Below are 288,358 nucleotides of genomic sequence, written 5' to 3' on the forward strand. Positions count from 1 at the left end.
TTCCATATATTCTATATGTAATAGTTTGCATCTGCTAATCCCAAACTCTTACTCCTACCCTCTCCCACTCCCTCCCCCCTTGGCAACCACCAGTCTATTTTCTACATCCCTGATTTTGTTTCTGTTTCATAGATTTACTTGTGTCATATTTTAGATCCCACATATGAGTGATATCATATGATATTTGTCTTTCTCTGTCTGACTTCACTTAATGTGATAATCTCTAGGTCCATCCATGTTGCTGCAAACGGCATTATTTCATTCTTTTTATGGCTGAGTAATATTCCATTGTATATATGTAACACGTCTTCTTTACCCATTCATCTGTTGATGGACATTTAGGTTATTTCTGTGTCTCAGCATCGCTAATTATTAAAGAAATGCAAATCAAAACTACAGTGAGGTACCACCTCACACCAGTCAGAATGACCATCATTAAAGAGTCTACAAATAACGAATGCTAGAGAGGGTGTGCAGAAAAGGGAACCCTCCTGCACTGTTGGTGGGAATGAAAATTGGTGCATCCACTGTGGAAAACAATATGGAGGTTCCTCAGAAAACTAAAACTAGAATTACCATATGATCCAGCAATCCCACTCCTGGGCATATATCCAGACAAAACTATAATTCAAAAAGATACATACACCCCTATGTTCAAAAGAAACGGCTTTTTAAAAAGATAACATTGGAGTAAAAGCCTGAAGAAGGTGAGGGACTCAGCCATGCAGGTCACTGGGAAAAAGTATTCCAGGCAAAAGCAAGAGCAAGTGCAGAGACTCTAAGGCAGGTATGTGCCAGAATGATAGAGAAACCAGGAAACTAGTGCTGCTGGAGCTGAGTATAAAAGGAGAAGTCAGAGTAAAGGCAGGGTGGGGGAGGGGAGGAAACTGGCTGTCTGGCAGATTCCCTTGGGTCTCACAGACCATTTTAATATTGCAAGGACTTAAGTCGTGAATCTGAGTAAGACCGAAATCCATTGGAGGGTTTTGATCAAAGAACTGACATAACGTGACTTCAGTTTCAATGAAACCACTCAGCTAGCTGTGCCTGATGGCGAGCAGAGAATTGAGAGGATGTAAAAGAAATAGCTTGAGCATCTCTTCGAGGAATGTTTCTAGGTATTTACTGGAAAATAGAGCTTCATGTCCTATCGAACGCCATCATGGCCATGACAAAGGGTTGAAAGGAGTGAACTGTGGGACTGATAGCAGTTGACAAGGAGATGCAGGAAAAAGGAAGGAGTGCGGATAAGAGGTAGACACAGGCCTCCTGCACTCAGGGCCGGGTTCCCGGGAGCAGCATCATGACCTCGGGGCTGGGGTTAGAGGTTGGCAAAGGAGAAGAGGGGTCAGTGCAAGGGGACGTAGAGCATCCCCAAAGGAAAAAAATAATAATAAACATGGAGTTTTGCTAAGATTTGAGACTGACAACAGCTGTCTGATTTTGATTCTAGTGCACTATCTTAGAATCATCCAGGAGCTTTTATACAACACTTATTTTTTCTTACCTGCTATCTAAGACAGAGTTGTCTTGCTATTTAGTCTGAAAGTTCTTTAGTTTGTTTGCTTGACTAATATATAATTTTTATTATTCCCTGGCCCACTTCCCCAACCTTTTCGTATAAAGACTTCTTTCAGACACATTAAAATGTGACCTCATTTTCAGATAACTATGCTTCTCATGTGTATCAGCCCAAACTGTTTAGTAATTCCAGAATGATATATTTTATTCTGGCTGCATATAACTTTAATTTTCTATTGTGATCAAAAATAAAAAACAATATAAATTCCTTTAGGAAATGTGTCCCTGGGAGAGGATAGACACATAAGTGAAACATGAAACTGACGAGAAATGAGAATCCACTAAACATTTGCACATTGACTTGAGAACACTTTGCAGCTTGTTGCTGCATTTTCTAAATTAGGATTTGATATAGTGAGGCTTTATGAGGTATCTTCTCCTGTAAGAGCATCATTAAAGTTATTCACACTACATCTGAAGTCTTAGATTATTGAGAAACATCATCTCTCTGTCAAAGCACGTGTTAACTAATTGGTAACAGGGGAATAGACGGTGTGAAAAAATACACAAGGTATTAGAGGTAATTTATTTTTTGAAAGCAGTTGTTGACAGTTTGACATTGCATTCAGTTAATACTTCTAGAGACTTTTAAAATCCTTCTCCCTCCCAGCCAGGACACAGGTTCTCCACTTTCACAAGGCTTATGAACAGACATTTCTTTTTGATTTTCTTTCCACGCATTTGAATAGAAATTACAAACCACTGCTTGCTGTCTTTGCCAGATGTTGTATCAACATTTTTAACAGCTGTGATGTCCTCTAGATACAAATTTAAAATTCCAGCCTTTCAAAATGACAATTATTGTCAATATTTCAAATTTCTCTTTGGTTAGAAGGGAAGATTCCAGAGTAGAGCTAAAAATCTATCCTAAATAAATTCTGGGAAAGGAGAAAAGCTTAAGCAATTGGCATTAAGCACCATGAACGAAGGTTGTATTTCTTGTTACACAAAATAGTCTACCTTTTCCAAACAGCAGACATTTTAATATAATTTCAGCAGTTCCTCTGCTGGATGGTGGCCACCTTTTCTGTTAATAATGCTTTCGTAACTGAATTCTGATATTTAGGTTGAAAAGCAGCTGGAAGTGGGCTTCACGGGAATATTTTAGAGGTTGGAAAAAAGTGCCCAGTTAAGAATGGCAAATTATTATTTCTCATAATTAGAGATAAAAGTATTCATTGGCCAGATTTTAAATTAGAAATGAGTCTGATTATCTCCCTTCAGCAAGTAACTTGTAGCAAATGGAGGAAGGATCCTGAGCCTGAAAGGAAAGAGCACCGTGGTGGTATCAAAATAGAAATCAGGGAGAGAAAATAAAGTTGAAATGAGCGATACGATTCAGATCATCAAAGGGGAATTAGCCATATTTTCTCACCATGTTGTGAGACTTTCTTCTGACCTCATCTGCCCTCGCAAGGCACCATAGTTCATTGCACATATGCTTTGATTAATGTAGAGCATAGACAGGTGTATGTATAAAAATATATATGTATAGACTGGATAAACAACAAGGTCCCACTGTACAGCACAGGGAACTATATTCAATATCCTATGATAAACCGTAATGGAAAAGAATATACAAAATGTATATATACGTATAACTGAATCACATTGCTGTACAGCAGAAATTAACACAACATTGTGAATCAACTGTACTTCAGTAAAATAAATTAAATGTATATGTATATAACTTTTTGTTTAAAATTTAATAGACAATTCAAAGTGACAAATTCACCTCAGTGAATAGTATTTATACATATCAACACATAAAACTATAGAAAATGCAGATTTAAGGAGGGTGTGGATATGTTGGATTCAATTTATCATCAGTAAATAATTGTGGAAAATAACAGAAAGGACTAAAGTGTATTGATCTTCCCTAACGCTGCTCACATCCTCTGCCTGGTGTTGTAATATCAACAAATAATTTTTCTAAGAGACCAGGCAACAATATATTTTTGCATCAGAGCTTAAAAACCAAGTAAACATCAACTAACCCTGCAGAGTAGGAAAGTAGGTAATCTAGCCCACACTTGGAGCTGAACTCCTAAAAGACTACACCTTAGTAGTAGGGAGGGTCTGAAAGAAAACTGCTATTTCAGGAGCTGTTGTTTGCCTTTATGACATATCAGTGGACCAGACAACCTCTAATCTTGAAATACAACAAGAGTCAGATACTATCAGCATTCACAAGCATGTGGGAAAAATAAAACAAAGCATTATCTAGAGGAATAGAATGTTATTCTAGGGCTGATGCTATTCACATCTATTTTTCTTAAATACAGTGTCTGGTATATAATCAAAGATGATCAAGAACAGGTAGCCACATGACAAAATGAGCAAGAACCATCTCCCCCTGAAAAGAAACCACTAAAAACAAACTTGAAAAATTCAACAATTAACTAGAAATCCTAAAATTAATGTGGCAGATTTGGAGAAAACAATTAAAAATTAAAGAAGAGGAAAATACAATAACAAATTTAATAAATCAATGGATGAGTTTAGCAGATTAAAAATAGCTGAAGAGAGAGGTAATGCATTTGAAGACAGGTCAGAAGAAATTATGCAAAGTGACTGGGAGAGAGGGAAGAGATGGGGAGAAAAGAGATGATTTGGAATAACTACCATGTATTAAGTGGATTCCCAGGAAAAGGATAACAAAAATGAGGTGGAAACAACACACAAACCTTGAAATTTGTAGATTAGAAACACCAGTTTTCAAATGCAAGAATCCCAATACATTCAATGAAAGATACTATAAATAAATTCACAATTTATAGAATTTCAGAAAGTCAGATACAAAGAAAAAAATATTTTAAATGAACCCCTCAAAACCCAGATTATTTTTAGAGAATTGAGAGTATAAAATTCTCTCAAGGGCAATAATGAAAGTCAAAAGACAATTTAGCCTATGCTTGATGATAAATTCACCCAAATTCTTAGAGTAAACCTATACAATTTTATTTCTTGCCCACATCTCTATTCAGTTAGGACTGGATGAGTTTTCCCCATCCTGTATGCATGCCACCTGGGATGTGGAGCCAGAGAAGGGAGGGCAGGATTCTGAAAGGTGGTTTTAGGAACTGTGTCAGAAAGTGCCTTATTTCATCTCTGCTTGTTTCTCATGGGCCAGAACCCAGGTATTTGGTCCATACCTAATTCTCAGAAGGAGTCTGAGAATGTGGAAGAGACATTATTTCATGACCCGTAGCTCTGTCTCTAGATATAAGGTACTCTTTTGGTCATATCCCACAAAGAGAATACAGTTAACTTCTGGGAGAGAAACAATACAAAGTCACTTTCAGTCACTGAGTTCAGCTCAAAGTCCAGGATCTATAAATAATGTCCTGTCTTTAGAAAGTGAAAGAATTGAATAAGACAGCGTTATTTTTCCATAGCAATATTGTAATCCGGCAGATAATACATTGATGTTTTCGGGCTATGCGGGGTTGGGGGGACTGCTAATATTATTGTCCTACTCTTGCCTGTTTTTTTTTTTTATTTGTTTGTTTTTGTTTTGTATAGTTCTCATCTTTCATGATTTTATACCACATTTGAAGACATTTGGGGTTAGGCCCTCTTGAAGAAGCCAAACATCTTTCTTAGCCATTTCCTGTCAGTGGAAGGATGAGTCCACAAAAGTCATATAAAATTAAAATTTCAGGGGCTTTTTAGAAATCTAGGCTTGCTGTTTCTTGGGCAATTTAATTTTCTCAAAATATACATTGACTTTGATTTGTGTAAGATTATTTGGTTCCACGTGCTAGTAACAATATCCAAAGTGTTCTCAATCATATTTGGTGTATATGCTTCATTTCTTTTTCTTCATCTCTTTCTCTCTCTCCCATCTCCTCACCTGCTTCTGTCTCTTTCTCTCCTTTTAAGGCAGGCTACGCCAAACTTTTATTCTGATATTTTCCCTGAGTTATTTTATCCAACTGGGTAATTCTTTTGGTTACAACATTTTAATTATGTTCTACCATTTTCCCTGGGTCACTTTATTCAACTGAGTAGTTTTTCTCAGCCTTTGTCATCCAAGGATGTTTTCAATGTTATCTATTTTGGGGGGGATTTCTGTACTTTAAGGGTCTCGACTACCAGGGCTCCTTCTATTCCCATTCATTTTTTGCCTTGTAATCTGGTCAAAAATTTCCTAAACTCAAGTCTTTCTTTCAGTACTTTCATAAAGGTAGTCAAAGAGGCCAACACGCAGTGCTAATATTTAGTTTTATAGTATCTTTCCTTGGAATTTCAGTTAGTTGGCACCATCAATGTGACTACAAGAGGCAGTTTAATTGAACTTTTTGCTACAGCCTAACATGCATCTCCAGATAATCTACCAATGACTACCAGATTGTCTAATCTCCTGTCTGGACAGAGAACACACAGTGCATCTCCCTTAGCTGCCTTTAATTAGCGTCTCTTTTCTTCTTTATCCAAGATCACAGGGTAAACTTGAATCTCTAGCTTGGGCTTACTCTCCACAATTTAGTAACTTCATCTGGAGAGGAAACTGTATCCAAGTTTGGACTTCACATGGTTTTCCAGTGAAGTGCTCTGTATACATGCAATCTCAGTGTCAAAACACTCAAAATGAAGAGGCAAAAAGATATTAAGAATCATTCAAAATCCAGTGGCTAGATTACCAATTCCACAACCTCTTCATTTTCCAAGTTGGTTATATATTCTAATTCTTTATCAAGAAAAATGAAAGTTTTTTGAGTCATTTTACACTAGCCAAAGTTCATCTGATCACGAGGGAGGATTTGGTTACCGAATATAAGGGGAAACTAACCCTCTTCTTCCAAAAGCGGAAAAGTTATTTCCACAGTTCTCAGTGTAAAAATTGAGTCTCGCCCCTAGGCATGTAGTGAACAATCAATAAATTCTAGCTGTTTTATTTTTTTAAACAAAAGAAAGACACATTGCTTATTTAAAGCCCATGTATAAAACTAAGCCATCTGTACAATTTTATTGTTCCCTGCGGTGAGAGAACCATCAGGGACTGCTAAAGAGATAGTTGTTTAAATATAAACATTTAAGGCCACTGCATCTAAATATTTGAGTGTGTTTGCATGTAAACTGATTAATACATATTTAATTTATACTCCATAGTGAATTAAAACGACCATCAGGACACACTTCACTGAACTGAAAGTCAAGAGAAAAGCTGTAACATTCATTTCAGGGACCAACTTCTATTTCAAATGTGTTTAAATGTATAGTTATGCATTTAAAATGTGGACTCTTTTTACGCAAAAGAAACAAAATAAATTGCACTGAGACCCACTTAAACACTAATTTGGAAACTGGTTCAAGTTACTGATACCTTTTTTTTTAACACCCCTGATACATCAGCACCCAAAATAAGGTTATCAATAAATATTAATAAACATATCCTTTATCTCCAAAAGGTAGATGACTTTTTGTATTTAAAATGCTGCGTATTTATGTTTGAATCCTCCAAAGTGAGCAGTAAGGTAAAATATACCTTCAAAAAACATCTCTGAAAATGTTAAATTTTATATTTACATTCTTGATAGAACTGGTCATTTATCTGAGAAAAACAGTATTGTTTATCCAAAAAAACCCACCTTATTTCATTTATTAAAGAAGAATGAGTAAAGTCAACACAGTTTGGTAGCTGAACTTGAAGCAGGTGGTAACCCTTACACATACTGAGAAGAATGCGGAGGTTCTCCTTGGCTTTGTGTAATGAGAACAGTCTGGATGCTGAACTTGAATATATTATGGTACCACTATTTTGAGAGTTTTTCTCCTAACAACTTGAATACACAAAGTAATGCCAAAATTTATATGCCTGTGTTGATAGTCTACTATTGTATTTGCCTGTCACAAGGAAGCTTGCTTAGAGTCACCGTGCCTGAGGCTTTCCCTATACTGAGTGAGTAGACATTGAAACATCATAGATGAGTCAGAAAAGCAGAAACATATTAGAAACAACTGATCCCAAATCTTTGCTTTCCAAAGAGAAAAGTGGGACCCCATTAGATAAATTCCCATGACCTCATAATTTCATGGCAGAACTGAGACAGGTCTGATAACAGTACTGCAGCGTCTACACCGTTGGGGGCTTCCATATCAGATAACTACAGGGGACCTTCACTCGCGGATGTCCTGCCAAAACTGCCTGGTTGTGATACAGGAATAGATGTTATTGGAATATGTAATAATAATTCTGTGAAAATATAAGCTGACAGTTCTCACCATTAGTTGATCAATAAAGCCAAGAAGTATGAATATGAGGTATTGAATTCCTAAAAGCATGACTTAGTTGCCCATAATTTCTATTCAGAAAATCCCATGTTGATATTATTGACTTTTCAAGCATCAACAGAGATATTTAATAATTAAATAGAAAATTCACTATACAATTCAATAAATGAAACCTCTGTCAACTAAAGAGTTATCGTAGGAAGCACACCGTATCTCACCCACTGAGTTTGACCTCTTGTTTTGCTTGAGACTGAGTCCATTAAACTGAAAACCAAATGTGTAATTGGTCACATCTCTTAACATAAAATGTAAGAATGGGCATTTTATTAAGCACCAGCTCTACATGCACAGTTCTATGATTTGTTGTTTTAAAGCATGTTTCTTTGGCCAGTCATTTCAATGAAACTGGAAATGGAATAATACACATTTTTTACCAACTGCAAAAGAATACAGTTGACTCTTGAACAACATGAGTATGAATTGCACAGATCCACTTACCTGCAGATTTTTTCAATAAATACTTAATGACAGCACCACACAATCCCTGGTGGGTTGAATCCATGATGCGAAACCATGAATACCAAGGGCCAACTATAAACTTATACTTGAATTTTCACCCTGCAGAGGGTCAGCACCCCTAACTCCCACCTTGTTCTAGGGTCCACTGTACTTTATTTTAACAAAGAAACTGACTCCCAACAAAATCCAACGTATGACGATTTAGGACAAGGCATTACACATAAACGACCACTTTTTCTCTGCCAGAAGGGCCTTAACTACATAAAACTAAAAGAAAATGTACCTTAAACATGTAGGTGTGTAACAGATACAGAAAATAGGACAGTAAGACAAGACCTATATTTTCTGAGAATTCAGAGGCCAGTAGTCTTACCAGGGTGCAGAAGGAGGTAGGAATATAAATTGGAAAATTGAAGTTATTTACACCTTGACTGATATCCCTGAAATGCAAAGAAAACGTAAAACATTTCCTCTTGCCCAAGCTGCCACTGGATGTTGAGGAGAGGATTTGGCATATTGTTAAATAACTTCCTGCTTTAATTATCCAAAGAGTAACTTAATATCCCTGCAATGGCTAATCCAGCTGGCTAAATTCACTGGGACTAAAATTCATAGGTTTTAATGGTTCACCTCAACGAGAAATATCACAGCTCCATATTTTAATAAGGATAATCATTAACATTCATTGTAAATGATATCCTGACAATATAAACTTTAAAAAATTTAAATTCTTTGTAATGAGAACTTGGCTATTTTAAATCTGCTTCTCAGTAATTGAGGCTCCTGGCCTTGCAATTCAGTAGTGTCCAGGTAATACCACTAATGTATTTAAATGTATAAAAATGTATCTCATGCTTTCTACAAACCTTCTCATTTCATGAACGTAAACGGCCTCATTAGCCAAGATTGCCATGGGCATAAAGCATCAACCCGGTCTAAAAGTGCATCTTAAATGTTTTAATAATTCTTGTGCACCTTTTGAGAATTTTAATGTTTTCTTTTCAACTGTCGTCATTCATGAAATTAACCAAAGAAATGAAGAAAACCTTTCTACGGCATAGGAAGAACAAGGTAAAACTCAGAAATTCATGCCCGAGTGTAAACGTGGTTTCTCTGTCTCTTAACTAGGGATACTATTTTAAATTGTCTGAAAAAGATTTTAGAGGGAAACGGAGAGGCTGACTCTTTGAAGTAGCGTCTCTAAGGGGAACTCGTGAATAAAAAAGAAAACTCAAAAAAGCCTAAGGGAAATAGGAACATAGAAGTGACAGAATTTTACTACCCACTCCCCATCTGCCATAACTTTTGTCATAACTTGTAATAAATAATTGTTTCTAATTGAGATTCTGTTGAATGATAAGGGAGCCTGAGTGCGTGTGTCCTATTTAAAGGGAAAAAAAACATAAGATTAATCTTTTGAAAAATCCTCAAACTGTGTAATCAGTCAGTGTTTAATTTACAAATCAAATTATTCATCCCCCAATTATCATGAGTTTGCTTTTAAAATGCATAAAGTGGTGGCATTCAAATTTGGGATGAGATCACATGTTCTATTCAGTGTTACATATGCAGGTGTCTTAGCTTCTCTTTTTACCAACTACTCTGTTTTAATGATTGTGAGGGTCAGGTAACTCTCACTTTTACAAGGTAGGGTTACTGGCCTGCCATTTACCTCATAACTCAGCTCTGTCATCTTCTACTCATTGCCTGTGGCTACAATCCCATTACCAAATTAAAGGCTGTAAAGAAACTTCTCTTCTTTTAATAACGAACTGTATAATCTTCAGGCCAATTATATACTATATTAATAACAGGCTTCTCTCTAGGTCACAGGAAGTCATGACCTCCCTCAGGTCTAGGTCCTTGAAATAAATAGGAATTTTTGGTAATGTAGAGTCACCCTGAACAACCTAGCAAACTCTACTAAGAAGAAAATTCTTCACTTGTATCTTCTCTTCCGACACTCAGGATATTTAAGCCTGGTGCCTAATATTTACTGAATCCATGAGCCAGTCAGCGAATAAGGCCAGAAAAGTTAAGGTAGCTTTGCCTGACCCCAAAGCCCATACTTCTTCCCAGCAAACACGTGGCGGGGCCTCCGTCCTGAGTCCTGATTCATATGTCACGTGTTCAGCTGAGGGTTTGTTCATTTGTTCGTTTGACTCTTTCTTTCCCAAATTCTGAAAATACTTTGTTTTCTCTCTTCTGCCCTCTAAGTTGCTACACTGATTTTTTTCTTCATTCAGTGTTAATGATGCATGTAAGAGTTTTATTTTGTCAATGAAACAAATTCAAAATGAAACATTTATTTGTGAGGCTAGTAAATGTCGGATTTGTTAAAGTCACTTGTGAGCAGAAAAAAGATAAAAGCAAAATCACTGAGGGGAATAATGGGACACTTTCCCTAACATGGTTGCATGAGACAAGAGTAGGTTAATTGTTGGAAGGTAGTTTTGAGTCCTCTACCACTACTGATTTCTGACCCCCAAATTGATCCATCTCTAGAGTGCCTTCCATCGCATTTGCTTTGTTAAGGAATCCTTTCTTTGTTTTGGAAGCTGGGCCTTCCTGCAAGCATTGTGGTTTTGTAAAGAGTGATCAATTCCCTCTGCTCGGTCCACCTAACCAAGCAGGGGTGTTAAAGGGAGAGACTCTGAAGACAGGTCAGGTAGGGAGGAGAATCCACGTTCTAGCAATTACTAACAAGGGGAACTTGGGCCAGTTGATCAATCCCTGTAAGCTTCTGTGTCCTCATCTACTAAAGCAGATAAATAGAGAAACTATCTCATTTTGCTGCTTGTTATCGTATTACTAAATGTGATATACATACTGTGCAAAATGTTAATTTGAAAACATTGTGTAAGATTTTGCTCTCTAGTCTACTAGGTAATGAGATTAGAAAAGTGAAGTAGCTAGTGTGCCTTCCCCTGAAATGTTTGCTGCTTATTTGGAGAGTCATACAAGTCTGTTAGAGGTTACCACGTGGGAAGAGTTAAATGTTAAACAAAGGTTAGTTGAAGGATCTTTTGGAAGCTTATGGGCACACTGCCTGTCTTTATGCTTATTGTGTATTTTGGGGAGCAGTGGCAGAGATGAAGAAGAGGGAAAGAGAGGGGACGAGGAGAGCCTTCTGGAAGGATGTTTGAGAATACAATCTTTGTTTATGAAAGTGATTATTTCCAGCCATGGTTTGCACTTAGCACAGAAGTATCTGTTTTAAAATAGAACAGAATTTCCTAAAAGGGAAAATAAGCGTGAACATTTTATCAAGAAGTGACTTAAATAGGTGAAATGTAAGTAGAAAATTAAGTTTACATTATGGTACATTTCATATTTAGTTGAAAAGTGCCAAGTTATTTTCTTTACAGAAACAATTGTCATGAATGTAATGATGAGTTTTATTAAGATAGAACTCTAATGCTTATTTAAACCTTTGGGGACTACATTGTTTAAAGAATATAATATGTTTGAAGAGCTCTCTTCCTTCTTTACCGACTTAACTCTTACTTGCTCTTAGAACAAGTTCATGGATCACCTCTTTCGGAAAGACTCTCCTGAACTTCCTTACACCTCCACTCAATGGAGCCTGATTTATATGCTCACATATTATGACACTGCACTACCACTATTGGTTTGCTAATATTTCCTGCCAGACTTTACCCCATTGAAGTAATATAATCTATTCTTTTTTTTCTTTGCATTTCCATTTCCTAGTATAGTACTTGACTATAATAACTCTTAATAGAAGTTTGTTGTCTTAAATAGTGAAAGTGTTAAAATAATTAAGGTACATTTTAGTGAAATGCATGTCATAAAAGTCCTGGAGATTTGAATAATGCCTCTCCTCCCAAAGACGCCCATGTCATAATCTTCTGAACCTGTGAATACATTACATTATGTCGCAAAGGGACTTTGCAGATGTGAGGAAAAATACAAAGCATGAGATGGGGAGATTATTCTGGATTATCCTGATGAACCCCAGATGTGAGGAAGGGTTACTTAAACATGGAATAGGAGGTCAGAAGAGGAGAGTCAGAGGAAGCTGTAACTACAGAAGAATAATCAGAGATAGAATGTTCCTGGTTTTGAAGATGGAGGGAAGGGGCCATTAGAAACTGGAAAAGGCAAGGAAATGGATTCTCCCCTTGAGCCTTCAGAAAGATACTCAACCCTGCTGAAAACTTGATTTTACCCTAATGATGCCAGTGTCAGACTTCTAATCTGCAGAAATGTAAGACAATAAATTTGTGTTATTTGAAGCCAATAAACTGCAGATGATTTGTTAAGGCACCAGTAGGAAACTAATACATTTAGCCACTCTGTACCATACGCATGTTGATTTTTAACTAAACATAAGGTCTAATATTACCTTATAATCATCTATATCCACAAAAATGTCATACATTGTTATGAACTTTAATATAACTTTCAAACCTCTTTTCTGTAACTTTTTAAAATTAAATATATTACATTGGTCAAATAAAGGAATATTTTTTTAAAACTCAAATATTTTAAAAAAATTAACAGTAGTCAATAAGTAAAATTTTGACCTCTTTTTCTCAGAAAATGACACAAATACTAAAATACAAAGAGTAAATCCCATTGCTAACACAGTTATGATATAAGATGGCTTGAAATATGCCCATTGCTTGTGTATTTAAGTAGTATATGATTACTTATAATAACTCAGCTATTATAATTAAATGAGTCAGATGATGTCATGTTTATTTTAAAATCAAGATTCTTATTCTAATCAATTTTATAAAGTAATAATACTGATATTCTTCCATGATAAATAGTATAAAAAATGTAGCACATATATATGTGTTTATGTGTGTGCTCACATCTATATTCTCAATAATTGCTTATGGATTGAATTACTATTTCTTACGTACATACATGTCTATTTCCCATCTATAACATAGTTTCTATAAGTTATTTCACATCTAAATCATATTAGACACTGTAGAAATGCAACAGTATATAGTACTTGCCCTCAATCGCCATTTCATAACATACACAGATGTAATTGTACCAAAATAGATGTGAATTATATCTGAATACAAAATGAATAGTTGAGATTATTTTTATTTCCTGCAGTATCTATAAAAAAATCCTTGAATATACATGATACCTATATCAAATAAAAATATGCAGTTCAGAATATTTTCAATTAATAGCATTTTCCTCTAAAGATCATATTTGATGGATTCAAAGAAAATTCTATAGATATGAAATTCGCTCTAAATTATCAAGAAGTTTATATTTTTGTCTGAGTTTATATTTCGTCTGAATTTCACATTTAATTTTTTGCATATTTGTCTCGTTATCAGACCTCTTAGAGATAGTATGATTCCATAAGAAACCTGCTTTTCAATCCATTTGTCAGAATGCTGATTGGATTGATGTCTGCCTTCCTCTACACTCTAAGCCATGTGAGAGCTAGGATTGGACTTGTTCTGCTCAACATAATATACCTTCCTCCTCCCCCCACACCCCCTTCAGTAACTGTGACACAACTCTAACAGGAGCTAGATAAGAATTTTTTAAATACTTGAATAAACAAACAATACATTGTAAAGCAGGATATTGAGAGTTTAGTAATTTTGAGTAATGAGAAGCCATTCCATTAAACTACCCTGAAATTCTGATTATTTACTACATGCAATTCTCAGACCTTTATCAAAATAACATGTTTATCATCACTGCCTTCCTCAATATTTTTTTTCCTACTTCTTGGACACAGTTTTGGATGAAAATGTGATTATAGTCAGTTTAAAGATAAACTGAGGCAGAGTTGATAAATGACTCAGCCAAGGAAAACCCTAATGTCGCAACTAGGACTAGAATTCAGTTTTTCTAATTATAATAAAAATATATAGTTCTCTTTGAACTAGGTTTGTGTTTCTAAAACAGCCTGACTCAAATATTGACATGGGCATTGTCTTGGTTTTCTGGACTAGTACCAACTTTTAAAAAATTTCTCTTTGGGGACATAATCAAGATCCTGTCATCTTGAGATCTCAGAGCTGAAAGAACATATAAAAACTCAACAGTTGGTTAAGGTGACATATTCCCAGGACATTAAAACACTCATAACTCAGAAGACAAATTAAGAAGCAATACAAAAACGAATGTGTCAGTTCAAGGTAGAGAAACTAAAGAAATGTGATGAGTTCATCTAAATGATTCCAACATCATAAATTCAATATTTGTTCAAAAGAAAGTTAATGATGGAATATCAAAAGGAAGAAATTTCTACTAACGTAATATAAAAGTTAGACTTATGTTGGAATCTTAAGATTTGATATTTTAATAAAATCCAAAAAGAAGACATATATTAAGTTATGCGTACATAGCCCTGAAACTTTCTACTTAGTTCCTTTTTAATCAGCTTTATTAAGGTATAATTTACATAAAATTCACAAATTTTAAGTGCACAATTTGATTTAGATTAATATTTACAGTAGTGTAGTCCACACTACAATCAAGATTTCCATGGCCCAAAAAAGTTCGGTTGTGCCCCCTTTGCAGGCAATACCCTTCCTTGCCCAGGCCCCTGATAACTACAGCCAAATTGATTTCCCTATACTTTTGCCTTTTTTAGGGTTCTCTGTATGTGAAACTATATCGTCAGTAGACTGTTGTGTCTGGCTTCTCTCACTGAACTTAATGCTTTTGAGACGCATCTATGCCATTGCATGATCAGTGGTTGCTTTCTTTTCAGTTGGTTCTTATTTTCTGTGTTCTACCAACTTCCTTGTCATATTTTAAATAAATATTTTATACAAAAATGCTTTACAATAAATGGTATAATTAATTTAAAATCAGTTGCTTTGATTTTAGCTCCAAAAGAAAGGTTCCTGATTTTCTGCCCCTAGTCCCTTTCCCACCCATAGCTAGGACCATAGAACTTTTGCTTTCATAATCCAGTACTGTTATAGGACCTTAAAAGGAAAACCTTAATTCTTCCCTGTTCTTGACCAACAGCCTAAATCTATGTGCTCTCCTTGGCTGATCTTCTTTAAACACATTATGCTATTCACTTGTATACTGGAGATTGACAAAATTGTAGCCTCAAATCTGTTTTCCTGAGAGTCAGACCCTTATCTGTCTTCCTCTTGGTCATACCCACTAGAATGTCCCACAGACAAGTCTGTGAAGAACTGTAAAGTATCTAAAACTGTATCTGACTTGCAAGCTAACAAGTTAGCCTGTCACATTTTCATGGATCCTGGTAGGAGACATGAGACCCTGAGGTCAGAAACAAAGGACTTATTATTCATGGCAGAGCAGGGAGCAGGAACTTCAGGTTGTGTCAGTCCCCCCTCCCCCTCGAGCCCCATCAGGCAGGGGACTGACCCTGGTAGATGCTGTACATACAGTAGATTGTGTCACAGCTGAGACCCTGTGACCTTAGGAAACCCCATTTTTTTTTTTTTTACAAGGCCTGCAAGGAAACATGCCCAATCCTTGCCCAAATAGAATCAGTGACTTTATTATCCTAGACAGCAAACAAATCTGTCCTGTGCCCCAGAGGAAGACACTATATGTTTGGTGTGTATATATCTTTAAAAAGACAACTTAGAACAAGAGTTATTGCAGGAAGAGCAGAAACATGAGAGACTCACGGAGAATTATCTCTCAACAATGTCAAATCTCAAATTCCCAAATGTAACATCTTCCTTAATCTTTCAAAAATGATCCCCATTGACTTATCTCAATTAATACCATCCCCCAACCTAAAAATATGAGAATCTTACCAGACTTTATTTTTTCAAAACTCAAATACAGTTACGGTCTCATTCCTGGAAATTGAACTCTAAGTGTCTAAATATTTTTCAAAATTGTCCCCTCCTCAGCATGCTTTTTGTGTATCCTTGATTTGAGTCCTCATCATTGTGGTCCTTAACTGTTAGAGTCTGGATTGGTGGTTCTCAAAGTGTGCTCGAGACCAACAGCATCCAGCATCAACAGAAACTAGCAATGTGAACCCTGGGAGGGGAGCCCTCTCTAGACCTACAGCATCTCTAAGGGTGGAGCCAGTGCTCTGCTTTTGCAGGTCGTCTAGGTATCCTGAGGTATGTCCAAGTCCTAGAGCCACTCTATTGCAACATGTCTACCCTTACTTCCCTTAAATGAATTCTATCACCAGAGTGAGCCAACAAAAACACCAATCTGGCAATATCGTTTCCCTTTAAAACTTTTTAACATCTTTATAGCCAGAGGATAAAGCCCAAGACTCAGCTTAGATAAGCTCCTCTAGAAATCCCTTCTGGAAGCTTCAGTCTGAGGAAAACTCTCCTCCACACCCTCAGAGCACCTGGGCATATTTTCAATAAAACACTTAAAAGCAGTTAGAGCTTAGGCTCAAGTTAGACACCCCGGGATTGAATATTTGCTATGCCACATACTGTTTGTATATCTTTGAAGTGACATATTGTCCTCTTTAAACTACCTTCAGTCTCTGTAAAGTTGAGACAGTAATACCTGCCTCAGAGTGAATGTGTGTATTTAATTCAAATCCCTAAACACTTCATTCCACTTAATAAGCGCACATGTGGTTTTTCATTACTTGTGAGTTACTTCAGTAATTACTATTTATAATGATTTTTTGATTACTGTGACTGATCATTATTATGGCAATTATTCTGGCAACATTTAACATATTATGTTTCAAGTAGAGGCTTACCTGACTCTGCTCCTCCAAGTCTGAGCGATACCAGCAACCTTGACAAAACAGTGTTTTCAGTTAATGTTTGTGAACTAAATTCAGTAAATGTATCATCAACCAAACCACAAAATAAGCAAAATACCTATAAGATCTACATAAATAGAAGTTCATTCAGGGGAAGAGTAGTATATATATTTAAGTCACCGCAGGTAACAAAATTTCAACTTATATCGATTGAGCACTTTTTATGTGCTACCCAGGAGAATACAAAAATGGATAAAACATAACTCTTGTCCTCAAAAAGCTCAAGGCCTGTGGGGAGACACATCCCAGTAAATAGATAAATTACAGTGACGTATTGTGTAAGAGTAAAGTGCTGTTGAAATTACACAGAAAAGTTTGATAGGAGCACAGCCTGGGTGGGAAGGAATTGGGGAAATACTGTACCCAAACTTGTAAAATAAGGTACTGCATATTGAGGATATCAAAAATACAAACTGGCGGCAAAATGGACGATTTCGTCTCTTGAAATCCTCTTTTTTTTAACTGCCCAATAAGGTTGGTGATAACAGCTTCCTGCTGCTTGGAGAAGAAACAACTCACCCAGGAAATATTTCTCATTCAGTTGGGACTGAGGATCGATAAAATCTTGACAAATGCTGCATTGGGAGGTTTGCCAAGAGATATTTCTAACCGAACAGCACCTTCAGGAAGTAGGCCACGCGTACACGTCTACATCAGGGCCAGAGCACTCTCTGTCCTTCCAAAAGTAGAACTCATTAGCAGAGAGGGTGTCGTGCTTCCCAAAATGGACCTGTTTTAATGTTCTGCTAATCAGCTCAGATGTGACTGAGGCTATCACACATCAGGCATAAAAAATTATGACTAGAAACATTGCAAATTGAATTATCCACCAAAAAATGAATAAAACCAACCTCCCCAATGAGGCTTTTCAATTAGTCTTATAATTTCAAAAACCTATGAAAATAAAAGGTTGGATTTTTCTGGAAGCTTGAAAATTGACTTAATATCTGTTTACGTCACACACTCTGAAGACCTGAGAATTTCACCAAACGTTCTCCCTGAAAATTACGTGACAGTGTTATTGTAAACTGTGTTAAAACGGTGAAATGTCTGCGTAATGCCTGAGTTTTATAAACGTTCCTTTCTTAAAATCGCAGGCTGTTTTGCCTCGCGTTAATTTTCAATGTGGAATAGTCACCACTTACTGACTAGACTTTCAAACCAACTTATTTCATATAAAACAGTGATTTTCTAGAGTTAAGTAATTTTTTTTTAAAGCTACACATCCTTGGAGAAAATTTGATAGGGACAAACTCTGAAGTGCCCCTAACATACAGCAGTATCTGCCAACTTATGTCACTTTTCATAACCACAAATTTTCTTATAAAAACAAAATCTGGGGGGGCTTCCCTGGTGGCGCAGTGGTTGAGAATCTGCCTGCCAATGCAGGGAACACGGGTTCGAGCCCTGGTCTGGGAAGATCCCACATGCCGCGGAGCAACTGGGCCCGTGAGCCACAGTTACTGAGCCTGCGCGTCTGGAGCCTGTGCTCCGCAACAAGAGGGGCCGCGATAGTGAGAGGCCCGCGCATCGCGATGAAGAGTGGCCCCCGCTTGCCACAACTAGAGGAAGTCCTTGCACAGAAACGAAGACCCAACACAGCCAAAAATAAATTAATTAATTAATTAAAAAATAAATAAATTGTAGTAGTAGTGACCACATATTAAGCAACTACTGTGTGCTAGACGCTGATGTATGCTTTAAAAAAAAAAAAAAATCTGAATTGTGTTTACTAAGGGTTTACAGTACATACTGAAAATTTTTGGATGACCAACTACAGGTAGGTGTTCAGTTACGTGTCGAGTGAATGAAAGCTACCACCCACAAGTATCTCCTCATGTGGCTTAGGACACACGTCTGCTAAAACAGAGTTTTCAGGTTTCCTTCCATCCTCTTGCGTAACTAAGTATGTTCCTGCGTAACACTCCTGAACGCTTCTGGCCATATATTATCCTGCCGCCTCCGTCTGATGCTATGTTACTATGATAAATCATCACACTGCACCGCTGCCCTAATGAGCTGTTGCTTCAGCACACCACTGAAGCTGTCACGTGGGTGATGAATGAGAAAGGCATGCTGCCGACGTTTTCCGCAAAAGATGGTGCTGCCCTGGGAACAAAAGGTTTAGGAGAAGTTTCAACATAATTACCCGATAAAAGTCAACCTGCACACAGCATGCTAGGAAATGCATTCATGACTACGGTAAATCACTTGCCTTGAATGTGTGGTATTTCTGGTGCTATTGTCATAAGCCTCCTTCCCTGAGCTATAGATTGATGGAGTATAAACAAATTTTTTCGTGGAAACAAAAGCTTAAAGGGTGAAATTAAAATTTACCTAAAACTCAAATGTGTAATTTAACTCTGAGAATCTGATTATTTTCAACTTTAGGATAATTTGCCCAGGAAGTTGATTGGTGCTGAAAACGTTTTGTTTTATAAGAAAAAGAAATGATCCCTATTTGTAATAACCATGCAGGATTTTCCTAGGAAAATATCAATACCCTGGCTAAAATCAGGGGTTACATCAGCATTAACACTAAACCCTTACGATGTAATATTCAAATGTTAGAAGAGCTACCACCTTAATCATGACTGCTGGGAAAGTGTACCAAATAATTCATTTAATTAATTAATTTTTTTTCTGATTTATTAAGCCCACATGCTGTGAACCACTCTTTTTTTTCCCCGTTTTTAAAAAAATGTATTGAAATATAGTTGATTTACAATGTTGTGTTAATTTCTGCTATACAGTAAAATGATTCAGTTATACATATGTTTTTATATTCTTTTTCATTATGGTTTATTACAGGATATTGAATATTGTTCCCTGTGCTATATACACTAGGACCTTGCAGTTTATCCATTCTATATATAATAGTAATAGTTTGCATCTGCCAATCCCAAACTCCCTCCTGATCCTATTCATCTTGTCTAAGGAAAAAGAACTTAAGAATTTAGGTTTATTAAGGTTCTCAGAGAACTGAAAGATTGACTCTATACCTAGTTCTGTATCCACAGTCAAGGCTAGATAAATATTTGCTGATTTGAGATAAACTCCAAAATTATTTGTCCCTTTATAATCTGTGATCTAGTCCATGATGGGAAATGTCAAATAACCCAATCAACTGAATGAAAGGTGCAGACAGTATTCTAGAGGGAGAAAGAAAATTTTTTGTTCTCAGTTTTACGATGTTTTTATTCCAAATTAAGGCCTTGTAAAAGAAGTTAAGGGAAATACATTAGACCATACTGTAATCAGTTACTATTTTGCTTATCTTTCCAATAAAATTTAGTTGACATGAAATTTAATATTCATATTTGGTTCTCATTTTCTATGAAAAATCATCAAGGCTGGTTATAGAGGTATGTTTAAAGAGAATCATCAAAAGAACAGCTTTGAAACTTACATTTGCTGGAACTGTTAGAAAATGTAGACTAGTCTCAAAAGAAGCCACAAAACTTGTCTTTGGTTTTTGCTTTATTATTTTTCCTACCTCCTGGAATATTCTTAAATTAGTTTTTCTCTGGAAAGTTAACAATTTAAAACATCATAATCTTAATAGGGTTTTGGTAACCTCATAATCCTTTGTTTAAAATTCTTTACCTCTTCTGCTGAATAAAACTTACCATCCTGACATCCTGGAGGTACAGCTAAATTGCTGGCCACTTGTTGGAATAAACCTCTCTTGCAACCATCTTCTTTCTGGTTGAGGCCAACAAATGCTCAAAGTCAAATATTAACTCCTAGAGACTTGGGCTCTAGAGACATCTGGGGATGATTAGAAATAAAACACCCTGTGACATTATTCAATGCTGCCTTTCTGTTTGATTGTTCAATATTTTTTTTATCTGTAATAGACTTAGGAGGTCTAAAGAGCTGATTTATTTAAAAGCTGCTGGAGACAAAGCCAGTTGCTTACACTTTTTCTTGAGTCTGATCTTCATGTTTCAGATGTTTTGGTAAAAGTCCAAGAAATGTAGCCTTAGAGGCTAAAGTACAAAATATCTAGGAATTGAATTCAGTCCACTCTGACCTTTCATTCAGTACTTTGGAGGACTTCCTAAATATCAGGCACTGTGTGACAAAAAAAAAAATAACACAGTCCATGGGGCTGGTAAAAAGAACCACAGCAAACTGATACATTTTTCTTGTATTAAAAAACACCAAAAACTGGACTTGGTTTTTCAGAGTATCTCCTAGATTAAAAGAAAGATACTAAATAACATTTGAAGGGATTAGTTGATACCACAATTATTTGAGAAAAGCAGTATATCAAATAATGCACATGATAAACATTCTGATTGTAGAATAATGTACATTTTTTGTTTCATGCCATTTTTATAGACATGGGCAGCTCAGATTGTATGAGAGAGTTGAAAACTGTTTATTTCCTTAAAATTCTGTCAACTTTCCTTAATTATTAGGACCATATGTTAGGGAAAAAAAGAAGGAAATACATTTAAAACATAAGGGAAGAGGGACCACTTTTTATAGTAATTATTTGTTTATAAATATATTTCTCCACTGAACTGTAGTTGCTTAGGATCAAACATATGTTCATACTCTTTTTAAATTCTCTTCCAAGTCAACATCAGAAATCAAATAAATAAATCTTGAGTAAGTAGAAATATGCAAAGAAAATCATTAAAGACAAAAATATGAAGCATCAATACTATACATTCTGTAATATTTACTCTTAGTATAATATATAGATATATCAATATATCTAGTTTTGATGAGTATATCAGTTTAGACATATGTAATTACCCATCACCCATATATAGGTACTCAGTAAATATTAGTTCTTTCTTAGAACTGATATGGACACAGTTTAGAGAACGTAAAGCACTATAGCCTAGAATCATCTCATGTAGGGCATTGGAGCACACTATTCAAACATTGATTAGCATAGTGTAAGGGAAAGAACACGTACTTTGCATTCAGGTACACCAGGTGTGAGTAACTGTTCCACTTTTGAAAGTGTGAATTTGGTAAATTTCTTAACATTTTTGAATCTCACAATCTTTATATCTAAAAGAGAAATAATAATGCCTACCTGAAAGTGTTGCTACAAGTGTACAGTAAGATGACTTTAGAGAGTACAGTTCTGGTGGGAAGGAGGTGCTTGGGGATGTTAGGTGCATTCTTAATTCAAGTAAACCAGTTTTATAGATAATTATATGTTTACATTGGTGTCAAAGTACTCTGTTATGAGACTTTAGGTGAGGTTATTCATATCTTTGGTATTCTGTCAAAAATATATAGCTACATTATATTTACATAGTACAAGTGCTAAATTATGTAAAAGTTAGTGACAATTCAGAGCACAATACTAAATATTGGAGGGGGAAGCGGTCATAATTGAGTCTGTAGAAATGGGAAATTGTTAAAATAGTTAACACATCCAAAGCACAAAGTCTTTCTATTATACTAGGGGTGCGTGTGTGTCTTTGTGTGTGTGTGTGTGTGTGTGTGTGTGTGTGTGTGTGTGTGTGTGTGTGTGTGTGTAATTTGCCTTGCTGTACTTTGCAAGACTCTTTTAACCTGCCAGAACCTAAATGACTGCTTTTATATACCGATACACTCTTCCAGATATTATCAACTTGTTTATTGAGGTTCAAAACCATAATGTGATTTAAGTAAAAGTCTTCTGGTGAAAACTATTGAAAGGTAGGTTTTTACATAACTTTCATGATCATTGCAAATCTGAAAATCCTGTTTTCATAATAAGAAAATCTATGATATATCATTTGAGCACAGTATGGTGTGTTTTTTAGGAAGATGTCATTTTGAATATTATTACTCTGGCCTTATACATATGTGGTTCAATTGAGCAAAAGCAAACATTAACAAAAATAATTCAAAACAAATTGCAATCTGAAATAGAAATAATGAAGATTGAACAGTGCTGCAAGAATGTTATTTAGCAATTTGGGCCCTCCCTTTGTTTTTTTTTCCCCCCTTTTTCTTGATGAGTCTGGCTAAAGGTTTATCAATTTTGTTTAGCTTTTCAAAGAATAAGCTTTTAGTTTCATTGGTGTTTTCTATTGTATTCTTAGTCTCTATTTCATTTACTTCTGCTCTGATCGTTAAGATTTCTTTCCTTCTACTAACTGGGTTTTGTTTATTCTTCTTTCTCTAGTTGCTTTAGGTGTAAGGTTAGGTTGTTTGAGATTTTTCTTGTTTCCTGAGGTAAGCCTGTATTGCTATAAACTTGTCTCTTAGAACTGCTTTTGCTGCATCCCAGAGGGTTTGGATCATGGTGTTTTCATTTGTCTCCAGGTATATTCTGATTTGCTCTTTGATTTCTTCAGTGATCCATTGGTTGTTTAGTAACATATTGTTTAGCCTCCACATGTTTGTGGTTTTTGCAGTTTTTAGCTAAAGTAGTAGAAGAATAAAGTATTTTCAGAATTATAAGAAAAAAAATAGGACATAAATAGAAAATGCCTTGTTATAATAATTCCAGCTTTTAAATTATAGCACTCCTTCTGCTTTTTATTGGGGTAATGATATGTTATCTCTGATTTTAATACTAAGGAAAGAAATGCCTTGATATTTGTGAATGTCACTAATACTGTGTTTGTTATATATTCTGTGTCTATCTAATCTAAAACAATGTAATTATCTATATATCTTGAAAAATATTTCTCATCTCTACCCTCATTCATCAGTATTTTAGAAATCATTCACTTCATAGTAAGTAGTTTAGTGTGAAAAGTCACATGACTATAGCACTGAACAGAGTTCAAGATTCACTAAAATGAAAATTAAGTTATTTTTCAGCTTGATTTCTTGTAAGCCCACCCTAACTTTATCCTAATAGCCTGACTGATGATTTAGGCTATATAATTTTGTTTTTCCTGACTTCAGTTTTTTTCAACAAATGAGTCTTAGTATAAATAACATGACCCAATAAAATAACATGACCCAATATAGTACAACATAAGGTAGTTAAGTAACATTTTTATAACAAAAGTACTTCATCTTAACTCCTAATACAGTTTTGCTGTGTGGATTTGGAGTATAATATTGTAGCAATTTGTAAGCTCACAAAAAATTTGGGCAAATGTAGGAGTATGTTACTTTTGTGGAAGAAGTTTTCTGGCAATGTGTAGATTAGGGGTCTCAAAACACAACTAGTGAGCAATAAGTACATGCAGTCTTGACTACAGATAACAACCACTCAAAGGGATTATAAAATGCATTCCTTTTATACTCTTCAATTTGTTCTCCTTCAGAGCTATATCTTTGACCAAAACGGTTTAATGCTCTGACCGTGCACTCTTATATGCTCCTGAGTCAACGTCCTCATGAGATTATTGGAACATGTGGTTGCAGTTTTTCTTTGTGCCTCATGAAAAGCTTCCTGTTTACTTCACTTGTTTGATTCTGGCAAACAGTGAGTTTGCCTATTTCATTTCTCACTGAATGGCCCACTAGGCTCAAAACTGAATCTGATAGAAATCATCATACAGTATTAAGCACAATTATCACACACACACAAATCCACATTTGGCCACACAGATCCCACTGACTCTAGGTGTGGGAGAGTGGATAGTGGCAGTTAATAGACTCACGAAAAGCAACAAGAAACATTTAAAATGGTACAAAAATAATTTATTTAAATCAGGGCTACTGAAGCAAAGAAGAATAAGGTGTTGGGATTCTGAAGAGGTGAGCTGACTTTCTGAGGTAGTTCTTCTCCTGGTACAAATGATGAATATTGGCACAGGGCAAGAGATTAGGAAGTAGAGTTGTGCCACAATAGCTGTGATTGAGGACAGGGAAAGTAGTAAAGCTTTCCATAATCATGGGAAGTTTGGAGAGACAAAAAATCGGAACGTGGGGTCTCTCAAAGACAGAATCGGTTTCCTCCACAAGTTAGTTACTGAACTCTGAAACCAGACAGGAGAGAAGATTAAAACTCTATGCAAAGAATCTCTGAAAAGCTGTGTTTAGAGCAGTCTCTTGTGATGCTAAGACAACGATTAGAACAAATGTATCTCAGGGAGCAGGGTTCTGATAAACACACAGGCTCTGAGTTTAATATCCTTACGGGATGCCTGCAGCAGAGGGGAAAATCAGAGTAAGCTTTACCAGAATTTACCTCACCTGTGCATTTTAAGCCTTTAATCAAAGGCAGTGATTTCCTCATCTCCTCCCGTGATGTTCTCTTGCTGCCTTTGGAACCACTCCTGAGGGGACCGGAAGACAGGCTGAGGAATAATTCATGTGTCTGAACATTTCTCTACATATGTCTCTTCCTGCCCACAATGCCCTCTGGACTTTATGAATGTTCACAATTCAGGCATGTCCAACACCAACACTAACTGTATTCATCAGTGGAACCCACAACAGTGCACTGTTTTGACCCAAAGGGTCCTTTTCACCAAGATGAAAATAGTATAAAGCGGTATATTTTACAATGAAAAATAAAATATGGTAATTTTTTTTTAATTTAAAGGCAAAAATCTTAGAATTAATAAGTGAACCTCACAAGAAGTTGGATACAAAGTCAATAGGAAAAAGAAAAAGTCACTCACCAGGAAAAAAGAAAATCAGATTTTCAGTGATACTCTTCAGAAAAGCATAAAAAGTTATATATCAAAGACAAAATCTAAAAATGCTGCAACTGTAACTGAGAGAAACTGAATAAAATCTAAATAAAAGGACATTCCAGTGGTCATGGATTGGAAGACTCAATATTATAAAGATGTCACTTGTCACTAAATTATGTAAAGATCCAATCCCAATCCCAGCACCGTTTCTTCATTTTGTAGAAATAGAGAAATGAGATACAAGGATCCAAAACCCAAAAAAATTCAAGAAAATCTTGAAGGAGCCAAAACTGGAACACTTACAGCGCCATATGTCAAGGCTGATTATAAAGCTACAGTAATTAAGACAGTGAGATTGTGGATGAAGTGTAGATAAATATATGAATGAAATAGAATAGAGTCCAGAAACAGACCTGTTCTTATACAGTCATCTAATTTATGATCTTCCTGAAAAATAAATATGGACCCCACTTCACATCACAAAAAATAAGTAAATCTGCACTGAGTGTTGATTTATATGTGACAGGTTGATGATGATGATAAAGATTTTAGAGGCAAATAAGAGAAAAATCTTAGTGTCCAGATAGCAAAATTTCTTAATTAGAACATGAAAAGTATTAACTATATGGAAAAAATATAAATTGGATTGTGTTCAGCTTAAGAACTCTGATCATTAAAAGTTACTGCTAAGTGAATAAAAATATAAGCCACAGAGTAGGAGGAGATATTTGAGAAATACATATTCAATAATGACTTCAATGAAGTCACATAATATCTCCTAAAAATATGTCAGAAAAGAGAAAAAATAACTTAAAAAATAAAATTTGAATATGCATTTCACCAAAGAAAATACGTAAAAGCCAATTAATGTATTAAAATGTGTTCAATTTAATGATTGTCAGTGAAATGCACATTAAAATCATAATGCAATAATACCGTACATCCACCTGAAAGGCCAAAAGGAAAGAAGCACAATATACCAATTGTGAGCAAGTAAGTAGAAGCAAACAGTACACTCCCGGTGGAAATGCGAATTGTCCTGACCACGTTGGAAGGAAATGTGAATTGTCCTGACCACTTTGGAAGACTAGTACCATCTACAAATCTGAAAATATATATGTCCCTTATGCACTAGCAATTCTCTTACAATACAAGGATATTCAAAAGAAATGCACACATATGTTCATCAGAAGACATTTACAATTACATTCTTAGCAGTACTATTCCTAGCAGCCAAATTGGGGAAAAAAAAATTGTCCCTAAATGGATGGATAATGTGTGACATATTTGTACAGTCAATACTGTATTGCAATGACAAAATAAACTACACGTTTATCCAAACATGGATGGATCTCACAAACTCAGTGTGGAGTGAAGGAAGCCAAAACTCGCAGAGCACACAAATTGCATGATTCTATTTATATCAAGTCCAAAGATGGACCAAACTGTGTTAGAAGCCAGAATAACCAGGACCCTGAGAGGAGGGGACTCTTGGCCCCTGGTAACGTTCTGTTTCCTCTTCAGGGTCCTGTGTGGAGTGGGGTGTGAGTTTGGTGAAAAGTCACTGATTTGTACCGTTACTATTTGCTCACTTTTCTCTATTTCTTCAAAAAAGTTTACTTATAAAATATAAGCAAAGAGCTGCAAAGTGTTCTTTGTGCTGCAGCACAGGGGCTCAGTGTTCTTGGGAGCTGACTCTGAGTGGGCATCAGCACCCAGGATATTGATGAGGAGCTATTCTTGGGGCCTCAGCCTCACGTGCCCGGGAGAGAGTGGAAGCCGACTTGGATGGCAGAGAAGGCGAGCTGAGACACCGGCACAGGAAGGGCTCAGCTGCCCTGTGGCGGGGCGCTTTGAGGCAGGGCAGCTAAGACTTCTCTCAGCTGGTGTTGAGGGGCTCTGACCTTCCTCCCCCTGTGGTGACCAGTCACCGCATGTGGGCTGCCCCTGGAGGAAGACTTGGTCTGAGTGAGGTCGCTGCTGTGACCCAAAGCGGATAACAGCAAGATCACCCAGCTCCCAGCGCCCCCGCCTGAAGGTGGGGTGTGAATCTTCATTCCTGAAGGGGGCACCGGGCAGCTAGTCACAGAGCCCACCACACAGAAAATCCACCTGAGGGCTCCAAGAAAATCAAGTGGGACAACAAAGGGAAATGCAACCTTCGATCATGTTAAAATAAGAAGCTATCTCCCATTTAACCATCCTAAATTCTCAGGAAAATTCTTCCCTATAATGAAACCTAATCTCTCATGAGGCAGTTTGACATTTGTTTCAATCTAGCATCAAAAAGTTGAAGAGCTGCTGAACGAAAGAAAACTGTACTTCTCCCCTGTCAAAGCTGGCGCTGTCATCTACAGCCCAACAGGGAAGATGTTAAATGCTGAGCTAAACATTTCCATTCACAAAGACTTCTGCATTCTCTCTTAACTTGTAAAACTTTTGAAAGGATTGAGTAGCAACCTTCTTCCATTTGTCATACTTCCCATAATAAGAAACGAGACAGGTTAAAAACTACAAATATCACCCTCTTAAACAAATTACCAAAGTTTAGACTTAATGTCTCCCAAATTCTAAAGTGAATACTTGGATATTTTTGTTGCCAAGTATTGCTTGGTTATCATCAGAGTTATGGATGAGGCTGATTAAAGGCCTATTATGCTTTGTTTCCTTAAGGTTGATTGAGATAGTCAGACTGCCTCAAATACTTACTTTATATTATGTATGCATATTAATTACTCTGTGTATTATCATCATAAATCATCCTTTCCACTAATGACACACTCTTCGCACTAATGAGTGAAAATGACAAGAGCAAACAAACTAATCTATAGCAGGATGGCACTTGATGATTTAGTAAATTAAATGAAGCTGAGACCTATATATCTTTCTAACAACCATCTGGGTTATTTTGTTCCCTACCCCTGTGCTACAAATGCCGCCTACCTCTTAGACCACAAGAAAATTCTATTATTCTTAGATATTCTTAAGATACCGCAGGAAAGTGGGTGATATGTTATCACTCGTAAAAGGCCAGGTTATGGTGTCAGTTAATTAATCAAACCTGAGCAAGACAGAACCTTGCTAAACTAAAGCTTTCCTGTCCCCCTAGAACTTGATGTGGCAAAGGTCCTATCAGGTAATTCATGCCCTTCTCTTGAATTTTACGTATGCCCAGAATTCAGGAATGGCTTTCCACATTTATGAATCCTATCCCTATCCAGTGATACGGATGTTACTGTCGTTAACTGAAAGCTTACACTTTGCCAGGCACTGTTCTAAGTGTTTGCATTCATTATCCATTTAAACCTCCAAAAGCCCAATGAGATAGGTTTCTAGTCTGAGCCCTGTTTTAAAGGTAGAGAAATAAAGTACCTGAGAAGGGCAGTACTTTGCTCAGGTGTCCCAGGAAGGAGAGGATGGTGGGATTGACCCCAGGCAGCTATCTAGGCAACAGAGACCCTATACCTAGTGGATGAACTACAATGCCCTTGCTGTAGTTTGAAAAGTAGTCTTCAAATAAACTTTACCGATCAAGAATATGATTTTCATTCATCATGGTATTTCCATACGAGTTCTGTGTAGTAAAAGAACATGTTTTCTGTCCATGGCGGTAGAGAAGGGAAGAATTGTTGTCACGGAGTTCTGCTAACAGGAGACTGTGACCTGCACATCCCAAGTCTCGGGAGATGCTCCAGTGGGCTGTTCCGAGGCTTGGACCAATGTTCTAAATGCTCTGTTGCATCATTGTCATAATCATCATCCAGTGGCATTCTCTTTTCCCTTTTCAAGAGCACATGATCTCTTGGTTGATGAAGGCATCGTGATTTTTAATTGCCTGAGTTATTAAGTGCCCCTCAAAGTTCCTGTCCTGAATGGCTGCAGGTGACTGTACAGCTTGTACTTTTTACTTAGCAACTGCTGTCTGTCCTTTTCCCCAGAAAGGAGAGGAGAGATCCCACTGGAGCTGGAGCTTCAGCAGATGCCTTTCAAAGGAAAAATTCAGAGCCTTAATTTTCTTTTTCTCCCAAAGCACTCTAGCATCTTCCACAATATTCTAGAAACCTCAGTCTTAAAGAAGGAAATGTAGAGAATTACACTCTCAGTCAAGACATAATATTTAGTATGATTTTTTTAGGGGGAATATTACACTCCTACTTCCTGTATTGTCTCTGCGTCATCATCGCTGTCAGGCCCCTTTTCCTGGGTTGGGTGCGTGTCATAAAGAATAAGATCGGTCACAAAATCAGTACACAGTTCCCATGCAAATACTTAGAGTAAGTTATGTTGGTCTACATTAAGTGAAAGCTGTGCCTTTCTAAAAAGCTGAATTTCCATATATAGAAAAATAATAAAATTAAAAGTTCATTTGATTTTCTTTTCCAAATTTAATACATAAGGAAAAGCAGTTTCTGATATATATCATGTTTTCCTTACTGCCTAGAATCCAAAGAGGCTCAGAATCAAATGTAAAACTCAGTCTCTGAAAGTAAATATTACTTTTAGGTGATTTATTTGCATTCTCCATGTTTCTCTTTGTCCTGATTTTTTATTTTTAGCTTCTTGTTAAAACATGAGTTGAAATGTGTTTTAGAAAGAGTCAAGGAATAAATAAATAAAATTGAAATATTTAGAATTAATATGTCAATGGGCAGAAAAATATTCAATAATGCACTTTGGATATAAAAGTTGTACTTTGGTATGTACAGAGATCATAATAATTATACATTGCTTATATTCATATTCTGGAAGTAAAACTTTTGTTCTACTTTAGTTGTAGATGCAGGCATAAATATAAATATGAAAACCACGCTAATGATCTAGTATCTTCAGTGGGAAGAAGAACTCAGAATGTCATGATGGTGATAAAAGGAAAGCAGTAGAATCAGTAGTGATGTGGGGCTGAGGTTCAGTGCAGAAAGGGTTCCCCTGTGAGTCTGGTTGTCCACGGTTTTGGGGTGAAGATGAGGCTAAGTCTTAGAAAGTGACTCCAGTTCGAGCCGATGAAATCAGGAATCCTGTCAGCAGAGTTGCCAAAGCTGGAATGTTCAAGGCTTGAACAGGTTCATGTGAGGGCACTGTGAGGAAATCGGGCTTAAAACAGTGTCTCACTCAAAGAAATGGCAATTATGTAAATAGAAATTAAAATTTCCCCTTGCTTCATACCCGCCCCTGGATCCAATTTCTTCTCCATTCATCTCTGCAGAGAAAGAACCTCTTCTAATCTCAAAGATTAATCGTCCCCCATGTTCTCTGTGCCTATGGAAAAGTGACAGACTCTCCGTGCCTTAGTTTCCTCATCTGTGAAATGGGATTGCTGTCTGTATCCCATGAGGTCCTTGCGAGATTCAAGTGGGTTGATGCGTGGGAAAACAGTACAGTGTCTGGCACGTAGGAAGCCCTCAGTAAACATCAGTCATTGTTATTATGTCAGTACAAAATAAAAACCTCCATGAGCTCATATATACTTATAACTACACCAAAAGTTCTCTTTCCTCATCAAAGTCTAATGACATCTCTTGCTATGCAAACTTACTCAATTTTAAAGTTCACATCTCTCACTAACATTGTTCTTTAATCCACTCCAATATCTGTTGACTTCTTAGCATTCCACTAAGATTGCCCTTAGAAATACTGTTGATACTCTGCATGTGGCCAAATCCAGTAATCATTCTGTTCCTCTTACCTAACTTGGCTTCTCAGTGCCATTGGACTCAACTGTCACTCCCTTCTTGGCTTGAATAAAACGACCTATGTGTTCCTTGTTTTTTCTCCTAAAACTTTACTTTTCTAGGCCTGCCTTTTCTATTTGATCTTGAAATTTTGAGTATTTTGAGCATCTTGCCCTTTTAACAACATATGTGAAGAATATTTACCTATTATCTCTCGGCTGCGAAATTGCAGGACAGGACCAGAACTTTACAAAATATGGTTCTTAGACCTCTGTTAGATGCCTCCTTGGTGGTCTCCAGAAAGAAAACACTAGAAGATGAGAAAAGGGGGTTTTGCTCTTCTTCACATCACCCCAGCAACTCAATCCAAAGCTAACCCTCATAATTTTCGTCCTTCTCAGAATCCACCCCATTGAACACCCTCCCGTACCAGGGGTAGGAACCCTTTCTCCAAGACCTTCTCTCTCCTTTGTAACTTCCTGTATTCCCTCTGTTTGAATTTCCAAGTGGATTTCCATTTCCCTGACTGAATCCTGACTGAAAGACCAAATTTCGTGTTGAAAACTCCATATTTAGACATTCAGCCCAGAACTCATGTATTTAACTTTTCTCTTCTTACAGCTTTACTGTGGTATAATTTACATGCCCTTAAATTCATTCAATGTAAAGGTACAATTCAATGAAGTTTAGTAAATTTACAGAGTTGTGAAACCATCTTCACAGTCGAATTTTACAACCTTTCCATCACCAGCCTACCCCACCTCCAAAGTATTCCTGTGTCCATTTGCAGCCACTCAGTTTTCACATTCATTTCTAGACAGCTAATTTTTTTTGGTTTTTCTATAGATTTGCATGTTGTGAACACTTCTATAAACAGAATCAGACAATATATAACCTTTTGAGACAGAATTCTTTCATTTAGCATAATATTTTTTGAGGTTCATCCGAATTGTAGTATGTATCTGTACTTCAGGAATGTATGAATGGCATGCTTCATTCTGTTCCAACCCCTGGCATAGTGGGAGTGCAAGGTTGTCAGTGCACGTGGTTAGGTTGGTGTTAAACTGTAGAGATTCATACAATTATTTTTCTATTGATCCCCAGGTGTCATCATTTCCAGCTGGACTATCGCAGTGTCTGTGGTCCTTGTTCATGTCTTACCTCTCTCTCTCTGAAGGAAACAATTAGAGTCACATTTATAAACTTCATATCACATCCTTTCACTCCTTGCTTAGCATCACCCAATGGCTTACTTGGAAAGTCCATGATCCTTACGTTGCCTGCAGGGACATGCCTCGTCTCGTTGTTTTTCCTCTTCTACTGCATTTTTTCCCCATTTCTTATTAACCCCCTCTAAGTTAACAAGCTCATCCCTGCTTTGGGCCTTTTACTAGTGTTATTTCTTCCAATGGATTGAGTTTCCTCTGTCTTTGCCTTATGTTCCTCGGTTCTCAAACTCAGTGTCACCTCTTCAGCGAGAACATCCCTGAACTCGCTAATCCAGTAGGTTCTCTCCTAGTTTCCATGATTTGCAAACGTGCCAGGCACTGAGCTTTGCAGTGGGCCTGTGATGGTGAGTGCCGACACGGATTTATCATGAAAGTACTAAGGCTTAAACTTCAGAGCCCCTCATTTGCATGAACCCTACCCAAGACTCTTGGAAAAGTCCCAAGTATGTTCACAGGGTGAGATGTGTTTGCAAAACTTTAACTGCAGTTGGTTTGGACAATGCTTTCCCTACATTCTGGTTTATTCTTTATCAGGCAGTCACTAATGCTTCCAGCTATGCCATAGTAATAGCCATGGGCATCTGTATACTTTCTATTTATTTACTTAAAGAGAACCCATAAAACTCGTACCTACACGGGAAGAACAAACCTGTCATAGTTGACGCTTTAAAGTATATAGCAGTACAGTTTAGTGAGAAAGACATTAAACAATGAATAATACATATTAGTGCAAAAATTACTGTGCTGGAGAGGCACATGATATCATGAAGTCTTAAACAGGGAAGATTAAATCATTTAAATAAATCTGTCAGGTAATCATAAGAGGAAGATTATCAATTCTTTAAAGATAATGAATCATAGATTGAAAACATTGTTTTACTAGAAATCAAAGCAATACAAATTAAAATAATAGATACTATTCATCTATCAAATTGGCAGGATTGAAGGATAATATTGATATTACATGATGGAGACATATTTATGTGATACTTTCTCCCAGAGTTGGGAGGAAATTGGCTCTATGTATCATGAACTTTCATAGGTTGTATAGACTTCAAGCAGTCTACCAAGGGTAGGAGAACAATTTATATGCAAAAATCATGTATTTCAATGTTATTATTTACAGTAGCACAACTTGGTAACTGAATTGAGTAATGGAGAAATGGTTAAACAAATTGTGTCAATCCATATGATAGTCAATTCACATTTTACTTTGTAAGATTAATTAAAAAGAGAATATGCATTATGTTAGGCAAAATAAAAGAGACTGAAAACCTACATACACAGCATGATCTACGTTATATATAATTACTGCAGACACGTGTACCAAACTGATGATGGTAGTTATTTTTAGGCAAAGAAATAATGCATTGTTTTTCATTTCTTTTTTAAATTTTCTATATTTCAAATTTTCTATAAAATATTTATAGACTAGGACACAAACACTGTATCATATAAGTACGTTAAGTCCTTTTATTAGAGAAAACATGCTCAGAGGACAGGCTTCTTGGATGGAAAGTAGGTCTGCATCCATTCAGGAAGCCAGGTTGAAAGAAGACAGATTCATATTGAGGGATAAACCCTGCCTTCATCAGAGGTTCCCTTCTCTGATATTCAGATGGTGTCCGGCCATTAGCATGATGCTTAAAGATGCTGACAGGAGATGTTTGAAACAAAGTTTTTGCATTATTAACAAAACTACAAGGGCAGAATCAAATGATTCAATGGAACTCGGGATCTTGGGAGAGACCAATAACGAACACTAAATTTTAATGTAGTCCACAGTAACAGTGAAATGCATCATTTCATTTGCCATTAACCTGATAGCTACTCAGAGATCTTTAAATTCTTAGGACAGGATGCCATTTAATGACAAGGACAGGTGACTTTCATTTAAATGACCACACTAACTAAAACATGGCAGGGGGAGAAAATCAGGGAGGGATATATGCGAAGAGATATGGGAACTTTAGAGGAAACCATTAGAGGCAGAAAAGCAGGCAAAGGAATGCTTTTCACAGAATTTAGCAAGCCAGTGATACTCCTGTACAGGTTTCAGATATAACACACCGTTTTGAAAAAGTAGTCACAGTTTTCAAATTAAGAAGTCTTTTACAGATATCTGACAGGAAACTTTATAATCACATTGCACCAAGGTTTCTTCCAGTATTTATTCAAATAAAAACCCAATCTTTTAAAATCACAAGAGAAGCCCTGTGAAGGGAACAATTCAGGGGTGAGATCTGAGTCGGAACGTAAATTGTCAGAAACTGGCAGCGTTCAAAAAATAATTCTGCAACGTCTCCTGTAACACATTTCATGGCAACAGAATATTGTGAATTTCAAAGTTACACGTTGCAGCCCGGGTTCAGGAGCAGCCAGGTGTCATAGTAGGATGAGAGATGAATCCGAGACCCAGGGCGCTATTCCACACTGAACTGAAAGTTTTGAATTGATTTTATTTTTAGCTTTGTAGTTAATGTCTCCAAGAATTCAAAGGCAGTGCTTCCAGTTGACAGGAAAATAAATACGCTAATAATCCTCTCCTCTCCCCGCTCCTCCCAGCTGCCCCCGAGACAGGGCATCTGATGCAGCCTCCAAGCCAGGCGCTTTCCAGAATCCTGCTGACCCCATGCCGTGCCTGCTTCCTGAAGCAAGGTTATTTGTTTTGCTTTTGCTGCTTTAACAACTTCCCACCAACATAGTGGTTTAGAAATCCCACAAATGTATTACCTCGCAGCTTCTGTAGGTCAGAAGTCTGGTGAGTTTGAGTGGATTCTCTGCTTAGGGTCTCACAAGGCTGCAGGTGGTGTTGGCAGAACTGGGTTTGTCATTGGAGTCTGGGGGGAAAATCTGCTTCCAGGTTCATTCAGTCATTGAGGTTGTAGAACTGAGGTCTGGGATTCTTGCTTGCTGCTGGCCAGAGGCCAGTCTTTGCTTCTAGAAACTGTCCCCATTCCTCTTCATGCTTTCCACGTGGCTCCCGCCAGGAGTGGGGACGAGACCCTCTCACGCTTCAAATCTGTCTGATCTCTCCTTTTGCCACACCTGTCTGACTCCAATTAGAGAAAATTCTCTCTTTATAAAGACCTTCGTGGAGACCCAGATAATTCAGAATAATCTCACCTTTTAAAGTCAGTGACCTTAGAGGACTTCCCTGGTGGCACAGTGGTTAAGACTCCACACTCCCCGTGCAGGGGGCCGGGGTTCGATCCCTGGTCAGGGAACTAGATCCCACGTGCAAGCCGCAACTACGGAGCCCGCAAGCTGCAACTAAGGAGTCCGCCTGCTGCAACTAAGGAGTCCGCCTGCTGCAACTAAGACCCGGTGCAACCAAATAAATAAATACATATTAAATAAATAAGTAAATAAAGTCAGTGACCTTAAAATAAATAAAGAAATAAAATAAATTCAGTGACCTTAATTACATAGGCAAAATTGCTTTTGTCTTGCAAAGCAACATATTCAGAGGTTCCAGAGATTAGAACACAGACACCTTTAGGGGGCCATTCGGCTTATTACACAAAGAAGCTGGATGGGTGCCAGGTAACTTATTATTGGCTTTCTTTTTTGAGTGTGTACACTGAATTTACAAATAATTAGAACAAATTGATGGAATTCAACCAGTCCTGTAATGTTCTGTATCTTTTCAGAATATCTTTAATTGCTTGGTCATTTAGGATTTATCACAGCTTTAAATTATAAGTTCATCAAATCCATCAGAGCCACAGGATTTCAAAGAAAATTTATAGCATTCGCTATTTCATTTATCAGTGTTTTGACAAAACCAACAAGCAAACCAGCTGACAAGAATCATTCATTTCTTAGGTGCTGCTTTTCTGTCATTAAATTCAAGAAACCAAGTAAATATTGATAACCAATATTTTATTAATTTCTGTCTACTGCAAAACACAAAATCTTTTCCAAATTAGTTAAAATACATTAGAAAAACGGCTAGCATGTATTCAATTTTAAAGTTTAAGTCTGTTTTTGAACACAGACCATTTGTGTACTGCCAGACCAAACCTCCTGAGAGCACATATCATGCAGGTCGGACCAGGCATGATGGGCCATATAATTTTTCTGCTAACGTGGGAAGCTCTGCCCCTTACTCCGGAACTGGCCCAACTCTGGGAGAATCTGAAACCCTTTGTACCAAGTGTCTTAGCATCAATTCAGCCTTGCTCACCACTCCAACCCTCTGTTCTAGTAGTAATTGTGTCTCTGCTATTTTTCCTCTTTGAGCAAATTACGCCTTCAAGCTAAGTTATACAGTGACTAAGACTTCAGAACGTTTGCTCATGCTAGCATCCCACCCACATAAATTTCCTATTACTGTTATAGCACTTGACCACCAAGGTAGTGACTTAAAATAGTGCTAAATTATTATCAGTTCTGGAGGTTAGAAGTCCAGAATGGGTCTCACTGGGCAAAAATCAAATTGTTAGCAGGGCTGCACTCCTTTCTAGAGGCTCCAGGGAAAAATCCATCTCCTTGCCTTTTCCAGGTAACCCACATTCCTTTGTTCATGACCCGCCATCTTCAAAGCCAGCAAAGGCCAGTGATGTGACACTTTCTCAGAGCACGTACCCCTGACGCTGACTCTCTGCCTCCCTCTCCCACTTCCAAGGACCGTTGTGATTATATTGGACCCATTAGTATAATCTAGAATAATCTTCCTATGTTAAGGTCAGCTAGTGAGCCACCTTAATTCCTCTTTGTCATATAACCTAACACATTCACAGGTGCTGGGCATTTGGACGTGGGCAACTTTGGGAGGTCATTACTCAGCCTCTATACGAGTGTTAGAACACTTTATGATAATGAATTTTTCTTATATCGCCATGAATAAGATAATCACCTGTAGTAAGAACAGTGTATTCAGAGAAAAAAATATAAAAAATAAAATTTATGTTAAAACTCTATCACAATTCAGTACTTTGTTTATAATCATTGCTTAATATCTTCGCTTGGTTTTTCTTTCTAGCTTAGAGCAGCATCTTCTTTTAACTACACCTCCAGCTTATGTACCTCAGCTTCTTCCAACACATGTGAGGGAACAGACATTTGTCAATCATAAACTTTGTAGATATCACTTTTTGGTAAAAAAAAAAAAAAAAATCAAAACTGGACAGTTTTTTAAATATTACTCAGAATGATGAAATTGAGCAACTCATTGGGGATATTGTTTTTAATCTCCTAATCCCAGATATATTCCTTTTTCTGCCATTGTTACCTTTTAAACTCTGAACCACTAGATGTGGCAATGATCATCTCTCACATATGCCTGAAGCTAATATTTCATCTCATTCTCTAAGGGAAGGCTAAAAATACCTTTCAGAACACAGAGCACTCCTTCTTACTATTAGCAGAGTAAGAAATCAGTGATGATAATGTTTTACACAGTCTATTTGGGGTGGGAGGGTCTGGTTTACACTGACCTTAGGAATAGGAATATAAAAGAGTCACATTTGAACTGCAATTCACATATGCATTAAAATCTAATAATTGTTAAAGTATAGGCCCAGAGCACCATTGATACAAATGTGGGTTATTACACACGGTATAATCAGCAAAAGACAATAATGACACTAAAGTTCTAATACATTTAACCCATGGTAATTTATCATTTACAAAGCAAAAGTAGAAACGTTCTAGTGAACATCTCAAGATTGTAATTACAGAGCACTGATGGCAAACCCTGAAATTTTTAGGAATTCCTCCTACTGTATTTGTCTATCTGTTCATTCAGCTGTCAGCAGCAAACGTCACAACTAGAATTCATAAAAGAATATTGATTTCAAATCCTCAGTAAACATCTTTAGGCACTTAAAAATTAATATCTGGTTTAAGTAAGCTTTAAAAGTTAATTTTAGATTTAGTAAAGAGCCAATGGTTATAGGTAAAAATAAAATGTTTGTGAATATATTCAAAAAAACAAGAAGAATTTACATTTTTGGCCACCGTATGGCCTGCTCATAGGATATTCATTGCCAGTGGTATGCAGATAAACTGGGACCCTGAAATATAAAAGCCCTTATTTGCAACATTTACTTATTTCTATGATGACATACTCTCGCCGGGGCTGATTTCATACTGTCCACATGCTACCCACGTGACCTCCAAATGCTATCGCTGAGCAGATTGCCGAGAACACAGGCAGGCAATCTGCTCACCTGAGTGGATTGGAGCCGGCTCCTGTAAACTGCAGAGTACAGCCAGGTATCATACTTGGGGAAATATTGTTCTGCAGTTAGTGTATATCACTATCAAGTTCCAGCGTCAGAAAGACTTGGATCAGTAGTCCCACTCTCTTCTATGATATCAAACAATTGAACACTGTCTGTAAACCAAGTAACTCATCTTTTAAGTGAGGATAATACTACCTTCTTAATAGTTCTGTTGTGAAGATTAAATTATGTAACATATGTGAAGCCATAATATCCACCAGATGCATAACAAATATTTATCATCATTGTTACGGATCTGGTCTAAAGAAACAATGCCGCCTCAGATTTAGCATGTTAAAGACAAGTACTGCAAAATACAAGTGACTTAACAACATAGCACGGTATAGAGAAAATTCCTGTAGTTTCAAGACTAACACACACTCACGTACACATAGCCCAGCACCTTCAGAAGAACCACTATGCAAGTGCCTGTAGTTATCAACTGATTTCAACACTCAGACATAGAAAGGGGTGATGAATATAAGAACATAGTTATTTATAAGCATCTTGCCTCTGACTAGGTAGTTTGAACTGTTGCCCTAAAACGTATGGAAGTTTTACTTAGCAAAAGATAATTGGATTAAACCATTCATAAATGGTTTTCTAAAAATCACTAAAAGAAATAAGATGTGAAGTTTTTGAAAATACTCTTTTATATGAACAATCTCAAACATACACAATATTATGTTTGAAAACATAGTCTACATTTTATTAAGTTGAATGACTTGACTTTGCTTGAAAGCAAACTGCATTTTGTTTCGTGAAAGTAATAGTGTGACATTTATAAATTTCAAATGATCCCTATTTGAAATTTCGATGCCATGCGTATAATTATATAAAATATATGTTACATATTAACCTGCATGCTCTATAAATATATTAATCTGGATTATATATAATCATTATATATGTAATTATAATCTGGATGCTATAATATGATATACAAAAATGGAATACAGTGAGCATAAAAGAAGCAGTATAAACAAATACTTGCTTGCTTGTTGGTGAAGAGCAGGAAAAATATGTTGTGTTTTTATGGAATCTCATTTTGTTGGTCTACATTAATTTCTTTTTCTAAAAATTTTAATACATGACTTGTAAGGTTTATTTCATTCCAGAGGGACTAGTCCTGATACTGATAAATGAATAAAGCTTAACATCAAACCTTTACAAATTTTCCCAATATTCTTAATGGCAGCAACCCTGTGTATTTATATATATGTGTATCCATCACAATCCAAATTTATTCCATTTCAAAGTTTGAATATTGAGTTCAGATCGTCTATTTAGAGTGCAAAAAATATTGTTTCATTGTCTTTGATTCCTAAATTTCAGATAACAAGTAGTGAGACCTAAAGATATCAAGCAACTCATCTGAAAATGTATTTGGTTCCAAATTTGAATAGTGATTCCTGGAACTACAGGTAATAATAATAATAGCCCATATGATTACTTGCTATGTGCAAACACTCTGTTAAATACTTTGTATCATTTAATTCTCATTGAAATCTTATAATTTAGTGATTATTAACAGTACTATGTCATAGATATGAAAACTATAATGAAACAAGGTGAAATACTTTTATCTTCATGATACAGACAACAAGTGATAGAGCTATGTTTCAGTCCTTAGGTGTGTGTAACTTCAAAGTCCATAATATAAAACACCATGCTAAATTGTCTCTAGTTTCATCTGAGATCCTGGGTCAGTCCCATTCTGTGACATAACCCGAAAGGTTCACATCATGTGCTAATATTCGTCTGTTGTACACTCGCTTTTAAGCGCCAACTATGCAACAATTAGTGCTTAATTGCATTTGACAGAGCCCCTGTTCTTCAGATGTTTGGAACAAAGTATAGAGGTGAGAGATGAAGTCAGGTTGAAATGGGAACATCTTCATCAGATATCAGAGATAGTTCAGAAGTCTCCCAAAGGAAGTGACTTTTCAGCTAAGCTTTGAAAGATAAGTACAAAGTAAGCTGAGAAGTCATGGTAGGGGACCATTAGGTAAACAAAACAAGAAATACAAATCAGAAATGTTTGAGATGACCTGACTCACTTGCAGATTGTTTCTGTCAAGAGCTGTAAAAACAGAAAGCACACTAGAGGTTTCAGGTAAAATACTATTTAATATAGAAAATAAGAGAATTACAAAACTTTGGAAGAACTGGATGAGCTTCCGACAGGGCAAAGGAAGTGTGTAATGATTTCAGGAAATAAGAATGCCACAATATTTGCATGAAATTTTTCATGAAACTAATACCAATGACTTCAGGTGAATGTAGCACTTCAGTAGATATCTATAGCAGGTATCATAGTCACTATTAAACCTCTTGTCTACTGAATGTCACACACCAGGCAGCCTATGTCAGAAGAACATTGGTTCTATTCTTCCAGCCCTATCTTGCACCAATGGCTTACTCTAACAGTTTCCAAATAGTGGTGTCTGAGAAATGTAATTTCTAGCCTCTGAGCTATAGAGGAAGGCTTAATTACTAGTGTGGGCATGATTCTCAGTAACAAGAAAAATCATCCAGCGCAGAGGTCAAAGGGTGCCTGTGGAGCCGTGGTGGGAGAAGAGGTAGAGAAGCAGCCAGTGATGTTCACCCATTAGGTTCTACATATGGAAAGGTTTTATTTATCACAGAAATTAGAAAAATCCTTTGAAGGATTTTATGCAAGAAGTTGCCATGATCAGATTCACATTTTAGAGAATCATTATGGAAACAAGTTTCAGGTTGAATTGGTTGGGCTGGGGTTTGGGAATGGATTGGATATAGGAATATTCATCAAGACATTATTACAGTCATTTAATAGGTAAGAAACTGAAATAAGATATCATTCCTGGTTATAGAGAAAAGGTAAAAAATATTCCAGGTCTTATCAAGAAAGGATATGCCTGACCTGGGGATCAGTGGGGGGAAGGAAGAATTTCTGGCAGCTCCCAGTTTTGAGGCTGTGTGTTGGGTTTAGGTGTGTTCCACGTGTCTCTCATGCAGGTCGTGAGCCTGAAGATGGTGCGGCTACTGGGGCGTGTTCTCTTGACTGATTAAATGAGCCACACAGGCCTATTTAAACCTCTGCTTGTATCAAGTCCTTATCATATTACGTTGGCTACATGAAGTCACATGACTAAAATCTTAATTAATAGTTGGATCATACATACTCCTCCTAGTTAGTGAAAAGCACTGCAAAATCACAGGAAAAAAGTAGGGATGTATAATTCTACAGGAAGAAAGCGAAAGGGTCAGGAAAATCTGACAAAGCCCTCCCAGTTAGCTCTGTAGAGTGGCTGCCCCGTTCCACGTGGCCGTGCTGGGGCTCCTGCTTACCAACAGCCCTAATGATACTTGGCGTGTCAACCATGTTTTTTGTTTTTTTAAACAATATGAAGAGTATTAATTGAAATCGACCGTTTTAACAAGGCTTTGTTGATTGAAAATCAGTTGGAGTAAGCTTCATATTCTTCTTAATCATTTTTGTTTTGTATTCTAAATAGTAGATGTTCATTTACTTTGATAGGCATAGATCACCTTCCAAACAGCAAGTAATCTGTTAACTTTGTCTATACTGTTCTTCTAAACAGATCACTTTAAATTTGATTTACTCAATTTCATTAATTTTTAGTGTTATGTGGTGAGGTTTTTATTTTCGTTTTGGATCTTGTTTAACCAGTTCTTTACCATGTAGAACATGATGACAATCTCTTCTCAAAGTGGTATTACCTACATAGTAATACTTGTCACATTTAGGGTTCTATCTATCTGGAGTCAACAGTAAGGATTAAGTTTTATTTTTCTCCTCTTAACAAACGAGTTTTCCCTAAACATGCAAGAGTTCATGCTTTCCTTTTGATTTGGGGCCACTTTGTCATAAACCAAAATCTTATAAGCTTACATCAATACTTCCAAATCATATCTGTTACTCTTCTGATTAGAAACTCCAAGGCTTTTATACAGTTTCGATGGTAAATTCTTTAATGTGGACTTTATTCCTTTATTTATTCCAAAAACATCTGTAGAGCTTCTGTGTCAAAACTGTGTGTCAGAATTAAGTACTCTCTCTGCCTTTGTGAACGTCGGGTATTACTGCCATTGAACAAATAATTACAAACTGATGGTGTTATGAAAGAGAAAGACTCAAGTGCCCTCGGAGTGAGCTAGGGGGTGCCTGTGGAGTCTGGGGGGGAACAGAGTTCATTGCAGGAGGGACACTGCACCCGAGAAGGCTAAGTAGGAGTAGAATGTGGCCAAATGAGGGACAGAAGACATATGAAGCAGGTTTCAAGCAACTGAAACACTGTTTTGAAGGCCCTGGAGTGGTGGACCACTTCTCCAGTGCACTTGAAGCAAAGACAATGAGAGGAAGTCTCCCATTGTACAGAACTGAAAGATGGCTTCCTCCCTTGTGGGCTCTGATCTCAGTAATTCAGCTGTGCTTTACATCTCTGGCTTCCATGACTCATGAGGTGTCAAACTTTCCCATTTCAAACTAAAATTCACCATGTTGGAGGCCAGATACTTGAATTATGCTGAATGCTAATCTATTTTTTTCTTAATACCTGTGCATCTAGTTATACGTTCCTTGCTTAGATACATCTATATTCACTTTGCTATTTGATTCTCTACAGAGCAGTTAAAAACACCAGTTTTTTTTTGTTTTTTTGTTTTTAACATCCTTATTGGAGTATAATTCCTTTACAATGGTGTGTTGGTTCCTGCTTTATAACAAAGTGTGAATCAGTTATACATATACATATGTCCCCATATCTCTTCCCTCTTGTGTCTCCCTCCCTCCCACCCTCCCTATCCCACCCCTCTAGGTGGTCACAAAGCACCGAGCTGACCTCCCTGTGCTATGCGGCTGCTTCCCACTACCTAGCTATTTTATGAAAAACACCAGTTTTAAGTACTAAATAATAGGACTGTACAGGATTACAAAAAATTTGTGAAAAACATTCTAGGGTTGAATTACTTTTAAAATAAGCTTAACCATGATTAACATTTAGCCCTTAATAAACTCCTGTGGTCATAATGAATAGGGTAAACAAAGCAATGATAATTCAGAAATCATGGAACATATATAATGTTAACAGATATTTGAATCCCAGGGCCAGACATAAGTTAGAAAACTAGTTTATACATTATTGTTCAGCTTAGTACATAGACTGTGTGTTTAGATTCTAGAGAGACATATGTAGATAACTATCAGCCACATGCCTCCCTTTAGCACATTCTTCTTTCCTCCATTTCTGTTTCCTCTGCTCAGTGATCAATCAATTGCTGCTCGGTTCAGACACAGAATCGAGCACCAAGAGACCATGACTACAAAGCAGTGTTAAAAGTTCATGAATCATAGCAGCTAATTCGGACCCCCATACATGACAAAAGAAAAGAGACAGTCTATCCATAGTTTTCATATTATACCAGAGTGGAGGACTAACAAATATAGACAAGTATTTGTCATGCCAAGCATTTATTTTTCCTATCCATGAAATTTCATAGACGGAGAAGTTAACGTTTTATGTTGCTATGGCAGTCTCTGTAGAGCTGTACACAAAATGCAATGTGCAGCCAAGCCATACACAGGAGAATTGAACTTGTGCCTTTAGAGGGAGAGGAGGTAGGAAACGTGGCAGTTGGCCAGAATCAAGGGTATATGAGAGTAAAACTACAGGATTAGCATTTTTAGAGACTTAAGGCTGTGGCAACATTTAGACAATATTAATTGTGAAACGAGGGTAAAGGAAAAATCCATCCACTGGCTATATTTATACATCATACATGAAGAAATCGAGACAGTTTAGTAATTAAAGGAATATTTGAGCTAAAGTCAAACATGAAAACCGGAGGGCATAAACTAAGGACGGAAACAGTGCTCCAAGGATGTGAATATTTTTCTTTTCAAATGGGAGCAGCCATCCTGTAGTGGAAATGACGAGAAGCAATTAGCATAAAGAGTTTTCAAATGCTGTTAAATGATCATAGCATTTGAAGGAGTCATAAAGTTTTGATCATTATAAGGACTATATACAGCACTTACGTATTTTCAACACAATTTATGGTCATTAACTAGTAATTAGCAGAAAAGGTTTCTCACTCCGGGGAAATAAATTGAAATACATTCTTTGCCCTCCTTATTATATAACATCTCCCATGTCACTCCTCTTAGCTTGTAGTGGATTTAATTCCTTGTTTCTCTCAGTAGTGGGGATCTAAACCTTTATGATTTGTAGTAGTGTATTTACAGATGATTTAAAACATCCTTAAGAAGTTAGTATTCAAACATCATTAAACATTTAATACTGAAGGGATGTTAAATGTTAGCTTCTGTTCTATGAGAACAGCATTAAAGAACACAGCAAAAACTTATTAGAACCAGAGCAGAACCAAAATAAGAGAATCAGGAATTAAAGTCTTTTTCCCGAGGAAAACTATGGCTAATTCAAGTATACTAATCATTGCCTTGCAAGTCAACTGTTTTTATTGACAAGCACATAAACTCACCACAGGAGGTACTGAGGGTTATGGTAAGGAGAGAAACCGACATAAACATTAAATCTCACAGTAATAATTTAAAGTAAGTATTATTAAGTTAATTTACAGGTGGAAAAACTGAGACCAAGAGAGGTTAATTTAACAGTCCAAAGGATAGGGTACACGGATGTAAGAACAAAGATTCCAAGTTTATCTGATTCAAAACATCCTATTCTTTTTTCACTACATTGCCTATACCACTTTGTTACATGCATGAACAGTGTCTAAGGCTGTCATGCTCTAAAGATTGTATTTCCTGAAGAAAATGGCATGTCTCCAAATTCCTTTAATATAAACTTCAAAACAAGTATTTTCCAAAATGAGTGGAGTAATGGAATAAGGAGGGAAAACCAGAGTTATATTGCTGTTGAGAATTCTGCTTTGTGGCAAAGCATGGGGATTTTCCGATACTGCCTTGTGCTATTTTCTACAGACAGGAAGACAGAGGCACATTCAAATAGAAAACTGGGATATTATATGGTGCTTCGGAAATGATTAGCCAGCTGCCAAGAGTAATTCACATCTATTCATTCTTGAAGTGCCTCAAACATGACTTAACTCTTATTATTGTCTTTGTAGATTCATGTTCATGCCATGTATCTAAGGGGATACTCTGATGGATTGATCAGAGTTCCCATTTATATAGCTATCATTTCTCAGTATATTGAAAGCCACTATGTATTGGAATCAACTGTATTGACTTTACCATTTTATTACAGTATATTGAATTGTATTCTATGAGATTCTCATTTCCAAACAGTGAAAGGAATAAATATAAACTATGTCTGACAGATAAAGAAAGGACAGAGGAGATCAATCCTCTTGAACTTGTTAAAATGACTTTGAGGCTAGCTATTATCTTAAAATATTATAGAATAAAAATTATTATAAATTATACATTAACGATAGTATAAATTTTTGTCACTGTCACTAAACAACTCTCTTTTGTACCTTTTCATTTAGGGTGTATATATATCTGTGTGTGTGTGTGTGTGTGTGTGTGTGTGTGTGTGTGTGTGTGTATATATATATATAAAACATGTATTATTTTAAATTGAACAGCTTTCACTATTAAAGTTATTGCAAACTCAGTATTTACATACACTCTGAATAGGTTGAGAAGTAGGCGAATGAAAGGAATTAATATTAGGATGAAAATATCAGTTACTAGCCCATTCTTTTTTTTTTATTACTGAATCCCATGTTCAACTTTACTATGTAATGAAAAACAATTTTAAAATAAAACAGACAAATAATGAACAGTGTTAACAGTATAAAGATAAAAATCATACAAGCTTTTAAACAGGTGCAGAAAGAATCATTTGACCAAAGTCAATACCCATTCATTAAAACCTTAAAAAAAACTACTGTACTTAAAAAAAAGAAAAGAAAAGAAAAAGAAAGAAACCATATTATCTGATAAAAGAGATCTTAAATACAACCTAAAGCAAACACTGTACTTAAAGACAGAATGTTGAAAGCTTTCCTTATGAGATTAACAGTGAGACAGCAATAGCCACTATTGGTATTTCTAGTCAACATTTTATTGGAAGTCCTGGTGAGAAAAAACAGTAAAATATACAGAAATTGGAAAAGAGAAAATAAACTGATAATTTGTTTTGGACTTTCTACATACATAATCCTATTATTTGAAAAGCATTAGCCCATTCTTTTGCTTAAAATTTTCAGGAAAAAAAAATGTTTAAACTTACTTTACAAAACATATTTTGCTGTATCCTCAGGTGCATATCCTAAATTTGATATCATGCAGTTTCCTGTTTATAAAGATTGTGACCATATCCTTAAATTGGACTGATCCAAGGAGTTTTGTGGGAGGCATTAGTTGAACAGACTCACAAGACTAATATTTGAATAAAAGTAATTAATCAATGGTAGACATTTCCCTAGGTACTTCATTTTACGGCAGTCTCATACTTTTTCAGTAACAAAGTAAGATTATTTATAGCAGTGGTTCTCTGATTTTGGCTTGATCAGAATTGCCTGGAGGGCTTGTTAAAAGATTGCTGGGATTCACTTACAGGTTTTCAGATACGTTAGGTCTGGGAATAAGGTACAGGTTGATGGGGGATGGAGCAGAATTTGCATCTCTAAACAGTTCCCTGCAGAAGCTGTTAACTTCTGCCTAGTGACCATGCTTTAAGAACTGCTACTCTAGAGAAAGTTACTGAAAAGTGTTCAACCACTGGAATATTCCATAAAATATTTCATAGCAAAATATACCAGACTAGTCATAGGAAAGTAATTGTGAACCCATATTCAAAAATATGATTTTGTTTTAATGAATAATTCACAATGTAATTATTTCAAAAGACTTCACCATTAGGTGAAGACATTTTATGATGTAAATGTATCATGTAAGTATTTCTTTGAGCTGATCGCACAGATAAATCTATTCAGGCCATAAGATAAGCTAGACCTAATTTGTTTAAATTAAGCAATGAGGCTAAAACATTGGGATGCATGAAATGCAGAAACCCAAGTTGTATTCTGTTCAACCTTTATCATTATAGAAAAAAATAATAAAACAAAAGTGACAGTTGTTTATTTCAGCCCTCTGAGATTTTTTTAACCTTATAACCTGACAGATTTTGACCTCTGTGACCCTGTGTATGAATCACCCACTTCAACTCCTTGACGGGGGGATAAAAATGGTGGAATACAGAAAACAGATCAGACACTAATAAGCAGGCCATTTCCTCATATATATTTGACAATGATCAATATGACAGGGCCTGATGAAATAAGACTTTCTCAGCTTAACTTTTTTAAAATGGAAGGAAGTAATAGATTGAAGCAAAACAGACATGTTTCAGTAGGGGAAAATATTAATTTGATAAGTCTATTGCTTTAAAGTGAACTTCTATATTTTTGTTTTGAAACTCTGGAGTAGGAAGTTAATGAAAGAAACCTGATAAAATTATAATTCAACTAAAGGATGAATGAAAAACATAAAAATTCCCTTTGACCAAATAAAAGGCAAATTATGGTTTAATTATCCAGGAACCAGACCCAAAACAGAGACATAATGTTTAAGGCCCAGGACACACTTAATGTGTATCATTATTGTGGGAAATATAATTTAATGCCCTAAACAAAGTATAGTTAGGAAGCTTCTGTTTGATTTTATTTTATTAATGTGGTCCCCTCTTCCTGCTGCTGGTGATGATAGGTTTTTATAGTTTGAGGTTGTAGTTATGAATTCACTTCCTCAGAATCACCCAGCTCCCTTTCTGTATAGTCCTGCAGTATGAAACCATGACTGATGGTGATAAGGGGAACAGTGTAGAAGACATTTGGTAGCCCCAATGCAGATATATCTGAGACTCACTAGATATATATTGTTCCCCTAAATTGAGGTGGGCCATAGCAGATTAACCATGGATGCTAATGATTAATTCCCAATCATTTCCCTGAACCACATGGGAATGAAGTGAGCCATGGAAAACACCAAACTATTCAACTATAATAGAGAAGATAATCAATGACTTGAAACAAATGCTAATGATAGTCCTGTGAATAGATCCAAAGCTGGCATCTGGGGAAATGTGTGCAGATGCAGTAAAAATGTACAGTGTAACAATTCTAGGAGTATTAGAGAGTAAATTCCATGTCTTTAGTGGCAGAGATGTTCAAAATAAGTGTAGAAACCACAAATGAATTTATTTCTATCTCAAGTGTGGAAAAATGAATCAGCATAATAAAAACATAATACCATGTGTAGAAGGGTATGGCCCTGGGGGCCTTTGGATGGCAGGACTGAGAAGCGTGTAAAGGAAAAAGAAAGTACTGAAATGCTTACTTAGGTCGAAACGACCGCTATGTAGGTAAAGTATACATGGATTCATTACATGGCAAGAAGGATAAAAATTGTGCAAATAAAAACTTCTACTACTGCTCAAAGTGGAGTAACAGTAGCGGAGACTGGATTTACTCTCCCACCGGAAACAATTACAAAACCAGAAAAAAAGATAGGAAGCAATAGCTTTCATAACATTACACACCAAGCAATGAAACACAATGATCTCTGAGAGACAGAAAATAAATTATGTGAACTGCACAATTTCCTTGGACATTTCACCAAAGAAGACACCTGGATAGCAAAAAAGCACATGAAAAATGCTGAAGGTTTTTACCCATTAGATAAGTGCAAAGTAAAATCACAATGAACTCCTACTTTACATCAATATAAATGTCTGAAACTTAAAAGACTGATTGGTATGGCTATGGAGCTCCTGGAATGTTCATCCGCTGCCAGTGGTTATGTAAAATTATAACACTATTTGTAAAACAATTGGCAGATTCATATGAATTTAAACATCCATCCACCACATGACAGAGCCATTCTACTCTTACAGAAGATGAAAGCATATGTCCATATAAAGACATTTACACAAATGTTCATAGCAGCTTTATTTGCAGTAGCCCAAAACTGAAAACATTTTAAATGTCCTCCCCCAGGATTGTGGTATAGCAATACGATGAGATAATGCTTGGCAATAAAAGGAAGACTGTATGAATACACACAATGATGTGGATGATATTCAAGAATTTACGCTGAATGAAAGAAGCTTGATAAGAAAGCACACATAGTATGAGTCTATTCATGTAAAATTCTAGAAATGCAAATTAATTTATAGGGACCGAAAGCAGATAAGTGGTTGTCTGCAGGTGGTGGAGACATGAAAGGGCAAGAGAACAAGATTACAAAGGGGTACAGAGAAATTTTGGGTGGTGGTGGATATTTTCATTTTCTTGATGATGGTGATAAATTCATACTCACACTTGTATTTGTGTGCAAAAATATATTATACACTTTATGTGCTGTATATTGTAGTTCAATTATATCTCTAAAGCTATAAAAATGTAAAGCTATTAAAAATGTAAGTAAATAAGTCTGTACATAAGACATTGCAAACATGACCTACCTCTATGGGAAAATGTCAACTTTTTTTTGGAGGGGTGGGGAGATTAGTTGTAGGAATCCAAAGAGTTACAACCATAGCTCAGAAAGTAAACGCTTTTGGTTCTGCAGAACTCCAAAAAGTTATCTGTCCAAAGAACTACACTTCTGGATTCATGAGAATGAAACTTCCCTTTATGACTAAGAATGTGGAAGCCACTTTTCAAAAATAAATTATATGATATAATTTGAAGGTTTTGGCAGGAAAAAGAATTAGCAATAACTGGAAAGTTAATAAGAGCAAATTAGATCAGTCCTTCAGTTTTTTGATATGACAAATCATGCAACCCCAGCTGTGTGCAAAAGGGTAAGGCTTGCCTGGCAAGTTGCCATGTCCAACTGTAACACACAAAAAATCTCTGCACTTTGGTTGTTTCAAGCCATTCTATTAAAGGTGTAGTTGCGGAAATCTTCAGTGCCATTCATTCTTTACAGAGCATTAGTCACTGTGAGTTTGATTTCTAGGATCAGCTTTGGAGCCCTAGCATCCCATTCTTTGAAAGGTTTGTAAAAAAATCTGTTACTGCTCTCAGGAACAATCTGTGGTATATTGGACGATGGGGGAAAACTGTAACATCAGATGGTCTGATTACCACCTGAAGTTACTTTAAATGTGTCTGCAAGGATCATAACAAATAACACTAATTAATAGTGTATATTTATTAATTGAAAGACAGTGATACTCTTCAGGAGTTCATAATATCTGTTGTTAAAATATTTGGGGATGAATATAGTATCTTGAACTCAGAAAGCTGAAGTTAGGTGAAATATATATAGAGAGAGTTTGTAAATCTCTTTTTCAGCGAGTGTACTTCAGAGTACAAAGGGAGTCTTTTCTAAGTCCTGATTTCCTTGTGTATCATTCTGAGCAGAAGAACATTAACAACAAGAGAGGCAAGCATTTATGATGGAAAAAGAGAGCTCCCCAATAAATTGTGCTGGGAAAACCGGACAGCTACATGTAAAAGAATGAAACGAACCCATTTTCATATACCCTATGCAAAATAAACTGAAAATGAAGTAAAGACTTAAATGTAAGACCTGAAACCATAAAACTCCTAGAAGAAAACATAGTATGCTCTAAGACATATGTCTTACTAATATTTTTTTGTATCCATCTCCTCAGGCAAGGGCTACAAAAGCAAAAATAAACAAATAGAACTACATCAAACTAAAAAGCTTTGCACAGTGAAGGAAACTATCAAAATGAAAAAGCAGCCTACTGAGTGGGAGAAGATATCTGTAAGTAATATGTGCAATAGGGGTTAATATCTAAAATATATAAAAAACTCATACAACTCAATATCAAAAAAGAAACAATCCAATTAAAAAGTGGGCAGAGGGGCTTCCCTGGTGGCACAGGGGTTAAGAGTCCTCCTGCCAGTGCAGGGGACACAGGTTCGAGCCCTGGTCCGGGAAGATTCCACATGCCGTGGAGCAACTAAGCCCGTGCACCACAACTACTGAGCCTGTGCTCTAGAGCCTGTGAGCCACAACTACTGAGCCCGCGTGCCACAACTACTGAAGAAGCCTGCGTGCCTAGAGCCCATGCTCCACAACAAGAGGAGCCACCGCAACAAGAAGCCCGCACACCGCAACAAAGAGAAGCCCCCGCTCGCCGTAACCAAAGAAAGCCCACGCGCAGCAACAAAGACCCAATGCAGCCAAAATAAACTAATTAATTAATTAAAAAGAAAAAAAGCGGACAGAGGATCTGGATAGACATTTTTCCAAAGAAGACATACAGATGGCCAACAGACACAGGAAAAAATACTCAGTATCAGTAATCATCAGGGAAATGCAAATCAAAACCACAGATATCACTTCACACCAGCCAGAATGGCTATCATCAAAAACACAAGAAATAAGGTGTTGGCGAGGATGTAGAGAAAAAAAAACCCTCACACCACTGTTGGTGAGTAAATTGGTACAACCACTATAGAAAACAGTGTAGAGGTTCCTCAAAAAATTAAAAATGGGAAGGAATTTTCAAGAAGGAATCTGGAGTGAGCTGATCTTTCTCCACCTTTGCTAAGTTCCTGGCTTTTAGCCAATAGGGCTGAAGTACAATGAAAAATTAAAGCTAAGGGCAATGGTTTTTAAGTAATATTAGGGCAAATCACTGCTTTTCAGTGGACCTTAGGACGGGACAATAGCCCTTGTTTTAAATTAAATAAGTAGTGATGGGGAAAAAGGAAGTGAAAATTGTTAGTGGTTTTTAATTAATTTTAATTGCTTACATTTTGAAGAGTAGTTTAGTATCCAGAATCTCTTTTCTCTTGCTGGTGTTGAGGCACAGCTAAATTTCTTCTATTATATTACAAATATTAACAGTAGTATTTATAGCATTACTATGATTATTACAATCCCTGGGATTTTCCTCTGCTCTTTAAAATGAAAACTTTTTTTCCATTTTTTTAAATTGAAGTATGTTTGATTTACAATGTTGTGTTAGTTGCAGGTGTACAGCAAGGTGATTCATTTATGTACATATTCTTTTTCATTATAGGTTATTACAAGATATTGAATATAGTTCCCTGTGCTATACAGTAGGACCTTGTTGTTTATCCATTTTATACATAGTAGTTTGTATCTGCTAATCCCAAACTCCTAATTTATCCCTCTTCTTCCCATTTCCCCTATGGTAACTGTAAGTTTGTTTTCAATGTCTATGAGTCTGTCTCTGTTGCGTAAATAAGTTCATTTGTATCATATTTTAGAGTCCACATGTAAGTGATACCACATGATATTTGTCTTTCTGTCTTACTTCACTTAGTATGATAATCTCTAGGTCCGTCCATGTTGCTGCAAATGGCATAAAATGAAAACTTTAAATGAACAATTTTCCAGTCTGTTTTTCTCAAGGGATACCTGAAAATATTAAACATTTTAATGCAAAATACTTGGTTCATGGGAAACAAAAGAGAGTAACTGTCAAAAGTTATAGCACCCCTACCCCTACCATGGTCCAGCAAAACTTGCCTATGTAGGACTAACAGCCATATCTGAGTTCCAGGATATTTGAAATTTAAAATATTTCAGCTTCATTAGTAATATTAAAAACATAAACATAAGGTTGATTTTATCAACTTTTTTCCCTTATAATACTTAGGTAAGTAGTTTTAAATGAAAGACTCAACAATTCCTCCTTGATAGCTGATCATAGCAATAAAATGGCATGGAGCTATTTTAGAAACCACCATCGATCGTGAATAATTTCAACCTGGTTTACTGAACTTCTAGAATCAGGCCACAGCTCAGACTTTCAAGTGACATTTCCTTTCTGCTTGTAGGCTGCAAGTTGTCGGTTTTAACATTAGTCTCCCAAATGGTGCATTTATTGACCATCAAAGACCCAAGATATTCAAAGTCCCAATTAAGAGTTCATAGTTTTCTAACACTTGTTGGAAGTTAGACCAGTCCTTTAAAAAAAAAAAAAACAAAACGATAGATTAGTAGCTGCATATCCCTGTTTAAGAAATCTACCGTTTTGATCCATCCTTGACATGACAAATGTTAACATTACAAAGAGGTTATGTCCCCCCATGATATATATCAGTTTTTGAACTAATAAAATTTTTCCAGTGCTTTAATACAATTATATACAAACCATAGTCATAAAAACAAGTATCATAAAAATATCAAAGTCTAAATCATAGGATAGAACGAAGACACACTGACCCTTCTGTTACCCTGTGCCATTTTTATCTTTTTTGCATGAAGATACAATATCCTTCAAAGCAAGTGCAAGGATTTTGGATGACGCTCCATGTGCTTGTTTAGAAAATCCTTTATATTTGCCATCCATTATTTTTGAAAGCCAAGAGCATATACCCTGAAGCACTGCTTTCACAAAGGTATGGAGGAGAAGGAAAGAATTATTCAGAATAAATAAGTAATTGCTATTGAGAGCTGCGGATATGCCCACCATGAGCTATGAGCATGTTAAATGTATTAACACATTGATGCTAATAATGGTTCAAGATCATTAAATAGAGACATTTAGTCATTAAAAGCACCATGCAATAAGAAGTCTCCCAGGAATAGCAGGTCTGAACAGTTAAATTTCTAATCTCTATAAGTTTTCTTTGCTGTTTAACTGTTGCCAATTTTTAATCCTGTTTTTCTTAGAAATAACCCTTCTGACTCCCTTAGGGAGTCTTGTTGCTTATCTTTTAGTTATGTATTTTCCTCTGCTCCTAGAATTCTATTTTTAAAGCCCTATTTGGTTATAGCCAGTGAACAAGTTCTTCTTTATTTATCTGAAATCCAAATTTAACTAAATGTCTCTATTTTATCTGGTTGCCCTAGTTTAGAAAAAAGCTGCAGGAAGGGTAATGTAGACTGAGTGTGGTAGACTGATTTCATTAATGCCTCCACTTCTTTGTCAGTGACCTTTACCATGTGATTTTGGTGTTTCTCTAATAAGGGCGGAGTACATTTCTCCCCACGTGTGCCTCTTTGGCCAATAGAATGAAGTGGGAATGACGGAGCCGCCGTGCAGAGCCCAGTCCTCAGGAGCTTGTCTATACCTGTCTCCTCCCTTGTGTCTCGTACATCACCATGAAAACATGCTGGAGGATGACAGTGGTGGAACCAGGCTGAAGCCTCCAGGTTGTCCCAGATGAGGCCAGCCTAGATCACCCAACAGCCACCTGAACCGAGACACAGCAGCAGTCCCACATAAGATCAGGGGGTAGCCTAACCAAAGTCCATGTATAGTCAGGTGCTAGAGAAATTATGTGGTGGTTTGGCACACAGAATTATTGTGGCAATAATAACTTGCACACTGGTTTTTAAAATAATCTTATCCGTGTCTAAGGACTTTGGGCATCATTCTATAAATAATGACTCACTAGGGCCATGGAGATTAAAAATGGAGGGGACTACTCCTTAGAAAGGTTTGGGGATATTTCTGATGAAATAATAAGGACCCCCACCTAGACTCTGTTTATTTCATTTTTACTGAAACTAGAAGAAGAAAAAATACACCCATTTCTTCCACCCCCTGCCTCTTATAATCACCAATCTATTCTCTGTATCTATGAGCCTGTTTTTTTTTTTTTTTTTTTTTTTTTTTTTTTTTTTTAGAATCCATGTATCTAAAGAGAGATCAGGCAGTATTTGTCTTTCTCTATGTGACAGATTTCACTCAGTGTAATGTTCTCAAGGTCCATTCGTGTTGTGGCAAATGTCATGATATCATTTTTTATAGCTGAGTAATATTCCATTTTATATATACATGTGGCAGGATTTCTTTATCCATTCATCTATCAATAAATACTTAGCTTGTTTCCACATCTTGGCTGTTGTACATAATGCTGAAATGAACATGGGGGTGCACATATCTTTAGTGTTTTCACTGTCTTCCAATAAATATCCAGACGTGGAATTGCTGGATCATACAGTAGTTCTATTTTTAATATTTTGAGGACCTGCATACCGTTTTCCATAGTGGCTGCACCAATTTACATTCCCACCAACAGTGCACAAGGGTTCCCTTTTTCTCCACGTTCTCACCAACACTTGTTATTTCTTGTCTTTTTGACAGTAGTCATTCTAATAGGTGTGAAGTAATATCTTGTGGTTTTGATTTGCATTTCCCTGGTAATTAATGATGTTGAGCATCTTTTGTGCACCTGTTGGCCATCTTTATATCTTCTTTGGAAAAATGTCTATTCAGATCTTCTGCCCATTTTTAATTGATTTTTTTTTTCTTTTGCTATTGAGTTGTATGAGTTCTTTATACATTTTGGATGTTATATAGGCTTTGAAAGTGTAAAAACATTCCTGGGTAAAACAGAATTTGGTGACAGATTTGATAACGAGGTAAAGTAAAATAAGGAGTTACAGGCAAAGTAAAGGATTTCGTCTTTGACTGCATGCATGGATGATGATATTGTTATTAACTGAGTTACGAAAAATGGGAATAACAAGTTTAGGGCATAAACTTTGATGAAGGTAATATAGTTTTCAACAGACATTTTGAATCTGAGGTGTATTAAGGGATCTGGTTTTAGATGATGTGTTGGAAGAGTGGGTTAAGATCTTAAGATAGAGAATGAGATGGAGACAAATATGAAACCTTCGTGTAGATGTAAAAATAACATACTCCAATGAAGAAAAAAGTGATTGCTGAAGGAACATTGAAGAGTACGTTATTTAAAGAGGCAAGACAGAAGGAGAGAGCTAGAAACAATAGTGAAGTAAAAAAAGAGGTTGAGATGGCAAATAAGTCTATGAAAAGATGCTCCAAAGCATATGTCATCAGGGAACTGCAAATTAAAACGATGAGATACAATGAGATACAACTACACACATATTAGAATGGGCAAAATCCAGAAGAGTAACACCACCAAGTGCCGACGAGAATGCTTTTGATTGTTATGCTTTCTTGATTAGTTGATTGTTTTACTATTATGAAAAGTCTCCCTAACTCTGATAAGACTTATTACTTTGAAGTCTGCATTTGCTGATATTGATATCAATGTACAAGCCTTGTAAGCAGAAAATTTACATGATATATATTTTTCTATATTATTTCATCCTATATCTATTTTTATAGTGTGCATTGTTATTCACATCATATAGTTGTTTCTTGCTTTTTCAAAATCTGTTATGAAACCCCCTGCCTCTTATTGGATTGTTTTTGCTATTTATATTTAATGTAATTTTTATTATATTTGGTTTGTCAACCACCTGTATACTTATTTTCCATTTATCACTTCCCTTTTCTTTTTGTTCCTCTTGTTATTCCTTTTTCACTTTTCCTTGGCTTAATTGACAGTTTTTAGCATTCCATTCCTTTCATCTTTATGCTTTTTAGTCACATCTACTATTTTACTATTAACTTTCAGTGCTTTCACTAGTTTGACAATATTCAATTTTAATTGATCAGATTTCTTAGTTTCAAATTTTAATTACTTCACACTTTACTCAGTGTGGTCCTTTTCTTTCAATAGCCAAATTCTGTCTCGTTTCATTTACTTGTTTGTACCTTCAAATGATGACTTTTCTTGTATTTCTGGACTGTGTAACTGTTATCGGCAGGAAGATTTTTTTGATATAAATTACTCCACTATTATCAGAAATGGAAGTCCTCATTTAGTGTTATACACATTATAACATGGATTAGAATCTTAAGACTACCTAACAAAACAGCATTATCAAATATCTCTAGCATGTTATTAGAACTACTCCACAGATTTGATGTGAAATTAAACGTGTGTATTTATATGATGTTATGTTAGATCTGGAATTCCCTGCTTTGATACTCATGATTGAATGAATCTTTGATCACTCAGAATGTTTATTCAAATTATGTTAGTAGCCTCGCCTCTTTCTCTGCTAGGTTGCTTGTTCAAAACAATAAACTTCAGGTATATGTTTCACGCAACTCAGAAGCATGTCTTCATGTTTATTTGGTGGAAGAGATTACAAAGGAGGGCATCTTCTCTTTCCTGAAGAAATTTGCCATGTAGCTGAGAACATCAAATATATTAAGCCAGTTTCAGATTTTTTTAACCCAAATAAAATGTACAAGGAGAGTGCAAATTTATTTGTCATAAGGTTTAGTAAAGGGTACAATTTCTATTTTAAACATATATTCTATCTTTTTTTTTACTCTAAATCAAAGTAGTTTTTAAGCTAGGACTTCTGAAGACCACTCACTAGTTAGAATTTCTATAAAGTAATTTAGGATCCATGCAAAAGACATATTGAAAAAGCCTTTTTAAATTGAAATGAGGACTTCATCTCTTTCAAATGCATTCATAGAAAATTCTCAAGACCACTGAATTGGAAGTTCATATTTTGGCATATTCTGCTGTTTTTGTGCTCCATGGGTATACGTGGATTTGTTTATATTTGTGTGTGGAATAACCTGTAACTTCTATGGTTTTTTCTGTTAATTTTCTGCTACAATTATCTTGATTAAAAAAAAAAACGTAAGAAAAGTACTCAGTACATTTACTATGCATTTACCTTTTGCACTATATCTAGATATTTAAACATTATTACATGGTGATTATCAGAGAGCTAAAGCATTTGCATGGACAAATGAATTTTAAAATATTCTGTCCAAAATTGAAATATACTTGGTGGATAGAGCTGTAATCTATAAAATGCAGTTTTCCACTCTAAATAATGGACTGTCTGGGTACTTCTGAACTATTCTTTGTACAGCATTTGCCATTATTCTTCAGGTTGATATGAATTTCTTCTACATGATTATCTGATTTGTTTATAATATTGCACCATCAAAATGCAAGCACAGTTTCAGAATACAGTTTGCCTCATGCATCGAACTCCATTCCTCTTTTACACACTTTGTAGCATGAATATCAAACTTATTTCAAATTAATTCAGCTCTTCACTGACCGGAGTGTGAAAATCTCATATAAAAGGTGAAAGAGCACAAGACAGAGCAAAAGAACGATGGGTCATGTGAACCACCATATATTTTCCAGTTGCTAAGGGGACAGGCAGCCTTGTAAAACTAGCGATTGCCCTCGAAATGGTCTCTTTTCATACCTCTGTGTATTTTATGCTTATTTTAGAGGCTAAAAAGAGCTGGATTTACTTGCTTGTAGAATACAATTTATATTTTAGTCTCCTGTGTTCAATTTTACATTTTCCAAAGTGTACTAAATTTAATAAATCTAAGTTAACAGTTCTCCAATGAATACAGGCAACACAATATCCTATTTCTGAGCTGTTAAGAGGTTATGGCACAAACTCTAGAATCATGACACTGGGGCTGTACAAACATATTATTCAAAATGTCTTTCTGTTGCTGGCAAATGATGTGCAATTAAAAATTAAATCATTTGACATTTTTTGAGGTTTAAGTATAAAGCTCAAAAAAATACAAAGCACATTTAGAAATTGAAGGTCAAAGACTAAGGATACCTGCAAAAGTACTCAAAGAAATACATTACTACATTTTGAGATAGCTCTAATTTATGAACCCCTGGATTACATCCTGTTTCTCTGCACAAAAATAATAGGTACTCTACTTGAAACAGTATGTACTTCATGCAGAACAGAAGTCTTTAAAAGGGACCCATAACCACAGCTTCAAAACAAACTTGAAAAACAAAAATAGAGGAGTTTCTTTTGTATTAATGTAAAGTGCCTACAAAAACAAATATTCATGTAAGATCTTTTCAGTGTGGTGTGAAAGTTTATGCCTAAAGGTATCAAAATTCCATAATAAAAAAAGTTAATTTCATGAATGCCATTAGATAAATCTCTTTCCTAGGAATAAAAAATGGAAAGATATCTTTAGGGACTTTTTAACAACTATTGTTTACATGATACCCTTTATACTCACGTGACCCACCCAATTCAGTAAACATGGGTGTCTTTGCTTTATTTTTTCTGAATTATAATTATCTTAGTAACTTGCAAAGGGGTGATAATCTTACATCCTGTAAAATATTCCATTGCTTGCTATTCAAGACTTGACTCTTGGTCTCCAATTTGAGTATATAAGTATACATGGGCAATGTGTGCACATAAACAAGTACATACATACACATATACATACATACATTAGGAGATGAATATTTGGCATCTAGCTTCTTTTCTTTCACTAGTAATTCAGGCAGTGTTTAAAACCTTTAAAAAAAAAAAAAACTTTCTAAATCCCAGTAGTTTGCATAGTATAAGTAAAATAATGCATTGAATATTTCAGTATCTGCAGGGTGGAAAAATAAAACTAATTCTCAATATTTAATATTTGAAATAACTTCTTAAGTTTCCTTTTATTTCTTTGTTCAGGTGATATTTTCTATTTTTAATTCTTTTTCTTAAAGGTAATTTCCTATAGTTTAGAAATGTTTGTTTTCGTTGAAGACAATATTCCAAGCTCACATACTCTCAAAGGCTTCGAAGCAGTAAATACTTTTCTTTATCCCCACATTTCAACTTAGTTATCTAATTAATCCATATTTACTTTCCATATACAATAAAATGAATGAATGAGTATCAAGAAGTTTAAAAGAATAATACCTTTGCTATCATCTCTAGCCTTGGCAGGGCAATAGGAAGAACAGAAATAGACATTGTTCAACCTATATTCTCAGAAGAAAAGGAATGTTTTAATTTTTATACAATTCACAAAGCCTTACAGTGTCCTTGACTGTAAAATGCAATGCAATATCACACAAAGTAACTTTTATTTCTCTGTGGGTATTGCCTCCAAAGCAAGGCAAAATTCTTTGAGAAGCAAAAGGAAAGCTTTGAACGGCACTTTTTCAAGTAAAAAGTAACTCCATCACTAATATTTCCCATCGAACGTATCTCCAAAGAGAGTAGAAGATCAGGGCAGTTAAATGCGCTGTTGTATTTTAATAGAAACTTATTTCTCCTGGGTGGATCTCAGCTCTTCCTGTGAAGCTTCCCAGCAGTTCTTAGGCCCTACTCTTTGTCTTCTGCTTTGCTTCTGAAATAGATGAACTCAGACAGCTTTAGATTATCGCCATCCCTAAATACTTTATTAATAAAATTATCACACAATGGTTTACTTCTTTCAAGATGTATATATTTGGAATGCCAGGGTCAATAAAATCCCTAAGAGAAATCATTTCTTTTAGAAGTCTGATTGTTTGAGTTTTTATAGATTTGAGAAGAAAGAGTTGTCACTCAACAGATGGGCTCTTTTAAGATTTCACAGAATCCATGAACACAGATTTTTAAAACCTTTAGCCATACAAAACCAAATATTTAAGCACAAAAGGCATTAAATAAACATCTCAGCAATTTAAAATGTAATATTAAAACTGGAGTAGTCAGACAGTGATGAGTAGTAATTTAGGCTTTCACACTGGGGCTGTCTTTTGATAACTCAAAATAATCCTTAAAGACATGTCAGTGGACACACGCAAAATAATATATTCTCTTTGGGGCTTCGTTTTGGTGGTCGGTGTAGAGAGTTTTTGGACAGTACCAGCCTAGGATCTTGATCTCTTCCTTGCTGATAGAAATAAATAAAGGAGGCAAGAATGCAGTTTTTACTTTTATAATTGGCCAAATAAGTAATGTATTAATAATTGCTTTATTATTGTCTGGAGCTGAAATTTCCTCCAAATTTTCAAAGATGTTTCTATCAATACTTTTCTAGACATACTTTTAAAAATACGTAAGAATGCTTGAGCCAATGGAAAGAGCCTTTTCATTTGTAAATGGCTTTAGAGTTAAATGATGTAAGTCACTCAAGGTGTTCACCATGATCTACCCCACAAGGACTGTCCCAAATGACCACCAGAAATAATCATGTTGTTAAATAAGCCATGAAGAGAGGTTACTTCCATTGGTTCACCCATTTGACTTCATTTTTTCAAAGCAACTCAGGAAAAATAAGATTTCAGTTTGGTAAGATTTCTGTTTATTTAACAAATGAAGTGCCAGCTACTGTTCTAAGTACGTTATAAGTATTAACATATTTAATTTCTTTTAGCATCCATATAAAGCAGATTCTATTGTCATGCTCACTACATAGATGAAAACCTTGAGCCATAGCGAGGCACATCTCTTGCCCAGAATCACTCAGATAATTGCCTCCCGACCCAGGAGCTGGTTCTAGTGGCTGTACCAAGCGGTGCCATGTTGTCTCTCCTAAGGACTCTGCTTCTGAAAACTCCATCTCAAGGGGTGTGTGTGTGTACAACTGATAACCCTAGTAAATCAGGAATTAGAAGGTCGACGATACTCATCTTTTTTACAAAACTATATTGAGTGTGGTGGGATTTGGGAAGGTAGGGAAAGTTTTATTTGATTTCTGGTCGTAATCAGTAAGTTCAAGGGTGCTGAGTTCTCACTGCTGCCAAAGTTCCTATTCCATTTCTCTAATCCTTCCATGTTTCCTTATCCCTAGAAATCTACTTCTTGCCTTTCCTCTCCTCAGTCATCAAGATGTCTCTCCCCCTCTTCGTCTTCTGCTGATGACTTTGCTCTCTGGTTCTGCAAGAACAGCAACAATTAGACGAGAACTTCTACATGTTTCCACTAGACATCTATCAAGCTACCTCTGTTGGTAGCAATATGCCCTGTCTTCTTCCTTGTCTAAGGCCCAGCCTTTACGCACTAGACCCGTTTACCTCTCACCTCAGAGAGAGATACCACTTGAATTATCTCCCTTGCATCAGATTACAAAAGTATTTCACTGTTGTCCCGTCTTTGAAAAACTCTCCCTTGACCCTGCATTCTCTTCCAACTGCTTCCTCATTTTTCCATCACTGTCTGCAATATAACTACTATTAAGCCCCACAGCCAAAGACCACCAGTAATAGACCTTTAGTTCACCAAAGTTGGGTTTAATTATTCATTGCAAAGGAGAACAAACAATGCAGAGTTGTTGAGCCTCTCAGTAAGAGGATGTTAGAAGAGACATTATTGGAGCTTGTGTGGGAAAAGTTCAGGAAAGCAGGGCTTTCTATGAATTAGATGCTATCAGGAAGTGAGGATAATTCTGTGAGTGACTATCTTAATCTTATCTAAGGCATAAGGAATAAAGGGAAGATAAAGCCATTGGGTACATTATGCCTATTGATAATATAATCAAGGGTTAAGAGATAATTTAAGCTTCAGGGAAAGATATTTAAACTTATTAATAGTATTAATTTCATATAAAATTATAATTACGTCTTCTCTTTTGCCAGCCATTAAAGCAGATAAAGTATGGGACCTCCCCCGCCCCATATTATTGTATTTAGTTAGAGTGTACTTTGTCAAATTTACCCTCTGATTATATATAATAATTTAAATTTCTTAATTATTTAATATACAAAATGTTTCACTCACATACTCTGGCTCTATCAATTAGGAGAGTTTTTTTTTTTTTTTTTTTAAGTTTAATTTTTATTTATTTATTTATTTATGGCTGTGTTGGGTCTTCGTTTCTGTGTGAGGGCTTTCTCTAGTTGTGGCAAGTGGGGGCCACTCTTCATCGCGGTGCGCGGGCCTCTCACTATCGCGGCCTCTCTTGTTGCGGAGCACAGGCTCCAGACGCACAGGCTCAGTAGTTGTGGCTCACGGGTCTAGTTGCTCCGTGGCATGTGGGATCTTCCCAGACCAGGGCTCGAACCCGTGTCCCCTGCATTGGCAGGCAGATTCTCAACCACTGCGCCACCAGGGAAGCCCTAGGAGAGTTTTTGACAGCAAATAATTGAACACCTACTTAGCAATGGCTTAAACCATTAGGACATTTATTACTTGTTTAAGTATAATGAATGATAAATAGACCACGTAAAAATCACATCATGTTTGTTATAGCAGCCATAGTTTCACAGTTAGTATCTTCTAAAGAAAATTTATAATCTTAAATTAATACATAGATTTCCACTAAGTGAATCTATATCAGTCCAATCAGATACTCTGTCATTCACATCATAAAAAAAAATAACATTTGTTACCAACTTTACAGACGCTTATTTGAAAAACTAATGGGTTTATAGGAAAATTAACTATTGCCAACTCATATTCTGTTGGTGAATATAAATATAATGCATCTCTTAGAATTTTGTAACAAAAAGTACACAGTCATATGGAAAAGAAAGTGATTAGCAGCAGTTTGGCGATCGCCATAGAAACTTATTTCCAGGCCTGCACTGTATGTATTAGCATTCCCATATGCAAGTCTCTTGTTGTGTTTCATTTAATTATCTATTTTAATTTTCTTGGGTACTAGATGATGCTATCTCTATTTAATATTCTATTTCTATTGTAATCAAAGATTCTGTGTGTCATTCACAAAATGTATAAAAGGGATTTCACTTTGTGGTCTGGCAGAGGCTAAGTTGGCCTTCAGGTTGTAGTTTCATAAAAGTACTTGAAAAAATTGCTTTCTACCTGTGAAAGTAGATGCATTGCATTTATATGTCTTTATGTTCCTTTAATCTGGAACATTCTCTAGCTTTTTAAAAATTTCTTGATCTTGACATTTTTGAAAAATATAGATTCATTGTTTTAGACAATATTTCTCAATTTGGGTTTATACCACATGTCTTCTTGATTAGAAACAGATTATACATAGGCTAGGAATAACACAGAAGTGATGTTACATCCTTCTCAATGCACCATGTCAAGAGGCATTTGATAAGAGTTTGTTCTGATGTAATGTTAGTGGCCAGATCATTAGCTGATTAAGGCAGTGTCTCCCAGATTTCTCCACTATAAAGCTATTACTTTCCCTTTGTAATTAATAAATATCTTGTGGGAAGAAACCTTGAGTGTATGTAAATATTTATCATCAGACATTACACACTAGTTTTAATATCTGTTGATAACTTCCCAGCTTCATTATCCCTTCATTATTTATTGGTTGTCCTTCTATTGCAAGGAAATATTTTTCTTTATCCCTAATTTAATTCCACATTAATTTACACCAGCATGGACTCATGGATTTTATTTTATTCAGTAGCTTATAATCTATATTATTAGCAGTTATTTTGATATTCAAATTCCAAAAGACAATTTAAAATGCTTAAAAATCACTGATAATTGTAAAACCTTCCTTACCCAATGTAGAGACCAGTTGGGTCCATGGAAAGTTTTAACATTCACATATAAAGAATTATATTCGCTGGTCCCCATGGTGGAGAATCTGATAGGGGTGCCTGTTTGTACTCATGACATTTGAGAATATGATGTCCTGAAATGCAAAGGCTCCCACATCCAGAAATTCTGATTCTAATTGTACATCATAAGGTCTGCAGGAATAAACTTTCTTAACAAGAATGTCATTACTTAGTAAGAATTTCTTACTACAAATTAGGTAATGCAGGAATCACATTCAGAGAAAACTGTCTAGTAGACATGTAATAGTGTCTCTCTAACTCACTGTTATCTGACCACCTATCCCATGGTAGACGCTAAATAAGCACCTCTAAAACTAATGAATAAATGATTAGATTTAAAGAAGCTGAATTGAAGAGGGGGAGGAATTTTAACATGAATTATGGCTAATTTCAATAATTTTAACCAGTACTCTACTTTTAACATTTTCTGAACCACTTCTTAATGGTGCTAGAATAGATCCAGGAAATGTAAATGTCTTTTCCTATTTGTTTGTAATTGAAATCCTCTTGAAGACTATGAATACACAAACATACATATTAAGGCAATTATTGTAACAAAACTATCTCTTGTCTATTACTGGTAGTGGCATTTGTTTTTAAGTCAGTATGTTCAGTTTGGATAATCATTTTTAAGTCATTCTAGCTGCTATCCGTAACACTTTAGTCCTCTACAACTAAGCTTTCCAACTGCCCAAATTATCTATCAGGAATTCCTGTGCAGTCCTGTTTGTGTGTACACCAACGTGATGTTACAAAGGTGAGATAATATGTAAAACTTAACAAAGGTCTCCCTGCATAAATGTGACTATAATCCCATTTCACATGTTTTCTCACCCACACACATTAGAGCTAAAGGATGTTTTTAAGGATTTTTTCCCTCTGATCACATATTAACCTGGAAGAAAATCAATAAGCTTTAATTAACAATAATTACCTATCAATGTGATGATCAATACATATATATCTACCAGGTGAAATGATAGTATCATAATACTGAGCTTCAAAGAATGAGTGATAATAAGTGTGAAGAATAAGTGGCCTTAGCCTAGTTTAAGCTCCTGCTCCATCACTTGATGCTTTTGGATCGCTGGGCAATTCACAGAAACTCTTTGGGTTTCACCTTCCTAACAGTGATAATAATACATAGCCTCGGAAAACAGCTAGCTATTAGCCTAAGCATCAAACTAAGGAACGGGAATATGAAGCTCTTCTAGGCTTATACAAAGGAGACTTTTTTTGGTTCTTTCCACATGATCATAGGCCTATGTGTATTCTACTGCCCCATCAGGAACTAGAAGACTATGTCTTATTCATTTATTATTTTCTCTGGTGAGGGAAACAAATGCAAAGATTAAGGGATATATGTCTGTCATCAAACCCTGGCCTTGTTGTTTACAAGACCAAGTCCTGGGACTTCCCTGGCAGTCCAGTAGTTAAGATTTCACCTTCCAATGCAGGGGGTATGGGTTTGATCCCTGGTGGGGGAGTAAGATCCCATATGCCTCAGGGACAAAAAACCAAAACATAAAAAAAGAAGCAACATTGTAACAAATTCAATAAAGATTAAAAAAACAAACAAGTCCTAGTAACACCATACTCACCTCTGGCCCTCTTTTGATAAAAGAAAAAATATAATAACCTGGCAATTTTTTACCTTGAACTAGCACTGAGAGAATCCCCTTTACTCCCAAACTGAAATGACAAAGCACGGCTCAGCTTTCTTCATGGAATTTATCAAGGAAGATGTCTACACCCTAAAAGTGGTACAGGTCAGAATTAGTGACTCAGCGACTGACATATCACCTGAGAGCTAAAGAATAACTCAACCCTTGACTGGCTGCAATTGCTGGCTGTAGAACACATGGATGAAAGGATCTGGGGGGAAAGGGGATGGGGAGAGAGTACTTGGAAGAGAAATAACCACTGTCTTGATTTATGCCACTTGTATCTTTATTATATTGCATCTTTCTGTCCAATCTAAATAAACCCCTTTTCTATCAGAGGAAAACTGTAGGGCTGCACTTGGCTCTTCAGTAACCACAGATGGAATCATCCACACACACTAGAGAAAAAAGAGAAATTAAGAACAGAGCCTGTATTTAATTATCTGACTTTAATTCAAATTGCTTAGGTGTCCCGCTCACTTTTCATAGATGTGCCACAAGTTTGGATAGATGTACACAATTTATTTTCAGTAGATTTGAGGCTTCCTACATTTATAGCAATATTTGTTAAATGGATCACTGACTGAATAAATCAAACTGTGTAGTATAGAGTAGATACAGCTTATTGTAACATAGGAGGCCTTCAGCAAAGTTAAACCCTAATTCAAAGATGAGAGTCAAGGCAGTTAAACATTCTAATGGAATTCTGAGTAACAGAGATCACAATGGGTAAAGACCTCCAAATGTTACCTTTGTCCCTTATGCTTTTGTAGATTACTAAAAATCTCTCTACTGCAGCCTAGATAATTTCTTCCAACAGATCGTTTAGTTTACCAAGTCTCTCTTAGGCAGTGTCAAATGTAGTAAATACTCTCTCCATTGACTTTTTAGCTTCAAAGAGTGCATGATTTATTTCTAAAGGCGCAAGTTGGTTCTTCTGCAAATATATCCCCATCCTTGATCCTCTTTTTATTATTCATGTTTTATTCCCTCTTTTCTTTCTTTACAATTACGATGAACTTCTTGGGAGTTTCTGTGAACTGTCTCATTCACAGTGGTTTGTCTCCCCTGTTTAGTGATTTTTAATCAATCATTCATATTTGACTGAAAAATCATCCGGCAGCTAGGGGTACACATGGCCTCAAATGAGGTTGGCCCAGCACTGGTTGACAGCTGCCCACAGGCCATCTTCAATGTCCCTGTTTGTTTATAGATCACCTTCATGGTATTTAACTTTGTCTTTAAAAAATTTTTTTTTTCTTTCATTTTGCAAAGGCTTAGGGCTTTTTGGAATTGTCCACAGTCTTGTGAGCCAACAATGCAGTAGAGGTATAGGAATCTGCAGCGTGTGACCCTCACAAGATCTAGCCTGTCATATTGCTATGACATTGTCCATTCTTAGGACAATGAACCCCCTCAAAGAGATGATAGGCAATGGGGTGGAACATAGTGATGAAGTGCTAGATTATTGGTGATAAAAACATTTGTTTTCTCATTACTTTGAAACAAAGAATTTAATGCCATTTTCCCAAGTAGGACTTTTTTTTTTTTTTTGAAGAATAAAGAAGTCTCATACTCTTTGTAACAAAATTAAGATGAGAGAGTCCAATTTTGAAGGGTGTTTCAACTCTCTTCTTATCCTTCCAAACTGGAACACCATTTTTTTGAATGTTTTCTCTTTCATCTCTACCACTTACTTCACATGTTTCCTTTTGGATAAGTTACAATTATTCTGGGCTTCAATTTTGCTTCATTAAATAAAAGGTATAACATTGCCTTTCTTGGGTAATTCACAGGTTTGTAAGAAACTTGAAATCACATATTGTGTTGGATTGTTCTGAAATGTAAAATGACATATCTATGGAACATTTTTATTAAGATAATTTTACATAAAAATTGGTCAGTCAGAAAAAAACATCAAACTTGAATCACAATAGGACTCATTTTCTGTACCAAGTTGTCAGAAGCTATAAATTGGAAGCCAAGTTGGCACTGACAGTCACAGTTGAGAATGAAGACTATAGAAGTCGCCATTGTAGGATCTCTCAGGTCTTTGGAGTTATCAGGATTTGGGGAAATTATTTTCTTCTATAATAACTTAATCTGCAACGTTTCTTAACTTTTTTAACACAACAAAGCACACATCAAGAAAACGTGGCAACGAAGTGAGCACTTATCACTGCCTGGTTTCTTGACTTGATTCATATTCATTGTGCACTTTGTACACACATATACACCAGCATCCTTCTGAAATAGTTCTTTATTTCCTATATCAGCTGAAAAAAAATCTCAAATCCTTAATACTCTAGGCGATTGTCTGCCTGAAAGGGAGTGCTTGAGCTGAACAAAAACCATCTCTTCAGGTTCTGACATACATTCAAACCTCCAGTTTGTACTTAATGTCTCATTTCCAAGGCTAAGTGGAACTGGATTTTCAGGACCGATTTTGTGGTCAATCGAATTAGCCTTTTTTTTTTTTTTTTTTTTAAAGATTTATTTATTGATTGATTGATTGCTATGTTGGGTCTTCGTTTCTGTGCTAGGGCTTTCTCCAGTTGCGGCAAGCGGGGGCCACTCTTCATCGCGGTGCGCAGGCCTCTCACTATCGTGGCCTCTCTTGTTGCGGAGCACAGGCTCCAGACGCACAGGCTCAGTAGTTGTGGCTCACGGGCCCAGTTGCTCCGCGGCATGTGGGATCTTCCCAGACCAGGGCGCGAACCTGTGTCCCCTGCATTAGCAGGCAGATTCTCAACCACTGCACCACCAGGGAAGCCCGAATTAGCCTTTTTGAAACTCTTTTATATCTATTTATTCAAGTCACTCATATAAGCAGAAACGTTGCAGAAAAAATGGATTATTTTTAACATAATTATAATAGAACCTCAAAAATAGGCACTAATAGTTTCATTGAATTGTATTTTACTTAAGTGAATTTCTCATATCTCTAAATTTTGAGAAAGAAATTCTGAAATCTCTGGTAGAGAACCACTTTACAAATGTGCAGTATTTTTTCAACATGCCCACATAATTTAATTGTAGATGTTGGATCTGATAGTCATAATTATCTTAAAAAATAAAAGCATTAGCTTCACTTTTACATTTAGCTTCAAATTGTGTGTGTGTGTAATGTGCATGTGTGTATGCTCAGTATATATAATGCTCAATATATGTAATATATGCAATTTGAAGTCTAATATATATTAAACTTGTATAGTGAGTTCTTTTTCCTTTTTTTTTGCCTTTAAAATTATTACAGGTAAAATGCAATTGCTATATAGTTATCTGATCTGTTGTTTTAAAAAGTTGATTACTTTTGAATTATTGGTCATATTTAACATGCTATATACATACTCCAGATCTGGATAAACAAAAAACATAGTGTTCATAAAAAAATACAGCATGTAGCAGTAAGGTAGCGAATCATATAATTTTTCCTGCTTAAAAAAATATAAGCCGTTAGCATAATTTCATTAATTAATGCAGTGAAAATGTAAGAGTTAACTTTGTGATTGTATGTTGTATCAACATTCTCAGTAGTTACATAGCTACTAATGTATTTATTTATAATGCTTGTTCATATGTGCTTTGAATGACGAGACAATCAATAGTTAAAGTTGAGGTACTCATTTTATGAGTAGACTATCACTGACAAATCAGTAGTAGTTGTGCATATTATTTTTTAATCTCTGATGGCTTCTTATAAGAAGCTAAACTAAGCTACTGGAAGATATTGAAAATGCTTTCGAGTCATGAAAACAAGAGTACAGGATGGTTTTCATGTTAAGTAAATATTGTACTCTAATTCTTTGAAGTGTATAAATGGTTAATTACACATATGCCAGTCACGACTGACAAAATTATTGAATTCTCTAGAACCTCGCTTTATTTCCTCTGGATGTCTGGAAGATCACCTAACCTACATTCATTGTTTTCTTTGAATAACCTTCTCTATTCCAGTGTATCTGTGATCTGTAATGAGGCTGGGATCATGTGAAGTCATTCATCTTCCACTTAGTCTTCTTTGTGAGTGGGAAAGAATTGTGATTTGTATTCCCTTGCCCATGCTGATATCCTTAATTCTTATTAATGACTGAATTAGTTTGATTTGGATCCCAACCTTTAAAGACCTTATAAAATAACTGTTTTTGAGTAGTGGCTTCCATTAATCATACCAATTGTCTCTTTTCCCAACTTAGAATACTAATTGCATGTTTTTTCCCTTAATGCATATTTCCCAAAACAGAAATTATCCATGTTCACCATATAACAATAAATATAATCAACCTTATTATATAATTTCCATAATAAAGCCTTACATTTTTTACAGTGTTTTACAGTTTACACAGCATTTTCACTTAATCATCTCACAAGCCTCTGAAACAGACAGGATAGTAATTAACTCAGTTTTAATCATGAAGATATAAAGGCTCAGGGAATTAGAATGGCATCCAGGGCACAGCAAAAATGTGCTGCAACTGGCTTCTGACCCAGATTTTATAACCACAGACTAAGGGTGCTTCCTCATATACCAGTGACACTCAAAAAGCCAAAGCCTGGTGACATTCCACAATAAGTAATTCACACTCCATATTCTGTGCTAACAATGAGACGGCATCTGTGCAATTAAAAAAACAGAGGGGGTGGAGTCAAGATGGCAGGCTAAGAGGATGGCGAATTCGCGTCTCCGCACAACTAGGGCACCTACCAGGCGCCGGTGGGGGAACACAGACACCTAAGGGGATGGGAGGAACCCCCAGCGACCGGGTAGGACGTGGGGCGTGGGGGGAGTGAGGGGGGAGGAGAAGTGGAGGCGGGATGGGACTGGCGCCCCTGAGGGGTGGCTGGGGGAGGGGAAGGGATCCCACGCCCGAAGGGGGAAATTGGGGGACCATTGGGAGGGCAGAGGACCAAAAGGGAGCGTGGCCAGGTTTCCCCTGCCCGCTTTGGCCCCCGGGAGCCTGCTGAGATCCCGGGCCTGATCCTCTGCCCACCGAGGCCCCCTCCAGCCACGTGGGTCCTGAGGGAGTGGGAGGGAGGGGAGGGGGAGCAAAAGTAAAGGCTGGACCTCTGGGACGGCACCCCGAGGGGCGGCTGGGGGAGGGGAGGAGTTCCTACACCCAGCGGGACCCACCCATGGTTAGGGGTCCAGCGGTGATGGGGGGGAGACTCTGGGGGAGACAGTTGGGGAGGGGCGTGAAGGAACAGAAGGGAAGGGGGCCAGTGCTTTCTCTGTCCACTCAGGCACCAGGGAGCCTGTTGACCTCCCAGGCCTAATCCTCTGCCCTCAGAGCCTCCCTCCTGCCATGCAGAACCCAAGCCCCGCCCCTACACCCCCACCCAGGGCCTGACCTCTGCACTCAGAGACTGTCTCTGAGACGCCCTCCAACATGCTGGGCCTAAACCCCAGCTACACACCCTCACTCAGGGTCTTACCTCCAAACTCCAGAAGCCCACACTCCAGGCCCTCCTTTCCATCTGCTGCCTCTCCCCTTCTGCCAGGTCTTAATCGGAGGCCCTGCCCTTGCTCAAACGTCACCCCCACAGCTGCCTAGGTCCCACCCCACCCAAAACCCCACCCCTGCCTAAGTTCCACCCCCCCCCCCGCCTAAACTCCACCCCATAGCCAAGGCTTGCTTTTTTTTTTTTCTTTTCTCCTCTTTTAGGTTGGGGTTCTGCTTTACCTTGTTGATTCATTGTTGTTGATTCTCTTATATTTTTATTTTTCCTAATCTTTTATTTTTCTAATTTTATTTTATTCTTTATACTTTGTTACTGATTTCTCCTTTTGGCTTGTTCTCCCTCCCCCCCAACCCCCGCTTTTTTTTGCTTCTGTTGTGGTTTTATTTTACCTTGTTGCAGTTGTTTCAATTATAGTTTTATTTTTCCTAGTATATTTTTTATCTTCTAATTTTATTTTGTTTTTTATTCTTTGATATTGTACTGCTCCTTTTTTTCTTTCTTTCCTCTTTTTTTTTTTTTTTTTAAACCACGCCACAAAGCTTGTGGGATCTTGGTTCCCAGGCCGGAGATTGGGCCTGAGCTCCTGTGGTGGGAGCTCAGAGTCCAAACTGCTGGACTAACAGAGAACCTCAGGCCCCAGGGAATATTAATTGGAGTGAGGCCACCCAGAGGTCCTCATCTCAGCACCACCCAGCTCTATCTAACTGCCTGCAAACTCCACTGCTGGACGTCTCAGGCCAAACAACCAGTAAGATAGGAATACAGCACCACCCCTCAAAAAAAAAAAATAAATAAATGAAACGACAGAAAAATCTGTTACACACAAAGGAGCAAGGTAAAAACCTACAAGACCAGATAAATGAAGACGGAACAGGCAACCTACCTGAAAAAGAATTCAGAGTAATGATAGTAAAGATGATCCAAAATCTCGGAAACAGAATGGAGAAAATACAAGAAAAATTTAACAAGGATCTAGAAGAACTAAAGAACAAACAAACAGTGATGAACAACACACTGAAATTAAAAACACTCTAGAAGGAATCAATAACAGAATAACTGAGGCAGAAGAATGGATAAGTGAGTTGGAAGATAAAATGGTGGAAATAACTGCCAGGGAGCAGAATAAAGAAAAAGATTGAAAAGAATTGAGGACAATCTCAGAGACCGCTGGGACATTAAAAGCACCAACATTCGAATTATAGGGGTCCCAGAAGAAGAAGAGAAAAAGAAAGGGTCTGAGAAAATATTTGATGAAGAGATTATAGTCGAAAACTTCCCTAACATGGGAAAGAAAATAGTCAATCAAGTCCAGGAAGCACAGAGAGTACCATACAGGATAAACCCAAAGAGAAACACGCTGAGACACATATTAATCAAGAGAAACATGCTGAGACACATATTAATCAAACTGTCAAAAATTAAATATAAAGAAAAAATATTAAAAGCAGCAAGGGAAAAACAACAAATAACATACAAGGGAATCCCCATAAGGTTAACAGCTCATCTTTCAGCAAAAACTCTGCAAGCCAGAAGGGAGTGGCAGAACATATTTAAAGTGATGAAAGGGAAAAACCTACAATGAAGATTACTTTACCCAGCAAGAATCTCATTCAGGTTCCATGGAGAAATTAAAACCTTTACAGATAAGCAAAACTAAAGAGAATTCTAAAGCACTACCAAACCAGTGCACCATTAAAGCACCACCAAACCAGCTTTACAGCAAATGCTAAAGGAACTTCTCTAGGCAGGAAACACAAGAGAAGGAAAAGACCTATAATAACAAACCCAAAACAATTAAGAAAATGGTAATAGGAACATACATATCGATAATTACCTTAAATGTAAATGGATTAAATGCTCCAACCAAAAGACATAGACTGGCTGAATGGATACAAAAACAAGACCCATACATATGCTGTCTACAAGAGACCCACTTCAAACCTAGGGACACATACAGACTGAAAGTGAGGGGATGGAAAAAGATATTCCATGCAAATGGAAATCAAAAGAAAGCTGGAGTAGCAATTCTCATATCAGACAAAATAGACTTTAAAATAAAGACTATTTCAAGAGACAAAGAAGAACATTATATAATGATCAAGGGATCAATCCAAGAAGAATATATAACAATTGTAAATATTTATGCACCCAACATAGGAGCACCTCAATACATAAAGCAAATGCTAACAGCCATAAAAGGGGAAATCGACAGTAACACAATCATAGTAGGGGAGTTTAACACCCCACTTTCACCAATGGACAGATCATCCAAAATGAAAATAAATAAGGAAACACAAGCTTTAAATGACACATTAAACAAGGTGGACTGAATTGATATTTATGACACTCCATCCAAAAACAACAGAATACACTTTCTTCTCAAGTGCTCATGGAACTTTCTCCAGGATAGACCATATCTTGGGTCACAAATCATACCTTGGTAAATTTAAGAAAATTGAAATCATATCAAGTATCTTTTCTGACAGCAATGCTATGAGACTATATATCAATTACAGGAAAACTGTAAAAAATACAAATACATGGAGGCTAAACCATACACTACTAAATAACCAAGAGATCACTGAAGAAATCAAAGAGGAAATCAAAAAATACCTAGAAACAAATGACAATGAAAACAGGACGACCCAAAACCTGGGAGATGCAGCAAAAGCAGTTCTACAAGGGAAGTTTATGGCAATACAATCCTACATCAAGAAACAAGAAAAATCTCAAACAACCTAACCTTACACCTAAAAGCAATAAGAGAAAGAAGAACAAAAAACCCCAAAATTAGCAGAAGGAAATAAATCATAAAGATCAGATGGAGAAATAAAAAGAAAGAAACAGTAGCAAAGATCAAGAAAACTAAAACCTTGTTCTTTGAGAAGATAAACAAAATTGATAAATCAGCAGCCAGACCCATCAAGAAAAAAGGGGAGAAGACTCAAATCAACAGAATTAGAAATGAAAAAGGAGAGGTAAAAACTGACACTGCAGAAATACAAAGGATCATGAGAGATTACTACAAGAAATTATATGCCAATAAAATGGACAACCTGGAAGAAATGGACAAATTCTTAGAAAAGCACAACCTTCCAAGACTGAACCAGGAAGAAATAGAAAATATAAACAGACCAATCACAAACACTGAAGTTGAAACTGTGATTAAAAATCTTCCAACAAACAAAAGCCCAGGACCAGATGGCTTCACAGGTGAATTTTATCAGACATTTAGAGAAGAGCTAACACCTATCCTTCTCAAACTCTTCCAGAGTATAGCAGAGGGAGGAATAGTCCCAAACTCATTCTAAGAGGCCACCATCACCTTGATACCAAAACCAGACAAAGATGTCACAAGAAAAAAACTTCAGGCCAATATCTCTGATGAACATAGATGCAGAAATCCTCAACAAAATACTAGCAAACAGAAACCAACAGCACATTAAAAGGATCATACAATATAATCAAGTGGGGTTTATCCCAGGAATTCAAGGATTCTTCAATCCACACAAATCAATCAATGTGATACACCATATTAACAAATTAAAGGATAAAAACAATATGATCATCTCAATAGATTCAGAAAAAGCTTTTGACAAAATTCAACACCCATTTATGATAACTCTCCAGAAAGTAGGCATAGAGGGAACCTACCTCAACATAATAAAGGCCATATATGACAAACCCACAGCCAACATCGTTCTCAGTGGTGAAAAACTGAAAGCATTTCCTCTAAGATCAGGAACAAGACAAGGCTGCCCACTCTCACCACTATTATTCAACATAGTTTTGGAAGTTTTAGCCACAGAAGTCAGAGATGAAAAAAAGAAAAGGAATCTAAATCAGAAAAGAAGTAAAACTGTCAGTGTTTGCAGATGACATGATGTTATACACAGAGAATCCTAAAGATGCTACCGGAAAACTACTAGAGCTAATCAATGAATTTGGTAGAGTAGCAGGATACAAAATTAATGCACAGAAATCTCTTGCATTCTTATACACTAATGATGAAAAATCTGAAAGAGAAATTAAGAAAACACTCCCATTTACCATTGCAACAAAAAGAATAAAATATCTAGGAATAAACCTACCCAAGGAGACAAAAGACCTGTATGCAGAAAACTGTAAGACACTGATGAAAGAAATTCAAGATAACACAAACAGATGGAGAGATATACTATGTTCTTGGATTGGCAGAGTCAGCATTGTGAAAATGACTATACTACCCAGAGCAATCTACATATTCAATGCAATCCCTTTCAAACTACCAAGGGCATTTTTCACAGACCTAGAACCAAAAATTTCACAATTTGTATGGAAACACAAAAGACCCCAAATAGCTAAAACAATCTTGAGAACGAAAAACGGAGCTGGAGGAATCAGGCTCCCTGACTTCAGACTATACTACAAAGCTACAGTAATCAAGACAGTACAGTACTGGCACAAAAACAGAAATATAGATCAATGGAACAGGATAGAAAGCCCAGAGATAAACCCACACACATATGGTCACCTTATCTTTGATAAGGAGGCAAGAGTATACAATGGAGAAAAGACAGCCTCTTCAATAAGTGGTGCGGGGAAAACTGGACAGCTACATATAAAAGAATGAAATTAGAACACTTCCTAACACCATACACAAAGATCAACTCAAAGTGGATTAAAGACCTAAATGTAAGGCCAGACACTATAAAACTTTTAGAGGAAAACACAGGCAGAACACGGTATGACATAAATCACAGCAAGATCCTTTTTGACCCACCTCCTAGAGAAATGGAAATGAAAATAAAAATAAACTAATGGGACTTAATGAAACTTCAAAGCTTTTGCACAGCAAAGGAAACCATAAAGAAGATGAAAAGACAACCCTCAGAATGGCAGAAAATATTTGCAAATGAAGCAACTGACAAAAGATTCATCTCCAAAATATACAAGCAGCTCATGCAGCTCAATATAAAAAAAAACAAACACCCCAATCCAAAAATGGGCAGAAGACCTAAATAGACATTTCTCTGAAGAAGATATACAGATGGTCAACAAACACATGAAAGGATGCTCAACATGACTAATCATTAGAGAAATGCAAATCAAAACTACAATGAGGTATCACCTCACACCAGTCAGAATGGCCATCATCAAAAAATCTACGAACAATAAATGCTGGAGAGGGTGTGGAGAAAAAGGAACCCTCTTGCACTGTTTGTGGGAATGTAGATTGGTACAGCCACTATGAAGAACCGTATGGAGGTTCCTTAAAAAACTAAAAATAGAACTACCATACGACCCTGTAGTCCCACTACTGGGCATATACCCTGAGGAAACCAGAATTTAAAAAGAGTCATGTGCCACAGTGTTCATTGCAGCTCTATTTACAATAGCCAGGACATGGAAGCAACCTAAGTGTCTATCGACAGATGAATGGATAAAGATGTGGCACATATATACAATGGAATATTACTCAGCCATAAAAAGAAACAAAATTGAGTTATTTCTAGTGAGGTGGACGGACCTAGAGTCTGTCATACAGAGTGATGTATGTCAGAGAGAGAAAAACAAATACTGTATGCTAACACATATATATGGAATCTAAAAAACAAAATGGTTCTGAAAAACCTAGGGGCAGGCCAGATATAAAGACGCAGACGTAGAGAATGGACTTGAGGGCACGGGGAGGGGGAAGGGTAAGCTGGAATGAAGTAACAGAGTAGCATTGACATATATACACTACCAAATGTAAAATAGATAGCTAGTGGGAAGCAGCTGCATGGCACAGGGAGATCAGCTTGGTGCTTTTCAACCACCTAGAGGGGTGGGATAATGAGGGTGGGAGGGAGATGCAAGAGGGAGGGGATATGGGGATATACGTATGCATATAGCTGATTCACTTTGTTATACAGCAGAAAGTAACACAATGCTGGAAAGCAATTATACTCCAATAAAGATGTTAAAAAAAAAAAAAAATTAGGCAGTTATCCAGATAGCTCAGCTAAATGCTCTCCCCTTAGCACCCAAATCCTTTTCCTAATTTAGATTCTTAAAGCAAATAAAATATTGCTCCCTTCAGTTTATCTCACTTTCTAGTCTTATCGCCTAAAAGGCACTTGCCAAATAACAATAATATATTGGAATTAACAAGATAATATTATACTACTTTTTTAAGGTCGCTTCAGACATACTTTCCAATGTCCCCCTCTTCACACACACACACACACACACACACGCACACACACACACGCACCTGTTCTTTTCAGTTAAATTCTGAGCCAGTACAAGTTAACATAACAGTGAAAAAGTGTCAGAATGTCACACACACTGGCTGTCTTGTTTTTGCTTGAAAAATTACCCCTGGAATTATACTTTACAGTGCCTGCCAAATCACAGCCTCAAATAACTTCCGTTTTTCTTAAGGGCTAATCCCGCTCCTCTGAAACAATTTCAATTACACTCAAAATGTAAATGCTCCTACTCCTTTCTTGCTCTTTTGATTATGATGATGATGTGTCAGCTAACATTACTGCGTTAGCTTTTCTTGCCAAACTTGCATACACCATGGCATGCACACACAATATATATTAGTAATTTAAAAATAACTGACTGTATTTAAGACCAAATTAACTATATAGACTAACAAGGTGAATTTCCTTATTTATTAACTGTAATATATATTCCATGTGCCCCCAGCCATCACTGACCAGAAAGAGTTAAGAGTAAGTTGAAGCTTGCTTTTAATCAACTTTAATTAGATCCACTGTAAATAAACCTTCAAATAGTGACTTAGAAACAATCAGGGTAATTAAAACAGTGTGTAAGTCAATAGATGTCAAAATAACATGGAAAATTTTATGATTAATATTTATAAGTAGGGCTTAAGATCTTTAAAATATTTAAACAAGGTGCTTTTTGCCTCTTGCAATATATCTAACTTTATTTTAAGCTCTTCTAGATTTCATATTTGAATATAATGCTAACAGTCTGTTTGCATGTAAATTTCTTTGGGCCTGTGGGCCATACCATAAATACCACTCCTCCCTTGTGTAACTACCCCGTTTACATGAGAATTGCCAAAGACTGTTCATCATCCAGTGTAGTAAATGTAATTGTGCAAGAAGTTAAAGTAATTTAAAACATTCTCAGAGCGCAGAGTGACAAGGCAGCTATCATTACCTAAACATTATTATTTCTTGCCTGTGTCTAGTAGTTACCTAACCGCAACTGCAGTCAGCCTCAGCTGAGTTTCCTGTCAAGGGAAAAAGTTGACCATCTTCATCTAGGCCATTGCTTGTACAAAGATCTACTCATGGCCTCCACATAGCATCTTTTCCTCTTGTCTGCTTCCTAATTTTGGTGTGTTGCTGACTTCGGAATATCGCTTTAACGTAGAGATTGTTTTGTGTATCCAGATTCATAATTTAGGCTTGATCTGCAAAAGTCCACTTTCTTTAAGATTTAGTTTTCATATTCTTTATGCTGATTTAAAATTATGCAAGGATAATAATCCAGAATAGAGGTCTGGGCGTATTTCCTTGCCCTGGACGGTAACGAGTGAAATGCACATATTTTTTTAAGAAATTAAGTTGTCCAAAAATGCATTACTTAATGTATATATACCTTGAGTTTCCGATGGTGCTCCCATAGGGACAAATGGAAAATATGTAAATTTACTGACTTCCCAAACTGTTGTCTGCACTTGGAATTATTAAGCCATTGCTTTCCATAACGAAGTGGGTCCCCTCCCTTTCTCCCTGTAGCTCCAAGGATCTGATACCAGGAAATCACTACCACATGAGTCTACGTTTAGTAGTAGGATAGGACATAAATTCCTTTCATGTCATCATTATTTGATATTCTGTTCACTCATACTATATTTACAACCATGAGGTTTCCTTTTATAAGTAAGCAGCAAAGTGTTGGTAAACATTTCACAACTAGTTCTACAGGGGAAAAGAAAACACAAAAAACGTAGTGTTTGGTGATTTCCATGGTGGTCTAAATATTACCACCAAGGCTGACCTACCGAAATGATATCACTAGAAGCAGAGTTGGAAAGACATATGCGTAATTGGTACTTAGGAGTTGGTCTGAGCTGGCTCCAGTCCGCCACTGAATTTTAGTGACTAGATAATAAGTATTTATTTAAATGCTTTTGGAGAATCTTGTAACAAGCTTTATCATTGATTTTTGTTGATCAGCTGTTCTAGTCTCTGGGTTTACAGCAGAGCCTATCTCTCAAGTATCATGTCAGGTAAACATATACAGCCTTAGATTTCAAAAGGAAAAAGAAAACTAAAATAACAACAAATTCACCACCATTACAAATAAGCTTAGCTAGAGTACTTCATATAAATTCCATCTCTATTAGGGACATTCTTCCAGCTATCTCAAGATTTCTTTTAAATACCATTGAATCAAGTTCAATATTATCATCTTCCACACATAAAACAGCAATTGAATATATGCAAGAATTTCAAATCTTTATTTAAATCTGAACCTTTTTTCCCTAATCTATTACTGGCAAAAGCAAAATTAAAATATATATATATATATATATATATATATAATATATATTTAAAAGGAGAGAAAGCAAGGTGAATGATGTGATGTTCCTTTTCTAAAATACATTCAAACTTATACTTATGCAGCAATCAGCAGTTTTGATATCATAATCTAAAAGTACTATTTTATCTTCTTGCAGACAACATGGGGATTATTAAAAAGCTCATCAGCTTGCTGATGTAACACCTATATAATTCCTGCACCACACTCTGATTTTATGAAATTGGGTAAGTGTACTATGCTTTACTTTTTTAATTTGAAAAACTTACACATGTGACTAAAAGTCGTGAACAGTATCATTTACCATTATAAAATTGATTTTTCATATGTATATTAATACAGCAAGAAGCATATCTAGTCATGAAACAATGTCTATAAAACTTTATTTAAATGAAAGGACTGTTTGCAGATAATCATATTGATTAAATTATTTATTTTGATGGAGCTGAAGGCCACTTTCACATACTTCATTTCTAAAGATGGGCTGCAATTTTACAGAATCCTACAGAGTTTCTCCTCATGTAATCAAAAGATTGATATTCTTGTTCCAGTGTTCGTTTTTCAGAAAGAAGCACTTTTAGAAACACAGTTTCCTATACAGTGTCCACTATCTGTAGATTTATTAGGAACCCAACAATAAACCCTTTTCTAAAAGGAGAAAAGAAAGAAAAAAATTCATTCTTATGTGAATATGTTCACATTAAACTAGTATTAATCTAGAAAATAATGTTAGGTAGAAATATTATTTTAGTCATAAAATTCTTCTTTCTCAAACATGTGATCACTTAATTTCTCTCCTCACTTTGGCACATCTAAACAGGTATAGAAAGTATACATTGCTTGGTTAATTCTTGAACATATTTGCATCAGAATTTACTGGTGGGTTTTGAAATTTATAACATTACATTGTTTAAGATATATTCAAAAAATTTGTCCTTTACTCAATATTTTTACAGCAAAAGAGGGTGGGGGGAAAACAAATTCTTCAAAGTCTTTGGAGCATATAGAATTTGTGACCTTGAAAAATCAATCTTGCATCAAAGAAAATCTCAATTCTCTCTGAAGTCTTCCTTCTATAGTACAAATACTTTCTTTCAATGTTTTGTAAATTTTAATGGCTCAGGCAAACAACTTGTATGTCCTTGTAGCTGTGTTCCTCTCTGAGACGTGAACAGCAACAGGCCTCAATTGCTGTACTATTTTTTTTTTTTTCCCAATTTCCATGCTTCATTTCCTCCATGTAGCTCAGACTGGAGAAAAATCAGCATGTTCTGATGAGCTTAATATTCTGAGGCAGGAAGATGGACCTGAACTGAGTGGAGATTGGAGGTCCAAAATAAATATAACACCATGTGTCAAATAAAAAAGAAAAGTCTCCTGTACAAATCAGAAGAGATAATAAAAAAATCAACGAATAGACAGCAACTTTTTTTCATACCTACACAAGCATCTCAAAACGACTGCCAACTTTAAGAATGGTTTACCTTTTGCTTATTTGGAACATTTCAGAATTTATTTGCTAAACAATGGTTTATGTTGCCTTAAACCAAATTTTATTGGCTTGTTTGGAGGATGGGGGAGGATTTTCTAAGAATATTTATATTGCTAAATAAAATGTATTTGCTCACTGACAGCAATAAAATTCTGCTGGATGCTCTAATCTAGCAAGCTGAAAGCATCACTGTAAATTAAATTTGTCCCAAGTTTTGATATGCAAGAAGTTCCAGGACTCTTCAATCCTGGCATATCATGTTTTATTCCCCTCCCTGCCACTACCGTGAAGGTATGTACAGGACACCCTGGGGACACTGACAACACAGGCCACTACTTACTCACAGAGGTTAGGTGCCTTTGCAGGTATCTGAGAGTTGCTATCTATTCACAAACCACTGAGCATTTTTTTTTTTTTTATCAAAAAGCCTTCAAATGCTCAGAGTCTGTGGTCAGTGCAGTCCCTTGGATAAGTCTAATGAGGATATGCTTCACCAAGGCAGAAACCTAAACGGTTAAAAATGGAGAGAGATTTACAACCATTTCCTCTAGCAAGTGGAGTTCTTGTTTTCTGTATGCAGTGGTGTTTTGTTTTGTTTTTTGCTTTTACTTTTTCTTCAGTACGTTTCAAACTAACGTTCCAGGGCTATGAGTACAGACTCTCCGGGCCGGCTCCGTACATGTCTGCGAGTCGTTTAAAACGCGGTCCCCAGTCACTAAGGTAGTCGTAATTCTGATCAGAGTTCGAGCTGATGGAATCCAGCGAGCTGAGCGACTCAGCCACCGAGCCATTTCCTTCGAAGGCGTATGTCTGCAAGGAATCGTAAGGCGGGGCGCAGGGGTCAACGTCGGCTTCCTTCAGCCTTTCCCAAATAAATTCCCGGAAAATGACATTATCTGGGATGCTCTTAAAAGTCGGTCGACTCAAGAACTGAATTTCTGGAGTCACATCTCTCCGGGTCTTGGTGTCTCTGAGGACGTTGAGGTTTCTGAGCGCGGCCATGTCAAAGGCTTCTGTGTCTTCCTCTCCCCCACCCTCGTCATCATATCTAACGATGTTTTCTCTGATATCTCTCTCTTCGTCGAAAATAAGGGGCTCTTTTTTCCTTCTTCTCATAGTGATGATCAGGAGAATCAACACTGCAACAAGGAGACAGCAAAGGGAAAGTTTCAGTAAACTCACGGCCGCTCCCTCACCCTGGTGAGATTAGGCCTCTGATGCTGATTTCAGAGTTTTCTGCCCTTTAAAGGGAAATGAATGGGCCGCCTACTTCCATGGGAATACACAGCAGTAAATGTGCTAAAATTGCTAAAACGCCTTTAAAATAGAACACTTTTTATACATCAAGGAACCCTTTTCCACACCTGTTCAGAATTGATGTGTCTCTCTTGAACGTAACCCCCAAAGCATTTGATAGAGCAAAGGGAAGGGCCAGGGTAGGATAAATAATTTCAAAGCCATGAAACACCAAGGGATTTTTTTTTTTGGAACTCCTTAGTTGCTGGAAAGGCAAAGTGACATTCATAAATGTTTGGGGTCTAATTTAACAACGGCAATTTCAGAAGGAAATGGATTATAGCATTTGGCTGGGTTCTTTGAAGAAATGCCTAGTACTTGTCTATGAAACTCAGCTGTTAAATAAAATCCAGCATGTCAGACCATATACAAACATTAAAAGCTTCTTTATTATAGAGTCCCGCTTTCAGTATGAAACACTGAACTTGGTTTTTATGTATTATACCTAGAGAGAGAGAGTACAGGTTGTGAGATTTTAGCAGTAGCCAAAGTTTGATTGAAGAAATCAATCATCCCTTTAACATTAGGAATTTTTCTTCCTTTATCAAAACTAATAAATGATAAAGCACATGTTTGCACTGGAAAGCAGAGGAGAACAACTACACTGGCTACTCTTTAAACAAACTGAATATACTTTTGTGCCTTTTAATAAGTACAGTTGTCACTCTGTATCTGCAGGTTCCACATCCAAAGATTAAAGCAACCCCGGGCTGAAACTATTTTTTTTTTTTTAATTCCACGAAGTTTCAAAAAGCAAAACTTGGATTTGCTTCACATAGGCTACTATTTTATGTAACATTTACATTGAATTCATAACTATTTATATAGCATTTACATTGTACTGGGTATTATAAGTAACCTAGAGATGATTTAAAGCATAGGGGAGGATACTATGCCACTTTATATAAAGGACTTGAGCATCCTTGGAGTTTGGTATATCGGAGGTCCTGGAACAAATTCCCTACAGATAGAGCTGGGTGACTATACACTAATAAGGTGAGTACTCTTCTCTGACTATGAGTGACTGAATGCTTGCCGAATTGGGAACACATTAGATTTCATGGCCTGTTGAATCAAGTTAAAATGAAGTAGAAAGTATTCTTGAATTTTGGAATTCAAAAATATATAAATTAGTGAATTATCTTTAATGATCTGTCTACAAGTAAGTTATCTTTTTAATAATTTTTAATCACAATATTTTTTTCCTGCAAGGTCTAGGAGGCCCAGAATATACACTAAGTGGATTATTGTTTGGGGTACGTTACTCTCAGCATAGTTTTAAAAAGGACTTTGAAATATTTATATTTAAAATACCTTTTAAGGTATTTCTTTGGCATTAAGAATCATTTGAGAATAAAAATATAAAACTAAGAAAGACATCAAGGTAGTTCAGAGTAATTAAATGCAACGACTAGGGGTGAAGCATATTTCAGCCTTCAACTCAATCTGCTTTAAAAAAACCAAAACTCTAAGGATTTATTTAATTTTAAACAAAATGATTTTATTGTCAATGAAAAGTATATGCTTTCTTAAGTATGTGTCTATTTGTTCTCTATCATCAACAGGAATATGACTGACAAAGATATTTTTATTGGAGATCTATGGAAATAGTGGGAACTCAATTGTTTACTGGGGCACTTTTTTATTTCCTTTCCTATTTGACCCTGGCCTATTGCTCCCCCATAAGCTTTATCCACAGCCTACAATTTAGAAACTGAGATACATTTCTGAACTTTCTGGCCACCTTCTCATGTTGCTATGGCACATAAGTGCTTAATTCTCTTCTTTCTTGATATTATTTACTACATTTAAATGTTATCAACTGGCTTCATCAGAGTAGGAAACATGTAGTTCAAAAGCCAGTGCTTTTGAAATGAATCAAATACCATTCATTTCCTGTCTGTTCCCCTAAATATTCTGCCATGCGTCTGTCCTCCCTACTAAGTGGATTCCCAACCCTGTCCCTTTTGGTCTTCTGAAAATTAGCATTTCTACCACCCCTAAAGCCTTTTAGTTTTCAAGCTCCATGCTAGAATGTTACAACAAAGACATGTTTACAAAAGATTCATATGTTTCTGTTGTAACATTCTGGTATGAAGCTTGAAAACTAATATTTAGCTTTGCTGTCAAGAAGGCCTTGGATAAAAGTCCAGTCTTTCCAAATATTAGCTGTGTGATCTTGGGCAAGTAACTTGAACTGCACGTAGCCATATGTGACAATTATAGCCAAGTTCAGGGCTCACAGGGTGGATTAAAGAGAGAAAAGAGATTGGGGAGTAATGTCGGTAGAGGTAAACAGAATGCCAGGCACTTGCCAGTATGCAACAGAGACGTTTTCATTGTTATCCTCTGACCTACCAAGAATGTTAACTCAAAATTCTGTGAACACAGCAAGTGAAGACACTGTGTTTCTCCTTTGACCAAGGAAAAACAATGAACGAAGTTAGGTAACAAAGTAGAAGGCGTATGAAGTATGCATCAGGGCTTGTGCACTAAAGATTAAACTGGAGAGAGAGAGAGGGCAGTAAGGTGAAAAATGGTCTGTACACAGGACGTATCATGTGACCCTCACAGCCGTTCTCTGGGGTAGGTAATTTCCAATTCGATGGTTGTCTCAGACATGCGAAACAATCTGTCTGTGGTCAGTATATTGATAGTAACTCGGGGTGAGGTGTACTCCTGTCTGTCTTCAAAGCCTTTGCACTTTCTATCACACTGTGAGCTTAGACCTTCCACAGAAGGTAACAGATACAAGCCAAGAACTCAGGTGACAATTGCTAGCTTGGAGAAAGACACATCAGGAAATCTGAATAAAAGAATTTTAGATTTATATACTTTAGTTACTGAAACTTTTTACATAGTCTCCCAAAAATAAGTGATTGCAACAGAAAGGTGGACCAAGAAAGACTTCTCGTTAAGAAATCAAACCGAGTAAGACATGGAGTGGAGAGGTATCGGGAAGAATTGTGATGGGTGGGCATGGGGAGGTAGGTGAAGATGAGAAATCTGTTACACATATTGGAGAGCAAAACTGAGGGGGAGCAAATGTCCAATTGAGTACAAAAAACGGATGGAAGAAGTGAATGGGCACAAGAGTAATGAGGGTATGAAGAAGAGAAGAATTATGTAAGAAGTAGATGCCCTTTTCATTTAAGTCAGTGTCTAAGAATACAAAACATTTCCAAATTCTCAATTTTCTTTCCTTCCTATAATTACAATGGATCTTGTCATAGATATCTATATCTCACAATTATTACATTCTATTGTAAGTGTATTTTCATGCCACCAATAATACACTTGCCTTTTGACCCTCAATTATAGTGTTTAGTAAAAGTGAAATGTGAGAACCCAGGGGTGCATCAGCCCATGGGTCCAATGCCCATTAAGGATATTAATATCTTATGGAGTTTGTCTTATTTCCCAATCTTGCCTGAAGCTGAGAAAAAAATGTGAAGTGTTTTAGAAGGTTAGACAGTTTAACATTTCAATGACTTGGGAGAATATTAATTTCTAACTGCTTGAGCATGCTATAAAAAATAAATTTTGACCTTTACGTAGAACAAGTATTAACTGTTTTTCAGAGGTTATGGAGATCATCGCTGTATTAAAAGGAATATTTTCTGCCTAAGTAAGCACAAGATTATATATTTTAAGAGGTTTTATCATACGTCTTTTTCTATCATATGGACTACTGAGTGGAGACAGAAGGAAAGGTTTAGGTCTAGTTGAAGTCTAGACGTACTTGGATCGTGCTGGTTTGTGAATTTATATATCTATTTCACAATGATGTGCTAACCATTTTATGCATTTGGTATAGTGATACAATGGTGCACATAGCAGTAGACGTGACACATTTCCTCATGGAACTTATAATTAAATGGGGTGGACAAATATTTATCACACAAGACAACTGTATGTAAAAGTAGAACAGTGATAATTATTCCTAAAGAGGGAAGTATGATCTTCTAAGGCTATGTATTTATTAGGGGAAACAGGTTAGAGGAGGCCTTAAGGCAGAGTAACCGAAGGCTGAGGGTGGAGATGTGATATGGAAGAATATTCTCGGCACAACCAACCAGTGAGCAAAGGTGTGAGGCCAACGTGTGGGTGGAGAGCAAAGAAAGAAACGGGAGGGAAGCCAGGAGACACAGGCACCTGCCAGCCCACGAGCCAACTAGCGTTAAGGAGGGCACAATATGATCACAATATGATCAGGTGTATTTTTTGAAAAAAATCATTCTGATTGGACTAAGGAAGTAGGGAAGAGTAGATGTGAGAAAAGAAGTTAGAATGCATAATGTTGACCTGATTTCTGAGTTTAGAATTCAGTTTCCTAATATTCGATGCAACACTCTCCAAGCATCTCAGTATGTAGGAAACAGTGCTGGGCGCTGACAAAATATAACAGAGGCTCCCTGCATCCAAGTAGCTCACTGTGTAGGCTATACGTACACAGATAAATAGAGTGCAAGTCGTCATGCAATTCGCTGTAAGAAGGTACAGACACGCATGGGTGCAAAGAAGCACGCAGACCAGGAGAGCACCAGTCTCCCAAACCCGAGAGAAACAGAACAGAAGATGGAGAAAAATTTAGACGTTGATACTATAAGTTAGTGAACTCCTTTATTCTAACCTTCACTGTGGTGTGTGTCAGATACATATCCAGACAGTTAACCTGGAACATGCTTTTTACTGAATCACCTTGGCAGTATTTTAGTCGTATTTTCCTAACCCACTTTCCCAGCGGTTAACAGTAGAATTATTTACCCAGAACTTAATAGAATTCTGCAGATGTAATCTGATCACCACAAAATGGTACCAACTTCTAAGTGAGGCTGCTTACATTAAAGAACAACTTCGTCCATTCATGTATTAACATATTTCAAATATTGAGTCTGGGGTTCATTTTAAACCACTCAGTCATGTATACTACCATCAGGCCAGTTTTCCCCATCCTTAAAAATCTGTAAAAGGTTTTTGTTTTAATTTGCAAGACTATATGTAAACCTGTTAAACATCAGTTTCTTAAGATTAACCCATTGTTTATAGACTTCTTCCAAAAGGTTAGTGCCTGAATTTCATTTAATTCAACAATATTTTTACTGAGCACAGACTTTCAAAAACTGTAAGCCCCATAAGGGCAGTGATCTCATTCTGCACAGATATATCTAGACCACAAAAAAACAGTACCTGATACTAAGATTTCAATAAATATTTGTTAAATTGACAAAGTATGGGCAAGCTACTATGGAGATATGCAGATAGCTCTTGCCATTAAGTTCAATATTTTATATAAGAAAAAAATCAATTATATAATGCAATTATATAGCATTATAATATACGCTAAGAAAATATGTATAAGAAGGTACAGCCAGGATGCTCAGAGAACACAGACAAGATGACACTAAGGTAAGACTTGAAGGATGAGCCAGCCTTCACCAAGAAACACTATGTGCTCTGTGGTCTTCATAAACATTCAGAATTTCTTATTAGTCATAAAAGACTTGTCTAAATCTTCACTATTCAACATGGTAGCCATGAGCCACAAGCGGTGAACAAGCATTTGAAATGTGGCTATTGCTATTTAAAATGTGAATTGAGATGTGCTCTAAGTGTAAAATGTCCATGTGATGTTGAAGACTTAATTTGTTAAGTAAAATATATTAATAATTTTATTGATACATGTTAAAATTATGATAGTTTATACTGCATTAAATTAAATATATTATTAGCATTTATTTCACTTTTTAAGAAGTTTTTGCTAATGAGGTTCCTTGAAAATTTTTAATGACATATGTGTTTCACACTTGTGAATCAGGATGTATTTCTTTTGGACAGTTGATCTAAACAAAAGATTTGGAAATACTAGAAAAATCTTAACTGCATATGGTCTTAAGGTATACTACTCTTATAGTAGGAGATTTTATTACCAAATGACATATTGAATGGTGAAAATTATTATACTACAATTATTATGTATTTATTAGGTGTAACTGAAAAATGACCTAAATGAAAAATTGCTAGCACAATCAGAATTACAAGTTCAGTAATTATTTATAATTATCCACATCAATGGGCAAGTAAACTTAGCTTTTAAATAACTTCTACTTCCCCCTGCCTGTTTCCTCCTCTCCAAAATGGAAATAATAGTACTTACTTCAAAGAAAATGTCTCATAGTAACTTTACAAAGATTAAGTGAGTTTATATTTGTATAGTACTTAAATAGTGCTGCACATAGTAAGCACTATGTGATTTTGTTAAAAATTTTGTTTTTCTAAATTTCTATAATAAATTCTTACACAGTTCAGTTCCTATCTTTGTGGTCTTGCTAAAATTTGAGTCATATAAGTGGTGCACAGAAAGAAACATACATTTTACCATTCACACACATGTGACTTTGATAACCCTCAGTTAATTTAGTTAATGTGTTTGGTATCTACTCTCTTCCATTTATTGGGTGGTATAATAATGAATAATAGAGATACCAGGCCTATTCATGAGGGGCTTAAAATATATAACAAAGGTAGTAAAATAAGCAGTAGAGTGTGATAAGTACTATTCACTGATTCCCAAAAATATTTTTCCTCCTGGGTGCCCTATGCTAGGCCTTGAAAATATAATGGTTTTAAAAAGATATTAAGGTCATTACCCTCAAGGTGCTTTTATATTTGAGCAAGGTAAACATTTACTAATTGTGATATGTGCTACAAAGGAAACACACAGGTTTTCGTGATAAAGATTCATGGGCATGAGGAGCACCTAATTTAATCGGTGGGTGAGGACATTCCCTCTTTGAAGGTAATACTGAGCTGGGGCATAAAGAATAGTATGAGACCAACGGGGTGAAGGGAAACAGAAGGTTTCAGGAACATGGTGGCATGTTTGAATCTCATGGAAAAACAGGCCATGTGGCGCTTCCTACTGGGGGAGTGAAGGATCAGATAGCCTGAGGCCATCAGGAGGTGAGTAGGTGTCAGAATGTGCCTTGCTTTGTGGACTCTGAGGAACATTTGGATTTCAGGTAAGTACACGTGACGCTTCTGAAATGTTTCGAGCAAAGAAATTATGTTTTCAAAAGTGATATGACAGGAAAAATACAGGGGTACTAGTGCATTCGCGCTGTGATCACAGATGGATGTCGCTGCAGATGACATCTAAGCAAAAGATTTAAAGGATGAGAGACGTCAACTTATCATTTTGTCTGGATTTATGTGCTGTGTAATCAGATATATCAGATCCCCAGTAACAGAGGGCCAAACGTTGAATGTGCACTTATGAACCCACTCTATTCTTTGTAGTCACAAAGAATAAAGATTTGTAATTAACAAAATTCAAGTGTATGATTGAGATAAATTAGATATCAAATATAGCATTTTTAACTGAAATTTAAACTGAATTTTAAAGTATCCTTATTCTCAACTGCAATAATTTTTCTCTCTTTAGACTCTAAAAATCATATATTCTTATCTTTTTTTCTTGAGCCCATGTATAACTCCAGGGCTATTAATCTGAAAATATAATCTAAATGCTTTTAACCTGTGCCATATCAATTTTCCAGACAAAATTAGAGAAATAGGCTGGATCTCAAAAGGCCTAAAACTGTAGAATGTTATGAAATGGGAAAATTCAGGTCCAATGTAAATACTTATGGATAAATGACAAAATCTAATGTTCTTTTCTACTACTGAGTACATCTAAACATTCATGGATTCATTCAGTATGCATGTATCATATGCCTTCTCTATTTCACATCAGCATTTTATGAGATGCTATGTATACAATGATGAAATAATGCTTGGTCATTGCCTCTAAAAGCAGGAGTCCACCAGAGGAGATAGATGACAGAGAGGCAAACCAATCAGCCATGAAAGATGCTCTAAGACTGTTTTATACAAGGTGTTATGCAGCCCATAGGAACAGTACCCAACTTGGACTCAGAAGCAAAGGAAGTAAGTCTTGACTACAAAAAAGGAGTTACTATTTGTGGATTCTGGGGAGAGGTATTCCAGGAAGAAGAAGCAAGGCATATAAGAAGAGGTAAAACAAAGCAGGATGAGTCTGAGAAAGTGCAACTCTGCAATTTGACTAAAGTACACTGTGAGTGGAGAGAGAAAAGGCTGAACTGGGAGGGAGCAGTTAGGTCATAGACAGAAGGTGATTCTAGTCTGTAGACAATGGCAAGACACAGAAATCTTATTTTAGGCTGGGCACGTCGCAATCACATTTGCTTTTAAAAAGCTTACTCTCTCTGTGGTCCTGGATTGGAGCTGACAGAGACTGGGGAAATTACCATAATTCAGGAGCGGAAAGATGGACCATGGACAAAATCAGGTGCAACATCAAGGGAGAGAAAGACACAGATTCAAGAACCAAAGTAAAATTAACAGCACTTAGGGACTGATTGGCTATGGAGGATGGAACACACAGAAGAGGGAAGGCTGACTGATTACACTCAAAAAACACTTAAGTAGGCACTAAATCAAGATAAGAGATAGGAATGTAGGACGATTGTTCAGTGTATGTTAATTTCAGATTTCTCATGTCAGCAGTCCACCAGAACAATGACTCTACCTATCTAGATCTGCTGTTTAAGATCCAAACCAGAGATTTGCAAAATATCTGCATATGTGAGATACTGTTTTTCATGTCTCAAGACAGGAAGAAGTTTAATCACAACTGAAATTGATCCTTCCTTTTCCCAGAACAAGTATCACAAAATTCCTCTCCATTAAATATGTGAGTTAGTTTAAATTTCATTTAAGGCTCATGTGAGACAGAAAAACTGACCTAAGTACAATGAATATTTTATGCCCAAAGGCAATTGGTATATTTTGGTTGTAATGAAGCATAATCTCATATTTAACATACTCCCAACCTTGAGAGAACATGTTTAGAATTGTGTGAGTGGAGGACATTTTAAATTAGACACTCAGAGTTCACCAAAGACGTCCTAAAGCCACTATGTGAAACAAAGATGGAGTTGCCATAGCCACAGATCTACAGGTGCTTCCAGAGACACACAGGTCTTTCAGATTAGAAAATACATAGGGAAAAATACGTTATAGAGGACATCCAGAAGGCAGTCTGGGCTGTGTTTGGGTCCTGGGTCTGACACCTTATAACATTGTACATGTCTCTGCTAATATACAGTTCTCTCATACAAAAAGTAGGAATAGCAATAACAATACTTAATAATACCTGCTTAGGAAATATGACATGAGAATTAAATTAGACAACACTTGTAAAGCACTTAGTATGAACTTGTTCAGTGTAATTCATTGTTTAGTATGCTTGCACTTGTTTGTTTGAAAAGAAACACATCTGCTATTACCACTAGGACTGCTATGTCAAATATGTTCTTTCATTACAGATTATGAGGGGGATTTATCTTTTACATATTGCCCTCATATTTTTCTCTGCAATTTAATATTTTTTGCTTAAGTAACACTATCACTTACAAAACCAGGAAAATAGTTTCCTGTTGAACCAAATCATGAATGGTCTCCACAGTTAAGAGCAGAGCAAATACCGTTTAGGTCTTGGTAGATCAGGGAAGAAAAGCGAAAAGATGCATGACAGCTAAACATCCAGCTAGCTACCCTGGACACACTGGAACTGGAAAAGCTTGAATTCCATGTAGTAGACAGTGGTTTCCACAAATGCCTTCTCAAACCTGGAGGTGGGCCAGTCTAATTAATCCCCACTGTGTCTGAAGAGCTAGAGGGGATGTTATAGGACTTCAGTTACTTGGACCTAAAGGTTGAAATAGGGAAAGAACAAAACTTAATATATAGTCAATTCAGTGGCAGTTTTAGTGAACAGGAAAAAGCTCCTCTGTACAGACTAACAGAAAGAAACTAGCTGTAATATTCTCTGAATAGATGTGCAATATTTAATATTGACACCATACATTAAAACAACTGAAATACTTTCCAGTTATTTCTGGAAAAACCACTGAAGTAATTATTTAAGGTCAGTCATTCATAGATTTTGGGTTTTATTTTTTAAGTGCTTTCAGCCTCATAGGAAAAAAACTGGGTATATCAACAATTACAAATTTTACTATGACAGGACTTCCCTGGTGGTCCAGTGGTTATGACTCGATGCTTCCAATGCAGGAGACATGGGTTCGATCCCTGGTCAGGGAACTAAGATCCCCTATGGTGTGAGGCGTGGCTAAAAAAATAAATTTAAAAAATGAAAAAAAAATTAATTATGATAAAAATGCATAATGAAATTTGTGTTGGAGTAAAATAGTTATTCAAGCCTTAGAATACTAAACTATCTTGCCATATATTGATGACATTTTTCTACATGAAAAATAATTGAGGCATCTGCTTGATAATTTTATCATGAACTTTGAATATGAAAATAACATCTCCCGTTCAAGTGTAAATAAAAGAAACCTCATGTTCTGATTTTTGGATCATCTCTGAGAGAACTCAGGTGCAAATAAATTAGGATGACGGCAAGAGTGAGAAGGAGAGAGAAATCAGAAAAGAATTCACCCATAAAGTTAGAAGAATACAAATACAGGTGAAAGAAGAATACAAATACAGGTGACAAATCCAATTTCATTTCAAATCTTGAGAAGAAAAAGAACTACATGTGAACAGCTTTTAAAAAAATACTTTCAAGGTGTATTTCTTTTAATCCAAAAGCAGTGATTGAGAAAAGGAGACCTAGAATCTGATGACTTAACGGCCACTAAAGTGTACCTCTTTTCCTCCTCTGCAAAGGGCTGGAAATGATTTCTGTGATGCCTCCCAGTAATATTCTGAAACCTTCAGTACACCCCCTTCTATGTTACAAGTAGCTTTAATTTGTCACATCAGTGGAACACAAACTTGGCATGTAGTGAAGCATACTTTTTTTAGGCGTCTAAAGTGCAGATGTGTCCCCAGTTTCACTCTTAAATGGAACTTGATCCTCAAATTCTTCTCCCCTCTTCACCTTGCTTTTTTCTAACAATATTTGTTTGGAACCCTGAAAAGGAATGAGTTACAAACACTGATACCTAGTGTCTAGAAATGAGGTGGTGTAAAAAATGAGTCATTTGTGCATCAGAAATCAGGTTCATGCCAGGCTGTGCATCCCATCTGCACCCCTGAGTACTGGCACCTGTTGTAAAAACCCAGAGCCTATAACAGAAGAGACAGAACCAAAAGAGTAAAAGGTCCTGGTTATCTGCTCTAAAAAGTTAAGAAATCAGGTGCAAAGAGACTCTTTCTGAACTGAAATGCTAACATTTGAACATACAGATTACTAGGCAGAATCCTTACTGGGAAAAGGAAACTGTAGACAGAAGCACCTGGTTCCAAACTGTATTTCAGTACAATAGGCTCTGTTTTGACTTGTTCTTGTAGACTTGCAGAAACTTTTAAAAAATGAATAAACTATGGAACATAAACATTTGATTTTTAGAAATGCAAGAGGCATCCCTCAACTAGCGTCTCTATAAGGAAAATGCTCAAATTTAACAAAAAGAGTAGTCATACTTAAAATCCCCCAAACCTATGACTTTACCCTGAAATATATGTATGGTACACACACACTCATATATATCATATGCAAGAATGAAGTCTAATACAACTATTTCACTTTCAGTAACAGCCTCGTAATTATTTTAAATGAATTAGAATCACCAAGAAATATAAATTGCAAGGAATGCCTAAGTCACAGATGGAAAGTATTTTCTAAAATGAAGTAGGCTTCATTAGAGAGACACCCTTTAAAAAAATCAAAGAAGTTAACTGCTGTGTATGATTAAATTCTAGGTAATACAATTTTATCCTACTCCTTTGAAGTAAGGTATAATCTAAACTGTCTGTGATAAGCTAGTCAAGTTATACAAACCTGCAGCCTGCAAAAAGGAGACCACAAACACATAAAACATTAAAACAACATTAAACACACCAACATTCACATTATAGAGATCCCAGAAGTAGAAGAGAAAGGGCCTGAGAAAATATTTGAAGAGATTATAGCTGAAAACTTCCCTAATATGAGAAAGGAAACACTCAAGTTCAGGAAGCACAGAAAGTCCCATATGGGATAAACCCAAGGAGTAACATGCCAAGACACACATTAATCAAACTGACAAAAATTAAATACAAAGAAAAAATATTAAAAGCAGCAAGGGAAAAGCAACATACAAAGGAATCCCTATAAGGTTATCAGCTGATTTCTCAGCAGAAACTCTGCAGGCCAGAAGGGAGTGGCATGATATATTTAAAGTCATGAAAGGGAAAAACCTACAATGAAGAATACTATACCCAGCAAGGCTCTCATTCCCCAGCAAGGCTCTCATTCAGATGCAACAGAGAAATCAAAATTTTTACAGACTAGCAAAAGCTAAGAGAATTCAGCACCACCAAACCAGCTTTACAACAAACACTAGAGGAACTTCTCTAGGCAGGAAAGAAAAAAAAAATGTGGCCACAACTAGAAACAAGAAAATCACAAATGGGAAAGCTCATCACTAAAGGCAAACGTACAGTAAAAGTAGGAAATCATCTACACACAAATATGATATCAAAACCAGCAACCATGAGAAGAGGAGAGTGCAAATACAGGAAATGGGAAATGCATTTGAAATTAAGAGACCAGAAACTTGAAACCTCCTCTCTCTATATATTTATACACACAAACACACATACATATATATATATATATATATATATATATATATATATATATATAGCTATATATATATATATATATATATATATATATATATATATATATAGCTATATCAAAACCTCATAAGAACTGCAAACCAAAAAACGATACACACACAAAAAAAGGAATCCAAACACAACACTAAAGATAGTCATCAAATCACAAAAGAAAAAGAAAAAAGGCCTAAAAAACAATTAACACATGGCAATAAGAACATACATATCAATAATTACCTTAAATGTAAATGGATTACATATTCCAACCAAAAGACAGACTGGTTGAATGGATAGAAAAATAACATCTGTATGTATGCTGTCTACAAGAGACCCACTTCACATCTAGGAACACATACATACTGAAAATGAGGGTATGGAAAAAGGCATTTCATGCAAATGGAAATCAAAAGAAAGCTGGTATAGCAATACTCAGACAAAATAGACTTTAAAGACTGTTACAAGAGACAAGGAAGGACACTACATAACGATCAAGGGATCAATCCTAGATGAAGATATAACAATTGTAAATATATATGCACCCAACATAGGAGCACCTCAATATACAAGGCAAATTCTGACAGCCATAAAAGGGGAAACCGACAGTAACACAATAATGGTGGGGGACTTTAATACCCCACTTACACCAATGGACAGATCGTTCAGACAGAAAATCAGTAAGGAAACACAGGCCTTAAATGACACATTAGACCAGATGGACCTAATTAATATTTATAGGACATTCCATCAAAAAGCAGCAGAATACACTTTCTTCTCAAGATGGACCACATCTTGGGCCACAAATCAAGCCTCAGTAAATTTAAGAAAACTGAAATATCAAGCATCTTTTCAAACAACAATGCTATGAGATTATAAATTTACAGGAAAAAAACCCTAAAAAACACAAACATGTGGAGGCTAAACAATATGTTACTAAACAACCAATGGATCACTGAAGAAATCAGGAAATAAAAAAAAATATCTAGAGAGAAATGACAACAAAAACATGACGATCTAAAACTTATGGAACACAGCAAAAGCAGTACTAAGAGGGAAGTTTATAGCAATAAAATCTTACCTCAGGAAACAAGAAAAATCTCAAACCTAACCTTACACCTAAAGCAACTAGAGAACAAAAAATCTAAAGTTAGTAGAAGGAAACAAATCATAAAGATCAGAGCAGCACAGGGAACTCAATATTCTGTAATAACCTTTATGGGAAAAGAATCAAAAGATGAAAAAAAAAAAATATATCTCCATTCTTTTATATATATAAAAAACAGATTCACTTTGCTGTACACCTGAAACTAACACAACATTGTAAGTCAACTATATGCCAATAAAATTAAAAAACAAACAAACAGAAAAACACCACAAAGGAAAATCTTTATCTTCTCATCTAGGTTATACAGCTACTATAAAATAAATACACAACTTACCTCTTATTAATATGTTTTGAAACCTGACAGAGAAATAATAAGCACTTTGCAATGGTTCCATATTTTTCAAAACTTACTTAGTCCCTTATACTCTACTTAGACTTTAATTGGGAATTATTTGCCATTTCTAATGAATTTCTAAAAGTTTTGGCGATCTATGTGAAGCTATATGAAAAAAAAAAGTTTATTCCCTTCTAGATTTATTTGGTTAGCTGAAGTTATAGAAGATAATAACTTCCATTTTTATGAGATCATTTACACAGTGTATTAGTGAGTATATTTTAGCTTGGTTAATAGGTTGAGAACTTGCTTCACTGATAACACTTAAAGTTTATTGAATGTTCACTAGATGGTTGGCACATGAATTATCTCATTTAATTTTCACAACAACCTTATGAGTCTAGTTCTATTCTTTTCCCCTTTGAGATTAAGAAGGTAGCCTTAGAAGAAGTAATGTTCCCCTGGTGAAGAGCTAGTACATATTGGAGGCAGTCATAAAAGCTAGGTTTTATCGAACTCCATAAATCTTGTTTTTAAACATTATACAATTATGACTCCCATTGCTAAATTCTGCATTTACAAAAATATAAATGAATTTGCAAATTATATTAAACCCCAAGAAAACACAGAGTACAGGCTCAGATGCAAAATTAAATGCTTACTGTCCTTGCTGTAGGAAGGTACACTTTGCCCTCACAGAATGTAAGGGAATAAACCCATTACCCAATGCCCATGTTGGATACCTCCCAATTTTTAAAAGGATGCTGCATAATCTCTTATAAAACTGCAATTCTGAGTTATAAATCTAACTTAACCACATAATAAAGTAATCATGGAAAAGTACAATTAAATGTAAATTCTTCTTGGGAAATTTTGCACTGCTGAAATTTCAAACCTTTTAAGGTTCGCAAATAATTATAAAACCCACTTTAAATCTTTTCTTAAGAGAGGTAGGATATAAAGCCATCATTTCTTTTTTTTTAAGCCCCCATATTCATTGGTCTTTTTTCATTATGTATTTCAAACACACAGGCAAGAATAGAGACTAATATAATGTTCATGTCTTAAGAAATTAAATATCATAGATTCCACCCAAGGCCATTATTTCTAAAATAAGCATATTATCAAAGCAACATAGAAAAAATTCTCTTTACTCTAATACAGTTCCCGGAATTCTAAAGCAAACAGCTGGGAGATATAGTATATGTTTTTAAAATCTTGAAAAAATTCAATTTTAAACATAAGCCATTTATCTTCACTGTTTTTAAAAAAATGAAATTGATAATTTTTCTGAGTTATCACTGGAAAGTGTGGCCAATGATCATGGATTGCTCTGTGACCCAAATACCATGGATTAGAATATCTGCATATGTTCTCAAAAGGTATGAAGAGGAAAAGAAGTTCTGACCTATGGTGTTGTGACTGCTCTTACAGAGCAAGCACTGCAAACAGTACCTACCCAGTAACGTCAGGACACAGGCCAGTATTGCGATCAGGGCTCCCGTGCTGAGGCCAGCAGGGAGGACGTAGGCCTCGGCGTTGCAGGTCTGGGCTACCCCATCTGCATCACAGTCACAGACACGGATGGTGAGGGTGTTGGTGCTGCTAAGTGACGGTGATCCACTGTCCACGATGAAGACTGGCAGATAATAAACAGATTGCTCCTGTCTCCGGAAGCCATTTCTCCTGGTGAGAATTGAAGCTGTGTTGTCTAGAGTAAAGAAAGCAAATGCATGGAACACAAGATTTCTGATGGACTCTGTCCCACCAAACTTTAAGGACCTAAATGTAAGGCCAGACAGTATCAAACTCTTAGAGGAAAACACAGGCAGAACACTGTATGACATAAATCACAGCAAGATCCTTCTTGACCCACCTCCTAGAGAAATGGAAATAAAAAGAAAAATAAACAAATGGGACCTAATGAAACTTAAAATCTTTTGCACAGCAAAGGAAACCATAAACAAGACGAAAAGACAACCCTCAGAATGGGAGAAAATATTTGCAAACAAAGCAACTGACAAAGGATTAATCTCCAAAATATACCAGCAGCTCATGCAGCTCAACAGATTGCCAACAAACACATGAAAGGATGCTCAACATCACTAATCATTAGAGAAATGCAAATCAAAACTACAATGAGGTATCACCTCACACCAGTCAGAATGGCCATCATCAAAAAGTCTACAAACAATAAATGCTGGAGAGGGTGTGGAGAAAAGGGAACCCTCTTGCACTGTTGGTGGGAATGTAAATTGATACAGTCACTATGGAGAACAGTATGGAGGTTCACTAAAAAACTAAAAATAGAACTACCATATGACCCAGCAATCCCACTACTGGGCTTATACCCTGAGAAAACCAAAATTCAAAAAGAGTCATGTATGACAGTGTTCATTGCAGCACTATTTACAATAGCCAGGACATGGAAGCAACCTAAGTGTCCATCGACAGATGAATGGATAAAGAAGATGTGGCACATATATACAATGGAATATTACTCAGCCATAAAAAGAAACAAAATTGAGTTATTTGTAGTGAGGTGGATGGACCTAGAGACTGTCATACAGAGTGAAGTAAGTCAGAAAGAGAAAAACAAATACCATATGCTAACACGTATATATGGAGTCTAAAAAAAAAAAAATGGTTCTGAAGAACCTAGGGCCAGGACAGGAATAAAGACACAGATGTAGAGATGGACTTGAGGACACAGGGAGGGGGAAGGGTAAGCTGGGACGAAGTGAGAGTGGCATGGACATATATACACTACCAAATGTAAAATAGATAGCTAGTGGGAAGCAGCCGCATAGCACGGGGAGATCAGCTCAGTGCTTTGTGATCACCTAGAGGGGTGGGATAGGGAGGGTGGGAGGGAGATGCAAGAGGGAGGAGATATGTGGATATATGTATATGTATAGCTGATTCACTTTGTTATACACCAGAAGCTAACAAACCACTGTAAAGCAATTATACTCCAATGAAGATGTTAAAAAAATAATTAATTAAAAAAAAAACTTTATCTGACTTAAGTCACTCTCCTTAGCTTCTTTTGACAGAGAGCTGTATTTCCAAATATTGGTTCATGTGAACACATTTTAATACATTTAGGTCATGCTATATGGTTATATCCAAAGAAACAGTTATAAAGTAAAACTGAACGGGAAAATGTTTATACATCATTTATTACATTACCTGCAACTTTGTAAAAATTATATATAATATACCTTTTTACTAATCTTAACATTTCAAACCATATGCTTATAGAGAAGATAATAAAAATTAACAGGTTAAGTATTTTTGCATCATCATCAGAGAGCATAGGTGAAATTTCCAATCCATCTTTTCTTGGACAAGTTCCAAGCCCAAAATAGAAAGAAGTAAAATAAGCCACTCTAGTTTTAATTAAAATGAGTATGCATAGATATTCAAAAGAGGAATTATTGTGTAATTTTAAAAAATCCGTACTGGTACATAGGGTTACCAAAACACCATGTATATAAACATTTTGTCAGTGATAAAATAGGTCATTTGTGTTTAATTTATAATATATTCAATATTCTGTTTCATCTAACCTATTATGGTAATTATGAAACTTTTAACGGTGATCAGTAAGTCTGTATGACACAACTGTGATTTCTATATCAGAAATAGATTTTTTAATCTGCTAACAATTTGTTCAGTTAACTTGTCTTAATTAATTAATAATGGAATTTATGTGATTTTAAAATTTAGAGCAATTAATGAAAATATAATGGAAAAGAAGGAACACCAGGACCATAGTTTTACCCAGTGTGCTTTATCCAATGACATGAAAGAATGAACAATACTCTAATGAAAGAGCAAGCTGAAATCTGTTCTGTCTCAAACAGCACAGAACAGCAAGCACACATGAGACTGGAATTATAAATGTGATAGGAAGAAAAGTGTTTGGTTTTCAGATTCCAGCTGGTAGGTTTTCATGTAAACAAATCTTTTATTTTAAAATGTATGAATTCAAGAGTGTTCATTAAAAAACTACACATGGAGTTGTTGAAGCATATTGTCTTGAGTACGTTTCTGTACCCTTGACACACACACCCCTAGTCTTTGCCTTCCAACCATTCAGATGTTATACATATTTATGATTTCATACACAAAGTTTTTTCAGAGTTGTTGATTTGTAACCTAACATGCCTGACATCAAATCACACACACACACACACACACACACACACACACACACACACACACGACACGTTGAGGAGCACATGCTAAAATGACCAATATCTGATGTATGTGATTTTTAAATTTACAGCAATGTTCGCATGTTGAGGAACATAATGTTCACAAAAGAGATCATAAAATTCATCATGTTCTGTATGTGCTTCCTAAAGTGGAAGTCAACGGATGAACTGACGTTCTTTCTTCCTATTCCTTATGTTTTCCACCAAGATTCCCGCAGACGAGGGAGCTCTGGGCTTGCCCCTGGGGAAATCTTTCAGTTGTGTGGCTGTGTCAATGTCCTGGAAATCCAGCCATTTTAGTGCCTGTGCTGTCCTACAGTCGTGGTACTGGATGATGACAAATGGGGGAAACGTTCAGACCCTTCTTGGGAAAATCATAAACTCCCCTCTCTGCATCTGTGCTGGATGAATGCAAAATGCTGAGAACTGTCCTTTCCAACTATGATTAAGTCAGAGAGTTTGGGATTACCCACATAGAGAATGTGCTTCCTTTTATGTTACTACAGGGAAAAGACAGTATCCTCATTTAGCAGAGAGCGGGATCAGAAACATGTATTATTTTCAGATTGAATTTCTGAGGCCAAAGTTGAATTTCCTGCAGTAAAATAAGTGGTGGCTTCAGGCAAAAGCACTTATAATGTCCATCTTCTGAAAGCAAGTATTTTTAGATAAGCCAGACTTAACTAATTTATTTCTACATTTTGTTTTTCTGAAAGCTGAGTAACACATTCAGACTGGAAGAATTACATTTCCTATATTGTTGGGGTATACTCCTTTCTCTGTTTATACAGAGAGAGAGAGAGAAAGAAGAGTATTCAAAATTAGACAATAGATAGCAAGTTCTCATGCTTCCTTTGAAAGTTTTTACAATTGTCTATATACTGTCTCTATGTCTAGAAGTATATATATATGTTTATATAATTGAGCAAAACCAGAATCTACCTATAGGTATTTGTAAAAATGTTTCTATAATGACATTTATAAAACTGATTAGGAGTGTTTATCTTTGAAGCAGAGAAATGGGATTTGGGATGATAGGGAATTCTTCGTTCTTTTTTAATTTTATATTTCTTTGCATAAAGAGTATATTTGTTATTTGCATGGATTACTTTTATTTTTATGTTAAAAATAAAACAATAACTGATGTTGGCATTGAAATATTAAGTCAAAGTTGATTTAGGTTGAAATGTGTTAAGTCCAATTATTTTCCTAACCTCTCAGGTTATGCCTAGGTAGTATAATCCTTGTTAAGGCATTTAGCTGGTCCTCAACTGATTAGATACTCTGGATTAAGAGCTTGGTATACAAGTAAGGAAGCAAATGTCTAGAAGACAGAGAGAGATCTGGCTTCCCCCCTTCTTTGGATTTAGGCCTAAAATGATTTAAGTAGCAGTTTCTTCTTCATGACAGCAAATCCATAGATAAAAATTACTTAAGGGGCTCACTGCCCTTTAATTAATGTCTTCGCTGGTATGAAGAAAAAAAAAATTACATAATCAGCATTCCTGAGTGAGAAAAAGTACTTGCTTAGAAAGCTTCTACCTGTTGCCTCCTCTGACAAAAAGAAATTATACTTTACCTTTGTTATCTTTCAATGAGAAGTTGTGGTTATTCGTTGCATCCGTTGTTAAGCTGAAATAAAACTGGTGTCCATTGGATGGCTCATCTTTATCGACAGCACTGATTTTCTGGATAACCTAGGAATAGAGAATGTAAAACTTGAAAGCATGTTGGTGTGCTCAGCTGTTTTGTGAGGCAGGACAGAGCAACTTTACACGGATGATAAATATCATCTTCCTGAATGAGCTGTGTGAGGAGAGGGGGGAGGCGGCGGTGTCGGGGGGAGGCGGCGGTGTCAGGTGTACTAATATGAACCCAATCTAAAAAGGGCTCCGAAAATCAAATCATGTCCTTTTCAAAATTCATATTTGAATTTACTTTTGTGAACCTCAGAAATAAGCTGTACCAACTGATTATACCATGTCAGTAAACATCACAGGACACTGACAATATAGATGAGTAGACCAAACCACAAGATTACACTACACTTAATTCGTACAACTTCAAGGTACTTCAGCCCCGCTGTGTAATGTGGGAAGCGGCCCAATCGAGCTTAACATGCTATATTTCTCCTTAAAAAAGCCTAAGCCCTTAACCGTTTAGCACGGCTTTTACAACGTTTACCTTTTCTTCCAGAGGAATTTTCATCATCCCAATTAAACAGAATTTGAAAGTTCCTTTAATATTAGTTGATGCTACACATCAAAGCGTTAGTTTTGCTGAAACACGCTGATTATATTTTATCTTAAAGCTGGCAGGATTTCAAAGGCAACCACCGCCGGGCATCTTTAAAGAAATCACAAATGAGGAGCGTGGTATTCTGGAGACGCTCACCTGGCCTGGCTGGGCGTTTTCACAAACGGTGGTCTCATAGTCCATGGCAAATTCAGGGGCGTTGTCATTGATGTCAAGTATAGTGATGGCCACATAGCCTCTTCCTATTTGAGATGGATTCTCTAATAAACAGGAAAACGTTTTTTTCATTTACAGGCACACCTCGTTCTATTGCACTTCACCTGAATGCACTTTGCAGACATTGTGTGTTTTACAAATTGAAGGTTTGTGGCAACCCTTCATCAAGCGAGTCAATTGGTCCCATTTCTCCAATAACACTTGCTCACCTTGTGTCTCTGTCACATTTTGGTAATTCTCATAAGATTTCAAACTTTATTATTATTATTATATGTGTTATGGTGATCTGTGATCAGTGATCTTTGATGTTCCTAATGTTCCTACTATAACTTGCTGAAGGATCACATGACAGTTAGCATTTTTTGGCAATAAAGTATTTTTTAAATAAAGTGTAAACACTGATTTTTTAGACATAATGCTATTTATTATATACTTAACTGATTACAGTATAGTATAAACACAACTTTCATATGCACTGAGAAACCAAAACATCTGTGTGACTCCTTCATTGTGATATTCACTTTACTGTGGTGCCTGGAACTGAACCCACAATATCTCCATGGTCTGCTTGTTCTCAGAGTAAAGCTATTACTCCAACCCCATCTTACTTAGGAAACTCATATTTAAAACGATTAGAATCAACCAAAAATGTTTGCCTCTCTAAAGCACCATCTAATAAGGAAATGACTAAGACTTGAATAAAATCTAGAACCACAGCACTGTAGACTTTAAAGGGAGCAACGCAAACTCTGATCCAAATGTCATACACACACACACAGTGACAAATAAGCCAGGAATTTCAATATTCTTTGATGCTAGAGCCGATTTTTGTATGAATACGTGTATATATTATGTACCTATTACATATGTATATAACATGCACACAATATAATTATGCATTGTTCTCTCAATGTTTTTCTTATCAAGGACCAAAATTAGTTCAATATGAGAATGTTGAAATCTGGGTGTCTTGGTTAGAGATCAATTTACTATTTTTTTGTAAACTACTGGACCAACCCCATGTCAGCATAAATGCAGCACATAAAGTATGACCACAAAACAAGCAGAAACCCTCTGAGGGTAACTCGGGCGCATTATTTTACGGTAAGCTCTTTTCACTAACTCTGTAAGTATTAGCAAATAAAGTTAGAGAATATAAATATTTCGCAGCTTGAAATTAGAAAATTTCAAAATTTTGCTGAATTCAAACAAACACCTAGTAAAATTCAAGTCGAAACTGTAAACTCATGTCAACCCATTCTCCACTCTCAATGTCCTCCATCCTAATTTAATGTTAAACCTTACAACTTACGGCTCTCCATTGCAAGGACTGTGATATTATGAACAGCATTTGTCTCTCGATCCAGAGATTTGGCGGTTGTAATAACTCCACTGTTGGCATCAATATTGAAGTATCTCTCCAAGTCTGTGTTTCTGTCAATTGAATACCTAATTGAATATTTAAAAAAACAAACACTTCAATATTTGTTTGATTATAATTTGCTGAATTTATTTCATTAATTGCACAGGCAATCACCAAATTCTGCTGACTCCATGATCTGTCATACTAACATGAAATATGTCTAGTTTAACACTTCACCAATGTTCCAGTTGATTCATAACCTGCTTGTCAGTAATCTCTGCTTTTCTGTCCAACAGTACAAAATAAAGACAATAGTATAATTATCTTCACAGTGGATTTGAATATGCCATTATAAACTCCAAACTGTGGCTCCTAAAAAACATTCACATCAGATTTAGTAGCCCTGGTCACGATTAGAGGTCCCTCTAAAATGAAACATATGTAGACATCTGACCCATTCACATATACTTAGAAACATCTTTTGTCTTAATAACACCAGGTTGGTCTTAACCTTTCTGTTTTCATATTGCTCACTCGGGGGCCTTGACCAGGGTTCCACAGACATGTTTCAAAGCAGAACCCCTCAATGTGGAGAAAAGGGAACCCTCCTACACTGTTGGTGGGAATGTAAATTGGTACAACCACTATGGAGAACAGTATTAAGGCTGCTTAAAAAAACTAAATATAGAACTATCGTATGGTCCAACAATTCCACTCCTGGGCATATATCCAGAGAAAACCATAATTTGAAAAGATACATGCACCCCAATGTTCATTGCAGCACTATTTACAATAGCCAAGACATGGAAGCAGCCTAAATGTCCAGCGACAGATGAATGGATAAAGAAGATGTGGTACATATATATATACAATGAAATATTACTCAGCCATTAAAAAGAATGAAATAATGCCATTTGTAGCAACATGGATGGACCTAGAGATTATCATACTAAGTGAAGTAAGTCAGACAGAAAAAGACATATCATATGATATCACTTATATGTGGAATCTAAAAAAGTGATACGAATGAACTTGTTTACAAAACAGAAGCAGACTCACAGACTTTGAAAACAAACTTATGGTTACCAAAGGGGAAAGGTGGGGGGAGAGATAAATTAGTAGTTTGGGATTAACATATACGATATAATCAACAAGGACCTACTGTATAGCACAGGGAACTCTACTCAATATTCTTTAATAACCTATATAGGAAAAGAATCTGAAAAAGAATGGATATATGTATAACTGAATCACTTTGCTGTACACCTGAAACTAACACAACATTGTAAATCAACTATAATCCAATATAAAATAAAACTTTTAAAAAAAGTAGAATGCCTCAAATTACATAAATATTTTGGCATGTAAAGGCTTTTCTCAAAATATCTCTATCTAAATATTAGTAAATAACTACCACTCGTATTCTTGTTCAATTATGCTATTTTTTGATTCATATACAAAATTCTCCCTTCCCTCATTAATGACTATCTTCAAATGTCCTTGTGTTTCTAGGTGGGTGAAATAAGGACTCTCATTTAAAAACAAATAATTACACAAATGAACAAACAGATAAACACACACCCAATTTCAGAAAGTATTCTCTGTTTCCATAGTAGTTCAACTACTATTATTAAATAGAATCATCTACTACTAGTCTGCTATATAACAAGATGCAAGAAACTTAAAAAGGAAAGAGAAGGCATAGGAAAATGTTACAAAAAAACTGACCACAGATCAACAAATATTATTGTCTTTGTGCAGCAACAGGTATTTGAGAATATTACAAAGTTATTTTTGATGGCTTCTGTTTTCTTGATGGCATAGGAGACAAGGTTGTCAGCTAAGACAGAGAGGAAAAGGTGGTTTGAGGAGGAGAGAGAATTCCTTTCTTTAGAAGAGACAAAAATGCATATACTAGGGAGAATATAGTGGAATAGCTGAGCATCGTGGATTGCCCCTTTGAGATTTATGTCCATTGACTTAATGTAAAACCAGTCATCCTGTTTGTCTGTCTTGCTTTGTATTTGAAGATGCATAAAAAGGAGAGGGTTGGGTTTAACCAGTCATGGACAATGAGAGGAGAGGAGGGTTAGGAGGATAAGGGTACCAACATGTGAGTGATGATAATGAAGGTCCACGGTCTCTAAGTTTGTAAGAGAGAACTGAGGAAATAAGGGAAGGCAGATTGACATCGAGAAGATTCTGGTAGCACCAATTGGTGGTAGGACTTTACCAGGATGCAGAATTGCTGGAGTGGGAAGTAGCAGACAGAGAATGAGATACCTGAAGTCGATTTTCAACAGTAGTGTATCTATGAGAGTTAGCAAGCCAAGGGTATGTTCATAAGAATCTATGACAAAACTGAGGCAGAGAAACAGATGACTAAAGTCAAGACGACCAAGAAAGTGAGAAGCCAAAAGTGACGGTGGGGAGAAATAAAATAATCTGCGTACTAAAATCCTCAACAAATCAGTGTGATTACTATATATTTGATGGTTGATAGCAACATGAAAAATTTTGAGTAAAGTATGGTGATGCATTCTACAAAAGAGTTGACAGTTTGAAAGGGAAAAGAAAATTAAATAGTTTGAAAATGGCAAAGGCAGTACAAAATATACTCACCCTCACCTCCAGTATCTGTGCTACATGAGATATGAGAGGAAAAATAAATCTTGAGTTTCCCCATACCCTCTACTTACCATCCTTTTATTGTAGCTAAGTGTCTTTATTCAAATCAAAATCAAACTATTCTACTTGAGCTATCCATCCTATCTGCTGACCTCAAGAATGTTTCTCCTGGGATTTGGATCCTTTTCCATCTCTATAGCTTTATTTGAATCAAAAACATGTGTGTTTTCTATTTTAAAAAAACAAATTTCTTCCATTTGTGTCAGGTTCATCGTTGGCCTCCACATTGTCAAATCCATTGTTCACTTTTCTTTTCTTACTTTCTATCTCATTTAAATTTACCACAATTGACCACTGACAACTCCTCAAAACACATTCTCCTTCTGCCTTTATTAATACCACATATTCCCTGTTGTTCTCCTACCTCACTCTCTGCTCCTTTCAGTCACCTCGGCTGGTTTACCCTCCCCTTTGTTGTCTTTAACTACTCGCACTCCCCCAAAACCTTTTCCACGGACTCCCTTCTCTTCTTTGTAAAAACACTTTTCCTTGCAACTTACAGAGTCCTATAGCTTAATTCACTTCTATATTTTTGATGACACCTACATTTATATAAAATTTCCTTGGCCAACCAAACTTACATATTGAATTACTTACTTAGTAGAACCACATAAATACACAACCTGCCCTGAAATGTAACATGCCCAGACTGATGTTGTCTCCTACCAACCCCCAAACCTCCTCCACCCTCACGCCTTTCCACCTGAGCAAATGACACTACCAGTCACTTGGTTACTCAAACTAAAAACCTAGATTTGTTTTTCTTTCTTGTCTCTGCATCCAAGTTGTCAATAGTACTTGACGGTAGATATCATTCCAAGCTACCGCCTACTTTAGCCTAGACTTTGCATCATTTTACTCCTTATCAACATACTTCAATTCTTATTGTCTACAGTCTACTTCCCACACAACAGCCATGCAAACAAGAAATGAGTTTATTTAATGTTAAAAATAGACTTTAATTTTCAATTACATAGAAGACCTAGATTTTCTCCTCTGAAATGTTGCTTTAGTCAAAACATTATATGCCAATATTTCGTAGAATTAACGTATTCTCTATGTATGCAACGATTATACATATATAATTATTTAATTATATGTATATATATTATATAGATATATATATAATCCAATGGTAATAGAATAATTAATATTAATGTATGACATGAAGATTATAACTCAATACCCATGCACTCATGCATCAATCGAGCCAATACTAAAAGCCTGAATTGTTCATTTTTTTCAAACTACTATGGTAATGTTTGTATATTCAGGAAAAAACAGACTTTTAGATTCTTACAAAGCAAAAAGGCCTTGAACTTGGCATATATCTGTCTTAATGAGTTCATGTAATCCCCCACTGAGCTAAAGTCAATAACTAAAACATTTGCCTCTATTATCAATAGTCTCAAAACTCCCAGCATTCGAATAAAGGATATTAAACTTGAGAATTCATTTAATATGTTAAATATCTCCAACTTCTGTTCACCTCATAGAAAAACCCCTATATCTTTTGGGGATGTAGTTATCACCTATGCTTCTATAAATTTTGAGAAGAATGGACACCAAAGTTTCTATCATCCAAATATTAATTATTTCTAAATCATAAACTCTGTAGCTTCCACTTATAACTTGAGTGTATCTTTTTTATTTCTTTTAAATTTTTTTCTTCCAGTTTTATTGTGATATAATCAACATACAGCACTATATAAGTTTACGGTTACAGCATGATGATTTGACTTACATACAACATGAAATACCACAATTCAGTATATTTTTAAATAGCTATAACTCTTACTTAGCTTTCACTAAATAGCCTCATATATATGTATTTGGTATTTCATGAATTATTCTGATATTCTTATGTCTCCCTTTCACTCATTCATACATTCAGCAATTAATCTGGAGGACCTGCATGTGACGCTGTATCTCAGGAAATACAGTATATAAACAAAGTATTTTGAAAGGTAGCAATCTATAATAAGTATTTAGGAGAAAACCAACAAATTGCTATTCTCAATGAAGGAAACTGGGACAGGGGTGGGAAGGGAATGAGGAATTATCTTGAGAAGAGGTGGAAACCTGGGCAAGGACCCAGGAGTAGACAAACCATGGAAAATAGTCACAGTGGTTATTATATTTCTTAATCACAAGGACTTGAGATACCCCCAGTATTAAAGGGGTTCCCTATTTTCTACCAGCCCCTCTGGACATGCAAAAAGCAAGAATTTATGTGTGACACATTAGCTAATGATAAAGTTACCTGAAGGGGAAAAAAAAAAAAAATCCTTAACCAAGAGAAATAAAGAAAATACGGGAGAGGAACCAAGATGGCAGAGTAGAAGGACGTGCTCTCACTCCCTCTTGCGAGAACACCAGAATCACAACTAGCTGCTGGACAATCATCAACGGGAAGACACTGGAACTCACCAAAAAAAGATACCCCACATCCAAAGACAAAGGAGAAGCCACAGTGAGATGGTAGGAGGGGCGCAATCAGAGAAAAATCAAATCCCATAACTGGTGGGTGGGTGACTCATAGACTGGCAAACACTTATACCACAGAAGTCCACCCACTGGAGTGAAGGTTCTGAGCCCCACGTCAGGCTTCCCAACCTGGGGTTCTGGCAACGGGAGGAGGAATTCATAGAGAATCAGACTTTGAAGCCTAGTGGGAATTGATTGCAGGACTTCGACAGAACTGGGGGAAACAGAGACCCCACTCTTGGAGGGCGCACACAAAATAGCATGCACATTGGGACCCAGGAGAAGGAGCAGTGATCCCGGGGGAGACTGAACCAGACCTACCTGCTAGTGTTGGAGGGTCTCCTGCAGAGGCGGGGGGTGGCTCTGTTTCACTGTGGGGACAAGGACACTGGCAGCAGAAGTTCTGGGAAGTGCTCCTTGGCGTGAGACCTCCCAGAGTCTGTCATTAGCCCCACCAAAGAGCCCAGGTAGGCTCCAGTGTTGGGTTGCCTCAGGCAAAACAATCAACAGGGAGGGAACCCAGCCCCACCCATCTACAGTCAAGTGGATTAAAGTTTTACTAAGCTCTGACCACCACAGCAACAGCCAGCTCTACCCAACACCAGTCCCTCCCATCAGGAAACCTGCACAAGCCTCTTAGATAGCCTCATCCACCAGAGGGCAGACAGCAGAAACAAGAACTACAGTCCTGCAGCCTGTGGAACAAAAACCACATTCACAGAAAGATAGACAAGATGAAAAGGCAGAGGGCTATATACCAGATGAAGGAACAAGATAAAACCCCCAAAAAAACAACTAAATGAAGTGGAGATAGGCAACCTTCCAGAAAAAGAATTCAGAATAATGATAGTGAAGATGATCCAGGACCTCAGAATAAGACTGGAGGCAAAGATCGAGAAGATGCAAGAAATGTTTAACAAAGACCTAGAAGAATTAAAGAACAAACAGAGATGAACAATACAATAACTGAAATGAAAACTACACTAGAAGGAATCAATAGCAGAATAACTGAGGCAGAAGAACAGATAAGTGACCTGGAAGACAGAATGGTGGAATTCACTGCTGCAGAACAGAATAAAGAAAAAAGAATGAAAAGAAATGAAGACAGCCTAAGAGACCTCTGGGACAACATTAAACGCAACAACATTCGCATTATAGGGGTCCCAGAAGGAGAAGAGAGAGAGAAAGGACCAGAGAAAATATTTGAAGAGATTATAGTCGAAAACTTCCCTAACATGGGAAAGGAAATAGCCACCCAAGTCCAGGAAGCGCAGAGAGTCCCATACAGGATAAAGCCAAGGAGAAACACACCGAGAGACACAGTAATCAAATTGGCAAAAATTAAAGACAAAGAAAAATTACTGAAAGCAGCAAGGGAAAAACGACAAATAACATACAAGGGAACTCCCATAAAGTTAACAGCTGATTTCTCAGCAGAAACTCTACAAGCCAGAAGGGAACGGCATGCTATACTTAAAGTGATGAAAGGGAAGAACCTACAACCAGGATTACTCTACCCAGTAAGGATGTCATTCAGATTTGGTGGAGAAATCAAAAGCTTTACAGACAAGCAAAAGCTAAGAGAATTCAGCACCACCAAACCAGCTCTACAATAAATGCTAAAGGAACTTCTCTAAGTGGGAAACACAAGAGAAGAAAAGGACCTACAAAAACAAACCCAAAACAATTAAGAAAATGGTCATAGGAACATACATATCGATAATTACCTTAAACGTGAATGGATTAAATGCTCCAACCAAAAGACAAAGGCTTGCTGAATGGATACAAAAACAAGACCCATCTATATGCTGTCTACAAGAGACCCACTTTAGACCTAGGGACACATACAGACTGAAAGTGAGGGGATGGAAAAAGATATTCCATGCAAATGGAAATCAAAAGAAAGCTGGAGTAGCTATACTCATATCAGATAAAATAGACTTAAAAATAAAGAATGCTACAAGAGACAAGGAAGGACACTACATAATGATCAAGGGATCAATGCAAGAAGAAGATATAACAATTATAAATATGTATGCACCCAACATAGGAGTACCCCAATACATAAGGCAACTGCTAACAGCTATAAAAGAGGAAACTGAAAGTAACACAATAATAGTGGGGGACTTTAACACCTCACTTACACCAATGGACAGATCATCCAAAATGAAAATAAATAAGGAAACACAAGCTTTAAATGACACAATGGACCAGATAGATTTAATTGATATTTATAGGACATTCCATCCAAAAACGGCAGATTACACTTTCTTCTCAAGTGTACACGGAGCATCCTCCAGGATAGATCACATCTTGGGTCACAAATCAAGCCTCACTAAATTTAAGAAAATTGAAATCATATCAAGCATCTTTTCTGACCACAACACTATGAGATTAGAATTGAATTACAGGGAAAAAAATGTAAAAAACACAAACACATGAAGGCTAAACAATATGTTACTAAATAACCAAGAGATCACTGAAGAAATCAAAGAGGAAATCAAAAAATACCTAGAGACAAAAGACAATGAAAACACGACGATCCAAAACCTATGGGATGCAGCAATAGCAGTTCTAAGAGGGAAGTTTATAGCTACACAAGCCTACCTCAAGAAACAAGAAAAATCTCAAGTAAACAATCTAACCTTACACCTAAAGAAACTAGAGAAAGAAGAACAAACAAAACCCAAAGTTAGCAGAAGGAAAGAAATCATAAAGATCAGAGCAGAAATAAATGAAATAGAAACAAAGAAAACAACAGCAAAGATCAATAAAAGTAAAAGCTGGTTCTTTGAGAAGATAAACAAACTTGATAAACCATTAGCCAGATTCATCACGAAAAAGAGGGAGAGGACTCAAATCAATAAAATTAGAAATGAAAAAGGAGAAGTTACAACATACACCACAGAAATAGAAAGCAACCAAAGAGACTACGACAAGCAACTCTATGCCAATAAAATGGACAACCTGGAAGAAATGGACAAATTCTTAGAAAGGTATAACCTTCCAAGACTGAACCAGGAAGAAATATAAAATACAAACAGACCAATCACAAGTAATGAAATTGAAACTGTGATTAAAAATCTTCCAACAGGGGGCTTCCCTGGTGGTGCAGTGGTTGAGAATCTGCCTGCCGGTGCAGGGGACACGGGTTTGAGCCCTGGTCTGGGAGGATCCCACATGCCATGGAGCAACTGGGCCCATGGGCCACAATTACTGAGCCTGCGCGTCTGGAGCCTGTGCTCCGCAACAAGAGAGGCCACGACAGTGAGAGGCCCGCGCACCGCAATGAAGAGTGGCCCCCGCTTGCCACAACTAGAGAAAGCCCTCACACAGAAATGAAGACCCAATACAGCCAAAAATAAATAAATTAAAATGGTGCTAATATTAAAAAAAAAAAAAATCTTCCAACAAACAAAAGTCCAGGACCAGATGGCTTCACAGGTGAATTCTATCAAACATTTAGAGAAGAGCTAACACCCATCCTTCTCAAACTCTTCCAAAAAATTGCAGAGGAAGGAACACTCCCAAACTCATTCTGTGAGGCCACCATCACCCTGATACCAAAACCAGACAAAGATACTACAAAAAAAGAAAATTACAGACCAATATCACTGATGAATACAGATGCAAAAATCCTCAACAAAATACTAGCAAACAGAATCCAACAGCACATTAAAAGGATCATACACCATGATCAAGTGGGATTTATCCCAGGGATGCAAGGATTCTTCAATATACACAAATCAATCAATGTGATATACCATATTAACAAATTGAAGGAGAAAAACCATATGATCATCTCAACAGATGCAGAAAAAGCTTTTGACAAAGTTCAACACCCATTTATGATAAAAACTCTCCAGAAAGTGGGCATAGAGGGAACCTACCTCAACATAATAAAGGCCATATACGACAAACCCACAGCAAACATCATTCTCAATGGTGAAAAACTGAAAGCATTTCCTCTAAGATCAGGAACAAGAGAAAGGATGTCCACTCTCACCACTATTATTCAACATAGTTTTGGAAGTCCTAGCCACGGCAATCAGAGAAGAAAAAGAAATAAAAGGAATACAAATTGGAAAAGAAGAAGGAAAACTGTCACTGTTTGCAGATGACATGATACTATACATAGAGAATCCTAAAACTGCCACCAGAAAACTGCTAGAGCTAAATCAATGAATTTGGTAAAGTAGCAGGATACAAAATTAATGCACAGAAATCTCTTGCATTCCTATACACTAATGATGAAAAATCTGAAAGAGAAATTACGGAAACACTCCCATTTACCTTTGCAAAAAAAAGAATAAAATACCTAGGAATAAACCTACCTAGGGAGACAAAAGACCTGTATGCAGAAAACTATAAGACACTGATGAAAGAAATTAAAGATGATACCAACAGATGGAGAGATATACCACGTTCTTGGATTGGAAGAATCAATATTGTGAAAATGACTATACTACCCAAGCAATCTACAGATTCAATGCAATCCCTATCAAATTACCAATGGCATTTTTTACAGAACTAGAACAAAAAATCTTAAAATTTGTATGGAGACACAAAAGACCCCGAATAGCCAAAGCAGTCTTGAGGGAAAAAAACGGAGCTGGAGGAATCAGACTCCCTGACTTCAGACTATAATACAAAGCTACAGTAATCAAGACAATATGGTACTGACACAAAAACAGAAACATAGATCAATGGAACAAGATAGAAAGCCCAGAGATAAACCCACGCACCTATGGTCAACTAATCTATGACAAAGGAGGCAAGGATATACAATGGAGAAAAGACAGTCTCTTCAATAAGTGGTGCTGGGAAAACTGGACAGCTACATGTAAAAGAATGAAATTAGAACACTCCCTAACACCATACACAAAAATAAACTCAAAAGGGATTAGAGACCTAAATGTAAGACTGGACACTATAAAACTCTTAGAGGAAAACATAGGAAGAGCACTCTTTGACATAAATCACAGCAAGATCTTTTTTGATCCACCTCCTAGAGTAATGGAAATAAAAGCAAAAATAAACAAATGGGACCTAATGAAACTTCAAAGCTTTTGCACAGCAAAGGAAATGATAAACAAGTTGAAAAGACAGCCCTCAGACTGGGAGAAATTATTTGCAAACGAATCAACGGACAAAGGATTAATCTCCAAAATATATAAACAGCTCATTCAGCTCAATATTAAAGAAACAAACAACCCAATCCAAAAATGGGCAGAAGACCTAAATAGACATTTCTCCAAAGAAGACATACAGATGGCCAAGAAGAACATGAAAAGATGCTCAACATCACTAATTATTAGAGAAATGCAAATCAAAACTACAATGAGGTATCACCTCACACCAGTTAGAATGGGCATCATCAGAAAATCTACAAACAACAAATGCTGGAGAGGGGGTGGAGAAAAGGGAACCCTCTTGCACTGTTGGTGGGAATGTAAATTGATACAGCCACTATGGAGAACAGTATGGAGGTTCCTTAAAATACTAAAAATAGATTTACCATATGATCCAGCAATCCCACTACTGGGCGTATACCCAGAGAAAACCATAATTCAAAAAGACACGTGCACCCCAATGTTCATTGCAGCACTATTTACAATAGCCAGGTCATGGAAGCAACCTAAATGCCCATCGACAGACGAATGGATAAAGAAGTTGTGGTACATATATACAATGGAATATTATTCAGCCATAAAAAGGAACGAAATTGAGTCATTTGTTGAGACGTGGATGGATCTAGAGACTGTCATACAGAGTGAAGTAAGTCAGAAAGAGAAAAACAAATATCGTATATTAACGCATGTATGTGGAACCTAGAAAAATGGTACAGATGAGCCGGTTTGCAGGGCAGAAGTTGAGACACAGACGTAGAGAACAGACATATGGACACCAAGGGGGGAAAACTGCGGTGGGGTGGGGATGGTGGTGTGCTGAATTGGGTGATTGGGATTGACATGTATACACTGATGTGTATAAAACTGATGACTAATAAGAACCTGCAGTATAAAAAAACAAACAAACAAAAGAACTAAAAAAAAAAAAAATATGGGCACTTTTTAGAGTGAGCAGGGGAAATTGTCTCTGAATTAGAATCTGGGAGGGCTGAGTGAGCCAAAAGAGAGAGAGGGTTCTGAAGAAGCTGGGAGAAGAACACTCTTTGCAGCTCCGGATCTACTGGCTTAAGGACAGAGAAATACAGTTGCCTGAATCAATTAGAGGCTGAACAGGAAAGAAAAGGACTGGTGTTTCTCTAATCATGACCCAAAGTTATCTTTAAAGCAGCTTGTGCTGCAGTTAGTGGTGTGCACACTCACAACGATCCCTCTAGTTTCTATAAATTACAGCCTAAAATACTTGACCTCTTTCACTGTATGTTGGAGTGACCAATGAAAGAGATCGCTTCCATATTTTTGCAGCACTAGCAGTTAAAGCTTCTGCCCTCTCCATGTATTATGCAGACACCTCCAAATCTCAATAACCAGCCTCAATCCTTCTTCTGAGATTTCCTAAACTACTCCAGATACCGGCAACATCTTCAACTAAAGCTCAGAATATCCGAAAGCAGATTCATCAACCTGTCCCTCCCTCTAAATATACTGAGAATGTAGAACATATACATTTTTTTCCTAATCCTCAAACAGCTATGTAAGGTCATGTGTGACTGAGACTTTTACTTGCGCACCTAATATCCACTTGCCCTTAGTTCTTATTAATAGATCCCTGCTTTTGTTGGAGGCAACCATGTGTCCAGCTGAAAAACTACACTTGCTAGCCTCCCTGTAGATGCAGTGTCCTTATAGCTAAGGTTTAACAAATGAGATGCAAAAGAAAGTTGTGTTGAACATCATTGAAAAACTCCCTCAAGGATAGGAGAGAGTTGCTAATTCAGCTGGCATTTGATTTCTGCCCCTTCCCCTCTATCTCATGTGGGACATGAACACAATGGAGAGCAACCCAAAAGTCACCTTGTAAATATGAGGTGATGAGTGCCTGACATAAGAAGCCAAGCCCTTGGTGACATTATCCTGCCAAATTGTCAGTCTTTGCCTGGCTCCAGACTTCTCATTGGTAAGTCATTAGCGTTAAGCTTTGTTTCAGCCAGCCAAGCACAATTTCTAACTAAGGCAAGCAGGTACCATTATTGCTGTATTTCAGTATTGGACTTTAAAGTCTCACAGCTGGTTGTTGATGGAACCAGGATTCAGAACCGTGTCTGTCTGAACCATCTTTCCAGTATATATCACATCGCACATAGATGAGCTTTTAGTCTCTACTACCTACCACTCTAGAATTCAGCCTCTTTTCATTTTGTTTTTCCACTGCTCTATCTAAAACTCTAAGACAGTTACACTGATGTATTAATTGACTAAATGACAATATGGTGTGTATCTCCACTGAGGTGCCTCTCCTCACGTTGGCCCTTCTTTACTCCTATTTTCCCTCCTTCCAATCCCTGTAGTCCTACTACTCCTTAAAGACAATCCTCTGCCTTGGTAAGGCACCAAGCCTTCCCAGTTACTTCAGAAATCGAGCCTTTTTAAGAGAGCCTGCAGTATACAGGGCCCATGGCCTTCACTACAAGCTCTCTGTGCCGCACCACCACGAACCACAGACTGGGCAATATTTACAGCCACAATCCTGCAGCAAACCTACCGTACTAATTTGGGCTTTTCATTCGCCATTTGTACCCTTCTGTTTCTTCATCTGCAAAATGAGAAAATTTTACAAGATGATTTCTCATTTCCAGATTTCACATTGGATTCTTTATAAGTTTTCGCCTAAGATCTCTCCTCCAGCTAGATAACAAGTGGGTTGGGGCCGCATCTAATACACCTGAATATCCTCAGTGTTCTGTGCATCTGAAACAAAATCAATCCCCTAATAGATGCCTGTAGTTACCAGCGCCGCTGTTCAATAAGCTGTGAAGATCGACTAAAATGGCCCTCTCCGTATTCACAAGTAGTATTCGTATCACCCTATGGATGTGCATGTTGATATTCACAAATAGAGTATGAAGGTGAGTGGGCTACACGAACACAAATGTTACTCCCTATATGGAAAAGATAACGTAATGAACACCGACAAATCTGATCAATAGAAATAACTGAATCATTTGAGTTGAAACCTTAATCGCTTAAGAAATTTACGCACGTGTGCGCGCGTGCGTGCGCGTGTGTGTGTTGCTACGAGCGGTGTACAGGTTTTGATCCCGAACTTGCTAAAATCCTAGAACCACATTTTCTAACTAGAGTCATGTTTATTTATAACAGGGGAATGTTAACGCTTGCCTTATAGGGCTTTAATGAGAAATAAATTACTTCAAAATAAGCTACTGAGTTCAGTACTTAGTGGTGCCACTGTTTGCAGCCTCATCCCCTTCTTCTGATAATGGCAACTCAATTTTCCCTTGTAGATTTCAACCTTCCCAATCTCATGCAATCCTGATGGGGCTCACCATGAAAATGCCCAGAACTTCCTGGGTAAGAGATGGACACATGTCCTAAGACAGGACAAAAAAAACTTTCCAAGAAATGTGAACCTTAAACAGAGCCATGAGGGAAAAAAAGTTGCCAGTGGTGCATCCACTGCCACGTTCAGAAGAGACTGTCAGCTCACTCTTGCTACTGGTATTTACAGAGAAACCTTCCTCCTCTCTTTTCTGAAGACTGGCTGTTCAACCTTCCCTTTAATTCTGTGAGATATTCACATAATTTAGATTAAAATAATATGTACAAATACATGCATGTATACAAGCCACTTAAAGCACACACTGAATTATTCAAACACCCCACGTGTGCTCAGACTAGTCACACTACATAATGTAATATCCGATACTATTTTATCACCTTTTTTCTGAGGACATACCACACCAGGAATGCCAAAAGAGCCTGCAGGTAAATATTTTTATCATCCTTGTATCCTTGAACATAAATACAACTCTAGCTCTGTATGTGGATTGTTAGAAATGCTGGAAATGATCTCCATTACTTCTTAATCACCCTTCTTCAAACCTGATCTTATTTGTAATAATGTGTTTCAATTCCTTGGCTGTTTTAAGCATAGGGACTTTGGGCTTGCTGTGCTGCCTACAGAAATAAATGTGCTGATTGCATAATACAGCACGAGACTCTTAGGATGTAACTACATAAAACATAAACAGAGCTTACGTAATTTTTTGGCTTGTCCAAATCCTGCCATCCCTCAAGGTCCAGCTTACACTTACACTCCTTCAAATGAAATCTCATGTCCAATGACCTTGGAGTGATGAGTATTCATCTCACAATTTGCCCTCTGACAGAGCTGGCACTTTTTCCCCTTGTATTGTTTAACTATTATGGAATCTTATTTCTTCAGCCAGACTGTCAGTTCCTTGAGGTGAGGGGAAATGTTTTATTCATCTTTGCTTTTCCTGTATTTTCCCAGTGTCGTGCACAAAGCAGGTTCTTAATCAATGTCTGTTGATCCACTGATCAGTCTTATGGATGCTGACATGAAGAAATAATAGTCCTCTGAACACTAGGCTGTTCTTATAGCTTTTACCATCTTACTGATGAGAAACACAGAAGCGAAGCTTTTACTATTCAGAAAAATGATCAGAATCAGCAGAACACAATCTGTCCTTCCAAGTTCAATAGAGCGAGCCTGATATTTGGTAGCTGGGGCCAAAATTTACATGAAATGGTAGGCAACTACATAAAAAATAAAAAGCCAGAAACATGCTGGCCCTCAATTACCCACTTTTGCTTTCAAAAAAAATCTCTTTTTTTCCTACGTAATCTCAAGTATTACCTAATTTCCAGCTTTGGCTTCTAGTTTTCATATCAGGAAAGAGGAAGGCAAAGTGTACATGAAATGGTGGGCCAGGTAAGCCCTCTGGATAGCGGGCAAGCTGTAACAAGACATACCAATTGACAAAGGTGTTATATTCTGGCCAGCCACTGGGCTCCGGGTTCATTTAATCTCTCAATCTACTTTTACTATACTTCTAAACAGTCAAATGGAACCAAATGGTAAGGTTCCAACAGTAATGTAGATGCCCTCATCTTCTTTTAAGGAAAGGGCAGATGCAAAGAGCTTTTGGTTGGTACAATGATGGAATAGGTAAAAAAAAAAAAAAAAAAAAAAAAAAAACTAGGCAAGGCATGGCTCATATGGGAAGAAGATCTCAATTTACCTTGCTGGAGGCAAGTACATGTATTTCTTTCTAGAATTCTAATCTCTTGCCCCATATATCAGAAAATATTCCCAATGTAAATGGCATATGCTAGATTTCAGTATTACACTACAAAGAATGTCAATGAATTCAAACAGTAATTATCCACCCTCCTGTACTCTTTTACAATTCAAATACTATTGGCCTAATTTTAAACAATTACGATGAAACAAATACTGCTTTTTCCATTCCTCTAAGAACTACGATATTCCTAAAGGTGCAGAAGCACAAAGCTCACACTGTAAGAGTCTTCAGCTTCCATCTCAGCCGGGAGATTCACTTTTCCTAGGACCTCGGCAGACTGTGTGATCTACTCCTCCACTGGCCTCTGTTGAAGAGGGCTTACATTTTGATAGTTACTTGAGTGCCCAATGCAAATACATGTTTATGTCCATTAAACGACTATGTAATATTTTCTACATACTGGAAAATATGTGAATACAAACCAACGTTCAATACAGATTGCCAATACAGTTGCTTGTAAAATATGTCTCTCTTCATTGACTTTATTGACCTTGAAATAAAAATGCCATGAAAACAATAAAGTATAATAATAGCGATGTACAATGATAGTACATCCTAATAGTTTAGTCATGATTGACAGTTTAAAAGCATCAGTTATTTTCCGTTTCTCACTTAATCTTCGAAAATCTTGGGACAAAGCAGGGATTAAGTGTTAGTTTTCCTCTTTACTGGGTTATATGGAAACTTAGGAGGCTAAGTGACATGCCCTAGGATACTCAGAAAACAGCAGTGCTGGGAAGAGAACCAGTCTTCTAGAGAATGTTACTGCTAGGAGTATCCATCAACTCACCAAACTACACAACGAGGAGGCTGGCCTCTTATAAGAGATCATAAATGGATAGGAAAAGAGAAATATGTGAGAGACAAATTCAGAAACAAGTAAGCTATGAGTGATTGTTCTGACCTTATGAAAAATAGTGCAAGGCAAAGAAATGTTGCAAGAATACAAGCATTAAGTCTAAGTCAAGAAATTCATTTTACAAAAGCAAAAGAAATATTCATATACACACAACATAACATTTCAGTTCACTCTGAACAAAATCTCTCCCTATTTGTGCAACTTAGAGATTAGAAAAGGATGTAAGAGGTACTAACCTGAACTTTCAAGGTCACCTTGATTAGTTTTAAGAAAATAAAAATGAGGTAAAAATACAGCGCTGGCCAGCTGCTCTTTCATTGATGGAAGTCACAGAGATCTTCACCTCCAAGATCAGCAGAATGCAGCCTTTGGCCCTTTCTATCTCTGTGCTTCAGGGAGCAGACACAGAACTCACTTCACCTCTAGCTCAAGTCACTACCCACTTGGTCCTACTCTCCCTTCTCCTTCCCCAAGTTATTATATAACATTGCATTTTTTCCAAGTAAAATATTATTAAAAGTGAGATATTTACACTTGAAAGGCTTTAACAGGATAATACACAAGGAAATGGGTCAAGAAAAGAATTTAAAAATAAGATTAAAATATCAATACAATAAATCAAAATTTTCTTAAATCCTCTCACTCACTGAAGTACTGAATTATGATACATATTAGTGTGTCTCTTTATTTTTCCAGATCCTCAATTTCATGAAAGCATTCTCTCTTTCTCCCCAGTAAATTAAGTGATTTAAGCAGAAGTCAGACTACCCTGAGTGGCTGATCTATGACTACGATTGTACTGTGGTTGGTTGTTCATGGGGGGAAGGAGACAAGTATGTCACTAGAGTTGCAATGCTATAACAAAACCCAAATTCAGATTTGTGCACATCAATAGGACTCAGTAGATGGAGCTGAGCTTAAGTCAGGGAGCTGTTTCACAGTGAAGCCTGGGCTATTACAGGGAGGACGCGAAGGCTTATTCCATCTGAGTACATCTCACAGATATTCTAGTGCACAGAAGGTTACATTCTTAGAAATGGTTTATGACCACTGCATTAAGAGTAAGATAGCCTCCATATAGCCTGAATTTGTTATAAAGACAGAGAAGCAATGAGTATGACTTCATTTTTGGAATAAAAATTGGTTTATACCAATTCTTTACTAGGCTATGATATTACTGTCAAACAAAAGAGAAGGAAAGGAGAGTGCTAATTACATATGCACACACATATATATGATTATTATTTACATATAAATAATAAAATGATATTTAATATTATTAAATGTGTGTAATAATTTATTTATATAAGTAATAAGCCTAAATCAGCTTATTACTTTAGGAGGAAAAAAGATTATGAGCTCTTCTTAACTAAAAGTCATTGTCTAATGTATAGATATTTTTCTTGATACTCTGTAAGCAATGTCCAGACTTAGTTCAGAAGTTAGCTCAAAAGCACTTAGCATCATTAAATATCAGTTAAATCTAAAAGTTAAATCTGTTGTTAGCTTTTGTAATCAAAATCCAAACCATGACATTGAAAAATATTACTTACGAACCCAAATCAAGACATGAAATACAATGTAATTTCTGGTATGTTCTATACACTCATTTAAATATTATTAAATATTTACTTAAAAAGACGTGCTTTATCATATGCACACACACAAATACATGTATATACAAAAACATGCATGTAGCTCTCAGACTGTAAAACTATAGTAAAAAGTGTGAACTGGAATGTTGTGATATTTTGAAACGCTTACATATCATCATTCTGTTAGTCCTACAGAGTTGGTTATAAGAATGTGTCTACTCTCTCTACAGGACTATTGAAAGGACATTTTTAAATAGTCCTTATATATAGATACGGTATTATTTTTATAAGTGGAATTAATAAACTAACAAACATATACTCTCCATATAGACCAATATAAAAAAGGATTTGTTGAAAAATTAACCCCTAATTTAAATTGTTTATAAAATTAGTTTTCTAACATCTGCATTTATCCTACAACAAGGACATGCATCACTTTCTCTCTGAACACAGTTTGTGTTGATAGAGCTCAGGATAACTGGCTGAATAGGCACATCAGCTCTGCTTGTGGATGACAATGGTGCCTAAAGATACTGCCACACAATAATGGCCTTGGATAATCAGGTGACACATTTTCGAATTACTAAAATGTTGCATTGTTCTGATGTTGTTTCACTTCTGCAGCTATGGCTCAATACGTATACAAAACTGGTTTTTGTTAGCTATGACCCCAAAGCATCATAACGCAGAGACATGAGTTGTGAATAAAGGCACATTGTTGCAAAATTACAGAAAAGGAGAGCAATGAGCTCTTACCTCACAGGGCTGTTGGAAGAATCTGGGTCGTGAGCTGCTACGGTCCCAATGATATTCCCAACTTGGGTAGCTTCCGACACCTCCATGGGGTACAGGGGTGAGGAAAATACAGGGGGCTCGTCCACGTCTTCCACAATTATCTTCACGGTTGTCGTGTCGCTGAACGGTCCCAAGCTTAGAAAGCGAGGGTCGGCATCTCTGTTTGCAGCTTCTATCCGTAGCGTGTAACTTGTTTTGGCTTCAAAATCCAGGTCCTATAAAGAAAGTTGTTAGGAAAATTAAATTAAGGCAAAGCAGAGCCTTTCATTCATGCACGTCAATAAGCATAGTATGTACTCCGTAAGGAAAATGCACCATCAGCATTCAAAAGTAATAAATAATAATGCCAGTCAGAATCCTTGCTGCTTTCTGGCTCATAGACAACGTAAGTACATTTGAGCTAACTTAATCCGCTCTGCCGCCATACGCTGCATGGGCAAATACAGGTCTTCAGAACATTATTTGAATGACAACTGATATGATTTTAAAATCTCTTCCAAGAGGACCTCAAGGTAGTATTCTTCAAGCATGTAATTTAACTGCAGTATCCAGGGGTGCACATTAAAAAGGAAGAAAAATATAACTTTCCATTGAATTTCTCATTTACAAGGTCATTTTCATTGATTTGGGGGACTCCTTTACAATCCTTAACTTTCAAGTGTTCCAAATGCAGCTGTAGCAGAAGAGGTGGCATATCGAGGTTATACAGCCTGAACACATAGCTGGTTCTTCTTGATGAAGCACCCACTGTTTCTCTCTTCAGTATTCCACCGTCAGTATACACTGTCTCTCTCTCTGTCTCTATTTGTATTAGAGGGTTGACAGTTATATTCTAGAATCACCATTCTGCAACTTTTCAACAGGATTAACATGCTAACACTTTTCTCAAAAACAGTGACCCAAGTCAAACCATATGGTAGCTTAAAAAATTGTAAGGGCAATTAAATGTTGTACTAATGAAGCACCATCTGTGAAAAAAAAGAATTCTATGCCCAACAGGTAGAACTTGTCTGTGACAATCACATGCTTCTCTTTCTTCAAGGGGTACAGAGAGTCCCAGCTTGTTGTGACTTTCAATCTCAATCTCACCACTAAAAAACTGTCCCAAAATATTTGTTACATTTAATGATATAAAAACAAAAACTTTAGAAAGAAACCAATAGAAATACTAGCACATATAAAGCATAATTTACTTGTCATTTTTAAGTGTTATTTAATAAAAAAGCATTAGGAAAAATGGGCTAAAATGTACTGCTGAGAACTGTAATCTAAATTCATCCATCGTGTGTATGGGCATATGTATGCTATATATGCAATATATATGACAAAATGTACATACCACTTATATAAAATATAACAACACATATATATAAAATATAAAAATATATACTATATGTGTGTTGTGTGTTTCCACATAAATAGGACATGAAGAGATTCCATGGCTCATCTCTTTTTTTTTTATATGAAAAATATATAAACCAATACTCAAAACAGATTCACAATATCTAGGCCAGAGAGCGCTTTACTCAAATGTTTATCTGCTTGACAGCTGTCTCATCTAGTAGATTGTAAGCTCCAAACTGTTTTGTTCAGTACTAGCATTCCCAGAATTGCCTGTTCTGAATTTGGTACATTGAAAGAACTCAATAAATTCTTAATGAATTAGGAAAAGCTAGAATGTAGCTATCCAGGCCTCAAGAGCCTCAAAACGGAACTACACCTTTGCCCCAGAGAATCCAGATGACTGAAGTGGGAGGTAGAGGAAGAAAGAACCAGGTATATTGTTTTTCTTGACTATAAAAAACTTCATATAATTACTGTGGGAAAACCAAGTTTTAATTCTTATCTGAGGTCTCACATGAAAATTCTGGGGCACGTGGTACACAGCGCCATAAAAAGCACCTTATTAATAAATTCAGTGATATTTTTATGAGGCTACCTTTTTTTGTCTATTATCTAAAAATATTTCTACCCCAATGGTCTTCAACCAAAGGTAAGAATCAGAACCACTCAGGGGAATTTTCTAACACATTCCTGGCTCCTTCCAAGAAGATTCTGATTCAGCAGACCCAGGATGAGTCACAAGCCTATGTATTTTGAAAAGGCTCTTCAAGTAATTGTGCTGCAAATCCTCTTCTAAGAAACTTGACCTCTTCGTTATAATTTTCTGGGGCCTATACATGTAATCCAATATTTAATTTGGGTTCTGCTAAAAATAAAACAAAGCATTCTTATTTACCTAAATGCATTTTCTTAAGACACACATAGCGTGAATATGAACATATTCAGTCTGTAGTCTTTTTTATTTTTATTTTTTGGCCACGCCATGCACCTTGCAGGATCTTAGTTCCCCGACCAGGGATTGAACCCGTGCCCTCGGCAGTGGAAGTGTGGAGTCCTAACCACTGGACCTCCAGGGAATCCCCTCAGTTTGTTCTTATAATATTTATAAAACTGATAAATTAGGAGAGAAATATTACTTTTATATATTATGTGTCTATGTAAGATAGACTATGTAAAAAAAAACAAAACAACACCCTGTTTACCATCTCCTTTTCAATTGACTCAAAACCACAACTTTTAAAAAAAATTTAATTAATTTTTTTTTGGCTGTGTTGAGTCTTCGTTGCTGCACGCAGGCTTTCTCTAGTTGCGGCGAGCGGGGGCTACTTTTTGGTGCAGTGCGCGGGCTTCTCATCGCGGTGGCTTCTCTTGTTGCGGAGCATGGGCTCTAGGCGCGTGGGCTTTGGTAGTTGTGGTTCGCGGGCTCTGGAGCGCAGGCTCAGTAGTTTTGGCGCACGGGCTTAGTTGCTCCGCGGCATGTGGGATCTTCCCAAGCCAGGGATCAGACCTGTGTCCCCTGCCTTGGCAGGCTGATTCTCAACCACTGTGCTGCCAGGGAAGTCCAAAACCACAACTTTTAATGTATTCATTCAGGTTTACCAAAGGGACAGCAAGTCTTTCTGTATTCAAGTAAAAGTTTGACTGACTTATGAAAGAATAATTTACATTTACTGCACAAATGAATGCAATTATTTTATGGCAACTTTTTTTTTAAATGTGTCTAAAAGTCAACAACATGCAGTAAAGACATCTGGATGCTGCCAAGTCATAAAGAAACACAGGATCATGCGTGATGATTGGTTGCCTAAAAGCTATTCTGAAAATCGAGCAATAAAAGAATTCATATGAAAGCCTATGAATCAAGACTCCAGACAGAAGGAAGTGCCACACAAAATGATTTTCAGAGCAAACCAGAATAAGCCAGACTAGTTTTCAAAGAGGGGTGTGGTGTGATGGATAGGACTGTTAAGCAAATTGAAGAAAAGGCTTTTGCAATAAAATGTTAATTCCTGTTTCTCTTTCTTATTGATTTCTACAAAAGCAATACATTCCATAACTATTAGATTTAATGAGCAAGGTTATACCCGGGGAAAGAAAGTTAAAATAATAACTGGGGAAAGACGAAGAAGAAGGAAAGGGAAGGAAATAAAGGCAATGTCTAAACAGATTCTATTCAATACTTGAAACTACATAGCATTGGAGACTAGATGTATTTGGAAATTTGACCAAAACACAGTTCAAGCTGCAGCTCACAAGATAATAAATATGTAGGATTATTAAGAACCTGAAATCAATTATTGTCACTCTGACCCAAACTAGTGATGCCACAGAGAAGTTGCTTTTTCATCTGTCAAGTGACATCTATGTCAGAGATGCTGAAAGAGAAAGCAGCTTGTTGGGCATATTCTTTCCTAAATTATCAAATAGGGTTGTTGAAATTTATTGCCATCAAAGGATGATGAACTTTAGGATTAAAACAGTAAGCATTATAACTAAGACAGTGGTCAGCAACCTTTTCCTGTAAAGACCAGACAGTGAATATTTAGGCTCTGCAGGCACCATGTCCTCGGCCACAGGTAAACGGACTAGCTTGGCTGTGTGCCAGTAACATTTTGTTTACAGACATGGAAGTTTGAATTCTATTTAACTTTCACGTATCCTTTTTTTTTTTAATTTTTTTCAGTCACTTAAAAATGTAAAACCATCCTTAGCTTTTGAGCTGTCCAGAGACAGGCAGGCAGTTATTTGCCAATCCGTGGTCTAAGGAGCCCCAAATAATAAGCTTCTCTTTCCAGATCAGAGGTTCATCCCTCTTCCTCCCACCTTTTTTCACTACAATTAAAATGAACTATTCCCTATAAACAGCACACTTTGTCCCTTCCAGTTTGTATCACCTGCTGCTCCCTCCTTCTCATGTAACTTTGTCTGCCATTTTTCTTACTGAAATCTTTTGGAGACCAGCTATCTTCTTCTTTCTGAGTGATCTCATAATCCCCTCACCTAAAAATAAAACTTCTTTATATTTATAGAGAGCTAACTCCAAAAAAAAGTTTTAAACACATCTTTAATGTGCATTTTAAAAGACAGAAGGGGGCTTCCCTGGTGGCGCAGTGGTTGAGAATCTGCCTGCCAATGCAGGGGACACGGGTTCGAGCCCTGGTCTGGGAAGATCCCACATGCCGCGAAGCAACTGGGCCCGTGAGCCACAACTACTGAGCCTGCGCGTCTGGAGCCTGTGCTCCGCAACAAGAGAGGCCACGATAGTGAGAGGCCCACGCACCGCGATGAAGAGTTGCCCCCGCTTGCCGCAACTAGAGAAAGCCCTCGCACAGAAACGAAGACCCAACACAGCCAAAAATAAATAAATAAAATAAATAAATTTAAAAAAATAAAAAGTAAAAAAAAATAAAAGACAGAAGAAGGTTGGTATTATTGAAACTAATAGCAAAGAGCTCCAGTGAAAGCCCAAAATTTTATGTGTACTTAGGGGCAGACACATTACACGTGAATTCCAAGCCACATCTGTCCACTACCCATGCCGTTTCTGCTAGAACAAGCAGGCATTGTTCAAACTCTAAGAGCAATTAGGGCCTCATGGTGTATGGCATTATCACATCTAGGTATCTGCCTACCTCACCAAGTAAGTAGGGTTGCTGTAAATTATTTATAAATTTAAAGCATCTGGAACAGTCATGGACACAGAGTAATTACTGTATAAGCATTTGCTGTTACTACTATACTATTATTAGTGCCATGATTTCCGGCTAGATTATGAGCAAATCAAATGGAAAGTAAAGATTATGTCCTTCTCTTCTGTTTCCCCCATGACACCTCGGCCTATATCTTTGGCAAAGTCAGTTTATAATATTCATCTGTTACATTCAAAACAATTAACTATCATAAACAGTGGAGACTCATCAGTTACCCCCTGCCATTTTTAGCTTCCTCAATAGTAAAAACCTAAGTTAAAATATCATCTTGAATTCATTTAATAAAATCATTACACTGCATTTTTCTTTCTCCATATAGCTCACCTTCTGGTCTATAGCCAAACACCCTGTCGTTAAGCTCAATGACCTCCTTTAGATCTTGTACTTTGGGCCAATGCTGTTGTTGATGTTTCAGGGACTGATCCAAGTTACATCGTTCAGGAAATTCTTCCTTCTGTTCCTGTAACTACGGCATGGTACCATCGGGGTGTGTGTGTGTGTGTGTGTGTGTGTGTGTGTGTGTGTGTGTGTGTGTGTGTGTGTGTGTGTGTGTGTGTGTGTGTGTGTGTGTGTGTGTGTGTGTGTGTGTGTGTGTGTGTGTGTGTGTGTGTGTGTGTGTGAGACTATGTATATAGTGTCTTATGTTTAATACTGATTTTGTACAAAAGCACTGAGACCATTCATCATCTTTAAAAGCATTTCTTTCTCTGGAGCTTCCAGCTCTCTTTTGGATCAAAGCATATACTCTGTTGCTTTCAATATCCTCCCTTCTTGATCAAATCAATATAAATAATTTTTCCTACGTAAATGGGCTTAAATGAAACTGTACCAATGGAAAAGAACCCACAATCATAACTTTCCCTTTATGATTAATTTATTCTAAATAAATCTACTACCCAGAACCTTAGAAGCAATCTACAACCTTGGACAAGGTATCTCAGCAAAGAACAATTTTGTACTTTTAAATACAACAAGAATTCTAAAGTTTTTCCCTAAGTACTTTCCAAAAGCAAAAAACGCCATTATTATGCACAACTGCACTACTGCCTTTATTTCCCCCCCGTCCCTGGGTTATGCCCAAGAAGGCCTTAATATCTCTGTCAGCTTGACTAAATGTAGACAGGCTTCTTCCTGACTCTAGGCCCCTGACCTACCTTTTCTTAGAACCAATCTTCAGCAAGAGTCTTGCTCCAAGTTACAAAACTACCTGCTATCATGAAAATACAAGAAAATTTACTTTTCCTTTGGGTAAAGCAAACACAGTGTCACCTACACCCCTGCCCCCATTCCACACACACACACACACACACACACACACACAGAGACACTCCAGCTCTTAAAAAATTCTCCAGGCCTTTGTTCACCTGAGTTCAGTTTAGACTGAATTCTCATCTCTCTCTCCTAACTGCAATATCCTTGAGGTCTATCTTACTTGTTTAACTCTGTCCAGTGACATTTTTGCTTTCACAGCTACAAGTGATTTTATCAGAAGCATGCAGCTTTTACCTGTCTTGAAATTTTTGCGAATCACAAAACCTATATCCAGATTTGGGCAATAAGTTATTTTTTTATGGGGAAGAAGGGAAGAGAAAGATGTGTTCTAAATTGTTTTATATATATATATACACACACACACACACATAATTGTTATATATATATGTAATAATTATGTATATAATGGCCCTCAGAGAGGCTCAGGCGTTAAGGGGGAGAAGACCTCTGGAAGTTTCGCCAGCTCTGTGGGTGTCCTCTACAAGGGACTGACCCTTTCATGTCTGTCTCACTGTGCTAGGCTTTGAGATCTATGATAGAAGCCAAATGTATAATCTTACAGAGGTAGGTAGGTAGGTTACCAGTTGTTACAAGTAGTTAACAACTGTCTTAGATAGGACAGAGATTCACTGACTGCTGAATGAAGAAAAAAAAGAAAAAAAAATTCTAAGAATAAATTATTTGAAAAATAGCAAAATGAGTAAAAGCAAATTTAGAATAAGCAGTAAAAAATTACTGGGTGTCTCCATGTCCATTTTACATTTTTATGAGAGTCATTATTTTAACTTTCAAAAACAACCATACTTTAGCACAGCTGCTTCTCAGGTGCTTGATACAAACAGTCACATTTTGCAAAGATCACTTCCACTACATAGAAAGTATCTGGTGCTCTACAGGTAAACTGGGACTCTGAGAAAGGGTCCAGTTTATGAGTAACTGCAGAAATGTTTAAGCCTAAGACATTAAATTATGTCAAGCTATTAGGAATAAAATAAGGATACAAATATCAGGAATTATTATTTCCATTATCTAGCTCCACGAGTGCCCTCTGACCTCCAAGAGTACTTACGTTAACATTTTAACCTAGATATAAAGACCACTGAATATTTTTTAAAAAGCAATTCAAGCAGGTATCCTAACACATCTCCATTTTGTAACAATTTTTTAAAAAAATTCTATGACCACCAACTAAATGCACACACATTTCAAATTGCTAATTGCACTTGTCTACAAAGAGGCAGTACCATAAACGGCTAAACGTATTTCCCATGAACAATACACATTTATATAGTCCTTACCCTGTGCAGGTTAGAGTTCTAAGAGTGAATTTAGGTAGGCTGTTTGGATTCTATAAGCAGAAGATAAAAAACAAGCCTTGCAAATGACTATATTCCTGCCTAACATCAAAAACCTGGTTCACAGTATAGCTCAGATTGATTCCCTTACTGTACTGAGGTCCGTATTTCCCAGCATGCACTACTGACTGGACCAGGAACTTCCATGAAAAGGGTCTCGATCATTTTCAGGGAAGCTGAATCCAGATTATGACCCAAAGACAGTTTAGTTTATGCTTTCCTGGGGACCTTTATCAAATAGTGGCAACTATTAATTAATCTTGATCCACACAATTACTTTGTGAGTAATGCTGACAGTGGAGAGGAGATTACAGCGGAAGTCAGAGGATCTGAGATTCACCCTTACTTTTGCCACTTCACGTAAATGTAACCTGAAGGTTTTTTAGTTTCTCTGGAGCAGAGCTGGGACCCAAAATCTTTTTTCTTCTTTCACAGTATCCACAATATTTTATAGCTCCTCTCTTTTCATGTATTTCCACCCCCCCATCACTCCTTGAATCTGGGTCACCTGGTCTTGCTTCGATCAATATAATGTGGTGGAAGTGATGTTGTGTCGGTTCTGGAAATCAGCTTCAGGAGACCATGGAGCTTTTGTTCTTGCCATTCAGGGAACAAAGCCAGGCTAGCTGCTGGCTGCTGGAAGGCACACTTCCAGCCCCTCTTGTCATTCCAGCAGACACATAGCCACCTCTACAGAGGCAGATCCACCAAGCTCACGAGCAGCTGACCTCTGACCCATGTGTGAGCCCTCGGAAGACCACCCTGCTGAGGCCCCACCAAACTGCTGACCCGTGAAATCACGACCTAAAGAAATAATGTTTTAAAGCACCAGCTTTGGGATGACTTGTTAGGTAGCAGCTGATACCATCACAAAGAGGAAGAGAATAAAAGTGGGTGACTTCACTTTTTGACATGGGATGGCTGCATATCCAGGGAAAATGAACCAAAACAGACTTGAAATGACCAAGTGAACTAGTGGCAGAGAGATCAGATCTAGACGTGGAAATTTCCTTGAACTCCAGGCCTTTGACTCTTATCATTCCCTTACTGGTTATGTCCTGTCTTTACTATATAACATAGATTCCAGGATCCATCAATCCCCTCCCTCTACTGACAATATATGCAATTCTTTTTATTGATCTAAATATGAATTTTTATTTGCTTTGTTGATCAGTTATTTTTAAATTCTCTTAAGATACCTTAATCCTGGAAGAATACAATAAATTGCCTTTTCTGAATCTTTCTCTGCCCTAACTTAAATTTGTCAGTTTCACCAAGTAATGTCTAAAGCATTCTTTCCCTCGTTTTATATGCATGCTCCATGATGTTCTCAGTCGTCCCTTTCATTTTAATTGCCATGCATACGCTATGACTCCCAAACCTAAGTCTGTACTCTAGACCTCTCCTCTAAGCTACAAACCCTCATTCATGACCTTCTAGATATCACAGGTAATGCAAATATATTCCAAACCATTTTAATCACCTCCACACTCCCATTCTAAAGGAACAGCGCATTTTTCATCTAGCTACTCATACTAGAATCATTAGTTTTATCCTTAAATTCTCTCTCCAACTTTCCTTAGGTAATCACTAAATCCCCTCTTATCTACTTCTTAAATATCTCTTTCTTGGAATCCTACCCATTGAAACTAATCTAAGAAACAACACACCGTGGAAAAAGACAGAAATAAGGAAAACTGTGCATTATCTGTGACTTGTACTAAGCAAAACAAAACAAAATAAAACAAAAAACCATGAAGGGCTCACTGGAATATGTCTTTGACATACACATATTCTGAGAAGATTGCTCTGATAACTGCCAAAATCAAAGAAAATGGAAAATACTCCTAAGGAACAGGGTCTTAGTCTCTTTGATCAAGTCTAGCATGTGTTGACATTCACATTACTATCAACTTTCTTCAAAGAGTTTTGCTATCTTATTTTTTTAAGACCCTAAATTCATCTCTAATCTTGACTATTCAAAAATGAGTAAATTTATACTCGTTTACTATACTCAAAATATGTAGAGAACAGTCTATACACATGCACCCATGTGCATGATGATTAAAACGATGTTAGGATCCACTTATATATACACAGTAACAATGGGTTGAACAAATTGGAAAATATAATCTGAAATTCAGACATTCACTAAATTAGAGTTATTGTATTAATCTAAAACTAAAATCCAAAATGTATGCTTTTTCACAGTCAAAGGAGACATATCTTTGCTCCATTTTGAGAAATGTGCATCCACAGAGGCAGGATTACTTAAATAACATCTTTGAAAGAAAAAAATGCAATGAAAAGAAGAAAAATAAATTGGAAATGTTGTTGGTTTCATTTTCCTCTACCACACATCAACAGCATTTATGAAATACTGAAATACATACTTGACTCTGGGAATTACCGCAAGCAGCAGACAAAGGAGACATCTCAATAACAAGACAGCAAACCCAGAGCTCAGAAATCTGTGCAGCTGAGTGGAAGTTTGACAGGACGTGGCATATTCTAACCCTTCCTCTCCCACAGGGAATGGAGGCCACGTTATCAAGACCTCCCCAACAATGCTCTATTATTTGATGGTTTTGACTTCATTCAACCTTATTTTAGGGTATGGAATATGAGGAGATTATGAAGATAGCACAGCAGAATGGGCCTGAAGAAGCTTAAATATGTTATTTGACAGTATGATATCAGCCACCGTACAAACCATCCCCGTGCCAGAAAGTGGATGTGTACTTATCCTTCATAGGAAATGCATTTTGAAAAATGCTCATTTTTTACTGTACTGTTAACTCTATGTAGTAATGTATTTTATAGAAGCAAAATTCCATAGGTAATCCCAACTGAGGTCTTACATTGAAAACTGAAGTACATTAAAGGTGAGATTGCCATACCTCAAAGGAAAAATAAAAGACTAAATTTCCTACATTGTAAATTATGATGGGGAAATGTAAACAGAAAGAATTCTAGGTAGAAAGAAAGACACAGTTTTCACTCACATGGGATAATACTTATGTTTATGCTTGGTGAATTTTGAGGCCCTGTGTAAAACTGGTTATAAAGGTTATCATCAAATCATTCAGAAATGGCCACAGAAATAGACTGTACTTTGTTTTAACGGTTTAACACTGTGGTTTTGTTATCATTTTAAAAAATACCTAAAATATATAAGCACGTCTATTCTTAATGTATAGAAAGGATAATTGAATTCTGAAAAAATAATTCTATGGTAACATCTATACAAATCTTTAGCCTTGTGGATTCTGCATATTTGGTCATATGCAGAATTTATATTTCTATATAAGACACTGGAGCAATAATAGCATACCTGAAGATAACTTTTTACAATTCTGTACTTTTTTCTTTTTCTAGCATATGTTTTAGAAAAAGATTGTTTTTCTGTTCTTCTCTCCCTGCTCCTAAGTTCACCCTATGCAAGTACAGCATATGTAGGTGTTTCAAAATATAATAATTTGCTCAAACTGGAATAAATCTCATTATAACCATGACAGTGCATTGTTTATGAAAAAGCAATGGACTAAAGTTTTATTATACTATAGAGTAGGGAGAAAATAAGTTCAGATGATTATCAAGCATGGTTCACAGGTACAAAATTACTTAATTCCAATAGAAATGACTATCTAAATGGACATAGGAACTCTATTAACCAAATGTGAAGTAATACTCTGAGACACACATCATCAGAACAAATATACTTATGTCTTTAACAAAAAAGCTCATCAACATCTTAGCAGTGCCTGGTTGTAAAGGTTTTCCTATAGTCAGGAGAGCCTGGAAAACCTATGAACAAATGGTTCATATTTATGGACTGTCCATAGCATTCTCTAGTTTATCTCAGTGAAAATTTTAAAATATTCTGAGAAAAATGGAAGAAGGCTTCATTTGTCTTCTTTCAGAATTTCTTGGTTTTAGTCAGAATGCTCTTGTGACTCAGATTCAGAAATCCATTCTAGATTTCACAAATGATTCTACTATTATCTGGTCATGAAAAGAATACTGAATTTATGGGACTCATATATGTTTTCTCAGACTCTGCTCACTCGGAGGGGTCTCTGGAAATGTTTTAGCTGGAATGGAATATAGACCCCCATTTACTGAAATCTTGATAAGTAGAACTGAAAATCAAAATCCTGTCCTTGACTGTCGTAAGTACTTGTTAGTTCTTAACAGAGAGAATCAGCAAATCTTCAGAAAGGACTTCCTTCATTCTGAGAAAAACACTCCAAAGAGAGTTTAGGTAAAAAAAAATGTAAACAAATATACTCTTCTGAAATTGAGAATCAAGATACTGTTGGCTTCATGATGGAAAAGCGCTTGGATTTGGGAATAAAGATTGCCTTTGTGAGATCACACTGCTTTAAGATGGAAGGTTTAGGGATACGGACAAGAGGGATGGATATTCCACACACAACTTCTAGTGGGCTGAAGCCGTACAGTTGGATTGAAGACCAGAGCTCATACACACGTTCTCATGAGCTATAATGAAGCTACTGATTTGTAACTTACTTTTGTAGTTCTCATTACTGAAAGCCCTCCTTAATTCTAATAATTTTTCAATAAATTTTTAGAATTTTCTAAATCTATAACCTCACTGATGATTATTTTACCACTTCCTTTCAATTTGTTGTATCACTCTGTCTTAATCTCTTAGTATAAAGTAGCTTCTTTTCAAACTAGTTGGAATAATAAAAAATAAAATAGTGTTGAGTTTTGAACAGCAATTTTTTTAAAAAAAGGATAGATTTAAAAATTAAAAAGCTCAGGAACAATGAAGATCGTTTTGGAGTGAAGCAATGATAACCAACCTTAGGGTAATGCCAAAGAGAGCAGGAAAAAACACGAAACAAAAAAACAAAGAGACAAGATCTATTATGGATCAAGAAGGGACAAGAAAAGAAACCAGAGAAGACTTTAAGGCTTTAAACTTAACAGTAAAAAAAAAAGTGTGCTACTTGACTGTGGCCAGGAAAGTGATAATATTTTAAATAAATGTTTAAATAAATATCATTAAAATTCAGTGCTTTGAAAAGAAATGCTTTGAATTACAATTATCACAGTCCCAACAATAAGGGTTCAAGAGAAATTAGCAAATATAATGTTCTATTCCATAGCATATTTTATTGTAGCTGAAAGTAAAATACCTTTTAATATTTATTATTTGTAATCCACTCTCATTTGCAAAGCACTGTACACAGATGTAACAGTGGCCTTGCAAAGGAGGCATAAAGAGCCCATTCACTTACACTGCCTCATCTCGTGCCAGCATCCCCTCCCACACTGTGCTCCAGTAAAATGGCCCTACTTCTAGTTCTCTGAGCTTAACGTGCTATCTCACATGACAAAGCTCTGCACAGGTGGTTACCTCCATAAGAAAGTCTCCCTTCCCCTGTCTACCTGGGGAAGAGCGTCATCCATCCACTACGCAACTCCTTTCTCAGGTCATGTTCAAATCTTTGAGAGACTAGGTGGGACCGACCAGTTGGCTGGCAAATGGGGCCTGGGTTCTCTCGGAAACTTCTACAGAGACTTAGATATTTGCCCAAATCTTTGGGATCACAGCAAAATTTATGAAAAAACCACGGTATTACATTTTTACTAGATCAGCTCCCAACACTGAAGGGAAACACATGCGTGCACACACACCCTTCCCTGATCAAGAAAAACAAATTGTGGTACAGACAATTTTACTTCCCCTATTTAATTATTTGGTTTAAAGAAGGAAGAATGGGAGTAATATTCCAATCTTAAAAGATGAACAACAGTAAGTGGGCACAGGAGCGGAGCATAAGTGAGTCCTGCAGGAGGGAACGTTTGAAGACCCAGAAGAAAATTTATGTTGCTTCTAGGAATTAAAAGTGGCTTAGTGTCTACTCTAGATCTTTGAATAAAACTAGGAATAGTGGGATATGTATCTGGTAAATTTAAGTCTAAATAATTCTAGGGGTCCAAAACTAGCTCTTAGATGTCCATGTAAGGAGTTGGAATATGAGCCTTATTTGAGGTATTTAAACAGGAGAAGCCCTGGATTAATGCAAAACTAATACTAAGGTACAGTGCTAGGTGTAGTCACTGCACATAAAATGTGAATTGCATTTTTGAATAAATTCATAAAAAACTGCTCAAAAATTAAAAAATTACAAAGTAACAGTACTTTTTCATCTAAAAACTAGATTAACCTCTAATACCATAAGCAAGTTTTCCAAGTGAAAAAAATTCACTGATCACTAAAGCTTGAACTGCAAAGTAAATATTGGGTTGGCCAAAAAGTTCACTTGGGTTTTTCCATGAGATGTTACAGAAAAACCCAAACAAACTTTTTGGCCAACCCAATATATCATTTCCAGTATTTTTAGTTAACTCTTAGAGAAGCCACTTTTTATGTTTGTTTATTTCAATATCGGTAAGAACTCTGTGTTGGGTTGGTTAGGCATTGGAATATATGAGCGGAAAATGCAAAACTGTAATTTTTAAAAAGGAGTTTGTGGGTGGAGGGAGCTTTGGAAATAAAAATTAGGCTGATGTATACCACGTAATTACCTCGATATCTATTATTTATGCAGAACTGTGTGGAGAGACAGGGTAGGAGGAAAGTGTGAAGCAACATTTGCTAACACTAAAGATTTTCAGCGTGAAGAAAACGCTGAGGTGTTATTTCCACTTATTTCTATGTAGATATTATCCGACTTGGTTCTATGCTTTATAGAGTTCAAAGTGAACAAGATTCTCTTCATTAAATATTAAATATTTTACTGGTTATTTACGCCACAACAGTAAAATTGTAAAATTTTCCACCGTCATTGTCTCTCAAGATTTTCCTGTACACTGAGTGTGCTTAATTATCCAAAGGCAATCACTGACATTATATAAGAAAACAGAGGAGGAGAAACAATAAAAATTAGATAGTATTCATCTATTAGAAGCCACTGGAGAAAGTAAAACTTATTTTTCGTTGTCAATAATTTAAACAGAAAATAACACAGTTTTGATCTCATATTTAGCATATGAAATTATTGAAACATTTAGCTAACTTCCCATATAATGACAGATTGATATATTTTTAATTACCAATTATTGGGCATTTATTAGGTACAAAACATCACTCACTTGGCTGTGCATGGGTAGAAATCTCTAGTATCAAAAATTTTTTAAATCCATTAATCTAAATGCTTATAGGATTTGGGATGTTTTTGAATCTTAATTCATTAGACAGAGGACAACAATGTCTTTTTCAATACCTGAGAGAGCTTCAACAACACACTAAATTTCAGTCTAGTGACTGACATCTCTGTGACATATTTCTGCATTTGGACAAGAGTTTTCATCAATACTAAAAGTAGATCATACAGTACTGTTAATGAAATATATTTTGGTTTGGTCATTGAATAATACTCTTATGAATCTAGTAACACTGTAATTATAATAATGAATGCCTATTATATATTGAAAAACAGTGAAGATCCAGAAACAATTACTGTTATCATTTTAACATTTTCCTGCAATCTTCATTCTATATAAATGAAAATTTGAAACAAAGGGTCTGTAAAATTTTGGATACTGCTTTTTTTAAGTAATATTTTATATAATCATTTCCCATATTAGTTAATATGCTAAGACAATGTCACCACATCATTTTGATGATGTACAAGATTCTACAATTTGGAAATATCAAAAATTATTTAACCATTTTTTCTTTTGTTGGACATTCTATAATGATTCCATATGTTCACTGTGCTTAATAATACCTTCATGAGATTTGAGAATTAACTAAGAAGGCTTTAAATTACTCAAGATAAATCCTAGCAGGTATTAACCACTACCTAGAACAGTAGTAATAATTATTTATGTGACTTTTATATCATTGTAAGTTATCATTAATTTTTACCTTGTAGTTTTTCTAATGAGTTTTATGCTGTGAGATTAAATGCCTTTTATCCAGTTTTCTTATAGCTTTTTTTTTAAACAATTAATTCTCTAAAACTTCTAGAAATATCAAGGAATTGAGTATAAAATTTTTTCTATTACTGAATCAAATATCTCATATCAAATACATATATATTTGTATTTATATATTTCTTCAATGATTTATGCTGTCTCATTGTAATATATGAAATATACCTATGTGTTCAATAAAATAATTTCAATATATATTTAAAACTTCTGGAATATGAGCAGATTGATTTCAGATGAATCTTTGAAATCTTTGAGCAGCATTGCACCTTAGTGCATTCCTTTTATTTTAGACAACAAAACAAAACATTTTACCAAGAGTTGGCCTCGCCTACTTATTAAAACTTTTTTTAGACAGATTGTCACCAGCTGAGCTAAAACAGCAGCTGTCCACTGGAAATAATTGCAGAAATGTTTTGCCCATTGGCCTGAAATCGAACATATGTTTTCCTATAACAACTAAAATATAACTTTCTTTATTGGTGTGTGTTAATTATTGAGGAGTGTTAATTACAGAGTTATACACCTGGATTGTCACACTGGCATAAAATCCCAGTATCTTGAGTGTGGGTATTTTCATATATGTTTTAATTTTTAGTATTTCAAACATTTGAGAAAATAAGACTGTATTCTGGAATAATTCCTTTTGACTTTTTTTTTTTTTTTTTAATTTAACATTTGTCAAGGATCACATCTATACAGATCAAAGGGAGTTAACAGCTCATTTTCCCCCATATCTAATCAGTGTTGGGAGCTAATTTGGCAAATAGTCTATTTTGGATTAGAAAGATTTTTTAAAATCTCTTTTGCACTTATTTTTTAAAGGATTATGATAGGCTTCACAACTTTCCATGCTCTCTTTGTATAAATTTTTCAAATACTTCAGTTAATATAAATATTAAAAAGGAATGGCTGATAATGTAGCTAGTCTACAACATTTCAGTTTCTATTTCCAAGTTTATGTATATTATTTTCATGTATGTGGAGTGCTTGTCTAGTTGCTTACAAAGGCTTTTGGATGATTTTAGGGTTTCATTACTAAAATAGTCAACAAAGAAGAATATTCGGGGGGGGATGAATTGGGAGATTGGGATTGACATATATACACTACTATGTATAAAATAGATAACTAATGAGAACCTATTGTATAGCACAGGGAACTCAACTCTGCTCTGTGGTGACCTAAATGGGAAGGAAATCCAAAAAAGAGGGGATATATGTATACATATAGCTGACTCACTTCGCTGTACAGCAGAAACTAACACAACATTGTAAAGCAACTATACTCCAATAAAAATTAATTTAAAAAAAAGAATATTCATCTCGCCAAGCAGGTCATTTAAAACAGCACATTTGCCAGTATGCTTTTCTGTTACAGAGCTATAGATAACAGCTGTGGGTTTGCTCAGAGAATAGAACTGATAGAGTGTATCAGTTACACATTACTCAATTTTCTCTACAATCCCGACACGTAAAAATAAATGCACAGCATTTTTTCCTAAAATTAAAAATAACAGTGGTCCCATAAAGCCATTCAATGTGTCTAACACATTCTTCCATCAGAGCAGACAAGGTTTCTCAATAATCTCTATGATATTACCTTCACAGGAAACAAAAATAAATATTACCTTCTGTATAGTAATGATTCCTTCCTGTGTATCTTTGTCAACAGAAATCTTGAAAATCCCGAATCCATCACCATCCACAATTTTGTATTCCATTTCAGCATTAGCTCCTATATCTGCATCGGCAGCTTTAATTCTGGCCACAACGGAAGCCACCGGCAATGATTCTGGGACGTTATACTGGTACGACCCTGTGAAATTAAAAACAATAAATGAACAAAACCTTACACCAAACAAACCAATAAAAATTTAATTATTTGGCTATTCTGCACCATCTTTGCTTAATTTGTTTTTATTTTTTGATAAAGAAGATAACAAAGCAATAAGAGGCAAATGACAAATTTCATGCAGCCTCAAGAAATTTCATGGAAATAATTAGATAATAATCAATAAGTAAGAGCAGAAATAGATGGCCTGGGGAAAGGCATGAGGAGATCTTCCATTCCGGTATTTCTACTGCTGAGAAATATGCTACTTTTAATAGTAAAGATACATTTCAAATAATTACAAATAGACTTAACATTGAGTATTGACTATAAAGAATTAAAATGCAATTAATATAAATATTGAATATTAAAAAATTAAAATAGTATAGCTTAGGCCTCAAATGGGCAAAAACCAAGCCTAAATAGTTCTGATTACTCAATGTTGGAATTTCCATAATAGTATCTTTTGCTGCAAAAGTTTCAGAAAACTGGACAAGGAAGCTGATGAAAGTCAATATTAGTCTTCTTTTAGCTCATAAATTTACCGAGGATAAAAATTATTTGTGTGAGTTGGATGTAGAACTGATTTGCGGCACAATGGTACAAGAGCAGAGGCAATGTTATTTGAACAGGAGGAAAGAGAAGCAAAAAAGGAATAGTAACTTTTTTAAACTTTCTTTTGTAAAAACTCTTCACCATCCCTCAACTTCCCCCTACACCCCCGCCCCAAAAAATAAATAAATAAATAAAAATTTTAAAAAGCCAGTTTGGGAGGCAGATGAAGTACACCAACCATCCCTTTGAAACTAGGAAACACCCTTTCACCTTTGAAACTAGGAAACACCCCTTCACCGTTTTCCTCTAATCATCTACTTTTTCCTGCTTCCTCCACCTTTTTCCATTTCCTTTTGGCTTCTAACAGTGGTGCATTTGCACTTTCTTATGAAGAGAAAAGAAAGGATTCTCTTTGAAACAGAGAAAGGAAAATGTATCCATAGGAAGGGACCACATTCTAGGCTAAGAATGACTGCTTTTGCAATTTTCTATGTTTTATAAATTGTTACTGATTTTAAAAAATGATTACAACACATACTTACTATTTTTGAGCGACCCTTTCACATATCTACAAGTGTCCTTAGGAAAATCCAAAAATTTCAAGGTTAGAATAGTAACTAAATGGAAGAGAAAAATCCCAGCCAAAATGAAAAACATAATGACATATTTTTGGCTTCCTTCACTTTAATAAGTAGGGGAGTATCTAGTAAGCTAGAAAATCCATGCTCTATCTTATCAAACCATGACAACTGAAACCACAAAAATTCTAAGTGTCAATTCTTATCACTGTAGTTAAAGAGAAACAGCTAATTCTATTATCAGCCAAATATAATCGCATTAATTGTTTCGTTTTGTTTAATTCTTCAATCCTCCTCTCCTCCCCATTGTAAGCCATCAAGGACACAATTAAGGATAGGTTCTTTTTTCTTTTTTTTTTTTTTAATGCTAAAGTTAGTGTAATTTATTTTGCCAGGAGGTATTGAAATGTCTGTTGTACAACAATATAAATATTAAAAATATGTAAAATAAAAATAAAACATCTAAAGAAGCAGCATTTGAAGGAAAACATGGTGGCACTCATATTTGCAGAGAAAGTGTCCTTGTTTAACATTATTAGCTTTAAGATCTGTTCATAAGGGAGCTCAGTTCCCTATTTCTATCAGACAAGCATTTAAAAACATTGTAGTTTGTATGATTTCCTTATTTTCTTGAGTATTGTAAAGAAATACCACACACATTTACAAAAAAGCAGAAAAAAGGCAACTAAAAGAGAGTGAGATGAAATGCTTTTTTACAATCAGGACAGCTCTACCTAAGGAAATTATTTTTTTCCTCTTACTTGTTTAAAACAAAAACCACTTTGGTCAAAGAAACTAAATTGAGGGCATGCGGTTTTCCGGTTCTTTGGATTGATTTCTTTGGAAATGCTGAGGGTTTACATAAAAAAGATGTGGTAGGTAGCAGTAGGAATGTTCAAGGTACATGAACTGGTTAAAAAAAAGTGTGGAATGAAAAGTGAAGTTCAGGACTCTTTTTTATCTTTAAAAACAAAGCAATATTTTTAGCGTAGAGAATTCTCGAAGCGTATTTCAATGTTACTAATTGGCAACAACCTCATAACTTACAGAATGTAAAGAGTAGCATGTCTTTGAATAAAAAGATTAATGCGTAAACAAACTTCATAGCTGTCTAGTATTCAAAGTGTGAACAAAAGAAAAAGCATATTATATTAAGATAGAAGTAATACAAAGATATAATTACTTCTATTTATTTTCAATACCCTTATTATTCCATATTACTGAATTAAAAATCATGCCTCTGATAAAATTGGGGGAGAATGTAGTTAAGATAATTATTTGTTTGAGAAGTATTTGGAAAAACTCCTTTTTAAAGACATTTTTATAATCTGGCAAAAGGAAAACTAATGTGCTGCAGCGTGCAACAGAACAGCTTACTTCGAGGAAAGCGAGGCGGGTTGTCGTTGACATCAGTTAGGGTCACGGTGACCGACGTGGTTCCAGAGAGTCCTCCGTTTTGACCAACCATATCCTTTGCCTGAATAACAAGCAAATACTGGTCTTTAGCCTCTCTATCCATGTTTGGAAGGGCGGTCTTGATGACTCCTGTAAAATTTCAAATCCCAGTAAAATGCATCATGAATCACTGCATTTATACTAGCGAAGAACACTGATATAGGTAGAAAATAGCTCGAGTTGTTGCCTTTTGTTTGGTTTTTTTCCTTTTAATAATTGCAATGCATAGTAAAGGCCAAAGGGATATAATAATTATATACAATATCATAAACACAGAAAACGCTGTAATGCGGAAGAGCGGAGAGAGAGGATTATCTTTAGATTTTACGGAAATGTATGGTTCAGGAAATACCAACTTATAATAAATAAAATACACTCCTCTAGAAGAATGGGCAGTGGCCTGTACAAGTATATGACAATGAACCTCTCTTTTTCTCTTTCACCCTCTCCAACAACTTAATTCCCAGTGATGTGAAATCACCACAAACCTTTCAGCTATGGTCCCTAACTCTCTTCCAGCTACTACCTCTTTTCCAGCAAAATAACTATTCCATAAATAAAAAGAATGAGAGTTATTTATGTTAAATAAACAAAACACCATTCCAAACTATGCTGCTGGATGACTTTATGCTGTATCTAAAGGTCTGAGAAAAAGTACTATAGATGAGAATGATTGTGTTAATGGAAATCAAGACACTAAGAATATTGATGTGTTGTATTGTTTCTTTCGAACCAACTGCATTTAATATGGATAGCCTTTAAGACTTCAGAGGTATGAAAAATTGATTTCAGAACTTCATGTTGCTTGGTAGGAAAGCTTGACTCAATAATCATTGCTGCACTAAATCAGTGGTTTTATATTAATAACTATTTAATTATTACATAAATGATTAGGCAATAGTATCTTTATGGGATAGAATTTAGTTTATGCTATATGTAAATATATAAAATGACATTATATACTTAATATACTTAGTATATGCACATAGAGATTATGTCAAATGAAAACCTATGTATTCAATACTGCCCTATACAGATCTCGAAACTAGCAATATGAGGCCATCTTTGCTAATTAGATACCAGAAGGAGTCTAGAATCCTACTTAATCATTTCTTGTACTTCCATCATTTCCAATGAAGACGTCTTACCTACCTAGCTGGAACCCTTTTATCGACTTCGTTTGAAAAATGTCTAATCATTTTATTAAACAGATTCTAACTTTTAGAGTTTAAGTCAGAATTTAAATCCCCAATGACTCGGATGTGAGGAACAGGAACTCTGGTATCATGGACTTCTCAGGGGCAAAACTGGGCTGTTTGATAAAGGATGATTCTTTGGGAGAACATAATTGTAAACAAGTTGGGATAAATGTTTTTTTTCCCTCATGTTCAGCATAAAAATGTTTTTATATCCTCCAAATTTATAAAATGTTTTTTAAAAGCTGCCAATTTAAATTGTTTAAATGCTGATTCTTCAATGGACACATGTAAAAATGGTCTGTGTGTGTTATATTTCAGCCCTTAGTATAAGTTACAAGCCTACATTATACTATATCAGGCCTGCCCTATTCTTCACAATATTCTACAGTTCCGTAAATATTCTAGGAGTGGGGAAGAGATGAGAAAATCTTTCAACAGTTTAAGAATAGCTTAAACAATATGTTACTGGTTCTCAAGATTCCAAGCTGAGTAACACTCACAGCATCTTAAGCAACCTTATTGTTATTTAGCTCTAAGCAGTAGCTGTCAAATACGTACACATATATATACACACACACACCCCAACAATATATCAGTACTTTAAGCATTTAAATTATACTTCTTTGAGTAGGCCATTTGTTGTTATTGCTGTTGTTTTAACAATCACTTATTCTAATACACTATACTGGACACTGTTGCTACAAGCACAGCAATACAAGGTCTCTCTAAGTAACCCCTTCATTGAACTCTTTCGGTTATCTACACACTGCTTATAGTTAACCTCTGAAACATCACAATGACAATCAAAAGAAACATAGTCATATATCCATTTGGTTCATTGATAATTGTGAGACATAAATATTCTTCTTAGAGCCATAATGATTCTATGAACATTTCATGTCTGTTCTTCAATACTTCCCTTAACTCTAATATATAAACCATTGAGTACTGACCTCAGTAAGACACGCTGTTACCAAGCATAACAATCTTTGTCTAAGAGTTCTGGGACTTATATCTCTCTCTCTCTTTCTTACTCTCTCTCTTTCTTTCTCTCTCTCTCTCCCTCCCCCTCCACCCCCCCCACCTTCCTTTTTTTCTTTGATGTTAATCATCTTTACTTGTAATACTTTTTTATACATTGAGCATTGACAATCTTGAATATTTGACTAATGGTGCATTTCATATAGATCAAATATTAGTGAAGGTCTAGAAAAATTTCATACTCATTCAGTTTTAATTTTTAATTTCTATTCATCTCTCATTTTCCTTCCAAAATCAATATGTGTAAGTGAGTTTGGACCCTTGCGCATGTATTATGATGGAGAGAGGTCCATAACATCTCAACTAATCAGCAAAGAAAACACAGCCGCCTCAACTTCTCATGGTTTTGCTCAGCAGTGTTATTTGAAAGAAAACACAGAATTATCAGGGGAGAAGTGTGGTAGTCAAAGTTACTCACTTATTTTTCACACGTCTAATTGTCTCTTTACAAGTGATCCTATATATAACACTTCTCCAAAGCAAAAATCATCACAAAGTTTGCAAAGAAATGCAGGGGTCAAAGGTAATTTCCAAATACCTCAATTATTAAACATAGTTTTTACAAGAATGAAATAACTGGGAGAGAAGTGAATTTAAATAAGAACATTCAAACATAATAGATTTCTAGTTCTATGGCTTTTGCTAGCTTTTTACTTTTGAGTATAAACTGTCTACATTTGGAAAAGAATTCTCATACGTTGGATTTGATCTGCATTTTGCTGTATATTATATAGACACACACACACACAGCAAACAGTTTTTACTATGTCTCTGAAGTGGTAAAGGCCAGTCTTGCCTAATCATAACCTTACAGTTCTGTGAGGTTTTCATGGGAGATGATAATATTTAATTTTAATAGTCAATAATTTTAAGCCACTTATGATGAGAAGAATATATCCTGTAACTCTTTAGAAAAGAGACTGGCTCAGATTTTAGGCTTTCTGAATAATCATTTTTCTATAGATGTACATCTGACCAGTAACCCAGAACTTTCTATTTATAATCCATGTCCACAAAAAAGTATTGTGTATGAAACATAAATTTATCACTAGTATTATGCAAAAACTGTCCAGTTTTTGATCTGGGAATAAATTTTCAGATGATTTTCTAATCTCCTACCCGCCATCAATGTTTTGTGTTTTTTTTTAAAGCATATTCTGTTATCATGGAATCTCTTTAAGAATTCGGATGTGTACATTTCTGAAGTCCATTCTGAAGCTCTGGATTAGTCCCAGGAGTCTAGGCAACCACACCAGTCAGGTAACACAGGGCTGGGCTATTCATGCTGTCGGGTTCAAGATACATCAGATGTACAGGTGAATCTCCTCCAATAAGTTTGTATTCTTTTCTAAATTTTCTGTCTAAGTCTTGTATTGTTTGGTTTCTCTACCTCTAAGTGAAGCATATAATAGAACCATAAAAACATGGAGAAGAGCCAACAATAGTAGAGATGGAAGCTTCTGGAACATCAAAGGATTACAGAACTCCTAAATGACAAGTGATATTTGACACTCCAACCATTTTTCAAGGCCAACTTCATGGCCGTGTGGTTTGTGCAGTCACACACTGTCCCCATGTTTGGTTTCTGCTCTGCTGATGACGTCTGAAATCCTACTAATCTTAGAACAAGAAGCCTGCATTTTCATTGCAAAGAGTGAATTATGTAGCCAGTCCTGCCATATATGAAATAGATTGAAAAACTGGATCTATTTGCTTGCAGGTTACAGACTAGATAAACACATTAGAATAATTCTCGATCTCCCTGTGAACTTGGGGACATTATGAAGATAGGTGATGAGAATCTTTGCAGTCCTTTTAATGCTACATTATCTTGTTTCTAGTGCCATTCTCTTTGCTTGCTGAATTGTCAACTTGTTTTTTTGCAGCTACTCACATCCTCGCTTTGTGGACTGAGAAATTAACGTAGAAAATACACTTACTCTCTGGTCATGTGGCCTGTAAGTGTGCTACAGATGGAATACATGCTCAGAGATTTTAGCCAGGCTAAGTTAATGATATGTAATTAACAAATAGTAATGGTTATTATTAATATTACTAATATTACTCCTTTTTAAAAAAGAAATTAGAAGTTAAACTTTCAGAGATGTATTTAACAGTGATTTCCTAGGCCTATTTTACATAATCTTGATTTAACATATTTTCAGCATTTTTCCTGTCAAAAGTTTTACATTCTTCTCAAAAGGCCTTAGATTTGGAGATGTGGGAAATAATGTTATTTCTTACATAGATAAGAATCATACACTAACTAAGGAAGACTACCTCAAACTGTCTACACAGCTTTTCATGCTTGTAAGGCCTGAAAATTCTCCATCCATTTTTGTCAGAAAAATAGATTTCCTTTTTTTTTGGGGGGCGGTGGGGATGCATTCTCTATATTATGATAGCAGAGAGGACACAACAATTCCTAGAATACCTCTGCACGAATGACTATAAGAAAGAGAAGTCCCAATGATTACCATGATTACAGCATTAAAAACTCTTAACCAAAACAAAATTAAATGAAACTTTACCCCCTGTAATTCACGGTCCTTGAGATTGAAAATTAAAATGAAGTTTGAACTACTAATCATGTGATGCCATGACACAGACTATCGTCCAGTTGTTCAATAGGTGAGGTCTTACCTACACAGGGCCTATGAAACACCTATTATCTTACAGCAAAGCTAAAATCACAAGCCAATCATTAGTAGCAGCAAAATATTTAACCCTTGGGATTAGTACATGCTATTTTTGAACAGGTTATATAATGCAGGAGGTGTATAATTTGTGATCAAATTGTCAGAAACTTGTCAATGTCTTTCTAGGCTGCAAAGAGTAGATATAGAAGGGAATGGGTGGGTGTCTGAATTTAGGTTCTCAGATCTATCATTAAATCAACCATGAGCACAACTTCTACGTTCCCAGTATTCAGATCATAAACCAGATACTTTCATTTACTTCTCCTTCAATACTCGCTGAAACAGAACTATTTCTCCTCTATCAGACTTTCTAGGCAGCTTCCAGACTTTATCACAACATTGGTAAAAAATATGTCACGGCCTCTATGAAAATTCTAATGAATGATGAGCTCGCAGCGAATTTACTGGTCTGTTTTTGCACAACTGTCATTCTCAAAAGACACTTAAAATGTTTATCCCCCCCACAGTGATTTGAGAATGATTTGATATTGCCATTTTTTATAATATGAAAAACAGGGTAAGTGGCATTAAAATATTCATTTAGGATCATAAGTACTATCAAATTTTCAAAATCACAAACTTGCTATTTGAGGAAGAATTATTCTCCATGCTAAAGGCAAAATTATTAAAATATAGAGAAATTTTGGATTTTCACAGTGATGAAGAAAATCAATGGCTCACACCCACCCATCTTCGCACCCGCCCACACTTCCCTATACCCAGAGCCAGAGGAGCAGAATAGATAAAATATTATTTTATAACCAAGAAAACAGTGCTCCAAATTATAGTCTTACGGTATATAAACTATTTCCTCTTCAAAGCAAAACAGAATATCTAGCCAACCAACCACATATTCTATCCAGGCAGCTTTGCAATTCATAATTTTTTTTTTTCTGAGATTAAAAGTCATTTAATTTAGTTTTTGATTTAGCAGATCATCATCCTAATTGTTATGTTTCAACTAATTTCCCTGAGAAAAACCAGCCCCAGGAAGGACAAGCTGAACCTAGCACATATTCTACTGCATGACAAGGAGATTTTGCTTAAGATTTAAATTTTACTGTGTGTAATTCCTATGTGAATTAATTAAAGAAAACAAAGCAAAAAAAATTTAGAGATGAATAATCAACATCTTCTTATAGAGTCAAGAGATAACAGCTGAAATACTTTTCAATATCTAATATTTTGTTTAATTTTGGTAGGAATACTGATAAATATAATAAAATATTCTTAAAATGTGCTAATGTCTCTATAAATAATATGCTGTTTATTGCCATGGTACACATATTGAGAGAACCACAGTAAAAATAGTGTCTGTTATCAATTCCAACTATATTGAATAAAAATAACTATTATTAATTCTATGCCAAGATATAAATGATGACTTTACAAAGAGAGTTGCATGTCAATTTTTACCTGTCTTTGGCTCCACTGAGAAGTACGGCTGTCCTTGCAGGATACTGTAGACCACTCGGGCGCTGTTGCCATACGTAGGATCATCAGCATCCGTTGCTGTCACTTGTACCACTGAGGTCCCTACGTGCCAATCCCAAAACCAATGAATTAAAAACTCCCAAATGCCACAAAACGTAAGAACTCACAAAACGCTAAAGATTCTACACTAGATTTGTTTTTCATTTTTAATTTTTCTTATTCTAAGGTACATTAAAAATTGATATCATATTTTTTTTTTGCCTAAGACAAACCCCAAAAGATGATAAATGATAAATTCATCCTTCAGAAATATTTAAGGGACATGAAAATATGTTGGCAAAAAATAAGACTGATGATGCAAGTTAGGCAGGGATATATATTCAGAAGTGGATGGGACTCAAATTTTAGGCATCTCATCCATCAGGGTTGGGTAATAAATTTTTATCAAGAGCAATCTCTATAAGTCTCAATCACTGTCTAGAAGGCAGCATGACAAATACTAACATCGTGACACTCAAATCACTGAGGCAACCTCACTGCTGTAGCAAAGTAAAGCCAGACAGAAACTGAAACTTCATTAACTGAATAAAGAATATTCAGCTGATACATTTAACTGGATATTAAGTGGCTACTCTGTCTCTTCCTGTAGTAGTTTAATTTTTCATTTGTTTTCACTAATTGATTTAAAAACAAAAGCATGAAATGAACGTTTAAACCAAACCCTCCCAAAGGGGAAAAAGCATGGCAACTTGAAAAATCACAGCATTGGTTGTTTTTCTACATTTCATATGATAGAATGTCATATTGCTTCTTCCTTTTACGATGCATTCACTTATTCCATATGGAAAGCATTTAGTGTGATCTGTTCTTTTTAATTCCATTTGGAATATCATCTTAAAAATATTAGCTACACACATTTGCTTAGTTTAAATATTTAAGCACATGCTATTCTGTCATTTATGTCCTAGCTGATGGGGATGGGAAAAATCCCTTTCTGTATTCTTTTAAGGTTCGAGTTGGTTTCTAATAAATTCTTGAAAATATGGCATTTTTAGTCTAACATCTCTTTTAGATATATTCCTATGTAGATCTCCCTTTCTAAATGCCTTAAATAAGTCACCAATGCCCATCTTATTATAAGTCTATTCTCTTTTCCAGATTATGATTTCCCTTACCAATTCTATTTCCTTTCAGATTGGGTGGAAAATTTGAATATGTATGTGTGGGTTGTACACACACACACACACACGACCATTTTGTAAATTCTGAAGTTTTACTTTTTTTATTTGATAGACTTAGGAGACTGTGCTCTATGGATGCTTCGTAGGACCAAACAGTGAATGATGTATATTTTAAAATCTTTTTAACAATTAGATTTTGACTATTTTAAAATGTTAGAATCAATGACTTTGATGTTCTCTATTTCCTCTATAAGGAAATAGAGAACATCTTTAGAGCACCATCGTTACAGCAATATTTATTCTCATGATATGGGTAAGTACTGATTTCCTACTTCACTGGAAAAGAAAACACCTTGAAACAAACAAAATAATGAAAACTATACTTCAGTAAATTTTGTTGTGTATAATTTTTTTCTGAAGTGTTTGTTAAATAATTTACTATACATACACACGCACACACACACACTTGTATTCTCATGCTTATCTATGCTCTTCTGGCAACAAATAAGAGATCCCAGGGACTTATGAGTGTGTTTCAAATCTTAGTTAGTTCTCAATGAAAGAAAAAAAAAAAAAAAAGGCCTGAATAATAAATACTGAAAACTTGTGTTGTATATACCATACTATTCAGTGGCTATTATAACTATTTGGTTAGAATTAAACACTTTGATAAGCTGTCACTATAAATCCATAGGATACATTTTACGTAGATATTTATTGTTCTTAGCTCAAATTTTGATATCAACCAAGTGACCTCAATTAGTGTCAAGTAAATCCTGAAGACATTGAGAAATCATTTTCTAAAAAGTTCTGAACCTGTTGGAATCTAATAACTAAAATAACTTACACATGCACATAATAATCATGCTGTTTGATATCAGAGTGGTACCACTGGAACCAAAACTACAGTGCATTATTCAGCCTCTAGAACAAAAAGCTCACAGTAATCCAATTTGCACTGCTGGCTTCTACACAGGAAAGGAGAACCTTAGCAAGCCCATGAAGAGTGCCCAAAATGCCCAGGAGAATGATGGCATTGAACTGAATTGCTTCAACACACCTCAAAACCTCCTGTTTTTCTAAACATTACTACTTTGGGGAGGACAACGTGCCTTCTCTTTTTTCTAAAACCTCCCAAATCTTGCTGTTGCTGCTGTCACCATCGTTGTTAAGCAGCAGGAAGCACTCTGAAGGAGTGGACGGTATTGAGAAAGTGTGAATAAGCCTGCTTGGTCAAAGAAATATTTACACAGAAGATAATTATAGTGAGATGCTGCCGCTGCAGTTCAGAACTCTTCCTGTCCACCAGCATCGATTCCTCTGGCTTATTTTCAGTTCGTATTTCTTTAGCAGCTTGAGCCACAGTCCCAAAATAATGTTCCCTCTCCAATCTGACTGGAACAGAAATTTAGGGTCACTAAATTGGGCACATGTAATACACATCTTTGCAATTCCACTCCCCTGCATAGCAGATGTGTGGATCGAAAGCTGGAATGAACGCATGACTTTTATTTAAAGTAAAACAAATCACAATCAATCAATCAATCAATCAATCAAGTAAAACAAATCAAACTGGGTAAAATTTTCAAGTAAGAGACTTGAGTAGAAATACCTGTTAAAATACAAGTTCGATTATTATTTTAAATAAACTTCCCCCTTCAATACTATAAACAACAGGAAATAAAAGATATAAATCAACTGGTCTCTATTCCAGCCCCACAATTTTGTTTTTTTATTATTATTTTGTAAGATCATCCACACCTAAATTACATACTGGCTGAAAACTATTCCAAAGGTACCTAAATAAGTGGAATTTAGAAGACAGTTTAATAGTATTTGAAATACAGTATATGCTAAAGGTAATTTACTTTCTATTTTTCCAGTAATGGGGCAACGTCAAAAGGCCTTTGAGTAAAACAGCCTTCATTATTCTTTTATATATCTCACACTGAGTATCACTTTACCGTTATTATAAATTCAGTATAAATTTTCATGCATTTAAATTTCTGGAGAAATCACAAAAAGATTAGTGGTGGCCGGTGGATGGACATTTACAGGTTCAAGCATACTCTATAAGCAAATAGATCAGCTGATCCTAATATTAGCCTGGTTACACTGCTGGCCTGCCTGATACCCTGGCCCCAGAGAGATGCTTAGAATAGTGAATTATTATTTTAACATGGGGAGAAAGAAAAAGAAAAGTAATAGATCATCACAGGGCTGTGTCTAGAATGATTTTTTTTTTTTTTGGTTTGATAGTAATTTTATTGTCTTTTTTTTTTGAACTTCTTAGGTATAATTTGAATCATTTTTTAATTTTAAATATTAAATTGCAAAGGGATTGTAAGACCTACGTAATTTCTTGAAGACACTGAGACAGCTGTGTAAAAGGAAGAATTTCCTAATTTTCCGTATAAATAAAATAATGTGTCAAAAAATAGAATTTGGATACTGGCTACTAACACAACTCAAACATTCCCCTCACACTAAATGGCAATTTCTATACAAATGCTAATGTGATTTCTTCCCCAGTATTTATGGTGATTTAATTTGAAATACAAACCTCCTAAAATCAGATGGCACAAGACCAACTTGCTCTTTACTTACCCACAGGAGACATTTCAGGAACTCCTGCAGTGTATGGGCCGTCCAGGAATTTAGGTTCGTTGTCATTGATGTCCTGAATCTTGATGACGAACTCCGACTCGGGTTCCACGGGCTTGTTGGTGAGCCGGTCCAGCGCTTGGGCTCGAAGGGTGTAGTAGGCCTGCTCCTCGCGATCCAGCCTCTTGGTAGCGTGAATATCCCCAGTGTTCTCATCAATAATGAAAATGGAACTTGCCCCTTCGCCTGACAAGATGTATTTGATGGAACCATCTCCTTTATCAACATCAGAGTGAAGCTGGTGAAAAATTCATGTGAGATGAGATTAACTTACAAGAGAGTCAGCGATACGGAGATATGTAAAAATAATTCTTATGTCAGGCAGCAGCATATGAAATTTTATTGTTCTTGGAAAGATAAGCTGACGCGTTTTGTGCACAGTGGAAACGGCTATTAGAATGTGTCAGCTTGCACTTGTGAGCGAGACAATTTCATTTCTTCCTGTAAACAGTCTCATTTCCAAAGGAATTTTATATCATTCCCAAAGTTAGGAACTCGTTGTAGTGTTATTTTTGATTTGGTCTGTCCTTGCCAGTTTTAGCCATCTTCTTTGACCAGAGCAGACATTCAGTAACCATGCATAATTGGTTGATTTGATCGTATTCCAAGCAAAGGGACTTGCTACAGAACATTTGTAACTTTAGATCTAATATATTTTTTAATATGCTTAGAAATCGCCACATCCTTTAAGGGTACCCTTCCCTCCCAACTCCCACAACTTTTCAGGATTATTAAGGATGGATGGATGTCCAGTCACTAAATTGGTCTCCAAATCCTGTTCTATATTTTAAAATTTGAAGCTGTAAAAGAAAAATTACACTGCTCTCTGAAGTAGGAATTTTAAATCAATACGTGCCTGAGACTTCAACTAAAACCTTTCTTGAAATACCAAGAACTGCATTAGATTTGCATGATTAACCCCGGCTATGGCCCGGGGGCAGGCCCTACTGATTTGCATTTCATATCTGGAACTGTCCCTTCTGTATGTCAGAACATTATGTTGAACAGAGGAACCTGAGGAAACTCAGAAATAATTACATATTTCCCTGAACTTCATAACCTGAGAAATACAGCGCTCAATCTGTAATTTCAACAATCTTTCATCCTCTGTAACCGCCGTGATGCTGGACTGCAATTAATACAAACGCAAAAACCCAATTTACCAAATAACAAGGCTGTTCACTGCCCTGCAGAACTACGTTTGCATTCTTTGAAAGACAAGGTTCAAAAAATATGAGATATGGGAAACTTAGGCAAGTGGATGCCCAGCCCATTTCCATCCTCAGCTGTTGAGGATACTGCTTTTGTACCATGAATTTCTCTAAGTGATTCTTCCATCGCACTGTAACAGCTATGTTTATACTCGGCTTCAGAACACTTAAATACCTGATTTATCCTTTAGTTTCTGTAGTTTTCAGTTAGGACGAAATGATACAGAAAAGTTAATTTCTGGCACAAGTTTTAATTTAGCTTTGTTCAGTGTGGAATTAACTAGTGAATCACTCTGCAGCATGATTATCCAGCATACGGAGAAGTTGTATTCTTGAAATGTAATGAATTATTTAATTTTCTTCAGTCATTCTCAGGGTGACTATTACATACATATCTCCCTCTAATTTAAGACGAAGCAAGCTAAGAATGACTATAGTTTGAATTACTGAGCACTCCCTATGTGCCAGGAACTACTGCTAATGTTCTCTACATAGTAACTCATTCCGCGCTCACACTGACTGACTTTATTATCCCTTTAACAGATGAGGAAACTGAGGCAGAGAAAGTACTTTGCTGGTCATGCTGCCAGCTCTCCATGGCAGAGCTAGGAGTATGAAAACCATTAGGCTGGTGGAAATCCCGTCCTCCACTCCCTACAATGGGGATCCTGCCTCTGGGGGAGAAGCTGTGTCCTGTGAGGTGAAGACATTAAAGTTGCCACAAAGGAGAACTCAGGGCAGAAGGGTACAGACAACCACTCCCACCTGATCACTCCCCAAATCTCAAAGGTGCTCAGTGTTTCCAGGGGTTTCCATCAACACGTTTTATGATGTACCAGAAGGGACCTTTCTGGACGTTACAGAACAGCAATAAACCACACTCAACAACACAGAGCAAAAACTTGAGTCCAGAGACAAATGCAGATGATAGGTGAAAGTAAGTCGTTTTTAAGCAGCTAATACCTCAAGTAGTCCCCCCTACACACACTTCTCACAGTCATTCTCCCAACCCCTCCTCGCCCTTGATGACCACAGACATACAGAAGTTATACACAGGCTGCATCTTTAATCAAAGGTTTGCTATCTCTCTAAATATCACTAGGGGCTCCCATTTATAGGACCAGCCCTTATGATTCATTTAACTAATTCCTATCAACTGACTGCTGTCTTCACAGCGTGGGGATACCATGTGTTCCTGGGGTATTCAGGTAAGGGAGAGAGGAGGCATTCCTTTCAATACAGAATACACATGAAATCCTGACTGATCTCCAGCCTGAGCTCTGATGCCGTATCTGACGTTATGCGGTGTTGCTAGTGGTTCTCCATTACTGACAGCGTAAGAACTTAAAGGTAAAAAAGGTTCATACTGCTTGTTTTTCCACTCCTTCAAGGATCAGAATTCTTCTCTTCTACCTCTAATTGCCACCACCATCACCGCTCGCCCCCCACCTACACAGACACACCCATACATCTATTGCAGGAGCCCTGAAATCTACCACCCTCCCCATCACTGACACTTTTCTCCCAGCTGGGACCATCACTAGGCTTGTAACCACTGCCAAAATTCACGAGCATAAAACTGCTGTGAGTTTTGACTGGGTGTCCTTGCAAGGTTAGTGGAAGCATCTGCAGTTGAAAGTGGAGGACCAACTCTGGAATGTTAAGATGGATACATAATTATCAGATGATGCAGACACTGAATCTGTGAGGCTACGCCCACGATACTAACCTTAATACGTGGGGTGAAACCCATGCTGTTAGGAAAAACTATTATCCTTCTGTGCAGAAAGAGCATGCTCAGAAAAGAAAAACGCTACAAGTGTAGAAGGACTGAATGGCATTCTTAAGACACGTGTCTATATAGCCCCACTCCTACCCCCGCCAAACGCACACACACAAGCACACATACACTCATGCACAGTCTTTGTCAATGATGATTATGGAATAGAGTAGGACTCTCCACAGTGAAAACCTCTGGCCAGGAAAAAAGAATTCTGCGGTCCCACAACATGGTAAGTGAGCAAATAAGCAATAACTGAAAAACACAATAAAAAACAAAGATTTGCACTCTATTTGGGGCAGAGTAGAATTCATGTTGTTATGTCTATTTCACTTGCCAATATCCTTGTAAACATGATCTTGTACTTCACCTAAACAATAACAACAAAATCTTGATTAATCACCAGACAAAACTCACTTGTACTGTGTCCTTAAATCCTTTTCGAAATATTTGTTGTGACTCCAAAGTAAATATTTACATTAAATATAAATTTTTTTTTTGGCAAATGAGCACAAACAGTGAGGAGCACAGCCCTCTTAGCTGAGTCCAGCTCACGATAAGGCAAAAGAAGAAGCAGGGAGGAGATCTAAGTATTATGCGAATCCAATGTCACTATGCCAGCACTGTGTACGGTAACGATGTAAGAAACAAGAAACTGTTGGACTGAGTTATAACCTACAAGGCCAGGATGAAAAGCATACTTCACATACACCTAGAGTAGATTCTGTGTAGTAATCTGTTATGGCTCCATCATCTCCCGCTCGAAGGAATACGCGCTCATTACCTCTAACGTATCAACCCATTCTCCAGTCTCTCTGAACAATAATCCTAACTTGGAATCTTCAAATCTTTCACTTGGGCTATCACAAAACTCCCCAGTTATTTTCCGCTTTTAATAACTCACATCATCGAGGCTGTTATAGTGCACGTCAGAAATGATCTCCCTAAAACATGCACTGAATTGTGTCACACCCTTCATCAAATAATTGCTCCCCCTGGTCTCTGGGTTTAACTCCAAATCCTAAGCACTCGGCTCCATGTGGCCATGTGCCATCTCCCCAGTCTCTCTTTCCTACCACATCCCAGAGGGCCCTCTATGTCCCAGGCACGTGGGTCATTACCACTGCCTGAGCAGAGCATCTCCATCTTTTCCAGACACGTCCTCCATCATCTTACCCACCAACTGACAACCAACTCTACTTAATCCAAGTTCCGTCTTACTGAAGCCTTAACAATCCTATTTATCCCACATGGCATGTTGTTTGAATTTCTATGACAAAATGCTTTCAATTCTGCTTTATAATGAAAATCTGGTTTAGTTGTTTTCCTACCCAATCCCAATCCCGTCTTTAATGTATAAACTCCTTAAGAGCTGGGTTCTTTTTATCGCCATATTCCACATTCTCAATAAAAAATCTGTTGCAGGAAATTTAGTAAATTTTTAATCCACATTGTAAAACAGGAGTGCTTGTTTTATTTCAATTTCTATTCTTTTAAGTTTTAATAGCATTAAGTAAAAAGAAAACTAAACAAAAAAACATCCTGTATCTCGGGTTTGTCCTCCCCAATCCTCTGAACCGCCGAGATGGAGTTCAGATACCTCGTTTTCTATGCCCAGGGTAATTTGTGCATTGGTACCTTTGTGTTCCCCAAGAGACAGAGCCCTGGAGAGACAGACCTGCTTTCTTATTCCTGTTTTCCTAGGTCTTATACAGTACTTCACACACACACACACACACACACACACACACACACACACACACACACACACACACGTGATTAAGGAGGGTTTGATAGACCCTTGGATGTCCTCCGATGGCAGAATCTCATGTCCTTGATTAACTTTTTTATCCACCATTTATTTTTTAAATTTAAGACTGTAAAGAGCAAAACTAAAGACAGATCAATGCACTACAGTTCCGACAATTTTCTTACATTTATTTAATCAACTAGGGCCTGATATGAACTACCTGATCCAGCATTTGCGATCCATCTGCTTAAAAAGTCTGAAAATGGAGAATATTCCTCAATTTAGCGAAGACTGAGGTTAAAAAAAAAAAAAAAATCAATTCAATATATTGACCCACTTTTCCTCCCTCTGTGAACGTCTTCAACTCTGCTTGTTATCGGATCTTACTGCTGATCTTGTCTTTACTCTCCTAGTCTCCCTCCTCTATAAAATAGAGACAGAAATGCCTGTACTTGGACTTCACTGAACAATTATGACAACTACTTGAGATATTGCAGTAGGATGTGATTCGTAAAGATAAATTACTATAATGTCAGGATTGTACTTTGTAAAGCAATTATACTGCAATAAAGATGTTAAAAAAATTTTTTTAAGTAGTTATTCATAAAAAAAAGAACAAATACAGACATAAGATGAAACTATTGGGACAGAGATAACGTTTATCATGAAAGTCTTGACACTAAAAATATAAAACTAAACAAAAGCCTCTGTGATCCTTACTGAATATATACGATGGAAATAATTAGTGTTATATTCAATTTTTCTATAACGAACATTTGAATAAGAAAAATGCAAAATGCATTATTATATAAATAAAGATTTACAGTGCTACTACATTTGTGTACAGAAATGGAGTAATGAGGGCTGAACAAAAAATACGCATATGTTCCTTTGAACACCAAGTTAATCCATCTGAGAATGATTTATACTGAATATTAGGCAAAAGATTTCTAAGGTAAATTTTCTACCACTGATTTACTTATTATAGATTCTTGATTTTTTTAAGTTTAAAAATATATTACAGATTGTTAGGACTCATGTATTTTACTTTTGCTAAACTTGTACAAGGTTAAAATTATAAGTATAGAGGGCAGATTTAAACAATAATTAGCAGAAATAAAGCTGCTTGAATATACACATTACATGTAAGTTTTCTTTTCTCATTATGCTTTTTAATAGATATTTTCCACATGCCACTGGATACCATGTAATTATCAAGCTGTTGAAGAAATATTACAGATGAAAACAAGTATATGAGTAACTTTTTTTTCCTGGTTGAAGTATTCCTAATTTATAATTATCATTGTGGTCCAGGGTAATGGAACACAATTTAATTTACTTGTGAAGCATCTCTGAGGAAGATGCATGGTTTAAGAAGTATAGGTATTAATTATTACACATAGAATAATAAAGGAAAGGGAAACAATTCAGGAAGTACTTAGGTAAGGTTAAAACTGCCAAGAAAATCTCATTTCTTTCCTTTTTTTTTTTAACCGATAGTAGATTTTAAAAAAGAGGGACTATTATGATTATTTTTATCCTCAGGAAAAGTTCACGCTAACTCAATGGCAATAAACATTCATTCTGGGGTCTCAGTACATACTGAGTAGCAGTGGTACAGATGCTAGGTCCATGCAAAGGAACCAGAAGTATGGTTACTGAATCTCCACTCCGCTCCTTATCCTGCTGCCTTGATCGCACTTAAATCCCAGTTTAGCCCTGGTTATAGATCAGCATCCTAAATGTCCACCTAGCCTTGAACCTTGAAGTGAGGATAAAATGAAGTAATGCATTTGGAAGTATTTTGTAAAATGTCACTTTCTATCCATATGTAAGTCCACATAGAGTTGTACAATGGAAGTACCTGCCCTTCCTTAGTAGGGGAAATCTTGCTTTTGTTTGAAAAAGTTCTACATTTCTGTCTAAGGCATGGTTACTCGGAGCTTCAGGTGAAGAACCATGTCTTTTTCACCAGGGACTGACTGATAAGAGCTCAGAGAAGCATTTTCCATTCCACACAGCTACGCGCAACTCCCTAAAGAAGGCTCCACGGTGCTCATCTCGTCCTCTCTCGGGTTGCTGCCTCCAGGCCACATCCAAAACTTTCAACCAGCTTAAAAAATCTGCATGGAGTCAAATTCTTGCTGATCAAAACTCCTCGTGGGCTAATTTAATCGTGAGAACATCGTGTCTACGATTCACGGCTCCCATCTACTGCCTCGCTCACTTCCTTCCAAACGCCAAGTCGTAAACCAGAAGCAGTTAGAAAGCAAACCCCTGGAAAGCTTCAGCTTCCTTCGCAGGAGGAAGAAAATTTTGCTTTTTCTGCAAATATATGTCACAGGAGGCCACAGCGGTGCTATGGAAAGAGCAGTCCCGGGACTGGGTGCAATCAGTCCCAGTCAAGGTGAGTATGGAAACTGAGAAGAAGGGCTTCGCAACTTGCATAGTCATTTTACAGAGTAATTTAATGTCTCTTGAGCCCAATAACAATAATGCAAAAAGGGGGATTTAATTTTTTAATCTAAGTAATTCATTTTTAATGTAGCAGCAAAATTATTAGGAGGTCAAAATGAAGTATGTCCTGAGTTCTTAAAAACCAAGAAGCTTGCACACAAACAGCAACAACATAAAACTTGGTCCTCCACCACAGATCAGTTGAGAAGAACTGGGTCAGTGGAGAAAACCCTACGTGAAAGCTCTTTTGAATGCCTGTAGGCAGTCACGAGTCTAAAACTCTTTTCCTGTCCTAATATCAGGGAAGACTAGAAGACACTGGCCTCCATGGAGGCACAGGGCATTCTGAAGAGGCCATCCTTAAGATGGGCACAGATGTTTTGCACATGGCATTCTGGAGAAGGCATTCACATATATGTCACAGAGGATAATAGCATCATGTAGTTGCAAAGTATTTCCTGAAGTCTTCTGCACTGCATGGCCTTGTGCATTCAAAAATAGAAACAGTAACAGTTAAAACAATGGAAATATAATTCTGAAGTCTACTTTTGGGGGAGAAAACTTCAACACTCATCTGATTTAGGAAGAGAATATTCTATTTGCAAACAAAGCAACTGACAATGGATTAATCTCCAAAACATACAAACAGCTCATGCAGCTCAATATCAAAGAAAAACAAACAACCCAATCAAGAAATGCGTGGACGATCTAAATAGACATTTCTCCAAAGACGATATACAGATGGCCAACAAACACATGAAAAGATGTTCAACATCACTAATTATTAGAGAAATGCAAATCAAAACTACAATGAGGTATCACCTCACACCAGTCAGAATGGCCATCATCGAAAAATCTACAAACAATAAATGCTGAAGAGGGTGTGAAGAAAAGGGAACCCTCTTGCACTGTTGGTGGGAATGTAAATTGGTACAGCCACTAAGGAGAACAGTATGGAGGTTCCTTAAAAAACTAAAAATAGAACTACTATATGATCCAGCAGTCCCACTCCTGGGCATATACTGTATCTGGAGAAAACCAAAATTTGAAAGGTTGCATGAACCCTGATGTTCATTGCAGCACTATTTACAACATCCAGGACATGGATGCAACCTAAATGTCCATAGACAGAGGAATGGATAAAGAAGATGTGGTACCTATACACAGTGGAATATTACTCAGCCATAAAAAGGAACAAAATAATGCCATCTGCAGTGACATGGATGGACTCAGAGATCGTCATACAGAGTGAAGTAAGTCAGAAAGACAAATATCGTATAATATCACTTATATGTGGAATCTAGAAAAATGGTACTGATGGACTTATTTGCAAAGCAGAAATAGAGTCACAGATGTAGAAAACAAACTTATGGTTACCAAGGGGGGAAGGGAGGGTGGGATGAATTGGGAGATTGGGATTGACATATATACACTACTATATATTGAATGGATAAATAATGAGAACCTACTGTATAGCACAGGGAACTCTATTCAGTACTCTGTGGTGATCTAAACGGGATGGGAATCTAAAAATGACTGGAGATACATATATCTATATATATGTATAACTGATTCACTGTGCTGTACAGCAGAAACTAACACAACATTGTAAAGCAACTATACTCTAATAAAAATTAATAAAATAAAAAAAGAAGAGAATGTTCTACCCTAACTTATCAATTCTTATACAAGGATAATATACATCCAATGTGGCCTGATGGACCAGTGTGGACAAAGATACGGAGAAACACAGAACGTCACAGATAACACAGACGAGGAGGGGGAACAGAGAACAGCAGCTCATCCAACAGGAGAAAAGGCAGTGCCGAGGCCATTCAACACTTACACTTACAGGTCAGATCTTGAGGGCTGACAGTTAACTCTAAATCCACAGTAACCATGTACAGGTATTTGTAAGTTGTGATATCTATTTGGTAAACTTGGTTTCAAATATTCTTCCCTGGGTATTTAGTGTTTGTCTAGTTAATCCCTTCTGACATCTTTTTTAAAGTTACAAGTTAAAAGTATCCCTTTGGCAGGTATTAAAAGTACCAGGTTGAAAGTACCACTTCAGCTATGACCTGGACTATAGGGATACAACTGACATTACTCTTGGTGCCCAAACTAGATTGTCCTGGTAAAATAAAGTTTGAATCAGGCCTGTTTCTGTCTTCGTCTAGACACTCAACATCTGTTAATCATCTATTCAAAATAAGTACGGAGTATATCCTACAGGTCAGGTGTACGGGTGTGGATGGATGAAGACAGAAAAGGACACGGTGGCAGAGGCAAGCCTAAGGCATTGAACTAAACAGTCCCCATGTTCATGAGACCATCTACGGAGATGCAAACTGTCAGAGCACCAGGTTGAAAAAACAACTGCAATTCTGATGATCACAAAAAAGCACCCATAGAAGGCTAAGAAATCATATAACAGGGAAACCAAACCAACTTCAGGGGTTCAGAAAAGTGCTTTTTAAATAAAAGATATTTAAGTTGAGACAAGAAGGCTAGTAATTAGTAGGATTAGTCTAGTAATGAAGGGCAGAACTTGATGTCCAGGAATAAACTTTACTGAATGATGGAATACATTCCTTTCTATGGATAGTCAAAGTGAGTAACACACAGGATCCACTAGTTTATAATACAGAATAATTTTTGCATGTGATATATTAAAAGAGGCATCATAGTATAAATATATTTTACAATCTACATTCTGTAATCTGCTTAATTAAAAAATTTTAAAAGACTGCAGAATAGTTCACTGATCTTAACCTGTTGTTTGGCTAATGTACTTATTAATTTTTGTAGTATGTAGGTCTCTTGCATCAGAATTACCTGGGACGTTGGTTAAAAATGCCAATTTAGGGGCTCTATCTTAAGTCTACTGAATCAGAATCTCTTTGAGTTGGAAACAGGAATCAAAATTTTCAACCAGCATCCCAGATCGAAAATTTTTGGTCGAACAGATAATACCCCTCACACACAAACCTGCTTATGTCAATAATGTCACAGTTGAAAATATAATAATCACTTTTAATTCATTTGTATTTATAACTTCTTCTATATAAGATTATTGAATAACATTTTCTCTGTGTTTTGATTTATTTATATATTTTACTTAAAAGGGAACTGTCCCTCCTCTACCTACCAATGATACAGGGGGAAAAGTACACAGTGTATAATTTACATATCCACCAAACAGGACGTGGTACTTTAAACAACAGCTATATTTAAATTTTAAACCATTTTAAAATTATATCAATTTTCCATGGGGGGGGGCAAGCAATTTTCTTTCTCACAAAATTCATGTTTCAGGAAACCTAAGAAGAGTGAGAAGCTAATTTCTGGACTATTAGGTGGAAGTTTGTTTTGATGATGCAAAATTACAAGGTATTATGAATGTAAACTGCATCTTCTGTACATAACCAGTTCATATTATCAAGATGCAGGGATGCTCTTAGGTTCTAGGCATCCCTCTGGGACCAGAAAGATAAACGAAGAAAAACAAAATGCTCTGCTTATATGCTACATGAAGTTAGTACTGGTCAGAGGCAGAGAGGCAGAGAGAACATTAAGGTGATGCAAGAACTATAAGTAACAGAATCCATGACACTGTGTTGGTTTACTATATTTTTCCCACAGAAACGACGCATGTCTGCTCAAAAAATTAACATTTCCATCTATCACATGCTTACGATAAAAAGATTGGAAATATAGGCTTCCCTGGTGGCGCAGTGGTTGAGAGTCTGCCTGCCGATGCAGGGCACACGGGTTCGAGCCCTGGTCTGGGAGGATCCCACATCCCGCGGAGCAACTGGGCCCGTGAGCCACAACTACTGAGCCTGCGCGTCTGGAGCCTGTGCTCCGCAACAAGAGAGGCCGCGATAGTGAGAGGCCCGCGCACCGCGATGAAGAGTGGCCCCCACTTGCCACAACTAGAGAAAGCCCTCGCACAGAAACGAAGACCCAACACAGCCAAAAATAAACAAACAAACAAACAAACAAATAAATAAATAAATAAAAGCTGCAGTTCTCGAGTAGAATTTAAAAAAAAAAAAAAAGATTGGAAATATAAAGCAAACAAAGAAAGTGGGAGTGGAAAGAAATTATTTATGATCTCAAACCTCAGAGGTTATTCTCACACCGGAGACTCCCCTCTAGGGGATCCACAGTGGGTCACCCAACCCACCCCCCCTTCATCCCAAGGGCTGCAACACTCACTGCAACTGCTGGAAGTGCTAGAGTCGGTCTGCTCTCAGCCCTTTACCACTTGCTGTAGGAAAACACCCACTATTTGGAGAGAGCTGCCTCCTCTGATATCATACAGCTTCCTGGGGCAGGTAGAATGCACAGGACCAGGGACTAGGGTTACGGTGGGAATGTCCACGTTATCTTCACTCCTACTGACCTGCCTGGAGACATGTGCTTCCATTCCAAGAGCGAGGTGATTCCACCAAGTTCATGGTCATCCTCTGCCTTGTCTCTGGACTCCCCGCACCAAGGGACCAATGCACACGGAGAAGCACTGCCATCCTGGTAGGTGTAATTGACCTTGATCACCAGGAGCGGGCGGGCTTCCATTACACCATGGGGGCAGGAAGAACAGGCTTAGCATCTGGGCACTTGGGTGTCTCCTGATACTCTCTTGCCCCGTTCTGATGTTAAAAGGACAGGGGCAAAAGAACCTGAGCCCGAGGCAGGCTGAGTGATGAGAGGAAGATGATGAGTGCTGGCTGTAACCTGGAGACGGGCTACAACACCAGGGGCTGGAGTTCATCCTACTGACCTCCTGGTACATCCCACCAAGAAAAGAGGTCAAACATGTTCTGTTGGAGCTGCCCCCTGAACTGATTACCTGAAGCAAACGGATGTGAGTGGGGCAAGGGGGGCCTCTAGGGGAAGTCATGGCAGCCACACGGGTCAACTTCCTACCTGACCCCACGAAACACCGGGAGCGCTAGGCGCTGATGCTTCTCAGCTAAGTTCTTCCTAAAAACTGTCACTCGCTTCGGGGATATTTACAAAGTTGGCAAATTGCAAAAACAACAAAGAGAGCCACTTTGCCCAAGGTAATATTTCTTTCTCGGGGGCATCCTACAGTCAATGACCGGCTGATTTAAAACTTCTCCTGCTCCCCTGATCCAGGACAACTTTGAAGAGCCTTCCCAGCTCCACAGATCTTCAAAGGTGAGCCCCCTTCTAGGTTGCAACCGCACTGCAGTTCAACTCCTGCCTCTGCCCGGCCCTACTTCCCTCCCTCCCTCACAAGTCTTGATTCTGAGAACCACGCTAATAAATCCCCTACAGGCAAATCCCTGTCTCAGAGTCTGTTCGCTGGATGCAGGTAACTAACTCGATGACTAAAGAGTGGCAGAGCTTGGCTCTCCGAGGACATCTGTCCTCATGCACACCACGCCTCCTCCTGCAGGGGCACAGGAGGGTGAGAGGCACACTTGCACAATTTGGTGAGAGATGCATATGTACAGAGCAGAAGCAGAAGCCACTGAGGAAGCAGCTTCAGGGCGGCAAAATTCATAAAAGACATCACCCCAGGCAGAATGCTGCTTGTTTCTTTCAGTCCACACCTGATACACTCTTATTTTTCCCATGCTCCCAAATGCTTTGATTTTTACAAACTTCACACTGTGAATGAACCAGTCACAGGGGTAGGGAGGATTCTCTGTGGGGTTTTTCATTTGGAAAGAGGAAGAAGCAAAATGGCCTTAACTCACTGAGCCCAGGAGCCAAATCTCAACGCATTTCTCCTTATACAACCCCCTCAAGTTCTCCACGCAAGTGTCTTCTGTTCACCCAAGTGGGGCGATGCCCAGACCTACTACAGAAGAGTTCAGTTAGAATATGGGCACAGGCTTTTTTATTATTATTATTATTTTTAAAAGCTCTCCAGGCCACACCATTATATACCCAATGTAAGAACTACAGACCTAAAGGAAGAAAGGAATACAGAAGGAGCTGAGGGAAATAGTCTTCCATTTTACTGATAATATCATTTTGAAAAGCAGAGGAAAATAGGTTTATTAACTAGAAAAAGAAGTGAAAATAAGCATATCTGCAGAGCTTAGGCAGTAATTTGCCTTAAAAAAATCTCTGGCATAACTGCAATAAACACGAAAGCTTCCTAAATGAAAAATAAACCTGTTTCCCATGTCAGGACCTTCCATGGGATATGTAATTGTCTCATCTAACATATAGCAGGTATAAGAAATAAGAAGGCTATGTTTTGGCTCAGGTGACCTAAGAAGAACTAAGACACGCTTTCTCTTCTCTAAAGAACAGTATCATTTAAAAATAAATCAGAAAAGCCAAGTCCCTGCTGAGCTTTCTCAGCACCCAAGGCAAGCACAGAGGTGTCAACACCCTGCCTTCCTGCTGCTGACAGTCTGGATTTCAGTGTTTAAAGCCCTAAAGATAAAAGTTTCTATAAAGAAATGTAATAAAGTTAGTAAAGCTATAGGAACGTAGGGGAGTAAAACTTGCCCCCCCCCCAAAATGTCTCTTTGGCATGTGGATTATTTTGAGCTGAAAACAAGACCCAAACATTTCAGGAAGAAACTTTGACCTGCTCCCTGACTGCCTAAAAGAATTTCGATGGAGGGTCTGTTCCCCGAATAGAGCTATAACCAAAGACATCAGCAAAGGATATGAGCTGGGTGTGGGGTGGCGAAACTAGGCGGGGCCTGGAGACCAGAGGCCACTCTGCACCCCATTGTCTCTGCCTGACCCAGCAAACACTTGTTTACCAAACGTGTGCTTTTATGGAAAAGCCTTCCTCCCCCTTTGAGGTCCCAAACCACTACCCCCAACATCCTCTGTTGTCTTTAACTGAAGATGGTAGTTAAGGTGAGGGTTTCAGCCATTTTGGCAAGTGTCTCAGTCCTCCTGGGTCTCTCCCATGTATATATGTTATTAAACTTTTGTTTGATTTTCTCCTGTTAATCTGTCTCATATCAATTTAATTCTTAGACCAGCCAGAAGAACCTAGAAGGGTAGAGGAAAATTTCTTCCTCCTGACACCAGCTCACAATTTGGTTAAAATAATTCAACAGAAGTAATTAGTTTTTGATTTAAAAATCTATGTCAAGAGCATACATAAAGTAACTTTAAAGGGTACCGCAAAATAGTCTGCTACCTCAACACATCTGGCAGGACAAGGGTACTTATTTTAAAGAAAATGTTATTAATGATACTTATAACCTCTGATATCTTCGGCACAAATTCAATTAGCGTTACTTACAAATATACACACTAAGAAAGCCCATTGCTCTCTGAGATTTACGACGTTATACATTTTCTCTGCTCTTCATCCTATCACATTACAGATACACGGTTTAGATGTACTATTCTATTTCAATCTGAACCACCCAAAACTCCTTGCAGCAGTGCTGAGATGATAATGATTTCCTGGTAGAAGCCTGCTACTGAGGGATATTAATACAAGGAAACATTCCTGGAGGGAATCATTTTGGGTGGGTATTTTCTATGTTGCTTCTGTTAACTAAAACTTCCTTTGCTGCAGACCCCCCCAAAAAAATAAAAGTAAATTTAAAAGTGCCAGTTGAATCTCCCTTCTTTTACATTATCTGTGGTTTAAAAAAACAAACAAACAAAAAGTACATACCGGAATAAACATGTATGGTTACGTGTCAAATATAAAACAATTAGTAATCACTGCCACTAGCCGATTCTGGATTGCAGTACTATGTGAACCGGGACCACTTTAACCATGATGAAGTGATGACAGAAAATTTTCCTGCTGGCGATCAGATCCAGTCTAACTCAAAATCCTATCACTCTTGTTAAAGAATGTAGCTCCTCTATTCCTTTCTGTACCCTTGCACTTCTTCGCCTTATATTTGCAATCCTGACTTTTATCCACCCCGCTTCACATATTGTTTTATAGCTCTCTTATTCAAATAGCTAATAGTGAGAGCTAATATTTATTGAGTGTGATTAGGTGCCAGACGCTGTGGTAAAAGGGCCTTTAACTCTCCTAACAAACTTCTGTAGCGGGCATTATTGGCCTAATTTTACACATGAGGAAAGTGTTATTTAACAGGATTAAGTGCTCTGTCTAAACTTACATAAAAAGGGCAGACTTGAATCTACATCTTGCCAACAACAGAGTGTATGCTACCCAATCTCATCTGTACCATGCTGCCCCGAGCCGGTCTCCCACCATAAGAGATGAATGACCTGAAAGGTCTTAGATTCTTGCATTCCCTGATATGAAAAAACCCAACCACTAGTACGGCAGAATGTCAGCTTACAGCTACTGAACTGCTGAGTCCCTCCCCCTCCCATGCCTCCTGGTCCTTTGAGCCTCGCCCCTACACAGCTGTCAATTCCCAATGTTCCGCCTCAATAGCCCACCACCTGTCATTTCATCTCCACCTCCACCCATCTCTGCCCTGAATCGGGATTTCATTATTTCTCACATGATTTAACAGCAAAACAAATCATACTGTCCAAAAACACTCACAGACTCTCGACTGGTCTCCCCTCCTCTAACACAGAGTGTTAGGTGACTGTCACAAGCATCTCACTGAAGCACAACAGTTGCATCACTCTCCAGCTCAAGATCACAGACAGCTCCCTACAACTTTCCACAGGAAAGATCAGCTTAGCATTCAAGGTCTTCAATGGCAGGAGCTCAATGACTGTAAAGTGCACCATAATCATATATTCTACCACAAACGAAAAAGAAACCTGGATGTTATCATTTTAAGATGTCATTATTTGTATGAGGCATCCCAATTTCTGAAGGTAAAATGTGGCGGGGGGGGGGGGGGATGCATCTTACAATTGCTAGAATGTGCTGTTCTTTGGTTCTTATCTCCTATTTCCTACTTGTCATTCTCCCATAGTCTTCCTACACACCCCCTTCTGCCCTGGAATGCGACAGGCTTTGCAAAGCGAGACACATTGCCTAAGGCTTTCTACATCAAATCCATCAGATTTCATACCAAAATTATTCCCATTTTGCATTTATCTAACATGAAAATCAAGGAAAGTCAAGTCAAAGTGAAAAGAGCACATGAAGCATTGAACATCATATGTTACTCAAGAAAACATGATGATACCAGCTTCAATAAATGACAGGATTTTGTTTAGTACTGCCACGGCATGCATTTTCTCCAGAACATCTTTTAAGATCATCTTAGTTTTATTTTTTTTTTTCAAAATCAAGTCTGCATTGCAATCACACTGAGTGACAGTTTCCTCTGGTGACAAGTACAGTGTGATGAGATGTGAGCAATTTACAGTTACCACCATTAACGAGAAACCTCGTCTAATTCTTGGAGCACCAATCTATAGACCAGACTGTACCAAGACTGTTATACAAGTTTTTAATGCAGTGAAAACTGTTTCTGTTTTGGAATGAAATGGAAATAAGTGTATTCGCTGTAATTTCTCCTACGTATGCATATTGATAAAGGAAAAAAAAGTCTCAAACTTTGTGGGATGGAAAATGAGACCCCCACCCCTTCCTTACAAACACTCAAGTTATGAAGGATAATTGTTAAATCCCTCAGCACAAATAAAAGAGAAAGAGAAATCAGGAGCTGGATGATTCACGGAAGAAGAGGAAAGGAAAAACTATTAAACCCTTCAAGCAGGGTCTCAGAGGTGGGATAGCCAAGGACAGAGCTTCAGAGGAGGACTGGTTAAGTGCAGTGCTGAATGGCACTCCCCATGGCTTCACATAAATGTAATAACGATTTTTTTTTTAATGTTGCAAAATGCTAGGTGTAATTTTTTTATGGAAATCAGTAAAGAGCTGAGTTTTGGTACAGGCCAAACAGAATCAGCCTGCATGGATGAGAGGGCCTCTGGAAACTGGTTAACAATGAAAATAGTGAAAAATGTTCTTATCTGCAGCTCTAGAGGGCTCACAGCTACAAGATTACAACGCAACTCTGTTGCCATGTAAGGGGATAAAAAGCTGAAAAATGTATTATTCTAGAATACAGTATTATTCCTATAGTTACCACCTTAGGAAGAAGAAACACGTATTCTCCCATCTGCATTGTATTTGTTTGTTTGTTTGCTTTTTAATATAAGGCCAGAAAACTAAAACATAAATGACACACAGCCCTAGGGTGAAATACCGCCTACTGTTTTTACCTGTGACCTTCTCTGAGGGGATAACACCAGAGCTTTTTCCAGGTTGAGGTATTTGATTCCTTACACTTGAACTCTACAGACACTGACTTCCTCTTGAGCCCCAGAGGGCATATCAGTTCAGTCCTCCAGGGTACAGAAACCAGCACACCCTGCCTTTTCCTCTTCTGCTTCTTTTTTTCCAGTTCTCTAAGATGTCTTCCCTATGTTTTGCCACCACTCTTGAGAAAAGACTGGCTGCAGCAGACATTCTGGTACTCTGTGGAATGCAGCTAGAACTTCTAAGGGCCATTTTTTAACACACAGGATGTCAGCCTCAGGAGCACTTAAGAAATATAGCTAATACACGACTTCAAAACAAACAGTTAATGTAGTTTTCAAAACTCAGTATCCAAGTACCATATAAACAAATTAGCATACTAAACAGAAAAAGGTTATTTAGTCAAATGCTATTTAATTAAAAGCCAGAGATATCAATTTAAATAAAGGTCAAAGAGAAACAGACAAGGATTCAGAGAACTGGAGAATATATACAGCTATGAGGGCAGAAGGAATCCAAACTCGTCAAGTTGTATCTGTTTTCCCAATAGTTCTGTCCTATTCTAAACAAATTATAAAACTAGTGACAAGAGTTTTGGGACAGAATCCTAGAGTAAGCATTCAATTATTATTACTATATATTTGATCACTTAACATGGCCCCTAAGAATTCCAGTGGAATGTCTGGCATCTGTCTAAATAGACAGTGTCTGTGACCAGAACGTTTGGGGCCAAGGTTTGGTCCCTCTGCTTATTAGCGATGTACATAACTTTCTTTCAGCTTTAATTTCTTCATATATAGACGTTAACTAATGATAATGTTTCCCCCAACCTCAAAGAGGTTCTGTGAGACTCAAGTGAGATAATGTATTTAAAAAAAAAAAAAAGTGGCTTACAAACTACAAAACACTAAATAAAGAGCAGTGTTTATTATGTTAGTGCTATCTGATTAAGAACACCACATATAGAGTCTCAGATGAAACTATTTTACTTATTTGTATGTATATATGTATGCCAAGAGCAAACCGATTAGATGTGTAACACTGAAACATACACATAAGCATGTATACACATGTGTGTATATATATACACATACACATACATACAAATACATACACTCATACCTGTTTTATGTTTCAAACGGAGAAGATAAGCATAGGTACCAAAAGACAGAAGTGTCCTTTCTAGTCTACAGATTAGATCCTCCTTAAAGCACTGTACAAATTTATAAGGATTGTTGCTTCAAAAGCAAGAAATTAATGAAATCTTCAAACATTTTTTCATATTTCTGAAAGCCCTTTTGTAAAAGAGTTTTTTTTTCTGTTCCATGTCTCTAAATAATGTACTATTACATATACCTACAGCGACTCACTGAAGTATATGATGCTTTGTAATTTAGTGGGTGCATTTTGAGTTAATTACCTTTCATACATAGCCCACAACAACGGCTTTTCTACAAAAAGCACTAAGATCATTTAGTGCAATATTTTAAAAACTATTTCTGACTGCCTGGGTGAAGAGGAAAAAAGCAGTTAGAAGTGGGAGAGAAGCTAAAAATGAGTGTACTGTACCTTTTTTTGCCCTTCACTCCCAAAGGGCCCTGTTAATGACTAAGCTTAAAAGTCAGCTGCTTCTTCATTGAGTCATCAATCCTACGTGCTTCACCATCAACCAGGCTCAATAAGTTGTTTTTCTCACCCACCTTCCATGTTTAGGGATTTGAATGATTCATTAACGAACATCTCCAGGTGGATATCCCTCAGGCAACTTCAAATTCAACACTGCCAAATTGCATCTTAATCTGATATTTCCCATCCTGAGCCAGAAACGCTGGATTTCCCATCCAGGGTACAGCGCTTACTATGTGGAAGGCACCTTTGTTGAGGCCGTGGAGACAGCAGTGAAAAAGGAAACCTCTCTTCCCTTTTCTGCATCCCTCCCAACCTTCTCAACCCCACATTTAATTGGAAACATCTTATAATGACTTCACCTTCCAAATAAATGTTATTCATTTTATCTTTTTTATCCTCCTTCCCATGACCTTATTTCAGTCCCCACCACCTCTTACCTGAAATACTTAACCATCACTGAACTGACCTTCTGCCACGAGTCTTGACTCCTTCAATTTAAAACCCTGTGACACAAGCAGTTAGCCTTTCTGAAGCTCAAACAGGCTGGAAACCATCCCCCAAAGTACCAAAAGACAGACAAACAAAAACAAACAAAAACTTCCTTAGCAAGTATATTAAAATTTCATGATATGGCTCTTGATTCATGGCTGCCTCTCTTCTCCTTTTTGCCCTATTCTTTGGCCATCTGAATCACTTACAGGCCCCTTAACAAACTGTATTTTCTCACATCTCCATGCCTTTGTACTGGCTACTCCTTTGGGACAAGAAATCTTTTTCTCTTGTCCCATTTATTTAGGGACTGCTTTTTCATCCTTCAAGGCTCAGTTGAAATATTACCTCCTCTTTAAAGACTTGTCTGATCTCCCCAGGCTTCTTTTAGTGCACTTATTTGTCTACTGCACATTTATAAAACCCACTATCAGACAACACTTAGATTATCTTTAAGTTTCCTCACTGTGTTGTGACCTACAGAAAGGACAAGAATTGTTTTTTGCATTTATATCCTCAGTACATAGCCCCAAGGGTGTACAGCCCATGTACTTCATAAATACTTAATCAAAGAGTAAACGAATGCATGTCCCGAAAAATATTCATGATGACATGACTTCTTATAGGACCATTACAGAACCACGAATTTCTCCTTTTTTATAGCTCCCTAACCCACAAATTTGGTTTTCAACCAGGCCCATTTTCTTAGCTACATGGAAAATCTGAACTTGGATAGGGTGGATCTGTCTAGAGTCTTACTAAAAACTTTGACGCTCATGAACTGACTAACCATCCAGGGATGGTTTCCATCTTAAGAAAAGCCGGTATAACTCTGCTTCTCCTTCTTCCCTAAGGACACACAGAAATAGCACTATGTTATTCTCTAGATTACACAGATGTCTAGCAAATGGCAGCGTGAGAAAGGTCTGTGTGGTCAGTGAAGTGGTGACTTCCAGGAAGCTGTGAACCACTAGAAACTCAAGCATTTGTACTAGTTGAGCAGAGCAGCAGATGGCCCCGATGAGTTCTGAACCGGATTATCTCTAAATATACCTGCTCATACCACTCAGCATGGCTTACAGCTGCCAAAGTGAACACTACACATAACGTGGCAAACAGGGCTTCTTCCTTCCTTCTTGCTTCCCTTCTTCCTTCCCTCCCTCCCTCTCTTTGCTTCCCTCTCCTCTCCCCCACCCCACCACCACTTTCTCTTTTTTTAATTTCAGATTTTGTGTGTGCGTTATTCAGGATGAGCAGCTTGATAAAGCCAGCTTAAATTTAGTGATGATGACCCCAAGTGCTTTCCTGTTTTAAAACTGTTTGGTAGGGTTTCCCTGGTGGCGCAGTGGTTAAGAATCCGCCTGCCGGGCTTCCCTGGTGGCGCAGTGGTTGAGAGTCTGCCTGCCAGTGCAGGGGACGCGGGTTCGAGCCCTGGTCTGGGAGGATTCCACATGCCGCGGAGCAACTGGGCCCGTGAGCCACAACTACTGAGCCTGCGCGCCTGGAGCCTGTGCTCCGCAACAAGAGAGGCCGCGACAGTGAGAGGCCCGCGCACCGCGATGAAGAGCGGCCCCCGCTCGCCGCAACTAGAGAAAGCCCTCGCACAGAAACGAAGACCCAACACAGCCAAAAATAAATAAATAAATAAATAAATAAATAAATAAATAAAATTTAAAAAAAAAAAGAATCCGCCTGCCAATGCAGGGGACACGGGTTCGAGCCCTGGTCCGGGAAAATCCCACATGCCGTGGAGCAACTAAGCCCGTGTGCCACAACTACTGGGCCCGCGAGCCACAACTACTGAAGCCTGTGTGCCTAGAGCCCGTGCTCTGCAACAAGAGAAGCCACCGCAATGAGAAGCCTGCACACTGCAACGAAGAATAGCCCCTGCTCGCCGCAACTAGAGAAAGCCCACGCGCAGCAACAAAGACCCAACACAGCCAAAAATAAATAAAATAAATAAATTTTTTTTAAAAAGCCTGTTTGGTATTTAAACCTCTTTGATGATGTGAGCCAATAATGTAGAAGTTGGTATACAGTCCAGCAGAAAGAGCTCTAAGTAATGAAAATTCCACTGCGCTTGAAGGTTTTTGAGGAGTGAGAGTCATGTGCATTAGTGGTACTTAATAAATGTTCATTGAAATAACCACCTATTATTTCAGGTGCCCATTTTATACCCAACTCTGCACCAAACCAGCCACAGTCCAGACAGTTTAACTTTAATACGTTGTTCACTTGATTAATCTGGATCGATTCCTGATTTATACAAACTTGTTTTGTGTGTGTTCAAATGAAGGACAGAGTAAGGAAAAATACTGAAAAAACAAAAATCTTTACAGCTAATATCTACCTTTCTTCTTGCTTAAGATTTTAAGGCAAGATTTTAGTGCTTTCATTTCACTAAGATCTATCCCACTAAAGAGTAAAGGTGAATTACGCCTCTCCATTCTTCACACTAACTGGTTACTTCCTTTGCCTTGAGTTTCACCTACTTATTCAGGAAATATATCACCCATACATCTACTGAGTGCAAGAGTCCTATTAGTCTCTCTCTACTCAGAAACTGTAGTTTCTTAGCTATATTCATCTGTGGAATATATTTTAAAAATACTTGTATCAGACCATCTGCTCAGTGCTGAGAATGCAAAAATGAAAGACAAAGATCCTCCCTTAAAGAGTTCACCCAAGAGAAGAGCCAATCCCGCAAGCAGGGAATTATAGCTCTGCCTTTTTACACTACTGTCCTTGCCTTTATGTATCTGGACAGCTCATCCACTCTTTTATAGTGTAGAAATCAAAATTAAAGCAGCTCTACTTTTGTTTTTCTTCCATCTATATACCCTTATCACTTAGTCCCAATCTGAAATTTAGACTACAAGTTCTTTGAAAATGTGTGACTTGTATTTGAAAACCTCTACATCCTCATGCTTGTAAGAAAGTTTCTGTCATATCTTGTGGAATGAATGGCAAATACTAAGTAAATTTTTGTTAAATTACATTGAACTTAAACCAAAACGACCTCTACCAGTGAAACAGAGCAGGACCCTATGGTCTTACCCCCGCCGCCTGCCTTTTGTCTGTAGAAAAACTTTAGCCAAAGAATAAATTTAATCAGAAAAGTGAGAAAAATGCAGAAGCAAAGCAGAGCAGTCAAACAGGACAAAATAATAATTGGTTAGTCATTAAGTAAAGTCAAGGACCTTATTTCCTCCTCAAGGGCTATACATAGGCCATATCCTTTGAGTCATTTTGTACCTAGTGAAACTCCCACCAGGTGGAAGACGTTAACTACATGATGACCAGAGTGCAGTCATGACATAAGCCACAATTCCAAAGAACTGGCCTCAAAGAAATGGAAACAAATCCACTCTGGAACTAAAGATTAACTATACTCAAAACAATCAAGATGACTCTCATCAGACCACTGCATGACCAATTTCCAGATGACTGTCAGAGCTGACTGTGCCGTTTCTGCATGCAGCTCCCTCCCTCCGCCTATACACCCCTGAAACTCCCCTTTAAAAGCTCTTGCCTACTGACTGTCAGAGGGGCGTCAGCCTTTGGACACGAGTCCACCCTCTCCCCTCCGGTTGCTGGCCTCCAGAATAAAGCAACCTTGCCTTTCCACCAACCCTGCCTCTCGAGTATTGGCTTTTGAGCAGTAAGCAGCCTGACCCCACTTTTGATAACACCAGCAGCAACAGAAACAATGCAGAAGTCAATAACCACCTCCCCCGAATCAAAGTTTCAGTAATCTTCCTTAGACCACTGAGCACCTAAATATATGTTGCATAATTCAATGAATTTAAAACATTAATTAAATGAAACGTTTTGCAAGAAAAGCCCTTTCTATTCATATAAACATGCATACACACACATACATATCAAATTTCTACTAAAATTAAAAATAGATACTTTTTGGTAAAAATTTCCTAAGTGTTTCATGCATGACTTTTAACCTGCATATGTCAATAAATGTTGCTAATGATAATGATCCTTAATTTGTTTTGATAAAAACACTTAAAAGGTAACAGTCTTTCGTCAGAAATAATGAGTTTTCATCGATGGGCATGAAACCAAGGAAATTATTTGACCCAGAGAGTTATCAACGCTTAAAGCTATCCTTGTACAACATGATTTTGAACAAGAACCCAATCCCTTCGGAGACATTATGTTAATATATTCAATTAAACATTTTTCAGTAAAGATTTCTGGTTTGCTATGCAGAGGTGGGTTTACTCTGACGCTAATACACCTTAAGATTTTAGGCTCCACAATTGCATAGGCCATTTCTAAGGCCCAAGGGACTGGGGGGAAATGGTTGGCTTAGCAATGTAATTACAATTTTGTAAAACATCCAGAAGCAATTGTTACATTTTTTTCTTGTGAAGCTTTAGGACCCACAAAACGTGTACCTTTTTCTGGTTATCACCTTTTTCAATGTTAGGTATGCTCCTGAAACATCATGTATCATATCAAAATGTTGAGCTGGAAAAATACTTCCTCATCCCTCCCTATTATACAGTCAGGTACATTCACTGTAGAAACACAAGCCTGAATCTGTGTTAAATGCCACGGTGAAAATTTCATCATTACCAATTCACGTTATAACCATGTTAATGAGAAGCATTAACTCCGATTTACTACCACCATTTACTTCATGTCAGGTAATATCTCTGGGCCTAGGGAACCAGACTCTACATGCCAATACACGAGAATCATGTAGCTGCAATGAACACTACAGTTATTTATAACACATTTTAGAGTGAACGTTCAGTATCTTATTATAATATGTTACTTTAAAAAATTCTTTTGCTCTTTATGATCAAACATTTTATTTCTTCTATTTAAAAGTTTAATTTTTTTGTAATCTTTGTTTTATTTCCTTGCGTGGAAAATAACTCTCCTTCTAAATCAAAGTACTTTACAGTCACAATGTTCATGCTTTTTTTTAGACTATCAAAATCAGAGTAAAATACTCCATAATATATACAATGAACTCTAAAACCAATGACCCTGGGAAAATAATATATATTTGGTTCCCTAAACACTATTAGACATTTTTCCATTAAGTCTTGTTACCTGAGTTTCTTTCCAAGGATTTTAGATGTTCTCCTACATATTATATAACATCTACTACATTGGGAAGAGCTGTCTTGGAACAATGGCTAAGAATATATTGTTAATGTATTTTCTACAAGCATTGAGTTTAAGAATGAAGTTCTTAAATGACCAGAATTTGCCTCAACAAACACGCAAAGAATTCCATGTTATCACTTTAGCCAGACATATTTTTACTAAATTACACTGAACACAGTATATAATCTCTACCAGATTGCCGGCATATTTTAAGGAAATGATCCAGTTTTCATGCTGTCTCTATAGATAACTATATGTTATATTTGTCCCTTTCGTCTGAGAATTATCCAATACAAATATGTATATTTTTACATGACATATTAATATGGCACATATGCTTGTTTTGTGTACGTCACGGTTCTCTAATAAATAGTATCATAAAAATTATGTTAGACGCGACATATTGGATTTGGTCAAATCAGTTTAAATGCATTGCTTTGTAAGTGGATCACTGCAATAAATTAACCAACTTCTAGTTAACTGAGGATCAATCCAAAAGCCATTCATTGAACTGTAGTTACTGCAAACATCATAAAAGAACACAAGTTCAATCTCCTAATTATCTGTTTCTCCGCCTGTCTGTCTAGTGAAGAGGTTGCTCCAGAAGGGACTTATGATGGCTTATAAGGATGCTAAGTACAATAGATACTAAATAAATGAAGCAAGGCAACACTAGAATAATAAATGTGGCAATACAAAAAAGGTTCAGTAATAAGAGGGAGTCAAAAGATGCTACCAGAACTTCTTGTCATGTTGTTCTTTTTGGACGATCAATTAAACTCTAAGCATCTGGAGAGGTCATGGGCAGTATCTCTCCAACAGTCGTGAGGACGTGTTTCTGAGGACTTTTTTTCTTTTAATATATTTCAACTGCATTTTCATTATATCAAAGAACACTTTACTAAAAGCTGACCGCCCCCCCCCCGCCCCTTCCTCCCTGCGCTCATATGCTACGCACTCCAAACCAGCCACAGCAGCCCTTTCTATTTCCTCAGACAGATCAAGCCACCCTCCACTGCTTGGATTTACTTTCCCCAGGTGTCCACTTGGTTCATCCTGCACCTCCCTTTGGGCTCTGTAAAAATACCATGTTCAGTGAAGCTGACCACTCTTTAAACAAATTACAACCTCGCTATGGACACTCTTTATATCCATTCCCTTATGCATTTTTCTCTAGATGATTTGTCAGCATCTGTCACGCTCTATTTTTATTTATTTGATCTTGCCAGGGTTCCCCGCTAGGATATAAGCTCCACTCTACTCTTGGTGCCTTACTCCATCTTCGGTTTCAGCCGTTATCACTACGCCCTAATTGTCTCTGCTCAGAATTTCCACCAAGAAAGCCTGACAAAATGTGGCGTTGCACAATTGTGAATACTTTGCAAAGTCTAAGTCAGCGATCCTCAAGATGTTTGCTTCAACCCACCAAGGTCCTCTTGAGGGCCCATGAAGAGATGGGTTAGAATTTCCATCTGTACCACTACATTTTCCATAGAAACACTTTGCACCACAAAGGGCTTAGTTAGTGCTAGAGTTAGTGCTAGTACCTGACCAAATTTGGTATTCATAAGCTAAAGCTAGGATGCAATTATCATTTATAGACTCTAACTCAACATTCTACAAGAAATCTGGTTGCCATGATACAGTGCAGTGTTTTTGCCAACCTCCTATATCATATATGCACATGCAATGAATTGAAAATTCTGTTTTCAAAAAGGATGCTGTATTATCTCCTACATTTTGAGCTTTTCAGAATTTTCAACTATTGATGTTCTTGCTTTGTCATTATCTTACTGTTAATTTATCTTCTTCGACATCAATTTACTTTTCCTCTGGTTTATTTATTTAGGGGGATTAGTTACCTAATAATTGGATGTTAGAGTGTCCATGCATTATGGTCCAAAATATGACTCATACATATCCTCTTTGCTAAAGCAGATACAGCTTAACTTTGTTATTCCTAGATTCTGTATTCATGAATTCACCTACTCGTTGTCATTTATTTGTTTGTAGTCATTTGTGGACACGTGCAAAGCAGCAAAAAATTTGAGTCTCCTGGTTTTCCCATTCCTAACCAAGGTTAAACACTCTGGCTTTCCTGTTTCAGCTCTCATATTGTAAATAACTGCTTATTTTGCAGTCTATTTAGTGCCACTTTTTTGTGTATTTGTGTGCTTTTTATTGGTGCTTTTGCTATTTTAAGTGGTCCCCAAGTGTAGTGCTGAAGTGTTCGTAGGCACAAGAAGGCTGTGATGTGCCCTAGGGGAAAAAATGTGTGTTAGCTAAGCTCTGTTAGGACATGAGTTATAGTGCTGTTGGCTGTGAGTTCAATGTTAATGATCAACCACATATATATCAATATATATATCACATATAAATTATATGTTATATATAAAATAAGGTGTCTTTAAACAGAAACACACATAAAACAAGGTTATGTGTTAATCAGTTGATGGAAATGTTGTGACCAGAGGCTCACAAGAACCTAACCTCTGATGTCCCCCAGGATCAATGGCTCAGTATTTGCTCATTCAGTGTTCATGGCAACTTTATAGAACATAATTACCATAAATAGTGAGAATCAACTGTACAAACATAACCACCCATCCAAAGGAAAATTTTGCTCCATTTTAACACTTTTGTTATCCTTATATTTCATTTCTACCTACAAGTAGAAATCAACCAATAGGATACTTAGAGACCAAGGACGTTTGCCCTATTTAAGATAGTACCTCTCCCTCTTAAGTGGCAGACAGATATTAAAATGTGGCAGAGGAATGGTAAGGAAAAGAGGGAGAGAGGGAAGAGAGGAAAGGAAAAGGGAAAGGTGAAAATGAAAAGGATTTGAATTGCACATATGCTGTTATGTATTCCCTTCGGATAACATCATCTTTTAAAATACCTAAAAGGTTGACTTGTAAACACAAAATTATTTTTTCTTAAGTGAAATAGCTCTAAATTTGTACCAAAAACCACATTCAAGTATATAAAATGCTTAAGGTAAAAACAGTTATCGTATGTACATCTGCATATATTTGCATGAAATTTATATGCATGGTCAGATTATATTCATGATATTTTAGAGAAAAATATAAATGTTGTTAACCTGATTTCTTATTTAAATCAATGTTTCTCTTCTCAATTACATTTTATCATCTACTAACTGTGGTTGACATAAAACTTAGTACATGTATATAAAATGAAAGGTTGAACAGGGCCAATCTAAGTAAAGGGCACTAAGCACCACCATCAAATCTTTCTGAGTATTCAATGTCAGTTCTCTGATAAAATGGCAATGGTACAGCCATAAGACAGAATTAAATTCGAGTTTGGCAGATGTTCCTCTAAAACACTACAGAGACTGTCAATTCCTCCCATTCTATCTCCATCTTGGGCAGTTACTTATCTATATTTTATAGCTCCACGGACTTCCAAAAAGTATTGGTGAGGACCATATGTGACTCAAGTGGAGACCACAAGTAGTACAACTGAATCAGTGTCAGAGATTTGGGGAGGAAAATCCTCTTATTGGCTTCTCTGCCAAAAGGCCAAGACTAGAAGCAAGACAACTGAGGATGCAAAATCTAAAGACGAATGCATTCTCAGTTTTAGGCAAGTGCTAACCTTGACCTTGTGTTTCCCTGAGAGCAAGAGCCTTCGTAAGGGTGAGGGGCATAGGGCACAAAACTTAAAGCGGTGCTCCTTCTCATTCGTGTACGTTCTGACGGTAGAGGAATATGAAGGATGGCATGTACCCCCGGGAAAAAGAATACACCAGTTTCTCTATGCAGTTTTTTCCCATTTGGGTTTTGTAACTTAGCCCATCACGTTCATGTGATACTGGATGAGTTCAGGGTAATGAGCTTTTGAATCAGCATGGAACCAGCTCTTGATAAAAATAATAATGCTAGACACTTAGGTAAGCTTAGCATTTTGTTGTAGATCAGCCAGCATGAAGTAAGTACAAAGGAAAAGTCATTGACTTCCTGAAAAATACAGATTAACATCACTAAATGGCTGATGATCAAAGCAGAAACAAATATGAGTGAATTTAGTTTCTCTATGCAGACATTGTTACAAAACCAACAAAAGGGGCGCTCATAATATTCTTAGGTACACTTATGTACCATATTTTTATATACGTGTTTTAAGTTGAATAATAGTTATACTTTGGTGGTCTGTGGGAGCAGGGTATGAATTATTAGAATTCTCACGTCATAATGTAGGGGATAAAGGAGAAAGATTACCCCCAAGTTATGGGATCAAACTGTAGTGAAGAGTTTGTGAAGCCAGAATATGTATTCTCTCCACTCAACTAGATACTTCTATTTAGATGGATAGATTTGCTCCAAGCTGAAGAGTTTTTCTTTTCACCTAAAGGCAAGCCTTACCATAGAGATCATATAATATGCCTCCTATGAGCTTTTGGGTGGGTTTAGCATTCATTTTATCTAGAAACCTTGAGGATTTTCATGTTCAAATGTATAGAATTTGCCCTTAAACTCAGGCAACTTTCATTTGGATATAGTCAACTGACTTGATTATTTTTATACGTGAAGAAATACTTAGCTACAGAAGCATTTCTTCAGCTTTATATTGTAGAACTGCATTTTAGGAAGCCCCTCTCCCTTTGTACCACACATCCTTTGGATGATTTATTTCAGCATCCTGTCTTTCATTTTATTTATTTTTTAAAAAAGGGAAAATCACCTCCGGCCTTCTTTTTCCCTCTGGCTTTTCTTTAATTATACTGTAGAACACCTGCCTACCTGAACGAATTCCTCTGTGATGACAATTCCTAGAAGACTAGCAATACTTCCCAATATATGTAACCACTGTGTCCCTCCTTCTGTGTGTAAGTAAGGCTATCAAAATTGCAAAATATTTGGTTTCTCCTTATTTATCTTTCCAATGACACACATATACCAAAAATACCTGTTTCTACAAATATTAAATTATATCAAGATGTTCCATCCCCTTTCTTCCCACAAAATGTCAGAATTTCACTACTCCAAAAATGTTAGGCAAACAGTATTAATTCTCAACAGATGTTTAAATGCTACAATATTTGGAACAAAACTGAATTAATCAAACTCAGTTTCTGAATTCAGAACTTTATGGCACATAGGATGGGTAAACCTTAGCAAGAGGTTTGAGCCAAACTTCAGACTAAAGGAAGTTCTGACCTCAGGCATAATCTTTAAAAAAAAAAAAAAAAGGGGGGGAAAGAAAGAAAGAAAATTAACTGAGAGATTAACAAGCAATCCCATTTCTCTAGCTCCATTAAGCATCACTTTTCTTCAGCAGAATCGTAATGGCATTGGAATCTCTTGCCTCCTGGGAAACTCTCAAAGATGTCATTAGCTTTCTAGATTTGGAAAGTATTTGAGAATAAAACAATCCACTGTGTGTGTGTGTGTGTGTGTCCTGCCCTTTCTTCAAATCTGTGGTTTGAAAAGCTGTCCTATGGAATTTTATATCCGATTTGATTCTGAATATGTAAAATTTAAAACAGCAGCCAAATCCTTAAAGTGTTTTTAGAGTATGTATCAAATATTACTCATCAATATGACCAAGAGAAAGAGACTGTCCAAGTGTACTTCATCAGTAATTACCAGAAAAGAGTATATGTGTTGTAAATTCTGTTCCTAACCTAATATTGTATAAACATAACTAGTAACTGCTTTTCCCCTCAAAAGTAACTGTTATTTAAGGTTTAGCATTTTATACATTTCAAAGTATTTTAACAGATATTGTCTGTTGGAGGTTCTCAGTCCAACTCTGTGGTGATGGGAGATTCGGCACCACCGTCCCTTCATAACAGATGAGCACACAAGGAAAGGAAATTTAAAGGACTTGTCTGTGGTCATGAAATGTGCCAATGTGAGGGACGTTACTTGGGTTTCTCTTTGTTTTCTCCTTAGACTATAGGTTGTTTTGAAACTATGCTTTAAAAAGAAAACACCCGGCTCAGGTCAATTATAGAAAGTAGTGATGGAAAGCAAAGTAAAAATATGTATCACTATTAACAATAACAGCTAACCCTTCATGAATGTTTCCTGTGTATCAGAGATGAAGTACTTTACATATTATGTTATTTAGTTCTAGCAACTGTATTACATAAGACCTACTATTAAACCCATTTTACAGAGATTAAGTTGCCAGAAGCTGAGTACAGTTAACCCTCCGTATCCACAGATTACGCATTCCTGGGGATTCAGCCAACTTCGAAACCCACAGATAAGGAGGGCCAACTGTACTAGGCCATTTTATATAAGGGACTTGAGCATCCTCAGATTTGAGTATCCTTGGGATGGGGGAGAGGGGGTCTTGGAACCAATCCCCTGCAGATACTGAGGGATGTTATTTCCAAGTAAGTGGTGATGGTGAGGTTCACATTTGGATCTCCTTGCTTTATGAATATGAGTTCGGATTTCACAACTAACTAGGCTAAACTTCCTCTCAATGCACTGCCATAATCTACCAATTCACTACCATTATGTACTAGGTAATATATCCAAGGGTGATCATGTAAAATGCAAACTGTCACATAATTTCCAATTCCCTATGAGAAAAAAACAAAACCAAAATCTTCCCTCTTATTTTTCTAAAGCCCTTATTTGTGGGGTTTAATCCCCATTTTCTTTTATCCTCTACACGTTTCTTATCAGACAACCAACTGAAATCATGTTGCTATCTTTTGTGTTGAACATTCCAGAAAGCTACAAAATAACCAATCTCCTTCCCCCCATCCCTTTTCTCTTCGTTTATTTCCTTCAGTTGGGTTTACGGCGGGCTTTAAAACAGTGCCAGGGCCATCATAGGAATTCTGGGGATGGTAAAGTCTGTGATCCCAGGTCATCAGGGTGGGATAACTATCATTCAAAATCCAAACTTGTCTCCTGGGCCCCATGTCTTTCCAGTGGACTAGACTGTAGCCTCAAAACAGGCTGAGAAACAGCAGTAGCTTCAGACACTCCCAATACAGCCCTGAGGAAATCATGCTCACTTGGATGCATCAGAGTCAGAAACATGCGGAAAACGCCGTGTCCAGGGCCCACAGTCTGTATGACGTGTTACTGATGCAACAGGCTGTCTCTCGGCCTGGAGACCTGTCTATGCCAAAGTATTCAGAGTTCTTAAAATTGCCCTAAATGTACTCTCGAACTTCTTACCAGAACAGTGTTTGATACTCTAGTCATATAAGCTGTATTTATGCAATATTTAGAATGACATATTAATAAATAAAGCAATCTACTAAAAAACAAACAAAAAATCTACGGAAAAGGCTACTTTAACTTTTAAAACCAAAGCAGAATGCTGAGACACCTGAAGGAATGAGTAAGAGAAAGCAAATACCAGCAGTGTGTGCAGGAAGCTTTCAGAATGTGCTGAGGAAGAAGAGAGGCTAAGCTCCTCGTTTACCATTTTTTTCCTGAGGAAAACAGTATTTGGAGAAATTGGTTTTGGCTTTCCTAGTTAACATTCAATTTTACTATAGCTTCCTCTTAGCGTATTCACTAGTTATTTTATGATCCTATCTATTTAGTCCAAACCCTAATTTTTTCCTACACTGTTTTCTTCAAGAGATAATAATAATGCTAACAACAACAATAATAGGTAATGCAATCATGTCTTGTGTTAATGGTACAGTTCACGTTAAGGGAAACAAAAGTCATGGTTTTTCTCTTTTGAACTGATTGGATTGGTTATAAACGATCGAGGTTTACTCCTGATCATCATATTTCAGGACGTTGAGAAACATCGCTGAGTCTGAGGAGAGTTCTGGAAACCATGTCATAAATGAAATACCTGAGTTAAAGAGTTCTTTAGTCTTTTCAAGCACTCAGTTTAAATGGGGAGAGGGGATTACCCAGCAGCTGCCTTCAAATATTTTAACAGCTAAATATAATTCAAGTTCCTAAAAGCAAGAGTTGTCCCAAAGCTTAATATCATCTCACACCACCACTCATGGCGTCCCATGATTTCGTGCTTCCCATGCAATCAACAGCCATCCGTCCTGAACATCCAGGCACGACGCCTGGTCCAGGCACGATGCTTGGAGTGGACGTGACCCCGTTGCTCACCAAGCTGACTCACTTTTGGAAAGACGCTCCCTCCCTTTTACACTTTCTTTTGTGCTTTCATATTTACCCTATCTTTCTCTTCATGCTCACCACAGCCTTGTGAGGTTACTGTTGCTCCTATTTTATAAGTGAATGACATGAGAAAAGAAGGTATCTGCTTGAAGTCACACCATTGTTAAGTGGCGGCCAGTACACAAACCCAACTCACGTGACTGTGAATTGTGTGTTTCCACCACACTTCCTGTCCCGACTAAAAAACAGACCTGAGGCTGCCTGATCAACCATCGGGGTACTGTACAAAGAATTCCTGAATTTAGAAAGAGACTAGAGCAAATGAGCTTTAAAGTTCCAAGCAGATCTACTCTGAAAAAGAATTAAAATTAAAATAAGAATATATTATTTTTCTTTTCAATGAAAATATTTGATTTTGGGTTGGCCAAAAAGTTCGTTCAGGTTTCCCTTAAGCTCTTAGGGAAAAACCTAAACGAACTTTTTGGCCAACCCAATATTATAACATTTCAATTTCAATATTAAGGACACGTGATTTGAAAAAAATAATCATTATATGTGAAACCAAGCAGGACCCTGTAGGGCTCCTGGGCACAAAAGCCTTTCTGTGTCCCCCGTTTCTTGTTTGTGGGGAATAGGCTTCAGCCTCCATGACGTTCCCTGAGTTCCGAAGGGCAGGTTCAAACAGTTGCTAATCAGGGAAGGGAGGGGATGTAGAGACCAGGGAGGAGCAGTCAGGAAACAATAGTATAGCCTTGGGGCAGCATCCTGGTTCCACCTCAAGGGATACACAGAACAATATCTTTGAGCTCTTCTGTGGAAATAAAAGCCCCAACAAATGCAAGATGTTAACTACCTGATGAAGCATTCTTCATTCCAGAGACGTCACAGTTTGATAACCTTGAAAACCACATAAGCTCATCAGGAGACCACCTGAGGCCAGATTAAAGGAATACAGGCCCTGCACACACCCTGATCCTTATCAGCAACCCTGCCCTTGAACCAATGCCATAAAACTCCTCACCAAATCCATCCCCAGATTGGGACACACAGTTTTGAGGGCATTAGCCCACTGTGTCCCCCTTTGCCTGGCAAAGCAATAAAGCTATTCTTTTCTACATCACCCAAAACTCTGGCTCCAAGATTCTATCTGGCGCTGGTGCACAGAGGCCGAGTTCCAGCATCATATGTGATATTGTGTATCTCGTGACCAAAATTACACAAAATACTTTTTTTTTTTTTTTGCTAAATTCCAAGAGAGGTCATTGCTTGAAAAAATAATCAAAAGAGCTACTGCATGACTGTTGAAGCCTCTGAACTAGCTTAAACTCCTCCCCCAACAAAGCTTCCATTTCTCCTACACATTCTCTAGCTCTGGATAGAAAGTTAAAACTAGAGGGCTGTGGAAAACTAGACTTGATCAGTGTGCCCAGAGTTTACAGAAAAATCAAACTTAGACATAAGTCAGAAGCCATAGACAGTGTGAAGAGAGTAACACTGAAAAAAAAAAAATATATATATATATATAAAGCATGATATTAATCATGTGAATATTAGTTCCCTTTTGTTTCTAATCATAAATCCCATTGTGAAATCTTAATTGGATCTGAAACAGAATGCACTTCTTCTTCTGACCCTAACCCTGACTCATCACTCATTTGTATATATTTTCCATCATCAATTGTACTCACATTTCCAACAAATGATCTAATCAATGGGAAAAACCAGTCTTGTTTCAGATCATTACACTCCACAACTGCTCTCCCAAATTCACTGAACACAGCATTGTGCCATAGCCAGAAGTCTATTTGCAGGTGTTACAATGATTAACCAAAAAGATACATTATCCTTTGTAATAAGGCTTGTATTTTTACTTTCAACATCAAGCTTTGCAATACTATCTCATCATTCCACACGAATCTTTGTAAAAAGCACTTTTCCAAGGTTGTGTATCTACTCGACAATTCAAGTTACTTTTATTTTAGACATGGCTCTGTGTTTCTTTATATAGTCCATGTATGATTTTAGCATGACAAATAAGCTCTCTCCATGTGCTATAGTCATGTGATTATTTCTCATCTGTTTCTTCAGTAATCATCTTTAACTACTGATGGCTTCACTTTTCTTAGATAGAATTACGTTGAATCCCAATGACTAGAGCTCACCAGTATCTGCTTCTCCTGAATAAGCAAAATGAGTTAGCCACCTAAATTCAGCTGTTATGATTCAGCTGAGAAAATTATACAAACTGTGTTAAGGAGAGAGTGTATGAAATACAGAACTGAGCTTCTCAGATACATTATGAAAAAGAAAATGTCAACTTTTACTTCTTCATTTCAAAGAACCAAGTGCAGAATGTGTAATCTCTTACTCTCCACACAGATTCTGCTCCAGTGTGGACCCTTAAATGACTCACAAATCAGAAAAATCTAATTTAAGTATGGTTTGACTAATTTCACTAGTGATCATCACAAATCTTTCAAACTCACATCTGCTGAACATTATGTATGTGTTGTCCAAATCTTGATTGTGTGTTTTCAGTTAAATACCTTAAAACATGTCAGCATTTTAACTAAGAAGACACGTAAATACTCTAAGGGAAGCATTCTTATCAGATAATTGTGCACTGTTTACACACAAAACTTGCTGGAATGATGTTAATCATTTTGGTTCTTGTAATTATCATTCCTGTAACACAGCCCCATCTTGAGAAATTACTCTTCTGCATTTATCTTACAGAAGACAAGGATTCTAGCTTAACTAGAAATGTAGATGATCTCCCCATACTGTCTTGTTTTGTTCCACCCAGATCATTTGGGCTGTTATTTGTTGGTGTGGTGACAGGAGAGACAATAATTCTCAGGCTTTTGGTCTGAGAAGACCTAAGGCTGGCTGAGGCCAACATGAGTATTTTCCTGACCATTTCCTTTTCTCTAGCTATTATATACTGGAATGTGTTCAGACCTTCTCTTATATTGAAATGTTAAGCCATGAGGTACAAAAGTAAGCTAAGCTGATGCTTGAGCCTATCTTGCTCCATCTTTCCACACCAGCTCGCTAGAGTACTACTACACTGCAGTGTAGGGCCAACCAGCTACCAATGCTCCTAATCTCTTTATAACCCCTTCAGGGATGGGCTAATGGTCTTCCCACTTGTTTGAAGTCGTACTTTTATCAGTGAAAACTCCTTAAGTGTATTATATATTTCATATACCAAAAACTAGAATTTTTTAAAGATGAGATTATTTTTAATTGAAGTCCTAAATATTTTCTTTCTAGACTCTCAACAGTTTGTTATTTTTCCATACCCTATTCTGGAAATTTCTGTGCTAGGGTTCATTTCGAATATTTCTGTGTCCTGGCTTAAATACCATTTTAATCTCTCCATTATCATGCCCTATTATTCTAACTATGTTCAGTTTCCAGATTTATTAAATTTTAGGAAGTAGTATGTAATAATTTGAGAGCCCTTATAAATGTATCTATCCTCTCTTGAACATATGCCATTTTAAAGGAGGTTTCAAAAACATATGTTAAGAGGCCTTGATAATAATGCAACTAAATCTGACACTTTGAAGAAAAAATTATTTTTATAGACATAAAACATCTTATTAACATTTTCCCAGAAATTTAGTTTCCAGATTTGCCTTCTAACTCTTCTGAATTATATCTCTAATGACTGTCCCCTTACTCTACTTATTGTACTTCCAAATGTATCTTTTACCTCATCTCCAATATAAGAACTCCTCCTTCCTAACTCACAAGGCTTTTCTGAAGATTAATCAGTACTGACTGTGAATCAGAAATGTTATAGGCTCTACCAAGAATCATTAGGAGAAATTCTCATTACTAAATCTTTCAAACATTAAATAGAATACTATTCATTATTTAGACTTCAACTCTCTTATGAATATATGAAAATGTAAGACATTCGATTGCATTCTCTTGAGCTACTTCTTTCACCTTAGCCGACTGTACCTATTATTTTCCAAAGCAATGTTTTATTTATAATCGTGAGGGTTAAATATTTGTGGCACACTGTACAGTATAAAACAGTTCTTTATATTTTGTAAGCAATGGGGGAGAAAGCGCTTATTTAAGTATAGATCAGTAGACATCTTCTTGGAATCCTAGACTACAGAGTCTTGCATGGTTCAGAAGAAAAAAAAATCAATTTCTCTGAGACATCCTAAATTGATGTGCTTCTGAGAAACAAGATCAATTACTACATAAAAGTATGGATATTACCTGACAGCATTTTAGATTTAAATTCCATCCACGTTTCAGACAAACCCACAACCTCATTCTAAAAATGGATAGTGGACCTTAATGAATCATTCAATACACATCCCTCAAACCAGCGGTAATATTTATTCGAATCTATAACAACAGCTTAGATAATTTTATATCTTCCTTCAGGATTTTGAAACTTTCAGATGTTTTTTCAGCAGAAGAAGGTGGCAGATACTCCCTTGACCAAGTGATCAAAGTCAACATCAGTATGAATGAGTCCTATCAACATCCTGTGCCTCCTGACAAGATGCAGTGAGGAAGGTACACCACCACTTCTGTGGAATTCTTGCCCAAACTACTGACACATCACCTGACACGTCTACAATAGAAAGCAGCATGAAATTAACCCAGATTGTGAGAGACTCTACCAAATTACTAGTCAAGAAGGACAAGAGATGACTTGAGGAGACAAGACAAATGCAAGACGTCATACTGGATTGGCTTCTGCCAGAAAAGCCACTTTACTGTAACAACTGGAAAATTCTGAGTACAACCTGTTGATGAGTAAAGAGTACTATACCAATGTTAATTTCCTAGTTTAAACAATAGGTACAGTCATGTATGATACTAGCATTCGGAGAAGCTGGGTCCTGGCATGATACGTCGCAACCTATACGTTAAGTCTGAAATGATTTCAAAATAGTTTTAAAATTTTACCTATGTGATCTCTATTTTACAGCTGAGAAGATTGTAATTTACTGCGTTTTAGAGCATTGCTCAAAATAATGAGGAACTTGCCAGTATAACCCAGGGTTTCTGCTTACTGATCTTTCCACTATATAAAGCTTTCCACTATATAAAGTACCCAATATAGTTTTAGAAGACTCTGTCCTACTGGGTTTTTTGGGTTTTTTTGTTTGTTTGTTTTGTTTTGTTTTTGTAGCCACGCTGCCAGGCATGCGGGATCCCAGTTCCCCCTGCAGTGGAAGGGCGGAGTCTTAAAACACTGGACCACCAGAGAAGTCCCCTGTCCTACTTTCTAAGAAGATAATCCCCCCCTCTGTTTTTTTTTTTTTTTTTGGCTCTGATATGGAGACTGAATAAAAGGATCATGAAATCACAGAGGTTTTCCAGGTATCCTCAGGCAAGCGTTTGTTCACAGATCCATGAATTAGTGCCTCTGGTTTACCCACCTCCACAGCTGTAGATCGGCTGCAGGACTGACTGGTCTACATTGCCATCTGGTTACCTGCTTGGCTTATCAACCAGACTGAATGTTATGAAAGAGGAGAGTTGATTTTTTTAACCTCTTTTATCTAGCACAGTCCCTAACACAGAGTAGGTATTTAATAAGGATTTGAAGAAGAAGAGAAGGAAGGGGAAGAAAGAAAACACAGGATAGGCGGCACGGTATGCAAAAGATTTTAAGCATATTTATACAAACTACTGTTTCTCTCCAGTGATCACAATCACTATGACAGATAATCAACATAAATCAGACAAAATGATTAGGATGAAATCTCTCCCACGCCAGTACTCAACCATGTATGCTTAAACCAGCAAAGGCTCAGGGACAAAGGCTCAGGGACTGTCCTGCTCCTTATCTAATTCTGTCATTTATCTTGGGGACTTACAGAGACCGCCGCAGATTCTGTGACTCCATATCAATGAGCACAGCATAGAAAGCTGACCAATTACAGTGCACTTACTATAGAAAGGCCCCATATCATCCTTCTAGTTGGTATCTTGTCTTTGCACTTAAAAACTCAACATAAATACAATGTAAAAACACAACGGGTATAGACTGAATTTAATTTTTCTTTTATGATTTTTGCTTCTACCACCACCAAATGGGTAACAAGTGTGTATAAACACACATGTTAAAGAAGACAGCATTTTTAAATGATTTTGGTCAACACAAACAATCAGAAAATAGAGCCAATCTAAGCTATCTAGTTTGACTATAATTAGGTTTATAACCGTAAGTCCCTATCCTCCAACTTTTAGTTGTGTAGTAGCACATGTAAAGTACTTGGTAGCTAACTACAACCTTCATTTCTAACCTAAGATAACTTTGAAGAGAAAATAAGCAATATTAAACTGAATTAATTGTAGGTGTCTGCATTTTAGTGGCAAAATCTGATATATTTTATTCTCATTATGGTTTTGAAAGAACATACAGAGACTTGGGGTTGTTGATTTTATGTGGAGAAAATGCATTTACTACTTTATAGTTATACCGGAGTTTTATAAGAGCTAAAATTAGCTGCCAAAAAAATATTTCTAAGAGTCTGAACTTATTTGCATCCCACAGAGCTTATCCATGTCCAAATTCCTTTTGAAGCCACCAGGAGTTCCACATTTCTACCAGCAAAGTAACAAGAAGATAAAAACAAGGGTCTTCACAATTCACTCTGGTTACAAAAATGTTATGAAAATGGGTTTCCTATGCATACACAAGGAAAACAAACTATTTGCTTTCTTCTAAGACTGGAACCAATTTTAGGTAATCTACATATTTAAGATGGTTTTGCTGGTTTTTTTTCCCTCCGAAATCTATAAAATGTAAATTTTACCATGATATAAATGCTCTTCCCTAAGTACTTAATATTTGGGATTATTTTCTTTTTGTGTATCTAATATAAATTAGCCCCGTTAAGGAATCTCATTTGTAACCCAATTCTTTTAATGCAACCTCTTTTCAAGATGAAAATTTCTTTTCTGGAACACTGAACAGAGCTTTGGTGATCAGGAGACAGAGAATCTCTCGGTGAGAGATAAGGCTGAGGTGTAATTGAATGCATCAAAGATGCTCACCAACACTTTCAAGCCAGCTGAAGTTGAGAGCAGAGTGAATCCTACACTACATTCCTCTGTCTTTGATTTCGACTAGGGCAATAGGCATAAATTCTCCCTGAATGAGGAGGGAAGAAAGGGGAGTAGCAGAAAAGGCAAGAGTGATGTTAACAGCTAGAGAAGCAGACTGTGGAAGAGGAACGAAACACGCATTTCAGTGAAAGTGATGGCCTAGAGCACAGCAAACGGCTGGCAGCCCATTACGGGGAGCGGAAATGAAAAACACTTAATACCTGGAACTGAGGCTGGGTGGATTTGTAGACAAAAATTTTTGTCAGACGGTTAGGGGACGTTAAGTGAGAAATGCCAAGGTGAGGAAAAGACTGGACTACAAAAGTACAGTGTGATGCAATCAGATGGCTGGAAACTGCTATTTCCTATGCACTTCGAGAGCCAGGTCAGGGTGATACAAAGTCACAGGGAGAAAAGGATGGCCTCTCCACTTCATTGCCCCTGTAAAGGGACAAGAAAACAGGTACGGCAGCAATTAAGAAATACTTTTAAGGAAAGGTGCACTATTATTCTTTAAAACAGAGCTCCATACAGCATGGTGACTCTAGTTAAATATATCATACTGCACATTTGAGAAAGTTGCTAGGAGAGTGGATCTTAAAAGTTCTCAACGCAAGAAAAAAATCTGTAACTATGTAGTGACAGATGTAAATTAAGACTTATTGTGGTCATCATTTCTCAATTTATACAAATATCAAATCATTATGTTGTACACCTGAAAATAATATAAAATGTCAATTATGCCTCAATAAAAAAAAAAGAGCTCCATCAGAGCAATGACTAATGACACCTTCCTTATGTCAACACATTTAGACTCAGCAGTTTATCAACTCGTATCACAAGAAAACGATGGGATGCTAATGATAAAGCTCAGATCCTAACCTAGACCAGAAGTCTGTGCCCTGGAGGCCTCTTGGTGAGGGTTCCAGAAGCACTCCTGGCCCTTTCCAACAGACTGTTCTACTTTGGTCTTGAGTTATCACGTTAAACAAACTCAGTAAATTGGCTAAAATAATAAGGTCATAAGCCATCTTGTGACCTCTCTATCCTCAACGTCTAAAACACCAAATTTTATTTAAGTGTAGAATAATTTAACTGATCTTGTTGGGCATCAGCCATTAATATGGTGTCCAAATTTGAGGGCTAAAAAAAAAACGTTTAGACATGATTTCTCTGCCATTTGAAGTCCTCGTGTTTAAGGACTGAACCATTTACCCACTCACCATATTTTTGCCATAGTCTTATCCTATACAAATGTAAAGACAAGCTGTATTTCCATTCACATCCAACACAGACCACTCCTCTAATAAACTGCATTAAGTTTAAAATAATGTCTACTTTCATCTGAAGGATCACAAATATAACACTGGACACAACACAATAGATTATTCACAACCCAGTTAATTTATAATTAAAAGGTAGTGAAATAAATATCATGATGTCTAGATTAATGTATGTTCCAAATATTTTTATCTCATTATTTCTCAGTAAAAAAACAAATTACGAGGCTTCCCTGGTGGCGCAGCAGTTGAGAATCTGCCTGCCAATGCAGGGGACACGGGTTCGAGCCCTGGTCTAGGAAGATCCCACATGCCGCGGAGCAACTGGGCCCGTGAGCCACAATTGCTGAGCCTGCGCGTCTGGAGCCTGTGCTCCGCAACAAGAGGGGCCGCGATAGTGAGAGGCCCATGCACCGCGATGAAGAGTGGCCCCCGCTTGCCGCAACTAGAGAAGGCCCTAGCACAGAAACAAAGACCCAACATAGCAATCAATCAATCAATCAATCAATCAATCAATCTTAAAAAAAAAAAAACAACGAATTACGGACATCATTATTCCCATTTTAAATATGAGGAAGCTACAGTTTAGTAATACCAGGCAACTTAACCAAAATCATACAACTAGTAGGAAATGCCTGAGTCAGCAATAAAACTGAAGTCAATTTGATGCACACTGTATGTATCCATTATGTGATTAAATAAAGCCATCAAGTTTAGCAAGGTCATCATTTATATTTTCCAAATTACCCAAATAGCTATGTTTTGTCAGGAAGACTCAGAGTGTAGCCATCTAACCAGCATAGGTTAAATATGCACCTGTGAAAAGTAATGATTAGGTTCCTTCTTTTCTTCCCTTGCTTCTCTGCTTATCCATTCTTCCACTCTTCATCTAGAATTTTCTGTTCTCTCAGTCCTGTAAAAACTTCTGGTCATAGCCATTACCTCCCTCAAGGTAAAAAAAAAAAAAAAAAAAGGAAGATATATCTATTGTACATACCCAAGTGATCAAAACTGTACTGAAGTCAAAATTATTCCTCTAACTCTGCCTATTCAGACCACCAACCTAAAAAAGACTCATCATCTCAAACAACCTGAAGTATTCACGTTCTCGGCCACCTTTTCTCAAGCGAATGTAAACTGCTCCTTTTAAAGCCTTTCATTTGTCTCTCTTCTCTACAAAATTCTGTTTCCATCTCAAATTATTTTATTGCCCCTTTTCTGTACTTTAATCAATTAAGAGTTTTTTAAAACCTATTTCCATCCTGAACATTTTACTGTGAAGGGCAGTACTGAACTCCTCATATACAGCATTCAAGAGATAAGCACAAACTTGTTTCCTGCCACATAAAATCTGCTAAACGATTGTCTCTGATTAACTGAAAAGGAGGCACAGAATATGTGCTACCTAATCCAGGAACCACACAACTTCTCTTAGAAAAATAACAACAGCACACAGCCCAGTACCTTCACATGCATTTGGAATTTAAGTAACCTAGAGACATGCATTCATAACTTTAAACTGACTTACAGGGATTATTTCGATGTAAGCATTTTAAATTGTTATGGTGAAGGGTACAAAATTTAAAATAAGGCGTTTTTTTTTTCATTTTAAATTACATTGATTTCAAAATGTCAACCTCACCCAAGCAACTCCATTTAAAACCAAATTAATGGAAATATTCTAGTCGTGTTTAGAAAATTTGACACTTGTGCAAAAGCGTGATTTCACCTAATAACTACAGATCCTTTATGAAGTAGTTGAATTATTATAGACCTGTCCACTGAAAAAAGTTTGATGAATTTCTCAAATTTTCATTAAAAATGAATGAAATTCTGAGCTAGATTCTTTGTCACTAACATTGCATAAGGTTATTGCTTTCACTTGATTTACAAGAAAACAAGAGAGATGGAGAGATTTAATACATGTAAAGTATAAATGATGGTGCTATTGATAACAGTAGAATGGCTATGAAAAGAAATATATACATGCACCTAAAAAACAATTGTGTACATCCTTTCTTAGGGCAGAAAAATGCTATGACCAGGCTAAAAGAATTCCTAATCCACATCCCCAGAAAACTTTAATGTATTCAAATCCTTTTGTTTACAATATAGTACCAGTATTTGTACAGTATAGAGGCTTTTAAAGGAAAACAAGAATATATAAAGATTACCTTGACTTATGTAGATACCTATCAAGAAAAATAGATTTTTCACCCTTACCTAAGGTCTATTCAAATGAAATGATGACCCATGGAATAAACTGCAAAGATTCTTCCTCAATCATTCACAGTTGAAAATATACTCAGGGATAAATTCCCCAGTTTGCTGTGCTTCACTTTATCAGGAATAGATGCATAAAACTGACAGTGAAAAGCATAAATGCAGATGTATAGATGTCTCGCCAACACACTCCGCTTAGAAACCCTCCACCAGTGCTCAGCACCAAGTTGAAAAAGCTCAGGAAATCTTCACAGACATGAAAATAATCAAACCTGCAACAGACTAGAAAGTGGGAACACAGTACCAGGATGGTCGGGGAAAGGCCACGCCCCCTGAAGCGCCCTTCAGTTCAAAAGGAAACCCCTGCCCAGATACACAACCAGAAAGAAGCTGTGGGAAAAAAAATCTCCATCTGGCTACCACTTGGCCGCCAAATAAATACACCCCAAACTGCCCACTGTCGGTCTAATATCACTTCTCATGGACTTCTGTTCATGTTCATTTTTAATCAAAATGTAATTTTAAAAAGCAAATTTAAAAAAATCCATTAAAACAAGACTACCACTAAGAAATGTAGGTTTGAACTGCTCGTGATTTAGAAACAATAGGCACAATAATTATACTTTGCAATTTTTAACTGCAAGTATCAGAAAAGGATATGTAAGCATAAAGTTATTATGAGCATTATTCAACTAGTAACCCCCAGAAAGAAGCTAAAAAAGCAACTGGCTGTAAGAACCCACTACTCTTCATTTATTAGTGAACATTCATGCCACAATCATGGTAAACTAGGCATCTGTAGGATCCTCACCTGTTTCTAGGAATAAAGCATCACTCCCTAAGTTGTGGCTACACGGGATGAATAACACCTGGATTACAGTTCCAGTGTGGCTAATAAATGCCAAAAACCTCGCAATAGTTCGTGTTTTCCATCCCCAAAGCAAAAATCAGCAGTTCTCCATTCAACCATAGACATTCACAACAATCATTTGTGACTTCGAAAGGCCAAACGCCCTACCTTTCCTACATAGAGGGGGTCTGAACCCATGTACTCCTCCAGCACAAAGAACTGATTCCACACCCAGCTGCGCTTGGTCCGGGACCTCCCTGATTGGAAATAGGGCTTTGATCTGGACCTTGAGAGTTCTGCTTGACTCATCCCAGAAAAACACAGGAAAAGAGCTATTAGCTGCAGAAAATGGCAGAACTCCACTTTGCCCAACTTCATCTTTTTTTTTCTTTCTTTTTCCTGTGTAAGAAAAAAACCTTGACAAGAGAAAAGGCACAGTTCCAGTTGGCTTAGTAGCTCTTGCCTCCGGCAGGGTGTCAGCTGGGAGTCCAGAGATAATAATTTGTAGAGTGTTCGGTTGGGAGAGGTCACAACTGCTGAATAACCTTCGCCAAAGAATGGTGTAATAGGTACCTATCAGAAGAAAGAGAAGCGCTGGTGTCAGAAACCGAAACACACAGTAACTTTTAATTTCCTTTCATTTACTAACTTACTCTTGATCTTCCCAATATATCATTATTTGTATCATCATTAAAATATGAATCCTAAATGTAGATAGAAAATTGCACAAACTGTTGCCATATTCATAAATGACATAAATACTGCTGATGCAGAATTATCCTGATTCCATAATACAAATTTTGTGGCTCTTCTAGTGCATCCTAATTTTGAGCATATGATTTAATACAAATGAAGCAACACATCGGTTAAAAAAATCATTTTAATGCTGGCGGTTATTTTTCTTTTCTATTATAGTCAGTTTCATTCGTTGGTATTAGAATATGAAAGCCAAGCAGCTCAAAGCAGGGATTTAACCAAATGGAAAGGACATATGCTGGCTTAAATCTCTTCTGTGAAACTGTAAAGAGAAATAAAGAGGTATGAGGTGCTTCAAAACCAGTTGATTGATTCTGAGTCACAGAACAGCAGCTGTTTTGACGTGTTCTGATTTGATTGTGATCAGCTGAAAAGCTCAGTGGTTTCCAATTTCTACCCTACAAACTTATTGTCATGTGTGCTGTGTACCATGTTCGGTATTCTATTGCACTGCAGTTATTTGCTACTTTACAAATATTTATCGAACCTCTTGCAGCATGGCTTGTGCATAGTAGGGTCTTTCTCCATCAACACTGATGGGGTTGAATTATATTGATCATCAGAGGGCTGAGAAGACTCTATTTGTAAGCCTGATTCATAGTTCTACGCACCCAGAAGGTGCCTTAGCAGCAGCACAGAGAAAATCTTTTACCCTAAAGTCTATTTATTTCAGCTACAGAATTCTGATTATGCAAGAGATATACAATCAGTTTACAAAACCAACTTCCCAATACACCCCAAAACACAGAGGAATGAAAATGTACGACAGTGTTCACTTAAATCACTGCACTGCACGTTGGTTTATGAATTCATTTGACAACCTATAAATAAATCAACAATGGGATAATTAAGGCGAAGGTTTAACACTATTTTTTTTGAGGAAGAGGAGAAAAAGTTTTAAGAATATGAAGCCACACGATAGCTCCCGATCATGAAGAAAATACACTATCTTTATGCCAACTTTTCCATTCTTCTACCTTCTCTCCTGTAACAGCAAAGTCTGCTACTCGTGAAATGATTTGACAGTCAAATTGCTTACGGAAAATGCCATATATAGTACAAGAAAGGTGAAATGTACTAAACATGTTAAAATAGTCCACCCAACTGGAAGAAACAGGTTGCGTATACTCTGAGCTCTATTCAAATGAACATATTCCTGTTAAAGATACCTCTATAAAGCTGTGAAATTCCAAAGGACATTCCAGAATAACCCACGTAAAGCTAATTGATGTGCTCTGAGAACCCCCAGAAAGGATAAACTATTATTGGAGCATATTAACTGCAGTCTGTGCACTGAACACCATCTCCCAGAATCCAGATCTCCCCTATGATGATCAAAAATGAATTTGGTCCATTTAGAAATCACTCTAGAAGGGCGAGTTGTTCTACCCTTAGAATTATAAGCAAGACGTAACTTGGGGTCATCGACTGATATTCCATTGGTGGCCCCTCAGTTAGGTTGGAAGTTCATTGTAGGTTGGTCTGAGCTAACCCACCTAAGAGACAAGTTACCTGTCTCAGTTTACCTGTAGTTAAAGAAGTCAAGCAAATACCTAAACTAGGAAATGTGCGCTGGTGTAGGGATTCGTCTGTGATGACTGGGAATCAGGACCAAGGTACTCGTGGTGAGTGGCCTTTAGCAGGAAGCACAGGGATGGGCACAGGGCCCTCTTCGCAAACCAGGCTCCTGGGGATGGGGGAGAGGTGGGTTAGGGTTGTGGTGACCCGACTGAGACCAGCACGAGAACCCTTCAGCCAAAGAACATTTCCAGTTTCACCACTCTCCTTCCTCAAGAGACAACGAAGTTTCTCATAAAAACAAGGGCATAAATGCTTTGGTCCCTAAGACAAAACGTTTTAAAATGTGATATGGCCAAATGATGTTATTTAGCCTACTCTATGGATTAAGGAACTTGATAACATTGTTTCAGTGGGAAAATGTACCCAACCTCTAAAAAACTAAATAGCAAATGAACTTTTTGGAATTCTCGATTTGGGGAGTTGTTATAATTAAACACTGGTAAAGTCTGTGGGCATATGCCTCAGACGAAGATTCAAGCTATGTGATCTTGGACAAGATTTTTAAATTCTAAGAAGTTCCAGAGATGAATCCTCAAGCCTCCCACTTATAAAATGAAAATGTTAATAATTTGATGTAATTCATAGGATTAAATAAGCAGATCATAAAAAGCTAAGGATGGCGCCTGGCACAACTAAAAGCACTATATATGGTGATCTTTTTTTTTTTTTTTTTTTTTTTTTTGGGCCACATCGTGCAGCATGCTGGATCTTAGTTCCCCGACCAGGGATCAAACCCGTGCCACCTTCAGTGGAAGCGCACAGTCTTAACCACTGGACCACCAGGGAAATCTGTGATTTTTTAAGTTTGAAACTAGTTATGTTAAAATTAAAGTTAGTCTGTGAAGTGGTTAGTTTTCATTTTAATGTAATCGATAGTAAAATGTTTCAAAAAATTCTTAACACTGAATGAAAACATTCTTGATAGTTCTGGTCCCTGCCAGAGAATTAGGCAGATCGTAAAACAAAGCATCTAGATGGATACAAACAATGGCAACAAAAAACTTTCTTAAAACAAGAATGCAATATTTTTTTTCCTAAAGCCATGTCCTCTGTTATTATTATAAATCAAAGATTGGTATCAGTATTGGAGAAATCTATTTGAGTTCACTCAGGATGTTCACTGATAAGAAATATAATCTGGACTGGGAATAGGGTCACCAGACCCTCCATCATTTGCTGTAATGATCTTGGATCCCTCCGGGATTTCATGTTCCACATTTGCAAAATGTGGGAGCTCAACTATATTATCTTATAAAGTCTGTTTGTTACAGGTCTTAATTATACAGAATTGTTTTTGTTGCCTTTTCTTTTTCAGTTGTGAAAAAGTACACATTGTTAATAATTAAAGGGTAGAGAGATTAAAGAAAGCCAGAGGAATGTAAAAGAAGCATTTTGTGTATTTATGAAACTTAGCATGAATTTTAATGTGAGATGCTTTAAATTACTCTTCTTGCCTCCTGATTATTTCTCTTCCATACAAGACTGTGGAGTTATGGAACTAGCTAGAACATATAAAAGAACGGAGTGATAGAAAATGCAGGGGACTCAGGTTCAAGCCCTGGTCGGGGAAGATCCCACATGCTGTGGAGCAACTAAGCCCGTGAGCCACAGCTACTGAGCCTGCGCTCTAGAGCCCATGAGCCACAACTACTGAGCCCACGTGCCACAACTACTGAAGCCCGTGCGCCTAGAGCTCATGCTCCGCAACAAGAGAAGTCACCCAATGAGAAGCCCGCGCACCACAACGAAGAGTAGCCCCCGCTCGCCGCAACTAGAGAAAAGCCCGCGCACAGCAACAAAGAGCCAACACAGCCAAAAATAAAAATAAATAAAATAAATAAATTAAGAAAGAAAATGCCATGAGTTAGTTGAGTCACTGAGATGATAATATCTGCAAAGGAAAGATGCCTGAGACCTCTGTACCTTCTTACTTAAATCAGGGCTTTTAAAAGCAGTTAGAATTAATATAAACCTTGATGAACAGGGATGTTTGCCCCATCTTTGGATCCTAGTATCTCCAACAGAAGTCGGCATTGTAATTGGCATTCAGAAAATATTTACAGAACGTTTCTTTTCATTAAAATCACCCTCATTTTTTAATATGAAAACTTAACCATATAATAAGTCAATATATAAACTCCTTGGTTACTCTACCATGTTTATAAGTCACCATCACTTTGAGAACAATTCCATTATATTTCTCTGCAGGATTTGAAGTATTTGCCAGGCTCTTGAGGCAAATTTCCTTTATCTTTCTTGAAGGTCTACACAAGCGTACAAGGATACTTTAACTGGTTTTTGTGTACATCACTGGAGGATGAAATTCTCTTTCATGAGGCAGATAAATGCCTCTAGAATGCCCTTTGTGCAGTGTGCTTGTAAAATCAGAAAATCATGCGTGAATGAGTGTGACCTGAGTAGGGAGTTTCATAAGATGCACATCAACATTTTTGGTAGCTACGAACTCTGCCAGGAATATACACCTGATAACAGCAGGGGGAAGCTGTGTGGTCAAGGGTCAGGTGTCCCCAAATCCTTGCCTTGCTTTCCGGTCAGATCTAGTTTTCAAGGTAAAGGCCAGTACAGCAGTTCAACCCAGCTCATCCTGGCCAGGTCAGGATATCATGAAAGAAATGAAGGGCCCTGAAGCATCATGAAAAACCTTCAGTTATCTGTGGTCATCAACAGGAATAATCAAGACTTGAACTTGAGATTTCCTGTCGCGTAACCTCACCAAATAGGCTTCCCATCTTCACACAAATGTCAACATGTCTAAAGGCACCACAATAACATTTTTTCCACATAAATGAAAAAAGCACCCAACCAATCACAACTGTTGACTTTTTTCGCAACAGGTTAAACATGGCCTCACGAATCTGTGCCCCAAAGCAGAAACCTGCACCCTTCCTTCTCAGACTTCCACATTGTTCATCTTCTCCCTTTCTTCCGCCTCCTCTCCTACCTGAGTTTCATATATAGGCGTTAACCAGGGGAAAGTCACATCAGAAGCCAGCAGAGACCTCTGGGCCCAAGCTGTGTCATGTGTCATGTGTCATGTCTCCTGTGGGAAAGCTTAGGATAGTGGCCCTCTGGAGGTCACAATTGCTGACCTGGTCACTATTACCAGCTCACAAAAAAAAAGACGGTGCAGAAAAATAATGTGTTGGTATACAGTTAAGTAACTTCTACAGATCTGTGTCAACTTCTGGACAGTTACAAGTGGGTACCATTATAACTTTGAGGACAAAAACAACAGGAATAGGTTATATCTGAGGAGAGAAGAACTGAACAGAGGCCAATCACAGATGTTTGAAAGAACACCAGTGACCGCTTTGGGACTGGTAATTAATCTAAAATCTAAAAAAATCTGGGTTAGATTTAAAACTATTTTTTGTTTTTGCTCTGATATTTTAAAGCTAAAATTTATAACTTTAAAAATGTATGACATTAGTTAGGTTTTTGCTTTTTGTTTTTTTGCCAAACCAAAAATACATGAAAATCACAAAAAGTAATACTGTGATCAAGGCGCAAGAGGGAGGGGATATGCGGATATATGTATATGTGTAGCTGATTCACTTTGTTATAAGGCAGAAACTAACACACCATTGTAAAGCAATTATACTCCAATAAAGACGTTAAAAAACCCAGGCGATAACACTACTACAGATACGTAATGGGACTATTTGTGACAGATAAAAGAGTTAATATACATTAAAAAAAATACTGTGATCAGCACAAAACACCTTAGTCAGAAGAATGCAAAAGGAAACCTCACAAAGAAAATCTTCAACAGATTGGAGCAAAAAGGAAAAAAAAAGAAGAGAGGGGTGAGAATCAATCAAGCAGTATTTACTAAATCAACGTAATTTGTCGACCTGAAATCACTTTATCATGCTACCTTTTTGTTCCAATTATTTTTGTTCAACTAAGTGGCAAAGAATTATTTCCAAGTAGATAGTTTATTATTCATTTAACCTTAATAGCTAATACCATTTTACCCAAACAGATTCATTATTATAAAATTTTCTTGGATTTTCTGCTCCACTTAACACCTCTGTGAAACTACTTTCAAAAATCAGATCAAGTGACCATCATGCTCTTAATCAAATGTTTGTTCAGAGTGAAAAACAGTGACTAAAAATCCCTTAATAACAAAAAAATGTGTTTTTATGCATCAGCGTACCAACTGTTAATCAGCAAAAGGGCAAATCTTCCAGAGCCTATTCCATCTTAATTAAAGGCAACATGCTAAAAACATGACAAGTAGCCTAAACTGTATCCTGTTCAGCCACTCACATTAATATATAACCATAAGAGTAGCATAAGCACATGCCTAATTACCAACTAATTTATACTTGCTAAACTGCTTTTTTAAAAGGCACACAGAGCTATCTGCCTTCTAGAATTAATTTGAGCTATAAAATATGACTATCAATTATATTAAAAGGAAACATATTACTACTTTAGGTTTTGCAGCACTTAGTCAAACTGGAACTGTTCTTTGCAGTCCAATAGAAATAAAGAGTGGCTTACCTAAGTTAAGGACTTTATACCATCAATTTCTCTAAATTTCAGGCAAGGAACAGATGCTCAAGCTCTGCGTGTCTGGAGTTGCATCAGACACAAGTCTTCTGAAACCATTTTGAAATATACTTAACTGCATACCATGCTAAACGCATAGTTTACTACCTACTGGTAATCTAAAGACCATTGGAAGACATCCTATCTCTCGGTTAAAAACGGGTCTAGTTCACAATTATGTGGAACACGACAGTCTCAAAATAAATTCGGTAATTTGCACTTGCTATGAAAACAATTGTAAGAATGACATTTGAGGACTGCCAGTGAAACAATCCATGAGAATCAGAAAAATCCACAATGGATAACTGCCAAACATCTCTAGAACATAACTGTTATTCCCCTAGATGTTTTGCTCGCTGGTCTATAAAACATAGTAGTACAAGAAATCACAGTGGTTAACAATAACAAAATGGAAAACAAAATCTTGCTGTGGGCCTGTTGGGAGGAAACCGTCATTTCCAAGTCTGCTTCAAAGTTGAACTACATTTTGACAAGCAACATATTTTTAATGAATGCTTATGAAGAGTGAACAACATGCATGTTTAAAAGTGGAAATGATACCACTTCACAGCAGTGGTCAGAGGGCGCTATGACGACATCACCACGGCTTTAAGAACAACCTTCTATAAACTAGTTCTTTTGTATAGTCTGGCAAAGGCAGCCTGTTTCTTTGGGGATACTCCTTGGCTATTTAATGGCATTATTTAAATTCAACAGAGAGACTGCCTCCTGATTTAATGTCTTCATTAAAGACCTTCATTTGCCCTTACCGTCCCCAGGACAGCAGCCACCTGTCACCACCGAGGTCCTCACTGTGAGTTATCTCTATACACAAAGTTAGAGTAGTCTGCTTTGTAAAAAGGATAAATACTTGTTCATTGTTATTTTTGCTTATTTTTAAAGCAGACCCACTTAACACATTTTGGGGAATGCAAAGGGGGAAAAGGATCTGTTCTAATCTCCCATTCATGAATGAGCAGATGCCATGAGGTTACAACAGAGAGAAAGGAATCCAGGACAAGGAGCATTTCAAGAGCTATGGCCACACTTTAGCTGCAACTGTCACACACAAACAGAGCGCTTTTAGAGATGATGTCTATGGGATGGAGAGAGAGCGCGTCACTTTAGTGCTGAAGAAAAGTAATCGCTTGGTTCTTCTGAGTGTTCATGTTGTGTGTGGGGGAGGGGGAAAGGAAGGAAGGATGGAAGGGAGGGAGGGAGGGAGGGAGGGAGGGAGGAAGGAAGGAAGGAAGGAAGGAAGAAGTCCCCAAACCCACTGCTCCTGATGTTTGAAGATTCCTCAAGTGGTGAGACCACAAAACTGGAATGGGCGTTAGAAAAACCTAAGGCAGTCTTTTCTTTCTTGACTAACAAAAGCAAAGTCTACAGAATCCTAGTGAAATGCCCAAGGTCACACAGCTGGTTACTGATAGGACTGGGCATGACTGGGATTGCAAAGATCATTTAAGGTGTTTGTTAAATATTTCTCATTCTGATAATGAAGATCTTTCTAATTTATTACCTTTAGAATTTATCAACTTCTCCAAAAGCCAAGAAAGGTAGATTCGATCTTACTCAAATTTCTGAAATAACCATGAGTTTGAATTTTCAAAGTAGGAGACCATCAGGTTCCGTCCAAAAGGGTCAGGACAGAGTAAGAATAAGAGGGGGAAAGGAATCTCTTGCTCAGGATTGTATGTTTCTATGTTACAAAAAATGGAGAGTGAGCAGTATCCAACTTTAAACGTGACTTTTCCCTTCTAAACAGCTCTGGCGATCAATAATAATAATAACAACTTCCTACTACGCTGTAACACTATGGGAGTTAAGTATCTCCAGTGAAATTTGAATAATAGTCCATTGACTGTTTTAGAAACAGGGTACCAACTCAGGAAAATATCTTAGGATATAAGAATGCATACTGTACTAATTGAATTGTTATTTAGTTGTTGCTATAAATCCTATATTTGGAGATGCTTCTCTGTTCCTAATGTACCCATTAGGATCATTCTAGATTTAATATTGCCATCTCCAGCTTTTACTATAGAAATATACTATCATTTGTTTCATCTCTATACCATTTAAAGTTTAGCATTAACTTCAATAATTTTAATGCTGATGAAACAGCCCTCTTCTTTTGTACTTAAAAGGTATAATTCTTTACATTTTAATTAGTGAGGCTGGGGACCCTCTGTGATATGTCACTTTTCACGTAAAGAAACTGTGATCAAACCCATTTAGCTCCCTGGGCCAGATAACATTACAACCACAGACCACAACCTCCTGCGGTTAACTGGCCTGAATATTCAGGCAGGGGTCCTGGAAATGAATCACATAGCCCCGCAGTTTGCATCTGCTTATCAGACAGGGAATGAAAACTTCTCTAAGTGGATTACAGAATCAATTTCAACTAGGCACAAATAACCTCTGCTGTGGGTGAAAGGAATGAAAAAGAATGAGGAACAATAGTTTACAATTAACTAGAAGAAGCCTATGTAAATTAAAAAGAAAGTGACAAAGCACAGTCCTTCTGAGCTATTTATAGAATATCTAAATGGTAAAATTATATTTAAAGGGCTTGTTTCTTTGTACTTTTACAACATATCTCAGCGGGATCCATTTTCACTCTTAATTTACCATTGCATTTACACTCAGCCAGGTAAGATTTACGTAACTTCAATAAAAGGCATCGTGTTTCAGTAAACATTTAGCAAAACAGCCAAAAAGAAATTCTACCAGAATGAAAATCTAGAGTATAATCTGAAATGAATGTAAGGACATGCGTGTCTGCATATTCGTTTGCACTGACAATTTTGTCAGTGAGGAGTCTTGCAGAACAAGGGGTAAATGTTTGCAGGGGTATCTTTCTGCAGAACCAGCAAATTCCCAGAGGAGGCACTCAAGTGCTGCCGGTTACAGCTAGATCTGCTCTGCTTGTCAGAGGCTGAGGAGATGGTCACACACAGGACGCTGATCACACGCCTTCCTTGTCCTCAGCTCCCCTTTATCACCCAATTTAGAAGCAAGTGAGTCCTTCCTGCTAAGGAGAGAAGCTCCCATCACTATCCCTTTGCAATTAACGAAGGTGCCTTAGTTATTTTAGAAGTTTCTGATACTCCCAATTTAAGAGAAAGCTTTAAAGCCTCCCAATCAAGTAACAAACCTTTTTGCATGTGAGAGAGAACCATGATGTGATACGAACTACTAAGGCAATAAATGCAAAACCTTATAAAATCGAAGGAAGTGGGAATCACTGAGGCATAAAAATTCATACACTGAACAATTTACTTTACAAAAGACTTCTAAAAGATTTGAGAAAGTATTGGGCTTGACACAAAGATGTATTCACTTCCTCACATCAGTATACATGCTGAGAAGTTTCTATCAGCTTTGCCCTAAAAAAAAAAAAAAAAAAAAAAAAAAAAAACTAAAATGCTGAATGATAGGGAGACCAATAAAGAAATCACGCCTTAGGAGACACAGTGGGTGGATTTTTAGATCTAGGAAGGCTGACCAGTGGCCGACTCAGGATGCTCCCCATCCTCTCGCCTTCATTGGATACTGAAAACTAGAGTCAGTTCAAGGGTAAACTGCAGTAATACAGATGCTTTACAATTACCCTTTTACAAGAAAGGGAAAAGCTCTGTGCTATTAAATCAATAAAAGTGGACTTAAGGAGAGTTGTGAGCCTGTCAGCTGATTGTTAACACAATTCTAATGACCTATTGCAGCCCTTAATCACAATATCTCACATTGTAAGTGCACAAATGCCCTTTTATTAAGGCTGCAAACCTTAATGACTTTTAGCAGGGTGATGGTCTGCGCTGGTGATTGTTTTTTCTTTCCACAGACAGGCTTTCACAGCTAGCTTTACCAGATAAGACTATTAAGGTTGGTTGCTTTGCTTCTGCCACTCTACTCCACATTAAACACTAGCATAAAAAAAAAACAAAAAACAAAAAAAACCCACTAGCATATAAGCCACTTATATGCTAGTTTATAAGCCATATAAACTTCCACAAAGTTGCCAGTTTGACTACCTGCCTCAATTCTTTTGCATTTTAATTCATACTGTCCCAAATAGCCCCAAAATGAAGAAAATGATTCTTAATATATTGCCTTTTACATATAGTAACAAGAAAACAGCTTCTGTAAACAAAATCTAACCAGTTCTTCCGAAAAGAAGTAAATTTGGTGAGTTACTGAAAGGTTTCCAATGCAATTACTTTCTTCCTCAGTTCTTCACTACCAACTTGTCTTTATAAAGACACGCTTAAAACTATTTAGATGTCGCTGGCAGTGTATCAATGCAAACTTTCCTTTAAAAAAAAAAAGGCTACTACTGCCCCTGAACTCTTAAATACACATTTTCTGTGCTGTTAACCTGATTTTTTTAAATGCATACTTGTCACATACCTCAAGCCATATATTCACATGTTACTTACATTTTTTTCTATTTTTTCCCATAAAGTTTTGTCTACTTTTGTGTGAAAAATAATCTGAATACCTGCCTGGTTACAGGAATTATGAAGGCGAGTCTTAAAGATGTTTCACTTAAAAAGTGATCCAATAAAGAGAAGATATTTCTTGCAAGGTAAAAGGCGTTTTAAGTATATTCGTGGTTCAATTTTCAGATCTCCAAAGCCTTGAGACACCCAGTCCTTAATGGTTTCTTCACAGGTTCCCATCTTCCCGCTACTGGGTGAATTCAGTGCCAATCTCTACTCACCTGAACTGTATCTAAGAAATCCGTAAGATTAACGATCTAAAACGTGAAGCCAATAAAGACAATAGGTCCTTCCTCGTGCATCCACGCTGGGAGGCTGAATAGCCGCAAGCAGCCGTGGACCAGGTGTGCCCACGAAGAAGTCCACCAAGCATTCAGAGAAGCAGGGCGCCCTTTGAACGACGCACGCCTCGGGTACAGCCGGGCGCAGGGGAGGCGGGAAGCCTAGTAGAGGCCGGCCCTGCGGATGCCCGGCGGCAGCAGGAGAACACTAACCACAGGAGAAAGCAGAGCGCCCGTAGATGAGCTCCACCTTTCCGAAAGGGGCGCGGAGTCTCCGCAGATGGCCAGCTGGACTCCCGCACGCTCAGGCACACAGCCCCTCGCAGTCTCAGACCGCGGCAGAAGCTGGACGCCCCGCCAGCGCGGAGTTTTGCCCCTATCCATCCCAGGTCAAAGGAGGGTCCCTCGTGCTCCTCTTTGAGGAGAGCGGACCAGATTGCGTGCACCGCTTCACCTGGAGAACGCTGCGATCTGCTCTCTCCCTCAACTCGCCAACTCGCGTTGCACCTGGGGTCCGTCAGCACCGGCTTTCCGGGCCCCCGCGCCCTGCCCGGCGGAGCCGCAGCTCAGGGCCACCGAGCAGTAACTTGGGGACGCCAGGGAAACTCCACACGGATCCCCACGCCCGCCTCCCGCCCGCCGTGGAGTCCCGCTTCCCCAGGCGCACGGCGAGGGCGCGCTTTCGCGCGGCGGCGCCTTCCCCGGCCCCCCAACTCACCTGGGGGCTCGCTGCCCTCTCCGCGGCGTCCGGCGCCAGCCACCCGGGCGTTGGCATCCGAAAGGGCGCGCGCTCAGCAGCCGGGCGCCCGCGGGTGCCTCGGGACCCAGTGCGCGAAGCTGGGCGCACGGGGCGGACCCGCGGCGCCCGCTCGGCACCCGCTGCGGCCGGCCCGGCGCGGGCGCCTGTTCCAGTCACAGCCCTCCGCGCGGGGCGCGGGGCGCAGGATGCGGGGTCCCTGTCCGGGCCCCGGGCGGCTCAGACGCCAGGTCCGGAGCGAGCGGGCGCGCGCGCGTCCGGAGAGAGGGCGAGAGGGCGAGTGGGCGGGCGCAGGAGAGGAGGAGAGGGCGCGCCGGGGCCGGGCCAGGTGGGCGGGAGCGGAGGAGGAGCGGCTGGTCGGCGGCGGGCGCCTGCAGACAGCGCCGTGCGTGGCGGGACCCGCGAGCTGCTGAGACTCCGGCACCTCCCGGAGCCCGAGCGAGGGCTCTCTGCAAGGAAGCCGCTCCGCCGCCGCGCGCGCACTCTCGCGCGCGCACCCCCGCGCTCCACTCCTCCGCCGCCCTCCTGACGGCTCGGTGCAGACCGAGTCCTTCGCGGCAAAATCCAGAGGAGCGGTGAAAGTAGGAGGCGCAGCAGCCCAGCCATCTCTCGGCGACGTATTTGCATCGGCAGCGCGGAGCTGGAGGAGAGTTTTGGGGAATTTTTTCCAGCGACCTCCCCTCCCCCCCCCCCCAACCTGTCGCGGAAGCCGTGATCAATTGAGCTCCTGAGGCATGAAGGCAAAGTCATAAAACTAATCAGAACTTACAGTTTTCTTGCCTGATAGTTTTGCCCTTTCAATCTCCTCGGACTACCCTAGTTCTACTTTCTCTACTTGCAGACAATTTCCTCCCCTGCTGGGCTCTCTAATGCAAAAGTTCCGAGGCGTGTGATTTACGCGCAGGGTGGGAGAGAGGACCCTTGCGAGGTGGGGAAGGGGCTCTGGTCTTTTTTTTAGGACGCGCCACAGCCAGTAGAGTTGAGCACGCTTCGTTTTCCTTTGCTCTGGTGCTTGATTCAGCCTGATGACGAGATGGATGTTCTGTCGTAGGGGTTAGGAAGGTTGAATAGATCATTTCCAAGCGCGTTCGTTTTCATTTTTCTCATTCTGTCAGTGGAACTTGCCCTGCGTCTCTCATCCATCCTTAACAGTGATTCTCCAGATACCGGTCATGTGGGCATAGGCTCGTCCGTGTAGGCACCTCTGCTTTCTTGCTCACTCGGGCACACCTGCCCTCCCCCCAATTCAGCTCCTCCTGTCCATTTAGCTTGCATTTTCCCTCAAATCTAGTTAGTATTTAAAATTGAATTCTATGCTAATAATTCTAACAGCAAACCTTTTTAAAGCTTCTATTCATTTCCAGACACCACGCATGCTATGCTATTTACTTACAGTTGCTTCATGTTAAAAGTTACATCTCCAACCCCAAACCTCTCCAGCTCCAGGTCTGCTTGGATGGCCATTTCACCGTCCATTTCCATTCAACTGTCAGCCATCACCCAAACTCGGTACGTTTAGAACAGACCTCTATCTCTGCATAGGTACCGCCTTGGATTTCCCAGTATGTATTTCTCCTTCATCACCATCATCATTCTCCAGGTAGCCAGACATTAAACCTTGGCTTCATCTTTGAGGACTTTGACAGGATTTTCTCTGTGAAAATACTCAATTATTCCAGCTAATATTACACAGTCTAGAACTTTACATTTTTCTGGTGGCCTTACATACATTTGTCTTCCTTCGCCTAATGAATTTGCTTCTGGGATGGGACCTATCCTTATAACTGTTCTGGACCAAATGCTTCAGGAAGGCAAAGATTGATATTCAGTATGATTAACACACAGCAAATGTTCAACCCGTAGCAAATATTTGTTGAATACAGAAGTGAATGTTTGTATCCCATCCAGCATTAACACAAATCTGAGCCCACCGACCTGTCTGTAACCAGTTCGTTGACTGCCTGGATCTTTCATCTATAAGAGATGGTGTGTAATCAGGAATCAGGTACTGTACCATATTTATTTATTATCTTGTTTTAATCAATGGCCACCACATAAGAAAGGGAAAAAATTGGAGACCTTTTTTTAAAATGATATTTTGGTCATACTGTTTCTAAAATTGTCCTCAATTTTTTATTTTCTTGTGCCTCTGCATAAATATTGATCACCAGTTTGGGCTTCCATCCTGAACCAGATGTTTCCATGCTACTTGCCTTCCTTTTTAAAAAATATCCTTAAACTATAACCTTGACACAGATTCTAGAAGGGGTGAGTTAACCAGAATACTAGTTCTGGTCTGTTCATCACAGGGGAAGATCGAGGTTCTTCTCCACCTAGAGAGTACAGTGTAGAAGGCAAGGGTAAGAACAGCGGATGCTTCAGACAGTAACTGAGGGACACCCTTTCGTCTGGGGAGGTCAGGGATGTTCTCTCTCTGAGGAAATGGCACTTAAGCTGAGACACGTTGATGAGAATGAGTTGGACTTGAGAAGCTCTGAAGGAAAATGGCCTGGACAGAATAAACAAGGACAAATGTTTGCAGAAGGAAAGAGCTGGACATATTTGAGAAACAGAGAACAAAGCACAAGGGGGAGAATCAAGAGGGGTTATGTTGGAGTGGTGGGCAAGGGACAAGTCTCATAGGGCCTTCTAGGTCCCTGGAAGGTGTTTGTATTTTATTTTTAGGAGGAAGCTCAACATTAGGAATGACAAATAAAGGAATTGCTCCACAAGGTTACACCATGGTCAAGTTCAAGGACAAGACATGTTTTTTCGATCCTTTCTCCTCTTGCATCCTTTTCCTACAACTTTTGGTTGATTAGAGAACCTTGTTTTCTGAGAAACACAAATAAAAAGTCACTGTACTAGATAAATCCCAAGATGCTACTGAATGTTTAAGATACCATGAAATACAAATGTAAGTCATGGACTTCCCTGATGGCGCAGTGGTTAAGAATCTACCTGCCAATGCAGGGGACACGGGTTCGGGCCTTGGTCCAGGAAGATCTCACATGTAGTGGAGCAACTAAGCCCGTGTGCCACAACTACTGAGCCTGTGCTCTACAGCCCGCGAGCCACAACTACTGAGCCCGCATGCCACAACTACTGAAGCCCGTGCATCTAGGGCCTGTGCTCCACAACAAGAGAAGCCACTGCAATGAGAAGCCCGCGCACCTCAACGAAGAGTAGCCCCCGCTCACCGCAACTAGAGAAAGCCCACGCGCAGCAACGAAGACCCAATGCAGCCAAAAATAAATTAATTAACTAATTAATTAATAAAATAAATTTTTAAAAAACAAATGTAAATCATAACTGCATATGCTTACCTGTGAAATTTCATGTTTCCATATAATTTTCAAATTTATGTTTTAATATTTCTATTCTTATATATAACAATCTTTTACAAATCCTCTCAGTTGAAGGTTTCATTTCTTCACTGTCACATAATGCTGTACACAAATTTGGTAAATGTCCCCCTTTCTTTCCTACTTAAAAAAAAATCCTCTCAATTTATTTTCATTCTTGATTAAATCAATAAAATCACCTGTACCAGACCTGAATTTTGGAGAAGGAGGAATCAAAAAAGGTAAGAGAACTTTGCCATGATTTCTGTTGGTGTGGAAACGTATTTCTCTGCATGTTTTATCTCCCAAAGCAGATTTGGTACAAGTACAAAGTTTCTGATGAGATTGCTGATTCAATTATATTCATATTCATTCCATCCTGATCTTACTCTAAAACCAGAGATGTGGCTTGAGTATCTGGCAACTGAGGGCAGAAAAAAGCTAATCACTGAGATCTGAGTACTTCTAGCAATTCTGGGGAGCCCTGGGTAGGAAAACATAGATGTGGCACAAGGTAAAAAGCAGTTACATAAGGCAAGCTCTCAAAAAGTCGGATAATTTATAGTTTCCTGTGACAGTCTCTCCCGATATAAACGTGTGGATAATAATAAAAATGTATTTTCATTATGTAATGCTTAGAATTTTCCTGAGTATGTCTATATTCTTCAATCTATTTCATCTAATTAAGTATACTTCCATTTTCTAGAAAAGAAAGGACTTCGTAGGAGAGATTTCTAGCTCTCTACAGTCATCTACTAACTTGGTAAATATGAACCCCTACTGTGTGATCCTTAGTCTAGGGTTTGAGAACACAAAGATGAAGATGTAGTTCTTATCTTCAGGAACCTTCCAACCTATTGCAGAAATAAGAAGGTGCATACATCTCCATACACCGCGATGGGCGTTGTGATCAGGCAGACACAGAATATCAAGTGTAGAAGCACATAACATGACAAAAAGTCTCGAATGGGAAGAGAAGATGTTTGGATTGTACCACGAGAGCAATGCGGGAGCGTGAGGAGTTTTACGAAGGGAAATTATGATGATAATTGTATGAGAAGGCAACACCCTGGCAGCCTTGCGCACTGAAGGTGAGGAAATGTTTAGGAAGTGACTGGAGAAATCCAGGTGAGAAAAATATTGGCCTGGACTCTAGTTGTGGCACTAGTGTATGAAAATCCCTTGCATGTAATCAGAAAATATAAATAGATTTGAAGATTTCTTGAGTGCAGTTATCAATAACAGAGCATAAATGATCACTGAGAGAAGAAAGACGTGTGCGTAGGATTAGCATCATGAAATCACCCCTCCCCCACCCCTTGACCGCATCTCACTGGTGACTGTGCCCCTCACAGGTACTAGGCTGAACAAATCCAAAGTCTGGGATGATACAATTTTGCTGCTTAAGGTGCTCTCAAGGGCTCCTTGTTCATTATCCAAGCAGTCTGTCCAAAAATGAATACTTCCTTGGAGAGTACACTGCTTAGTTAAAGGGCCCTGAATATATTCACAGAGCAAGGTCAGCACGGAGTAAGTTAGCAAATGCAAGGTTGTCTATTGGGGTCTAAGGAATTCTCTCCTTAAATGTTCTTCAGGGTGAGGAGGAGGGCAACAGACCTTTCAGGAGCCACAGTGAGAACACAGGACTAAGATCTCCTTTAAATCAATAAAAGTGCCAAGCACGGAAAACCTTGAGAGCATAAGTAAGATGAGAAAGAAAAACAAAAATCAAAAGTCCTTTGCAAACTCACATATCATAAGGTAGATGCGTCCCAGTGGGTGGTACTCAGATTTCTGAGGTGATACAATGATGCTCATGGACCAGTACTGAGTTTTCCATTCACTTCAAATACACAGTACAGAGAACTTCCACAGCGAAGAATAAGATCTATTGGTTAAACAGAAAAAAAAAAACAAAACAACTTTAGACTTTTTAAATCTGCCTACCTGTATATCTTATGCTTTAGATTATAGGTAGTACACTCCTTACCCCAACTATTTAGAAAAAAACCCACAGAAAGAAAATGGGAACAAAATGACCCATGGAGGGGTCAGGAAGCAAGGGTGAAGGATTCATTTTTCCCCTGTTCTAAGCAAAGGAAGCTGCCCAGACTATCTTTCCAGAATCTTCCAGATATTCAAAGCTTCTTCATGGGGCTTCAGAATATCTGAGATATTGTGGGTCATTGGTTACCATTTTAAAGAAGTAGAGCTTCCTGCTGCTACATGTCAAATTTCTCAACATTTTCTTTCTGACGAACAAACTCAAGCAGATAAACATCTGACTTGGATTTGGTATTAAACGCCAAAGCAAGGGAACACTTAGTTATTTAAATAGCGTATGATACCACTGATGTGCAATTGTATCTCTGGAATTACAATAGTTGGAACACAAATTACTTTTTAAAAAGCAGCTCAAATCAAAATTGTCAGAAATAATATAGGTAGGCCTGTGCTGTCTCTTGAATTATAGTTGTTCCATAAAAGCCTTTTAAAACCGTCAGAGAGAAAAGCGATAATGCAAATTCCTGCTAAACATTGCTCTATCACTCTGTGATAAACCAGAGAATCTTCTGGAAAAAGAAGTGGATTTTCACAATAAAGTCATTTCAGAAATATTTGTTGAGTGTGTGCTGTCTGCTGGGTTTGATGCCACAAATTGCAGGAGCTAAAAAGGAAAGTGATGCCAAGGCCCCAAAGAATATTCCAGGCACATACAGAACTATAAAAAGGGGAGAGAGGAGGCTAAACTCAGTAAGAGAACCATAAGCAGTGAGGTATGGGATTTGAAGAAGGAAGACACTTGTTACTGGAGAGTCTTAAAAGCATAAGCCAATATGACCTTTCACTTGGGTCTTGGACAGGACTAGGATATAGACAGTAGGAGACGGCAGAATATCAGGAGAATATTCAGAGAACCTCAGACAGTCTCCAAGGAGCAAAGGGATTTAATAGGGGAATTTTTTTGTTTGTTTACATAAAATGAGATTCTTATACAGAATCCTCTGCTCACCTAGACAGAAAGAGGGCTCCCTAAGCATGCGTTCACTTGTTCAGCTTGTGCTGGGACACTGTTTCCCTGCCTGTGCACTAACCTGATTGTTCCCTGCATGCAGACTCAGAGAGCTGGCTTGCCCTGGGTTTTCCAGGTTTTATAGCTGGTGCCACTGAATTACATTTAGCGCTCTCCTAACACACATAAAATGTGCGTGTAGGAATGACCCTACTTCCAGCAGCTGCATGGAACCAAGAGTACAGCTCTCTGGAGTATGTGACTTTGAGGCTAAACTCATATTCAGAAAGCAAATCCAGGAAGGGAAAATATGAGGAAACTATATACCTTAGGAAGAAAAAGTAGATGAAATGAGCCAGTTTCTACAAAGGAAGGTCAGCATGCTTAATAAAATATTGAAGAACCACCACCCTAGAAGATACTTGTGGTTAAGAAGAGCAGTAGTCTTTTTATGAACTTGAACTACTCCAATGCCAAAGGTGATATCTCAAGTAGTCATTATCTTTTTGAACTGCAAGTGATTCCACTTTTCACTGTTAGGTCTGAATGATTAAAAAGGGATACAACCAGCATCTTTCCTTCACTTCATTCCCATCTGGCAAAATGGTCACTCTGCACCCCAAATTAACGAGGGCCTCTCACTACAAAAGAGTAAATAAGAAAACTAACTTGATTGAGACAGATGTCATATATGAGGACCAACATCAACAGACCTTATGGACAAAATAAGGCACGATATTTTCTAATGCATTTGTGTATTTGTGTGAGAAAAAATTGTGTGGGAAATGAATCTTCATTACGCCACATTTATTTAGTTAGGGCTTTTTACATTTAATGCTGACAGGAAAATGTTATACTTATCGTGAGGAACTTAAAGATTTCCTTCCAAATAAATCTGTGGTTACGAATCATGGTCTGAAAGGGTTAATGGGCCTCAGTAAGCAACTGAATTACCACCAGTCATGGAGGATAATTGGGCTCCATACCTTATGCATGAAATGACCTACATAAGACACCTTTGATGACACTTAAGCATATTCCCTCATTTTCTCAATGATGAAACTGAAATTCAGGAAGGTTAAAGGGATTGGTTCATCATCTCATGACAAACTCCAGGTAGGGGAATAAGATGCTAAACCCAGTAATGAAAGCATGCTGGCTGGTCCGCAGGGCAACATTCCAAAACCCCTAGACATGTAGACATAATTATTTGATATTTTGCATGTCAAATATCAAGAAGGATTTTTTGGTTTATATTTCATAGCTTTCCTAAGCATGAGAAAAGAATTTGGTTGTAGCCATTCTCATTTTTAATTTGACTTTTTTTATAGCTTGGACTGTAGTGGATTTATCATGATTAAAATTGAATATATTTTCACAAATGATTCTGTAGATGTGGCTTTCCATCACACCTTAAAATTTTATTTAACTACTAATGTAAATCATAATTCTCATTCTTAGAAGAATAAGAATTGAATGAGTCTGTTGCTTTAGGCGAAAAAAATCCCTATATTTTGGAGAACTATAAAGTCAAATGAATAGCTCACGGCAAGAAAGTAATTTGATGTTACAATCCATATTGATGGATAACTCAGTTCCTTTATTGTATGAAATATCAAGTAGTTCCACCCAAAAGTGAAAAGCTAAATAAGTTTATTTAACCCATAGTTAATGAATAAAAATAGCTCTATTACTTGTTAGAAAATTATTAGGTATTCTTTAAACATTTCAATATTCCCCTATAGATTAAGACAAAATATATCTTTCTAAATTTATGAAAGACAGCTCCTTAACTGACCTTGCAAATTTGACTAATTTGAGTGTCATGTGTGAGTGAATACATAACAGAGCAAGACAAACAAAGTTTTAGGTGTTTTAGTTTGTTTAACCAAGACGGGCCAAGTCAGTGCTCCTCTGATTACACATCCAACCTGCAGACAAGTTGGGCCCATATAGTGGTTTTGTTTGTTTGTTTATTATTTTTATTCATGTCTTCCAGTATTTGTTATTGGAAGATTATACATACGTGTCTCTGTTTCTGACTTCTCTTCTGTTTTTTCTTTATTTTACAAGTATTCTATCTATATACATGTATATAGATATTTTTTCTTTTTTCTTTTTTTTTTTTTTGGCCGCGCCGCACGGCTTGCGGGATCCTAGTTCCCTGACCAGGGATTGAACACGGGCCTCCGGCAGTGGAAGCACGGAGTCCTAACCACTGGACCGCCTGGGAATTCCTTCTGACTTCTCTTCTACACCCTGAAAATCTGACACACTTACAATTTCATATTATAAAGTATGACTAATGTGAGGCCTCTCTGTTCCCTTGAGATGGGCATATACACTCCATTTCGCCACAGTCAGCTTACTCCTTAATGTAACTGTTGAGCCTTTGTAGGTGTGTTAGTTTACAATCCCTAATACGGAAGGTAAGATATCTTAGTCTCCTCGCACTTCTGTAAGAAAATACCCTAGACTTGGTGGCTTAAACAACAAACACTTATTTCTCACATGTTGTCTGGGGACTCCACGTGTGAAATCAGGGTGCCGGCAGGTACGGTTGTGGTAAGAGCCCTCTTCCTGGCTGTAGACAGACTCCTCTTGCAGTGGCCTCGTGGCCAAGGGGGAGAGGTCTATTCTCTTCATCCCCTTATTTGGACACCAATCCCATCATGAGGGCTTCACCCCAAGACCTCATCCAAATCCAATGATGTCCCAAAGGCCCTGCCCCTAAACATCATCACACAGGGGATTAGAGCCTTAACATATGAATTTGGGGGGAGACACAACATTCAGTCCATAGCATAAGATATGCAAGTAGGCAGATTTCAGTAGGCAGATTTCAAAGTCTAAAGATTTTTTTTCCCATTTAACCGTTAGACATAATTAGATCTTGTTATTCTTGTGCGTGGATGTTATCTATACAGTGTATTCAAAGTGAATGGAAACCTCAGTACGAGCACAGCTGCATTCTTATATTACCTGGGAAACCTTAATACCACCCACTGGAACACATCTACTTTATTATATGTGAGTTGGCAAATGGCTTCTGATCTTTTTTTTTCATTTTACATATGCTATCAAGGTTTTCCATGCTTGGCACTCATATTGATTTAAATGGGATCTTAGCATTTAGATAAATCTATTAGAACAGCAATCTATTAGAAGCAAGAATAGCAAAATATGAATCATCCCATTTCATGAAGACTAGTTATGAAACACTCGCAAGTAATTTTAGCTCCCCCTGTCCTAACAGGACGGTTTAGATGCTAATTAATACCCAATTTGTAAGGATTCCTTTCTTTGAAAAGTACAGTTATTTCAATTATGCCCAGCGTATGCTTCCATATTTATAACACATGATCTTTATACAGTATTCCTAAATTCTACTTCTTACACTGAATTTGTTTTGTTATTTTTACTTTTGGCTTAAAAATGGAAAAACTTGCTAATCATTAATGAGAGTCATAGGAGGCATGAATACAATACTGTAATTTTATTTTTACTTGCACATATACGAGCAGATTCGGAAGTATAATAACGCAGTTAAACTAAAAGCAATATTTGTAAAGGCTTTGAAGCAGAAAATTTTTAATTTGGGGATATAATACATTATACCCATTTAAACTAATATGTTTAAAGAGCATTTTAAACAATTATTAAATATATCGTGCATGAATGTACTGTGTTGGTACAAGAATTTGAATATCAAAGGACCCATTATGTTTTTTAAAGAAACGTATAAATTCAGATATTTTCAGAAGTATTTATATCTCTTTTTTATAAAGAGAACATAGATCATAAGCATTGAAATCTACCCAAATCTATCATTCTTTTAATAGACACAGATCTAAATCTTTAGATTCTTCTTTCTATATATTTTTTCAAAATTGTGTGAAGGATACCAAAAACATATATCAAGTCAATAAAAGTTTAGATATTGGAATTCATTTTCATCTGTTGGCTTGTTTGTTTTAAGAAACAGAAGACGGCAGGAGGCACACACATTATCAGCTACATCATATCTCATGTGTATGAAAGGATGTCATGGTAAAGAGTGAACAAGATTGCTCTGAAAAGTATCTTGCACAAAAATCAGGTAACTGTTCCTATATAAATTACCTAAATTTAATGCTTCCTGCAGCCCAAAGTTAGGTAATTGGAGTCAGATGAACAGATCAAATTCATGGGAAAAGACATAATCAGTGTGAAATATTCATTTTGACCAAAAAAAAAAAAAAAAAAAGAACCTAACAATTGTTCTCCAAACTGTCTGGAATTAGGATAAAAGTTAGTAAGGAAGCTGGAAAGTAACAGTTGTGAAAGAATGCAAAGCATACATTCTCTCACATTTCTGATTAACTGAGCTTAAGATGGAGGTATTGAGAGAAATAACTTTTCCACAGTTCTTTAAGTCCATTAAGCACTAATTGGGAAAGATTTTTTTTTCTGGCAGTTTCATCAGGAAAGAAGAGGAGAAAACCCTTTCTTCCTACCCGTTCTGACAGAAGGCACAAAAGGCCTTAACTGTGTATGGGGGAAACATGCCCACACTCCTTTCAGTTGAGAGCTTTTGTATTACCCCTGTCAACAGGAACTCAGTCCCCTTCTGAAACTCATGGTCCCCAGCTAAGACCCCTGTGAAAGGCAACAGATGTTGCTAAGATTATATCAGCCTGTCCACTATCCTGTTTCATTTTTCAAGGAAGAAAAAAAAGAAAGCAAGTGAGAGAAAAGAGACCCAGCCTTGCTTGACATCCTTGGACCGTTTTGCACTAGGGCAGATCTGTTTGCACACGCTCTGCTGGCTGGGCAGAAAGGGCTGAGCCGATTCCATTCGGCTGGAGGTCACTCCTAACGTGGTGTTCAATGGGTCTCATGCCTTTCACACGGAGCAGCTGCCTCTGACTGCCAGAGCAAATTGAGGTGATTCAAGCCACCAGCGGGGCATAACTATAACTTCCATTCACTGGGAAGGGAGGGAAACGTTCAAAACAGACCAACTGGGGTTGCTCACAATAAACCGTAGGATTAGATTTGACACATTGGATATTAAGACATGGTCATATTGAAAAGTAGGCCATAATGACAAGAAATTACAAGATAGTTATGTGAGTGACAATAGGAAACAGTACTTGGGCATTTATTAAGTTACACCTAATTATCAAATGCCCTATATTTCTGGGTTTTCCTGACACCTGAGGAATTCTCACTGTCACCTAGATAGATAACAAACTCCTCAGGGGCACTTGACACACAGGGAAGGCTGACAACATTTATAAAGTAAAAACATCCATTGAAGCAGGAAGTGATTTGAAGCAAAGTGATGGTTAGGCAAAGCTGGATAGATCATCTTCCGATTTAAGCACAGAATTATATGAGCAGTTTAAAACTAATAAGATAGACTTATTCCAAAAACAAAGCAGTTAAAGGAAAATATGTTCAAATAATAACAGAAATGAATTACATAAAAAGCAGCATAAATTGATATAAATGACGCTATCATTTTTAAACAGGGCTTTTGAAATGGTCAAACAAAGGAATTTTAAAAGGACATGTTTCAAAGAACCCATATTTACTTTAGAAATAAAATACCCCTAGTCCATTTAGTAAGATAACATTAGGCAAACATTATCTAAGAATAGATGAGGTTCTTTTTCTTCTTTGATGTAATTATGTTCCTTAATTTACTAGCGTCAATTCCACATTTTTGAGTTCCCAACATGTATTATCGGGTTAAAGTTCAGGATAATTATTCCCTAAGTCACAATCAATCCCAGACCTCCCATTCATAGGTAGTGGTGAGATTTTTATATGTTGGAATTTTTGCTTCAGAATATTTTTCTTCTTATCCCCACTAGAACTGCAGTTATCAAGAACAGGTAATATTCCTCGTTCATATTCAAAGAGTTTAGTAGAGAATTTTGCGTAGCATACGCTCTCAGTCAGTAAATGAATTATGTTTAAATATTAATGTAAACTACTTTGGTATATAAAACATCACAAAAAATAAACAAATACAAATATATGAAAGACACTACACATTCTTCCAGTGTCATAAAACATAAAGCATGTTTTTCAAACAAGGTACTCACCTCCTAAATTACAAGGGGCAAATTGTTTTGTCAGTGAGAACTCACTGGCCTTTGCTTTGCTAAACTGAACACTGGCCTTTAAGTGAATTCCATGGTCATTTAAATAAGGATTGGCTCTAATGTTTCTGAAAGGATGATCTAAATTCTGAGTGGTATTTAATACTGAGCTCTTCTTCCATGTGGCCTCTATATTTTGTTTCTATAGCCCTTTCCCTGATTGGCAAGTTATATATTCTTTAACTCACTCCTTCCCTAATATATCTTAAAACTATCTTATGCCAAGAAATAATGTCCCTAAAGTCTAGAATTCACATGGCTTTTGGAATTTGGCCATCAGTTCTTTTGATGGGTTAGATGCAAATAGAAATATTTCTTCAAGATATACGTGCTGTGAATAATGAAGATGGGGAATGATAGAATGATATCTCTGTTTGGGAAGTTAATTACCCTGCTGATACTAGTGCTAATAGCTCCATAACAAATATAAATTCAGTGTATTGATCTGCTGGAGTCCAGTCCAGAGGGTGTCTGGTAACACAATAAAATTTACAGTGAAATTAGCAGCAAGGAAGTTATTTTATGACTATAAATTGTCATAGAAAATCAATAAAGACATTTGGCATAGGGAAAATGGAGCCAATGATATATTCAAGAAAAAAATAGTTTATTAATGAACCTCTCAAACCACTGGGGGCAATATCAACTATAAATAGGACAGTTTTTCAAAAAAAGCAGGTGACCTGAAAAAGATGTATTAAACACTCATAAGTTCTTCTTCTTCTCTCTTTTTTTAGAATAACATTCAAGGATTAACAACATATTTAACCTGTGTAACTCTAGGCAACAGGATGTGAATGAGAGAAAATGATCCTAGAGATAATTAGACATTCGTATGAGGGAGAGTAGCACGTGCAGTTACAGTACACCGGCTGGATAGAATCACACCAGCTACTCCTCCTCGTGCTTCAGGGCACGAGCTGCTCACCAGATGCGTCAGGAAGATATTCCCCCCCTTGGTATAGTATTGTGAAATTAAGTGTGTTATGGGAGGTTTATTCCTCTTAGTGCAACATCTGGCACTGGCCACTGGACGAGATGTACCCTCTGTTCAGGGTAGTAACTCCTATTTTTTCTCACTAAACTATTGCTTATGCCAGTTGAAGACATGATCTTTACCTTTATGGCATTAACTTCAATTCTTAAAGAAATCTGAGTTTTCATTGAACATCCAAAGGGAGGTTCTTTGAAAGTAGTTCTCAATTATTACTGAATTTGTGTTTGTCTTTGTTGAATCCATAATAATAATAGGAATACAGGTAAAGGATGAAAAACATCTGCCACGTCTATGTAGCCAAGACTGGCAACTGCCCATCAATATTCATCTTTCTCTTATTTGTGGGCGTTTGAATAGTGTGCATTTGTCAGCCTGCCTCGAGCTGAAAAAGGTCAAGATCCCAAGCACTCCTGGATGGAATGTGTGTGGGACTGATGTGTGTAAATTTCACCTCACTTACCTAAGAGGAAAGCCCTGCCTCTTCTCCTCTACTCTTCCCCGTCCCAGGTCTGAAAAGACCATGTCCAGGGTCGTCTTGGAAGCTATGTGGTGTTGACTTAAAAAAAATGCACAACGTGAGAGTTGCGAGTTAAGTTTTATTTGGGGCAAAATGAAGAATTTAGCGCTTTTCTATGTATGGGAAGATGCAAGAGTCTGGGTTCAGTGAAATCATTCCTCTGATATGCACCTCAGCTATCTGGGGCCAGTATCCTGTGTTTTCACTTCCTGAGTTTCCTCAGGGCTCACCATAGGGAGTGGCTGCAGTCTTGTCGGCTGCTGGATGGTAGGTATTCTTTTCAGCCCTGAGTTTCCTCAGGGCTCACCGGCTCAAGCTGGAAGGTTGCAATTGTTGATGAGTGTGACACCCTTTGTTTACTGATATGGCAGGAAATCTTCCATTTATAAATATTCCATTCCATTTATAAATATTCCATTTATCAGTGGTAAACATGGCAGAGCCCCTGTCTGCCCTTGTCACTGGATGGTTTTGTTGCTCAGAACCTATCTTCCCTGAAACATTATCTGAAAGACAAATAAACTTCTATCTTTTTGGTCCGTTGCCTTTTGGGTTCTCTCCATTATCGCAGTTTGCCTACCTTAATGCATCAGCAATTTTTATTTTCACACGTTCTGTGAAATTCAGAATCTCTAAATAGCTACAAGGAAGATTTCATAGGAATTCAGAATCTCTAAATAGCTACAAGGAAGCACAGTATAAGTGTATTTATTCACTTTTAAAATTTAATGTATTAAATACATATAACATTCAATTTAAATACATCCTACCCAATTTGTTTAAGTACCTCCTTTTAAAAGTCCTTTCCCTTCAAATTTGCTTCTACTAGACTGAGGTGCTCTTTTAATCCCATCACTAAACTGTACAGGTCTAGGCCTATGTTGAAAGTCACTAAGATTGGAAGACCCTTTATTTCAGGGAAATTGTAGTACCTATGTTAGAAGCCAAGATGCAGTGTACGCAACTTATTTCTTGGCTGTGATCTCTATGATTTACGTTGTTGGAGTCTCTTATCCTGGAGCTTCTCTCTTTGGATTTGATCTTAATAATATATATTATAGAATCATTGCTATTGTGATCGAAAGCAACCTCAAACATGGAGCTGATTTTTAAGCAGCAGGAATTTGCTGTTGAGTTTAAAATTGTTTTCCTATATTTATTCAGTCACATGTATATGTTTTAACTTTAATTAATTCTATTTTAAGAAATTTAAAATGTGCTATTTAATTCCACATGATTTACAGCAGCTGTCTCCATCTATAAAGTGTGCTCAGACAAATCTTTTTCAGCAAATGAAGTCAGAACCCAGGTATCTCACCTTGCTTACCATGGGGACTTCAGTTTGACTGTTCTCAGTGATAATCCCCAACCAAAGATAATCAGGAGGGAAAGAGAAATCCGGTGTAGAAATAACACAGTAGGAAGTAGCAACTCTGACATCATATTGGGTTGGCCCAAAAGTTTGTTCGGCTTTTTCCGTAACACCTTATGGAAAAGCCTGAATGAACTTTTTGGCCAACCCAATAGATATTATATATATTTTATTATATATATTATTTTATACATATATATTATTTTATAAAATATACAATTTTCTCTCTACTAGAGCCTTGTGTAAGCCCCTCTGATACTCAAAAAAATCTAATGTTTCTGCTCTCCTCAGAAGCTTATGGCCTGCCAGTAGGAGTCTTCACTGTACAATTGCACAAGTCTACAAGACTTTTGGAAAGGTTAAAATGACTTTTTGAAAAGACTATCATTAAAAATCAAGTGAACACAAGAAAATCCAATTCGTACAGAAAATTATAAATAAAAAGTAAACGTTTCTCCACCCTTTTGATTCCCATTCCCTCTTCCCCCCTAGAAAACCCCTTTTAACACTTTTGACAATTTTGTATAGAAGTGAACTTCACTTTCTCTCCTTAGGGAGTAGACTTCCTCAGATAAGACACAGCAAATACAGAATAACCTAAACACAGCTGAGATTGCCAGGCCCGTAGGTCACCCTGAAGAGTGGAGTTTGCTTGTGCTCTGGCATGCCAAGGGCAGGAGCTGTAGGGAGGTGTCCCAGGAAGTTTTGAGAAGGGTCAGTCTTAGAGGACAAAGAGAAAACTGTATCTTCTGATACAGGTTCATGTTAGATTCGCAAAAGTATCATAACGTAAATCTCAAGTTTAATCTCAAGATTGGTCCAGCAGCCATATACCCTGGTTTTCCTGGAACAATCCTCTTCTACACCCATTGTGCTATTCTCTGCTCCATCTCACTCTCAAATGGGATCTGGTATTGAACTCTGAACTATATGCTCACCCTGGCTCTAGGACAATGTTGCGTGCAACATGCTACCATGCAGTTTATCTAATCCTGACCTTCACTTTGCCAATAGTGGCAATTATTGACATTTGATTAAGAAAAGTTGCAATCAATGAGATGTTGGGAGTCTTCAAGACACTCCTATCTGTCTCCCAAAAGCTTCAGAAGGAAACAGCCTCATATTCTTCATAGTTCAAGGGTTGGCTGTAAGTCTAGGTGGCTTAGAAAGCTGATTTATCAACATACCAGGAGCAGGAGCGGTCTCCTGTTATCTGAGCTCAAAAAGGATGATGCACGCCAGCTTATCAATTTATAATGAGCAATCTAATTGGAGAGGCAATCAGACACTCCACCTGCAAGCATGCCACATGGGAAGCCAGACTATAATCAGGCTGTTACTCGGTGAGCATGAAGTCAGAAAGAGGACTGTTAGTTATGTGATTTAAAAGTGTAAAGGCATCCTGCTAAAACAGACTCAGGCGTGCCTACCCAAATAGCTTATGACTTGCTACCGTGCTTCCATTTCTGACTAACCTCTCTTATTATTTTACTTCTCTAGATATGTTAATCAGTTTTGTTTAGTTTTGTTTTCCCAAGCCCTGTCCCAGAGCTATTGTCATCTCTTTAAAATGGCTTCACTGATGTTTCAATTCAATCCATCAAGTGCCATGGGGTGGGAGAGGGGGTGTTCTGTCTGCTTCTGAAGTCCTTCTTTCTCCACTAACCTCACCCAAAGCAGTGCCAGAGCTCTGAGCAGAAACATTTCCCAGTGGTTGTGAGATGGAGAGATGGAGGGTCATACCTTGCATAAAAGCCCAATAATTACAGTCACTTATTTTTACAGCATATGAAAATTAGGCTGTCACTTAGAAACAAGCCTGGCGTCTGAGCGAGGGGCACCTGAAACACTTTTGAGGAACAACAGCAAGAAAAGGAAAATATTAACAGCGAAAGATGTTACAAAAGATTGTCATCATCAGAGTGTATAAGAGCAAGTGGCTTCTTAAGATTGATGCAGGGAACGTGCACACAAATAACGATCTGCTCTATTGGCAGGAACTTCCTTTCATTCTCTGCATAGTATTATATCATGCCATATCCTACCACAGAGTAAGTAAACATCGGTGTTTTATTGGCAGTGTACATGGTGCATTTTTTAAGTTGTAGCATTTGTTCAAGAACTTCTTTTGTATTTGCTAATAAAGTCTACCTACAACATTGACGCCTCTATGATTCAATTACCTTTTTCTTTAAATCATTATAGAACCTCCTTTATATTTTGAATGACTCCTTAGACCAGCCAGGACTATGCTGTGAAAACAACTGATATTGACAAGCTAGAATTGATGGGCCGGGCGGGTGCGTATTTGCTTTTCATGTTGAAACAACCCTTATTTGGGGGACACTCAGCATGTTCCAAACGAAATTCACTGTCCTCTCTCGAAACATCTAGTCTTCCAGAGTGACGGCCTCTCCCTCTGTTATTGTCACCACCCATACGAGGAGCCTTGGAGTCACTTCTCCTCCTTGATTTCCCTCACCCATCACACCCACTTGGGAAATAGCGTTGCCACTCCTGTTTGCCTTCCTCCTTCCCAATCTTACATCAGTGCCCAGCTTCAGTCCTGCCGCATCATCTCACTGCAGGATGAGGGAAGAAACTCCCCATTAGTCTCACTGCCCCTGTTCTTTGTATTTGCTCCTCTTTTTATCCCTTCTCCTGCTGCCAGTCATGTTTCTAAACTAGCTTGGATGTTGCCAGCATCTTCTCCCCAAAACATGCAGGGTGTCCTTATTGTCTAAGGGGATAAGGGGACACGTCAAACTTCCTAGCCATGGCTTTCAAGACTCTCCACGCTCTGCCACGTCCTGCCTGGCAGCTCTGTTCTCAAGCACAGATGGGTGCCTATATTGACTACTTATTATTCCCTGAACATGGCCACATTTTTACGCCAATTAACTTTGCTCAGACTCTGTGCTCTCCTTCTATCTCAAAACCCCATTTGACCTTTAAGTCTCTATTCAAATGTTATTTCTTTCATAAAACCTGCTCTGAACCCCCTGGTAAGAACTGTTTCTCCTGCGAGTCCACAGCACGGCACTGGTTTCCTAATACAATGCCTATGACTTTATGCTTTACGTTCACGTGTCTCTTCTTTCCCTGCCAACCATCAGTATAGCCTTCTTGAGACTGACCACGTGTAGCCTTTGAACACTTAGCTTTTCAAAACGTCTGTTTGCAGTAAATGCTAGCTAGCAGATTATCGTAGGGATTGGAGAGGGAGTTACACTGACTTCAGACTTTTTTTGCCCCTGGGCTTTCAATCTGTCCATGAATAACTAAAAAATCAGATGACCTTCTAATCCTGGGAAATTAGGGAGCTGGGTAATCAAGGATTAAAGGAACACTGGAGCAAATGGAGGCATCGCTTATCCAACGTGGAAAGAGCCTCCTTAGTCAATAATGTGAGTTATTTCACACCAATTCGCCAAACTTCTATGACTCAAAGATTCCTTTTATACTAAATGGTTTATAATGATCATTTGATATCCTGAAATGAAGTTCATAGATAATAAACCCATCATGCCATTTGTGGCAACATAGATGGACCTAGAGATTATCATACTAACTAAGTCAGAAAGAGAAAGACTAATACCATATGATATCACTTATATGTGGAATCTAAAATATGGCACAAATGAACCTATGTACAAAACAGAAACAGACTCACAGACATAGAGATCAGACTTGTGGTTGTGTGTCGGGGGTCGGTGGGGAGGAGGGGGAGGGACGGACTAGGAGTTTGGGGTAATAGATGCAAACTAGTACATTTAGAATGCATAAACAACAAGGTCCTACTGTAGAGCACAGGGAACTATATCCAGTCTCCTGGAATAAACCATAATGAAAAAGAATATAAAAAAGAAGGTATATATGTGTGTAACTGAGTCACTTTGCGCTATAGCAGAAATTAACACAACATTGTAAACCAACTATACTTCAAAAAAAATAGATAATAAGCCCATCTATCCACTTACAATAACTAAAAAATATCAATATAATGCCCCAACAGAAAAATAAACGAGATGAAAGAAAGCAATTTATGTTAAGATAATGTAAATTTCAATACATAAATGCTTGCGGTGGGCCCAAATTACCCCTACCAATGTCCCAAATGCCTACAACGAGAATCACGGATTTAGACGCATTTTGGAAGGGCAGAGGTATTGTTTCTTTGGGGGGAATCTAGAAAATGTATCCCTGGCTTTGTGTGATGCACTCAAAAGAAACAAAATGAGGAACAGTTGAGTCAGTCTCAAAAGCAGAGGGTCTTCTCTTTTTTGTTACATTTAAGAGCAGAGAGGGAGCTGGTCAGCATTGGAATGGAGAGGACGGAGTCTCCTGAAGTTAGGATGACCAGAAAATCAGTGAGGAGCACAGCATGTCCAGAAACACGGTTCCTTTGCCTTAAAGAATATACTGTTACCTGTTTGTTTCTTCGAATCTGTAGTCTAGTGTTAAAGCAGTCCTGGAGGTTATAAAATCAAGGGGAGTCTTTTGCATCCTATTTTTTTTTCTTTGAACTATTTCCTCAGAATCTTTTTTTTTAACCTAAATTAATTGCGAGGAAGACAAGTAGGAACAAAGTAACAGCCTAATACTATCACTACCAGTTGTGATGTTGAGTGTGTGAAAGAATTTCAACTTAAAAAGGGGCTGCACAACCTGAAATGTGGACCCTCACGAACTCGCCCTCAGGTAAACAGAACTTAAGACCTGAGAGACTGATTTCCAACAAAGGCCTGATTTACAGACCAAAGCTTATCACCTGACCAATGAACAGCTACCAAGCATCTCTCCCCATCTTCAAGTCAATGAATTTACTGCTTGGACTCTGGCTGGACTCACCCGTCTTCGCACTCCTTGCCGTCAATACAGCCCCCCCCCCCCAAACCCTCAACGCGCTCGCCTGTCGCTTGCTACACTTTGCATTTCCCGAGTTGAAACTCCTCTGCTGTTCCCAGATACCCTTCATTTCCGGTACTTTGAGCTTGCCTCAGTTTACCTCTTTATGTAGGTTGACAAAGGTTTGGCATAGGTTCTATGACAGCATGGCGCCTGGGACTTTTCCCTTCTTTCCCCACTGGGCTCTTCCCTTATCAGTGATAGCTTCCTAATAAAGCTTGAAATATAATTAAATTCTAGGGTCAAAACATTTTAGAGTTGGTAAGTCCATTAGATATATATAATTCAACCCTCTCATTTCACATGTGGGGAAATAAGTCCCCAAGAAGTTCAGTGACCCTCCAGAGGTTTTGGCTTGTTAGTGCCAGCGCCTGGCCTGGAACACAGCAGCAGCCTTCAAGCCCAGAACTCTTTCCCTCCTGACTTAGTGCCTCCCTGAGTCGTGGGCAGCTTTAGCTCTTCCCGACTCTGCCAGCACACAGAGCCCTTATCAGCTGCCTTTATTTCCTCAAATATTTTTTCTTCCCATGGTTCCCCTCCAGGTGCATTTCTTCTAGCAACCCGTAGAACAAAGATAAACATAAAAAGCCATGACTCCTCATCTGAATTGGCCTCCAGAATGTATATCTTTCTTTTCCCTATATATTTATATTCTCTACTTTCAATCAGTTCTCCAAGCCAGCTAGTTTGACTTGATAGAGAGAGCACTGAAATCATTTTCTACCTTACGCTCTGTACTTTATTGCGCATGTGATTATTATTACTTTGAGTTTCCATTTATTCACATGTAGAACAGGGTAATGATATTCGTATCTCCCAGAGTTCCTGAAGGAATCAAATGGTAGAACGATGGCACTTTGTAAACTGAAGGGCATTGAACAAGTACAAAATATCTATGTTTTCCCTACTTTGAATTTCATAGACATAATAAATGAACTCTGGAACATTCCCTCAGTCATTCAATTTCTGGGTAATCTGGGGCAAACAGCATTTCCTTACTCTGCGGCTTTCTCACCTGCTTAAAAAAAAAAACCAACAAAAAATCTGTATTGCAGAATTAAGGGTATTGGACTTAATAAATATGAATCTCTTAGTACAGACCCAGGCACACAGTTCAAAAAATGGGACTTGTATGATTATAATTATTATTATTTCCCTAAAGCCTCATTTATTTTCTGGTTTTCCCTACCCATGTCTTGATACCCACAGCATTTCCATGATATATTTGGACGGGTCGTTTTGTTTCTGTTTTAGAATTGTATCATATTGACTCATGAAGTTGTTACGGAACCATCCTATGAGATTATTTAGTGGCCATAAATGATGCTGCTTTATCCATTCTGTTGCAATAGAAGAGTGGAAATGTGGAGTACAGCATGTCTGATTGCTGAATGCAATTTTCACCTATTTTCCCACACTTTTAATAACATACTTAAGCAAAATGAGATGTATATGGAAAAGTTGAATATCTTGCTTACTCACTATGTATCTTGTTACTAAAAATCCCTATACCATCAAAGAAAGTAAAGGGAGTTTCTTCTGAAATACTTCATATTAAAGCTGATATTTCTGACAATAAACACATGACAAGGAAAATTGTAAAAGAAAAGAAACAGTATCATTCAACATTGATTTCTTTTTCCAAACTGAATATTTTAATTATCTCTGTACCCCTCTTCACATTTAAAAGAGAGTAGAGTCTTGCCTCTCTGACAAAAACAAAAAAACAAACCCCAAAAAACATACAAAATAAAATCTAGAACATCACTAAATAGTCTAATTTCAAATTGATGCTAACATGTTTGTGGTATTATCATTTTCATTTATTTCCACAACATACATGGAAAAGGGAGCCTTCTTTTATATGCAAAACTATTTTTTAAAATAAATTTTTTTTCACATTGTCTATAGATCTCAAAAATCTGAGGAGATGAAACTTTTCATTGTACTGGATTTTCAGGCATTGAATCCCTTAAATGGACATATTCCACCTGAATATAACATTTGTATAGTGTACTCATTTAAATTCTTCAAAGTTACAAACATTATCTCCAATCTAAAGAAAAATTAGACTAGGTGCAAGTCCTGCAAGAAATCTGAAGGTAGCAAATGGCTCATCTGTTTTTAAACACTAAAGCTTACTCTTTCCCTCTTTAAACACTCCAGCTAAGGGCTAATTCCCCCTCATTCTCTTTAAATGATTGTAGATACTAAATGGCCACGATTATGTTGCTACATATGAATGTGGTGTTTGATGAATGTAACTCCAACAATCACAAAGCAACAGAAGTTAGGAGAAAAATGCAATAGACTATCATTTTTTAAATTGCCACACTGAAGCAAAATTACAGCATACACATTCAGAAAGACCAAAAAAAAAAAAAAGACTAGGAGATGAGATCTACCAGAGAAAACAATTTATTACAAATGGCAATGATAACTTGGTATTCTACTTTTTATTATACAAAGTAATGATTGTGTTTAGTCCTTAGACTGTGTGGGGTGTGTCTATGTGTGTGTCTTTAATATGTATAAAGATATTTTATGTAATTAGTAAAAACATTATAGAGGAGGTATGCTAGATAATGAAAATTAGACCTTAACTGGGAATCTGAATGTGAGCCTTCCAATTTGCTTTAAAAAATGAACTTGGGAAACACTTTTTTTTTTTTTTTTAATTTATTTATTTATTTTTGGCTGTGTTGGGTCTTCGTTTCTGTGCGAGGGCTTTCTCCAGTTGCAGAGAGCGGGGGCCACTCTTCATCGCGGTGCGCGGGCCTCTCACTATCGCGGCCTCTCTTGTTGCGGTGCACAAGCTCCAGACGCGCAGGCTCAGTAGCTGTGGCTCACGGGCCCAGTTGCTCCGCGGCATGTGGGATCCTCCCAGACCAGGGCTCGAACCCGTGTCCCCTGCATTGGCAGGCAGATTCTCAACCACTGCGCCACCAGGGAAGCCCGGGAAACACTTTTAATTTGTCCTTATTTTACTCGTCAATTAAGTCAGTGTCCTCTTACAAAGTGTGCACTTTTGCCCCGCCCAGGGGCCACCTCATAAATAGCCACTGTTCCCATGAGTAAGAGAATTCCTTCCCCAGGTGAACTGGGTACTAGAAACACAAGGGCAGAAGTTCGCCTTGTGGCTGACATTTGTCCACGAGGCTATCATTTCCATCAGTGATTCTGCCGTCTGCCCTGAGCAGTTGGGGCAAACCCACCAGCGTGCCAGGAGCTTCAGGGCGACCACCAGATGTTTCCTCACACAAGAAGGTCTACAAAGTCAGCTGTGCACCCATCCAAACAACCAGAAGGAAGAGGAGACACACAGCTATGTAGCAAGATTGGATTGGTGAGAGGAAGAGAGAGATGAGGCAATGAAGTGAAAAAGAGTACAGATCCAAGAATTTTTGCTCCATGTTAACTCTATGAATTGGACAATTCATTTCACCCCTGTTTCCATACCTTTAAAACATGGATAGTTACATTTTCCTTGCTTATACATTAATGTACGGAGAGAAATGACAAATGTAAATGATACAGTAACTGGGAAAAGGTAAAATTTTTACAAATTGCAGGAAAAGATTTTATATCTGTATTTTGCAGGCCACGTTATTTTTCTTTTCCTGTCTTTTTCATGTATGCATGCATACACAAACTCAGACTTAATTTTACAATCAGTACAAAACTGTAAGAAAACAATAAATTAAAAAAATGTATTGATATAATCACTTGTCAAGCATTGGAAGAACATGTAAAAAATCTTACTATAAGATATCTAACTGTGTGAATCAGTGTTTTATTAAGAGGTATTTTTTTCTTATTCCTCCCCACTATATTATCTCATTTTAGGAAATTATTGTTAAATAAATTAATGGTTTTAAAAATATATATTTTAGATTTTAAATACTAGGATTCGTATAAAAACAATGCTACCACGGCAACCACATTAGCAAACTGAAAAAAGGAAGAGACTTTCTTTTTAACTGTCCTGGATAACAGTGTGAAGTCTGTAAAGATGTCAAATTATTCATCAGTGTAAATGAATACAATTTTCTCACTTGCCATTCTTCCAAATCCTCTCAGAACATGGACACTTCTATTATCTACAAATCTCACAAGAAGACATGGTATTCCCTTTTAAGTAGAATTTCAAATATTTTCCTTCATACATTCATTCAATTAAGCATTCATGCATTCTTTAAAGTTACTCATTGTACTCTTAACTTGTGACTTGGTCCTAAGTAGTAGAAGGACATTTCCCATGCCCCATAAGGGATGGCACCGTCACAAGGGGAAAAAAAAGTTAAGTAGCATTGATTATGATAGGGTAAGGGTAGAGGGAAGCCAAGGTTTTGTGGGAAAATGGAAGTACTATCCCCAAATAGGTACATCTGTGATTATTTTCTAACAAACTTGTCATCCATATTAAGTCCCAGATATTGAGAATAATTCTAGCTAGAATCTGTATCTGTCATAAATGATGAGGTCTTTATGGGAACTTGGTTTCCAAATTGTGGCTAGATTTTTTGTTTCAAATTGTGGCTAGAAGTCCCCTGGGATCTCTGAGACTTTCTCAGGGGTTAGCTAAGTCTTGTCTTTCTGGCTGTATATTTGTGTGAGGCTGGATTTTCTTCATATTCTTCAAACAAAACAACATATCTTAACAAGTATGATGCAAAGGCAAAATGAGACTCCCTGTGTCTTTTATAAAGCCAGACATTAAGTAGATGTGCAAAAATGTAAAATGACACAATTTTTTTTCAAAAACATGATTTTACATAAAGTATTTGTTAACATGAAGGAGTCTCTATTGTTTTTTAATTAGTTAATAAATACATATTTTTAAAATGTCTGCTTCAATTTATACAATGGTAAATATCAGTATGTATAAGACACATTAATGAAAACTCTTAAGGTCCTCAGTAATTTTAAAAATAGGAAATGGTCCCTGTCCTCAGGAGCTCATAATCTAATGTAAATTATTTAATCAAGTATGCAACTTTATATTTGTAATGCTTGTAAAAGTCACAATTCAGAGAAGTCAGCATTTCATAGAAGATCATTTTCAGTATTATTTGAAATATTACATTAGATGAAATAATTTGTTGATTTCTTGTTGTAGACATATGTCTGTACATGAAAGATTTCTAATGTTGTTGCATCTAATTTCTGATTAGCAGGTTTGTTGTTGTTTTGTTTGTTTATTTTACAATTTGGTGGGTTGTTGATTTAAAAAAATTTTATTACATATATTTTTTTATTGGGGCAATATACATATGTGTATATATATATAACACAAAAGTTTCCATTTTAACCATTTTAAGTGTGCAGTTCTGCAACATTAAGTAATAATCGCAATGTTGGGCAAACATCACCACTATTTCTAAAACTTTAACAACAACCCAAACATAGGTTTTTTAACCATTATACAATAATTCCCTATCCTTCCCTCCCTCAACACCTGGTAACCTCTAATTTACTTTCTGTCTCTATGAATTTGCCTACATATTTCATATAAGGGGATTCATGTAATATTTGTCCTTTTGTGTCTGGATTATTTCACTTAGCATATTGCTTTAAGATCCATCCATGTTGTGGCATGTATCAGACTTTCATTCATTTCTAAGGTTGAGTAATATTCCATGATATGCACATGCCACATTTTGTTTATTCATTGTCTGTTAATGGTCACTTAGGTTGTTTCCACTTTTTGGCTACTGTGAATAATCGTGCAATAAACATTGTTGTACAAGTAGCTGTTCTAGACCCTGTTTCTAATTCTTTTGGGTATATACTTAGTAGTGGAATTTCTATGTCATATGGTAATTTTATCTTCAGCTTTTTTGAGGAACTACCAAACTGTTTTCCACCATATCTGTAACAGTTTTTGTTTCCACTAGCAATATTCACGTTTCTTTATCTTTGTCTTTTGAAAATTTGATTATAAGGTTTCTTGGTGTGAGTCTCTTTTAGTTCATTTTACTTGAAGTTCTTTGAGCTTTGCGGACGTTTATATTCATTTTATATTGAATGTTTAACTTCCTGAATATATATATCTTTTGTCTTTCATCAAATTTGAGTAGCTTTCAGCCATTGCTTTTTCAAATACTCTCTCTGCCCTTTTCTCTCTTCTTCTTCTGGGACTTCCACAGTGTATATGTGGGTTGGCTGTTTGGTGTCCCACATTTCCTTTAAGTTCTGTTCACATTTCTTCAATTGTTTTTCTTTCTGTCCCTCAGACTTGATAATTTCCATTGTCCTATTTTCAAGTTCTCTGATTCTTGCTTCTGGCTGCTCAATTCTGCCTTTGAATCCCTCCAGTAAAGTTTTCATTTCAGTTATCGTATTTTAGCTCCAGAATTTTTATTTTAGATTTTATATCTCTTTATTGATATTTCCATTTCCTTTATAAAACATTTTCTTGTTTTCTTCTGCACCTTCCTTTAGTTCTCTGAGCATCTTTAAGACAGTTATTTTATTTTATTTATTTTTTGGCCACGCCATGTGGCTTGTGGGACCTTAGTTTCCCGACCAGGGAACAAACTCGGGCCCCCGGCAGTGGAAGCATGCCACTGGACTGCCGGGAATTCCCAAGACAGTTATTTTAAAGTCTTTGTCTAGTAGGTCTGCCATCCAGTCTTTCAGGGACAGTTTCTGTTGATTTTTTTTTTTTTCTTTAAATGGGCCACATTTTTTCATTTCTTTGCATGGTTTGGAATTTTTTGTTGAACACTGGACTTTTGAATCTAATAATGTGATTTCTCTGGAAATCACATTCTCCTCCTTCCCCAGGGTTTGCTGTTTTTTGGTTATTTTTCAAATTTGTTTTTGTTTGCTTGTTTGATTATTGCAGGTTGTCTCTGTGCCAGGATCAGCCTGAGGTGTAAACACTAGGTCTTCTCAGATCTTTTTGAGCCTGTGCCTTTCTCTGGGCTTGTGTGATCACTTTCTGATTTTCCCTGTACATTCAGATGTTCTTGAATGTCCTAGTCTTTAATGTCTGGCTTCCAAAGAGGAAAAAGGAGAAACATGAAGGGGCAAAAAATGGGTGGTGGCCATTTACATACCGTGGAAATCACTTCAGCAGGAAGGCGAGGGACTTAACAACAATGGGGGTGGGTGCTACAAAAATGGCCACCCATCTCTTTGTTGTTGCCTCAGTGAATAGAAGCAGCATTCACTGATCAGAGCACAGACCCACCATATTTTGAAGACTGGATTCTTTTTGCCAACCCTGGCTCATGCAAAGTGTGAGCAAGCTTCTCCAGGATCATGTGTACAGATGCCTCTCAGGGGGCTGAAGGGTGGAGGATTGGTTACCTGCAACTGTTCAAAGAGTTGAAATTGACTGAAATCAACTGCAATTTTCACTCCAAGACTTCCCCTGGAAATTTGCCAGCTTTCAGTAGACTCCAGAGTTCCAAAATAGTTACATCAGACAGATTCTACCAGTGCAATTGGTGTCTAGGTGGGGAGACAGCTTCCTGGTGCTTCCAACTCTGCATCTTCCCATAATCTTCCTGGTGTACATGTTTTTAATCCTTATATCTTCTTGATGAATTGACACTTTTATCAGTATATAATATACTTCTTTGTCTCTTGTAACCTTTTCCCTAACAATCTATTTTGTCTGATATTGGTATAGCTACCCCAGCTCTCTTTCGGTTACTATTTGCATATAATATGTTTTTACAACCTTGCAGTTTTAATCTATTTGTGTCTTTGGATTTAAAATAACCCTCTTGTAGATAGCATATATTTAAATCATTTTTTTAAAATTCCATTCTACCAATCCTTGCCTTTTGGCTGGAGAGTTTAACCCATTTCTATTAAAGCAATTCCTGATAAGGAAGGAATAGTTCTGCCATGTTGTTATTTGTTTTCTGTATGTCATACAGTTTCTTTCTTTGTTTCTTTCTGGCTCTCATTTCCGGTATTAATACCTTCTTTTGTGTTTAGTTGATTTTTTTTTTTTTTTTTTTTTTTTTTAGTAAATCTTTTGATTCCTTTCTCTTTTCCTTTTGTGCATATTTTAAAAATATTTTATCTGTGCTTTCCATGGAATTGCATTTATCAGCCCCAAGTTATAACAGTCCAGTTCACATCGATACCAGCGTAATTTCAATAGCACACAAAATCCATGCACCTATACAGCTGTCCGCCTGCTCTCCTCTATGTTGTTATTGTTACAAAGTATATCTTTATTAAATTATGTGTAAAGTAACATAGATTTATGATTACTTCATGCATCTATCTTTAAATCTTGTACAAAATTTTAAAAAATCTTACTTATTTCGTACTTTTCCTGGGAATGGAGTGTTTCATAACTTCTGTAATCTAATTTTTACAATGCTGCTCTTTAATTTGAGAGAAATCAGCCACTCAGGATTTCTCACTGTGGACTAAATCTATAATGCTAATTGCCTTGTCATTTTTTATACAATCAGGTCTTAAAACTGAATTGGTCATGAAGTGTTCTCTTCTCAGTTTATTGTCTATTAAATATAATTGCACACCCACTTTCAATATCACCTTATTATACACAGACAAGTCAACTGAATTATCAAGCACCATGAAAATCTAAATATTATCAAATAATAATTTTCCATTTTAGAGAAAGGTATCTTTAACTTATTTTTTCAAGTTGTTAAATTGATAAAAGATTAAAATGAAAATTGCACTATTATGACACCACTGATAACTATATCACTGACTTTCTAAATGGAGAGTATTTTATGCCTTAGTTTCTCCAGATTCAAATCAGTACTTATAATAGATGCCTATTTAAAAGGGAAGATAGCACCATCTCTAGACTAAAATAATCTTTTCATTCTAAAATCTTCTGATATGTATATATATATATTGCATTTTAATGAGGCTCAATTATTGTTGTATTATGATTGACATTAAAACATATTTATAAACGGAAAAAACTTTAAGAGCTTGTCCGATATAACTTTTATTATATAAATCCTTTTCCTTTTGTTTTTTAACACTGAAGGCCTATTGTAAAGGATTTTAAAGGCTAAGGCAATGTTTAAGTCAGGTAGACTCTCTCTCATGAGTTTTGTGACCATAAAGAGTTTCTCCTTCCTCTGCTAGCTTCATCTTTCCCAAGTCCACAGTTTTCAAACTTTCAGTTATTCCTTTAAGTTTGTCAATAAATGTAGGTTCAGTCACCAAAAGGCTTCTACTAAAATAAAACTCCATGAATTTGGAGTTTTGTGGGTGGGGAGGTGTCTTTTCTGATATTCTTTTAGAATCGATTAGTCTTATTAGCTATTTGCCATTTGTAGAGGTACATAAAAGAATCCTGATTGAACAATAAAGGTGTGCAGTTAGCAGTTAATATCCTACCTTGCTGTCTGGCAGCATAATAGGCACCTAATTATATTAGATTTCCCCTTTTTTATTGTTTGTAAAGTAAGCACATGCACATTCACATACTCAAAAAAGGAATAAAAATGGTATTACAGGGCTTCCCTGGTGGCGCAGTGGTTGAGAGTCTGCCTGCCAATGCAGGGGACACGGGTTCGAGCCCTGGTCTGGGAAGATCCCACGTGCCACGGAGCGGCTGGGCCCGTGAGCCACAACTACTGAGCCTGCGCGTCTGGAGCCTGTGCTCCGCAACAAGAGAGGCCGCGATAGTGAGAGGCCCGTGCACCGTGATGAAGAGTGGACTCTGCTTGCCGCAACTAGAGAAAGTCCTCGCACAGAAAAAACGAAGACCCAACACAGCCAAAGATAATAATAAATTAATTGGTTAATTTAAAAAAAAATGGTATTACAAAACCTTGGCACATTCTTCCCCCAAATCCTGAAGTTTTAATTTTTATATGCAAAAGTAGTGACAGATATTCAACCTTTAAAAAGTAATAATACTATTAATAATATTAATGAGTTGTGAAAGGAAACTTGTCTATTCAAATAAAGCAATGAGCTTGATCCAGTAGAGGATACATGTGGACACCTCTGGATATTGGTGCTCAGCCCACTACAGAAGCATAAGAGCAGGCATAAGTCTCGTGTCGGTGAACCTTGGTAGAAGCAGCTCAGACCAGCTCAGCTCTCTGGCCTGATTCCAACACTCTCCTCAGAGACGGCAGCTTGCTTGATCATTGACAAGGTGCAGAGTGCAGTGCGTGGCTTATCTAACCATGCTGCAGTGGGTGTATCTCTCGGCATACATTTCAAACTTAATTTGCACTTCTAATGGATAATTTATTTCAACTCTCACTTTTTAATTCTGAGTGTATGAATTAACCCAAATGTATCAGAACCAAATCTGAATAATTTCCAAGGAAAATAACTGTACTTCATATGAAATATATTAATATTGATAATATTTATAAGAAAATAATAATTACCAGAATAACTTAGTGGCTCATCAATCACCAGTAGAGATGTAGACGGTGATTGTATTAAGCTTCCTGTTCTTTACCTTTTTTAGTTATGATTGAAATTATTCAATTTGTTTGGAGTTCCGATCCTAATCCTCAAGTAAAACATATTTAAACATGAAGGATTTGTGTATTGATCTGTTAAGATGTGTCCTATGACTCCATTTTGGTTGCTTAACTTCTCTGAAATTCAATTTCCTCGTCTATAAAGTAGAAATATTTCATCTCATTTATAATGTAGACAAGTTTCCTTAATCTTTCCCTTTGCACTGAGAGCCATTTATGCCTAATTTGTAAGATCCATATAATGGGACATTATGGAGGAGCTTTTAAAACATGAAGCATAGCTTTATATCCTCTTCAGGAACATGACCAAGATATGTCAAGTGGAGGAAAGGAAGTGTTACACAGACGGTACAGCAGACTGACACATCAGTGCTGACTGACATGGTAGCCACAGGTCACTAGTCACAGGTCTCTTGGCATGGGACATGTAGACAGTTCAAATTAAGATGTGCTCTAAGTGTAAAACACACCAGTTTTGAAGATAATGTATAAAAGTAGGAGGAAAGAAGGAAGGAAGGAGAGAAAAAAGGATGCAGAGAAAGAAGGACAGTAAAAAGAAGAAGAGAAAGAAAAAAAGACAGATAAACATAATCTCCAATTCCAGTTTTATCTCCCCAGTTGCTTGACCTCCCACTCTGCCCCTGTGTAAGGCGGATACAAAGAGCTCAGGAAAATCACCAAGGGACAGTATGAAGCCAGTCCCACTGCACCTTGGTTTAAGTGATATATTTATATTACGTCCTGGTTCTGGAGGACAAGCCCCACCTCCTTCACCCTTAAACCACTGACTGAACTTCCTCTGCACACACCACAGTGTCCACCTGTCTGTGACAAAGCCTTGGTGTCTCCCTATCTCTTTGGGGGAAAAAGTTCCATCCAGATACTGTAGCTCCATGTTGGCACCCCTGCTCTCACAGACCAGGTGTTTCTACACTTCTACCCACCCTGGGTCTGACACTGATTTCTCACTATCTCTTGTCCCATCTATGCCTATCATTTTATTGTCTGAATCGCAACATATTCTCCCAGCTTCTTCTTTCCAATGTCAAGTGCTAGTTTAAGGAAGAGATACAATACTGGTTTTACAAAAGCAAAAACTGAAACACAGAACTATTGGGACAAATCCTTTTTTTTTGTTTGTTTAGTTCCCTGCCCAGAGATCGAACACAGGCCTGAACAGTGAAAGCGCTGAATCCTAGCCTCTGGACTGCCAGGGAATTCCCGGGACAGATCATTTTTAAAAAACTTAATAGAAATGAATATTTGCCTGGCTTTTTTTGGTTTTTTTTGGGGGGCCATGCCATGCTGCATGCTGGACCTTAATTCCCGCGACCAGGGATCAAACCCATGCCCCTTGCATTGGAAGCCCGGGGTCTTAACCACTGGACCTCCAGGAAAGTCCCTTGCCTGGCTTTTTAAAAATGTAGTTTGTTTTTATTCTTTTATTTTAAAAATGTAATGCACATATTTAATTTGATTATTTAAATAATATTGTACTGTGTCTCCCCATCACATCAAATCTTCTACAAGCTCATTGTAACAATTTTCTTTGTGGAAATTAGATTCTTTCTGTTTTTTGTTATCACAAGTAACTCTAATATTTACTCTTGGGCATGTATCATTTCACGTCACTTATTACCATGATAACGTCCTAGTAGTTTAACTACTGAGTTGAAATCGCTAAGCTTCAGGACATATAATTTTTTATTGGTACATACAGACAAAAGTCACACCCATTTTTACATTTACTAGATGTGAAAAAGAATGCCTGTGTCACTGCATCTATTCCAATCCTGAATATTCTCATTAAATAATTATATTTCATTTTTAAAAATGTTTATTTATTTAATTGTGTTAAGAATACTTAACATGAGATCTATCCTCTGGAAAAAAATTTTAAGCACACAATACATCATTGTTAACTATGAGCACGATGATGTACAGCATATGTCTAGAACTTCTTCATCTTCCAATACTGTATCTTCAAGACATTTAACTAGTTTAAATCATTCTAAACCCACCACTTTTGGTGGGACTTCTGTCCATTTTTAACTAAGACCTACATTATGACTGTGTACAATGTGGCAGATTATCAGGGCCACTTGCTGAATTATTAAAAGTTTCCTTTGTTTCAGAAGGAAATAGTGCCAATTGAGTAAATTATTGATTTCCCCCTTTTTTACTTAGCCACTTGTAGACTATATGAAGAATCTATAAAACCAATAAAACTTTGATCAATTACTTGGAATTTAGCAAATTTAACAATATACTTGAATAAAAGCCAAGGCCTTTTTACATTTTATCTAATTTTGAAGCTACCTTCTTTTAGCACCCATTCATAAAACTCTCTTCACTTCTATTAATGAATATTTTTCATTTAGAAGGTTACGTTTGAAGGGGTGTAAACTTTTATAACTAACATGTGAAACCAATACAAAAAAGATTTCCTGTGAAGTAAATAGGAATTGTTTAGATCAAGTTTACAACATTTAGACTAAATTTTTACAATGTAAAATGTTGATATTTATTTCTTGAATAGTCTATAAAAATATCTCATTATTTTATACTAAATCCCTTTCCAAATACTTTGTTCCAGTTTGAAATCATCTTACATTTATTTAAACGAGTATCAAATTTCAATAATTCACATAAACTTTCACAACTCTTTCATAAACTATATGTAAATATGAATTTATGAGTATTTTCTTATTTGTAAACCAAGTGTGTTGTAGTCACAGAGAACTGAATATATATATTTAAACCATTTCCTCCAATAAATATTCATTTATTATATACAAAATAATTAGAATTTATGAAAAACTTTTTTTCAAAATGTTTTTATCATGTCATCAGAGTGATTTCTACAAACTGATATTCATTTACTATAGCCAAAATAATTAGAATTCATCAAAACTGCTTTTAAAACACTCTCAACATGTCATTACCAATATCTAAATATGTACCATTTTTATTAAAAATAAAACTAAAAAATAAAGAGGAACCAAAAGCAAAAAAATAAATTTTCATGTTAAAAAGGCCTACTCTTTAATGGGTTTAGTCAGCTTAGACAACTAATTCTATTATCACAGCTAAAATAGCTAGTTAAGTCCATGAAAAAAATGATTAAGAAGTAAGTCAGACAAAGAGTTGGCGTTAACCGTTGTTTAACTGCTTTTCAGTCCAAACAGATGAACCCCTGTAGAAATATACAATGACTCAGTTTTCTTATTGTTGACATGAACAGAAGGGACTCATTAGATTCACCATGAGTCTGTCAAGGCTGAACTACACAATTACTCAGACACTGCCTCCATTGTCCTTCCAAGGATTCTCTCCATTTGGAAGACACTTGACTTTTTGAGATGACAGGATCATATGCCATCAATTATTCTTACATCTAGAAAAGATTTTACCAAAAGAACTGTACTTGCTAAGTGAATGAAATGGTTAAGAAAATTAAATAAATAATGAAATAGGTCTAATCAAAAATACTAAAAAAAAATGGGTAACTAAAATGTAAAGTGGTAAAGTATTAAAAGAAAATGATCAAGAAGAACATATCTACATTTAGTATTACTAAGTATGGTGCACTATTGCAAAAAAAAAGATAATTTTTTAAGAGCATTTCTTATATACATTGTGGGTACATTGTACATTAGCCAGTAAAATATAATAACCTCATGTTGGAATACTCTGGAAAATATAAATACTTTGGAAACAAAAAAATTCAAACTCCACTTTAAAGATAATATATGCAGTGGGATATTGCACTCTTAATAACTTAAGAGTGATTTTAGGTAATGGTAAATATTTAAATGAAAATTGAACAATTTAATCAGTCGTGTCCATATTTTTTTCTATAAGCCAAACTACTGGATTTTGAGACATTTCATTCAGAGGTTTGGTGCTGTACAGACAATATTAATAGAAATATCACTTACTATAAAAGAAAGATGTATTTTCATTCTTTTTTTAAAAATTGTTATTGGAGTATAGTTGCTTTACAATGTTGTGTTAGCTTCTACTGTACAGCAAAGTGAATCAGCTATACGTATACATATATCCCCTCTTTTTTGGATTTCCTTGCCATTTAGGTCACCGCAGAGCACTGAGTAGAGTTCCCTTTGCTTTACAGTAGGTTCTCATTAGTTACCTATTTTTGTTGTGAAAGAAAATAATTTTGATTTGAATGAGTAAATAATCAGCTTCATTTCAATCACAAATACATTTTCTACTTTTTTATATTTAAAGAAGCAGCTTTGCTTAAGATTAGTAGGCAAACTGTAAAGTCTCCCTAAATGCCTAATAAGATTCACAGAAAATTTTATCTTAAAATTTTTTTAATAAAAAAATTTTGCTTCAATGATAAAAGAGAATATTCAAATTGGTGACCTCTCTTTTAGTGCCATTATATAATAGACAATCAAATATTTCTTCCTTTTGCATTTTGCTATTCTTTCAACAATGCTCCACTTTGAGATCTTGTTAAGAAAAAAATTTTCAATACTGTACATACCCACACATTACACTTATGAATATTTATATTTGATTTCATAAATGACATATACTGTGAGGAGCACAGACATCTTTTGAGAAAGTTTTGCAGTGCTTACAAACATTTAACTGATGGGTAAAATGCAATCTTCTCCAAAGCAGATGGTACTCCTACTTCTTATTTCTAAGTCTTCATAGTGGGGTGCATTTTTCCCATTCTTTATGTCACCACTCAATACACCCACAGTCAACTTGAAAACAAAATCTAATCTGAAATTCAATCTTTATAAATGTGGGATTTATTCTGCAGCCTTAATTTTCTGCAATTTGCAAATATGTTGTTATTTAAATGTATGAGTAGTTATTTATTTTTTAATAAAAATGTTATAATAGAAATAGTCCCATTGGTTAATGAAAATTTCAACTGTGTGTCTATAAACATTTGGTCTCAGATATTCCCAGTCCTCACATACTTAACTTAAGAACTAAAGTACAATGATATATAATAATGTCATATATATATTATGCTTATAAAATTAAATTCAAAACTATAAATAGAATATAAATATCTAACTATATAACATGATTTAAAATAAAAGAGGAATACTTTATAGGTACTTTATAAATTAAATTTTAAATGCCTATGTAGAAACATTTTCTTATTGCTCTTTATATTAAACCCACAACTTCTAACTCTTAACTACAGAAAAAGTTAGTAAAATTTATATTTTATTTATTTAAAGTTTATTAAACAACTTTGAATTTTAAAATGGTAGTTCTTTTATAATATTTTATTTTTTGAATGGACATTTTGGTTATTCTCAACATTTCATTATTATATGATATATTTTATTATAATACTTGGACTGAACATTTTTGTGTTTGCAGAGAAATCACATTTCTTGTGATAGATGGTCTAAATGTAAAGATTCTCTCAGGACAAGCACTGTTTTCACACCAAGACTATACTATTAACTATACTAGAAATGAGAGCTATGAATGGCTAACATCACCTAGATATTAGAGGGCATGTGTGTGAGGTTTCTATTAGCAGCTATTCCTTCTTGTACATCCCTTAGTTAATAAATGGCTAAATCTACCACCTCCCCAAATACTAGCTCAGAAGTCACTTTCTCAATTAGGCCTATCCTAACAACCCATTTAAATGACAAGTCTCTCTTAGAATCCTCACTTCCTTTACTTTGCATTATTTTTTCCTATAGCCTTTGTCACTTTCTCACATACAACATACTTATTATAAGAAACTAAAATTTCCCTTGATATTTACAGTAGCTGCACTCATGGAACTCTCAGTGTATTACACACCTGCAAAAAGTGATGGGCTACACCTAAATCTATGCTCCACACTCACATAATTAGAAACAGATTTTTCACCTATTTGAATTCCAGAGAAACATTTGAAAGTCATGGCAGGAGACATTTTCAATGAGGGGACTTCCCTGAACATTTCAGAACTTCTTGTTTCACTGATTTCCACCCAGCAGATGCTAGTAACATTCATCCATCCCCATGACAACGAACAGCCATCCCCTAAATTGTCCAGTCCCTCTTAGGTGTGGTACTGCTCCTATTGTGTGTCACTACTTGGACGGGAAAGACACTTTTCCCTCTGCAATAGGAACAATTTCTAATAACATTGCTGATGATTTTTAAGTTTTGTGATAGAAAGTGGAATGTGTTTTCAAATGATAGGCACTATTTAACTTGTAAAGCAAGGTCCTGTGCTGAGAGGGAGGGAGAAATTGGGATAAATTTGAAGAGTTGAGAAGATATGACAAAACCACTCCACTGTGTGGAAGAAGCAAGAATATGAAAGAAGGATGAAAATAAATACATACATACATGTCATATATGTATAATGTCACATATATGATATATCTATATGTAATATAGATATATGATATATATGATTTATTTTTATGCCCTTTGCAATTATATGGGGCTTTTTTGTAAAATGGTTCAGCAGATCTAGTGTAGAAAATGCAGATATTGAGTCTATTCAACTCTGAACTTATTCCAGGTTGCTACAACTAGTGAGAAAGAAAAGCTGAGGTTATTCACAAGAATAAGGTCAAGGAAGAGACCCTGGAGTCTGTGCTGGAAAAGAAGCAACAGTAGAAAAAGGGGTTAGAGGAAGAAGGAAGAGGAAATCAGGGTTCTGAGGTCTCAGTGATGAAAATCGGGAGTTAAGGCAGTAATGGCACATAACACTTAGAAGAACCAGACCATGTAGTCATAGAGGATAACTGATTTTATGACTTCAGAAAATTAAACAATCTTTGTAGGCAAAATCTTTCTCCGAATCTTAAAGCTATTTTACTCCTTATTTACTGTTCTATACTTTTTTTTTTTTTGAGCCTCATGTGGATTTTTGATTTTGTTTACTTATCTTGGAATGAAGAGTTGTCTGGCACATTCAGTGTTTCTAGAAAAAAAAATGTTATGCTTACCTTGTGTTTACTCACTGTCCTTTGGGTATACTTCTCAGATAGCATCGGAAAAGAATTTCTGGCCTGAAGCCTGCTGCTTGAATTTTCATATTCAAGTAGCAATTTGGTGGAGTTTCTCTTGGCTCAAGCCAATGGAGTAATGAAGACCGTTTTAGCATAAGACACTTGATAGAATTTGTTTGTGTTCTAAACAGAAAACTCACACATCACCCTGTTTAGTAGAGAAGATAAAAAACAAGCAAACCTGGGCTTCCCGGTTTGTATACATTAGATTGATGATAGAATTTCTAGACCCATTACCTGGGCTAGGAAATATTTATGTGGTATAATTCTACTTGATTGAGGTACAATGGTCTCAAAAAACTATGACATCTTTTTCTGTCACTATGCTAAAAGAATTCAGAAAAAATCATTTAATCCCCAGTAGGAACAACTAGCAGCACTCCTAATGACCTTGCCCCCAAAATTTAACACACTGGGGCAACACCTCACAGGATACAATTTGATCAATCTTAGTGTCTCTGTTTTCATTCTCCCCTTTAAAATCTTACATTATGCATAATAAGAGATACTTGAGACAGAATAGCAACAGGAAAGCAGGTAGACTATGATCCCCTGAAAATCTTATATCTGTGCAGTAGGTGGGCAGCTTCCAAATTTTCTGTTGGCGCAAATTCTGGTCTCTTCCCAGTGGGAAGCTGTGGCACAGAACCAAATCATATTCATACCATCTGCTCCAATTGGCAAAGCTCATGTCAGCTGCCAATTGTGCTTCTCAATTCAGCCCCGTAGGTCTGTACTTCCTCCTCTCAGATTATTGTAATGTGTTGTAGTTTTCAGTGTTCTTATGAGATTTGGTGTTTCTGAGTCATCGTAGATGTTTTAAAGAAAAGCTGGTGGAAGCTTAGTACATTTTAAATTAAAATTTACAGGTATAAATATATCACTGAAAGATACTACGTTTCTTCTTAGGTTGCTATTATTGTTTTACGTGTGGACGTTACCAATTTTTATGAAAAGATATCTTTTTTCCTCTAATTTAGTTTCCTTTTAAGGCTTTCAAATTTAGAAAAGTCTTTCCACCACAAGAACCAATAAATGTTTATCACTCCTTTGCCTTACTTTTGTTCATCTGGGTGTTTTTATTTGTTTACTATAATATTTAAGATCAAGGATTCAAATAATGTTGGCTAAAATTGTATTCCCTGATTTATTGGTTGTGTAACCTTGGGTATGTTACTTAAATTTTCTAAGTCCTTCTACTATGGATTATAAAATCTAATAGTTCCTGAGCTTTACTAACTCCTAGAGCTACATTTCAATTTTCAAATTACTTGATCTATCTGAAACATTTGATAGAATAGAAGATCCTTTCTATTGGAATTTGTTTTTGTCTCCACTATAACATACCATCCTGAGCGTTTGTTCTGCAGATGCTTTCTTATAGTCTTTTTTTTCCACCCATACTTTAAATATTACTGTTCCCCAAGATTCTCTGTTGTTTTTTTCCTTCCTCGGTTTGTTCTTCCTGAGTAATCTTAATTGCTTTCATGGATTGAATTTATCAATACAAAGATTCTCAAATCCAAATCTCGACTTGCATTTCTCATTAGTTTCACAACCTGGGTATGTCCCAAACTGAATTTACCTAACCCCAAAAAGCCTGCTCTTCGTATGACTATATCTGAGGAGTCACCATCAGGCAGTAACCCAAGAATCCTCTTTGACTCCTTTCTTCCCCATTTATTATAAATGAAGTCATTAACTCCTCCTACCTTGATCTCGAAAACCTTATTTGATCCTTTCTTACTTTCCAGCTGGACTATTGTAATAGCAAGCTCTCAGGTCTCCAAGCCTCCAGATGGAAGGAACCACACCATTCCTTCTCCACAAGGTCAAGATTCTGAGAACATAGTTTAGTTATATTACTGCATTGATTAAACCCTGTCAAAATGTCTCCTCCTCAAGTAGGAATAGCTTTAGGGTGGTTTTCTACAATCTACCTAAGAAAGATAGAAAATAGTTATATGATTGAGAGAATACTGTTGTGGATAGAAAGTATTGTTTTCAGTCTGTTTGAGGGGGTTCATATGATGTTGAACAATTAATTACTAAAGAAAAATAATGATAAAATGAAATAAAAACCCTAAAAATCTGACATTATAAAGTAGATGAGAAAAGTACGCATGTATTAATTAAGATTATAAGGACAAATTTATTCCAATAATAAGCATAAAAATTAAGCATAAAAATTAAAAGTTATATGGATAGGTTGCAGAGTAGTATTATGTTTATAAAATATAATCCAATAAGTACTATTTTGAGGTAAATACAAACAGAAGAAGTTTTGAAAAGTAATTTTAAATACAAAAAGTAATTCTTGACACAAAATAATTAATGAAAAAGAATCACTTCATATATTGGAGAACAATCTACAATGAAGTTATGAGGGACTATTTTGAAATAAGAAGATTTGTCAACCCCCAGAAGAATGTGTAATTTTTAGATTACAGCATTAGTAAATACTTATATCTGTCTAGAAATATATATGCTGAAAATGAACAGAAATATTGTGATAGGGTGGAATAATGGCCCTGCGAATATATAATATCATGACCTAATCCCTGGAATCTATGAGTGTGTTATGCTACATGGTGAAAGGGAATTAAGGTTGCAGATGGTTAAAGTTGGTAGTCAGCTGACTTTAAGATTGGCAGATTATACTGGGTTACCCAAGTGAGCCCAATATAATCTCCTTGGTCCTGAAATGTGGAAGAGGAAGGCAAGAGCATTGGTCAGAGAGATGTGGTAATGGAAAGGGCAGGAGTGATGGGCTGAGAGAAGGATTCGACTCTATTATTTGCTTTGAAGTGGAGAGAGCCATGAGCCAAGGAATGTGGGTGGCTTCTTCCTAGAAGAGAAATGAGTTCAGCCAAGGAGGAAATGGAGACCTCATTGCTAACAACTGGAATGAACAAGGAAATAGATTCGAACCAAGAGTCCCCAGAAAGAAACAGAGCCCTGCTGACATCTTGATTTTAACCCAAGTGGGACCCATGTCAAACTGACGACTTAGAGATATGGTACTCGCCTACTCTGAGTTCACCTCTATGTTAGCACGTATTACAGTATATTAAACTGCCTATTTACTTATGTTGCCCGAGTCTGGTAAATCTGAAAGATTAGGCATGTAGCATACTTATGTTTATATCACCGTACATAGCACAATAGCTACCACATGGTAGGGCTCACCAAATATTCACTGACAAATAATACAAATGAATAATTGAACAAATAATTGAATAAGTGAATTCATACATATATATAGAACACCATAAAATTAATATTTTCCCTCTTCTTTGTTTTATAAATTTACATTAACAGGTTTAATACTTTCCTTATGAATTTTAAAAATTGGGTATTTATTTGTAAATTGCCTTTTCTTCCAAATAGGTTTATTGGTTAAAGAAAAATGGTTATAAAGAAACATAGAGGAAAAGGTGATCTGTTATCATCATTTGTACTCTATAATGAATTATTTGCCCAACAAATTTCAACTGGAAACTTGAAATGTTATGATCACTAAAACTATTTGGTGAATATTAGCAAATTGGTAATCATGCATGAGTAGCACTTCCTGCCTGAATTTGATTTGTCCCAATAGGTGAATCAGTGATTCCTGTCAAAGAAAAAAAAATGCAGCCTAGGTATAGGCTATATTTTAGGAATATAATGGATATTTTACTTTTTTAATTTTAAAGATAATTCCCTGCTATACATACCTAGGATGTACGTATATATCCACTTACTATGAAGAGAGGGGAATGATAAATTGGATTACAAATGGGCCATAATTTCTTGAGACTTGGCCCCTATAAATCATCACCTATATTCTTGTTTAGTGTGATGAGTACACCTCTTTATTATTTCCCCAGTAAAATAACTACGAAACTTGAAAAAAAAATCAACATTCATGTGATCAATTTCAAATGTGAATATTTTAATAATGCAAATTCAAGTCTCTATTTTAAAGAAAAAAGAAGTACTGCTAATTTTTCAAAGTCATCCAGCTCTTCCTCATCTATGTCCTCAATTGGCATCAGTTTTTTTCCCACCAATGGAGACAGCGCATCCTAGATGCAATCTCCATGATTTCACCCAGTTAAAATGCTTCCTAATTCAGCTTTAAAAAGAGAAGAGCTAGCTCACTCTATTTGAATAAGCCCTGGTTTATTACAGGCAACAGAATGATCAAATAAAAGCCCAGCTGAATCTCAGTTATAGAAGAGATCTATTCATTTATTCTGTGCACTTAAGTGAAAGCTGTGTCAGCGTATGATAGTAGTTTAATAATACTAATCTTGATAACCCATTATATTTTTATAACAATTATCTCTCTTTCTTTCTGTTAAACATACAAGTAGACTTGTTAATCCATGCCAGATTAAAAAACAAACAATTTTCTTTTCAAGAAGATTAATAAATTTGCCCTTGCTGGTTTTGTAATTAAAAGAGAAAATAGCATGCAACACAAATCATATAAAAGCACACACTGCTCTAATTCGATTATATGTAAACACGATTCATCCCTCAATTTCATCTAAGGATGCTGACCAGCAATTTTACTTCTGAGACGGAGATAGAGGGTAAGAAGGATTAGACTTTCTCCCTATTGTACTTTATTTCTATGAACAAAACAAACTCAGTAATGCTCTGCACAATATATAAAAATCAATGAGTACTCTTTCTTTTTAAATCTATTATTCACCTTCGTATCAAATGGTAGTCCAAGTATTCCTCATTTATCATAATTAATCAGTTCTTGAAAATGGACTAGATAATGAATTTTTAGATAGTGGGCATCTATATACAATTCATTTAAATAGGAAAAACAGTAATACATTTCCAATCTATACAAAACCCCAAATTTCTTCACATATCTTAAAAACATTGTGAAATACCTATGTAAAACCCACAGAGGAGTTGTAGAGCACAAATTATCCAATTACTTATCAATGAATGGACTTTGGTGGTTATTAATTTTTGCATAGCATGATACTGTACACAGCATCAAACACAAATCCAGTTTTTTCTAAACTGCAACAAATAAATACCATATCTACAACGACTATGTCAATTAAGACACAAACTCTATCAGTTTTGAGTGTAAGTGGTATGATATTAAAATTACATAAGGACAACAGTCATAAACTGTGATGGATAGTCATTCAAGTCTAATGTTATTAAGAATCAAAATATCATGATAATAACAGAAAAGGAATTCAAATAACACTGAGCAAAACTGCTGCTTATTAATGGAGGTTTTGTTTAAATGAGGTTTGGTAATGAGAGGACAGAGATGAAGGAAGCAGTATGTGTATGGGTGGCAGGTTAAAGTATTGATACATGCCAGTGAAGAAGGCAGGGCAACAGTGTAGGCTAGAGGTTCATCAATTACCGAATCCAAGAAACCCATGTACTCAAGACTATGATAACTCCAGGAATCCTAATAGCATAAGACCAACTTGTTATTACAGTGTATTTTTTTAATGTGATACATCTGCTCATATTATGATTATGCTCACTAACAAGATGTTTTCTTTTTTTTTTTTGCATAACCTAAAATTTCAACTAAATTTTTGGCATCTGGTATTCATAGCTACTCATCTTCCTCTTCCTCTCATCAGTGATGAGTAAAAAAATGAATATACTAGGAGTAAGTTCTTTATTATTTGATGCTGACACTTTTGCAACATTTTCACTGTTCACTAAATCCTTGCCTTTCCAGAAGATATAAAATATATTTAATTCTTTGAGAGTGAGGTGGTCAGACAGTACCCGAGCACCTTGAAAACCAGCAAGAAAATGGTAAAAACACTTTCTTCCATTCTCTGTTCTTTGTTGTGAAACTTTTCTTTCATGCCTGAATGTCTCCTTGATGCCAAAGTTCTTTTGTGAATCCCTCACTGAATCCATATTATCTCAATCAGCACCCTGAATCAGATACTGCTTAGAATATGCTGGGAAGGTTGTAAAGACAATTTGGTCCAAAACATTTCAATAATCATGTATTAGGAGGCAAAAATCTCACTTCCTTATCACCTCCATAAATCAGTAACTCCTCCCTATATCAATAAATTCTTGAGGAGTTGCCTATTATCAAAGAGTGCTGCCTGTAAGATTTTTCCTTCTTGCATTATAAATTTCTCCAGTGTTAAATAACCTCTTTTCTCACTTAAGCTTTATGATTTGAATACTGAATAACAGGCAGTACACTCTCAACGTTATTTTAAGGGCCCTGGAGTTTTGGGAGTGATACACCAACAAAGATTTTACTTCCATCTTTACAATTTCTACTCCAGAATAGGGTGAGCCTATCTTTGGGCCTTGAAGGAGCCAGTACTTTTAGTCATCTTCTGATATGATCAGAAAAGTCATTTATTTCCAAAGAGCCCTGTCTTATCAAATGAGAATATTTGCTTTGCAATGTAGCTAACATGTTACCAGGAAAGCATGGTGTAGCCTTATATTCTACATAAGCTGTTTCATCTGCGACCTTCAAATTACAGTCATGAACTACTCTAAAATCTCCCAAACTATCAGAAAGTTGCTTTGAAACTCAGTCCTTCAATAATCTCTTTGTTTTATCTTTTTTTTTTTTTCACTTCTTCAAAGACTCTACAACACTTTCTGCTATATCAAGATTCTAAATGGCAAACACCCTGCCTATGGCTTTTTAATCTTCTGCAACAATGTTTATTTAGTATTTCAAAAATATTACACAGTGCTCAAGTATCCTAGTGAGAACACCCAGAAGGAACAAAACTCTCATAAACCGTATGCATGGCCCAGCTTATGATTTTTAGGCATATTCTTCTCTCAATAAGCTTCCATACCAAATTTTCCTCTATTGAATGAGTTTTTCTAAGCTTCTCTGGCTCATCTACTTTCTTCCCAGGATTTTACACTTTATATAAGATTTTCTTTTTTTTTTTTTAACTTAAAAATGAGGAGCCTGAGACTTCCCTGGTGGTCTAGTAGGTAAGACTCTGCGCTCCCAACGCAGGGAACCCAGGTTCAATCCCTGGTCAGGGAACTAGATCCCGTATGCATGCTGCGAATAAGAGTCTGCATGCCACAACTAAAGATCCGGCATGCTGCAACGAAGACTCTGCGTGCTGCAACTAAGACCTGGCAGAGCGAAAATAATAAATAAATAAACAAACAAATAAATAAATGAATGAATAAATATTAAAAAAAAAGAGGAAGCTATAAAAATGATAATGCACAACCACAAATAGAAGACGCAGTCCCATCAGAAGTACAGCTGAGATATGACGGTAGCTCACCATGCAGCCTCTCATTTAGACTCACACAACTTAAATGTTTGCCCTTGCAAGGACGTCTGTTATTTGTTATAGCAGACATCAAGTTTTGGGAAAATTTCACACGTTGTTATGGCAACTGGAAGAGTTAAGATAGTAAGGGATTCCTATGTAATTTATTTCAGAGGTTTCTAAGTGAATTCTGAAACAAAGGTGAAAGGCATTTTGGATGAAGTTAATTTGATCTTCCCCAAATTCAAACAACTATTTGCAGCCCATATCCATATCAGAAGGAAAAATAAAACCTAAATGGTCCATTTTCAGTTCAGCCACTGAGAAGCTTGTCAGCAACTGGCTGGTGAGTAACTAGATGACCTGGATGATTTCTTCCAATCCTAAGAATTTTCAATACACTGACCTTTGATAATCCATATAATCTGATATCTTTGAAATATAAGGATGGATTAGACTATAAAAAGCTCTGACATTTCTCCATTTACTTCTTTAGTAGCCAAGACAGCATAAAAAAGCATGCTGTCATATATTAACCCCAATGTCTTACCCTCCCCAAATTAGGAAAATAATATAGAAATAAAATTTAGGTTTATTCAATAAAAATTTTGCCCACATCTGCCATTCATGTTCTTGCAAATAGAATACATATTATTTAAGATGCCTTATTTATGGTAACTGCTCATTTTGCCATAATTATATTTGCTTATTTAATTTGTAACATACTTATATCTTCTTTTTTGCATAGACTATAAACTCTTAGAAATGATGAATTATATAAAATTCTCATTTCTATCTTTTAAGGCGCCTATTCCATTACTGAACAGGGAGTCAACCTTAACAGTCCTTGGTTTCTCTGTTTGAAAAAAAACATGTTTTTTTGGACTGCATGATCTCTAATTCTCCATAAATATAAAATTCAATGATTCCGTCAATTATTTTAATCGATTTTATTACTTTGTATGATTTTGAAAAGTTTTGTAAGATAGAAGTTTTGAATCATGTATTACAGAAAATAATAAAATAAATTTATACTAAGGCTGATCATTTGCCTTATTTCTCAATGACAAAGGTAAACTACTGTTTTATATTCTTTTAACATTTGTTAGAGATGGTCTACATAAATCTGTTAAAGTGATTCACTCTTAGTAATTAAAATATGCCATAGCATTTTGTCTTCTATCCAGAGAAAGGGTAATTATTTAAAGGTATAAGGTATTTTTAAATGTTTTTAGTACTTTATAAACAACATGCTATAATGCTGATCATTTAATAACTGATGACAAAGAATATCATTGAAAAATCTTCATAATTCAGCTCATATTATTTCTATGCAAACCAATTCTCTGTAGGAAATAATGCCAAACAATAACACTATAAAATATTATGGGATTCTTTTCAAGCAAGCCTATTCAGGAATACTATTTTACTTTTTTTTTTTTTTTCTTGCAATTGAATATAGCAGAAATTGATTGAATTTTTCTCAGTGTCTGTAGTGCAGCAGCTCAGCAGTAATTTGCCAAAGGTCTGCAGTGGCTCTTAAGAAGGCAGTTTATTTAACAACAAATGTGTAAACTTGATGTTACTCTATGCATTTCCTGTGGCTTTAAACCATGCCAATAGAGAAAATTGGAAGAGAGGGAAGTTATTAAGAAATATAAAACTACATGATGTTCTTGTGAGTTAATTATTATGATCTTTTAACCAGTGAGGCTTTTTCATCCTCAAACTATCCAAATAATTGGTCTTAATCTCTATGTTACACTTTTCATACATGTTATTATGCATTATGCCATTCTGCATGATTTAAGGGAAAGAAAGAATATATGAATTGAATTCTGTCTCCCCTCCCAAATTCATATGTTGACGTATTAACCCTCAGTACCTCAGAATGTGAACTTTTTTAGACATAGGGTCTTTAAAGAGGTAATTAAGTTAAAATGAAGTCATTAGGATGGTTTCTAATCCAATATGATTGGTATCCTTATAAGAAAAGGAAATTTGGACACATACAGGTCTAGATGGAAGAAGATGTAAAGACATAGGGAGAATACAGCCATCTGCAAGCCAAGGAGAGGGCCTGGAACAGGTCCTTCCCTTCAGCCCTCAGAAGGAATCAGCTCTGCTGATAACTTTGATCTTGGACTTCTAGCCTCCAGCATTATGAGAAAATCAATTTCTGCTGTTTGAGCCACTCAGTTTGTCATACTGTGTTACAGCAGCCCTAGCAAATTAATAGAGAAAATAAAGCAATATTTGTATGATTAAAAAGATTTTTAGAAACATCCAATAATGGATGAATGACAGAAATCCAGGTGGGATAACCTATCTCTAAAACATAACTGGATATAAAGTGTTGCAAGAAGGATCTCTGTGGTCAAAGTTGAACACCATTCATACAGAGAAACTGTAAGTGAGCAAACAATCAAATAGAACACAAAAAGAATGACATGGCTAAAACAGGGGAGCAAAAATAAAGATAGGACGTAAGTGATTACATTTAGTAAGCAAGAGGAGATTATGAAATTGAACTTAAAATAAATAGAAGTTTTACAAGTTCAAATGGGAATATGATCGTACGTGGTTGTAAACATAGCAGGAATGAGGTTGTGGGCACGGCAGTGCAGAGGCCTGTGGGGAGTAATGAGCTGGAAAGTTTAGGGAAGAGAAATGTTGCAAAAGTTGGTAGAAGGTAGAAAAGTCGGGAGATTTGAAAAGTACCAAATCATTTATAATTAATTTTGAAAGCAACGGGAAGAACCTAACAATTTGGACCAAATGTTGACCTTTCTAGACCTGACTCTAAGGAAGATAATTCCACTGGCACTTTAGACAGAGCTGGTGTGAAGGGAGTACAGATTGAAAATAAGTCCCAGGATTCCTGTCTTTGCGAATACTGAACTATGAAAACTTGCCAGTGGGAGAATTTTTCATTTCACTTATTTCACTTGCCTTTTTTTCTTAAAATTTGTTGAATGTCAAACATAACGAATACGCCTTAATTTTTTCATGTGTTCATTAATGTCTTGGACCTCTAGCTAAGGGAGTACATTACATTACATTACTGCTGTGTTCCATTTCATTTAGCCTTGTATGGCGTTTGGATTCTTTGGATGGAAACTGGTGAACATAAAGAGATTGAGTAAGACAGGATGATGGTCTGGATTAGAGTAGTGGTTTTTAGTGCACATGCGAATCTCCCGGAAAGTTTGCCAAGAAGAAATAATAGAAAAAAGAAAGAAAGAAGAAGCAGATTGTTGGACCGGGCTCCCAGAGTTTCTGATTTAGTTGGTTTAGGATAGGGATCTTGAGAACTTGCAGGTAATGCAGATGCTGGTAGTTCCAGACAACTGAGTTGGAGAATACTGAGTTGGAGAAACAGAATTAAGAATGGAAAGCAAAGTGGGTGGGAAGGAGCACTTTCTAAGTAATCAGATTGCTTCAGTTTTGTTCGTTTGTTTGTATAATGGAGTGTACTGTGGGGTTTAATGGAATCTTCACTATTGGTTCAGGAATATCGTCATTTTCTTCCAGCTTTTCTTGTTAGTGACTCTATATCCTTTCATCTTTCTATCCTCCCTTTATTTTCTCCTTCCTCTTCCTCATGGAAGCTCTTCCATGCTTCTTTCATTTTACCTTTTTTTTCTAGATTTGTAATATTCAAAAGGAAGTGTCTCAAAAAATAATGTCTGTAAAATAAGAAATTCTATGTAAACTCACTTTTCTTACCCTGTGTTTTGGAAAAGAAATGTACTAGGTGTTATTTGTATCTAATTTGAAATTATTAATAATTGTATTAGTAAGCATGGATCAACTTCTTTTTTGATGATTACTTTTATTAGCTTAAAAGATGCATACATCTAGATGTGTTTTTAAGAAATTGGTGTGTAATTAGAAACACTTTATTTCAATCAAGGAAAATTATGCTATCATGTATCAGAATAACAATGCAGATTAAATAACATATTTAACAGTGATTACTATGTACTACTGTGCCTTGTGGATACCTAGTTTGTACTTTTATGAACATATAAGAACATTAGCAGATAGTCCAGTGGTCTACTAATGTGCACAGTATTTGATTCATGTGATTTTTTTTTTTAAGGAAAGCATTGCAATATTCAGTAGGGGTTTAAAGTAGTATAAATAGCTCTGTACTTCTGGTAAACTTCTGTCCTAAATCACAGAAAAATAAAGTAACATTGTAGATGTTGTCTATTTCATTCATGTTTAAAGTATTCTAATATTTTACAATTTTTCTCTACAATTCAAGATGACCTCTCTTCCAAAAAGTAAGTATTATCTGAAGTTCTGGCAGCACTTGGTGTTGTCAAAATACTTTTGTCACTCTCTTGCTTGTTATATATTACTATCTGACCAACAGATAATAACATTTCTGAGAAACAGTGAGTCCCTTGTAATTCAGTTAAGTTCAATTACTCATAACATCCCATATGTTCTTGTAACAGGCAACTAGAAATAGAATCTACAGAAAACTCTATAATTCATGTCTCTTCTGAAAAGAAATTCAAGGCAGCAAGAAATTATAGTCACAAGTATTAAATGCTTAATTCTCAGGCTATGTCTGTCTGTGATATTTATACTTAAGTGTGCTAAAATATTTATCGGTTTGAATTACCTGCATTGTCCGACATTAAACAGTGAGAAAGCTTACTTTATTTTTCTTGTATATATGTCATTATTAATTGAAGACTTAAGTGGGGACATGAGGAGTAGCCAGCTTTGTTATTATCTCTAAAACCCAACAAAAAGACTTAACTGGTAGTTGTGAAAAGATGTCTGATTAAATTGGGAACACCTGTAGTGAACTATTGGCTAACTGGATACATCAGTGTTGAAGCATTTTTCACAAAGGTTGTCTGTATTCCTTTATTGTTGATTTGGGGTTATTCAAATTCAACACATAAAATAACAACTGCAGTTTTGCTATTGATAGTATTTCAAATCAACTCTATTTGATCTACTAATCAATTAATATCTTTGTCTAATATGGAAAAGATCCATGCTGAGATTTAACAGAAATTTATAATTACTATAAGACCTTTAGTAAAGTGTAATTGTGAACAAAAAATCTAACACCGTGGAGTCATTTGGAAGATTCAGTAATAACTCACTGCCAAATTAAAGTTGGGGCTTTTTAGATGCAACTATTCGCTTCTGGAAAACAAATGGAGGAGAAATAGTTAAGTGTGACCTTTGCCTAAATCAATCCAAACTCATAAAGAAAACATGGAGATGGTACTGGGGCTTGTCTTACTCAGAGAACTCCAGTTAATAAACTACTTTCTATGAATTTTATTGTTCTTGCAGTCAAGGACCAGTACAAAGAGAATAGCAAATATTTCTAAATTATAGAGCCAGTATATCAAGATTCTAGGATATGTATCTTTTAATATGACCTCATCAAACTTTTTTCATCAGCCTTTTAGCAAGCTGTTTCATGGGGAATAACATTCTTTACTTAAAACTATTTGTGTCTGAATATCAATCACATCATTATCACCCATAAAGAGAAATGTGAAGACATTGCTTTTAAGCATCCTGCTATGCTGATGAGACAGAAACAGAACCATGTAACTCACCAGAATGTAAGAGTAATTTCTCAAATTTGGTAGGATATTTGCACTTTGTGGTAGACAGAATAATTCCCCTTGAAAGAAGTCCACATTCTATAATCTCCAGATCCTGTATTATGTTACCTTAAATGGTATTTTAGTTTCCTAGGGCTTCCATAAACAACTGTCACAAACTGGGGGACTCTGAACAACAGAAATTTGTTCTCTTACAGATATGGGGGTCAGAGTCTGGAATCAAGGTGTTAGTGGGGTTGAATCCTTCTGGAGTCTGAGAGAGAGTCCTTCCCCATCCCCTCCTACTCTCTGTGTCTGATATGTTTCTGTTATTTATAAGGATACTCCTCATTGGAATTAGAGGCCACCCTAATCCACAATGATCTCATTTTGGGATATTTAATTACATCTAAAAAGATCCTCATTCCAAATAAAGTCACATTCTGAAGTTCCAAGTAGACAAATCTTTTGGAGGCTACTGTTTAACCCACTGCACATGGCAAAAGAGACGTTGCAGCCATGATTACGTCTCTTGAGCTGGGTAGATTATCCTGGATTATCTGGATGGGCCCAATGTAATCACAAAGACCCTTTTAAGGAAATAGGTAAGGCAGAAAAGGAGACGTGGCAATGGAAGCAAAAGACAGAAAGGAGAGAGAGATTTGAAGATTTATACTGTTGGCTTTGAAGATGGAGGAATGGGCTAGGAGCCAAGGAATGCAGATGGCCTCTAGAAACTGGAAAAGACAAGGAAACAGTTTCTCCTGCAGCCTCCAAAAGGAACACTGACCTACTGACATCTTGAATTGAGAACTTTTGAACTGCAGAACCCTAAAATAATTAATTTAAGCCTTAAAGTTTGTGGTAATTTGTTACAGCAGCAATAGGAAACAACACCCTGTCTCTCAAATTCACATAATCAAGAAATATTTACACTCTACCTTCCTGTAGGAATTTTAATAAATTGTTAAGATTCAGATTTCTAAGCCACATGGATGATATACTTACAAATGATTACAAATTAGTTTGCTATTGAACTCCAAAATCATCTTTATAAGAATTTATTAGTAATGGAATTTTTTTCTAAATTCATCTTTGTCGTCGACACAAAATAAATACAGGATTATGAAAAATCTTGAATGCTCCCTAAGGATAATTTTCACGTGAAGAAATAAACCTGTTTGTATTTTATACTTATTAAAGATATACCTGACAAATTCTTGTTGTCTGTGGATACCAATAACATGTTTCATCAAATTAGGAAGCTTACATAATACTAATAGTTCTATTTAACTCCATGTTGCTTTCTAATGTAATGGTGTTTCACAATTAGAAAAAAATCCATTATACGTCCACATCTGACAGGTTTTTACTCCACAAAAATTTCAATTTATTTGAGCACTAACATTGTAGCTGGCAACAATTTTGGAAAGTTTAGTGTTAATGCAAAAAAAGAAAATACCCTTGCAAAATTTACCACAATTGTTTACTTTCTGAAAATGAGCACTAAAACATTTGCATAACATCTGCACTGCTTGGAGGGTTGAAACACTAAAGCAATTAGCTCTGTATTCTATAATGCATGTTGCAACTCAAGCAACGTTGAAGTTGAGCTAACTTAATATTTAGTTAGAAAAGAAAGGCACTTTATTTGCCCTTTACTATCAGTTCTTCTTTAAACTGCCCGATCATGGTTAATGTGCTAAGAATCTTGTTTTCAAGATAATTCCAGGATACATCATTTTAAGAAAAAAAATCTCTAAGGGACCTTCATTTAGTCTTTCTAATATGTGTGTGTTTACATCTATTTTATATACTTGAGTAGTACAAATATTACACAGCAGTTATAGTGTAGTCTATAAAGCTGCATGTTTCCTATAAGAAATTATAAGGAATAATTTATAATAGCAATATGCCAGAATAACTCTGTTATTCAAGATTAGATGCACTGACCAATACTTTTCCAATTCTAGATAAATATCAGTACCTACAATTTTATTTTTAGGAAAATATGCTATAACTAAGTAATCATGTTTTATTTTGTGTTTGAATAGAGTCATAAGATTTGACAATAGACTCCTCATTTGCAAATACATTTAAATTGGCAATTTAAAATTTATTATTAAGTCACATTAAATTCTGCATTAAAATCACCATGATTATATGTACTATACCTTAAATCTAGACACATCATCACTATGTAGCTATGTACATTCCACAGGCGAACTTTAGTAATAAAAATAAAATATAAATGAGTGTTAAAAAAGGTCTGCTATATTGGAAAGACATGAGTCATCTCACAGCTGAACATGGCAACATTCAAACAATTCTGTAAAACACCTACAAATGCTAACTAAATATTAATTTGATAAAAGATATTTTAATGCATGGCTATGCTTGCCAGAAAGGAAGGGAAGTGGCAGGTATCAGCAATGCAGAGGTCAGTGAGAGCAAGAATGGTGGGTTCTCAAGTTGATGAAAGAGGCAGGTAATCCTGTTTTGGTGGAGAAGGGCAGGTAATGCAGAAGTGATTAGTGGGTTTTAAAACCCAAGCAGGGAAACAGAAAAGAATGAGGGCTCTAGGTTGCAAGATGGGGAGTTAAAATGGAAACCTCTGCAAAAAGCTGGGTTCCTGAAAGGGCTATAAACCCTACATGGAAAAGACTCACACATCTGTCTACCAGGGGCAAAGTAAGAACGCTTGACTAAGCCATGTGTCAATGTTCAAAAGCAGTAAAATACAGTAACCTTCCCTCGAGACACTGATAACCACAGTCCTGGCTCTGTCAGGTTTGAAGTTTGAACTTTCACCCCCTACATGGGCTTGTGGAGGAGGAAACCCAACATCCATAGGTTGGGTCACATTGTTTGGCTGATTATCAAGTGCTTCCTCTGTATCCAGGGACCTTTGGAGGGCATCCACACTGGACACACATAATGGCACGTTTCTGAGTGCGTCTACATTCCTCTTTCCCCAAATCCCTTGTTATTGGAACCTAATCTTGCTCCAAGTGCCTGAACATCCAGCATTTCACGCTCAGGTCATCTCCCTTTCCAGGCAAAGTGAGTAACTAAATGTGCGAATCAAGGCTGATCCTGAGCGGGGGAATCATTCTGTTACTGTCATCTTGAAGCTGGTATGAGACAGATCTCTAAACCAGGTTCACATATTCCCCACTTCAGTAAACAGGTCACAGGGAAGTCCCCTGGACATTCCAAGATTGATTGTAGAAGCAGTGGTCATCCAGCATTGTGGCAGAAGGAGGCAAGCTGAGAGTTCTACTACAACTTTGTTTAGCTTTAAGACTGACTTATCATTGATGCCGTTTAGACCATTTCTAAAGGACCATGGAGTGCTTCTCAGCACAGGCAAATCTGTATCTAAGTAGAGCAAATGAGAAGCAGGTGACGCTGAGCAGGTTTGCTTGCAAAGACACCTAGAGTTTCAGGATTTGGCATTTAATCACTTGGGGGACTCAGTAGAAAAGCAAAGAATGTTTCTCAAAAGTACAGTAGTTCTTTGGAGAAGAAGGCATGGCTTTGTGCCAAAACCCTACGTGCGGTTGATAGGGTTCAGATATAAGTGCCTGACCAAATGTGCATACAATACCCTGTCCATGGACACACACAGCAACCAATTCTATCGATTCAATGATAAGGTCCAAATGTTAAAGCTGCTGACATTCTAGTGTGAATCAGATGGGAACTTTTGCTTTTTTCTTGTTCTGTGTTCAAATTAAAGCATGACATTTTATTCCACACATAAATATCATGTGTAATATCCTTAATTTTAGGGTTTGTTTCTTCTAAAATCCAAAAAGGTCTAACAAGAGATATGTGCCTTTTAAAGTGGTAGTGGCATATAGTACAACATCTTTCTCTATGATGTAAAAATAATAACCAGATTATTCCAGACTATTGTAGCCCTCTTCTTTGCACAGAAACTATATTTTCATGAGATGAAAATATAGGCCCAATATTTTCATGGGATTCATTTGTCTCCTCAAATCGTATGATATTTTCTGTTCTCTAGGATCTAGCAATAAATAGAACGATTTGGCTTCATGTTATTTTAGTGATGGGAACAGTTCAGTTTCTTTTGGGCTAAACGGTGGACAGAGTCACAGATCGATGCAAGCCTGTGGCAGCACGTGAATGGAGGGGTACTGCTGAGCTTGCCAGGTATAAACCTCAAACGACTTCTAGTGTGTTTTCAATACTTGTCAAGAGGGGCAAACGAACATTCACCAGATCACTGGCTGTATACCAGACGCCAAAGCCTGTTTATTTACTTTGGTAAAAACAGACGGCATCTAGAGCAACAGCTTCAGCTGGAGTCACCAGTGAATTAAGCTTAGAAAATTCACTGCTGTTCTCTCTCATTCCTCCATTTTCTGCACTTACAAATACTGACAATTAAATGGAAATGGGGTAAAAATTGTGACTACCTCTGAATTATTTTAATCCTTATGGTAATAATGAGATCTCTACATAGCCGAGATATGGAAGAAACCTAACTGCCCATCAACAGATGAATGGATAAAGAAGATGTGGTATATATATATATATATATATATATATATATATATATATATACACACACACACACACACACACACAATGGAATACTATTCAGCCATAAAAAAGAATGAAATTTTGCCATTTGCAACAACATGGATGGACCTGAAGGGTTTTATGCTTAATGAAATACATCAGATAGAGAAAGGCAAATACTGTATCTTTTCATTCATATGTGGAATCTGAAAAATAAAACAAATGAACAAATATAACAGGAGGAAACAGACTCACAGATACAGAAAACAAACTAGTGGTACCAGAGTGGTCAAGTCTGGTGGGGAGCGGCAAGATAGGGGAAGTGGATTAAGAGGTACAAACTATTAGGTATAAAATAAATAAGATACAAGGATGTAATGTACAGCACAGGAAATATAGCCAATATTTTACAATAACTTTATATTGAGTATAATCTTTAAAAAATATCAAATCACAGTGTTGTATAACTGAAGGTAATATAATAAGTCAACTATACTTTAATTTAAAAAAAGTTTAGGGCAATAGTTTTCCAAAGGTGATACTATAGCTTATGCAAACTGAGTCAGAATTTAATAAAAAACTAGAATATATTTATAACAATTGAAAAAATTGGATAAGTAAGATAAATCACTTAAATTCTACTGACAAACCAAACAGGTGGTTTGGACCTTGAAATAACATATAATCATCATCTTGCAAGCATTTATCCAATGATTATGAATACACACAAATACACACAAGTATCTGCAACTTGCCTTATGAATCTTGTATAACTTTTACACCAAAGACAGTAGGAAAAAGAAAAATTATATTCCAAAGTCAAGAAAAATGTAAGTATAAAAACTGTAAATATTAGAATATTAACAAACGTTAAGCCAGCAAATCACATTTGTAAAACTTAAACGTATAGGATTTATCCCAGTTAAAATATGTAACAATTATTTGACATTAGGAAATATATATTTTGCTACATTAACAGAATATTATCTTAATCAATGCAAAAATGCATTTAAGAAAACTGGACTCTATCCATGATAAATACTCGTATAAGTATGGAATAGAAACAAACATCTTTAACCTGATTAAAAAAATCTGTAGTAAAAATTCTACAATTAAAATATCTATAGTAAACATCGTATTTCATGCTGAAATATTAGCAGCAAAGCAGCCACTGAACCAAGTTTCTGCCTCACTTTAGAACTCTCGCTTGCCCTGATACACGAACATTCACCATAGTGATAATCCCCACGTTATGTTATTTTAGAACTTGAGGAAATTTAGAGTATGTGTATTTCAGCCTCTTTATTTTACTGTGAGGAAACAGGTCTGAGTGGGCTTAAGTGACATGTCTAAATTTATTCAACTAGTGGTGAGTGGAACCTTGAATGGAAGCCAGTGTTCTGTGAAAGGAAAAAAAAAGCCAGCTAAAAACATGCTGGTTTGGGTCAGCACACACCCACACACACATACACACACACACACACACACACCAACTATAATCAATCTTGTTTATTAATTGTTCACTATTTATTTAACAATGAGTATTAAGCCCAGAATTAACCTTAGTCACTTTTGTCTCAGAATAATAAGAGAGAGATGGAAATGTATAAAAAAACACAAGGGACTTTATTAATAAAATGATATAACATTAAACTACGCTAGTAAATGTATTTTATTATATGGGAAAAATGTAAAAAAAGAAAAGGAAAACCACTTTTGTTAAAGTTCTATATAAAATTTGGGTGGTCTAAAAGGTTATCAGTTTTGTTGACATAAAGCTGAGAAAAATAAAGTGCAAGTTTCCTGGAAATCAGAAACTCAAAATATTTCATCGGAAGCCATTTACTACTTTAACTATTTGGCAGAAATCAATATATTACATGCTCAAAACAGCTTGAAGAACGAATAAAAATAAGTTTGAGGTATATCTTTTATAAGTTATCTCTAAATGAAGGCTGTTGTTATTCTATTTTCTCAGTTGATTCCTCTGTCTCGCTGGAATGAATATCTAGGGCCTACTATCATACAATTTGTAACCTCTCCTTTAGACTATGAGAGTATTAAATTAGTACTCATGACTTAATGAGCTTATTTATATACTGTATCCTTTGCAAAAATCATACTGGGAACCTGCCTCATTTCTCCTTTCCCTTTATTTTATTTATTTTTTTTTTCATTCATTTATTTTGGTTTCAAGAGAGGCAACCTACAAATCATGGTTCTTATTGAAGTTTTTTCAGAAATATTGAGATCAACGAAAAGACAAGGGATTGATGTATGTGTAAATGGCACAGAAACAGGAGAGAGAGAAAAACTAAATAATTGACGCAAAGCAAAATTGCACTGAACACTTGTTAAAAGTGTCAAGGAAGACTGTATTCAAGACTATTGCAATAGTCTTGAGCAAGTCTCCTGCTCAAGACTCCTGTAGTAGAAGAGAGATTGAACTCAACTCGGCTGGAGAGGAGGAAGGACTTTTAATTGCCTAATTGCGGAGTTAGTTTATGGAAAAGCTCTAGAGGACCTCAGCGGGGAGTTTGGTCAACGTGAGTAGGTCACCTTTGCTTGTTAATTGTCACGTATTAACAAACTTGGGCTGCTGCCCCCCCACGGAGACTGGGAAGGAGGCGCATTATCTTAGATGAATACATTTCAAAGGGGTAACTCCCAGGTCTTTGAACAAAACGTTTCTGGGTTGGAGAAGATTTCCATCTCAAAGGGGCAGAGAGTTAATCATTTAACTAGGTTGAAGGTTTTCCACAGAAAGTTTCAACTGACTCCACTGAAACTAAATTGGGCCCCATCCTCCCAGGGGGCACAGCACGAAATGCGACACAGATCCAGTCCTCCACATGGTTTTTAACATTAGATGAGATACCATAAAAAACTGACTCCTATTTTCTAGATCTTGTACTTATTAAACCCAAAAAGCCATAGCTCAATAACATGATATAACTAAAATCTTATTCACCTTCATTTTCCAAGTACAGGTTTCCCCACTACCCGAAAGTAGAGCGTTTCTATGAAGCCTTTTAGAAGACAAAACGGCATAAAGCAAAGAAGCAATTACCTAAGGACACATCTTACTAGGAGGCACAAAATAAATCAAGATACAGCACAGATGCTCACAGATGCAGTTCAAAGCTATGGTGGCTTGATGCTAAGATGCTAAGTGTAGTTCCCTGGGAAGGAGACTGGAGGTGCCACTCTCACGGTTTGGGGTGCATGTTGCCTCTACATCAGCTGCTACAAGACGAACGCTGAATGCTGTTTTCGCTTTTCACCATTTTTTGTAAAAACAAAAATCCTCTTCGGATTTCTTTTGATTATCGAAAACAGGTACTAATGTACTAATGTAGGTCTTTTGTGAAAGTGAAGTGGTGTATAGCGAACTTTTGAAAAGCAGAGAATACCCATACATAAATTCCTCCCATGAGTGTTGGGGACTTTTTTTTGTAACAGCATTAACTTTTTACAACACTAGGGAATTATGCATTGCACAGCACAAATGATGTATTAAACCCTGGTGGATTAGGAGTACTGATGCACTTTTAAAAAGTGCCATATTGTTCCATTGGATAAATTGGGCATTGGGAGGATGGAGATGTAAAATTCAGCATTGATTTCAGCTTCTTCGTACAACTGGACAACCAGAAGAATATATTTTCAAAATTCAAATGGAACTTACTGTGGCATGCTAAATCATTTTAGTAACTGTATTTACTTTGTATAATATGCTGCCACATCTTTTGAATAGTGTTCCTTTTTTAAAATTCACAAGGTCTTGGGTAAATTATTGCTTTTAAGCAATTTAACTTTTTTCTTTTAGCTACTGCTAAATATGCAATGAAAACTGCATATAGGGGACTTCCCTGGTGGTGCAGTGGTTGGGAGTCCGCCTGACAATGCAGGGGACATGGGTTCGAGCCCTGGTCTGGGAAGATCCCACATGCTGTGGAGCAGCTAAGCCCCTGCGCCACAACTACTGAGCCCATGTGCCACAACTACTGAGCCTGCGCTCTAGAGCCCGTGCTCCTCAACAAGAGAAGCCACCACAATGAAGAGTAGCCCCCACTCTCTGCAACTAGAGAAAGCCCGCACACAGCAACGAAGACCCAATGCAGCCATAAATAAATAAATAATAAATAAATAAGTTTATTAAAAAAAAAACAAAACTGCATATAGCTTCATTTGATATAGAATTTTAGTGTCATAAAAAATATAAAGGATTTAGTGACTATAGCTTTTAAAAGAACCTCAATAGAATATCTTCTTTTCTCAGTGTATATTTCAGTGAAACCACTAAAACTGGACTCAAAAGACTAGCCCTTACTGCTTCTAATTAATCTTAAAAGAATAAGTTATAAATTTGTAATGTAACAAGATGAAAACACATGAGACATTCATACTTTAGCATATTTGAATCTGAAGAAGTCTTCAAAATTGCTAGTATCACTCTCCTTAGAAATAAATGGATTTGATTTGTATTTCCCTGATGATTAATGATGTTGAGCACCTTTTCGTGTACCTGTTAGCCATCTGTATGTCTTCTTTGGGAAAAATACCTATTTAGATCTTCTGCCAATTTTTATTTGAATTGTTTGTGTTTGTTTTGCTATTGAGTTGTATGAGTTCTTTATGTATTTTGGATATTAGCCCCTCCTTATCAGATATATGATTTGAAAATATTTTCTCCCATTCAGTAGGCTGCCTTTTCATTTTGTTAATGGTTTCCTTTGCTGTGCAGAGGCAAGGAAAGTGATTTGATGTCATCCCACATGTCGATTTTTGCCTTTGTTGCTCTTGTTTTTGATGTTGGATTTAGAAAATCATTGCCAAGACCTATGTCAGGAGCTGACCACCTATATTTTCATCTAGGAGTTTTATGGTTTCAGGTCTTATGTGAGATATCACCTCACGCCTATTAGAATGGCTATTATCAAAAAGAAAGGAAATAACAAGTGTTGGTGAGGATATGGAGAAAAGGGAGCCATTGTGCACTGTTGATGGAAATGTAAATTGGTGCAGTCACTATGAAAAACAGTATGGAGGTTCCCCAGAAAATTAAAAATAGAACTACCATATGATCCAGCTATTCCATTTCTTAGTATTTATCTGAAGAAAGCAAAAACACTAACTTGAAAGAATATATGCACCTCCATGTCCATTGCAGCATTATTTACAATGGTCAACACATGGAAACAACCTAAGTGTTCATCAGTGAATGAATGGATAAAGAAATTGTGGTATGTGTGCACAATGGCATATTATTCAGCCATAGAAAAGAATAAAATCTTGTCATTTATGACAACATGGGTAGACTAAAGGGCATTATCCTAAGTGAAACAAGTCAGACAAAGACAAATACCACAAGATCTCTCGCATATGAGAAATCCAAATCTAAAACAAACAGAAAAACCAAACAAAAAAAACATGCTTATAAAAAAAAGAAAGAAATGGAATACTGCTGTTGACCCTTGAACAATGCAGCAGTTGAGGTGCTGACCCTCCGTGCAGTCAAAAGTCTGCATATAACTCACAGCCAGCCCTCTGAATAAGCGGTTCCTCCTTGTCTGGGGTTTGGCATCCAAGGATTCAATCAACCTTGAATCATGTAGTACTGTAGTATTTGCTACTGAAAAAAATTTGTGTATAGGTGGAACCTCACAGGTCAAAATTGTGTTGTTCAAGGGCCGACCGTAATCTCATAATTTAAATGTTAATAATGTTATCCAAAAAGATCTAATTATCAAAATTATATTGATGTTTTTATTATAAAACTAATATTTATTCTTAAGCAAAAGTTCATCAATGTTTTTCATTGGGTTATAATGATTGCTAATTTCAGATTATAACTGCTAATTTTTGTTCAATAATATACAACCCAAATGCTGTATAGAAAATTGTAAGGATAAACAGAGTAATAAGCAATACTAAAAATAATATCAAAGAATATTAAGATAGACATTTTTAAAAATCAGCCTAAATTACGATTTAGATGCACATTAGATTATATTTTTAAAATTGGTTTAAAAAATTATGGAGATATAATGTAAAGCATAGTGACTATAGTTAATAACACCGAATTGCATATTTGGAAGTTGTTAGAAGAGTAGATTTTGCTTTTCCTGTGGGAGTCGCCGGGTTGAGGGGAGCGTGGCCTTCTCCTCTCTCGCCATGGCGTGTGCTCGTCCACTGATATCAGTGTACTCTGAAAAGGGGGAGTCATCTGGCAAAAATGTCACTTTGCCTGCTGTGTTCAAGGCTCCCATTCGACCAGCTATTGTGAACTTTGTTCACACCAACTTGCGCAAAAACAACAGACAGCCCTATGCTGTCAGTGAATTAGCAGGTCATCAAACCAGTGCTGAGCCTTGGGGTACTGGCAGGCCTGTGGCTCGAATTCCCATGGTTCGAGGTGGCGGCACTCACTCTTCTGGCCAGGGTGCTTTGGGAAATATGTGTCGTGGGGGCCGCATATTTGTGCCAACCAAGACCTGGTGACATTGGCACCGCAGACTGAATACAATGCAGAAGCGACATGTCATCTGCTCTGCGTTGGCTGCCTCGGCTTTACCAGCGCTGCTCATGTCTAAAGGTCATCGTATAGAGGAAGTTCCTGAACTTCCTTTCGTAGCTGAAGATAAAGTTGAAGGCTACAAGAAGACCAAGGAGGCTGTTTTGTTTCGGAAGAAACTTAAGGCCAGGAATGATATCAAAAAGGTCTACGCCTCGCAGCAAATGAGAGCTGGCAAAGGCAAAGTGAGAAACGGTCGCCGTACCCAGCGCAGGGGACCCTGCATCATCTATAATGAGGACAGTGGTATCATCAAGGCCTTCAGAAACATCCCTGGAATTACTCTGCTTAATATAAGCAAACTGAACATTTTGAAACTTGCTCCTGGGGGGCATGTGGGATGTTTCTGCATTTGGACTGAAAGTGCTTTCCGCAAGTTAGAGGAGCTGTATGGCACTTGGCGTAAAGCTGCTCCCCTCAAGAGTAACTACAACCTCCCCATGCACAAGATGCTCAATACAGACCTTAGCGGAATCTTGAAAAGCCCAGAGATCCAAAGAGCCCTCCGAGCACCACGCAAGAAGATTCATCGCAGAGTCCTGAAGAAGAAACCACTGAAAAACCTGAGACTCATGTTGAAGCTAAACCCATATGCAAAGACCATGCGCCGGAACACCATTCTCTGCCGGGCCAAGAACCACAAAATCCGCATGGATAGGGCAGCAGCAGCGCTAGAAGCCAAATCAGATGAGAAGGGGATTCCAGGCAAGAAGCCTGCGGTGGGGAAGAAAGGAAAGAAGGCTGTTTGCGTTAAGAAGCTGAAGAAGCCAAAGAAGGCTTTGGTGGGAAAAAAGTCTCCAGTGACCAAGAAACCAGCAGCTGAAAAGAAGCCCGCTAAAAAGAAGCCCGCAGAAAAGAAACCCAACACAGAGGAAAAGAAGGCTGCTGCATAAACTTAAATTTGTTTATTCGGTAAAGGTCAAATCATTTTGGACAGCTAATTTTGAATAAAGACCTGATCAAAGAGAAGTGAGAAACATGAAAAAAAAAAAAAAAAAAAAAGGGTAGATCTTAAAAGTTCTCACGCCAGAAAAACAAATTTTGTAACTATGTATGATGACAGATGTCAACTAGACTTATTGTGGTGATCATTTCACCATGTATACAAATAGCAAATCATTATTTGTACACCTGAAACTAATATAATGTTATAGGTCAATTATACCTCAATTAAAAAAAAGTGGAAAAAAATTGGTTTAAAAATTAAAGAAAAAACTAACACAAAGCTGAAGTTGTTTTAGATGATGTGTTTGTTAAATTTTTAACTGAAAACTTTAAATACATCTTAATTTCAATGTGTTCGTTAAATACTGAATCCTGACAGGTACTATTTCACTGTAAATATTTTTCCTTGGCCAAATATGTGTTTACCACCTCGTACATCAGGTTCAATTGTATAATAGAGTTTCTTTTCAAAGTAAAAAATCCCATGAGCTTTCTTAAGAGACTCAGCTTCTATAGCCTTGCGGGTTTCACAGTTATAAACAGCTAGTGGTAGAGGGCACTGCTGTTTTAAATAATAGTGTTGTGGCTCACATTTTCAATTCTTTTGTTAGTTTGTTTTCTTACCAACAGCCTCGCTTCTATGTGGCCTGATCTAATTTCTTCCAGATTATAAATCAATACAGGTTAACATGACTGATGCAAGAAAGCAGAATGAAAAAAACTGAAGTTACCATATAAGTCTATAAACTGAGATTTACTTACAAATGTGCTGCCCTAATTCAATGCAGAAGGACTCGACAGATAAGACAGAGCAACTCACTCTGCCATTGGATACTAAGTAATCGAGTAAAATGTTATTTCATTAGTCCTTTTACCTATTACTTAATTATGAATAAAGGTGACTTTTAAATTGTAAAAATTGGAAAATTATACATGATTTGTTAATTTAGGTTAACTTTTTTTTTAACATCTTTATTGGAGTATAATTGCTTTACAATGGTGTGTTAGTTTCTGCTGTATAACAAAGTGAATCAGCTATACATATACATATGTCCCCATATCTCCTCCCTCTTGCGTCTCCCTTAACTTTTGACCATCCCTTTATTTAAATCTACAAAATTAACTCCCCTTTCATATCATTCCCACCTTTGGATGATCAATATCATAATTTATGTTATGGAGATAGTAAAACAACTTTTCTCTCTCATTACCTTCTATTCTTTTTATTATTTACATTGTATTTTTTACTCCCAGCTTTATTGAGACTTAATACTTTATGTTACCTGATTACCAGGCTTATTCAGGCTGGTTATGTGGAAGGATTTCACCTAATCCCAAAGAACAAGGGTGAGGAGTAAGAGAAAATATTATGCATAGACATGTATGCAGAGCTCTTCCTGGAAGCAGAAAGGACTCATGCCTCCCCAGGGAAGTAGGAGAAATACCATCACTCAGCACGTGAACATTGAGACACACACAAAGCAGGTGTTGCGCGGAGCAAATGGAGCGACTTGAGGGATGGACCACAATAAGGCTGCAGAAACTGAAGAGCATGCCACCCATTTTCCAAAAGAAATTTTCAAACTTCTTAATACATTTTTGCCTTAATCACCTTTAACTTCACAGTAAAATACCCTTGGAAAACATATCATTCATCTTTACATGTATTTATAGCTCAAATATGTATTCGGAATTTTCCATTAAGAATAATATACTATTCCTACTTTGCCTGAATTCACACAGGAGTAATTCTCTACAGAACTACATTTCATTTACTTTTTAAGTGTATAACTGGAAATGATTTGAATATAATGAAAATGCTATTAAATACACTTTTGTTGAACAGAGTAATAAACCTCACTCACTTTAATAATCAGAATGTAATCCAGTCATTCATCTTCTTGGAGAACACTGCATGTCTGGTATAAAAGGTAACGGAGCTCTGAGTATGCCATTTCTCCTATTTTAATGTCAAACCAAAGCCAAGAAAGAATTATAAGTTATGACGTGTACATTGTTTGCTAAAAACAAACTCACAGCACTATATTTATGCCCTGGGTGCAAAAATCTTAAATGGATAGAAGGATAAGAGTGGCTTTATTTTACAACTTTACTGGTAAGAATTGCATAAAAGATATGTAAAAATGGTGGAAATTCTAAGACACCTTGGGGAATTATAAAGAAAAGTACATAAAATTATAGTTGTGAGAAAGTTTTAAGAACACGTTTTGTGTTACTGAACGCTGGTAGGACTCTGAAGGGTGGAACTCATTCAGGCCTCCTCAATTACAAAATAATAGTTACTTTTCTTTTGCTTTTGTTTAAAGCTCCCATATGAATACGCTTGGGGGAAAGCATTATTCCTTTTAGAATACTACTGAGATTTGAAGATTCAATGGTTCAAAGAATGTGGGGTTTAATGCAAAAAAAAAAAAAGATATCTTTTAAAAAAGAACATGACTTGTCTATTCCACAGTCTAATCTTAATCTCTCCCCAGATAAAGCATATTACTGTGTAATATTCTCTTAATTTGAATACCATCATCTAGAAACATTCTCCATTAGAGTTAAGACTTCCTTAGCATCATATGGACTGATTGCTTTCATTTCAAAAATAATATAGTTAATTGCATTCTTATTTAAAAAAAAAAACCCTAAGTTTCTAAAACAACCTGGTTGCATTCATGTTAGGTACTCCAGTGACCCTTCGTTATTACAAACTTATTATGAATTATATGTAATTAGCTGCACTTACATTCTGCACCGCTGCCCAGACGGGAAACTGCAGGATCAGCTTTGATTCCACTCAGTCTCAAACCTGCACGATTCTCTGTTTTAATTTGCATTCAGAACACCACCACGTTTGACCTGGATTGTTTGGGAGGATCCATGACTTTAAGCTCTTTATAGAGGTCATGCTCGAGGCACAAGACCACAAGACACGGTTTGAATTACGACCAGGTTTGGGTTTGCTGAACACTGTAAGGCAGTGGCTTTCAACCTTGCCAAAACATTGGAAGCACCTGGGGAACTGTAAAAAACACGCTGATGCCTGAATCCCACCCGCAGAGATGCTGATTTAATTGGTCAGAGAGCATTGCAAAAGTTCCCCAGGTGATTCCACTGTGCAGCCAGGTTTGGGAACTACTTCTCTTAGCTGAGCATTGTCTTGCAGAGAGGAATGTAAGCAGGACTGGATTTTGAGAAGGTATATGGATGAGAGAGGAGAGAATCTGAAATTTTTGAGAGGCAAAGTTGTGATGATTACTACAGGAAGATGAAATTTTTAGGGAAAATTAAAACAGATGTTGGAAAGGAACATCAGGCAGTTGCGCTGTACTGATGTGTCATATGGTGCTCTCTTCTATGTTCTCATACTCAGTAAATGCTCTGCAGTGTTGGTTACTTGGGGGATGGCTATATGTTGGCTGAGATAATGTTCTATCTCTACCTACCTACCACCCACAAGTCAGAGGGGGCCCTTGACAGTCCCTCCACATTCTATTTTAATTCCCTAGTTAACTGTCAGTCTCCTGCTTTAATTTGAATCTCTTTGAGAACGATTTTCTCTTTTTCATCACTGTGAAACATTGTAGTGTGCCTGATAACTATCTAAAATTCAGCAAATGTTTGTTGAATGAATACTGAATAATGACCAAGTTGAATGAATAATTTAAGATTACTTTTGCAATTAGTTCAGTTTTTTTAGGCAAATAAACAAAATACTCCCATACAAATACTGACTTTTCTTCTTTCTTGCCTTAGAGTTTTAAATATTAAATGTTTCCTTTAAAGTCTCAGACAAACTCTTTCGAGACCCAGGACTGAGCTGGGGGCTCCTTTATCCTTTTAAAGAAGCTTCTGAAAGAGGTAATATGAAAAGTGACATCAAGGATAATAAATATACTGTGAATTCTAGGAGAGACTTGTCTTGATAAAGCCTCTCAGATTTAAGTAGTTCATCTTGGCTATCTAAGAGCCGTTACCTAAGAGCACTTCTGCCCTTGGGAAGAACCATATGATGTTAAAAGATTAGAGTAGTGTGACAGTGCCAGCTTATTTGAGGAAAGATTCTCCTTCCCAGCCAGCCAGGAAATATCCTTACTGAGATATAATCGAATAGCCCCAACTTCTGATTTAACAACAGGTATGCTTTGCTCTTCTACTTTGGGCTTACCCTGACTGTTCCAGCTGACTGTCTTCTATTCTATTCTAATATTCTCCCTATTTTTACACTCTACCCTCTTTCTCATCACTCTCCCTCTGACATACTGACGAATTCTCCTAGTCATCTCTAGAACCCACATTAACCCTTCTAACAGATTATCGTTTCACCCTGTGCTAAAGTCTTCTCTTTTGGGTGTCATGAGTTCCAGTAGTTCACCTTCTGCACTCCACTGTTGTCATCTATTGACCTGAAAGCCGCTCGCCTCCACCCACATTCAGTGAAGACTTTGGCAACAACCTTACTGTTCACAACAACACCTCTCATTTTCCTGGACCACTGCTGCTACCCAATTGTACTTTTGGTCCATAACAACTTTCATTTCCATCTCATGCTTTAGATAATCTCTGATCACAAACTCCTATGCTTTAGTCCCACTGAATTTATCCTTCGCCATAATTTGGAACTCCTTTCATAATTCTCTTCTGTCCCACTATATTCTCCTACTGATGTAACTGGCTTTCTGTTGTATCATTTCAACAACTGTCTTGTTTTTATACTCAGTTGCCTCCATATCGTATCTTTCAATTAGAACCAACCATTCCAGCTCTACATTTGTCCACCCTCAATTGTCTGATATGGCAACCGGTAGCCACACGGTCTACTTGGCACATGAACCATGACTAATCTGAATTGAAATATGCTGTATGTGTGATATACACACCAGAATTCACTGACCTAGTATAAAAAAAGAATGTAAAATCTCATTAATTACCTTGGTTGTGATAATCAATTCACAATGTGTGTGTATATATATATATATATATACACGTACCTATATATAAAATCATCACTTTGTACTGCTTAAATATATACAATTTTTACTTGTCTATCATACCTCAATAAAGCTGGAAAGAATTTTTTAAAATTACAAATATGGCTTGCGTGTGTGGTCTGCATTATATTTCTGTTGAGCAATGCTGATTAACATGTGTCAAGGAACTTCTGTCCTTCACTGTCATCTCCTGAGCATTGAACTTGGTGAGAGAAATCATACAGACAGGTGTATTTCTAACCTAAAGTGTCCACTTCTAGCCTAAAATGACCATCACTACTCCTCAGACAACCTTTAACTTGTCCCCAGAGAATGCGAGCCCTAAACTGTCTCTCACAATTCACACAACACATGTGTACTGAGTGCGGACCATGCCAGTCACCAGTTTAGGGGCTGAGGATGGAGCAGTGAACAAGAGATAAGAGTCCTTACCCTCATGGCGGAGTCGGACAGAAAACAAGGCACATTAGGAAAATATGCAGTTTGTTACACAGATCGGGTAGCTCTAGGCTAAACTGAAAATGTGATTCAGGCAATTGGGATAGAAGATGTCAACGGAGGAACAGTGCAGAACTTTTAGACAGTGTCCTGAAAAGGCCTCAGTGAGGATGCGGCATCTGGAGGAGTGAAGAAGCTGAGCTATGATTCTTGGGGAGGAGCCTTCCAGGGAGAGGGAGCGTCAAGGGCCAAGTCCCGGCGGAGAGTGGAGCACGGCTAGGGGCCTGGACAAAGGCCTCTGTGGCCGGAACCAGGGCGCCAAGGAGAGAGAAGCAGATGGCTCAGCGAGTTTCTGAGTGAGGATGGCTGTGGGGGGCAGAACACAGGCAGATCAAATAGGTCACCATGTGGACTTTGGCTTTTCTGTCAAACATTTGGAGGGTCTTGTCCAGAGGGGTCATGTGATCAGGCTTAATTTTAACATGACTCTGGATGCAGCACTGAGAAAAGGGAGAAGAGAGATGAGGTTAAAAGCAGGTAGAATGGTTATGAGACAACTGCAATAATCCAGGTGAGAGGTGAGGGTGGTTTCCACCAGGCTGGTAGCAAAAGAAGTGAAGTGCCTCCTCGCACAGAGGCAGTGAAAGCCTCTTGGCTGAAGCGCTTCTCTGTGTCCATATAATTTACCTACACCCCAACTCAGCCTTCCCTTTTTCCCTTAGTCAGAGGAAGCGTGACTCCATCCCCTCATTCGTTGTCTGGATCCAGTCCACTTCCTGCCAACCGCTGTTGTCTCTAACATCTTTCCCTGTTGGTTCAATAACTAAACTTAAGAAAATGAGCTCTCCCTCAAGCATTCACTGTCTTCCCATCTCATTGTTAGCTCTATTCTTTTTCTTCCTTTATAATTCCTGTCTCCAGAATCTCACCTCACCATTCATCTCTCTACTGCAAAGTGGCTCTAGTTGCCATCACGACAGGAAAATCCTTTTGACCTTCTGATTTGGAACTTCTTAGATAATTTAAAGTCCTCATTTTATTGGACATCTTTGTGGCATTTGATAATATTGATCATTCTCTTTTGGAATTTGGACTTTCCTCTGTTTACATTTATGTTGCCACTGGTCTGTTAAGCACTGGAATGCATAATCATATTTTACTTAACTTTGGTCTCTAATATCATGTATATAATTCAATTTTATGTACCTGGAACTCATAAACATATATATACATATACATAAACAAATATATAAATAAACATTTATATATAAAATAATATATATACATATATACTATTTATATATATAATGGTTAATTATATAAGAATATTTAATCTCAGTTTCTATAGAAACTACTCTTTTCCTTTGTTCTTTTATTTCTGTCATTGAAAGAATTCAGCCTTCTCAATGGGTCTGTGGTACCTGTCTCCCCAAAATTAATGAAATTGTTTCCCGTTGCTCATAAATAAGTTTCAAAGACAGAGACCTCCTTGCTTTCAAGGAAAGAGGATCCAGGGTTTCAGTTGCTAATGATTTTTGTCTCTAGGCTTCAAGGTCTATTGTAAAATAAGAGGAGTTAGCTTTCCCCCCTGCTCTGTGTATGGGTCACAGAAGTTTTAAGTTAGGAGTCATAAGGCGGATTGGCAAGGGGGTAGGTGAGGGAGAAGCTGCCTGGGAAACGCTGGGTTAGTGGATCAAGAGACCCCACTGGGCCCAGAACAATGAATCTAAGTCCTGCGAACAGCCGGCCGACACCAGCTTTCCTGTGTGTGAGAGCCTCCCAGTCGCCCCAAGACCTAAGGCTTTTTATCCTTAGGAGTGTCTCACCAGCTGTCTGTGTAGTGGGATCTGGCCCTAGTCTGAATAGCCCAGGTGGACCACACTTCGGTGCTCAGGATACCTGCCAGCGCTAAGTTTGGAAGGCAGCGGAGAGGTGGGACTGACATCAGGCACAGGGGTGCATGGGGCTGTGGGCGTGGAGGGGGAGGAGGCCCCACGCTGAGGCCTGAGGGGCCTGAACGGGGAGCTCTCGCAGGTGCGCTGGTTACCGATGACAGTTCTGTCTGGATGGGCCTCTTCCCATCACCACTGTCCAGATTATTCCTAGCTCACATTTCATGGATGTTTAGCTACAAATTCAAAGGTATGGGTTCTCCATGGCATACGGATAACAGAAACAATTTTAATAAGGAGGATGTTTGCACATAATGGATTACAACAGATATTCAGATCACTTTATAAAAGAAAAAGGTTACCATGTTTCTAGTACTTGATATGAACTTAATTGGTTTTACTAATTTATCTAAAGAAAAAATAATGGGTCAAGCAGAAAGGGAGACTTTATCCAGGAAAGGCAGAATGGAAAGAAAAAAGAAAAAAAAAAACAGCCAAAAAAGTCTGTGGTTTTTCATATACTCTGGGTGAGGAGACAACGTAAAGACTTAAGTATTTCTGTGCCACAGAGAAAAGCTTTCTATCTAATGAAGACAGAAGCATGAGTTTTTCTCTGGATTCGTCTTTTTCTGCCACATTTTTCCCTGATGGCCACTGATCATTGTGTATCCAGGGTGAAGAAGATGATAAAGCCAACGTGACTACGTGACTATCCTGATCCCTGTAAAATCCTCAGCAGTTTTACTCACTGCTACTCTAAGTAACTATAAACTTACTTAATGTGACTCAACAGTTGGAAAAGAGAGACAGCTGTGGTATGCTGACACCGTAGAAGGCTTAAAACTACCATTCTTTCCAAGTCAAAAATCTAACCTATTGTTTTTGAAATTCCTACTGAGTTTATTTTTTTCTTTTTAATTTTAACCATGATTTTAAAATATAGATATTTCTTATGAAAACCAAATTTCTTACCTCTTTTGAAAAACTGATCTCACAATCTGTATCTCCACATGGCCACAACTGGCTGGAGTTGACTAGAATGTGGTAACCTGGTAACTTGAAAATCCAGGTAGGTGAGCCTGGAACCTTTCTGTCTCTTGATGACTCCTTACTTACCAACCACTGTCAGGGTCAAATTCTGGTTTTAAAAAATATCAATGCCTGGGCCTCACCCCAAGGTTTTCTCACTTGGAATCAGGAATAGTTTAAAAACGCCCCCAGTGATTTTATTATGCAACCAGAGTTGAGACCCACTATTCTAGACCAGTATTTCTCAGACTTAATGTGTATTTGAATCAACTACAGAGCTTGCTAAAATAAAGATTCTGATTCATCTGAGATTCTACATTTATAAAAAGCTCCCAGGTGATGCTGGGCCCCCGGCAGCATTCTCAACCTTACTTACTATCATAAAATAGAAACTTCAAATTTTTCATGCTTAGTATTCAAATTCTGATAATTTCTCAGCATCAACAGAACTTTCCTTTGTTGACCCTAACACCTTTACACCTCTTTTCCTCCCCCAACTTAGATTCCACAGTCAGGCATCCTCATCGATGCTTTGCATTTTCCTCCTACTGTCCCTTCTTGTTTACTCCTGGGAAAACTCCAGCCCTGATTACAGACAACACTTGCCCTTAAACTGAACGGCTGAACTCTCAATTGGAGGTAAACACTCAACCATGCAGATGATAGGCTTGAAAGTTGAGACTGCAAATCTCAAATGGACACTCAGAACAGCAAATCAATCCTGCTACTAACAGAATCACGCTCCCACTGTGAGCGGGAACTTTCAGCAAAGAAATACATACATAATAATTATAATCCACCTTCCCTCCTGCTATTATGTTAACCAGAGAAGCAGTGAGAACCAAAGGAATGAGGCTGCATTCATGCCTACAGATAAGATACTTGCCTTTTTTTTCCTTTTCTCTCCTCCCTTTCCTTTCAATGCCGGTGGAGCTGGAGCTTAGAAGAGGGAGGAGAGGGATCAGAGATCCAGACTCAACTCTCCACTCCCTTCCCACCACAGGGGCCCACACGCGCACACACACCAACACACACTCTTGAGTCCGGAAGCTGGCACTTTGGAGAGAAGCCCTTTGACTTAGCTCTGTGGCTCCCAGTTTAAAAAGAACATGACTGTGCCTTAAACACAAAAAAATAGGACTATAATAACAGATGTGGCTAAAAAGTTAAATAGTTTGGCAAAGGTACCACTAAGGAGTATGGGTTCACATAGCTCAGAAGAAGGGAAGCGTAGTAATTGGGAAAATGTAAAGCTGTTTCCTACCGAGAGTCCTCAGTTTACCAGTGACACTGGTAACTTTCACCTCTGCTTTGGCCACTGATTAGTCTTTTGATGGCTCACTAGTTGTACTGTTCACTAATTAGCCCCAGCATTGAACCTCTTTTCTTGGAACAGCACAACTTTATGCATCATTATTCCTCCCTTAAGTGAAAGAAAATTTTAAATGAAAATTAATATTACTGTGAATACATTATATTCCTCCATTACATTTTTTCTCAATCAGGAGAATATTTTTCCTTCTATTCATGTTGTCTGCTCATCCTGCCCATTAATTAGGTTGTTAGATTCTTAATTATTTCAAATGTTGTAGTTCATTTACTCATTAATGTGCTCAGTCACAAATATTTATTGAGTTCCATCTGCATGGTAGGCATTTAGAATCAGCAATAAGTTAAGCAAACTTTATCAAGGGCTTATAGTCTAAAATTTTCTCAGCTTTTCTTAAACTTGGTCTTATTGTTCCTAAAGCTGTATCCATTTTTTAAAAAATATATCAACTTTTCAATGCAAATTTTAAGAAAATAGAGTTTCTTTCAAAGAGCTACATAGAAGTTTTGTTACCTGAAAACTGGGTTCACCTCTTGGTGGTTGTTGAGCCAATAGACATAACCAAGCCAAAGAGCGGGAGGAGGAAAGATTTATTACTTGCAGCAAGTGATGGAACCGAGCAGGACCCTGTGGGGCTCCTGGGCACAAAAGCCTTCCTGTGTCCCCCATTTCTTGATTACAGGAAATAGGCTTCATTCACCCTCCATAACCCTCCCTGAGTTCCAATGGGCAGGTTCAAACAGTTGCTAATTAGGGAGGGGAGGGGATGTGGAGACCTGGGAGGAACAGTCAAAAGAAACAACAGAGCAGCCTTGGGGCAGGGTCCAGGTTCCCCCTCATGGGACGCACACAACAATACCTTTGAGCTGTTTTGCAGATACTGAAACCCCAACCAGGTGGGAAAAGTTAACTGACTGCTGCCCACCAGCAGGTAGACCCCAGACTGGCTGAAACCAGAAGGTTGATGATGCTGACTCCCGATTACCTCACCACCAACCAATCAGAACAATGTCCATGAGCTGACCACGCCCTGCTCCTTGAACACTCTAAGATGCCTCACTACCCCCTCCAGGTCGGGACACACAGTTTTGTTGGCATTAGCCTGCTGTGGCCCCCTTTGCCTGGCAAAGCAATAAAGCTATTCGTTCCTACTTCACCCAAAACTCTGTCTGCGAGATTTAATTTGGTGTCAGGGTACAGAGGCCCGATTTGACCTCAGTAAGAACACTGGGGATCTTTCCCAAAGCAATGTTTCCCCAAATAGCAAAACTGAGGAAGTTTTAAGCTAAGGGTACATATATATTCATAAAGGGGCTTAAGCAGAGGAGAATTCATCATAGAATTGGGGCAAAGGTTGACAGAGTTCAAGCTTTAGTTGATTGAAGTCAGGATGGTCAACATCATCATTCCATCCTCCAACTGGGTGGGAGCCTTAGTTCCTACAGAACTCAAAGGTATATTAATATTATGTATTTCCCTTGAGGAGCAACTAGGACTGTATCACTGCACTATTGTTTCACTGCCTTTCCTCTGTTCCTGCATTCCTTCGTTACCTTAAGATCATTAATTACCAAGGCCTGTTCAAGGGCAAGCATTGTGGCCAGGCTCAGGAACAAAATCGCTTAGGCCAAAACGGGTTCTCTTATGTCAAGAAAGCCATGCCTGGTTCTCTTTCTCCCGGGACACCCTAACCTATCTGCTTACAGTTTCTCTCCAATTTGTTTATAAAATACAGATTAAAAAATAATAATAAAGTGTGTTTCTTATCTTCCTTGGAGTTTAGCATTGAAAGCATACATCTATCTATCAAACACACTAAAGAAGATGATATTCTTAGTTTTACTTTTGTTAAACAAACAAAATTCAACCGAGTAAATCTGAAGATCTAATTGGTTTCATTAGGCAATTCATGAATCGGGCAGCGTCCAATCTGGTAACTAGCAGGGTGCTCTGAGGGGTTGTGCAAAATGGAAGGTTTTTATAGGAAGAAGGGTGGGGCAAGGGAGCTATTAGCAAAAAGAAAAGAAAGGGTTATTTTTAGACCAAGACATGGGGGAAATGGGGGGAAGGAATTGCAAGCATTTAATTGTGTAGATTTCTCTTCTCCCTGGGTGGGGAAGGAGAGGGTCATGCTGGCAGATTACCTCATTGGTGCTGATCGGAAAATTCCAGACTGGTTAATGAAGATTGCATTTCTGGTGAAGGTTGGAACTGCAATTAGGTTAGGTATTAAATCTAGTTTTGGTATCATTGGCTTTAGTGCAAGTGACACCGTTTTGGGCCTGTGGTTTTTCTCTTTAATACTTTTGACCAGAGATGGATGTACCATGGAAATAAGGAAGCTTAAGTTGCAGGGCCCCTTAATTCCACTATCTCAGGATACTTATCGATGTATGCATGTGGTCATATACATTTTTTTTTTACTTTCAAAAATTATATACTTTAACTAAAATTATTTAAGATTGGTGTCTCCTTCCATTACGACGTTCCTCCACAACACTTTTCCTATTTGGGATTTCACTGGAATGGACCGAAGTAATATGGGAAGGAAAACAGGCTGGGAGACCTACGATTTGAAAAAACGTTGTTAGGAAAGTATCATTAAAATAAGAAAGAAACCGTAAACTCCTGAATTGAAAGTACATATGAATATTACATTTATTTAGTAAAGACCTGAGAGAAAATGTAGACTAAAATTAATGAAATGCAAAACAAAATAATAAATTAAAATAATTCTGACACTGAGGTGCTAATTGTAACGAAAAATGATTTCAGATCACACCAATAACAGTAACTCATACAAAGGAAGCAATAAATTTTGAATACAAATAATTCATAGGCTTTTGAATTGTTTGATAATCCAATTAATGAAGTGGGATGAATCATATAAACATGTTGGAAAAATATTTAAATTTCTTGCTAATGTGTCATGAAATACTGATATGGACACGGATGACAAAAATCACAATACAGCATGAAAACCAGGACATTAGTGACAAATTGGCTAGTGACTTTTATCAGTTCAAACAGTATTTAAGATGAGGTATTGCAGAAGGAAAATAGAGGTGCCCTGAAATCCTACATCTTAACATTTATTTCTCACAGTTTTGGAGGTTGGGGAGTCCATGTTCAAGGAGCTGGAAAATTCAGTGTCTGATGAGGCCCTGTTCCCTTTCCCCGGTCCATAGTAGAAAGAACGAGAGAGCTCCCTGGTGTCTCTTCTTCTAAGGGCACTAATCCCATCTATGAGGGCCCTGTACTCATGATCTAATCACCTTCCAAAGTGATTAGATCCTCCTAATACGATCACAAAGTGATTGTATTGGGGATTAGGATTTCAACACATAAATTTTAGGGGGACACAAATATTCCATCCCTAACAGTACCTAATGAATGAAATAAACAGAGTCTTGTGTTAGAGAATAACAGGAGAAAGGAATGCTGTTTTAGGTAAGGTGATAAGAAAATCTCCCTACGAATGAGAACTAAATGTTACACCTGAATGATGAGAAGGAGGCAGCTATGAAAAAAAATCCCAGGAAGAAATTCATGCAGAGGAAAGAGCAAATACAAAGTCTATAACAATATTTGGTGTTACACGTTTTATGCCTACTTCTTAATAAACTTGCCACCTCCTTTCTTATTTGGTTTTAATTAAATGGATTTTTATAATATTCCCTCTGTCTAATTGAGTATTTTTCATGAAAGATACTTAAATGTGTTGAGGAGTACCAACTGCACAACCAGTTTTGCTCACCATCTATGCTTCAATGAATAAGTCTCAAAAGACCCCTGGAATCCTGTTTAAAATGAGCTTCCATGCAACTCGATATTTGTCTTGAATTAATTATGAGGAAACAACGTGTGATGACACCTGACAACTAATTGCATCACTAGCGAAGGAAGCGTCCTTGTTAGGGCTGAGACAAGATGATTCGTGACCTCAGTGCTTATTGAAGAAATGTTATACTTGACAGCTTGCTGAAGCAGCTCTTTGAAAAGTAATGCAGCAATTCATCACCTTCATAATTGATAACATTATCCTATAAAATGATTTAATTTAAGGACAGAAAAACAAAGGGTACCACTTGGAAGGATGTAATGAAATTGAACAACCAAAGAAATTTGAAATAGAAAAGCACACTGTGAGAATAATAGCCTGCATGAAGTCTATTAATATGCACTTTGTCTTGGTCAGGGGGTCAGGTTAAGATCAGGGGAGTCAGTCTGCCTAAGTTAAAACTCCTGTTCTTTCACTTACTAACTCTTTAACCTTGCACATCCATTTAAACTTTTTGTACCTCAGTTTCTCAACAATGAAATGATAACAATATTTACCTCATATGTTCATTGTAATCATGTAACACAGAGCTTTGTAAGTAATAGCTACTATGATCATTATTACTTGGACTGATTTTTTAAAATATTAAATTTCCTAATTTTTTACCTAATTGTGTGGAGTTTCACACAACTCCAATAAGTGGAGATAAACAATCTGCTGGTGATTTGGTAAAACATTATGCCTTCAGGCTATGGTGTTAATTATGATCTCTTTCCTTTCCTTTGGTTACATATAAGTCTATATATAAAAATCTAAAGGTTTAGAGTATACTAAATGCAATGCTATTAATCTTAAATATAAAATAATGATAAATCCCGTATCTTCCATTGAAAATGAATTTCAGTGAACTGAGATAGCTGAAATTTACCACGTTAATACAGCACTCCTCCTGTGGTAATTCTTGGTGACGTAAAAAAATTCATATATGATCCTTCCAATATCTTGG

General features: G+C 37.0%; 1 protein-coding gene, 1 long non-coding RNA gene and 1 pseudogene across 4 annotated transcripts; 2 read left to right on the plus strand and 1 right to left on the minus strand.

Annotated features, from left to right (window-relative positions):
* Nucleotides 1-80,927: 80,927 nt before the first annotated feature.
* On the minus strand, nt 80,928-211,271 carry CDH7 (cadherin 7). 2 transcript variants are annotated; one of them, XM_082355190.1, is made up of 12 exons: nt 211,109-211,271; nt 198,852-199,256; nt 154,436-154,730; nt 150,630-150,749; nt 144,197-144,364; nt 141,484-141,671; nt 124,162-124,415; nt 105,471-105,607; nt 104,081-104,202; nt 103,266-103,383; nt 98,923-99,174; nt 80,928-83,192 (listed from the first exon to the last, which is right to left on the minus strand). In XM_082355190.1, exons 1-12 carry the CDS (start codon nt 211,163-211,165, stop codon nt 82,699-82,701), a joined length of 2,610 nt encoding a protein of 869 aa, XP_082211316.1. In that variant the 5' UTR covers nt 211,166-211,271; the 3' UTR covers nt 80,928-82,698. The 2 variants fall into 2 exon arrangements, with proteins under 2 accessions (XP_082211316.1, XP_082211317.1); XM_082355191.1 differs by lacking the exon at nt 80,928-83,192 and adding an exon at nt 83,204-93,526.
* A 101-nt stretch (nt 211,272-211,372) lies between these two features.
* Nucleotides 211,373-233,850, plus strand: LOC309611200. The gene is made up of 2 exons (XR_014234386.1): nt 211,373-212,656; nt 213,056-233,850. It is a non-coding gene; the product is annotated as an uncharacterized lncRNA (long non-coding RNA).
* Nucleotides 233,851-272,481: 38,631 nt separating this feature from the next.
* On the plus strand, nt 272,482-273,906 carry LOC309611184 (large ribosomal subunit protein uL4 pseudogene; annotated as a pseudogene). Its single transcript has one exon. The product of its transcript is annotated as a large ribosomal subunit protein uL4 pseudogene (transcript).
* Nucleotides 273,907-288,358: the final 14,452 nt, after the last annotated feature.

The sequence above is a fragment of the Balaenoptera borealis genome (genome assembly GCF_965194805.1).
Source record: "Balaenoptera borealis genome assembly, chromosome: 14".
NCBI lineage: Eukaryota > Metazoa > Chordata > Mammalia > Artiodactyla > Balaenopteridae > Balaenoptera > Balaenoptera borealis.

Coding starts and splice junctions, on each gene's coding strand:
- CDH7 (XM_082355190.1), bottom strand. CDS start 211,165: ATGCCAACGCCCGGGTGGCTGGCGCCGGACGCCGCGGAGAGGGCAGCG. Junction 144,365..150,629: donor CTCAGTGGAGCCAAAGACAG/GTAAAAATTGAC, acceptor GAAATTTTACAG/GAGTCATCAAGACCGCCCTT. Junction 99,175..103,265: donor CTCATTGAAAGATAACAAAG/GTAAAGTATAAT, acceptor TCTTTACTCTAG/ACAACACAGCTTCAATTCTC.